At 39.1% G+C, this 288358-nt stretch overlaps 4 protein-coding genes and 3 long non-coding RNA genes across 9 annotated transcripts; 4 read left to right on the plus strand and 3 right to left on the minus strand.

Moving 5' to 3' along the window:
- Window positions 1–44224: 44224 nt before the first annotated feature.
- On the minus strand, window positions 44225–70458 carry LOC108714173. Its single transcript, XR_001935321.2, has 3 exons — window positions 70277–70458; window positions 49420–49537; window positions 44225–44331 (listed from the first exon to the last, which is right to left on the minus strand). It is a non-coding gene; the product is annotated as an uncharacterized LOC108714173 (long non-coding RNA).
- Window positions 70459–72303: 1845 nt separating this feature from the next.
- Window positions 72304–75200, minus strand: ccn1.L (cellular communication network factor 1 L homeolog). The gene is made up of 5 exons (XM_018258141.2): window positions 74899–75200; window positions 74455–74668; window positions 73744–74091; window positions 73362–73564; window positions 72304–73240 (listed from the first exon to the last, which is right to left on the minus strand). The coding sequence occupies exons 1-5, from the start codon at window positions 74959–74961 to the stop codon at window positions 72941–72943; spliced, it is 1128 nt and encodes a 375-aa protein (XP_018113630.1). The 5' UTR covers window positions 74962–75200; the 3' UTR covers window positions 72304–72940.
- Window positions 75201–76958: 1758 nt separating this feature from the next.
- LOC108714175 lies at window positions 76959–108180 on the plus strand. The gene is made up of 3 exons (XR_001935322.2): window positions 76959–78307; window positions 82128–82215; window positions 104540–108180. It is a non-coding gene; the product is annotated as an uncharacterized LOC108714175 (long non-coding RNA).
- Window positions 108181–121418: 13238 nt separating this feature from the next.
- On the plus strand, window positions 121419–213717 carry ddah1.L (dimethylarginine dimethylaminohydrolase 1 L homeolog; the record flags this gene model as incomplete). The annotated part of the gene is given in 6 exon segments (NM_001087414.1): window positions 121419–121789; window positions 187516–187615; window positions 191560–191633; window positions 194114–194233; window positions 212849–212992; window positions 213300–213717. Coding segments are annotated over 6 exon segments (855 nt in total). The 3' UTR covers window positions 213417–213717.
- Window positions 125879–132339, minus strand: LOC121403036. Of its 3 annotated transcripts, none has more exons than XR_005966992.1 (4): window positions 131968–132339; window positions 130330–130383; window positions 129857–130005; window positions 125879–125978 (listed from the first exon to the last, which is right to left on the minus strand). It is a non-coding gene; the product is annotated as an uncharacterized LOC121403036 (long non-coding RNA). The 3 variants fall into 3 exon arrangements; XR_005966990.1 differs by lacking the exon at window positions 125879–125978 and adding an exon at window positions 128715–129258; XR_005966991.1 differs by lacking the exons at window positions 125879–125978; window positions 130330–130383 and adding an exon at window positions 128715–129258.
- A 13536-nt stretch (window positions 213718–227253) lies between the features above and the next one.
- Window positions 227254–233819, plus strand: bcl10.L (BCL10, immune signaling adaptor L homeolog). The gene is made up of 3 exons (XM_018258142.2): window positions 227254–227506; window positions 230885–231173; window positions 232860–233819. The coding sequence occupies exons 1-3, from the start codon at window positions 227447–227449 to the stop codon at window positions 233225–233227; spliced, it is 717 nt and encodes a 238-aa protein (XP_018113631.1). The 5' UTR covers window positions 227254–227446; the 3' UTR covers window positions 233228–233819.
- Window positions 233820–242603: 8784 nt separating this feature from the next.
- Window positions 242604–247740, plus strand: c1orf52.L (chromosome 1 open reading frame 52 L homeolog). The gene is given in 3 exon segments (NM_001096436.1): window positions 242604–242930; window positions 243429–243636; window positions 246560–247740. Coding segments are annotated over 3 exon segments (507 nt in total). The 5' UTR covers window positions 242604–242672; the 3' UTR covers window positions 246601–247740.
- Window positions 247741–288358: the final 40618 nt, after the last annotated feature.

Consider the following 288358-nt stretch of genomic DNA (forward strand, 5'->3'; position numbering starts at 1 on the left):
CGAAAAAGATAACAGTGGTATGGCTTTCATTTCCCAGGAACATCTGAGTACTGGGGTGTTTTCTGAACAACGATTTTTAGTAAAGCAGTATTCAATTGTAGGAAATTAAATCAAATGTGAAAAATTGGCTGTGTAAAAATTTGAATGCATGTAACTGCTCAATATTGATTACAGGCAACACCAAATTGGTTGGATTAGCTTGTTAAGCCTTAAACTTCATAGACAGGAGTGTTAAATCACGAGAAATGGTATTTAAGGTGGCCGATTGCAAGTTATGCTTCTGTTTGACTCTCCTTTGAAGAGTGACAGCATGGGATACTCATAGCAACTCTCAAAAGATCTAAAAACAAAGATTGTTCAGTATCATAGTTTAGGGGAATGTAACAAAAAGCTATCTCAGAGGTTTAAACTGTCAGTTTCAACTGTAAGGAATGTAATCAGAAAATGGAAGGCCACAGGCACAGTTGCTGTAAAACCCAGGTCTGGCAGGCCAAGAAAAATACAGGAGAGGCATATGTTGAGGATTGTGAGAATGGTTACAGACAACCCAAAGATCACCTCCAAAGTGCAATTTGCACAAAGAACATCTGTATGGCAGGGTAATGAGAAAGAAGCCCTTTCTGCACTCACACCACAAACAGAGTCGCTTGTTGTATGCAAAAGCTCATTTAGACAAGCCACAGTCATTTTGGAACAAAGTGCTTTGGACTAATGAGACAAAAATTTAGTTATTTGGTCATAACAAAAAGCGATCTGCATGGCAGAAGAACAACACCACATTCCAAGAAAAACACCTGCTACCTACTGTCAAATTTGTTGATGGTTCCATCATGCTGTAGGGCTGTGTGACTAGTTCAGGGACTTGGGCCCTTGTTAAAGTCGAGGGTCGGATTAATTAAACCCAATATCAACAAATTCTTCAAGATAATTTTCAAGCATCAGTCACAAAGTCAAAGTTATGCAGGGGTTGGATATTCCAACAAGACAATGGCCCTAAACACACTTCGAAATCTACAAAGTCATTTATGCAGAGGGAGAAGTTCAATATTCTGGAATGGCCGTCTCAGACCCCGACTTAAATATCATGGAAAATCTATGGGATGATTTGAATTAGGCTGTCCATGCTCAGCAGCCATCAAATTTAACTGAACTGGAGAGATTTCCTATGGACGAATAGTCAAAAATACCACCATCCAGAATCCAGACACTCATCAAAGGCTATAGGAGGAGTCTAGAGGCTGTTACATTTGCATAAGGAGGCTCAACTAAGTATTGATGTAATATATCTGTTGGGGTGTGCAAATTTTTGCACCTGTCTAATTTTGTTATGATGCATATTGCATATTTTCTGTTAATCCAATAAACTTTATGTCACTGCTGAAATACTACTGTTTCCACGAGGCATGTTATATATTAAAAGGAAGTTGCTACTTTGAAAGCTCAGCCAATGATAAACAAAACTCCAAAGAATTAAGAGGGGTTCCCAAACTTTTTCATATGACTGTATATGTGTCTGTGTGTATATGTTATAAAACAATATGTCAACTACTTGCAAAATCGTATGTAATGCTTTATTTATAAGCACCATCCTATTGATTGTACTTTGCAAGGAGCACTACTCAGCAACCTTGCAAGTTGATGACAAGCTGTGATCATGAATCAGGGTTTAAACAGTATCTGCAGCAGAAATACAGTAGTTCTTGTGGTTGACTGTCCGGATCACCCTTTTAAGTGTTTCCACATGGGACCGATCACAGGGTTATGTACTGATCAGCAGCATTCCTTTAGCAGCAAGGTCCCCCTTTCGTCAGCATATGTGGATTGCACTAAGAACTTCTATGCATTATCATGGACTAATGCATACAGATTATTAGTCTTAATTTTAATGAACACTCATATTTGGAAGCAAAGTTATGAAGGCTTTTTTTCTTGCAGTGCCATTGCCCATATGAGTTAGCAAAGTGTAAATGGCAGCTGATTCATTCACCATCATAATAGTTACATTTGCCACCCAAATCGTTGAGATGGATGAGGTTAAGAGCAGTTTGAGTTGGTATGCATTAAACACATTGAAACAAGCTCTTTTATAAAACACATCTCGTATGCCCAGCTTGTTAATTCTTTCTTTGTACTTTTTACAACAAACAAATGCCCTTTTAGACGATCTTCTTTGAAGAGTCTTGTACCCAACGGTCATCTTGAACACTGGAATTCATTTTATGGAGAATCTCCCAAATGTGTGTATATATTTAGAAGTGTAAGTGACCAAGCTGACAGCTTCAAAAGAGCCTTGAGGTTTTAGATGTGTTTGTACATTCCAAGAGGAGGAAACCAAATGCAAATCAGTAAGAGGTTTTCTGGTTTGGGAGGCTCCCAATTATTGCTTAAGAAACATTACAGATTTCAAAAGGAATCCAAGACTCTTATTCAGCCACATTTTTCACTTGTACCGTGCCCAGCAGCTTGCTAAATTGAACCTGGAGAAAGCTCATACAAGTGAATCCTGTGTGCGCTCCCAACAGTAAATGTTTGTTCAGGGAAATAGCCCTGGAATTAAAAACACTAGATCAAATGTACAAACCATATTTTGGTTAAAAAAAATGAAATGGTTTAGTTAATATTTGCAGGACAGTTTATGTCACTGGCAAAGCTATCCTGCCTTTTCAGTCATAAACATGCAGCTGTATATTTCACAGATGTCCAGTTAACAGACACCGAAGGTTCTAGTTTGTTTTCAAGTGTGGGCTTATTTCATATTCAGGCTATGTGTCTTTTTGCAGGACTTGCGGTGAATAGAAAATATGTGAGAGATTTGCTGTGTGCAACACCGCATGCAACTGCTGGTATAAATGAATATAGCAGGGAAAATATAATGTTCTCATCCTTTAAATACAAAATAGGAGTTGTGTACAGTTAATAGTGCTACGTGTTTAACCACACACTTTCTTGTGCACATGCAAACACTTGAGTCAGTCATAACCCATTTTTCCTTTGAGCTTGTAGATTTAACAATATAACTGGTAAAGCAGTGTAAAGCTCACGTATAAACACTAGCATCTCTCTTTATACAGGCTATGGGAAACCTAGGTGATTGCCTCTATTATGGATAGAGTCCAATGAAGTGGAATGCCACTCCCCTGACTGACTAGGGCACACTGGATTCTTTGGTCAAACAAAGTGGTAGTTTTGGCTCAAATACAGTGATCCCCTGATACATTGCCTGCTTTAAAAACAGGCCCGTTGGTTTACTTATGACCTACTTCTCCACTCTACTGAAAAACTTGATCACTCCTTTGTGGAATGGAAGATCTGGAATGGAAGACATGACTCTGTGGAAGGAAGATCTGTGAAACAATTTCTGCATTATCCATAGCAGAACCAAGCCTGTCAGGCTGAAATAGTTTAGCCAATCTTTGCAGCCACTTGACTTGCTCCCCTGACTTGTGTTCCTGTCTGCAAACAACACAGATAATGCTCTGTTATTTCTTGAGCGTAGCAGGGAAAGAGAGAAACTGAAGCTATTCCATGTTTCTAAACTCCATGTTTTTTTGTGCGGTAGATTATTTAGATCTTTTATTATTTAATCTATTTCGATTTAAATCTGTAAATCAAAACACTCACAACAAAGGGGTGGAGGTATGGGGTTGTTCATACAGAGCACATTAACTTAGCTAATTACAAAAGTTAGAAATAATTCAACTAAAAATCTTGATAGGCAAAATTTATTTGAGCATATGTAATGTGAAACACATGATAGCTGATGTATGTACTGTATGTATCTTTTATATTTGTATAGCGCTCCTTGAGGGCAAAGCACTGTACAGCAAAACAATAAGTTAGTAGTAACAAACAAGCGGTCACTGCAATAATGAGTAACAATAAGTGTATTATTATGTGAAATACAATTCACATAAATAAATTGTATAGTTACACTAAAGAGCACTCAGTTTCAAGGAGACAAAAGGATGGAGGTTCCTGCCCCATAGAGCTTACAGTCTAAATGGGAGGGTAACATACAGACACAAATCATAGGGATATTAAAGAGATACTGGGGCTCATTTATCAACACTGGGCAAATTTGCCCATGGGCAGTTACCCATAGCAACCAATCACTGATTAGCTTTTTAAAGCCAGCTGGAAGTAGAACAATGAATGCAACAATCTGATTGGTTGCCATGGGTTATTGGTTGATAAATGACCCCCACTGACACCAGAAATTAAACTCTTTTTCACATTTATCATAATATTGCCTTTGAAAGCAACTTATAACTTTGCCATAAAGTATTTGTACAATGATTTTACATTACCCATGTTCCTGTATCCTGTATTTGGGCAGCATGAGTCCGTTAGCATTAGAAACTTTAACTGACAGACTGAGATGAGACAGACAGGTTGGTAAAACATGGTTTAGGAACTTCAACTAACAATTACTTATAAAAACAAACCTCTCAACAAAAAACATGACCTATAGGTAACTTTTAATATACTTTCATATTTTAAAAAGTAGTTTTTTAGTGTCAGTATCACTTTAAGTGCTGTAGGTTACAGTGGGTGACACTGTCAGGTGTTATGCAAGTGCTGCAAGAGGTGGTCTTTGAGTTTAGTTCTGAAGACATTGAGGGGAGATTCTCTCTGGAGAAATTCAGAAATGGAATTTCAAATATGAGGAGCAGCAAGACAGAAGGGTTTGATGCGGGAAACAGCAGGAGTATTGGGGGTGCACCAAGCAGTTGGTCTGAGAGGCGTGATGGTTTTGGCCAGGAGCATATAAAGAAACAAGAGATGAGATTTAGTTAGGTTCAGAGGAATGAACGGCTTTTGAAGTTTGTAAATTTTTCTTTAATGTAGTGGTTTGTCAATCAAAGAATTCAAGGACTAACCCTCTTCCCTTTTCTTTGGAGCACAAAGTTGTAAGGAACTCGAACTGCCTCTGAAATTAGCAATATTTAGAAGGTAAAATATTTAAATATATTTAATTTGCCAGTAGTCTGCTATAAATGGTTTTTTATATATTGTTCTTCTTTTGATTATATCCCCTATAAATAAGGAAAGAAATCTCCAGGTTTCCCATAGTTTTGTATTAACTCATTTGATATGCAGGCGAATAGGAAAGATTTAATGCTTGCCTGGCATACAAATGCAGTGTTTTTCTAGGATTTCCACAGATTTACAGGGGTTAACTTACAAACCAGTGTAGATAATTCTAGTTGCTTTATTGTCGGGTGTGGTATTATATACATGCGCTAAATATATGAGTAACTGCAAGTTTTTAGTCCACAATGACGCAGGCAGTATGGGATAATGCTCCAGCCTGAAGCCAAGATTTAAGGCATATTTAACAAAACATTACCTCAATAAAAGCTGTTAGCTGGCTGGAAATGCAGACTTGTTCCAATAAAAGAACATTTTGTAATCCTCAAGTGTGAAAGAAGTGGCAAGCCTCATGTAACTAACTTACTGTAGCAACCAAATGTTGTGCTGTATTTTAGATATTGATATTGAAGCCACATAAAGCTGTTGTGCCCCCCCAGTTGTTTTTTTTGTTTTTTTAGCTTTCCAGTTCTATCTTTATTTTTTTCTCAACTTTGACCTTATTATTGCAGAAGGCACAAACTTTAGCACATTACTTTAAACACCACTGTTTATTTGTTACTAGACTATTAACTTTCTTAAAGGGGGTAGGGGGTGTTCACCTTTGCAAAGGATTCGTCGCAGGTTAGGGTGGAGCACAAACTATATAACTGCTCTGCTGATAATTTTTGCACGGAGCATCACAGCACCACTAAAATCATCCTTTGTTATATAACATATGCCATTACCTATGAGCAGCTACAGCTTTAGCATGTACCTGTGAGATGCATTTATCGTGCAGCAATGGCACACAGGGTGATTGTCAGCACTTTGCCAGGATTTCCAGCTTGGCAGGCAGGTGGCAGAATGTAAAAAAATTATAGAGAAAGAAACCCCACCAATAGTTGTAGTTCTAGAAATAGCAAAAATTTCTGTTAGGTGTAACACCTTACTTATAGAAAGACCTAATCAATTAAATAAAGTACTAAAAATTGAATTAAAGTGCTAGTGCTGTTATTATAAATATTATAAAGTGAATTTATAAAGTGAATTTGATAATACTTCCTAAATTCATTCACAGATAGACAAAAAATTCATTATTTAATTAAAGTGCGGTGCAATAATTTAAAGTGTTCAACCTGAAAAATTGGTTAGCTAATTAAAAAGTAGTATAAAAAATAGCCAAACTTGGTAGTGGGTTAAAAAAATCTGTAGTCACAATCCATAAAATAGTTAATAGAAATAGGAAAAAAATAGATGGTGGAGTTGTCCCGTAAACTAGCTGCCTGATTTGTTTCTAGAGCCTGGGACATCACAAAGATAAGGCAGGACAGGGTAACCGTGGCTGTGGCCTTGGTATTTAACTTGCCCTAGATGTTTGGAGAGGCTAAGTAACCCTAAAAAGCCACAAACCGTCGGCCCCTTAGAATGGAAAGAAGATTGGAGAGGTTGTATAGAAGAGAGAAGGATTTGACCCAATGACGCTTAGCCCCACTTCCGTTAAAATAAGAACCAGACTGTAATTATAAATTAAGTTTGCAAGGAGAATCAATTAAACCACAAAGGATTACTGAGAACGCCGACGTACGTTTTGCTAAAAAGCTTTGTCAAGGCAGAATGCTCATATTTACCTCTACAGTCTACATTGACCTAAACGCCATTCACCTTGGCCCAGCAAGTGCACAAATGACTCTTTTGAATCTTGTATTCTGGCTGTAAGATGGCTGCCCAAGGTGAACAGCAAAATGAACTGTGGGATCCAGTCAGGTTTTAAGAGTGCAGCTTTCCAGAGAACATATTAATGCTGCCAAAGGAAACATGTACCTCACATAGAAAGAGAAGTCTGTTAAAAGGCATGCTTCATTTACTGTTTATTTTTACAAAGCTTTTTAATGAGGAAATCGTACTGAAGCGAGAGCTTCTAATCTCTCGTATATGTTATTTTCCCTCTTTGGTTGCAGAGAGCAACGATTTTACTGGCACTTGAAGCTCGTATTTCCTCAAAGTCATGCCGAGTACACAGAGCGAAGGTAACCAGTTTGAGACATGTAAGCCAATGTGTGTATTGTGCAGCCACTTTATACAAATGACTTGTATGTGATTGGAATTGTATGTGATTGTGCATTTAATGGGCGGGACTTGTTTCCATAACATACAAATGAAAAAGATATGAATGTAGTTTTTGAGAATTCAAAGGGAGGAATTCACAAAGGTGTCGGTAAGTACACTGTCCTTAAAGTTCTGGTAGCCAAATTGTAAAAATGTCACAAGCATGTCAAATTCACAGAAGCTAACTTATAGTTTTATGGGTTTGTCATAATGCAAATGCACTGTGGAAATATTGTTTAGGAGCCAAAACATTTTCTCTAAACAGACTTAAGCCAGATTAACCTATCAATATTTTCCTCCAACATTCTTGTTAGGGTGGAGACATTATGAGGTAAAAATGTCAAGGGTACAACTAATTTTCAAAAAGGTCATACATACAACACAAAAATAGCCACACCCCCTTATAAACGTAATGTTTTTTGAAAATTGTCGTTAGAGGCAGAAATATGATAGAAAATTGATCTGTAAATAAGTTGAGCAAATATGACATTTTCCTTTACTGACATTTTTGTGAATTCCTCCCGAAGTATTTTTCACCAAATTTGGCCAGCGAACGATCGAAGTAAAATCGTTCGATTGAACGATTAAATCGTGCCAATCGAATGATTTTAGCGTACGATCGACCGATTCTACTTCGATGTGTAAAGACTTCGAAAATTGTTTTAGAAGGTCCCCATAGGCTAACATACCACTTTGGCAGGTTTAATTTGGCGAAGTATTGAAGTTGAAGTTTTTTTAAATATGCACCGAATCCACTATTTGGGATTCGGCCGAATCCTTGGTGAAAGATTCGGCCGAATACCGAACCGAATCCAAATCCTAATTTGCAAATTAGGGTCAGGAAAGGAAAAAGTTGAAAAAAAAATCTTCTTATGTGATGAAAAGCCACGTGATTTCCCTACCTGGCCCTTATTTACATATGCAAATTAGGATTCAGATTCGGTTTGATCAGGCACAAGGATTAGGTCGAATCCGAATCCTGCTGAAAAAGGCAGAATCCTGGCCCAATCCCGAACTGAATATTGGATTCGTTGCATCCCTAATTCAAAGAATGCATTCTATGAAAGCTCCTTTCATTTAATACTTTCCTAGCTTGGACATCAGTTTAATTGTTCCAATTCTGGGAACCCTCCATGATTTTGGACCTAGTAACTTTTGTGAAACTTATTAAAAGCTAAACCGGTTAGAATTGTGATACTAAACTCTATAGTTAGTATAGGTATGGGTATATAGAATTTAATTAAAAGTAGGGAGGGGTGTGTGTATGGATGCTGGGTTTTCATTTGGAGGGGTTGAACTTGATGGACTTTGTCTTTTTTCAACCCAATTTAACTATGTAACTATGAATGAGCACAGTTAACACCTTACTTTAATTGTCTTTGATTACTTTGCTTTTGGTAAATTCTGTAGGTGCTATTCCAACATGTCTAGCAGATAAAGAGCATCTCATTATGAAGGCATCTTCCACTTCTACTTCTACTTTAGAGTTGTAGAGGTCAGTGTTGACACCTCAATAAATACTACCCAGTTGTTCCTTCTCTTGTCTCATTAACACTGAAAATGTGATTCCTGCAAGCTTGGCTGTCCTTGAATGTTTTTTTTTATCACTGAGGCTTATATGAGGCCTCTACAGTTTTCTTGTTTACTGCCCTACCAAAACTACGCTTGGCAGTAGTACTTAATTGTCATGTTTCACAGAAGGCTACATGTCAGGTACCATCCATCATACTACACTTATTTAAGTTTACTGAAAGATCTGTAACCAATTTCACGTCTTCCTTTTCTCTCTGCTCCTTGCACTGGAGCACACTTTATAACTTGCCCCTCATGCAACAAAGTATAAGTAACTGACAGTTTGGCACATGGTACTATGATAAATTAGCACAAGTAGGCAAAGACACTCGTGTATAGCATTTTAATGGGTGAGGTTCTGTCACCATTTTTTTTCTCAGTGATTATAAATTGCTTCTGTGTCTTTACATGATGCTTGTGCTATAGGTATATGTGGCTCTTTTTGGTCTTTGTTGGCTATAGTCTCTATACCCTTTGCAAATGTATACATACTACACAACTGAACCCCAACACTCCAATATATAGCCCCCATGGAAAACTCATTTTTGCACAACATAAAGGTAACATTTAGTAAAAAGAGACCCTTTTAGTTACAAAGTTTGTGTACAGTATGATTTGAAAATGTATAGATATAGAGCAAATTGAAAAATATTTCTTGTTGTCTATTTTCAGATTGAAAGCATATGTCACTTCTCAGTCAGCCTTAAATTCTATATAGAGATGGAGCAGGTATATTGCAAATTTTAATCACATAATTCAGTCAGTTTTTGGCATATGTTACATCATGACACATACTATCAAGTGTTTGGTATCAAGGCTACCAGGGAATGTCTGTGTAGAGAAAGAAAAAAGTCCATGTGATGGAACAAATTTCTGCACTGGTGAGAGAGAGGGCTTCCTATCTTCTGGCCCTTTTTATGTTTTACATTTAAAGTAAATTTCATCCAGCACCTAGATATCTCATATTGTATCAGGGCAAAGTTCTTTATTCTACAGATCTGTGGAAATCCATGAATGACATTTGTTTAAGTACTAAAACCCTTGTATTCTTTACAGATCTGTTACCTGTTTTGTAAATTGGTGCCCTGTAACCCATTTCAGCCTGAATGGCTGCCCTCATGGTTAAACAACAGCATATTTATATAACTGGAATAAATGCATTCAATGGTCTGAAGCCAGCACACAATTTGTACTGTTGTAGAGTAATCGTACAGCATTTTGTCTTGTTTATGGTCCTAGGGGCTTAACTTATTGCCTGGTGTTACCTATATCATAGAAGTAACAGAGAGAGTAGTTTCAGCATTGACATAGAGTGGAATTGTCTTGGACTAAACGCAGGATCTCTGTACCAATGCCCCCCAATGAAACACTTTTCCCTGAGGCAATAGGCTGGATGCACACCATGTAGTCCACTCCTAGTGGAGGCCTCAAAGAATCCTGTTGATATGGGTCCATAGTTTTCACCATCACAGTGTCTTGTGACCTTGTGCTGGCACTAAGATTAAAGCTCCTTTTAAAGAATATGTTCCCTTTGTTTTATTTGTTTGGTATTTTCCCAATAAAGTTATTATTTAAACCCACTGGTTGCTACCTTCTGTGACAGGCAAAGCTTTGACACCAAACCATGTATCCTTTCACACCTAGAGGTGGCAGTCATTCTCCTTTACATAATGTTACTCTGCTGTGAAGTTGTCTTATTAAACGATCACACAGAGCCAATGTGTCAGACTCAAGCAAAACATTTAAAAACTCCCAAAAAATGTAGGTGTCCGCAAGCATGGAAAGGGAAATTGCATCAGATTACAGAACTGGAAAAATATTTTTCTAAGCTTTTACTTCACTTTGCACTGAGGACACCATGTAGTGTGATATTTTACTGAACAATGGGACCATTATTTAGTATATCTTCTGAATGTATCGTTATGAGCTTTTCTCATAGACACTCCGTGTTTATAGGAAAGAGCTGTTAGTAACTGGTAACATCTTTCAAATCTGTGATCTAATAAATATATTTGAAACAATATTTATATGTATACAGGTATAGTATCTGTTATCCAGAATGCTGGGGGTTTTATTGATAAGTGGTCTTTCTGTAATTTGGATCGCCATACCTTAAATCAGCTAGAAAACATGAAATTAACCCAATAAGATTGTTTTGCAGCTTAGTTACCATCAAGTACAAGGTATTGTTTTATTATTACAGGGGGAAAAGCAAATCATTTTTAAAAACTAGAATTATATGCTTAAAGTAGACTCTATGGGAGATGGCCTTCCTCTAATTCTGAGCTTTCTGGATAACAGGTTTTCTGGTTAAGGGATCACATACCTTTTTTCTCAATAAGTTGCATTGGCAACTTACTGGCTAACCATCGGGACCGTAAAAATAGAGTCAATGGGGTATTTATATGAGCACTGGGCTGGGTTGGAACATGCTGTTTTATCCCTGCAGAGCCCAACGCAGCAAGGAATGCTGGGTGAGAGGTCACAGGGTGTTATACCGATTACACTTCTGAACTCTTACAGCATAGTAAATTCTTCAACATTGGAATGTACCTTCAAAAAATGTTGATATTGTATCATGAAATACCATACAGTAAAATGAAATAAGATGTCATTCAAGAATCTATGCATGGACAAACAAAATATTTCACTGAATTATCATATATTTATATTTCAGAGTAGAAGGTACCTTATTGCTTTTATATACAGTAAAAAAAATAGCACCACTCTCTTTGTGCTATTGGTTCCGAAGCACATTCCATATACAATAAACAGTCCGTTTATATGTAAGTACAATATGGATCAGCCACTCTAGGATGTAAAAAACTTATATTTTTTGCATCATTTTACATGCAACAGCATCAGATCTGACATTTTGGTCCCACCTTGGGACCTTTCTGAAGGATCTCTTAGCTCTTGAAATTGTAGATGCTTTATGGTTATGCACAAAGTAAAGACAGGTTTGCCTGTGTATTTTTTAGGTTCTATGAGTTGGATCCAAGTGAAAGTCTCATAAAGAACTTAGAAAATAAAACAGTAAGAGTTACTCTACGCTGTATGTTGTGTTAGTGGAATTTACCTGTGACAAAGGTAAGTGCAAATAATCTGTAAACCGTTTATTAATTTAATTTCCTTTGTTGTACTGGAACTTCACCAGCATGTATGTTGGCTGTGAATCTTCCTAAAAGGCCACCTGTTTTAAACCTGCATTTTTACACAGTGTCATAAATGGGAATTTTGCTGACTTTATAAATGGAGCAGTATTCGTTAAAATCATAGCCCCGGAACCAATTAGCCGTTCAGGCCACACGGGGGCTAAAATTGGCCTTAGCCTTGGATTCTGTTGTGATGCTGCCATTATAAACATTGTGTTCCTGCATAGATAACCTGTTTCTGGGATGTACATGTGCACAATGCCAAGAAATGGATGTAAAGATATGTATGTATAGCAACTAAATGGCTTTTTAGCTAGGGCACTGGAAGCTGTGGGTTATTTCCACCTATGAGATAAACCCTTTGTGGAACACTAAAAGGAATCTGCAATGTAGTTAACACACTATTCAACAATCAGTTTAGCAGTTTTAACTTGCTGTTACCGATAGTAATTACTGTAGTTCGATCAGTCTGCTCCCAGTTGGTTGTTAGCCTGAGAGGTGGGAAAAAAATTCAGAAGCAGAAAAGGAAAGTCTCATGTTGCTCTGCTTATAAAAAAGCAGAGAGGAAGAGTCTGGTGTTTTTCTGCACATGAAACTAAAAATCAATTGTTTCCCTTTTTTATGAAACATACCAAGTGCTTGCTATACAGACAGCTAGAATCCTATAACTGGAACAGAATGAATGAAGAAATAAGACTAAACATTGATTTATTTTTTAAACGTGATTACACCCCCTGGTAATAGTGTGTGTTTTTAATTATACTGATTAGTCTTGAGCTTCAATTAAAAGCCTGTTTTTTGAGGTTTTGCATATCTAAACAATCTAAAACAATCAAATAAGTAGAGTGATGTTGAAAAGTAAAAATAATGAATTATGAATATTTCTTATCTCTTCTTATTTTTAGAGCAGGTTTCACACCCGATAGCAGACAGACGAGAATCCAGCAAATTATGAATATTTATTGGAGAAATAATTTGTTTATACCTGTAGCAGTTTTTCTCTACATAGTTCTCAACATAGTTTTAAACATACATTTTGTGAACATAAATCTGGAATAAATGGTTTTGTAAAATCTCACCTCCTGGGAATATTAGTTAAATATGTTTATAGATCTTATTCCATATAACATTTTAATCAATATATAATTGATATTGAATGTTATTTTATGGTATTTACCCCAACTTAAATGTTGCATGTGGGGGAAAAAATATTTTTTTGTGTATTTTATGTGAAGCAAAATGTATCTATTTATGTAAATGTTGATAATCTTATATAAATGGAATAAACAATGCTTTGTGAGATACAGTATATGTATACAGTTGTCTTTGTGAATGGAGCGCGCATGTCATCCTCCCCCTCCCCCTAAGTTGTTCTCTAAGTGAAATGAAAATAGGGGATAGTGGTGAAATTATAAGCCATTGCCATTATATCATCCCCTGTTCCTATACACACTTTGATCTTTGCAATATCTTCTACTTACGGGCACCTATAGTTGGAAAAGTGTTACCCCTACTGGTGTTGCAGGCTAATAGATCTTGCACTCTGTTTGGGGGGGAAATACAATATTGTACTAATGAGCATTATATTACCCGCTCCGGGAGAGAGCTCCTGGTACTGGGAGTCCATGTTAGTATACAAGGTTACAAATGATGCTTTAGTGCCCCGATTGGTCATTTTGTGCATGAATGTAATGTAACACACACACATGCACACAACAAGTAAGTCAGGAGGCTCTGATTATGTACATGCTTGTTACTAGACATAGTGGCCCTCATTGGAAACTCCCTCCCAGTGCGGGTGACCTATAGCTCTAGCATTTTTTACATGTGGGCTCTGTTAGCCTGCACCTCATTTTCCACCAATAGGGAAATGCAAGATAAAGTCACTAGGGGGAATCTAGTTTGTTCCACACTCCCCCAGTGATTACAGTCTCTATACATAGACCCTGGGCAGTCACTCCTCTTAAAAATGCACCTGTCTGGGGAGCATTCTGCAGAGTGCACTCCAGTGCCGGAAGCTTTATGCACTAGAGCAGGGTTTCTGAACTTCACCTTTACATAACACATGGCAGTTGATTTTGGTTTATACAGGAAAGGTGACGGGAAGATAGTTAGCATTGGGTAATATGAGCTTATACCAAACATTTTTGAACTGTTTGGATTCAAGCCTCTGTATCAGTCTAGTGGTTGTTTTGATCCTCTTGGTTCAAAACATGGTTAGATACATCTAAAATAAGCCAGCCTACTGTAGGTTGGGCAGGATGATCCCATATTTTTGTAAAACATTTGTCATGTGAGGCTAAGACTAATCCCTATATAATGCTAGATTCTAGAGGTGTAAATAATATGAGATGACAATAAGGACTGATGGGAAAGACCAGATCAGTATAAGATATGGCACTGTCAATTGGACTGGAATACCCAAGAGTTTGAAGTAACAAGGTCAATATTCATAAAGTATTTCCGAAAGATTTTCCAGAGAGGAGGTGATTAATGAATTTTGTCTCAGGGTTGTGTTTTGGCTACAACCAGAGTAAATGTGTCAAGGAAAAGAGTGTGAGGTGAGAAATTGGTTGGACAGTTCTATACAAGCCTTTCAGTGATGTGAGGATAGATTAAAGGTGTTCTTTAAAGTATGCATTTAAGGGTAAGATTTATTATTAGGGAAGAAATAAATACAGGAATCGAAAATGGAAACAGAAAGCCACATAGATGCTACATCGTTTTAAAGGGATCATTTCGTTAGCAACTAAATCAATGGCTTGGAGGATTGGTTTGGGGAAGTAAAATGTTTTTTTAATATGGCAAGAGTACAGATTTTGCCTGTTAAAAGATAACATAATTTTAAGCAATTTTCTACTGTGACTCTAGCTCATGTTTATACTTCAGCTCTCTGTTGTAGGACTCTGAGACCTTATATTCTCACCATGATTGTGGAGTTTCCATTGCATACTGTATTTCTAATTGTCATTTTCTGAAATGTAATTAGTCTATTTCCTCAATTACCCAGGTTTCAAGTCAAATTCTAGAATGAAAGGATACTTTTAATGAAATCTAGATGCAACAATCGTTTCTGCAATTAGCTGTCTTTACAGTTTCCAGGATCTAGAATTACTAAACTAGGCTAATTCTTTTCCCTGGATTTAGTAAGGTCTCGGTGATTGAGGTCTGATTAGGTGGAGCAGGGCTAGCTCATCAGTCACTTTGCTGTCACATTGCTTTGTGCATTACATGTGATGCAGCTGTAAGTTATAGCTCTCGAAAGCTTTGCACACGTTTAATCATTTTGTGAAAATTGCATACCCTTTCATCTGAGAAATTAACTTTCATGAAAACATTATTCATACTAATTACAAACTGCAACATTCCCTGTTAATACATATTATGCCACTGCTGTGGAACTCTGTTCCCATAAAATGTATAAGATATACCATTAGCTCCAAAAAAAATTATAGGACTCTATTACATCAGACTCTAAAAAATTCTTTATAGTCTGCTTCCTCTCGATTGACTATAACTGTAGCCAAATTTTCCTTTTGATTGACTATAGCTGTAGCCAAATTTTCAGGGTCATCTACAGTTATAGAACTAGTTATCCAGATTGCTTGGGACCAGGGGGTTTCCTGATAACAGATCTTTTCATAATTTGGATCTTCATACCTTAAGTCTACTAGAAAATCATGTAAACATTAAATAAACCTAATAGATTGGGTTTGCGTCCAATAAGGATTGATTTTATCTTAGTGGGGATCAAGTATAAGATACTGTTTTATTATTACAGAGAAACAGTAAATTATTTTTAAATGTTTTTAAAAATAAAATGGAGTCTATAGGAGATGTCTTTTCTGTAATTCAAAGCTTTCTGGATAACAGATCCCATACCTGTACTAAGTAACTATGCAATGCAATGGAGATGTAAGTGACAGGTAGATCTTTAAAGATAAACACATAATTTGAGGTTTGGGTGAGGTCCCTTGTCATTCCCACATGTGGCTTAAGAAGCTTGTATCTCAGTAGGGGTGTTTTCACTGCTTCTTTTTTCCCAATTGATCACAGTGGGGTCCTAACTGATACGTTAAGAAATATTGCCATTGTAAGACCCCCAGACTCTGATTTGTGGTGAGGCATGCCGCCCTGCTGCGTCCTAAGGAGCACTGGGTGCTCCGGTATTTAAGAGCACAATTGTGTGCACACAGGGGCCAGCACTAGGTCCGTGCAGCCGGTGCTAGGACCGCACGGCCACAGGAGGGGGCATGCACGTGAAGCCTCTGGTGCTGTCTTGGGGCGCCGCTTGAATAAATCTGGCCCTGAGGACCCGTACCTTTTCAGTCTGTGCACTACTTCTGTGCACCTCTGGTTCCAAAGCAGGGAATCTTCTGGAGCAGTGAAGGAGTGAACTTCCCCAGTCTGACCTTCACCCAATCCTAACCCACAGTGGTTGGCCAGATTTCAACCAGAACCTGTCCAACTGGTAGTTGACCCACACATCACTAGTTAAAGGGATTCTGTCATGGAAAAACATGTTTTTTTCTAGTGTGCACAATTTCCCCAGTGCTGTAAATGAAAGATGCTGCCTTCCAAGACTTGTATTATGTCTACTTTTGGCTACTCGGGGGCTCAGAATTGATGTATGCACAAAACTGATGGAGCAAAGTCTGAACATGTGTATAAAGATATCAGTGATTCTGACTAGTAAAATCCTCTAAAATCATTTCACTAGCTTACATTATACAAGTAACACAATGCCCTGCCGAGGTGCTTCCCAAAAATAGCATGACAATGTGCCTTTCATCCGCATAATGGGGGGGAAAAAGGAAAATGAATTACCCTTGAGACTATGATGCAAGAGAGCAATAAAATAAACATTTCTTGTCCGGAAGGAGGAGAGGGGTTGGATCTTTTCATGGCTATGATAATTACCCTCGGATGTACGCTTGCATATTTTCATAGTATTACACTCTTGTATAATACCACATCTGTTCCTCATCAGAATGACTGCATATTTGGATGCTATTCAGAAGGGAGCAGACTACGTGACTGTATGGAAGTATTAACATTTCATTAAGTGCAGTTGTCATCACATATTCCAACTTCTCATTACATTTTGGAGAAACTGCATGTGTGTTTTGTAAGCAAGAGAGCTGGGAGATTTTCAGTCCCCTTAAGTGTACCCAAGGCCATTTTTATGGTTGGCCAAGAAAGGCAATTGTTCATCAACACCCAGCATCAGTGGGTCCCTCTTGGGAGATAAAAAGTAGCTAAACCGCATCAGATGTGTCAACCCTCCAGCCATTGCTGACCTGCAATTCCCAGAATCAAAATGTCAGCCAAGTGCTGCTTGAAGTTCAGCAAGCTGGAAATACCTTATTTATGTTATTTCCTACTTCTTAGATTGGGTTTCCAACCTTGCTGCTGTTCCAAGAGCCCCTCTTTTCTAATTGTGTCCCAGATTTAACAAAATGTAGGCCGAAATCTCAGTATTAGAGGCTTAGTGCCATTTATGCAAAATGTTTTGTTTTTCTTTTTGTTTTTTTTTATATAGCTGTCCCAAACACTGAAGGAAGCCTAGTGATATAGGGTAAGATTTAATGCATATATTTTAATAAAAAAATCAATTTATTATAATTAATTAATATACAGGCAGGTTTTTTTATAATATGCAACTGTTGTCCTAATTCGACTCTGTCTTTCTCACCTTAACAAACACAGATACATATAGAAGTATTTTTTCTGGGTCAATTTAAATTCAAACCTTAACTCAAAACTGTGTTTTTGTTTTAAACTGAATTGTTTCTGTAGCTGTTTACATTTTCCACACCACTGGTTTCGATGCCTGAAACAATGTAGCAGAAGGCTCATTAACAGGCTGATGTTGTGCTTGCAATGCTGCTACACACAGAGGGTATCCACTTCTCTCCACCTGGCTACATAAAGCAGGTGGTGGGAAGTGGGCCATACACCTAGGGGCAGATTTATTAAGGGTCAAATTGAAAATTCGAATTTAAATTTCTGAATTTTTTTTATGGTCAAAACTCTCAAATTCGAATTGTGAATTACAGTATCCAAACTCGATTCGAGTTTTAATTCGAATTACGAGATTTATCATACTCTGGCTCTGGAACTCGGATTTGACTATTCACTACCTAAAACCTGCCGCGCTCATGTATACAGTAAGTCAATGGGAGATGTCCTATTTGGACGTTAGTAGCCTTCCTGACATCGAATCGAGTTTAGTTGAATTTGATTGGACCTGCTGCCTCCCCGCTATTAGCTTAAGTGTGGGTTATATGGGTTTCCATATCACTAGTGCACTAAAAGAGCCAATTTTCCTGTTTAAAATAATAGAAATGTATTTAAAGGCAAGATTGTTAGATTCTTCCATGAGCATATATAGAATAGTGTTGCTGCACCATTTGTTACGTGAGCCCGTGTTTACTGCACTGGGTGCTGATATTCACGCCCAGTATAAGTGATGAGTAACACATACCCAAAAGGAGAGTCACTCTAGAACATGGGCATTAGCTTCAACAGATAAGTGTCCTCCTTTAGTTATGTAATTAATGACTTGATGCTTTTTTATACTAAGAGCTGTGATTCAAGAAGATTTTCGAGGAGTTACAGAATGATGAACACATGTTATTCTGTTTTTCTGAAGCATTTAGTAAGGCACTTAGCAATAGACGTGTATTGTGATTTCTCTATGTATTAAATGTTTCCCATTTTCTAGTCTAGTGTACAGGGCTACGCAATATGTTGGCGCTATATAAATACATGTTAATAATAATAATAGTGCCAAATTTTTTTAACAGCCAGTGCCTGGTTGCCTATATTAAGCAGTAATGTCTGAACACTGAATCTCAAACACAGGGAGACCAGTGCTTTTTCTTAGAAAGAAGAAAATGTTTTATGGCTCACTAGTGGTATTGGGTTCTTTAGTGTGGTCTGATATTGAACCAAATACAGATTATTCTTTTTTCCCAAACCAAATACACAAGCTTCAGCTTTTTGTCACCAACCATATTATCTGTAAATAAATTTATAGTAACAGTTGGCACTAGTAAGTAATATAATATATAGGGCAGGCCACAAATTCCAATTGAAAAACTAAACCAAAAAAGAAGAAGAAGCTATGAAAAATGTGAATTTATTACTGTGAATTTCATGTTGAAGGTACCCCCTACTGTAATTATTTTTGTATGGTGTGTGTGTGTGTTGGGGGGGTACGTATAAATGGTTTTGGTATTAATGTGCCTGGATATCCTCTTGCTTTTTTTGCTTTAACCATATAATCTGTCTCTGCATCTCTGTATATGCATTTACTTTGTTCTTTGCATTATTTTACATACAAATTCAAGTTTGAACAAAGAATAACAAACACAGAGAGACTAGAGTTTTTCTAAGAATTAAGAAAATGTTTTATGGCTCACTAGTGGTTGGTGGACATTTGATATCTAGTTCTTTGGTGTGTCCTTAGAGCCCAAATCCAGCAGTGCAACCAAATACACCTTCCACTTCCTTCCCAGACCAAATACATCAGCCTCAGCATAAGATCTGTCTCCATATGTCAATGCCATTACCTCTTTCTTTGCCTTATTTCACATACAAATGAATTAAAATCTCTATTCCAATCCATATCATAAAAAGTCCCAAAGTAAATCCATCTTTGTTCTTATACTCTTTAAATGAAAAAAACGACTTTATCTTTATCGGTAAAGTTGCTGTACCGTGTTAGCCAGTAAAAATGTTACAGGGCAACCCTTTTGAAATAAAAAAATAATAAAAAGTGGTAAAAAGGTGATACCTTTATTGGCTAACTAATATAATCATAGCAAGCTTTGAGAACATTTTAGTTCCTTTTTCAAGCTGATTACAATGAAGCTGTGGTGTTCTCTAGTATATATACAACATTCAGCTCATAGGTCAAATGACCAACAAAAAGGAATATCAATCTATGTGTGATGTGTCAAAGTCATTTAAGAGGGGATCTGCAAGAGATAAGCAGATAAGGTACAAGATAATGTGGGTCAAAGAGGCTGAGTATAAATTAGGGCTGAATTATTGGAGAGTAAAATCAAAGGCATTCCATATGATCTCTTAGTCCATATCCAGACATGTTGGTATTTCTGACCTGGTGCAGTCCTTTCTTAGTCCACATAATTAGCCATAAATGCAAGGCCCAGGTTTAGTCCCTTCTTCAGAGAAGAGGTAAACAATTTGTGAGATCCAGTTTCTCATGTAGGATATCTGCAAACCCCAGGTCCCGCGCATTCTGGATAATAGTTCCCAAACCTGTACTATAGTTTGACTATGTTTAATTTAGCCTCAAGCCCCACTGTATTTCTCTGTTTAATATAAGCCAAGCATTTAGGAACACATCAGCACAGTCCTGTAGGTAAGGTTTTGATGATCCAAATATTACTCTGCTTATTTAAATACAATTGATTAACTACGTGACTACAAGGAAAAAGTGTTTGCCCAGTGTGAAAAATCCAGAACCTCACAAAGGCAAGGACCATTTGGGCTGACATGGAGGGGCCAATGCACTACAGGAAAGCTTATCAGGAATGCCGGGGCAAGACGTGATACTAACCTGTGAAGGTTATAGGAACGGGTGCCAGCCATTTCTCTAAAGGGTTCTAAAAACTGATTTCAAACAGAAACAACTACATGTATGGCTGACAAGGAAGTGTACTATGTGTCCTGGGAAAGTTCTTAAGTCAATTATAATGATTATTTTGTTACTTCTCATAAATAATTTGGTGTAAGTTGTAAGCTACTTTCTTAATAATAATTAATGGTAGAACGCCTCGAAAATCCCCCTTTTGACATATTTATACTGAAGCACGGATCACAGTACACCCAGGCTTTATCAACATACACTACCCTGAGACATTCAGCCCACACACGTCTAATTGGTTTTTTTTTTGTCTATAGATCTAGAGAAGTGTAATGAAACAATCCTGCAAGGCCAGTTTCTACTGCTATACATACGGCACCTGCTCCACCCTGCAGCCCTTTGCACACTTCCAATCTGAACTATAACCAGATGTACAAGTACCTTTGTGAAATGTGATGGCCATTACATAACAGTAGCATTACTTTGTGTGTGTGTGTGTGTGGGGGGGGGGGGGTATTAATGTATTCTCTTTTTTTTGTGGCTCTTTGGAAGTAAGCTGCAGATCAGCTGCTTGAATAGTATATAGTGCTTCGTGTAGTGTTTCAATTTTAAAAAGAGGACAAATATTTGACCCATTTGATCAAAGGTTACATTATGAGAGGTTTAGTGGTAAGGTTTCAATTTTGGGATATAGGTATTTAAGTCGACACAAATGTTTTCATTTACTCAATCCTGACTTTTTCCATCACATTTTTTTTTTGGCGAGGCTTAATTCAAAACATAAAGTACAAAGATCTATAGAAGAAACATTTGCTTCCATAATTGAGAATGATCTCCATTATTTTCATCTTTGATCTTAGTTAAACTGTGCGTTACTGCATTACCGCATTTGCAGCTGGAAAACTACCGCAATAGCCCTGCCCTCAATACACTTTCTTTTACATTTTCTCAGTATACATCATTTTAAGAATGAGGCTGTGTGTAATATAAAGAGGCGTTTGTTTGAAAAAAGCAGCAGAAAAACTGGCATTGAGTTCCTCCACTCTTTACACTGCATTATGCAAACTTTTCAGGCCAGAAATTCTTCGCCACCTAAAAGTGTCGGATTGGCTTTTACTGGGATAAACCGAGGGGCACATTTACTTAGGATTAGAATAAAAAAAACTTTGAATTTCAAATAATTTTTTTGGCTACTTCGACCTTCGACTTTGATCTAAAAATCGTTCGACTATTCGACCATTCGATAGTCGAAATACTGTCTATTTAAATAAAACTTTGACCCTCTACTTCGCCAAGTAAAACCTACCGAACCTCAATGTTAGCCTATGGGGAAGGTCCCCATAAGCTTTCTAACAAATTTTTGGTCGATGGAAAATCGTTCGATCTATGGATTTTTCCTTTGACCGTTCGATCGAACGAATTGCGGTAAATCCTTTTACTTCGATATTCGAAGGATTTAACTTCGACAGTCGAATATCGAGGGTTAATTAACCCTCGATATTCGACCCTAAGTAAATGTGCCCCCATGTCTTGACCAATGTTATAAAATGCGCACCCGATCAGCTCTTTGTAATGTGTTGCAACAACAGAGCGTTAATGTACGTTATTAATTTTAAATCAACTTCTTGACTGTTTTTTGGGTGTAAAATATTTTACATTCCTATATGTCCCCCGGATAAGTATTTTGTGGCAGTGCCCACATTTTTTGAGCCTTGGCATGGCTAGGGGTGACCATCTTGCAGCATTATTACCCCTGCATGCAGACCTGCGGTGGCCCTGTGTCTGGCATATTTTTATACACACAATGGCTAACTGTGGAGCCATCTTTGTGGATATTGTGCTGCCTGGCAATGGCATGTGCCAACAGGTATGCATGGAAGCTTGGTGCGCTAGGTAAGTTTGTGCAGCAGAGGATACTCCATTCTCTGATACATACAGGTACTACCTATGGCAAACACGATAGGACGGGGCTTCTATACAATATGGCCGGTATACTACCCCCCCTATTGTTGTTTCTCTGATCTTTCTCTAGTTAACTGTTTACACTTTACTTTCCTCTGTCATTTTCCTAATGATGTTTTAACTTGTGGCAGTGTTTTGTGTATGTAATTACAGGATAATTAGTTGCCTAGCAACTATTTTGGCGCCGTTTTCGGGCAAGGGTTCATATTCTAGAGTCTCACTAAAGCTCTTGTCTGCATGTATTTTCTATTTAAATAAATGTTTTTTGCTATTTTCAAATCCTGAGTGCAGCAGCTTTGTTTGTTTTTATCGATAACTATATAGATATAGATAGATATACACTGGTATAGGACCTGTCATCTTGAATGCTCAGGGCCTGGGGTATCTTAGTCTATTAAAAAATGATTTAAACATTGAATAAACCCAATTTGACTTCAATAAGAATTAATTATATCTTAGAGCCTCTGATTAAGTGTTTGGAACACGAAACGCACCAGGCTGTTTGACACAATAAATTCTTCACTTTTGAACATTTGCCTGGTGGAAGTTTTGCCTTTTTGAGTGCCTGCTCCTTATTGGTTCGTCGGTTTGTCCGCCCAACTGTGCTGAGGGCTCAGGGCGGTGCACCTGGGCCACTTGCTTGATGTGGTGAGTAACCATTATACATACAAGAGACCCAAAAATTACAGAAGCTTTTTCATATCTTAGTTTGTATCAAGTACAATGTACTGTTTTATTATTACAGAGAAAACTTTTATGACTTGAGGTCCAGTGTTCAGTAACGATATCTAACTATCATCCTATCAATTCTTCTTCCTGCAGGCTGGTAAATCATGTATTTCTCTGCAGACAAATTAAAGAGAAACTATTCCTTAGCCTTCTCGGTGCCCATCTAATATTTATTCTCCCATAAAGGTTCAGTTAAGAGGGCACAGTTTATTGTATGGACACAGTCTATTATAGTCTATTAAAAAATAATTTAAACATTGAATTTGACTTCAATAAGGATTCATTATATCTTAGTTTGTATCAAGTACAAGGTACTGTTTTATTATAACAGAGAAAAAGGAAATCATTTTTAATGATCTGAATTATTCAGATAAAATGGAGTCGAAGAGGTGGTCTTCCTGTAATTTGAAGCTTTCTGGATAACCAGCTTCCGGATAATGGATCCTATACCTGTATTCGTGCAAATGATTCGGCCAAAATTGCAGATATCCTACATGAGAAACTGGATCTCACAAATTCTATATCTGTCTGTTCTGCCATAGGGAAAATAAATCAAACCTCTTGTTAATAGTATACAATCAGGAAAGCCAATACCTGACACCAATGGGTAGTATTACTCACATTATTAAAAATGTTTGTCCTATTGTGTGCACTCAATGGGAATAATGATAGTAATGGGGTAATTGGTTTCCGGATAACGGATCCCATACCTGTGCCCTGCCCCCTGTCCCTGTAAACTACATCAGCCATTACAGTTTTGATGTAGCAGGCAATAAGGGAACTATCAGAGTGATTTGTTAGCATTTAAAAGCACTAATATCACCTATATAACCTGGCAATTAGGGAAGCTTTCTCTGCTTATGTAACACTTAAGGAAGAATCAAAGTATGCTTATAACCCTAGGCCTCCTCAAAAGGCCTCTGCCCCCCCCCCCCTGTCAATGGTTTCAGAAAAAAATTAACTAAATCTGTGCAAGATAGCACCCCTCAACCCCAATATGCTTCTCTGTATTTATCAACAGCAGTTTTATAGTTGTGTGAGTCCCATGTGGTATGGTTCAAGAGGTGGGGGGTGGAGGTATTTGGAGGGGATTAGAATTGTAAACACACGTTCATTCTTCTTTAACAAACTAAAGCAAACTTTAGAATAGTTACAAACCTCTGATCTTTTCTAGTGTACTGCATAATACAATTTTAGAACATTTGAATATATGATATGTGCAATACTTTGTTCTTGGAAAATGTCTGCTAGCTGTAAAACTCTGTGGAATGTGTTTTTAGCCCAAGGTAACAGTGCTTATACCATTTCAAAAATGCTTGTGCTGTCCTGTTCCCAGTGACAGTTTATTTTATGACTTGAGGTCCAGTGTTCAGTAACAATATCTAACTATCATCCAATAAATTCATCTTCCTGCAGGCTGGTAAATCATGTATTTCTCTGCAGACAGATTTAAGAGAAACTATTCCTTAAACTATACCTCATATATAACGAACTCCTCCTTATCTGTAAACCTGAAACACAGGGTAATCACTTCTAATGAAAATTTAAATATATTTAAAAACAAATTAATTTATTGGGCTCAGTTTAAACATAGGCATATAGTGCCCCTTAAGGCAAGCAATGTGGGAGCTGTAGCAGCATTACTGTAAATGCAAACACAATTCCAAAGAATATCCCATAAAGAAATTAAGATATGTATGCCTTAAATCTTTATTGTCTTTTTAAAGGGCCACTATAACTTAGTTTGCATTTTAACTATATATATGACTTATGGCAATATTATGATATTGCCATAAATCATAATAATATTGATATTATTATGATGAATATATCATTATTTTCTTTTTCCCTAGCTTCTGTGTAGAAGGTGTAGAAGGTGGGTTGTTCTCAGTTCTAATACCATATTATCAGGCTTTTTGTTTTTTTCCATAACCACCTGTAATATTTTGTATAATCCCTTACAAAAATCTAGACTCCCAAGAGGAGTGGCCTAATGTTACTATGGGCATGGCCAACATTGCAGTTAAAGTAAAACTCAAAGCTAAGTATTAGCATGAACAACCAACTCTGTTTTCTCAAAGCCTGCCATACCATAAATCTATACCGACATAGCTATCCCCCTGTAATGTGTACAAATTGTTGGGTATAGTATGCCTACCACACAATAATAGAATCTAGAGTGCTGGCACCGTAGATTCTGCCTTTCTTGACGGCTTTTGAACTACACCACTCCAATGTGTATATGGCAACACATGGTATGGATCAAATAGCTGACTGCAATCACTAAAATTGTTAAAGCAAATATACTTAGGGCACACAGAGCCATTGTTATAGAACTACAGACCCTGCAGCTTTAAAGATGTACCAGGAGTTGTGCCAGGAGAGTTAAGGAGGGTTTTTATCAGTTTTCTATCTGATAGCTGTATCTATAAATAAAGAAATTCACATCTGCTTATAAAAAATCCTGCACATCTGTTGACCTAGAAATGTAAAAATTTGTGGATGTCCGCCAACATAAAATGAGCTTGCTGGAAAAATATTTGGAGGTTTTCGAAGTTTCCATTTTCAAATGGAAAAGTGATAGTTTGATCCCTCTTGTAGGTGCACCGAATAGAACAATGTACTAGCCATATTATTTCCATCAGGATAAAGGGCATGTGCAAGCCACAACAGCTACGGCTATGTCGTGTTGATTACCAATGGTTGAATGCATTCTCTGAATACTGCACTCAAATACAGCAGTAAAATGGGGATGAGGATATTTTGGCAAACCAAAGCTAACATCTCTCAGCAAGTGATCTGACTAATAATAGGACGTGGATGCTATTTTCATCCTACGCTTTTGAGCGGAATCAGCAGAACTAGTGATGTGCAGTCAAATTTTCAGCCCAAAGTATTTTACTGAGAACATGGTAGAACCCCTGACAATTTAGTGTATTGAAAAAATGATATCATATGTCCACTGCAGAGAATGGAAGTTTGACCAGCCCTTTCTATCTGTAGCTGTTCTGTCCCATAGACTCCATTTTTATCAAATCATTTTAGAGTTTTAAAAATGATTTCCTTTTTCTCTGTAATAACAAAACAGTACCTTGAACTTGATCCCAGCTAACATATTAATGAATACATTTTTAATGCAAGACAATACTATTGGGATTAATTAATGTTTGAATGATTTTTTAGTAAACAAGGGAAAGTTGAGCTCACCACTAATTTTTAAAACCATTAGGCGGGGTGCAATGAGGCTGTGACCACAAAATACATATAGACAAATACAAGAGTCCTCTACACTCGACCCATTATCAATATATTTAAGACAGAGACATTTTGTGCATACTGCTACTGAAAAATGCCTTACCCTTTAAGCAAAACAGGGATTGTTTGTCCATATATTGCAATATATTTAAGATGGCCAACTACGTCAAAGTCATCCCATTTCTGGCCAGTTCTAAGCTTAATTTTCATCTGATTCATTGAGAATTCTATTGGTTCATTATACATTTTACAAAGGGACTAATTTTTACCTGCAACTTACTAGCTGCTTCCAAAGTAAAACTCCCAAACTTGGCTGCCCTTTTATTATACACCAGTGGGATCACCTGACTATAGCTGGGAATGGTGGGAGCTACAACATGGAGCTGGTCACTGCTCCTGTATAAACTATAACAAACAAGGGAAAGTTGAGCTCACCACTAATTTTTAAAACCATTAGGCGGGGGTACAATGAGGCTGTGACCACAAAATACATATAGACAAATACAAGAGTCCTCTGCACTCAACCCATTATCAATATATTTAAGACATTGAGACATTTTGTGCATACTGCTACTGAAAAATGCCTTACCCTTTAAGCAAAACAGGGATTGTTTGTCCATATATTGCAATATATTTAAGCTGGCCAACTACGTCAAAGTCATCCCATATCTGGCCAGTTTGGGAGTTTTACGTTGAAAGCAGCTAGTAAGGTGCAGGTAAAACTTAGACCCTTTATAGAATTCTCAATGAATCAGATGAAATTAAGCGTAGGACTGGCCTGATATGGGTTGACTTTGACGTAGTTGGCCAGCTTAAATATATTGCAATATATGGACAAACAACCCTAAGCATTCTGGATAAGAGATCCCATACATTTACAACATAAATGGCCTTTCTATACTTAATGAATAACATATTTTACTATTCATACTACCCCTCATCTGTCTGTTGGGTAGAACAAATGCCTCCCTTAGCAAACACAGAAATGATGTTATTGCCCCAAAAATCAAATGCAGGACCTTTTGTGCCAAAAGTCGAGTAAAATTAAGAACTGAGCCGCCCTATCCCCTATGAGTGTGATACCTCCTCTCTCAACCTACATAAAACAAGCACATCATTTTGGGCTTAACAGACTCTCCTTTACATAGATTTGCAATGAAAACAGAATTCTTTATAGATGCCTATGAAACAGCTTGACCATGACAGATGATAGTCTGATTGTGTTATACATTTCTGCCTATTTTTTTTTACTTACAGTAAATGAAATCTTGCCAGACTACAGTACAGATCAGCAAAAAGCAGAGATTTTTTAGATTCCTTTCAGGGTTACATCTATTAGACTAGTTAATTCAGCTGGTTAATAGATCTATGCATAGTGCAGCACTATTAGGTTTAATTTTCAAAACACTAATTTGTGGATTTATTTGTGTGGAGAAAATGTCCTGTTTGACATTAGCAATAGGATACGGTCCCCAATGTGGTATTGGGTGCATTGATTGGGCATTCTTCTAATCATGTCATACCACCCACCCCCGTGCTGTAACCTGTGACACTGCTGGTTTCTAGTAAAAGCATTATAGAAGTTAATTATGAGAAAAGTAAAAAAAATGAAGCAAAATCCATAATTTTTGCATTTTGCCTTCCTGTTGTGAAAAATTGCACAATTGCAGCTGGTCCTATAATTACGGCACTGGGAGGGGTGGGCAGGAGGAGGCCCTTAGGGGTCTGCATCCCCCAACCCTCTAAAGTGATTTAGGCGTGCAAGTTATGGAGCAGCAGATTGAAGCAACTGGGCCCTATGTCCGGTGGTAAGGAACAGAGCTGCACTCTGCACCTTGCACTGGGCCGATTTTCAGCCTGTGGATAAACACAAGCCTTCCCAGCAGTAGAACTAGAAATGTATTGCTACTAGCAAATTACTATGTACTCTTTTGTGATTTTAATGAAGACAATTTAGGTCTAAAAGGCAACCATGAGAGATCTTTTGAACTGGGATTATGAAGAGACCCAATGATCATTTTTCATCTGTGTTTTCTCTCTGAAGTCATGTCTGTGAATAAACAAGCACCACACAGAAAGTCTTCAGGCATTCAGCAAATCAACACAGGAAAGTCACCATGTCCACACCGTTTATTTAATCTCAAGCCAGAGGAAAATAAAAATAAATACTTTCAATACTTCCCCTGTTTTCTGTGGAAAACAGGAAGGCCCGCAGCATTGCTGACATCTTTCAGTAATAAATGCAGGCAAACGAAACTAATAATTCTTTCAGCTGCAGCCATGAATTTCCCTCTCAGTACTTAAAGTGCTGGAATGCCAATGATGGCTTCATTTCAGCTCCAGTTAGTGTAAAAATAAATATATAAACAACAATATATTTGAATTCAGTCTAAATAACACATTTGAATGCCGAGTTAGATAAGATGCAAGATTTCATGGGCCTTAAAAAAAAGTAAAAAAGTTCCAGTTATTTAAATGCGAAAATAACATAAACATAACAACACTGTAAAACAACACCATAATCATGTTAATTCTCTTAAAAGTAATGACAATCTGCTATCCTAGCCTAGGCCATAAATCCACAGATTTGTCTCTACTGGGCTTTGAAGAAGTGTAATGGTTATTGCTATTTCTTATACCTGTTTTATTAAGATTATTTTGAATGTTGCAGTATTAAACCCCTACCCTAACATACTAGTTCATATTGCAGGGCTGAGTTTCTGGCACCAACACCAAGAAGACCCCAAGGATAGCTGAGTCACTAGCGACTAGACTTCAGTTTCTGACAGGAGTACAGTAATTATGTGCAATGTGTCATATAGCAGGGGCTAAAATGTCATTGAGCATAGGACTGTAATATTTACAGTAAAAAATACAAAGCCATGATTGATACCTTGCTTCAAGTGCTATTACCTAAATGCATAGGACTTGTAGTGTTGCGCAGAAAAGTGTCATAAAGGGAATATAAGGCACCATTTCTGGTAAACGACTTCAGAAAAGGAAAAAAAGAACGACGTCCAAAATTCCTTCATCACATCATGTTACATCATGTGAAATCTGTAAAGTAAAATATAGGTGTGGTAAGCATTGGAATGCTTCAGTTAGATATAGATACATATTTCTGCTGCTTGGGTACAAACAGGTCTGACATATCATGGCTACTATGAATATGCAGTCATACACACATTAGAAATGATTATTCTTTAAATGACTCCTCTCTCTCTCTAAAACCTTGCTGTGAAGTGTATGGAGCATTCTCCTGCATGGTACTGTACATGCATAGAATTAAATGAGAATATGTTACTCTTACTTTGTAATTTGTAGGCGGACATGCATTATTTACATACTAGATGATGCTTAAATGAACAAGGGCATATCCATAAAGTCAACAATTAGCCTAATTTCATCATACCTACCGTCACCGGGAAGGTGAATATAGATTATCTGAAGTTGTCTCTTATTTGTCTTAGAAAGGGAAAAACGAATTCCTGACTCTAAGAGGGCAACTGTACCAGTCCCTGGATCAAGACCTTTCTTGAAACCAGTACAAGGATAAAACACTAATGGGTGAATTGTCAGCAGTGAACGCTTCACCACACTTTGCACCACATAAAAATTAGTTACCACTACCTGGGCGCTGAACGCTGGTGACTTTTCGCTAGTGTTACTTCGGCAGTGCGAGTGTTTAAAAGTGAAATGAAGCTAGTGATCACTTCAGCCTAGCAAAACTGTGTTAGTCCTCTAACTATTAGGTCAATTTGAATAGGGTGGGTACATTAAAGTTGTATGGACGTCTTTATTATAGATGTTGATGCAAATGCTTGAAGTGGCCACTTTTTATAACAAATGTCCAAGGATCTTGAATAAAGACAAAAGAGATCCTCTACAAAATTCCCTACATATGAGCCCACCCTAAAACAAATGTTCCTCAAATGTCTGGGGAAAAATGTTAACACAAAAAAGTTTAATAGTTGGGACTTTTGCAGGCAATCCCGCTTAAGAAAACAACTTTACAACTTTGATGCAATTCCGGCACACAGGATATGATGTAACTGACATAAGATTGAGGAAGACGTAGCTTTATTTTTTTTTATATTATGTAAACGTTCAGTAAAATTCGTATCTTAGTGAATTTGTGGAGAAATGTCCGTTCGCTAAAGTGAAAAGTCGCCTGGCGATAGAGTGTGAGCGAACGCTAGCAAAGGTCCCATTTGTTAGCGAATTATCACCTACGCCTGTTAGTAAATTGGCGATGTCCCTGCGGATGGGATTTATGGCGAAATGTAGCATTAGCCACTTTGGCCTTTAGTGAATCTGCCCCTATATCTTCACAGGTCTTACTATTAACCCAACAGACCAGACCCTGGATCAGCATTTTACTAAGATTACTAATTTCATAACCTTATATTTTATCACTCACTTGAGAATTCCATATTGCCACTGTAAAACTAAAAACTTTTTTCACCGTAAGATGCAATTTACTTCCTAATTTCAAGGAATGCCATTGTGTTGTGCAAAAACATCTAATTACATGGTTATTTTGAGTTGAAAAAAAGTCAACCCCTCCAATGACCACAAGTACACATATATATATGTATATAATAGCCACTAAGTGACTCTGCTTAGAGTTACGCAGTTTGTTATCCACAAAAATCATCACATTATTCTCAATTAAGGAGGCTCCTAACACACTACCCTTTAGTGTATAACTTACCAAATGGAATGGATGTCATTTTCTATTGATACATCAACGTGTTTGCCTCTATTCTATTGCTTGGGATGTTTTTAACAATGGATCAGGCTGTGAGGCTTTTAACCCCACCCCCCACACACACACAAAAACTGAAGCAGTGGTACAAGTCAGCCAATGCTGATAAATTTGTTCTAAATCAAAATTGTACCAAACATGGTGTAGCTCCAATAATTTTTGCCATTTTCAGCTCAAGAACAAAGTAAAAACAAAGATGATTAACAAGTATAAGGTATGTTCAGCACAAGATCTATTCAGTGAGCTCATGTTGAATAAGGGAGTATACTGCCTTTTGAAGATTGAAGGAAATATGTTTACACTCAATGCAATATACCAGATTCATCATTAATGTGGTGAGGCTATTGAAAAATTTGTTGTAAAGGCAGATCCCTTGATGGGCTTGGATATTTTATCGATAGGCCAGATCTGTGGGTAGTAGTTTTTTTTTTTTTTAAAGCAGTAACACGTTGATCCAGGAAAATATACTGCTTGGCAGAATGGAGCCAGGATACATTTTCCATTTTCCTGCTCTAGAGGCAGTTGCCAAGAGCTGTAGCAGTTGCTTTGCCTCTGTGGTTTCTTTGCCTTTGTGGTTTCTTTGCCTTTCTCTTAGTCAACAGTGTCGACTGATATATTGAATGGAGGAACTTGATGACAAGTCTTTTTTTCAACGAAAGCTAACTTTGTTATTGTGTAATGGTTCTTAACAATTAAGTTACCATTGTGCAAAAAAACTAAGTAGCAAAAAACATCTTTCTCACTAACACACACCTTTTTTTATTACTGCCAAAAAAGCTTGTTCAGAGGTGAAATATATATATATATTCTGAAAGTAATAGATCACCCAATTTATCCTGTGAAGAGAAACCAACTAAGGAGCATGAAATATTGGCACATATAAAGTTTGAAGTATGCCAGCCTAATCCCCATGGCAGGCAGGGTTTCCTGTACTGTGATGGTGTGGGAGGTACAGATCTGGCCTTGTGCCTTCTACATGCAACACTCTTTTAAACTCTATACATACAAACATATGCCTAGGCAAATTCTGGAAAAAGGGCATGCCAGTTTAAAAATAATAAATGATGATTTATTAACTGTAACAGGGCAAATACAGGTGACATAGTTTCAATATTCTGTTGCAATAGCAGTTGTTATACACAAAAACAGACTATTTGTAGTTCTCACACTTGGTATCCAACAACAGCTGTTACAGGGAATCCCCTGAGTTCCATGAATGTGCTGTTGAGACCCTATAATTGTTGATTGTTCATCAAGGTTGTAAATCTTTGTCCTCAGTTGAGCCAATGATGCACACTTGATGCATACTATGTCATACCCCTAGAGACTCTACATGTAGAATATAGCCCTGCTCTAACTAATCCAGGTATAAAGATGTTTTTTAACCCCTCCCCCCGGATTTACATTCTGACAGGATGGTGCCCTCCCTGACAGTCAATTAATGCTTACTCTTCTCTGGGGCCTCCTACCACAGGATCTGGGCTGCATCCACCCTCATTAAAGAGAACTAAACCCCCCATGGTGATAAGTCCCCACTGGCCCCCTTCCACTGGTCCCCCTCCCTTCCTCCCCCTTGCACAGTCTTACCCCTGAATTCTGTCCCGCCTAGAAATAGCGACCGCACATGCAGAGTGAGTGCAGCGAAGCTCACGGGTGCCATCTTCTTCTCTTCGGTAATGTTTATGAAGTGAGTGGCGTATTGGCACATGCGCAGTAGAGCAATCTTCCAACCCGGGACAACTATGAATGCACCGAAAGAGACAGAAATTGCCAAAGGGGAGGTAGAAGACATGAAGATTACTGAAGAGAAGAAGATGGCGCCCGTGAGCTCCGCTGCGCTTACTCTGCATGTGGGGTCGCTGTTTCTAGAGGGGACATAACTCAGGGGTAAGACTGTGCAGGGGGAGGCACAGAGTAGGGCCAATGGGGATTTATCACCATGGGGGGTTTAGTTCTCCTGGTGGCTTCCACTACCCCCTTTTATACACCCCTGGGCAGAGGCATTATGTTGAATGGCCACCCTGCAAATAAATCTTTGGGGGGGCCTAATCTGAAAATGTATATATACACACCTTGCTGTTGTACAATGCAGCTAAATATGCTGCTGCTTTATTACTGCATGTTCATAATAATAATAATAATTATAATGATACATAAATGAATAAATAAATGAGTCATGTTGTGGAGAACTCAGAAAAGGAAACAGACAGAAAAATCTTTTTGGACCCACTATTGAAAATACATGGAAAAATGCATTGGTTTGACCAGACTTTCTGACTGGACCAAATTACTCTAATGATATAAACTAGAGTTAAAAAAAAAATCAGTTATACTGAATCCTGTATTTTTACAGGATTTAAAACAGCCCTGTAATTCCAAAGGAACCCTAGCAAATGTTCATGCTCGCTCCTACATATTAACACATATTGACAAACTCTGCTCCGACTATGTGTAGTTGGCTCCGTTCCAGACACATGCATTTGTGACACATTGTCCAGGTGCAGAAATAGATACAGTATTTATTTAAAAAAGAAAAATTGCACTGACATAGTGTCAACATGAATTAACTTATCTGGTCAGTCTCATTGTTCCAGTGGTATAGCAAGAAGTTCATATAGCAAAACTAGATCCAACTGCTTGGTGGCCCATGCAATGTTCCAGTTCAGTCTCTTTTGCAATAAATTCCCTGTATATAGGAGATGTTATCTTCCTCCACAGTAAAACGCTATGTGAGATGTATATATTTGCTAAGAATGTTTCCAGTACATATTTCATTGTAATATGCTTATGAGCCATTAGAGGGGGACATTCCCTAGGCAGAAATGCATATATTTTAGAGCTTGGTTGAATTTACTGTTTTTAATTTCTATATTTTGCTTGCAAGAATAAATTGGAATACATAAATATAATTCAGTGTACTGAATCTTGATATCATGCACAGTCTTCATTAGCAAATTTGATGTTCCCTCATTAAATCTAGTTATCTTTTTCCATTTAGGAGCATGTATGGCGGGTTTGGTCGTGTCTGTGCACTCGCCTATATATATATATATTATATATATATATATTATATATATATATATATATATATATATATATATATATATATATATATATATATATATATATATATATATATATATATATATATATATATATATATATATATATATATATAGCAACAGAGGAAGCTTGCACTCACAGGAAATTTTCAAGTGTTTATTGGATCAAAAAAACAACTAACGTTTCGGCTAGCACTCTAGCCTAGCGTACTAACCTTTGAGTGCAAGCTTCATCCGTTGCTATATCTCTACTTTTTGGGCTTTTTGCACCCAGGCAAAATCGACCATGTGACGAGCTGTGCTGGCTTCCAGAACTATAAATATATATATATATATATATACGACAAAAAAGCTGAAGCACACCAGGATTTTCTTCAAGAAATGTAAAACTGTTTATTCCATCAACGTTTCGGCTCTCGAGTGGAGCCTTTATCAAGATAAAGATTACAACAAAGTGAAAACTATTTAAAGACTCACCCAGCTCACTCCCACCTCCCAGTGACGCCCCCTTTCAGGTGTGAGGGATAATTAGAAAATTCATTAGTGTGACTGGTTCTTCCAATAGATACATTCTGTAGAAGCAAATACATATAAAACACAGAATGTGAAATACAGTGTATAACGTGCTATATATAAATATTAAATATTAAACATCAAAATAGAATTTATATATAAAAACACTTAAAAATCCACAAAAAGGATTACCAGTATCAAAACCTAAAAACAAACTGTTTGCAGACACTGTATATATATATATATATATATATATATATATATATATATATATATATATATATATAGACAAATACAAGATTCCTCTGCACTCAACCCATTATCAATATATTTAAGACAGAGACATTTTGTGCATACTGCTACTGAAAATGCCTTACCCTTTAAACAAAACAGGGATTGTTTGTCCATATATTGCAATATATTTAAGCTGGCCAACTACGTCAAAGTCATCCCATATCTGGCCAGTCCTATGCTCAATTTTCATCTGATTCATTAAGAATTCTATGGTTTAATTATACATTTTATAAAAGGGACGAATACGTTTTACCTGCAACTTACTAGCTGCTTTCAAAGTAAAACTCCCAAACTTGGCTGCCCTTTTATTAGACACCAGTGGGATCACCTGACTATAGTTGGAGGGGGTGGGAGCTACAACATGGAGCTGGTCACTGCTCTTGTAGAACTATAACAAACAAGGGAAAGTTGTGCTCACCACTAGTTTTTAAAAACATTAGGCGGGGGTGCAATGAGGGTGTGACCACAAAATACATATAGACAAATACAAGATTCCTCTGCACTCAACCCATTATCAATATATTTAAGACAGAGACATTTTGTGCATACTGCTACTGAAAAATGCCTTACCCTTTAAACAAAACAGGGATTGTTTGTCCATATATTGCAATATATTTAAGCTGGCCAACTACGTCAAAGTCATCCCATATCTGGCCAGTCCTATGCTCAATTTTCATCTGATTCATTAAGAATTCTATGGTTTAATTATACATTTTATAAAAGGGACGAATACGTTTTACCTGCAACTTACTAGCTGCTTTCAAAGTAAAACTCCCAAACTTGGCTGCCCTTTTATTAGACACCAGTGGGATCACCTGACTATAGTTGGAGGGGGTGGGAGCTACAACATGGAGCTGGTCACTGCTCTTGTAGAACTATAACAAACAAGGGAAAGTTGTGCTCACCACTAGTTTTTAAAAAACATTAGGCGGGGGTGCAATGAGGGTGTGACCACAAAATACATATAGACAAATACAAGATTCCTCTGCACTCAACCCATTATCAATATATTTAAGACAGAGACATTTTGTGCATACTGCTACTGAAAAATGCCTTACCCTTTAAACAAAACAGGGATTGTTTGTCCATATATTGCAATATATTTAAGCTGGCCAACTACGTCAAAGTCATCCCATATCTGGCCAGTCCTATGCTCAATTTTCATCTGATTCATTAAGAATTCTATGGTTTATTTATACATTTTATAAAAACTAGTGGTGAGCACAACTTTTCCTTGTTTGTTATAGTTCTACAAGAGCAGTGACCAGCTCCATGTTGTAGCTCCCACCCCCTCCAACTATAGTCAGGTGATCCCACTGGTGTCTAATAAAAGGGCAGCCAAGTTTGGGAGTTTTACTTTGAAAGCAGCTAGTAAGTTGCAGGTAAAACGTATTCGTCCCTTTTATAAAATGTATAATTAAACCATAGAATTCTTAATGAATATATATATATCCAGATCATTTGGCTAGAATTTCCTTTGTCGCCTTAGTACAGAGGCCTTGGGAAGCTTGGATCCCTGCAGGTGGATAGCATATTTAATTCTGTAGTTATAGTTGGCTGATTTCTGGTGAAGATCTATGTACACCTGCCATGTGATCTTGCACTGTGCTAGATTCTATTACAGGAGGGAAAGTAGGAAGAATTTGATTAAACCCCTTATTATGTATGTCTGTTAGTGTTTGACTTGTAAGGTAAAAAGTTGCCCCAGATACCTTCATACAACATTCATTTTTATTTCTTACATTACCTTTATCTTTTTTACATCAATTGTATAAAAAAAAAAATTCTCATACTCATATACAAAATAAATTTACTGGCATGTGCACAACTTTATAGGTTTTACATTATAGGAACACTAACTCCATTTAAAGATAATGTAGTGAAGTGCATTTATATTATTACTCATCAATATTGCATTCCACAGTCAGAATACAATTAAGTGCATTTGTTGAGAAATATTTGCCAGTTTAAATATCACTGACGTATTTTGACCTTAGACTATTAGAGATAAAAGTTTTACAAAGCTTGCCTCTGGAAACCATATTACAATTTCATATCAAGGTCTTTCAGACTTTCTGGGTTAAAGTCCCACTATCCATTGTAACATTGGGGCCCTTTAGCTAATAACAGATGCAGTTAAATATTGCCATAACAGTATGCAAATAAACGTCTTAGATCAGGTATAAAAAAATGGTGGTTTAGGCAGCACCTGAGGCCCATTTTCTTCTTCTCCGAGACCCTTAGATCCTTATCACTGTTAAATGTGATCAAAATGTTTCAAATATTTTCTGGAATTTTGTATTTCTTTAGCCAACAAGTTTGCAGTTTATGCAAATTTAAATCTGCAAAAAAAATGGCAACAGCCCAAAATACATTTGACGATATTTGTATAAATTAAGTCTTTTGATGGCTGTGGCTTCATTATGATTTATCCACCAGCCTATTGGTTTTGTATATCAGAAGGGGGTTAGAATCAGTGTGAGTTTGCATGTCTTGGCTTTCCAAGTCATTTGTGTATGACATGCCTAATGGACATGGAATAATGTACAGACTGCATGAGTTTCTTTATGGAGGACACTTGTTTAACCTGTGAGGCTGTGCTTGATGTAGGCAGTCTGGATATACAGTATGATATAGGAAGGTGGCACAAGAGGAAGCATAGTGCCAACCTGCTAATTTATCTTACTCTATAATAAGACACAGGATATGGTAATTTCCAAGTGAAATGTAGAAATAAGGCCATTCCAGTTTGTGTCCTCTAGAAGGATCTATCTTTTTTCATAAGACTTTCCATACCCTGTGTAAGTTTAGTTACTTCTCTGGAGAACAAAGCTGCACTGCATATTCCAAAGCAGGCCTTACTAGTGCACCAAAAATATACTTACAAAATTTAATGAAATGTGCCATTATAGTCATGATTAGGGTGACATACGTAAATTTGAGAAGGCCTGCAATCTCCACCACTTTTAATAGAGGACAATACATTGTATACTGCCATTGATTGCTACTGTTAAGTTTTTCTGAACCGTGGATGAGTGGGTCCACAGACATTAATGCTGGTGCTGCTTTGGAGAGATTTGGACTAAGCATGGAACTTTTTTCTGAATAATTGATCACACTGAGCGTGGAGTTCACCTATATTGTATTGACGTTTATTAACCACTGCTAGGTCATTCTCCATCAAGGATTTTTCTAATCTGCCTTATTTCCTGCACTGAATTGGCCACAGGTCTATGTTCTCTAGCCATGTATTCATGAGGGGTGAGTGGGCCAAGGCATGTATGTGCCCCCCTCCCTGCCCATAATTTGTAGATAATTCAGATGGCAAGTTAGGGAGTGTAGCCGGGCACAGGCTACAATGGAGTCATGTACTGAGAGTCTGCCATAGCCTCTACATAGGTGTTCTTTTATATTTATATGGTGTGAGGTGCAAAGTAGAAACCCCCGAGTTGAACTTTGAATAGTAGTAATATACAGAACCCAAATCATAGCCCGCACACAGAAGTCATTCAACACAGGAGCCCCTGTGTCAAGTATCACACACAACATTTTGGCAGGGAGGCAATTGAGTATAAGCCTTAAAAGAAATTCTTACATTTAGGCCAAGGGCAGATGAAGCATTGTGTATTTTTTTCAGGCTGAGAGATCCATCTCCATTGCTATAAATATCATCCATTTGCGTGCAGTCACACGCAGCAGCTGAGTTTGGCCTGAAAATGCCCGCTTTCGCGTAATTGTTCTGACCTCCACTCGTCTACATGTGACGGCACACAATCGGATCTTATCAATTATATCAATAGGGGCAGGAGGGGGAAGGCACATAGGCGTCCACCCCTAAATTGGGTGTCATTCAGACTTTCAGGTTTTCAAAAAACCTTAAAGTACAGTCCTTTTTCCTTTGTATGTATGCATGTTTGTATATTTTATTTGGAAAAGGCTTCTTGTAAATGCAGCATATACTATACCAACTGTACTGTATGTACTGTATGACTACTGCATAAATGATCAGCGCAGACATCTGAAATAATCATACAGCATCTGTGTAGTACAAACAGACAGACTTGCAGGTCATTATGGCTGATCCCAAGGCGAGAGAGAGTGGGATTTTCTTTAGTTATTGGGGAATATGTATTCAATTATATTTTATAGACTTTACATTTATAGACTAAAGTGAAACAGGTATGTTAGATATATCAGCTATTGTTATTTATGCCTTTGTGGTTATAGTTAGGTTTCCCAGTGAAAGCCACAGACACGATGCAAACGGAGAGAATCCTGTATGTCTAGGAGGTTCATGGTGAATTCCACAAAAGGGTGCTATACTGAAGACTTCTATTTATTTTTCATATTTATGATACTTCCTAAGATAAACTAAGCTGAACTTTTTAAGGACCAAGAACTCAAATAAACTTGTATAATTAATTATTTTATTATGTTCAGTTCTCAAAGATTACAGCTATTACCATGAAGTGTAATCCAGATATTGAACTGAGAGTTATTTGCCTGATAAGAATACTCAACTACATGACAAACTGTTACATGAACGTTTGATGTCCCAGGAGACACACATCTTTTTTATATGTTTAGAGACAGCCCCAGCACCTGAAGAGTTAAGTTACAGGAACTGCTTTTGAGGGTTAGAGTGCAGAGAGTTGGTTGAGGAGGTAAATGACATGTTTGCTCTGAACCACCAGTGTCAAACTACATTCCACAAGAGTCAGACAGTTTGCACATTTTAAGGACATCTTAGCTTTGGCACAGGTGTTGCTGTCATTTATTTAGGAGTCTAAAGTGGTATAAAGAAAACAGAAACACCCTTGCATCTCTTGCCATAATACAGGAATGTGTCATTTCATTTATGAATTCATATTTAAACTACCTATAAATCAGAATGGATGAAGCTTTCAATTTGGGGTGGTATCGCAGTATTGCTTTTACTGTAAATGGTAACTCTGAAAGGCATCCTACAGAACCAGGACAGACAACCGTATAATTAAGTATGTCAAAACTCAAATAACTAACTCATCGCCCATTAATACTGGGAATTCTACTTTATTGGGGTTCTGCTATAAATCTTAAGAGGCACCATTAATGTTCAATAGAACACTAACAAATAGTTTAAATAACAGTTCATCATGCAATTATTATTAGCAATATATGCATGTATTATTAAACTTTAACATGGTCAATTAATATCATCAAATATGTTCATATTATATTATGAGTGAATTCTTTAAAAACATTCTTCTCCAATGTTTGCTAGTCATGTTAAAAAACTTCACATTTCACCCTTTAAAATTTCATACCTTATATCAGATAACATTGCTCTCTGGGTGAAGAAAGTAATTGTGTCAAATCTGATTTGGCAATAATTCTGGAACCAAACTATATGAAGCATATTACAAAATGTGGATATGATAATAGGTTATAACATATATGTGGACCAAACATCTGGTATTTATATCTGGAGTTATTTCAGGCACAAGACATCACACACTGTCACACTTTAGTAAAAGTACACCATTATGTGCATTGGCATATTTTGCCTAAAGATATGTGCATGTTGAGAAGATTTTCAAAAGAGTTGAAAGGAGAAAAAAATCTAATATATTGAAAGTAATAACAACATAAAAACAAAAAAACATACTCACTCATTTAAAGGTGTCGTTCAACTTAAAATTAACATTAAGTATGATGGAGAAAATGATATTTGCAGTGAGATGATCTGCAGTTGATCTTAATTTTTAATTATTTGGGGTAATTATTTAGCATTTTTTTCACCAGCAATCCAGGACAGGGGGACTACTTCAATAACAAAAAAATACGGACAAGGATAAGATAAGAAATGTAATGAGGGGCAGGCAGAAGAGTCAGAGAAGAACATCTTCTGTCAGGAATATACAATACCATGTTAACATTTTTATCCCAGGGATTACAAAGCAATTTACACCTTCAGTCATGCACCTTGAAAAGTTAACACCTGTTGAATGAATTTCATGGCACTGTTGTGACGGAATGATACTTTTACATTACAGTGAGTTTCATCTAACACTTCCCTGAATCAATGGATACAATCGGGAACATATGCTGCAGAATGCAGTGTATAAAGTGCAAAAGAGTACCACAAGCTGCAATTTTTTGCACTTTGCAAATTGCATTCTGCATTATGTAATTTGCTGCAGGCCTCGGCAAATACCTGCTGTGTAGACCCAGATTTGTGGTTTTGTTGAAAAAAAATTTGCAGTGAAAATTGTCACTGCAAAAAAGTCACCACAAAAAAATACCAACCGAATTCAATGCAGTTTGCCATTTTTTTTTAGCAAAGCAAATAGGACAGATTCTCTCATTACACCCTCTACCATCCCCTACCCCTCCACTTCAGACAATATTGTAAGTTTGGGAGCGGCAGAAGGCGCAGTCCACAACTGAACTCTAGCTTTACCACCTGTGCAGCCTGATACTGCTCTCTACATAGAGTGACTGATTTTTTGCCCTGGGGGCAAGTGCTTGGTAAGTAAGCATTTGCATGGTAGCTCGCTAGCACTTGACCCGTGTTTGCATCTTGGTGATTGTATTACTGTTATTGCTTTACAAAAATTCCATGGATCTCCTTACCATTCAGATCAAAAGTAGAATCTCTTGGATGGGTAGTAAAACATTTTCACTGTACAGACCGCAGTTTCAGTGGGCCCACAGCTGCCTTTTACTAGGAGCATAGACCTTTGACCACCCATGAGTTTGGCAGTCTTAATACAGCTCTGCTGAACTTATGGGCAGCCAAATGTCTATGTAGAGTCCTGCAGCAATCAATCTAGGTAGGGTGTGAAGTGTATCTGTTGTACTTTGCATCCTGCCTGCCTGCTTGTAAATAAGCCCTATTCTTCCTGGGGTACAATTTGAAAATAACTGAACTGAAAAAAAGTGTTTGGAAGGTAAACTACTCTAAATTGTGAATTGTAAATGAATTGTGTCACAACTGCTAACAGAATCAATGCTTTATTTCATAAAAGGCAGGAGAACGGGAAAGTGTGGGTCTGATTATTTCTGCTTTCCTGTAATGCCTTATCAAAGATACGCGTGTCATAAAAACGTAATCATAGGCTAATGATAGCCTATGATTAAGTGTTTATAACACGAAACGCATAAGGCTGTGGACACAATAAACTTTCTTCACTTTAAACCATTTGCCTGGTGGAAGTTTCCCTTCATTGAGTGCCTGCTCCATAAGGTTTTTCGGTTTGTCTGCTCCCCATGCTGAGGGCTCAGGGCACTGCACCTGGGCCACATCCTTTTTCTGTTGAATAATCCCTTTACATTTAAAGACACTATTATCTTAGACTTACCTTTGATAAGGCATTACAGAAAAGCAGAAATAATCAGACCCACACTTTTACTATGAAACACGACAACATTGATTTGGTTAGTTGGTGTGACACAATTCATTTAAAGGAGTAATTCACCTTCCAAACACTTTTTTTCAATAAACTTTCTTCGATTTGAACCATTTGCCTGGTGGAAGTTTGCCTTCATTGAGTGCCTGCTCCAAAAGGTTTTTGGAATGCCTTATCAAATCCCATCACTAACACCCACCCAGGGATACAAAGTGGCCTCAGCAGCTGGCAAATTCCCAGCTCTGCGAATCATGTAAGCTGCATTGCCCTGTGCCTCAGTCAGGACCAGCACTCCCTCTCTCATTGACAGAAGGGATGGTATGTACAATACACAGTCTGGATTCCATCTGTAATCGAGAGGGCTAGGAGCTAAGTATGAAGGTGGCAATATTGTTATAATGCCCATAGGAAAGCATGTGTGTGTGCCTTTTTTTATTTATTTGTGGTACTTAAAATCCTCATATATATACACCAGATAAATCGATCAAGTTGATAACATTATGAATCGTCTTACTTGATTTACAAGCTTTTTTATAGTATATATTTTTTTTGTAGTTGACTGTGCTGCAGTCAACTACAAAATCATTTCTGACCTCATTAAATCAGAATTTAGATAAACACTATGCACCACAAGCAAAATAAATTGTATGCTTTTTAATCTACAGCATATTTATTTTTTTCCATGCATACATTAAACATTAAAAATGCAGTAGGGCCTGAATTGTTGCTCAACAGCTTAGCATAGATCTTTCAGTACAAGCACAGGTATGCACAGAATTGTCTTCAGGGCCTGCATTCCTCTTAAATCGGCTCTCCAACGCAGATGACGCAAGACTATTGACTTGGAACATCAGTTAAGAAGAAAAAAGTGCTGTGTTACTTTATATGCATTCAGCTTTTGTGCTTTAAACCTTCAACCTACTTTAAGATGTAGTTGTATACAATAGAGCACACAGGTAAATAAATTGTATTAGTAGAGAAATATGTCATGAACAAAATACCTGTTGGCACTATAAAGCTTTGTGATTGTAATTACATAAGACAAGCAGAGGAGTAATGGCTGGGTTCTGTCTTTAGTTGTAACTGCATTTGGTTAAGATCTTGATATTGCAGATGCAAAAAGAATGTATAAATATTTTTCTGAATAGCACAAAATCTGAATCGCTATTTGTGTTGTTGCTATGGAATTGGATTAAACTGTATGCAGATGCAGATTCTGGTAAGAAGAAAAAGAGCTGTTGACAATGTACTGTTTGTTTTATAATGTTGCCATGACAAAGCATATGGTTTTATTTGGTACCAGTTTGCAGTGTGTCCCAGAGCAACTTGATGCATGTAGAACAAAGATTATGAATTAAAGTTTATAAATTGCGTGACAAACACCAAATGAGGCTGTAATAAGGGAGCTCCTTTTTATTGAAGTATCCCCAAACATTGTTTCCTTACCAAAAAAAAGTGTCAGCACTTTAATGAAAGAATGTTAAGTATAACAACGGATAACTATACTATTTATACCAAGATCTGGACGCCTTGGACATCTTATACTACTATGTAATATCGATGTGTAACTGAGAAATATATATGTGTGTAGCTTACTTCCCAACCTGATTAAGCACATTAGCTCGAGTTGAAGCCTATATGTCTATGACTTACTCTTATTTAGCACTATTTCAGGAGAACGTGATATATGACGATGGAGAAAAACTCAGCTGTAGACTGTTTTGTTTGTTAGTTAAAAACTTTATTGGTGTGTGATATAAAAATGGTACATCATCTTTTACTTTAACTGATTGTAGTGCTGGTGCTTCCCTCTGTGTAGGTGAACGCCTGTTTTCTGAAAAAGAAAAAAAACAAGAAAAATGGTTACTTCGCAATGTACTTGAATATATTGTTGTAAACCAATAAAAAAGTTTTGAAAAAAAAAAAAAAGTGTCAGCACTATATTGGTTACATAAGGGAAAGGAATGAAAAAACATCCTATTAGGAGATTGCTGCATTTGAAGCAGAATAACTTCCACTCGCTTTTCTTGAACCAATAAGGTCACTCTGTAGTCCTCTTGAACTTACTTTTCGATGAAGGTTGGCTTTTAAACAAAATTGATACAAAATCTCAATGACTGGGTTCCTCTGTTATGGGGAAAACATAGCCATGAATCTGGTTGGCAGAACATATATATTATACTTTGGGTCTGGGGAAACCTGGACCTCAATTGAGAGTAAGGGAATAGTGTATGTGGGTTTGGTGTGCCTCCACCAAGATCAGGAAATACTAATTAACTGTATATTGGAATACAGGGTTAAAAATCTTATAATTATCATAAGCAGATTGCAGGAAGCAGTACAATAGAAAATATAAATGATCAAGTGAAGTTTAAAGTGCAATTTTAGATGATTTTTACCCAGAATGCAGCATATTTTCCCGCAGTTGTATCCATAAGTGGGAATTGCGCCCAACACAATTGTGACTGATGCATCAGAATGCAAACATATTTGGTCTGGATCATGTAATTGTGCCTACTGATCAGTCTGATGGCCATATTGACTCCCTGAACCCTGGAATTAGCTCCAACTTGAAGCTGCTGGATTTCTCTGTGTCAATGCATACAATTCAAAACTGGAGGCAGGGCAGATGCACTGGCGCTGAGCACAATTTTAGGGAAGTGTTTGGAGCTTCTTTGGAAACAAGTATCTTTAATGAATGGTGAATTTTTGTGAGGCAACAATTGTGGGTATGGTCATAAATGTGTCTTTAATTTAATTGTACTTTGTATTTATTTATATTTATTATTATATTGAACCCTTGTTTGTTTTATCAATTTATGGTTGTACTGCACATGTCTGCGTGCATAAGCAGCACTTTAAAAATAATAATAATATATATACTGTACATTCATATTATTTTGCTATAGTAGACACAATTCTGATATCAATAAGTAATAGTGATAACATCTCAGCATATACTGTATTAGCAGTAACATACAGTACAGTACATATGTTAGGTACCTTACAGCATAAACATTTTAACCAAAATTGCAATAATATAATAATAATTACACATTAAATAATGGCTCTAGTAGTGTTTGAGTAATGTTTCATTGCTGTATTAACAGACATGAATACTTGTGAACTGGTTCAACTGTAAAATGTTCCTTCTAGGAGTTAGACACTCATAAATTAATAATGTGCATATTAATAGTAAACTGAGTGCACCATATTCTACCAGGAAGACATAAAATATCCCCAAATGATGCTTCTTGGTCTTACATCACTGGCAGAAAATTCAGCTGACTCATCACAACAGAAAAATGTACAGAGGAAATGATTTCTAATTTAAGAGAGGTAAACTTTTCAAAATACTTCAGTGCTAGTAGTGTTTTTCTGGTTAGATGGGTTAGGTTACGGACAAAGAGAGAAGTCTGTAGGTTATTTAACACACCTGGCTAACAAAGGCCCCAGGTGTTTGAAGATGTTTGCAGGAAGGGCTAAGGCATAACCCGTGGTGGAATTATGAATAGGCTTTGTTCTACTCTACCGATCCTCAGTGCTACAAAGTTCAAACAACAAGAAACTGATACATCGGGCAAAATCAGGACCACTAAATGCCACCTGTGTACTAGAAATTGCTGTATTTATCAGGCCAAAACACTCCCATCTACACTCTTCAGGTATAATGGGCATTGCTTATGTGTTATTTCAATAACACATTCTTTGGGGCTAATTCACTAAAGGACTAAGCGCCTAACACTAGCGTTTATTCGCTAGCGTAGCGCATTTTCGTTAATTCGTCGATTCACTAACGCACACTGGCGTAAATTCGCTAGTGTTAAATTCGCCTGGCTGACTGACACGCGTATTTTTCTGAACGCTACCTTTTACGCTAGACTTCCTTCACCACCTCAGACCAGGCGAAGTGCAATAGAGTAGATAGGTATTGTTTCAAAAACCGCTGGCGTTTTTTCTTTTTTTATGGGTGATAGGCTGAAAAAGATTGAAATTTTTTTTGGGGCTACCCTCCTTCCCCCCTACATTTCCTAACTCATGGCACCTGAACTATACAGTGGGCACATGTGTAGGGCAAAATAAAAATTTTATTTGATGTTTTGAAGGTTTCACAGGCTTGTGTAGTGCTGCTACGTATACTTCCATTGTAAATTCAATTTGGCACCGTATGCAAATTAAGCATCGCTAGCGTAACTTCGCTTTGCCTGGCGAATAAACGCTAGTGCAACTTCACAACCTTTCGTTTCCCCTTAGCGCAACTTCAGATTTTAGTGAATTTGCGAAGCGCTGGGGAAAATTCACCTGGCGAAGTGCGGCGAAGCGGACGCTGGCGCAACTACGAATCTTAGTGAATTTGCCACTCAGTAACTTTTGCATATACAGAACAGAGTTTAAGAGATTCATTAGTACAGAATTTATAACAGTGAGGGGCACATTTACTTAGCTTGAGTGAATGAATAGAAGAAAAAATACTTTGAATTTCGAACATTTTTTTTGGCTACTTCGACCATCGAATTGGCTGCTTCGACCTTCAGCTATGACTTTGACTTTGAATCGAACGATTCAAACTATAAATCGTTGGACTATTCGACCATTTGATAGTCGAAGTACTGTCTCTTTAAAAAAAACTTCGACCACCTACTTCGCCACCTAAAACCTACCGAGGTACAATGTTAGCCTATGGGGAAGGTCCCCATAGGCTCTCCTGCCAATTTGGCGATCGAAGGATAATCGTTCGATCAATGGATTAAAATCCTTCGAATCGTTCGATCGAACGATTTTTCCTACGATCGATCGAATGAATGAAATGCGGTAAATCCTTCGACGTCGATATTCGAAGTCAAAGGATTTTACTTCGACCCATAGTAAATGTGCCCCCCGGTGTATTGGTGTACAACAATCCAAACTGGGACATCCCAGTTATTTATATTTTATTATAGTTAATAAACACTTATCTCAATGTTAGAAAAATTGCATACATGGGTAACAAAAAAAACGGTGTTGGTACAAATGCCCCTCAACATGACATTGTAGAAGAGACATTGTTTGCAATGGATTTGTGAAGCATACCCTGATATACTTGTTTGTAGATAACAAGTTGTCTAATTCTTGGCAGTGTCATTCTGTGGCTACTAAAGCAAATAAAGTTCTGTCTTGCATAAAAAAGGGCATTAACTCAAGGGATGAAAACATAATTATGCCTCTTTTTTAGGTCCCTGGTAAGGCCTCATCTAGAGTATGTGGTGCAGATTTGGACTCCAGTCCTTAAGAGGGATATAAATGAGCTGGAGAGAGTGCAGAGACGTGCAACTAAATTGGTAAGAGGGATGGAAGACTTAAATTATGAGGGTAGACTGTCAAGGTTGGGGTTGTTTTCTCTGGAAAAAAGGCGCTTGTGAGGTGACATGATTACACTTTACAAGTACATTAGAGGACAGTATAGAGAAATAGCAGGGGACCTTTTTACCCATAAAGTGAATCACTGTACCAGAGGCCACCCCTTTAGACTAGAAGAAAATAACTTTCATTTGAAGCAACGTAGGGGGTTCTTCACAGTCAGGACAGTGAGGTTGTGGAATGCACTGCCGGGTGATGTTGTGATGGCTGATTCAGTTAATGCCTTTAAGAGTAGCTTGGATGATTTTTGGGACAGACAGAATATCAAAGGCTATTGTGATACTAAACTCTATAGTTAGTATAGGCATGGGTATATATAAATGATGTGAAAGTATGGAGGGGTGTGTGTGTATGTATGGATGTGGGGTTGGACTTGATGGACTTTGTCTTTTTTCAACCCGATTTAACTATGTAACTATGTAACTATGATGTTGTTGTGATTTTATATTTAAAAATATTAATGACCAAATAAAGCTGTTTTATTAGCTCATGGTTATTTTCTAAGGATTGCCATGGCGTAGTTGAATACACTAATTCTGATTGAACAGCTTTCGGACATGGAACTCTGACTACAGTAAACTGATATGTCTCATATTCAGCTTTTTAGAATAAACAGCTCAGAATTCCTTAGTACATGTTTGTTCCTCCAGTGTCAATGTTAATAAATGTTGTAACCCATTATAAACTATTACAATTATATAAATATCCTGTTACATGCATGCATTACTAAATATAGCATGTAGAATGGGATTTCTGTAGTTGAAACTTGTTATATACTGTAGATCCTGCAGTCCTTGAACTGTACATGAGCATACAGTAGTCCCTTAGGAATGAATAAATATGGCCGAAATACAAATGGTGAATACAGTCTTACAAAATAACTTGCTCTCCAGCACATCCTTCTCCAGGGATCTTCTGCTCCCCAAAATGTGAGGCCTGAGGCATTGCTTGGCAACATCAAAGAAGGCTGATGCCTAGCATAACTACATTTGGCATACTATACTAAAAGTATCACATTACTCTTTTTACTTTATAGCCTGCAGCAGCCTGAAATACTTTAGGCATCATTTAGTGTTCTACACTGGAATTACAAACATTGCAGGATATATAAAAAGCCTTGAAATTAATTGGTCTATTGATGCTTTCTTCCTGGTGTGATATAGTGTTTTCCAATGAAATCACATAAATACTAAAACATGCTTATCTTTTTTTAGGCACAGTTACATTTGAGAAAATGCGATAATGGACAGTAAATGTGCAGAGTCCCCTTCTCTTCAAAAAAGAAATATATTTTCCTTTTTACTTCTTCTTTCTGAGTAATGATGAGAAAAGCTAACTCTTTTCTTTCGCAATTAACAAGGCAATCAGAAAAAATACAAACAGACCCACATTGACATCCATTATCATTAATGGAAAACTATACCTTTAGGATAATGGCATGTGGTACAGTGGGCAACAAATCACCTGAAAATGCAACCCCCCTCCACTGACATTTGAATCACTGCAAGTAAATGATACTACTCACGGTGATTGGCTTAATCATAGGGAAATGCCTTCCTTTGCAAATTTTAGCGAAAGGGATCTATTTTCATGCATCTTTTACCCTGAACCGTCGATGGTCTGTGAGCTCCCTGAGAGATAGCCTGAAAAGAAATAATATAGGTTCTCATTGTAACAGGTAGAAATGTTAAAGAAAAAGACACATCGCTGTCCATTCATTGGCTGATGTAATTTAGCGTATATGCACAGGGGCATGAGACAAGGTGAGAATCTTGCCTCAGGTGGCAGCACCCCTGGGGCAGCAAACCCCACTCCTGAGAGGGGTGTCATTGGCTAAAATATACTTTACTTGACAAAATTCTCTCTACAATTGATAATAGAATTATTGTTAACAATTTCTTTGGTTTTAAACTTTTTGCCATTGATATTGTTATTTTTTGTAATTGGGCACGTGGTACCTTTACATTTGGACTACATTTGTCCTTTTCCCTCCTCCTCCTCCTTTTTTGATTGGTGGCTCAGCCTTTAAATCATGTTTGTAAATGTTTAAGCCTATGATTAAGTGTCCTAGTGACACAAAACGCGTCAGGCAATAGATGATTGTATAAATAAAATATAAATTTTTTAACTACATACTTTGGTCTGATCTATACATGAGTTACCAGTGTGCCCTGCACTTACATTTACTTTTTGCTTACGGATTGTTCACTCTCTTGAGCTGAGGGCCTAGGGCTGGAGCACCTGGGCCACGTTTCTATTTTGGTAAAAGATTCTACAAGAATGATGTTGTCTTATACTTAAAATGTTTTTGGTCATTGGCTAAACAGCCTCAGGTTGGCCCTAGGTGCCTGATCACTTCTGTATATGCATGCCTTGGGTGTCTCATATAGGTCAGAGGGCAGACTTTAATACATGGAAGTTTTGTATATGGAATTATCCAGTAGCACATACTACTAGAAAAGTATGATTTTCATGGAAAGGGTATAGTATTTCCATGGCATATGTGAGACCTGAATTGTTCAAGTTTCCATTTAACTGAAAGGATCTTTAAAAATAGGAGGTATTTTCCTCTCTACAACAGAAACATTACATCTTCTAGTAGAGCATTAGCAACCTGTACTCAAAGGTTCCCCTTCCTCTATGCATCAATAGGTGCAGCACACAGGTGCGCAAATCACGCTCACAGCGAACACGAGGAGCTCTCATGTCTTCTCTGGGGTCTTCTTGCAGCCCACTAGACAGGATGGGAATCTGTTGGATGTCTATGGTTTTGTTTTGCTTGTGTTTTTTCCCCCCTGTAATGTTTATTGCAGAGACTGAATAATTCAGAATAATCTACAGATTTTATTTACATTCCATGTTTGTTATGGTATTGGTAACGCAATAGATTTAGATCAGAAGCCTTGATACACAATTTTCAATGGTTGCTAGCTACTGTTGATAGAAAATGTACTTGCACATTGTTTACTTGAAATGCCTTACTTAAAACAGTGAGACTTAAAGGACAAGGGAAGTGTAAAATAGAATAAGGCTAGAAATGCTGTATTTTGTATACTAAACATAAACATAAACTTGCTGCACCACAAGCCTAATCAAACAAATGTTTTGTGCTTTCAAAGTTGGCCACAGGGGGCTGCCATCTTGTAACTTTGTTAAACATCTTTGCAAGACAAGACTGTGCACATTAATTAACAATCCACAGGTGCTACCAGCTTATCACATTAGTTCATCAACGGCTTGGTTGCTATAACTCATTATTGTAGTAACAACTATATTTAGAAATTGCTGTTCAAGCGCTCACCAAGCCGGCGATGTGGTTTGGGTGTCTCTACCCCGAACCCGTTGCTCAATCGTATACACTTCTAAGGATCAGAAGCACTCACCGCTCGTTGTCTGAGGCCCGGGTGCTGCGCCCTGAACCCGTAGCTTAAGGGGAAATACTTAAATCGACTCCACCACAGGCGCGCACTCCAACAACTTCTCAGACCCAGCGTGAGATCAAAAAGGTAAGTCTTTATTTCACATTAAAAACACCCAACGCGTTTCGTGTGTCTCCACACATAATCATAGGTAAAAAACATTGAAACCCCCCCTCTTTAAAAAGAAAATGAATTTCACATCACTAGTGACGAAATTCCTCTTGCTCCAACCTTAACCCTTACTGTTATATATATATAGTGAAATTTAGACTGTTGCATTCTCATTGGAAATTTAGAAGCATTTCATATTGTTTTTTTTTACCTTTTTTCAATGTTCTTACCAAACTTCTATTGCTTCGTTTCCTATGTTTGTTACACTTACTTAAATGTGTCACTCAATTTGTTACTTTTAAATGTTTCATTCCTATTTGTTGCTCATATTTATTTTATTTGTTACATTTGGATGAACCCTCTGTTAAGGCTTACTTGTTCTCTATTAAGCATATAACTTTTTATCATCTTATTTAACATTTATATTTATCCTCACTCTTTCTAAATTAGGACACATCTAAGTCAACAAAGAAACTAAATTAAGTTAAAGTAATAATGTTGACTCAACATTATTACTTTAACTTAATTTAGTTTCTTTTACCAATTCTCATATAAATTACATTTGATTTTGCAGCTAGTTGTTTTATGAAGTAGATAACCCTGTTTTTATTCTTAATTTTTGAAATTTCTTATAAACAAAAGGAATTTTTTCCTAGATAAAACAGTTTACATCCCATCTAACGTTTAATCCCTTCGGCTCCCTTGTTTCTAGATTAAAGATCCATTTTACCTCAGTTTGTAAAACCTTTTCATTCTGTCACCTCCCCTGCTTGATTTTTCTATATTTTCTATTCCCTGTATACGCAGGAAGGTGGGATCCCCCCCATTGCACTCCACAAAATGTTTGAACACTGTAGTTGTTTCGCTTTTTGAAGTGATTTGGTAAATATGTTCTTGCATCCTATTTTTCAATGGTCGTGCCGTACATCCTACATATTGTACTTCACATTTTGTACATGTCCGTAGGTATACTACAAATTTTGTATTGCAATTAATAAAAGTGTTTACATTATATACTTTTTTTGTGACAGTACCCTTCGTTTGAAGCCAGTTAGTTTGTGATTTTACTGGCTTAAACTCACTAGGTGCTAATGTTTTTCCTAGGGTGGGCGCACTCTTACTGACAAATTCACAGCCTTCTTTCAGAATCTCTTTTAATTTCTCATCATTATATAATATTGGTAGATGTTTATTAATTATTCGTTTAATTTTTGTATATTGCGCACTGTATGTAGTTATAAAGAATGGTTTACCTCTCTTTATTTTATTTTTATCTCCCTTACTATTTCCGTCCTTAAAATAATGTATTTCTATCTTTTTGTAAAGCTTCATTAAATGCTGTTTCTAATATTTGTAATAAATATCCTCTCTCTATAAATTGATCCTGTAACATAAAAGGACTGTGTCAAAAATTCCCCATCGGTGTTACAGTTGCATCTCAAATGCACAAATTGTCCCTTAGAGACTCCTCTGAACACATGATCTGGGTGGCACGATTCTGCATGCAACAGAGAATTTCCTGCACATTTCTTCCTATGAACTGTCATTTCTACCCGTTGCCCTTTTGATGATAATTCTAAGTCCAAAAATACAATTTTTTCTTTATTATATGAACTTGTGAATTTTAATTGTAGATCATTTAAATTCAGTGTTTCAATAAATTTTTGATAATTAACCCCTTCACCATTCCATACCAATATTAAATCATCTATATAGCGCTTATATATCACTATATCCTTTGTGTTTTGTGTATTACCACCATAGATGTGTACCTCTTCCCACCACCCCATGTAGAGGTTGGCATACGTGGGGGCATATTTTGCCCCCATTGAGGTCCCACATCTCTGGAGGTAATAAGTATCATTAAATTTAAAGTAATTGTGCTTCAACAAATATTCTATGGCCTCCATGATAAAATTTTGTGTGTGTACATCATAATTACTATATTTTTGTAAGTGATAATTAATTGCAATCAAACCTTTGTCGTGGGGAATTGGTAAAAGAAACTAAATTAAGTTAAAGTAATAATGTTGACTTAGATGTGTCCTAATTTAGAAAGAGTAACGATAAATATAAATGTTAAATAAGATGATAGAAAGTTATATGCTTAATAGAGAACAAGTAAGCCTTAACAGAAGGTTCATCCAAATGTAACAAATAAAATAAATATGAGCAACAAATAGGAAAGGAATGAAACATTTAAAAGTAACAAATTGAGTGACACATTTAATTAAGTGTAGCAAACATAGGAAACAAAGGAATAGAAGTTTGGTAAGAACTAAGGTAAAAAAACAATATGAAATGCTTCTAAATTTCCAATGAGAATGCGCAGTCTAAATTTCACTATATTTATAACAGTAAGGGTTAAGGTTGGAGCAAGAGGAAATTCGTCACTAGTGACGTGAAATTAATTTTCTTTTTAAAGAGGGGGGTTTCAATGTTTTTTACCTATGATTACGTGTGTAGACACACGAAACGCGTTGGGTGTTATTAATGTGAAATAAAGACTTACCTTTTTGATCTTACGCTGCATCTGAGAAGTTGTTGGAGTGCGCGCCTGTGGTGGAGTCGATTGAAGACTGTGCACATGCTCAATGTGGTCTGGGCTGCTTAGGGATCGTCATAAATTATCAATACAGGACAAACTTTAGTTCTGCATGGCTGGGAAGTAAGGCGGGGGCTCCCCCTGCTGTTCATAAGTATGTTTCCCTGCAGAGCAGTTAGGGACCATCTGACAATTCCTATCCACAGCAGTAAATGAAGGGAGAATTTCACTGCATACAGTCAGGTTTCTTATAAAAACGGTACACATTTTCTAATTAAAGTATATTGGAGATAGATTTATTTTTCATTAAAGAAAGTAAAAATGGGATTTTATATTTTTGCCTTTACATGGCCTTTAAGCATCTGCTATAACATGCATTAATTGTGTAAATGTCTGTTACTATTTGTGTCAGGGTAACCATATCATTTTCTTAATTTGGTGTTTGCTCTTTGAAGGGCTGAACCATCAGATCACAACAGCTGCTTTGTACATGACATATACAGGAAAAGAACACACACAATGCATGCATGCACAAAAAAGCAATGTAATTCACTGTCATATGCCCCAGGACAACAACTGTTAAAGACATAGATGAAGAATATTATCCACCTCATGTACTTCCTGGACCATATGGACTCTCCACAGAAAGATTTAGTTGGTTAGGTGGTAGCGACAGACAACCAAGGCAGCAAAAGAGCCCTGATTACCCCTGGAATTATCCATAGCAAAATAGCACTGTTTTACCATTTTGTAATCACATAGAAGAAAAGATATCAAAGATTAAATTATTAAACATTTTTATATTTTACAACATTTCTTCTGTAGTAAATATTACTTGCCCTGGTGGTCCAGTGGTGCGGCTGGGTCTGCCTGCCTCGACCCAGCCTGTACTGATTACGATTCTGTTTCCTGTTTTGTACCGTGACCCTCGGCCCAAAAGACTCTGCTACCAGCCGTGCCCCTTTGCTAGCCAGAACATCTCGCCTTGTACCCCTCGTAAAGCCCAGGTGGCACCCAAGTAAGCTGAGGGCTCCTCCCGAAGCCCAACGGTGGTCACACTACTGGTGAAGCCGAGCCGAGACCAGGGTACTTGGCATTTGTTCTGGTATTGGGTGCCGGCCGTGACATTTATGAAAACATTTCATAGCTTTTCACACGGAAAAAATATACTTGTTTCAGTTATCAACAATATTCCCAAATTGCCTCATTTGTTTTTCCACCAAAGGGTGTTTTTTCAGTGTTTTTAAGTGTCGAAAATATCTTTATATCCCATGGTCAGTAACTTGAAATTATGTTAGTTAAGGTGAAAAGTTATGAAAATACTTTCACATGGTGGAAAATTTGAATGAATATAAGTCTAAAGCTGGCCATAGATGCATAGATCCTCGAACGATCAGACTTCCACATCTCCCGACCTGCCACTAACGTTCAGTTTAAATAAAGTAGTAAAAGAACAGATCAGCCGATGTTCTGCCCCTGACAGCAATCGTGCGATATCTATGTCCGACAAAGCTGGTGACAGTAATACATGCAGAGATATTATCGGCAGCCGACAGGAATCTTTTAACCTGTCCGATTGTCCAAACGACATATCTCCATGGGACGAAAAATGTCGGGGCTCTCCACACACGGTGTGAAAATCATACGATCTTTGCGTCTATGGCCCAGCTTAAGGGAAACTCACCCATCTTTATACCTGGGAGAAAATGGTGTAAAAGAATGATCAGTTTGCACTGTTTCATTGGTAATGAAAAAGTGAAAAAAGGATTCTTTCTTCTCAATACATCTGCCCCATTAAAGGAAGTGTTAACCTTTAAAATAAAGGAAATTGTTTATAGTGCTATTCTAACCACTTAATTTACATTATTATTTGAAGATTCCAAGATATTAAGAATAATGTATATTGCTAATACAATAAATTATGTACCAAGAGGGTCACCTACTGATCAGTCTTCGGAATGTGACGCAGTCTGCAGAACTTTCCATATGACAGAAAGAAAACTTCTGACTAATGGATCAGGGTCAGAAAACTATCCAGCAAGTGGCGTTATTGGTTCAAGATTCATTACTGTATATTAGCAATATAATATAATTTTTTTAATATCTTGGAATCTTAAAAAAAATTATTTAATGGAAATTGCAAAAGTGCTCTGGGTCTGTATGGATGCTACAAGTGCATGCAAATTATGGCAATGACTAACATTTTATAGCTGCTTGAAGTCTCTTATCCAGCTCTCTTAGAGAATTTAGGACAGAATGTGAGCTGAGTTTCATCTGAAGTTCATGTCACACAAGTTTTACAAAGGCAAAATGATCTGTTATTTTTAGAGTAATAATACAAACAACACATGGGGATTTCGGGAACACAGGTATATGATCTACTAATACAGCTTACACATTTAACAGTTAATTATGTTCATTTTATACACAAAATAATTCTATAAGGGTAATTTACTTATACACGAACAGCATGTAAAGTGCAAATCCAGATGTAATGTGGATAACCAAATTTCTGCCTATGCATTTTTCAGTGCCATTACTGCCGAACACAGTGTTTTGTTCACCATAATTGAATAAGTCAAAACGAACACAATTGCGCATGTTTGTTAGACGCACACACAGAGGCTCTGGCATTTGTCACTAAAATGGTATTTGCGTGTGATTCTTTGGCTGCAAGTCTGTTATACCTATTGGCACAGACTGCTCTAGAAACTCTAGAACACATTCAGGGTAGCGTTTGCTCCAGGGTTCCCTTCTATCAATAGCCAAAGTTTTTGTAATGCTAATCTGGGCTATCCAGACCACAGATAATTAATGTCCAGCTAATGGTAATCAGCATGGGTTACATTGGACTCACACATCAGGATCTGGGCCTTTGCTAAGTGGAAGTCTCTGAAATAGGTGTAGTGTAAATATAACACACACTACTGTATAGCAAAGATAGGAAAGATATTGGACGCCAGGAGGTTCTTTTGATGAAAACAAACGGATGGTTTATTGTACAAGCAACAATTGCAGTTGACTACAGGTTTACTCACGTATGAGGATGGTGTAACGATCACAAAGGAGGGCAGATAGAGGAGGATGATACAGCAATTACAGATGTCACTCCCATAAGTCAAATAGTCAAGGGTACATCAATACCCTCAGGCAGATACACCTTTAAGTGCTCTGGATCCCATCCAGTGGAGTGGTTAGGGAGAAGAATTCTAGCCTAACACCCTATCCGCTGTGGTCCCTTCACTAAAGGTATACAAGGAAGCCTTGTGGGAAGCTACTCCCTGCTATTATCCTTGATGGAGCACACAACTGCTCTTTCTGTATAAACTGTCTATCTTACTGTCCTAAAGAGTCTATTAATTAAACTACCCTGTGCTTGTTAACCTTGTTCAAAGGGTTTCCTGGTCCCCAACTTAATCTCTAACGGTACAGGTCCCTTTAGGGTGGTGGCTTTACTGGGCCTTGGCGTACCCAGGCTCAATGAGCACAACCAGTAGGTAAGGACACCAGCAGCCAAAGAGGAAGATCCACCCCTTTCCAAGCACTATATGGAAGTGTGGCAGGAAGTGGTTATTACACCCTTTGGCCAATAACTGATAGGTGAAATACTGAAATGGATACAAAGGATTTTGCCTAGTAACTAAGGAAAAGGAAGGGTAGGGATTAAAGCCATAGGGGCATAGTAAAACCTATGGGCCCCTACATTTTCATAATGAAGAAACCATTCAGCACAACTGTGCAGAAGTGTAAATGCTAAGCACAACAAGGTGGAATAGTTAACAAGAACCGTTATTGAATTGCACCAATAGAAAGCTTTGTTCCCATCTGAGCTCAGACGCACTTGCACTTGAGTTTGTACATGAGCTCTTGTATTTTAATGGATAGCTCGAGTAAGTGGAAACTTGATATAAGTCTAAAATATCAACTGTGGCCAGTGCTTTCAGCTTCTGTATGAAATGCTAAAACAGTCTCTAATTAGACGGGTATAAATATTTGCAATACATTGAGTTTATGATACCACAGTTCTTCGCCAGTAATAACAGCACACTGGGATGTGATGAGTCTGAAAGGCAAATGTTTTTGGCGTGTGGCATAGAGGTACATTTGTTTCAGAAGTAAACCTCAGCGTAACTGTGGAATATTTGTTCATTTACCGTAAGTAATGGAAGAAAGCAGAGGAAGTTCGGCAGCTTGTCCCTTTCACCCTTTAGCTAGAAACCACACAACCCCTTATTAAATCTACATGTCTTTAACATGAAATAAACTTTAAAACAAAATAAAATCTAGTATGGCGATAAAGTGATATTTAGACATTAAAACCAAGTAATAACATTCTGAACAGGATGTTGAAGGGGTGGTTCACCTTTAAGTTAACTTTTGTATGTTAAATAATGGCTGGTTCTAAGCTAATTTTCAAATGGGGGTCACTGACCCCATCTAAAAACAAATGCTCTGTAAGGGTACAAATGTATTGTTATTGCTACTTTTTATTACTCATCTTTCTATTTAGGCTCTCTCCTATTCATATTCCAATATCGTATTCAAATCAATGCATGGTTGCTAGGGTAATTTGGAACCTAGCAACCAGATTGCTGAAATTGAAATCAGGAGAGCTGCTGTATAAAAAGCTAAATAACTTAAAAACCACAAATAATAAAGAATGAAAACCAATTGCAAATTGACTCGGAATTTCACTCGCCATGTCATACTAAAAGTTAACTCAAAGGCGAACAATCCCTTTAAGTTGGAAGTAGCTTCTTAACACAGTAAAACTGGATTGGAGCACTAAACCATCCATCATTTCATTTCAGTCAGGGCATGTGGAATATATATTTGCATAACAACTGGATATTCTCCAGTTTTCTAACCTGCATTAAGTACTACGTTGTTCTAACTTGTTATCATATAATTTCCATGTTTTATATAGTAATTGTCACCCCAGTAATAATGTTAGCTATTTCAATCTACTGCCTCCAGCATCCCCAGCAGCCATTTCTGATGCCAGGTTGTGGCCTTTTATAACTGAAACTTGTGACATTCGGGGTTTTCTGGATTTTAGACAAATTAACCCCGGATGTCCAGGGTTGCTGAACCAATCTGCATTGGGTAAAAATCAAGTTACTATTGGCGTTGCCCACATTAACTGACCCTCATAAACAAAACATAAAACTTAATAAAATAATACAATAAAAACTGGGTAAATAGATAGGCTGTGCAAAAAAAAATGTTTCTAATATAGTTAGTTAGCCAAAAATGTAATGTTTAAAGGCTGGAGTGATTTGATGTATAACATGTCAGTCAGAACACTACTTCCTGCTTTTCAGCTCTCTTGGTTTACACTGACTGGTTACCCTGGTTACCAGGCAGTAACCAATGAGAGACTTGAGGGGGGGGGCACATGTGTCATATCTGTTGCTTTTGAATCTGAGCTGAATGCTAAGGATCTGTTCACTTCAGCCTTTATATATTACATTTTTGGCTAAATAAATATATTAGAAACATTTTTTATTTTGCACAGCCTATCTATTTATACAGTTTTTATTTTCACACTGAACTATTCCTTTAAGACCAGTTGTATATTGAAAGGAATGTGCCATTCCACAGCATCAGAAAACATGTTGCAATGGAAAAACTATATACATAGGGATTTTTTAAGGGTCTTGGCATATGGTCTATTTATCTATTTACATGACTCCTCTAGCAGCCAATGCTGGGTACAAGAGGACCTACCCATCTGACCATTACCATTCTAGCATTCTATAATATTGCAAACAATTCAGCAATGCAAACTGTTTTGCAAGGCACTTCTGCAGTATGCAATATTTCTTTACAGATTTGTGTACACCAATGTAACTATACATTTATTATTCTGATGGTTGCAGTTGCCCACTTCCCCACTTCCCTTTACAACTGCACACTGTTTTTTTAAATAGAATAAGTATGCACCTGGACTCCACTCTTTTTTAATTAACTTCTGATGAGTTCAAGTGAGAATTTTTGTTCCAAGTGAAGATAAAAGTTGCATTGTTCTAATGATGTAAGATTAAATTCTTAGGGATTCCTTCTTTTGACAACAGGTCCTCTGCATCATATCATAATCTTTGCCTTGATCTTGAACATTTGCTCTCTGAACACACAGTTGGGTTTGTTGCTTTGTTTCTATCCATAGCTGCACTTCTATTTCATAAAATGCTTTGGTCTATGTCTAAAGACAGTTTGACCTCAATTTTGTTAGATTCCTTTCTTGTGTTATCTTTTTTTCTACAGAAGGTCGGACCTTGAATTTGCATAATTAACTGCTTGTGTTTGATTATTTTTTTGCAGAACACCATTTTTGCTTAAATTTTAAATGTATTTTAGCTTCCATGATTTAATAACTATGATCTAACTGAAATTATATTCTATACTGGTCTTATTTTAACAATAAGTGGAGCACGCTGTGTAAACCTTTGCATAAGAAACTGTCAGAGTAAGGAAAAAAGACTATCACAATCTATAAACATAAACATTTTGGGCAAAGTCTCACATTTCACCTCAAAGTCATTTCTAAAGTTTATGGAAAAAGGGGTCCCAAACAAACTAACAGTCCTACAATAGTAGTGCATAGTCATGCCTAAATCTAAGGTGCAGACTTTAGTTTCTTAGTAGCAACTGAACTAAAATATGTTTTTGTCTCTTTGAAGACAAGTTGCAGTATCTAGGACTAGGTAGTTATTGTTGCTGCACAAACAGGAGAAGACAGAAATAGTATGACTTATCTATTTGATGTGGATTCTTGAACATGGGTTTAACTGTTGATTTTGATTAAGGCCCCAAATAAAGTGCAAAACTTTTTCAGAACACACTGTATTTTTACAACAGTAAAGCTCTTCAACAGAACATCTCCAACACATTTATTTTCCCACATCTGTTGCCCATCATCATGCCTTCTTTAATTCCAAAAGAATTTTATGAGCATTCCTCGTGTCTGGTTTAATGTATTTACTGAAATCTGCATTCTGATCAAATGGTTCCATTCAACAAAATTCAAGGAGTCACTATGAATAAAAGAGTAACACTGCTAAAGAGAGCATTTTAAAGTTACAAAGGCACACACCTGCACAAAGCTACATGAACAACATCAGAAATAAAACATTTTCCTCTTTTCCTTTAGTGACAGAAGCAAAATAATAAAATATATGGGATATGGGAGTATAGTGCATGTTTACAGTGGCTTTAAAACCATGAAATGTGTTTATAGGGTCTATATCAAGTCTTTCAGAAATGTTTTTTTCATTTGCTTTAAATCTAAAACTGCTGGCTGTAGGATGATGGGTTACCACTGGCATACAACTGTTGTACATCTTGTAATGTGCACAAGCACTCTGAAAAAAGTGCTACAGATTTAACTAGTAAAATTAACTGAACTTTTTTTCATGTGTTTCGTGATACAGTAATTCACATTTCTCAGGTGTTCTGGTACAGCACTGGCTACTTTACTTCTTGCACTTTAATATACAACTGCCCAGACTTAGCCAAACACTAATTCCTTCAAAGGTGGCATGAAACAAAACTGGAAATCTGATACTACTCCTGATACAGCACCAATGGTACACTGGGTGTCTCAAAAAGTTTGCAGTAGACAATAATAATTAACATTTATATGTTCTACTTTGTATTTATATATTCCCCTTTACATTGTGCAATGGAAAATATGTTCTATCCCCATTTGCCCAATTACATATAAAAGGTTAGGCTGTGCCAATCAAGTTGGTTGGGTAATTTCAGAAGGGAAAGACGGAGGTACATACTGTCTCTGTAATTTCTGTATCAACAGACACCTACTGGTGTCAGTATTATTGGTACCATAGACACCTATGGTACCAGTATTAAATGTATGTTGTCCAATGCAAAGAGTCTGACTGGTAAAATGGGAGAGCTTGAGGTGCTGTGCTGTAGGGAAAATATGATCTGATTAGTGTAGCCGAAACATGGCTGAATGAGTCGCATGAATGGGCAGTAAATAACAGCGGCTATACTTTGTTTCGGAGGGACAGAGGCAATAGAAAATTAGGAGGGGTATGTCTGTTAGTTAGGCAGGATTTAAAAGCTTATATAAAGAAGGAGGTTATGTTAGAAAATGAGAGGGCAGAAGACGTATGGGTGGAGTTCTTTACCAATTGTAAAGAGTCAAGCAAATTAATTGTAGGGGTATGCTATAGACCCCCAAATGTAAGTGTGGAGGAGGAGGCTAAGCTCCTGATGCAAATAGAAAAGGCTGCTAGTTTGGGTAAAGTAATAAGAATGGTGGGTTTTAATTACCCAGATATTGACTGGAGCAACAGTACTGGCTGAACAGTTAATGGGAACAATGATGCATGACAATTTTATGGCACAGGTTGTTGAGGAGCCAACCAGAAAAAATGCTATTCTGGATCTAGTAAGCTCAAATGACCTAGAACTTATAGCAAAAAAACATATACACTATACACTGGAGCAACAAAAACCATGAATTTCGGAAAAGTTAATTTACAATCTCCGGAACTGTCAGATCTGTCAATGTATAGCTACATACAATGCAACATTTATACTACTCTCAATTTCATAATACTCCACCCCTAATAAAACAAACAACAGTAGACACTATAATACACTCACCAGGGAAAATGTAATAAAATTACCTGGTGGTCTAGTGGTGCGGCGGCGTGGACGGCCGCCACGCCGCCGCGCTCCTGTTCCGGCCTCCAGCGCCGGCGCCATCTTGGTTCTCTAGGGCGCGCGCGGTGCGCCTGCGCGCCTCTTAAAGGTACAGGCGCGCAGGCGCGATTACGCCAGCGCGCATTGGCGCACGTTTTGGCGTGAAATTTGGAGGTATTTAAGGCCCATTCTTACTCCCAGCCAGTGCCCGTGATAGAATCTTGATTCTGGTGGTTCCTGAAGCCTTGTGCTGTCTGTTCCTGTGAAACTTGTATCTGTTATTCCGGTTTTGATCCCTGCCTGTTCCTGACTATTCTGATATCCGAATCCTGACTGTTGCCTGCATCTCGACTACTCTTCTGCCTGACCCCATCTGTTTGATTACCCGGTTTGACCCTTGCCTGCCTGACGATTTTTGATATCTGCCTGCCTCGACCCTGCCTGTCTGACAATTCTCTTGCCTGCTCCATTTGTACTGTGACCTTCAGCCCAAAAAACTATCTACGTGCCGTGCCCCTCTGCTAGCCAGAACATCTCGCCTTGTACCCCTCGTTAAGTCCAGGTGGCACCCAAGTAAGCTGAGGGCTCCTCCCGAAGCCCAACGGTGGTCACACTACTGGTGAAGCCGAGCCGAGACCAGGGTACTTGGCACCTGTTCTGGTATTGGGTGCTGGCCGTGACATTATCACGGGCCCTGGAGGACGATGGTCATGAAGCTGCTGCTGCCTCTGCTACACCTCAAACTTCCACTGAGATGTTGCTCACTACCTTGCTGCAACGTATGGAGGAGCAAGAGCAAAAACAGAATTATTTGCTTCAAGGGTTCCACAATCTGACCCGCCAGTTGGGGCCTTCGCAGCAGCTGCCTAATCCTGTTCCTGCACCTCCTGTGGGTTCTTCTGCCAGTTGGGGTAACTCATAAACTCATAAACTCTAAACCCCATGAACCCAAGATTGTGTTCCCCGAAAGGTTCAGTGGGGATCGCCCTAAATTTTTTGTTTTCAAAGAGGCTTGTAAGCTGTACCTTAGTTTCTTTCCTCATTCTTTTCAATCTGATGAGGAGAAAGTAAGGTTCATAATGACCTTGCTTTTGGGTGACCCCCAAATTTGGGCCCTCAGGCTGCCTTCTTCAGACCCTGCTCGTTATTCCCTAGACACCTTCTTTAACAGCATGGCCATTCTTTACGATGACCTGGATCGTGCATCATCTGCCGATACCGCGATTCGTAAGTTGCGCCAAGGGAAAAGGGATGCGGAGGTGTACTGCACCGAATTCCGCTGGTGGGCAGTGGAAACTGGGTGGAATGATTTGGCTCTAAGGAGTCAATTCCGGTTGGGGTTATCTGATTCTGTAAAGGATAGTCTGGTTAATTACCCCCCTGCCTTCTAACCTGGATGGTCTCATGTCCCTCGCCATCCAGGTAGATAGAAGGCAAAGGGAGAGAAGGGGTGAGAGGAGTACAAACTTCTCTGGGGTTACCAATATAAGATCCAATGTGGTGACCAATGTAAAATCTCCTAACCCCTTTGTGCCTCTGCCTCAGGAGGAGCCTATGCAATTAGGCATATCCCACCTAACTCCTGAGGAAAAGGCACGCAGGCATTCCATGGGTCTCTGTATGTACTGTGGTGAGAAGGGACATTTTCTGAACCAATGTTCTAAGAGGCCGGGAAACTCCGAAGCCTAAATGGAGAAGGGGAGCTCGATTTGGGTGCAGGAGTTTCCTCTCCCCAATCTGCCTCTAAAGTCTTGTTACCAGTTAAACTAACTTGGCCTACGGGCTCTGTTAAACTGTTCGCATTTGTGGACTCAGGGGCGGAGGGTAATTTTCTGGATACTGCTTTTGCAGCTAAATTCTGTATCCCTGTAGTTCCTCTAAGTGCCCCCATGAGAATAATGGCAGTGGACAGAAGACCCTAATGGTCAGGTGTAATCTCTAAGGAGATGGTAACTCTTTCCATGTGTGTTAATAACTTGCATTGTGAGGAGATAACTTTTTACCTCATAGAGGGTGCTTCCTCTCCTCTTATTTTGGAGTTACCGTGGCTCCAGAGGCATAACCCTCTGATTGACTGGGTCTCAAGGGAGGTGGTTCAATGGGGTACTATGTGTGGTGGGGTATGTTTCCCCTCTGTAGTTGCAACTACTTCACTTGAAGGGTTACCTGCTGCATATGCAGAATTCGCTGATGTCTTCTCTAAAAAGGCAGCAGAAACCTTACCCCCACACCGGCAGTATGACTGCCCAATAGATCTGGTCCCTGGGTCAACTGTTCCTCGTGGTAGAACCTATCCTCTTTCATTGCCCGAAGCCCAGGCAATGAAAGAGTATATAAAAGAGAACCTAGAAAGGGGTTTCATCAGACCTTCTAGTTCCCCTGCGGGGGCGGGCTTCTTTTTCGTTGGGAAAAAAGATGGTGGTCTTCACCCCTGTATTGATTATAGGGGGCTCAAAAAGATTACCATAAAAAATCGCTATCCTCTCCCTCTAATTTCTAAACTTTTCGATCAAGTTAAAAATGCAAAAGTCTTTACCAAGCTTGATCTTAGGGGGGCTTATAACTTGATTCGAATCAGGGAAGGGGATGAGTGGAAAACAGCGTTCAACACCAGGGATGGCCACTACGAGTATTTGGTAATGCCATTCGGTCTTTGTAACGCCCCCGCAGTGTTCCAGGAATTTGTCAATGACATCTTTCGGGACCTGCTGGGGATATTCGTAGTGGTCTATCTTGATGACATTCTTATTTTCTCTTCTAATCTGGTTGAACACAGGAATCATGTTTGTGATGTCTTACGTAGACTAAGAGAAAATAATCTGTATGCAAAACTTGAGAAGTGTACTTTCGAAGTTACCTCTGTTAAATTTTTGGGTTTTAACATTTCTAACAGGGGTCTTGAGATGGATCCAGGGAAGGCGAGAGCAGTCCTGGAGTGGACCCAACCCCTTTCTTTACGAGCAGCCCAAAGATTCCTTGGTTTTGCAAATTATTACCGCCAATTCATCAAGAATTTTTCCCTGGGAGTTGCCTCAATCACTAACTTGACCAAAAAGGGTGCTGACCCTAGTATTTGGCCCCCAGAAGCAGTTCGAGCTTTTGAACGCCTCAAACAAGAGTTCAGTTCTGCCCCTATTTTGCAGCATCCAGATACTGCTTTACCATTCATTGTGGAGGTAGATGCCTCTGAAGTGAGTGCTGGGGCAGTCCTTTCCCAAAGGCACCCCATTACCAACAAGTTACATCCCTGCGCCTTTTTTTCTAGGAAGTTTTCGCCTGCAGAGGCAAACTATGATATTGGGAACAGGGAATTGTTGGCTATCAAGTGGGCCTTTGAGGAATGGCGGCATCTACTTGAAGGTGCTAAACATATGGTAACCGTATATACAGACCATAAAAACCTGCTTTACATAGAATCGGCCACACGGCTAAACCCTAGGCAAGCTAGATGGGCATTGTTCTTCACCAGGTTTAATTTTTCTTTAACATATAGGCCTGGATCTAAAAACATCAAAGCTGATGCACGCTCTAGGAGTTTTGAATCTACCTCCTCTGACTCTAGTGAGTGCATCCCCATCATTCCTAGGGAGTTGATTGTAGCCGCATTGGATTCTGACCTCTCCACTTTGTTGTCCCCTGTCCAATCTTCTGCTCCAGCAGATGCTCCCGCTGGGAGAATGTTTGTGCCTGAGGAGCTGAGGGAACAAGTTCTTGAAGAGGTTCATAACTCCAAAATGGCTGGGCATCCTAGCATTGCCAAAACTATTTCTTTGTTAGCCCGTCATGTGTGGTGGCCTTCTTTTAAACAGGATGCTAAGGTTTTCGTAAATTCTTGTCCAATTTGTCAAAGGTCAAAAACCTCTCGTCAATTGTCACAAGGTTTGTTAAATCCGTTACCAATCCCTGAGAGGCCATGGTCCCATCTTTCGATGGATTTCATTGTAGATCTGCTTCCCTCTCAGGGTAAAACTGTAATTTGGGTGGTGGTGGATAGGTTTAGTAAAATGAGCCATTTTGTTTCCCTTCCTCACCTCCCTTCTGCCAAAACCTTAGCCGATCTGTTTATCTCTCATATTTTCAGGTTACATGGGTTTCCTGTTAACATTGTGTCTGACAGAGGTGTTCAGTTTGTCTTGAAGTTTTGGAGAGCTTTCTGCTCTTTAGTTGGTATTGATTTATCCTTCTCAACTGCTTACCATCCCCAAACCAACGGACAAACTGAAAGAGTGAATCAATCCCTGGAGCAATATCTCAGGTGTTATGTATCTGATAACCAGTCCTCTTGCGGAATTGTTGCCCTGGGCAGAGTTTGCCTACAATAATGCCACTCACTCCTCTTCTAGGGAGTCTCCTTTCTTTGTTTCTTTTTCTGGCTGCTCAGTGCAGAGAAAAGAGAGACTTTCCAGTACAAATGAGGGACCTCAGGTTGAGCTGTCAAAAGAGGGACTGTCCCTCTGAAAAAGGGACAGTTGGGAGGTATGTGTGCACATGATCAGTCCCAAGTCTCTGGCTAAAGCTATTATGTAGTAGTTGAACTATAGGTAAGCACATTATTAAGAGACTACTACAAGCTAATTGGTGCAAGATTACAGCTAGGAGGAGACATTGGAGTCTAATTATCATATACAAAACTTATAACTGTCTCTGAGAGTCAGGCAAAGCAGCCAGACAAGCACAGTAACTTCTGGTACATTTAATACAACATGGCAGGTGGGTGTGCTTTTAAAGATATTAAAAATGCCTATGACAGAGCAGTAAGTTTAGATAGGGAAACCCTTCTACACTATAAGCCCAAAACCAAATCCAAAACAGGACATGATGCTTCGCAAACAAAGGTGCGTTTTTGCACCACTTTCAGCAAGGATGCCAATTCAATTAAGAGTAGTGTGCGTAAACATTGGGGGATCTTATTACAAGACCCAGTTCTGAGAAAAACTTTGGACAAAACTCCTAGTTTTGTTTTCAGAAAGGGCAAAAGTATAGCCACGCATATATCTAAAAGCTTATATTCTTCCAAAACCAAGGAAACTGAACCTTCTTGGATTAAATTTAAAGGTGTGTACAAGTGTGGAAGAACGAGGTGTAAAACCTGTTTGAGTGTGACACCATCTAAAATATTTTCAAGTTCCGTGACAGGGGCTAATTATACGATAAATAGATATTTCAACTGTATGTCTAAGGGAGTCATATATTTAATTACATGTGAGTGCAAATCCCAATATGTGGGTAAGACTACCCGTATGGCAAGCACCCGTTTCTTGGAACATCTGTCGGCGGTGGATAGAAAGGATTTTAGATCCGCAGTGGCTAAACATATAGTTGAGAAACATGATGGTTATGCAAGGGTTAATTTCCAAGTCATAGATAAGCCAGTGCGAGACGTTAGAGGGGGAGATTATGAAACCAAATTAAGTAGGCTGGAGACCTTCTGGATATATCATTTGAAAACCACTGAGGATTATGGGGGCCTGAATAGGGAGTGTGAGCTCTCGTGCTTTTGTATTTAATGTTATTAATGGCATATTTATATATCCTTAGAATATTTGGCATTATTTAAATTAATATTTTATATAATCATATATTGCCTTATTATAGTACTTATATTTGTACTTTCTCTCCCTCCCTTTTATTCTAACCGTAGGAGGTAGTGATATGTTTTGTCATGTTTAACCCCTTTTGTGGATTTTTGTAACAAATTTTTCATTTAGTGCATTTTCCTAGAATGTTTTTAACTTGTGGGTTTCTTATTAAGGGTTAATTTAATTGATGATTCTAATTAGGTTAAAGGGGTTTGTTGCACTATTTAAGGGCATTATGGGAAGTTGTTCGTTTATGCTTCTGATGAAGTAGCGTTGAAGCTACGAAACGCGTTAAGCATGGACTGCGTTTGATGCACTGTTGGTGATTTACTATCATGTAAAATGTTTAATCTTCAATAAAATGAAAATTTATTAATCTTCGACCTGGCTTGGTGCTCCGTGGATCAGAGACTTTTATTGATACAATTTGTTACGCTCTATCCGGAGGCGTGTCGGCGTTGTTAGCACAGCCTAATCTGTTGGTCGGAGCCTGCTCTCTGGAGTTAGGGTGAGTGCTCTCCTTACGTGCTACTAAATGGCAGGTGGGTGTGGCCTGTCCCATTATTGCTCTCAGCTTAGACAGGAAGAGGAACAGGAGTGAGTCATAAGATAATGGCAAAACAGCAGGAATGCCCTTAACCAAAATGGCCACACAAGCAGGTTACTACAATAAGAATAGCCATATCACCTAAAATGATCATATTTATATAAGTTTTGCATACTTTTCTTTCTCTACAATCATTAAAAGTGCAGCATTATATTTCTCAGCCATTTGTAAAAACTTCTATTTATGAACCTGTAGTGTTTAACAGCAGCTCTTTTAGGAAAGGTTTGTTCATGTTTATTACTATGCAGCACAGGGGACATTAGAGGGTGCCCTCTATAGCAGGTCAGATACTTTGCCTTAGCCATGTGGAGCAGAGCTGGCCACTTCTCATCTTGTTTGTATATGGCAATAAGCTTTGTTCTTATTGGTTCAGGAATGTGAATGACAGTGTTGCTTCACAGAATGGTTATTTTATCTGTTTTGTGAAACAAAACTGTCATTTTGTGGAAAGAATGAATCCTGTGCTATAAAATCTTGCTTTCTGTCGCAGATATCTATGTAGTCATTCAAATCTAGCTTGACATGCACTAGTTAGTTACACTATTATATATTATGTCCAACTTTGTTTTTTCATAATTCATTCTGTAAGTAACTTTGCACATAAGTGTGTCCGTTACATGGAGGTTATACATTTGTGAGACAGATTGCTTGTTAAACTGTACAGAATGAAGTTTGTGATATAATGACATCCTTTTGTGCACTAACCAGATTTTGTTTTCATTCTTTAATAGAAATAAGTCTTTTGTATATTTTTTTTCTCTGTGTATGGTCACAAATACTTATATACCATGAGAGACATTCATTCTGTGTATTAGGGATAGTTTTGTATACAGAATGTATTTGGGACAAACGGCACCCCATACGCCTGCAGTGCTTCCCTTGTGCTGGGCACAGTTTCATGCCACCTTTATGGCGGCTGCCTCCACAATTGAGGCAGTGTGCATTATATGTACTGTCAGTCAGCTTGTGTACATGAACAGGGACCTCACTCCCTCCTGAAGGGGGCAGCATATTCCTGGCCTCCAACAAAGCCATTTCCATTTGGCACCCCAGCTCCACAGCTTTTTGTAAAGTAAGTGTATCTGGTTCCATAAGCAACCTCTCTCTAAGTTTAGCATTTGTAGTTTTTTCAATAAGTTGGTCTCTAATCATTTCATCAAGGGACCAAATTTGCATGGGACTGCTCTGCAACATAGTGACGTATAAGTTCCCCTTCAGCCTGACAGTGCCTGCAAAACTGAACTCTGGCCACTAAAGCATTTGGGGCAGGTTTAAAGTAATTCTCCAGAGCATGTACTGTGGCAGTGTATGAGGAATCTGCTCCCAGAGTTGTGAAAATGCGGTATGCTTCAGGGCCCAGGGAGTGAAGTAACAGGGCCCTTTGCCTCTCAGGGGAGGTCTCATCCAGGCCAAATGCCAGTAAATAGATAGAAAACTGTTCATACCAGAGATCCCAAGACACTGCAGGCTGTCCTGGGTGCTGCAGAAACTTTTCAGGGGGATGCACAGAGGGTTCAGATGTCCTTGTCGCCATTGTTATATCTCAGTAATGCAGACAGGCTGTTATCAGTTCACCATCTTTATTATATACTATCACACACACAGAGAGACTAGCTTCCCAGTCTCCTCCCACTATTCCTAAGGCTGCAACATTCTAATATCCTTCAAAGGTAATTAACTTTATAAAACTTAACACAGCTTATGCAAATACAGAACACACAGACATTTTTTATTATTTTATACAGTCTGTTATTGGAATTCCACAGGATTTGGAACTGGAACCTGAAGAAACTGTTACGTAAAAGTGAAACCCTTTGAATATGCCCACTGCTATGCAATAAACCCTTTCAGCATCAATAATAATTTACAGTTCATTAGTAATACATTTTACTTTGTAAAGAAATGGTTTAATAGTCTGGCCATTCATTCTTTAAGTCCATAAAGAATAGCCTTCCCCTTTAAAATACTTATATAGTATGTATAATTATAAAATGGTATTTTTTTTTCTTGGCCTTTACCACCAAATGAAAAGGTGCTTGAAATTCCTGACATTCCTTTCTATTTAGCAGCATGTTTACTTTTAATCACTTGGTTATTAGGATTAGCACTAGTCATTGCTTCAAGCTCATTTAGTGAAAGCAAATGACCTCCTACAGACTCAAGCCTACATTCTTTTGCAGACAGAAATGACCTTCGTTACAAATCCATACCTTGTTGGCATTTATTATGTAATGTATAAATTGATCATTCTGGATTCTTGAACAGATTGAAATTCTACACTGTAACATCATATTGCTAGACAAGGATGTTTAAAATTAGATTTTTTTGGGTTTACTTGTTTAACTGCATACACTTCGATTCAATCTGTAAATACAATGTAACAGGACTCCAGTCTAATGAAAGGGTGATTAAGAGACCAACACTTTAAATCAGGTTTTACAGTGTTTAAATGGTGGAATGTGGATACGTTTTTGTGACAGCCCATACACAGTGAAGGGCTAAATCATATGAATGTTAGGTCTGCAAATAGATTATCCATTTTGTGTGCATGCCCATATGTCTCATTTATATTATGCATATATTTAAATTACTGTTGATCTATGTATCCACAAAGCAGGAGGCTGTCAAAAAAATGTGTTGGGGCCTGTAAGATCTAGCTGGAGAACCTAAATTGGGACATACAGTATGTGAATTGAGAAAGCCAGTCTTAATGACTAGCAAAACGTCTGCAAGGAAAAAGAAAGTACAGCAAGTCCAGTTGATTTGACTTATTACTATAGATATACAGGTATGGGACCTATTATCCAGAATGCTCAGGACCTGGGGCTTTCCGGATAATGGGTCTTTCTGTAATTTGGATCTTCACACCTTAAGACTACTAGAAAATCATGTAAACATTAAATAAACCCAATAGACTGATTCTGCTTCCAATAAGGATTAATAATATCTTAGTTGGGATCAAATACAAGGTACCATTTTTATTATTACAGAGAAAAAGGAAATAATTTTTTAAAATTTGGATTATTTAAGTATAATGGAGTCCGTAATTCGGACCTTTCTGGATAACGGATCACATACCTGTACTAAATTGAGACATTCCTAGCTATATATAGTTATGCAAACTAATGGTGCAGTCTAACAAAAGAACTGCATACAATGAATATGTGAAGGTATGTGAAAGGATGGCCATTCAAACACTTGTTCATTTGAAGAAATATGTTAAACCATGTGTCCATGAACTCACAGCTTTGTAACCCAGGGTTCAACCATAGGGGCATATGGCAATTTATCATCTGCCTGCCAGGGAAATGGTAGTTGTACAAAGTTATTATACTAATTTTGGTCATTATTAATAGTGTAGCCATTGATAAAGTGGCACGTTGATACTAGAAATCTCATGTCCGTAAACCAGAGAATATTTGAGAAATATGTAAAACTTAAAATGCATAAGAAATTCAAGAAGAGTTACATGTATAAATAGATAGTTTTATTAATTGATTAGTTCCATAAATAATTTTTTAATTCACTGAATATAAAAATTAAAAACAATTTACAATAATTCCAGTATTACATTTGTCACAAAAAGCTAAATTCTTGATAAATAAAACATTTATTTAGAGGAGAAAAAAAAAAAAGACACAGCGGATTTCTGTTTGCTTAAGAATTGCTGGATTGTAATAGCTGCCACAGATGAACACTTCTGAAGCGTGCTCCATCAGGAAGGAATGTAACTTTCAACTTGTTTTCGGTCTCTCACTAAAGAGAATGCGGAAACCATTTAACCCCTTGGGTACAGAAAGAGACACCCACAGTCTGCAATGCAATCTGCTGAGGTCCTTTCTAGCATTCAAGGGTATGGTAACTTGAAAACAAAACTACTAACGGAAAAACAGAAAATTATTAATATGCTCCAAAAAAAGAAGCAATTCGTTAGCTCCATTATGAAGCATTAAAATGTTTCAGTCTCTTGCAATAAACTCCAGATGACGTAAGAAAAATAGTTCAAAGTACCCCAAAATCATCCATAGAAGGCACTGCAATGGTTTGGCAACAGTAAATTCCTTATCTTCTCACGTTTAAGCTAAAAGAACCTTTAAAGCATGTAGCATTTAGTCTCGGAATTTGTGGATGTCATTGAATAATCTGTAGTAAGGATAGGCTTCATTTGCATGTGGGCAGTTGTAGTTGCATCTACATGACTGGATCATCATGACATTTTTCGTAAAGGTCTCCCCATCCTCACAACGGAATCTGATTTTGACAGTCCTTGTCTGCTGTGGAGTGCAGCACCTTCCATCCACACAAGATCCACAATATTTTGGACGATATTTCTTTACACTAGAACATCCGGCGTATGTGTATCTTACTGGAGCTTGAGATTTTTTTGTCTTGGTGCATTTCTTTCCCTTCTGGAGAAAAAAATAGTAAAAAAAAGTGATTTAGTAATTACCCTTAAAAATGAAAAGAAGGAACAAAAAGAAAAGGAAAGAGACTTTAAAAGTCTGACTGCCAAAATCAAAAACATTTTACCTTTAAACTTGTATAGCTTGGCTGGCCACATGGTCGGACCTCACAGATTCTTGTCTCCCTCACTAGTCTGCAGTTGCTGTTATCATTTGTGACTCTTGTAGAGATACCAGTTCCGCAGGTCTTCGAGCACTGAGACCACGATGTGGTTTGAACAATGCACTTAGAGTTCTCGACAACATGACTTTGTGGGTCAGAGCCAAAAACTGCAAAGACAGACAATAAGGCAAAACTTAATAGGCATGTAAGTACACTTTCAGAATTCACTAGAACTTGTTTTCACTAGACATAGTTATTAATGCCAGACATAGTGACCGTAACAAGAAAAAGCTTCTAAAAAAAATTTGCTTACAGCACAAATAGCAGCGGCTGAAAGAAAACTTACCAGGCAGCATTTTTAGTCCTCCTTTCACGACAGCAACAAATTCATTTTTCCTTGTAAGTTCTCCTTCATTAGTATCCATTCCAAATTCTTTGTTAAAGAAGTCTTCCATCTCATCAACTGGGTCTTTGGCTTCATCGCAGACCCACTCCTCACAGCACTGGCCTGGAACCTTCACCAGCCTTGGATTTGGGCAGCCCAAGTTAGGCAGGGATAGTTCTTGAGGGCACAAAGGAAGGCAACCAACAGCTCCATCTATGCATGTGCACTGATGCTTGCAGTTTGGCTGAAAACTTTCTCCATTCTGGTAGATTTTGGAATTGTACTCACAAGGTCTCCCTTCTGATTTTGCTGCGGAGAAGAAAAATAAATGTTATAATTCAAGCTAATTTCAGGTTTCCATTCAGGTGCATGCAGCAAAAGGGATCTGCTATAATGTTTCCTACAATCCCCCAGTGGCTATAACATGAAACAATAAATCAGTTAGAAATTACTTTTCCTTATGGTTTTTTTCGCTCAAACCCAGACATTCCAGACTGCTGAAATCATATGCCTTTCTGCCAAGCCTGCATCAACAAAGTATAACCATACATGGATTCAGATGTACTGAACTCCTTGACTATTCCTTGCACTAAGAATCTGATATGGCTCTAATCTAAGAGGGAATCTGTAGCGCAGAATTGTAATCAGAGAAGTGGCTCACGACCTTCTTACCTCTACATATTCCCTTAATAGCTCTGGAACTGGCTCCAAAATTGCATTCAAGTCCCTTGGTGTGATCACAAGGATGAGTTTTGCTGCAATCTTCATTAAGTTGCTTAGCACAGACTTTGCAACATCCACAACCATCCAGAACCAGTCCAACTCCTGGGGCACATTTGGGTACTTCAACTGGACATTGGCACACTGCTGGGCATGATGATACAGCCTGCAAGAAACCCATAAACACATTAGCTACATTTGGCACAGATTTTACATTTCTCGTCAGTTACCTATAAGCTGCAAATGACAGAATTATTGCAGAACTGGGTTAGTGCTGTTATTAAATTAGGGCAAACAGTTTTGGCAAAATCTAATAAAGCAACATGCATCAATTGTGGCAGCATCAACACTAATGCATAAAGCTCCCATTCCACGTGGTAGGCAATCATCACTTACCAAGTCAATGAATCCAGAGAGAAGGGCAATAGCGAGGACGGGGTTAAGTGCTAGGAAGCTCATTTTCCCTTTAGTGTGGTCAGCAAAACTGGCCAAAATTCTGAAGAGAGGCTGTTCCTTTAAACTGGGCAGATGCCTTCTCTGCGTCTTAAGGTCTCTTTCTCCTTGGTTCTGCTGAGGATCTAGGGAAAGTCTTGTCTGCTGGAGAGCCTGAGGGGGGTCTGTGGCCCTGTGTCTAGCTGAAAGGGCTGATGGCTTTTGTCTTTACGCTCCTATAGCCCGAGCTGAAGAGTCTGATCAGCTCTGGGCGCCTGGGCTGCTTATATAGGCGGCCGCCGTGCGTGACGTAAGCGCTGCCAGAGCTCCAGCATTTAGAAAACATTCTAAGAATGCGCCTGGGCTCGAATGGCGTCCAAGAACCTCCCCGTCTAATGGGAGCTCTCTGGCTCACATGGAGGGGTGCAAAATGCAGTCCAGTCTTTGCACTCAAAGACCGTTTTCTTCAGGAAAAAAAAAAATGTCTAAAAAGCCTCCGTGTGTTTTTCAGAAATTGTATAAACAATTTATGGGTTTCCTTTTTTTTTCTGGCTGGTGGGGTGGAATTTATTGGCCCACTTAGGGCTGGGCCTTAGAGAAAGCTTTATGAAAAGATAGTCTGAAGTGAAAAAAATGCCTCCTCGTGAATTAGAATGTTCCACAGAGTGCTGTTTACCAGACCAATGTCTAAAGTGATGAACCCCTTCATGGATAGACTAAATGATGCTGCACTTTCACTCCCAGCATCCACTGGTGGCCTCTTCTGTAAATGGATGCTGGGATTTGTAGTTTCACACTTCAGAGAAAGTCCCACAGCTTGTCCAGGGAGCTGCAGTGTGCCATCTCCCTGTGTAAATACATTTAGGTTGAAATACATGTAGTGACCTCTGTTCTGTGTCGATATCTGTACATTTGTACTTATCTATGTTATTAGAGTTCTGCCTCCTTGTGTGTACTTCTCTATACTGTGAAACCGTACAGCACTGCATATACTAGAAGGGCTATATCAATAAAGTAATGCTCATATACAAATCATTATCGGCGAGAATGTACATTAATGGAAGCATTTCAGTGCTTTTCAAGATATTGACAGATGGCTAAAATTGCAGTTGAAATCAATGTTTGGCCCTTTCTGTTCTCTGGGTCTGACTCTTCAAATAATCTAACAGGAGTCAGTTTTCCTCTAGGAGACATGCTTTCTGCTACATTGTTTCTGGTGTCAGAACCAGCAGCGCAAAGAATATAATGAGCTGGGCAGACACTGCTTTCTGTAGGAATTAAAAAACATGATAACTTTAAAGGAACTAAAGCTATAATCAGCGGGGTGTAAAAATGCTTGGCAGTGCCCAGTGATTATAATTGCTTAGCTGATACCCAGGCCGGTGCTCCTGTTAGCAGAAAATTGCAGTGGCCCGGGTTTTGTAGAAGCTCATGTGATACGATTATCTTTCCCTTTTGTCTTATGAAAAGTTTGTTGTTATGCGTTTGAATTAGGATTTTACTCTACTGCTCATGCGCCTACCCAGACCGAAACAAAGAGAAGACTGAATAAGCTGGCATTGAGGAGCGTCTTCAGAAATACCCTGGGCCAGTGCAATTTGTAGCGAACAGGAGCACTGGCCCAGGGTATCAGGTAAGTGGGGGGGATGGGTACTTAACATTTTGATACACCCTAGTGATTATATCTTTAGTTCTTTAAAACCACTTAAAATGTTTAATGAGTGTATATTGGGAAGTTGCTTAGAATCACATTTTAGCTCATTAAGCAGCTTTTTTATGGACATTCCCTGTAAGAACTTACAAATACAAATTTGAATACAATAAACCCACTCAGAATGTCTTTCCTCTCTATTCCAGCAGAGTTAAGCATTAATCATAATTAAAAGTAAAACATGGATGGTTTGCTTTACAGAAGTGGCTAAAGTTAGTTCCAGCTTGAGCCTATGTGATAAGCATGTAATGACTCACTGGAGAGGTTGCATGATTCCAGTTGGCGTTGACCTCTAACAGCCCTGACGGGAGGTCACTGATGTCTCTGCTAAATCTCTGACAACAGGTGTCTCTTCATCTTCTCAAAGCTGGAAACGTTTTCAGTAGCAGAAACAAACACTGAACTCATGCAATAATGGGTCTTATAAGCCCCTCAAGGTATATACATTGTTCTGAAATGATAAAACAATGACCTTCTGCCTCTTATTCATACTCAATGGAATGATGCGGTTATTAATAATTAGTACATTAACCACACCAGTGGGTTACAGCATCGTTGTGACTGTATCTCTGTTTACATCACTACTTATGTGACTGTGTATATGGATTTCTATTTGGAATTACTGAAATGTGACATCACATATATTTATAGAAACAACGGCATTGAATGCTCAGTTGGAAACAAAAAAGTGCATGGAAAGTGTATTTTTCCACCTCAGCTTAGTCAGCTACAATGTGACAGTTACTAACAACTTCAAGAAAAGATTCAGTTATAGCAGAAAATGTGCTCTCACATCATTTAAATCCCTTTTGATTTAACCTTTGGAAAGTTATTCCAAATATTCCTCCCAGTATTTAACAATAGTAAATGTGGGGATACTCTAAAATAAGGAGGTGAAAGAACTTGATTTGAAAACAGAAAAGAAACTTAGACAATTTAGGTCTGGGACTGAGCACTGAGTCTGATTTGTCTTTTTCCCCTTCATGCATGCAGCTAAGTATTTCCAGATGGTGGATCAGAATCCAGACGTAACAATATTGCCATATTTGGTATAGCAGTAGCCTACGTTTTTCACATATTTCTGTCCCTGTTATCCAACCACAAAACATTCTCGACAGTTTAAGATGCTGTTAAATATAGACTTGACTTATGTTCCAGGAGCAGGAAATTCTGTGGAATTCCTGCCTTTTCACGCAATGTGTCTATCATGAGATACTTGAAAACAGACTTGGACAAATCCAACTGGCCTTATGGGTTTGTTTCAGATATGAATATAAGTCAGGAGTTCCATGCTCCTGCCCCACAGCATTTAAATAAGTGACATGCCAGGAATTTCTAAAACCAGATTAGTTTAGAATTTAGACAAAGACAAGATCCTTTCATAGCCAGCAACATATTAACCCAAACCCTCCACCCATTAGCCACGAGAAACAACCCACCCAGGGCTTCACTCTTTCTTATTAACCTGTTTGCTAAAGATTTCAACAGTGTGAGCTCATCAAGTAGATCAGTGGCTGCTCCCAGCGTCCGCCCTGCCTAAAGGAACTCTACTGTGAGCACAGGGAATGGGATCCCCTGCTGCTTCTTCTCAGCTTAGTGCAAGTGGCCAGAGCCTTTTGTTGGACGTGCTGATGAAGAAGATGTATGTAACTGGAGGATGAGGTAAGTGATCAAATAAGAATTTTCTTTTAATTTTTTTACATTTAACAGTTTTTAATGGAACATTGTCTGGGGACTGACTGTGCACTTTAATTAGTCAATGTGTTGTGCATTGGTAGGAAGGATATTAGGATATTTTCAGTGCTGGACATACAGAATGATAGGCACATAGGTATACATTAAACTGAGTGCTGTAATAACTGGATTTTCGTTAGATTCACTACCTCATCCTTTAAGAATTGGGATTTTTTTAAGCAGTCTGCAATAATGCTCCCCCCCTTTTTCCCATTTTGCCCCAGCCACCCAGTCGCAGAGGGATAATGTCTGTCTTTGTAGTGAGAGAACGTTTTCCCTTCATTAGGTAAATAAAGAGACATGAGGAAGCCATCTGCTGACCGCTATGCAGTGGGGGAGGCAGACATCTAGCTGGAAGGATGAGCCATACCATTCTACACGGGGTGTTTATATAGAAGTTAAATATAGAGCAGGCTTATCGCATGTATACATGCACCCGGGTGAATTGTGTGTGTGCTTCAGTTCCCTTCAGATGGAGGTTGTCTCTATCCTCTCTCCACCCCTCACTCCTAATAAGGGAACTTTGCAAAAGTTTTCACTTTTACTCGGCTACTATAGCTGCTGAGAAAGTTTAACCTCTCTATACCAGGTACATTTTTAGGTTCATTGGCTTTCATTGCTGGAATGGAATGTCCTAAAAAATTTTTGTGCATAGAGGTGATGCCAGATCATTGTTTTACACCTATACCAAATCAACTGTACCCTATACTTGTGCATGTCCATACATGGTAACACTATGATGCTTGACAACCAGGAGATCATCGTTTGTACATTGTTATTTAGATTGGGGATTTCCAACCTATAACTTTTTAGAATCCATTTTTGTTATTTGTTTTAAATAATTAGATCAACAGGGAAAAAGTGTGTTCACCACCAGCCTTTTTCAGCGAGCTCATGTTAAACAAGGGGTATGCTGCCCCTTTAATGTGTCAGAGCCCATACTTTGAGGTGATGTCACCTCCCGGGCTGATTCCAGCAGTGACCCATATTTGGTGATACCCAGGGGTGCGTCATAGCTGTGCTTGTAGTGGGATTCAGGAAATCAGAGGTCAGCAGTGCGCATACCAGATATGATAGGTCATTCAGGAGAATCCTTGTGCAGTCCTCCCCATTTCTTAAGTCATCTGTGTGGGTGCTATGAATGATTGTAAATGGAAAGCTTTGCATCTGGAAACTGTTTATTCTCCATTACTTTTTTTTTTATCACTTAGCGGAAATGTAATGATTAGGAAAATGTTAGCTCATTGTTTGTTTCATAATTGTTTAACAAGGAGCCACACATCTGAAAAGCCTTCACTGGGGGGAAGGAAAACACTTCACCATACACACGTTCCACACCATTCACCATACACACGTTTACAGTATTTTATGTTATCAGCATATTCTTATATTTAATTCTATGCTCTCCTTTTAATACTGTCCAGCTAGGCAATCATACAGGTTGGAAAATCCACACAAAAAAGACATGAATTTATAAGTTTACAATTGTGTACAATTTCAGGCCGGTATTTGGTTAGACTAACATCACATACATTGCCAGCGGTTATAGCACAATAATGGAACTCACTTCACATTATTGGTGGTTGGAATAGCCATGTGTATGTTAGTGATGGGCAAATACATTCTCCAGACACTAATTCACGGTGAATTTGCACATCTACCTGGATGTCGCAACGCTACCTTAAATTAAACCTCTCTAAAACTGAAATGGTTCTCTTTCCTCCAACTAACACCAGTAACATCCCGGAAGTATCCATCATAGTTAACAATTCCACTATCACCCCCTCTCCCCAGGCCCAGTGCCTTGGGGTTATCCTAGATTCTTCCCTGTCATTCACTCCTCATATCCAGTCACTTATTAAATCATGTCACTTCCACCTAAGGAACATATCCAAAATACGATCATTTATCACCCAAGATGCTGTCAAAATTCTTATTCACTCTCTCATCATATCCAGCTAGACTACTGTAACTCTCTTTTAATTGGCCTTCCCCTCCAGAGACTGTCACCTCTCCAGTCCATAATGAACACTGCTGTGAGGCTCATATACCTCAGCAACCGCTCCTCCTCTGCCTCGCCATTCTGTCAATCCCTGCACTGGCTTCCCTTACCTTTCAGAATCAAATTCAAATTAATGACACTGACTTTCAAAGCACTTCATAACTCTGCCCCACCCTACATCTCTGAACTCATCTCTATATACTCACCCAATCGCTTACTACGCTCCTCTACTGACCTGCTACTCAACTCTTCTCTCATTACCTCCTGACATGCTCACATTCAAGACTTTGCAAGGGCTGCACCCCTCCTCTGGAACTCTCTCCCATGGTCTGTCCGACTTTCTCCCAACCTTTCTGCTTTCAAGAAATCTCTGAAAACGCACTTCTTTTGAGAAGCCTATCCTCACTCTGCTTAACTACCAAACACAACACCACATAGAATACCACATTTCTCACCCACTTAATTCGATCTTGCCCACTCCCACACCTTGTGTATTACTCCCTTCCCTTTAGACTGTATGCCTATGCATATGGCCTTCCTCACCTTTTTGTACCTGTATTGATTGTGATGTTTGTTACTCCATATGTTCTATGTATGTAATTCATGTGATTTAGTTGTATAATCACATTAACTTTAGAGTGCTACGCAATATGTTGGCGCTATATAAATACATGTTAATAATAATAACAATAATTTCGCCATAAGCGAACTGTGGCGACAATTCATCGACAAAAAATGCGCTGTCAAAAAAAAAAATTGTTGTGCGCATAATATTTGTCGCACGTCAAAATTATTCGGACACCTTTTGGCTATAATGCATTTGGACCAAATAATCGCGAATAAAAATTGACACTCATGTCAAAATTATTTTGACGCACATTGACTTCAATACATTTCTCACATCTTTCAGGGTAAATTTGCGCATTTTTCTGTGAAGCGAAACTACACAGATTCGCCCATCACTATATGTCACATATGTATTATGATTATGCTAAATAGTACAAAAATTCACAGAGCAACAGACACACCTTTGTAAGGAGACTTAGGGGCAGATTTAATATGTGGTGTAAAAAATCACCACACATCACCAGTCTTCGCCATGTAAAAACTTCGTACTTTTTTAATGTGTTTTTTTCTTAGAGTGACTTCTGCTGGTACAGGTATAGGATCCCTTATCCGGAAACCCGATATCCAGAAAGCTCCGAATTACAGAATGGCTGTCTCCCATAGATTCCATTCTATCCAAATAATCCAAATTTTTCAAAATTATTTCCTTTTTCTCTGTAATCATAAAACAGTAGCTTGTACTTGATCCCAACTAAGATATAATTAATCCTTATTGGAAGCAAAACCATGTTATTGGGTTTATTTAATGTTTAAATTAATTTCTAGTAGACTTATGGCATGAAGACCCAAATTACGGAAAGATCTGTTATCCGGAAAACCCCAGGTCCTGAGCATTCTGGATAACAGGTCCCATACCTGTACTTACCTACAAAGGTCTGAAGAAATGTAAGATAACGGTTTCAAACTGACATTCAGATGGCGTAGAATAAAACACACCTTGATAAATACCCATTTATTTTAAACAGCTTTTTATGCCGTTCTTTTGCCCCATACCATCCATGAGTACATGTCCTGAAGTATTTAAACAGTATATTGAATGCTTCACATACAAAAATAGGACTTTACTACTGTAAAACAAGGCATTGATTACATGATTTCATGATTTCTCTTTTTATACAGAACAGTCGTTTTGGAGATTGTATTTGTGAGCTGACCTGGATGTAGTCTTCTGTGTTTCTAAAGTACACCAATGGTGCAAAAAGGTTGGGTAAGTCAAGCAACATTAGATTCTACTCTAAGGGGTCTCTTTATCATGCTGTGTAAAAAGTAGAGTGAAACACTCATGGTTGCTCATGGTAACCAATCATATACTTGCTTTGGCTTTCTAACAGTTGAAATCTAATTTCTGATTGGTTGCTCTGACCAACATCACCGGTAATGCTTCACTCCACTTTTTACACAGAATGATAAATAGGCCCCTAAGTGTGACAAAATGAACTGTTTGATATATTTCATGGGTTTTAATTTTAGCAGTTATTTATGGGATAGGTGAATATGCTCTCATACTGCCTGGCTCCCTACAATTCTCTTAGATCTATGGCACATGTCAGTGAAGAAGCACCTGAATGAGTGGTGAAATGTTTTCAAGAAAACTCCAAAAAAGTCCAATTGCTTTAGACTCTACTAGATATTGCTACTTTTGTAGCACTATTGTAATTTTCATTAATTTTGTGTTTTTAGTGGTTTCTGAGATATTTGCAATTTAGACTTCTAGTACCAGGCTGCTGGTTCAACCCTAGGGTTGAATGAATCTAAAAAGTGCATAGACAGAGCTGCTAGCACTCTTTGTCTGTAGAAGAGAGCTGTTGAGCTGAAGTTTGTCTAGCAGTATAGGACTGTCTCAAACTGCTAATTTGTAAGGTTTTTGATTTTTCAAAGTATGGGTGTGGGGGGGGGGGGGTGCAGGGACATCAGGGGTGGAGCTATGATGCTGCGATCAGTGATTCATTTATTTTGCTGTCCAGTTTTCTCCCAGACAGCCATTTGAAAACCATCCAGATAACATAGGTGTTTTAAGATCAAGGAGTCTGCTATTAATAAGTGAAAAGTCAACCATCATGTACTGTATATGAATTTTCTCATATATAACTACATAAGGGTTAGAGGGTATAAGGATCTTTCTGAGAGGAAACCTGGGCCAGGGCAGTGATTGTTGCCTTTTCTTTAACTTTTTTTTTTTGACTGACATTCATAATAAGCATTGTTTTTTTTTTATTCTGATTTGGATAATACATTAGTACTTGGGGAATTAGTCTCTTTTTTCTCTTCTGTATTAAAAAAGTGTCCATTCACACATAGAGACATCCCAACTGGTAATATAATCATGTAAGGTGGAAGACTGATTTTGCTATTAAAAGGTGTGAAACATAATTAATCCATGCTTTTTTCTGGGCATATAAAAATATGAATAGCAATAGTCATCGTTCTTTTAAATCATTTTGGCAATAGAAATATAAAGGTAAGATTGGTTACATAACTATTTCTCTGGCATAACAGCTCTAAAGGGGGGGTTAATAAAAAGAATGAATGCAGCCTTTTTATTTAAGTCCTGTAGGTGGCCAGCATTTCCGTGGGAATGTCTCCTGTCCTAGGAAGTAACTGCTTTAGCCTGGGACATGCGTCAGCCCCTAGGAATGTATCAGACCCAGTAGAGAAAGATTCTTTGTGCTGCTTCATGGCTAATATGAAGCAGACATAGTCTCAGAATGCCACTGGAATTTGGAAGAGGTGACCAAATGGATTTATAGATTTTCTTCCTCAGCACAACTCATATCTCATTATGCTAGCTTTATTTATAATACTACATTTCCACCAAATTGTGATTATTTTTCTTTTATTGGTCTTACATGGGTTTTATATGATTCTTCTAAAAATAAGAATGTACAGTATTCATGTATGTATTTATTCTTTTATATATTTATTATTTTTTAATAGTGCAGCATTTGTCCCAGTGTAATTGTGGGTGTACACCAAGTTTTGTCCAATGCAACTTTCACCAATATAGGCACAAATTAGGAATGTTGCAAGCAATTTGCAGCACACAGTTTTCCTCCTGTGTTTGTGGTGTCACTTCTGGCATGTGGGATTCAGCATTAGCATCTGATTCACATGGCTGACAATAATATCATTCAAGGTTTCACTTACGCCAGTTCTGTCCAACTTCTGTGGTAACGATGGCCGGAATTTTTCTGGCCTAGATGGTGGAGGGCCGATAATGGAAGCCAGTGTTAACCACGCCCTGTTTTTAAACCACACCCACTTTAAACTGCACCCATATTACCACAAGACCATGTCCACATTAATTGTGGTAGAACACTGCAGGGATATATTTCATATGTAAAACAAGTTAAGTCATATTAAGACATATCCATATGCCTCCTCCTCCCCTGTGGATAATACAGCACCCCCTCCTAGAACATTATTAAACACCTTAGGGGCCCCTAACAATAATTTTCGAATGCCAACAAACCCCCAGAACAAATACCAGGCTTATGTTTCACAGGCAGAGCATAGGGCAGGTAGGCCTTAACTCGACAATGCATTGCTTCCAGGGTTGGACTCGGCTGGCTGGGCACCGGGAAAAAACCCGGTCAGCCCCAGGCTCTTTTGGGCCCGCTGGCCTAGTCCTGTTCCCTGCACTAATCTTCTTGTGCGCCGTGGGGACGGCTCGGCGGGGGAACCCGGTGGCAGGGGACCCGGAGGGGGGCTATGCACCAGCAGGCCTGGTGGGCCCCGGGCCCCCAGTCCAACCCTGATTGCATCTATTAAAATTCCATAAAGAAGGTGTTCACACCTATTTTTGCCCAGTTATACTAGTGTACCACTACCAGTTACATTGGCTGAAACTGAGGCGAATGCATGGGTGCTGCACCAATGAGACATGCTGCCTGCTTCACTACTGGTGACTGTAGGGGAGTATTTGACGACGATTTGAATCTCCTGTCTACACAGGAGATTCTTTGCTTTATTGGGCAATGGGCCCAATAAAGCAAAGCTGATGGGGGAAGCAGGTTGCTGTCTGGATTTTGAGCGCTGAAGAGGAGAGGACAGGCTGTGGAGTATGGGGCGAGGGGGGGGGGAAGCAGCATCTTTAAATCCAGCCCTGGCTCTGTGGTGCTTTCTAAGAGGAACCCCCGGGCCAGGGCAATTTTCCGCTGATAGGAGCACTGGCCCGGTGTATCAGATAAGTGAATACAATCATGGGGAGTGTGCCTAACTTTTGGCACCCCTAGTGATCGTTGCCTTTTCTTCTCCTTTAACTTTTCTTTTTGACTGACATTCATAATAAGCATATTTTTTTTATTGTGATTTGTATAATACATTAGTACTCTGGGAATTAATCTATTTTTTCTCTTCTGTATTAAAAATGTGGTTATTCAAGCATAGAGACACCCCAACTGGTAATATAATCATGTATCTGATGCAAAATCAGGCACAGTTATGCTGATTTTTGCAGTAGTTAATAAGCATGAATTCAAAAAGACATTTTTAGATGGCACTGAGGACAATTAAAGGTACATTTTAAAACTTTGACAACGGGAACAACAAACTGCAGAGCTGTCAACCCCCCTATTTTTTCAGGAGTTACCCGAATTTGGCCCTGCCCTAATGGTCTCCCGCATTCTCCCTAATATTAGGCATTCCCCTGATTTTTTCATAATGATAGCTTTAAAATCCAACTGTGCATGCACAGTAAGTGTCCAGATGTCTTTCAGAGAAAGTGCGCATGCGCAGGTGGAGATCTGTGGCTTCAGGCGAGAGATTTGCGCATGAGCGTGATGTCACTTCCGGGGGCTGGGTGCAGCAGTACATCTCCCGGGTAACTGATCCTAAAGGTTGATGGCTCTGAAACTGTATTGAAGCAGTGCAATTCTAGAGAAGAACTGAACCTATGAAAGATAAAGTAATAAGTGTAGAGGTAATCTGTAGTTGTAAGGTATGGCAGACTTACACATGACTCTGTAGGCCTGTTATACTAAGGTTTAAAGGGAAAATACATCTTCTCATTCAGTTTTTGCAAGAATCAAAAAGGGGCATAAACACTGTCTGAAATTACAAAAATACATAGAAATATATTTTCTTTACACAGTAATACCACAGACAAAGGAAATCATGATAGTCTGTTATTGTTGAAGAGAATTGTATGGGTACCAAAGGCACATCTTACTTTAATGCTTTTCTTTTATGATTTCTGAATTGTATCAAATATATAAAACTTGCTTACATTTTATATAAAAGCCCCATTAATCCAACGTACCTCTCAAGGAAAAGATTCCTCTACCAAATGTATAATTTCATGTCCTGTGCATTTTTTGGTACCATTAATCCTGGCCTTTTGACATCTCTGAAAAGACTTGTACATGTTTGGCTCTCAGAGCAGTACAAAAATACATTTTTGTCTTTACTATATACACTATTTAATAATCTGAATGCATTAACATATTCGTACCCAGAGGCCAAGGTAATTGAATGAACAGTCATGATCTCTTAGCTGAAATATGTAAGTGGTTTTACATTTTCCTTGCTCTAGAGAATCTGATACCTTTGTGGAGCTTTTTTTGTTCCAAGCGTCTTGAAGTTTTTGAAGCACCTTGTCCCTGGAGGACATAGTTCATGGCTGGAAGAAGTTTTTCAGCAGTCAAGGAACATAACTTCTGGTGAAGAAATTTGAAGTCCAGGTAATGTTACTAGCAAGTAGGGTTTTTTATGCTGGGTAACTGTTTAACTATAAGAAAAAAAATTCTTAGATTTGAAGTTAAAGATTTGACAGTAACAGATTTGACAATAAAGGGAGCTTCGCTATACCCTTTATTTTGCAGACAATATTCATCTTTGCAATGATTATCACAATCCAATGCTTTGATTGCTTTGCATAAACTTGAAAAGGTATCAGAACTGAGATTAACTGGCCCTTGCGTTGTTCACACTTCCGATTCAGGCTGCAATCTTCATACTTGTGATCCCATGTATTGTTCACACCTTTAAGGACCTGCATTGTTCACACTTGTAATCCCATGTATAGTTCACACCCTTAAGGACAGCGCCGATTCATACCTTAGTGCCGCCTGAGGCGGCTCCTGCGATGCCGCCCCCCCTCGCCGACTTACCTGTCGGGAGGGGAGGCAGGAACACTAATGCGGAGAGCGCAATTGCGCTCTCTCGCATTCGTAAAGCCGAATTTCCGGTTTAAAAACCGGAAATTCGGCTCTTAAAGGTGCAGGAGCGGCTTTTTGCCGCCCCTGGAAACCGCTCCGGCGTTGCTGCCTGAGGCGAGCGTCTCAGCTCGCCTCATTGGCGGCGCGCCCCTGCTTAAGGACCAGAATTGTTCACACCCCAGGCTGTCAGTGCCCACATGGTTCCCCTGTTCACACCTCATACAGACTGCAGGAGCAGCACTGGTAGCTGGCCACACAAGGGCAGATCTGCTTATTTGCAGAGGTAGTGAAATAAGCGGATCTTGCACCGATATGCTATATCAGACTGATCCGATCGTGGGCCCTAGGACCTGATGATCAGATCACAGGCCAGCAATGCAGGTGGTGGGATCGAGGACCACATTAATAAGCCAACGTGGTCCTCAATCTGATGGGAGATTTTTTAGCCTGCCCAATCGAAGTCTGGGCGATTTTCAGACAGTTATTGATTGCAGAAGCCTGTTGGAGGGCCCCATATACTGGCCAGTAATCTGCAAATTTTGTCTGTCACCAGCTTTTCTTGGCCTGCGTATGGCAACCTTTAGATTGGTTTTCCTGTCCCCTACCTTGCTCTGCCTGTGTCTGTTCTACACTACGGGGCACATTTACTTAGCTCGAGTGAAGGATTAGAATGAAAAATACTTTGAATTTCTAAGTTTTTTTTTTGGCTACTTCGACCATCGAATTGGCTACTTCGACCTTCGACTACGACTTTGAATCGACTTTGAATCAAACGATTCAAACTAAAAATCATTTGACTATTCGACCATTCGATAGTCGAAGTACTGTCTCTTTAAAAAAAACCTTGACTACCTACTACGCCACTTAAAACCTACCGAGCACCAATGTTAGCCTATGGGGACCTTCCCCATTAGCTTTCTAAGCTTTTTTTGATCGAAGCAAAATCCTTCGATCGAAGGATTTAATCATTCTATCGAAAGATTTTTCCTTCGAGCATTTGCGGGAAATCCTTCAACTTCGATATTCAAAGTCGAAGGATTTTACTTCGAGGGTCGAATATCGAGGGTTAGTCAACCCTCGTTATTCGACCAATAGTAAATGTGCCCCTACCTGTGTGTTCCATACTCTGCCTGACCTACACTGCCTGTGTGTGCCATACTCTGCCTGCCATACTCTGCTTGTGGGAGGTAAACCTGGTGGGGGTTTGTTAGCATTTGGAAATACTTGTTAGGGGATCTCCAAGGTGTGTAATCATGTTCTCTGTTGCTGTGCTATAAATAGGGGAGGCAAATAGATTAAATGGTATGTCACATAATCTTTTCACATATGAGTGATATTCCTGCAATGAGCTCTGACCATTTGTTTTTTGTTTTTTTTCGGTACGCTAACACCAATAATGTGGCTATAGTCTTGAAAGTTCTTGTGGTAAGATTGGTGTTGTTTAAAATAGGTGTGGTTTAAAAAGGGGAAGGGGTCAAAACTGACTTCCATTATCGACCCACCACCACGTGGGCAAGAAAAATGTCAGACCTCGGTACAACAGAAGTTAGACAACACTGTGCTATGTTGTTCATAATTCATACTTTTCTAACTCAGTCCTGTATCTGTTGCAACATAAGGTATCTCTCCATATCAGAATATTCCTCCTTACCCTAGTAAGTATATTGGAATTCTAATCTTTTCTCCAGTGCTTTGTCAGAAAACATAACTCATTATTTACAGGTATAACATAACATATGCGTTAGTATGAAGTTAGGGAGGCATTGGTTTCTGGGTTTCTGCCAATTAAACAAGAAAAGAAAGAGAATAACAAGAGTGATGCTTTCTGTTTATCTTTGATCTGGCTCAAGAGAGCAGTGGCATAATTAGATGTTACTGGGTCCTACAGAAAATTAATTTTATAACCCCCAACATATCCAGAAGTTTCCTAGTTTTACCAAAATATTTTGAAATTGGGTGGCCTCATGGGGCCCCCTTAACCTCCTGGGTCCCCATTGTAGTTACGCCCCTGCAAGAGAGAGTAGTTGACGAACGGGTGATCACAGAGAAAAGTGTATTAGAAGTGTATGAATGTAGTAGGATACAAGTAACTTTAATAAACAACGTCAATATGCACATACCAATATGTCCATTAGAGCTAAGGCACACATGAACTTGTGTTAGTAAATGAGCCTCTAAGCCACAAATAAACTTTAAAATATGTAATTAACAATAGTGCTAACAATGGTGGCATCAGTTATAACTTTGTAGTTTCGAAAAACGGTCCGCACACACCAATGTTGCAGTCGGGGATTGTGCCCCTTTTATTAATGCCACCAACAATAAATATTCAACGTTTCGGGGGGACACAGCCTCCCTTCTTCAGGATAAATTCACAAAGTGCACAGTGCCATGTTCTTATACCCTTAACTCCTCCCATCTCATCTGTGTAACATCTCATTAGTATCATTTATGTGATTAACTCATTCAGTTCATTTAAGTACAAATTCAGTGTAAATCATGTTTTAAATAATGTTACATATATTTCTTTAAATAGTGGAAAGCATTTCTTTCAATTAATAAAAAACATTTTTTACTCACTGCCCCTGGTTGCGTTTTTACTTTAGCTTTAATATTTGGAAAATCTTAACACCTCTCGTGTGTAATTGGGCTATCATGATACTTCATCTGTGAAGGAAAAGGGTGATTATAAAAATTATTAAATAGTGTATAAATATCTAAAAAACCTACAAAACCACATATATTACAGAAAGCATGTCAAATTAAAATCTTCATTGAGGCCTTTAGGCATTTGACATGCTTTCTGTAATATATGTGGTTTTGTGCACTTTGTGAATTTATCCTGAAGAAGGGAGGCTGTGTCCCCCCGAAACGTTGAATATTTATTGTTGGTGGCATTAATAAAAGGGGCACAATCCCCGACTGCAACATTGGTGTGTGCGGACCGTTTTTCGAAACTACAAAGCAGTAAGGTGACCTGGCAAGGTCAACGGTGGACCAGCACCACTACGCAGAATAAGTGGAAGGAGGTGTGCGGTAACACAAAGTTTTATTGAACCGGCATCAGTTATAAACCATTCTTTGTGATGACATCTTTGGTACAATTCAGTAAAATTTTTGTAATATACAGTAACAAAATATCAAGATTTTAGAAATCATATTTGTTTCCATGTTATGTAATTGCTCTATAAGAGCGAGACAATAATATGTAGATGCTGTAGTAAAACAAGCATCAGGGATCTCTGATTCTATAACATTTGGATTTTACCAAATATCAAATTCTCCACAAAAGCATATCTGCAAATTTTCAATTAGTATTTGAAAGGGTAAGAAATACTAGGTAGCTGGGTATATTTTCATTTGGGTGAAAATTTCCATCTTTCCATTTTCTGTGGTGCAGTTAAGTCTCTTTGCATGATGGTTGGTCATATCATTTGAATGCAGGGAATGCAAATGGAAACATTTGGGGGCATTTAAAAGCAAATTATATTGGACTGAGGTCATGCAGCACAGATGGGACATTAATAATTGCTTTAGGACTCAAGACATAACTATGTAGTAGTGTGGAGTGGTTTAAAAGGAAATATGCCCTATGTATAAATAGCTACAATACCTCCCTCCATATATATACAATAAAAGGTAAATGGCACAGGATACTCTGTGCACAAAGTATTCCTTCTTTGTTTATTTAAAGGAAAACTGCTTAGCTTTTGGAAGAGTCATGGAGGAGGTCTTAAACCATAATGTACTGTCTATTGATCAAAAATCCATTATAAGTTTCATGTTCACGATTATGTAAGCAAAACAGCTGCTCACGCTCATACTGTATCTGCTATTGGAGTTATGCAGAGAGAGGCATTCCCTACTCAGAATGACCTTATAAGTACAATGTATTTTATCTAAAGTATTGCTACCTATAGTCCTCCAACAGTTTATATTCCGCCCCCTCCCACTTATTTTGTAAATTAGATGTTTGCTTTGTAGCAAAGACAAAATTGTATGGCTAATTTTCTCTGTATGTTCACAGTAAGGTAGGAAGTGTTGACAGCAGTGAAGCCAATAAAAGATTCATTATGTATAATGGTTGAGGTATGTGGGTATGCTTATTCATCATATAAAAAGAATTTAAGGAAAGGCATCTGAGTAGGTGTGTTTCCAGATGAAGAAGAGGGCTGTGTCAGAACAGCTAATGGGTCTGTGTGTAGGTGGGCAGCTGATTGTAGTTTGTGAGCTCACTCTAAATACTGATATAAATGTACAAAATGAATGTGCTTTGCTTTGTTATTCATAAAGTCCTGCACTTCCCATAGTTGCTGATTGCAGCATTCATATGTGCATAAATCCTTTATGCGTAGAACAACTATACACACGTGGTTTTACAAAACCAAAGCCAGTCTTGTAATTTGTACTCCGGCTATCTAATCATGGGATTGTTGGATTCAAAGGTATTTCGCATAATTGAGGAAATGCCATAAAAGTATTCTAGGGAAGGCAGACGTTCCCTGAATGGGGGTTAAATATCTCTTTTCCCAAAGTCATAGTAAAGGAGCAAAACTAGCTGATGCCAGTATAATCTGGAACTTCTGAAAGAGGAGGGGAAAGTACCCAAGAATCTGCTACAGCTGTCCATGTTTTATGCATTAGCATGCTGCTTGGTTGTATCCTGTGTGCATTCTGTGAACATTCTATAGGCATGCTGAGGTTTGAAAAAAGGGTCATATTGTGATGCCACTGTTTCAACACATTGTAGCACAAGCACAGCACACATTTTGAAATAAAAGAGGAGAGAGGGATAGTATACCCCTAAAGCTGGCCATACACAGATTGCTAAATGACAGAAATCTATCTAAAAATCTGCACATAGCTATCAGGCATGTTAGAACAGGGTTGGACTCTGTTCAGAGACTTTGGGAAAAACTCAGTGGGCCTCATCAACAGAGACCCACTCCAGCTGAAACTCTGGATGCAGCCCCCTGACCCTGAATGCAGCGCAAAGTGGACCTCACACCCGGGGTGCCCCTACGTCGGCAGTCCCAGTGGGCCCCAGACTTCCCCAGGTCAGACAAATTCCTTATAGGTGCATTGATGCGGGCATCCCAAGGCCTGCAGTATGAACAAGGATCAAATCAGCCCGATTTGGACAGTGCATGGTTTACCAATTAAGACAAGGATTCCCTCATTCGATGACTGTGTCAAATAAGTGGATCTTACATTTTATACCAAACTTCTAAGGCTAAAGAAGTCACAGGGGAATTTGAATTAGGGGTTACAGGCCAAGTGCTTTTACAAAGATCATGGCGCTCCAAAGTGACTTTTAATAGTCTTGTATGTTATAGTAAGGGGGCATATTATCCTTATAAAGTGTTACAGTATGACAAAATATTTGTTATGAGCTAAAAAGTCATAACTTTTCTGCATCACTTTTGGAATCACATACTTTCTTGTAATTACCTGCAAGTTTTTTAATTTTCTCCCGACCCCCTTCAAATTAGATATTGGAAACAGTTTTCTGCTAGCACCTTTATTGCTGTGCACAACTCCCAGCACCTCTTATGCTTATGCTTAACTCACAGTACTAGCCTAGAATATGTTTTCAAGACACAAAAGGGGTAATTTATCACAAATTCAGCAAGGTGCAAACCAGTGGCGGACCCAGCAAACAGGGGGACCATACTGCTGGTCTGGATCTACTTCCTCTATAGCCCCTACAATCCAATAATATTTGCACGCCTGCTGCACACTATCAGCAGCGGTCACATGTGTGTGCGAAGGGAAGGTGATACGAAGCGTAGCATGCCAGACCCATTGAAGATTTTTTTGCAGGGGGGACCAGTACGCAGTAGTTACACCTCTGGTGCAAACTATTAAGGCCTTAAAGGAGAAGGAAAGGCATTTTTATTCGGGGGTGCTAAAAGTTAGATTGTATTTACTTACCTGACACCCCGGGCCTTTGCTCCTATCAGCAGAAAACTGCACCGGCCCAGGGTTATTCCAGCAAGCAGAGTAGAACAAAATAACCGTTTATTTTGTTAAAGTTCGGCTTTTCGCTCTACTGCACATTCGCAGCCATGACAAGAATGGAGAAGCGGGAAGACGATCACTCTGTGGTACTAGCTGGAATAATATTGTAATAATTACACCGCACACCCGGAATTTTACTCACTTTCACTGCTATAGTGGTGCTGGTTATCCGTTGACCCGACAAGGCCCCTCAGCAACAGCAATTCCACAATCATGGATCCGCACACACTAGTTTTTCTGCAGTGGGGAAACCCCTTTCTTTTTATTTATATTTACCACCAATATCAACGTTTCGGGGTACAACCTCCTGACGAAGGGAGGTTGTACCCCCGAAACGTTGATATTGGTGGTAAATATAAATAAAAAGAAAGGGGTTTCCCCACTAGGTGGAATAACCCTGGGCTGGTGCAGTTTTCTGTTGACAGGAGCACAGACCCAGGATTTCAGATACGTAAACTTTTGGCACCACCAAGTATATCATGCCTTTCCTTCTCCTTAAAGTTTTAATTACATTTATTTTGTGTTGTAGCAGTTTCATCTTATGCAATAAGAGCAATTTAATTATTGCTTACAGGTCATCCCTATTGCCTGCTATTTTTACACACTAATCACCCCTAGCCCCCCTCACTTTCTAGCTGATCCAGTTACTCCTTCCATTTCCCAAAACAGCATTCCAGTCTGCCTACACTCAAACCAGCTTTCATCCACTTTATTGGCTAAAGAATCACTCCTTGCCCTCTTGCCATCTGTAATTTCTTTCCCCCAGAATGCAGCATTTCCTCCAGATTTAAAGTGAAATTGCAGCCATTGCTTAATGCTATAATTACCTTCAACATTTCTGTAAATACTGTTAATAACAGCATTAGTGTGCTGTTCGCTTGCCTCTGTTATTGATGCAATCTACCAGGGGAACCCTGAAATCACCACCACATCCAAGGGCACAGGCATTTATAACTGCAGGTAGCAGTTAATCTAGTATTATCTGTGTAGTTCAGTGCATCTTTTTCTACATGGGGTGTGATGATCTGTTAGACTCAGATGATTGCCATAAACTGGATCTCTTTGATGCAATGTTGTAATACAGTAGAACTCTGGAACGGAATGCAGATTTGGGAGCTCTATCAAGCCATTGTAGGGACTCATGCATCCCTTCAGATCAACAACAGCAGTTTAATCACCTGTAATGTGTTAAAGATGAAACAATCACAAAAAATTGTTTTGCTGTTTTGCGCCGAGAAATAATTTTTAAAGGAGGAGGAAACCCCCTTGGCGCAAAAATCCCTCCCCTGTGTTGCCCCCCTCCCTCCTCCACCCTGGCCTACCTGTCCCCCCGGGCAAATGCCCCTAACTTGTTACTCACCTCTCTGCGCAGGTCCTGTCCACGGAGTTCACAGGCACCATCTTCTCCCAAGCGGTCTTCTTCCTGGATTAATCGGCATCTTCTGGCGCATGCGCAGTAGGAGCATTTACCGGTACGGATCTACTGCACGTGCGCCGAATGTCACAAAGTGAAATCGTTAAACTTCGTGACTTTTGGCGCATACGTAGTTGATCCGTACAGGTAAATGCTCCTACTGCGCATGCGCCAAAAACGCCGGTCAAAGCAGGAAGAAGACCGCCTGGGAGAAGATGGAGCCTGTGAACTCCGTGGACAGGACCTGCGCAGAGGGGTGAGTAACAAGTTTGGGGCATTTGCCAGGCAGGACAGGTAGGGCAGGGGGGAGGAGGGGGGGGCAACACAGGGGAGGGGGGAGGGTTTTTGCACCCAGGGAATTTCCTTTTCCTTTAAGACCAGCATTGTCTAATAAACCTTATTGTACTTCATACATTCTGAAGACAAATTTAAATGTGGGCAATACATGTGTTAAAGGGGAAGGAAAGTTGTTTACTACTTGGAGGTGCCACATATTAGGCACTCCTAAAGTGAATGTATTTACTTACCTTAAACCCCGGGCCGGTGCTTCTTAAACTTTGCAAGTTAAAATTTGCCTGTTGCAATGTAATATTCTTTGTTTGGCTTTTATTGCATTGTGAATCTTAATTGCACATTGTGAACCTTAAACACCTTCTCTGGAGTTTTGTTAAATAGTTTGTTGCAAAAAAGGATTTGCGATTGCAAAATTTTATTACATACACTGCAAACGTTCACAAAAGCAGTTTGGTCGCTAACTTTGTGAAGAAGTCATTGAGGTCTTAATCAGTCAAAAATGAAGCAAACATAGTTTCTAACAGGCGCAAGAGTCTTTGCAAAAGTTTTTGGCGATAACAAAGCAATATTGCATTCCTCCTATAGTGTATTGACAGGTCTGTATATGTATGGGTATATATTTAACTATGTATACTGTGCACATGCAAGTCTATTTAGGAGCATGAAAGACAGAAAGATTGTCGGACTGGTATAGTTTTTTTTTCCAAACACGGGAACAGGCCCAGGGAAAAAGTTAGCAATGTAATACACTGTGGGTGCTTAACATATTGACACCCCCCTGTGTTTTAGACATTCCTTGTCCTTTAATTGTAGTAGGTTGACAACATATTATTTTATATATTAGACAGAAACTATCTCATTCTGCCAGGACTTGCCAAGATATATACCCAAGCTGTAACTCAAAACGTTTTTTTGAGGTTGTGAAGAGGGAATTTTACAGCACATGTGGTAGCAATGCCCCAAAGTGGTAAGATTTTGGACATGGATGCATACAATTATCCATTTTATTTTGGAGATAACTTTTATGAAATGTCACTTGGAGACTTTAGTAAACATATTGCGTGGTGGAATGGGTTCATCCAAGGATATATTAATTGTTGCTAAATATTGATACGCCCTTGTTATGGATTTCAACTAAATATAGGGGTATGTGTAAATTAAAATGTCTGGCATTTTATTTGATAAACAGTAATAATTCATAAAGAATTGGGAGATATGGCTCAGTTACAGAAATCCAAATATGCATTTCTGTAAACATTACCATTGGTCAATTTCAATGGTGAACTGTCAATCGTATAATTATAAACAGGGCTGTAGTGGATACTTAATAATCATTTTTCACAAATAGGTTTTACATTTTCCTTATAGTTTTCAGATATAAATAGCCTGTTAGTATGCTTTGTCATCCTAATACTTTCTACTGTAAACAACCCACTGCATATTGCTGAATCATACTGGAGTCAGCTTTAAAAAAAAGTGATAAAGACGTTTAATGAAATTAATTTTTATAATAGTAACAATTCCCCTATAACCTGATCATCGTCAGGCCAGGGTTGAGCTCTTTCATCCAGTATATGAGAATGGTGTGAATTAATGAATATTTTTAAGAATCAGCTTCAAGATGGAACAAAACATTATGAAAGCTTGTTATGGTTATCTTAGTCAGCCACCTTTATCACACCCTCAGTATATTTATTTCAAAAGTGTTACCATGTAACTAGTAACCTATACAGTTCATAAAATTCCTGCCTTATCATTTTATTGCCAAACATATAACAGATGCACTGCATGACAAGGCATGTTTAACACCCACCCTGTCATTTTTCAGGCTAGTGATTGTGGCACTATTAAGGGGTGTTATGTAGCATCTGATATCCAACGGTAAGCACAAGTTTCACCTAGCATATAAGACACATGCACTTGGGTAGCCTGTAGCCATACACATGCATGCTCCATACCTACACAACGTATAGTAGGTATAAGGAAGGAGCTCCTGGTGATGGGAGCCCTCTATTTAAATATGCTCAAGCCTTCTGTGCACTGCATTCTGCGTCTTGCACCTGTTTTTCCTTAGTTGGAATAATGAGTGCAAGTCTAAGATCATACTTTGCTGTAGAATAGGTAGACAAAGGAGCTATGTGCTTGGTGATTCCAACATTAAGATCATACTTTGCACAATAGAATGGGTAGACAAATGAGCAATGTGCTTGGTGCCTCCAACATTGGAACTTGTCCCTACATAAATAAGTCAATTTATTCATAATAATAAAGTCAATTTATTCATAATAATTGAAGAGAATTTTTTATGATTGGTGATGTTTACATTTATTTTGATGTAAGCTTATTTCATTTACATGTATATCTCAGGCTGGGCTGGATAATTTTGTGTCATCTGCAAACACTGATACATTACTTACAACACCCTCCCCTAAGTCATTAATGAACAAGTTAAATAAAAGTGGACCCAATACTGAGCCCTGGGGGACCCCACTAAGAACCTTACTCCAAGTAGAGAATGTCCCATTAACAACCACCCTCTGTACCCGATCCTGTAGCCAGTTTCCTATCCATGTGCAAACGACTTCATTAAGCCCAACAGACCTTAGTTTAGAAAGCAGTCGTTTGTGGGGCACAGTATCAAACGCTTTGGCAAAATCCAAATAGATCACATCTACTGCCCCCCCACTATCCAGAATCTTACTTACCACATCATAAAATGCAATCAAATTCGTCTGACATGACCTATCCTTCATAAAGCCATGCTGATTGTTGCTCATAATGCCATTCATTAGGACAAAATTTTGTATGTGATCCCTTAACAAGCCTTCAAATAATTTGCCCACCACAGATGTCAATCTTACTGGCCTATAATTGCCAGGCTGAGATCGTAATCCCTTTTTAAATATTGGAATAACATCAGCTTTTCTCCAATCCATAGGCACCATACCAGATGACAGTGAATCTGAGAAAATCAGAAATAAGGGCTGGTCTAAAACTGAACTAAGCTCTCTTAGAACCCGGGGGTGTATGCCATCAGGCCCTGGAGCCTTGTTTACATTAATTTGTATTAAAGCTTTTTGAATCATATCCTGAGTCAGCCACTGACTAGATTGAGCTGAACCATTCGTGCAGTTATTAAGTGAGCCTGTGAACCCAGACTCCTCTATTGTATACACTGAAGAAAAGAACTGATTTAACACATTTGCCTTATCTGTATCTGTTACAACCATACTGGTACCATTATTTAATGAAGCAACACTCTCAACCTGCATCTTTTTACTATTAATATATTTAAAAAACTTTTTAGGGTTAATTTTCACCTCCACCTCAATTAACTCTTCATTTCTTTTCTTAGCCTTCCGGATTGCTGATTTACAACATTTATTACAGTGTTTATATTCATTAAATGCAGCTTCTGTCCCTACAGATTTGTAGTTTTTAAATGCCTTTCTCTTCTTTCCCATTAACATCTTTACCTCTGTATTAAGCCACACAGGATGATTCTTAGAGCTTCTACGTTTAGTCCTTAAGGGAATAAATTGAGAACAGTAATGATTTAATATCATTTTAAAGGACAACCATTTCTGTTCTGTGTTTTTAGCTGAAAACCTAATGCTCCAATCAGAGCTGCCATCAGAAATTGCGGGGCCCCGCACAACAAAAATTTTTAGGGCCCCCCTTCCCCAAACATCAGTACAAAGGCTACACAGGCACAAGTGCTAAACATTTAAGGCCCACCTTCAAGTTAAATAAAAAAAATTGGCGGCCACGGAGCACCCCCTACAACTTATTAAAACAGTGGCTAGGACCCCCCTACAAGTTATAAAAAAAACATTAGTGCCTGGGTCCCCTACAAATTATTGAAAAAAATAAAAACATAGTATAACAAAGCAATATAAATGAAATTCCTGGGCAAGGCACCTACAAGTTATATTAAAAAAAACTGGTGGCAAGGGCCACAATAAGTTATATTAAAAAAATGGTGGTCAGGGCCCCTACAAGTTAAATAGAAAATAAGTGGCCATGGCCACTACAGGTTGCATTAAAAAAATGGTGGACAGGGCCCCTATCTGTTATATATAAAAATTGGTGGCCAGGGCCCCAACAAGTAATGTGAAAAAAATTGGTGGCCAGGGCCCCTGTAAGTTATTAAAAAAAAATAAGTCCTTACTTCAGCTGCAGAGTTCAGGGAAACTCCGGTGTCTGTGTCTTTAGCTTTCCTGTGCTCTGATTTGCCAGTGAAATGTAAGTCCCGGTAATTTTGTATGGTGATTGGATAAGATGGAGGGGAGGTTCAAATTTCACCCATCCAATCACCATGTGGCTAAACCGGGACTTACAATTCATTGACAAATCAGAGCAGTTAGAAGATACAGGCTCCCGCCCACTCTCCCTTCCGTAGTCTCCAGCTTAGTGACAGCGCGGCCAGCTATCCAGGCAGCACAGCCGGGCCCCCCTCCAGTCTTAAAACCCTCCGGGCCCGGTACAACACTCCCCCCTGTCCCCCCCTGATGGCGGCCCTGGCTCCAATCAATGCTCTGTAGGGCAGCCCTCAAGGCACTAAAATTAGCTTTGGCAAAATTCATGGTTTTTGTTGCTCCAGTATATTTTTGTTTTTTGCACCAGACATTAAAAGATATAACATTATGGTCACTATTACCCAGGGGTTCAATGACTTGCACATTTGCTATAAGTTCTGGGTCATTTGAGATCACTAAATCAAGAATAGCATTTTTTCTGGTAGGCTCCTCAACAACCTGTGCTAAAAAATTGTCGTGCAATAAGTTTATAAACTTGTTCCCATTAACTGATCTAGCAGTACCGTTGCTCCAGTCAATATCTGGGTAATTAAAATCCCCCATTATCATTACTTTACCTAAACTAGCAGCCTTTTCTATTTGCATTAGGAGCTTTGTCTCTTCCTCCTCACTTACATTAGGGGGTCTATAGCATACTCCTACAAATAATTTGCTGGATTCTTTACAATTGGTGAAGAACTCCACCCATACGACTTCTGGCCCCTCATTTTCTAACATAACCTCCTCCTTTATATGAGCTTTTAAATCCTGCCTAACATACAGACATACCCCTCCTCCTTTTCTATTGCCTCTGTCCCTCCGAAACAAAGTATAGCCACTGATATTTACTGCCCAGTCATGCGACTCATTCAGCCATGTTTCGGCCACACCAATCACATCATATTTTCCTTCCATCACCAGCAGCTCCAGCTCTCCCATTTTACCAGTCAGACTTCTTTCATTTGTAAACATACATTTAATACTGGCACCATATTGAACATATGACATGTGGTCCTCCCTATCCTTAACAGTATCCCTAGCCAAATCTCCTCCCCCATTTTCCCTTTCTTTGCCCACTATCTCATCTAACCTGTCTACCACTGAATCTTTTACTGAACCCTCCCCCCCCACACCTAGTTTAAAATCTCCTCCAACCCTCTAGCCATCTTCTCTCCCAAAACAGCTGCCCCATCATCATTGAGGTGCAGCCCATCCCTAGCAAAGAGCCTGTAGCCGACTGAAAAATCAGCCCAGTTCTCCAAAAACCCAAAACCCTCCTCCCTACACCAATCTTTTAGCCACGCATTAATCTCCCTACGCTCCTGCTGTCTCCTTAGCGTTGCTCGTGGCTCAGGTGATATCTCTGAGAAAATTACCTTGGAAGTCCTCGCCCTCAGCTTTGAACCTAGTTTTTTAAAATCATTTTTGAGGACTTCACCACCTCCTCTAACTTTGTCATTGGTACCTATGTGTACCAAGACCGCTGGGTCTTCATGAGTGAAACATTGTCAGGCCTCTACATCTGTTTTGTTGTGGGTGATCAAGTGTTATGCAGTATTAGTGAAATGGACTGTGGCATCTGGAGGATGAAAGCCATATCTTAGGTAGCAGGGGATATGTGTAATGAGTCTTGTGCATGCTGATCTGATCTTAATAGTCTTGGGAGTTATTTTCCTATCTGTTTTGATGATAAGACTGCTCTGCTGATTACTTAATGTAGCACCATTAAAGTTGATGCACATGGGCTCTAACAGTAAGACATTGCGCTTCATAAATTATGGACAAGCTGCTGCTTGTATTTGTGGCCTTCCTGTAGGAATCATTGGGCTCCTTGCAGTTCAGGCACAGGGCAGGCTACTTTCAGATGCGACTGTACCATGACCCTGGAGCTTTAGAATATGCAGTTGAAAATGTATACATGCACATTATGACTTCTGCAGAGCTCTAAAGAGGTAACAAATACCAACAGTAGTTTTATTTGTTTCCTGTCTGGCTCTTATGAAATGACCCGTCTCTTCATTCAACATATCTTCTATATATTTATAGTATTCCTGCACACAACATTTTAATACAGAGAACAATAATTATAGTTTTTGTTTTGTATAAAACCAGCAGAGCAAAATGGAAATGAACAGAGGAACTATAATGTGTGATATTACGTAATGCCTCCTGCATGTATAAATATTTAGTCTGAATTCTGATGAGTCTCTGGTGAGAATGTCTCTGACAGTAATGATAGTTAAACATAAGGCTCACCACAGCCGAGTGGAAAATTTCCACATACCTCATGTCTAAGCGAATATTTCCTTAAAATATCTGAACTTGGAAAATAAAACACACCTGTGGATTTTCCAAGTCACATTCCGAGCTTACAGATGGGGCAAAAAAAGATAAAAATGTCAAGAGTCAAGTCAGAAGCAGAATGGTAATTCACTGCTTCAAGAGATAAGTAACATCTTAAAAAATGGTCAAATGGCTGTTTATTCAACGGTAAAGGCTTAGGACAAATTATTTTAGTGCCTGCTGCCCCACTTGGCTGAAAACTGTCTTTGGTAAAATGTTATAAATAATTGCATTCTTTATATATTGGTAGTGAGTGTTCTCATGCAGGATTTCCAGTCAACTGCTTCCTAGCTGTTGTTAAACTATAATTCCTGAAAGATTAAGGTGCTGGAAAGTGTTGTCCAGTATCAGCCGAGAAGTCACAAACTGGATCCATCCCTGAATTACTTTTCATTTCTCCTTCCCCAGACTTGCTCTTGTTTTGTGACATATAAATACAGCTTCTTGTGGTTCATGTGAATAAGTGGTATAGTGTTGTCCCCAGACTTTGGAACCCAGCCATTTCAGATTCATATTTTTGTGCCTTAAAGGTATGTAGCTGACTGTGAAAGATCCTGTAGTGGATGTAAAAAGTGATGTGGTGTGGTAGGGATCCAGAATTCCAGTGTCATTGCAGCCTTGTGCTGAGTTGCAGTTGGGCAATATGTGCTAAAATGCGAGCTCATTAACTATCTTGTTAATTATGGGCAAATTGTGGCTACCATTTGCCAATGTGCAGCAAGTCAGTAGTAGGTATTGAAGCAACCTGCTACTGAAACACAAGTATAGACGCAAGTACACAGTTGTATTTTCCCTTGTTCTGTAACATGACCTAAGTATTTAATTTTGTATATGGCCAGGGATGGATAATAACGGGGGAAGTCGTGGCTTGTGCCTTAGAGGGGTACATCTTTAACAGTAATTCTCTCAACATGTTACATTTCTACTTGTTTATCTGGAATTTATTTTATTTTATTTACCAAAAAAGAAAAAGTATTCTATAAGAGCCATAGAAAGTACACTGTGATCATGCAGTGCACAAATGATTTTATTTATCTTCCTTGCTCATCATAGCGCTCAGTAATTATGCAGGAACACTTGCTTAATTACCTGTGGACAAAACTCATTTCTTTACATTTATTTTCAATTTCCTTAACTTGAACTTTACTATTATCATTATTGATACAGTTACAGCAAATACATACAAAGAAATTCCAACTTTTGTAAGTGGAATTAGTAGTTCAACTGTTTTTTTAAATGTATTTATTGTAATGTGATATAATATTATTTATTCATCACAGATTATGTATTTTGTGTGTTCACTTTGTATAGCAGTTTAGTGTCTTGTACACTAGTTAGCAACTATTTTTTTTTGGTAAAGGTTTTCCCTTCATTTATTGTTGGTTAGTAGCAGCTTCTGATGCACTTTAAGGTATTTCTCCGGGTTGATCTGCTATTCCCTTCTGTACAGCAATGATCAGGGGTTAACTGTAAGGGATAGCTGGGCTAGTGTCTGTGATCAGAGGTATAATACCAGCAGCATAATGAACAAGCTAGAGGCCTGGGCTAGTCTTTGAGGGGTGGCAACAAACAGAATAATATGACCTGACTGCAATACTGCAAAATTCTAAGAAGTTTAAAAACAAATTGCTGGTATGGTGTAACTTTCTGAGTCATTTCAAAACAAGAAAGGCAAAGTCTTGCTTTAAAGGAGAAGGAAAGCTACGGAGGCATTTTATTGCCAATAGATTAGCTGCAATAGTGCAAGCTAGAATGCTATATTTATTCTGTAGAATGTTTTACCATACCTGAGTAAACAGCTCTAGAAACGCTCTGTTTGTTTAGGATAGGAGCTGCAGTATTAACATGGTGTGACATCACTTCCTGCCTGAGTCTCTCTCCCTGCTCTGGGCTCAGATTACAGTAGAAAGGGGAGGGGGGTGGGGAAGAGGAGCAAACTGAGCATGCTCTTGCCCAGGGCAATGAGGTTTAAGCTGAAGGCAGGAAGTCTGATACAGAAGCCCATGTGTACACAATAGAAGGAAAGAAATGCAGTGTTTCTTTTGACAGGGGACTCAGAGCAGCACTACTTTGGGGGTTTACTGGTATATTTAGATGGACCTTTCTGATAAGGCTTACTTAGTTTTAACCTTTCCTTCTCCTTTAAAATCTTTTGTTTGGTTTGATGATATGGGCCTTATGGCCTTATGTATTTGTTTTTTTTTTTTGCAAAGAACTGCCAGTTCACAGCATCTTGAATAAAGGTGGCCATACAGGGGCAGATTAAAGCTGGCGATATTAGTCCTTTAGACTAGGAGTGCCCATACTTAACTAATGCCAGGTCTACTTTTAGGGATGTTGTCCCATTATGATCTACTTCCATAAAAGCATTGTTAGCATTCTGTTCCAAGGAAAATTTTACTAAAATATTTATTTATAAGAAAATGTATGTTATATTTAACAACTATTTCTTATGTAACCTTAACATAATAAATATCTGAATAAAAAGCATAAAATAGGAGGGTGATTTAGACAAGCTGTTTGTTGATAGTTTCTTGAGATCTACTGATCACCGTCGGCACCCATTTCCTTCGCTGTAATGCGATTGTTTGGGCCTAGGGCCGAACGATTGGATTTACCTGATATTGCCCTGCCTTTGGTCAGCATATCGGCTTAAGATCCGCTCGTTTGACGACCCTTCCAAACGAGCAGATCTTATCGTAAGTATTAAATTGTCGCTTCAATTCCATTCACAGCACAAACAATCTCTTGACTACAGTCTTTCTCACTGAGCAATATGTGCCACACATGTCCATTTGCCAAACTCTCGCAATCCTTTTTAGCAACCAATCTACCCAACTATTCACCCTTAGGTAAAGAACTACAGTTTAGTATATGGTCATGTACAAAAATTATGAGCGTATCAACAGTTTTAATTATACATGGAAAATTAATTTTATAACAAATAAGCATTTATTCAGATATTAAATGATACTGAAATATTCTTTTCTTCTTTTCCCTACTCAGACTAAATTGCATAAGGAATTGCAGTCACCGGGCTCTTCAATGCTGCATGTTGTTGGCAAATAGTAGAAGAAATGATTTACTTGCTGCTGTGGATAACATTGATATTAAATACATATAATCATGTTAACAATGGTAACTTGATGAAATGAAGGCAATAGAGATGAAATGGATAAAGATTTTTATGTGATGGAATTATTTGTTTTAAAGACAGAAGTCAAGAAGAAAATGGAAAAAGCAGCTTGTTTATATGAACTGAAGATTTTAGAAAGGCAATATACACTGTATTCTGTCTTTTAACTACAGTGGAGCAAGGCCATAACGCATTATAATCCTGGAAGGTTTCCACCCAGAGTGCTTATTTTGTTCTACAGATTTACCACACCATTGATCCTTGGAACAAATGGATACAACAAAATTACATGGCTCAAACAAAAACAAATGGAACATGGAAAAACGTAATTACTAGGCTCTTTTAATAACAGCATATACACAACCGGAAGGATGTGGATGCATCACTAAATTCAGCTGATGGAGGATCATGGGATGAAAATGAATGGAACACATTTTTAACATTTTACATCTCTTTAAAATGACAAGTTCACTAGGATGAAATTCTGGCTATTTATAGGATTGTACTAAGTGTTTGATATATGTATCACAGGAAGGAAAATACAACACTTTCAGTGCATAAAGCTTTCTCAGTTGTTTATTTCACCCTGACATATATACCTGTCAACTGGATGCTGAGTTTTAAAGTAAGTAGACTGCATATATGTAATGTAAGATGAGCTATGTTTGCTGAAGTGCAGTTTAACATGAATACTACTTTAATATAAAAAAAATTCAGGGAAACACAATATTTTGCTTTCCTTAAAGAACTTTAAAAAATAACCAGAGATAGGAAGCATATTAGGAGTTAGTTGTAGTTTAACAAGATCTGGAGGCTGCAGGTTGGATATCACTGTTCTGAATCAGTGATATTCAGCCAATTACTTTCCAGTAATAAAAAGTTGTCGTTCAGCAGTTACTGGAAAACCACAAGTTGAAATACTGTTCTGAATAACAGATGGAAATGTTTATGTTTTGATCATGTTCAAGAGGTGATGTAAAACCACAGACTTTTAGATTTTAGAATGTAAATATTAAAATGGTAATAACTATATTAATTATAATAAATAATTTAAGAAAACCTGTTTCCTGTATTACTGCCAGCTGTTAAATATGGCTAATCACTTATATAGTTGTGCCATGTTGCACTAACTTTAATTAGGTTATCTTCCATATATTTTTATTTCCATTGAGTTCCCACTTTTTCATTTTCATTCATATGAGAATAAGTGCTGTTGTGTTGCTTGTCTTTGCCACAGCTTGTTGCATTTAACACCAATGTTACTTGACTACTTAGGCACCAGTTATTTTAAAAGGTATTAACTGAAGGAATATTCTATGAACCCAAGATATAATTTCTTCTGCCTTCACTTCCTGTTTATTAGGAAATAAGTAAGTCATACAAGCAGAGGATTTTTAGAAGCACATTTATCAGTGATATCAGAGTTTGCTTTTTGATAAATACACTTCTAAATATGCATTACCATAGGAATCAATAGAACAAGGGTGACTTTTTCTGTGATAAACTCTAATCTAAAATTTTGATAAATTTGCCCCTTAGTATTGAATTATTGTCCCTCTATTCATCATATTTGATTTATATTCTATTTCTATTTATTTATTCCCACCCTGGGTAACTGGGCCTGGTGAGTTCACAGAAGGGTCCACTGGCACATGAGTCCATGGGTGTTCATGAGCACCCTACCTTCTGTCCATACTTGTTTTATACCTAGATTAAAAGAAGCATAAATCTTTGCTTGATATATGAATGTCCATTTATGCAACTGATAATGTCAAGGGAAGGTTTTACCTGTGCAGTTCTTGTTCCTAAAAGTAGCAAAAGTGCAGCCCTAATGGCTTGGTTTTCCCCAATTTGTCACATGATCTGGTAACCTTATCTCAGTGGGAATATCTCCCCCTAGTCAAGGATAAATTGTTCTTTTAAAATGAATGCTATTTAGGTGAGAGACACTGGCTAGACTTCTTTTTTTAACCTGTGTTCATAGGTTTCTTTGAAATTGAAACACTGTACATACTTAGCATGTATTTAATACATGGAAAAAAACAACAGTCCACCACCAACTTAATTTCCCTTGAATGCTTGTCTGAGAAATATGGAACCAGTAGTTAATAAGGAAAACATGAAGATTGTTACCACATACAATGTGCTACAAACAGTTTTAGAACCAGGCCCTTGCAAGGTATATTATTTGGTTTTCATCTGAAATTAATCACCCACATGATATTAGGGTAAGGGCACATGCTAAGATTCGGGTAGATTTAGTCGCCCGGCGACAAATTGCCTCTTCTTCTCCCCAAATAGCCTTCCCGCCGGCTAAAGTTTAAATCGCCGGTGGGGAGGCACTCACAGTCATTTGTTTTCCGAAGTCGCCCGAAGTTTCCTCGTGAGGCAAGCAATACGAGTGCCATTCTGCCAGCGATTTAGATTCTAGCCGGCGGGGAGGCAGTTTGGGGTGATTAGCCACCTGAAGGAGAAGCGAGTTGAAGCTGGGTGACTAATCTCCCCCAGTAGCTTTGTGTGCCTTAGACTTAAGGGCATGTTTACTAACATTGGAGATAAATATCTCCAGAGATCTCCGGAGATCCAAGCAGACCTTTGTTTTCTAACTTGTAGGTGACTGATTAAATATAATTTCTGATTGGTTGCCATGGGCAACATCTCTGTAGATCCACAAAGATATTTATCGCCAATCCTAGTAAACTTTCCCCTTGGTCTCTTAAAAAAATCTTAGGTAAAACAAATAGCAGACATTTATTTACAAGTCGCAACAATACAGAAAAATGTAAACTTTTAGTTTTGCATTGTAATAATTGTTTGGTGTAACCAGACAAGTAATCCACAAAGAAATGTGCTTAGCACATGTAAATGTGCTAGTGTCAACATTTCTATGACATTGACAGACAGTATTTTTAAAAAAAAAGTATCAATAGAAGAGAATTATGACGTAAATACATTCTTCACATGCCTGAAATGGAATAAAACATGCCACCAACTCACTGCACAATGCATAGGACAAGGAAAAAATAACAACTGTTTTTTGTCTTTGCTGTTGAATTTGGAGGAAAATAATGACTATTAACTGTGTCCTGATCGCTGAAAGTGCACTTTTTCAAGTTTTTAATGTGTTTTACTTCAAATTGAGAGAGACATAGTAGTAAAATTAAAATCTCTCTCTCACTTGCTCATATAGGGGTGAGGGTTGATAATAAGGTCCCTGGAGACAAGCAGATAATACCAGTTGGTTGGTTGATTGCATCTCCTTTTGCAGATTTCCACTAGGAGGAGCATAAGAATGCTGTAGTGCCACTTACTGTATATTCAAGCATGAGCATATCTTTGAGTTTATGAACTCTACTGCAAACTTTCATTTGTATTCATTATAAGGCATTTTAAGTATTGGTATTTGACAGTTGACACTGCTAAATGCTTTAAGATTGATTGGTATTCTTTTATAGGACAAGGAAAGTAAAACTAAAAAAGTAGGCTAGAAATGTTGTACATTATGTTTTAGGCTTCTGTTCCAACCTAAAGCAACCACAGCCATTTAGCAATAAAGATCTGTGTCTCTAAAGATGCCTCAGTAGCTCCCCATCTTCTTTCCTGCAGATTTACTGCACATGCTCTGTGCTGCTGTCACTTACTGAGCTCAGGGACCCACTCACAATATACAGTACATATGGAATATAAATGTCACAATATGAAGCTGATTAGTAATTAATGCAGATTTCTACATGTCAGCACAGAAACCAGTGCAACTAGCATCAGAATTTAATAATCAGCCCTGTAGCATTAGCTTATATGACAGGCCAATCTCATTTTCTGCTTGATAATTTGTGACGACCCCTAAGCTTAGCTTCTCAACAGCAGCTCAGAGCTCATTGATCATGTTAGTGTTGCAGACACTTTCCAAGATGGTGACCCCCTGTGACAAGTTTGAAGTCCTGGATCATTGCTGCAATTGACAACCTGAAACTTTAGGCAGCTGCATTAAGTTCAGTATATAAAACATGGCATTTTTAGCCCTATTCATTTTTAGGGTTTAGTTCTCCTTTAAACATCTGAAAGGCACAGAGTGCAGAAAGACTTAGGGCAGAAGTGCTCTCTGCATTAGCAGTAATGGACACATGATTGTGCACCTTAGTGCTCTTGCATCTCATTATCATAACCATCATTATTTAATGTTTTTAATATAGTGCCAGCAAGTTAAGCACTTTAAAGTGATTTAGAACAAACACACATCTTAAAAAAATGAACAAACAAGGGTTACAGAATAAAATAGGATTAGTGGGCTCTGCTCACAAAAGTTTACAATCTAAAGGGTAAAGGAACATTTGAAACATAAAGATGATGAAATTAATTGGTGATTTCTGATAAGTTTATTTCTGATCAATAAATCTTTGACTATGACTTTCTAAACAGGTGAATCTTTAGGGGTGTGTAAAGGCTTAGAAGGAAGGGGAGAGTCTAAAATGATTCTTAGGCAGCATGCCTGTGCGATTGGCTGAAAGTTGATTTTGTTGACTGTGAGCGACACTTGAGGTATATGGGAAGGTGGTGGAAATATAATGAATTCAGTTTCAGGTAGTGATGTGACATCTAGGAGGAGATAGAAAAAAACTCAGTCTGTAATCTGGTAAAGAGCAGAAAGAAAGATGTCAGGATTAAGCAATGTATTTAGGTATAATCAGCAAAAGGGTAATATTTGTAAGATGGTGTACTGTGTTTTGTTGAAATTGTTCAAGTGCAATAAAATTTGTTTTGAGAAGGGAATAAAGGGCCCAGGCAGGAGGTAAAGGATTGGGGGCTATTCAGGCAGTGTTAGAGACAGGGAAATAATTCTATAGGTGCAGGGAGAGGATAGGTTGGAGATCTGGTTAAAACATTGACACAAGAGAGATAAAAAAAAGTCAATAAAGAGAAGCATAGGTTTAAAAAAATGTTTTTTTTTAAACAGGGTAAAAGCATATTGGCTTGCAGGGGGCACCCGGGCACCTAGCTCCAGCAGTAGTTGGTGATGGGGAGGTGGGCCCTTGAGTTTAGATTCTCTGATGGGTCTCCTGTAAAGAAATTTTCTGCCCAGGGTCTTAATAACTTACCCATCAACAACAGTCTCAATTCAGTGTACACAGTGGATAAGGTTACATTCTAAGTGGCAACCAAAACTGTGATAAACACTAGTTAAGAAAGTCTATATATAAAGTCTATATAAAACACAGAAAGTAAGGAGAAGTATATATAGTCACAGACAAGGGTTCTTTTTCTCTTATTCTTTATTAAAATAACTTACCCATTATGACTTTCTCCCAAAGTTGGTTGACCTTTTCTGTATTCATCAGGACCATAACCTCTCTAGTTTTTTCTACCCTTATTAATGTTGTACAGGTGTGGGTCCTTTTACACAAAATGCTCCGGACCTGGGGTTTTTCTGGATAAGGGATCATTCTGTAATTTGGATCACTATATGTTTGGTCTGCTTAGAAAACATTTAAACATTAAATAAACCCTATGGGAATATTTTGCCAGCAATAAGGATTAATGCAGTTTAGTTACCATCACGTACAAGGCACTGTTTTCTTATCACAGAGAAAAGGGAAATATTTTTTAAACTTTTAAAGTATTTGATTAAAATGGAGTCTATGGGAAATGGCCTTCCCATAATTCAGAACTTTCTGGATAACTGCTGCATTTTAGTTGCATTGGAAACTATAGAGGAATAGTAATAAAAATGAAACAATATTCCATGAACCATAACATGCTGAATCTTTTAGACCAGCACTGAATCATTTATTTTTTTTTATGTTGAAATAAGTTAAATAAGTAATGGAAAGATACAGAAAACTTGAACACAAAAGTGAGTGTGTCCGTGCATGCTTTTGTGATCAGTGAGGCCATGATCAGTATCAGAGTAGTAAATATTCAAAATATCAGTTTCACATATTGTACTCATTCAAAAAATATCACTTACACTCGTTGTTTAAAAGTCGTTTTTTTTTCTGGCGCCAGTCATAGCAGCTGAAATGTCATATTCTGTGGTGACTTTTAAGCAAAACAGCCTCTTGCTGAGAACTCATGAGATTTCCTCAAATCAATCACAAGAGCAATTGCTATTTTACTGTTAAAAAGGAATCCAAAAATTAAGTGTTTCGCAGTTTCCCCTTATCTGTTTAAAATCAATTCTGTTTTTCAGATAATCTTAAAGGGGTTGTTCACCTTTGAGTTAACTTTTAGGGGCACATTTACTTAGCTCGAGTGAAGGATTAGAATAAAAAATACTTCGAATTTCAAAGTTTTTTTTTGGCTACCTCGACCATCGAATTGGCTACTTCGACCTTCGACTACGACTTCGAATCGAACGTTTCGAACTAAAAATCATTCGACTATTAGACCATTCTATAGTCGAAGTACCGTCTCTTTAAAAAAAACTTTGACTACCTACTTCGCCACCTAAGACCTACCGAGCACCAATGTTAGCCTATGGGGAAGGTCCCCATAAGCTTTCCTTGCTTTTTTTGATAGAAGGAAAATCGTTCGATCGATGGATTAAAATCCTTCGAATCGTTTGGTTCGAAAGATCGAACGATTTTTCCAAACGAAATGCGGGAAATCCTTTGATATTCGAAGTCGAAGGATTTTACTTTGAGGTTCGAATATCGAGGGTTAATTAACCCTCGATATTCGACAAATAGTAAATGTGCCCCTTGGTATGATATTGAAAGTGATATTCTGAGATAATTTGCAATTGGTTGTCATTTCTTATTATTTGTGGTTTTTGAGTTATTGGCTTTTTATTGAGCAGCTCTCCAGTTTGCAATTTCTGGTTGCTAGGGTCCAAATTACATTAGCAACAATGCACTGATCTGAATAAGAGAATGGAATATGAATCAGAGAGGGCTTGAATAGAAAGATGAGTAATAAAAAGTAGCAGTAACACAAAATGTGTAGTCTTACAGAGCATTTTTTTAGATGGGGCCATTTGAAAGCTGGACAGAGCCAGGAAAAAAATGCAAATAATTAAAAAAAACTATAAAAAAAATTGATTTGTATTACTGCCTTGAAGTGTTGAGGTTTTGTGTTTGGTTCTAACAGTGCTCACTATGCAAGGAGTTTGTGTGTTCTGTCTGCATGTCTTTCCTCCCTCGCTTTTTTTTTTTTAAAGAGACTGTGATCTGTTAAATGAATGCAAAATTAAGAGTGAGTTAAATGGGTGTTCACCTTTGAGTTAACTTTTAGTATGATGTAGACAGAGAGTGATATTCTGAGAAAACTTGCAGTTGGTTTTCATTTTTTATTTGTGGTTTTTTAGTTAATTTTTCATTCAGCAGCTCCAGTAGGCAGTTTCAGCAATCAGGTAGCTAGGATCCAAATTACCCTAGCAACCATGCACCATGCAGTTTCAGCAATCAGGTAGCTAGGATCCAAATTACCCTAGCAACCATGCACTGATTTGAATAAGAGACTGGAATATGAATAGGAGAGGTGAGTAATAGAAAGTAGCCATAACAATAAATTTGTAGCCTTACAAAGCATTTGTTTTTAGATGGGGTCAGTGACCCCCATGTGAAAGCCGGAAAGACTAAAAACTATCAAAGAAAATAGATAATAAAGACCAATTGAAAAGTTGTTTAGAATTGGCCATGCTATCACGTACTAATAGTTAACTTAAAGGTAGACTACCCCATTAATGCCATTTATAAAAGGCCCCTAAATGCATTAATAATTCTTGCACTTGAAACTACTTGTGGGGAGAGCAAATTTGCCCACTTACCAGCTCTGATGATTAATGCATACATTAAAGCCAAGAACCCATTTCCACCAGCCTGGACATAGTTAAAAACTGAACATAGTTTAACCCCTCCGAGTGCACATGTATAAACATACCTATACAGACCTCTCTATGGGGCAAATTTACTAACCTCCAAAAATTCGCCAGCGACGGCTTCGCTCACATCGCAACACTTTGCCAGGCGTAGATTCGCCAGGACAACGCTAATTCACTAAAATCCGAAGTTGCGTCCAAGGCATACGGAGGGAAGTGAAAGTTCAATGGACGTACTGTATATGTTGCAGCCAATACATTACACTATACAAGCCCGGGAACCTTAATACAGGTATAGGATCCCTTATCCAGAAACCCAATATCCAGAAGACTCCATAGACTCCATTTTATCCAAATAATCCAAATTTTTAAAAATGATTCCACTTTTCTCTGTAATAATAAAACAGTAGCTTGAACTTGATCCAAACTAAGATATAATTAATCCTTATTGGAAGCAAAACCGGCCTATTGGGTTTATTTAATGTTTAAATTAATTTCTAGTAGTCATAAGGCATGAAGACCCAAATTATGGAAAGATCCATTATCCGGAAAACCCCAGGTCCTGAGCATTCTGGATAACAGGTCCCACACCTGTAATATGAAATAGAGTTGTTATATTTCCCTACACATGAGCCCAGTGTATAGTTTATGTGCTATATGTTAGGAAATATAGGGGGGAAGTCAGGTACCCCAGAAATTTACGATCTTTTACGCGTGAAATTACGCTGGCACGAATGCGCAGACATGGGGTAGGCCACAGAGCTTGTACGTGCCTGGCACCCCCTCAGCTTTGCACCCTGGGCACGTGCCTACTCGGCCTACCCCTAGTTCCGGCCCTGCCCCTATTTACCATTTTACAAAATTTGGCAGGTTATGAAGGTTTGAACACATTTCTGTGTTTTTTATGTATTATTACAGTTTTACTAATGAAGGTGAATTGTCATTTGAGCTGCAAGTCACAATTTCCCCAAGAGACCTGCTTATCTTAAGTTGATACAATTGTTTGTTTGCTAATCTTAAATTGTTACAAAAATATCTAAGTGCACCTGCCATGTATTCTGGGCTCTCTGCCAAAAGCCAATTAAGTTTTAGAAACTTTGTATCTTTTTCTGTCTGTTCAGTGCAGGAGATCAAAGGAAAAGTCAGGACATTTCAGTAACACAGAAGGTTGAGCTGTCAAAATCGTGACTGTCCAGCAAAAAACTGGACAGTTGGGAGGAATGGATTTGCACCAAGCATCATTAGGGAGCTAGCACATGAGGAAACGTCGGGTGACTTCGGAAATTGAAGTGCCGCATGTGCATTGGCGCTGGCGTTTTCTCATTATAGCAGGCGGAAGGCAGTTCGGGGAGATTGTCGCACCACAGAAGAGGCGATTTGTCGCCAAGTGACTAAATCTCCCCGAATCTGCCCGTGTGCTAGCTCCCTTATTAACACTGCATGGATTGGTACAGTGAAAGTGACATTTTGAGGTTTTCTTTTTAGCAGTGTCTTGTTTTTCTGCAAATACTCTCTTTTTCTTTAGATGCTTGTAAAAATTGTATTTTTCTGTTTTGTAACATTAATTTGGGTGTGGTCATTTTTTTTAAATTATTGGATGTGGTTTTCTATGATCGTTATCCTTTACCTTGTAACTTTGTGTTTTCAACAACAAAAAAAACTGGATGCTCTGATTAAACTGAGCACAGTTCCATGACCTGTATAAAAGAACTCAGCCTTTGTCCTCGTGCATTTTTATGGAACCGGGGCCCCTCGGTGACTTATAATATCCTTATATTTTATCTATTTTTACCACAGGTAATATAATGTGAAACCAGTTTGGAAGGCTTCACATTATATAGTATCAGGCAAATAATCTGTAGAGTGGAAATTACTGGAGGGATTGAAATGAAATATGTGATGGGTATAAAATATCAATGGAATTTAGCTGCAAGCATTCATTCAATATATGTATTTCTGGAAAAAAAAGAAACCTCCTGCAAAAACATTTTGAACTGCAATTTAGTAATCCTAAACATGTTGCTCTGCATGTATAGGCCACACACTGGGAAGAGCTGAATACAGAGAATACAGTATTCCTGTTGGAGGAAGAGGCAAATGTCTTCACTAAGAGGAAGCCTCCTGTGCCCTAAAGAGCCGACCTCTTGTGTTGTTTTCAGAGCAATAGCAGGGTAAGTGGTACTGTGTGCTTTGCAGCAGAGAAAAATAACTCAGGACAACTGGGGAGTTCTGCCTTATGCAACGTGTCAACTCTCCGCAGGTTACACCCCAGAAGGGGGTCCCTTCAAAGTCTTTGCTGAATTCATAGGATGGCTCAGAATCATTGGAAGGCCAAATAAGTATTACAGGTATAGGATCTGTTATTTGGAAACTAGTTATCCATAGAGCTCTAAATTACAGCATGTCTGTCTTCCATAGACTCCATTTTATCCAAATCATCCTTTTTCTCTGTAATAACAAAACAGTACAATGTATTTGAGCCCAACTATGTTAAAATAATAATAATAATAATAATAATAACCTATTATAATAATAATAGTCCTTATAAGATAATTAGATTATTAGATATTAAGATAATAGTAATAATGAATACTTAATGGAAGTAATGCCAGCCTATTGTAATTATTTAATGCTTACATGATTTTCTTGTAGACTTAAGGTATGAAGATCCAAATTACGGAAAGATTCATTATCTGGAAAACCCCAGGTTCCGAGCATTCTGTATAACAGGTCCCTTACCTATATAATGTCTAGCCCTGGCCATGGACAACAGTACTCTAATAATAATTCTGGGATATTTGCAGAGTCTTTCCACCTGTTCAGATGGAAGGCGTGAGTACCTGGAGTGGCAAACATTGTTACTTAAGTGTATGCTGAGACTGTCATCAAAACTCTGATGGTGGCTCTGAAGCTGTAAAATAGGGTCCATTGTAGTTATTGACTGCTTCCATTATGTTTTGTTTTTTCAAAATATGATGTCAGAATGGACCATATTGCTTGCTATTAACCCACTGCTGCCAGTGGGAATTTAATAAAATACTGGCATAGGCATGTATAGGCAATACACAGACAGCAGTGAGGGTGATTTATGATCCTATGAGTATGAAAAACACATGACAGGCAAAACAACCCAAATACCCGTGTGTGAACTGTATGCCTTAGATCAGTTATCCCCAACCATTAGCTTTTGAGCAACATGTTGCTCTCCAACCCATTAGACGTTGCTCCCAGTGGCCTCAAAGCAGGTGCTTATTTTTGAATTCCAGGTTTGGAGGCAAGTTTTGGTTGTATAAAAAACAAATGTACTGTCAAACAGAGCCTCAATGTAGGTTAACAATCCACATAGGGGCTACCAAATGGCCAATCACAGCACTTATTTGGCAGCCCAAGAACATTTTTCATGCATGTGTTTCTCCCCAACTCTTTTTATTTTTGAATGTGGCTCACCGGTAAAAAAGGTTGGGGACCCTGCCTTAGAATGTAAGCAATCTGTTACCAGTTTATTGGATTAAATAAGGGATCAAAATGGATATCTGATTGAAACATTGAGATATTGATGAAGCTGACAGAAAAATACCATTAGGTGAGGATTGCGTCAGGCCATGGATGTGGTGGTCTACTCCTGACTGGTCTGCACAGTCTTCTCAGCACCATGGTGCTCAAATGAGGAAATGATTTCCTTTTTTATTGTCGATGATCAGATCTTCCGGTGTTTGGAAAGATTTAGTCTTGGCTCAACTGACATTGTCTCAATGCAGACTGGTCCCAAGCTTGCTATGATCTCAGATAGGATTCTTATTGTCCCAATAAGAGAAACCAGGAGCTGTGGTCTAACCATAAAGCATATTTAGTGCAACATATGCAGAGACAATTCTACTCCTCTGTCGCCCTGAGGTGACTTTTGTTCTGCTACCCTGAACTCACCTTTCCATTGTGGAGGTTTTTTTTAGGGGGTTCAAATAACCGGAAATTCAACTCTTAAAGATACCTGGAGTCGTTTTTTGCCACCCCTTGTAACTTGTGGGATGCTGTCACCTTAGACATGTGTTTGCATATACAGTGATCTATCATAAGTTTTTGCTAACATACTGTATGTGTTCCTCTGTATTAAGACAGTCAGAGCTGTCAATCCACTTAATGTTTCCAAGTTTATTTATACCCTGGGTAAGTAGTAGAGCTGGGACATGGCTGGGGCATGACTGGACATAAACCCCTGGAGATGACATATCTCCATGGTTTCTTTGAGAATAGTGGCCCATTAGACAAGTCATACATTTTTTGTCTTTGATCCCTGCAATGCCCCTTAATGAGTGTCAGAATGACCAGTGCTTATTTGTAACTGGTTTCATTTTAGTAGTAGAACATGTATGGGATCCATTATCCAGAAAGCTAGAATTACGGAAAGGCCATCTCCTATAGACTCCAAATCCACATTTTTAAAAACAATTTCCTTTTTCTCTTAAAACTGTACCTTGTACATGATCTAAACTAAGGCATAATTAATCCTTATTGGAAGCAAAACCAGCCTATTGAGTTTATTTAATGTTTACATGATTTTTTTTAGTAGACTCAAGGTATGAAGTACCAAATTACAGAGAGATCTATTGTCCAAATAACCCCAGGTCCTGAGCATTCTTGATAACAGGTCCTGTACCTGTAGTAGCTAAGCAGCCTATGCATCCAAGGTTGCTAATTGCACCCAGAAACGTTCTTGTTTTCCTTATGTACAAAAAAGTTTTATATAGTACAGTTATGGGACCTGTTATCCAGAATGCATGGAACCTGAGGTTTTCTGGATAAAGAGTCTTTCCATAATTTGGATCTTCATACCTTAAATATTTTACAAAATCATGTAAAAAAATAAACCCAATAGGCTGGTTTTGCTTCCATTAAGAATTAATTATAGCTTAGTTTGGAACAAGTACAAAGTACTACGTTATTATTATAGAAATAAAATCGTTTTTAAAAATTTGGATTATTTGGATAAAATGGAGATATGGGAGTCGTCCAAATTCTGAGCTTTCTGGATAAAAGGTTTTCAGATAACCCATACCCATACTGGCACAACACAAACATCATACAGGACTTACCAACCTGCATTTTAACCAGAAGAAAAAAAGAAGGGAAAATGCAAAGTGTCAGGATATGGCAGAAACCATAACTACAGGTGACATGGAATTCCTTTTACATCCGTATGCAAAATTTCACATTTTCCATACTGAAGTTTTACAAAGGATTTTCTCTCTGCCACAGTTGAGGATGGACAGATATGGAAAACAGATGGATTTAACATAATGCTAAATGTTACAGTATATAATGTTAAATTCCTTTGACTTGCTAGCATGCATATTAACTGCATTAGTGCAGTGGGATTGTAACTGGATTGTAACTTTTTTTCCATTTTCAAATAGGGTTTTTTTTTATTAGAAATTATCTAATTATTTATTTCTTATCATTTTATCACCGTGAAGCCATACACGTAATTTAGATCTACACAGGGTAAAATTTCTATTAAATTTGTGTTTATTCTCTCACCCCACAATGCCCAAACCCTAAACTCTGAGAAGTGCGTAGGCATGTATATTTTTTTAAAGGACAGTAACATCAAATTTTTTTAAAAAAAAATTAGTTAGTATACCACGGAAAAAAAAACCAAGACAAATTAAACTTTAGAATCGCACACCCTATTAAGTAATAACTTACCGAAACTCCGCTTGCACTCCTCTTCAGAAAAGGAGATCCTGCGATCCATCGTGCGGCGCTCGATTTCTCCTCCCTGCCTTCCTTATAGGAGATAGCCAGGGAGGAGAAATCGAGTGCCGCACGATGGATCGTCGATGTGTCGCTTTTTCTGAAGAGGCGCACAAGCGGAGTTTTGATAAGTTATAACGTAATAAAAGCTGACGGAAAAACTATTTGCAATGCAAAAATAAAAAACCAATTTAATATAGCTTTCGCGAACCTGGAAACTGTTTAGCAACCACTTCCGACACTGGAAGAAAGATTGAGATTTCATTGTTTGCGCCAGTGCGCAGTGAATGTAAAAACACTTTTTACTGAAAAAGTTGTGTTAGCTCCAAAACATTTCGTCACCTTCTATCACTTCTTAAAAGTGTGCAATGGCAATTAAAATTTACAATGCAATAGCAGTTTCATGAAGAATATTACATTGGGAAATTCAAATTTCTATCCTGATTTGTGCAATTTTTTCTTTTTGTGACTTTTATTATGTTTCCCCCTATGAGTACAGCCCGATCAGGAAGCATAGGTTGCATTTGCTCCTGTGGTCCCCAGCAGTGGAACACATGAAGGATTAACTGCAGGAGGACGAAGGAACAAACACCCTTGTGTAAGGGACCTAAGGACTCTTACACATGGGTGTTTTATTATTTTTGACGTACGTTTCAGACTCAGGTTTCAGCCTACCTAACTGCATCAGCTAATTGATTCCATTATATTCTGCCTGGTTGTACTTATGAGTTTGCAGAATTGTGTTTCATTGCATTGGTGTTTTATATGGCGTTTTTAGTACTCAGTATGCATTTGTATACGCAGAAGCTATGCCCCTGTGTAAGAACCCTAACTGTACCCATTCTTTTATTTTAACTGATGCCGACATATACAAATCCTTGCTTTTATTAACTGCTTTGGAGCACTACTTCGGGCATCTTTAGTGCTAGGGCTAACATGTTTCACTGGTGAGAGGTGGTATTTGGCTGGAATTGCATGGTGCCCGTCCTTCGGATCCGACACAATGTGAGGAAACGCAGGCATCACGTCGGATGCGTTGAATTTAATGTAAGTAATACTAATGTTGCATCTACAAACTGATTGCATCCCACACGACTGTCAGATGAAGACGCAAAGTGCAGCGTTCCCATCAGTTTCTAGATGCGACATTTGTATTACTTACATTCGATTCGGCGCATCTGACATGACACCTGCGCTTCCTGATCGCGTCGGATTGGAAGGACGCACACCGTGTAGTTCCAGCCTTCACTGCCACCATCTTGATTTTTTTTACCTGCCATCTTTCCGTCCTGCCTCTGGATGTGCTTGCCCATATCAACTAACACTGAATGCTCAGCCTAATGATGTGACACTAGATTTGAACTTACCTCTTAACAAATGTATTCTGGGCTCTTACATTAGAAAAAAATGTATAGGTCCTGTCATGCAGTTAACTGGCAACTCTTTTGCCTGATAAATCTGTATTTATTATTATACTGTCTGCTATATTGTTGATATGATGTAATTCCCCTGCTCTTGTTATTAGAGTAAGGGTTCATGCTCAGCATAGAGATTATGTGTCCTGTATAGCTGCTTGTGTCATAATTATACACTTATGGGCTAAACTACATGCAAGATTTCAATCAGATTTTATGGGTCAGATTTAATATACATTAATTACAAATATTCAGTGGTTTTAAAATTATTTTATATATAACTGTCTGCTCCTTTCTATTCTCCACCCTGGTGGTTCTAAAGCCAGAGCAGAAGTCAGCTCATTACTAGTCCTGACTTTTGTTACATTGTTTCAAGAGACAGAACCAGCAGTGCAGAAAGGGACAGAAAAAAAACCCACTTTCATTTACAATTCAATTTGCAAAAAAAGTTATTTACAATTACATTTTCTTTTATAATATGGTTATTACATGCAACATTTTTCATAAATGAATCATTGCACAAATATTTGCACTATGCATTATGCACCATTATAGTATAGTATTATGGTTTGGTGGTAGATAAAATCACATAGTAAGAAAAGGATTAAGAACTGTGTAGAAACTCCCAATCACAAAATCACCTGCAGCAACTGCTGAATTTTTAGTGGAAAAAGTGGATTGTGGGGGACATTTTTTTTTTTTTCCAACTTGTTTTTATTAAAGATCAGGCATGTACATCGATGAAAAATAGTTGGACCTTCCAGAGGTCTTAAATGGTGAGCAGGATAACGTAAAATAGTACATACATGCAATGCAAAGGTAAGGAAGAGAGAAAGAGGAATATAAAATTAAAGAGTAAACAAATAAACAGATAATAGTTGTTCTAAAATAGTAAGTTACAAAGTACGAAATATTTCCATAGGTCAAGGTCGATTGGGGGACATTTTTTTATTGTGCTTATAGCAGCATTTTGCAGTGTGCCCCAATTTGTGAATTATGTACCAGTATGTCAAAAAGTGGTCACTGAATGACTTTAGGCAGGAAAATAAATGATTTAATATTTAGCTACGTTTTCCTCTCTTTTTCTCAACATTTAGGCTGCAATATTAGGAGCTAATTAACCTTCCTGTATGTTTTTGGAGTGTGGGAGAATAGATTATCCAGAGGAAACCCGGGCAGGTAAACGGAAAACAATTTTATCACAGATTCTTCCATAATCAGAATCCAAACCAGGACCCCAGAGATGTGAGTCAGTATGTGATTTGCTAGGCAATGAACCACTATACACATTTTCCACACTCTCTCATTTATAGTATAATGTGTGTGAGGTGACGTTCCCTCTGGTCCTGTATAGGAAGGAGCAAATACAGATAAGTTTGAACTGGAATTAACACGTGTGCTATAAATGCTGGATTCAGCATATGATGCATTAGGAGTAAAGCAACCAGTATGAGGTAAGCTGGTGTGTGCATATTCCAGTTTGTCTTTATTGCAAAGGAGAAATTAAATAAACGTGTTTCCATTCTGTTGCTCTCAGTTCAAACCACAGAAAAATGTGACAGTGCTACAGGTCCCACATTGACAGAGGGAGTTCCAGGCTAGTTATCTTGTCCTGACAGCACATTCACAGACGAGTCAACCAACTAAAGGGAGGCACAGCAACCTGTCCAATCAGGATCTTGCTTACATCTCTGCGCTGGATGCTTGCTTACAAGTCACTTTTCCCTGTAGCAGGCTGGTACCTTGTATTCATTGCACAGTGTGCATGACTGTAGCTGCTGCTTGTTAAACACAGTGCTCATCATATTGCAAAGCTACGGTATTCATAACCAGGTGCCATGGCTGGACTAGCTCTGTCAGGCTTTGGGAGATGCACCCACGTTATAGTTCGTGCAATTCCTGACTCTTTATGTCAAGAAGCTCTGAGGATAGAGAAAGGCAGTGTGGTGGATATCTCCCTGGCTAGGAAACAACATGAGCAGTATGTTGAGGTGCTGAAGAATAAACTGGGGCTGAGTGTGATAGAGCTTCCAGCAGATGAATCCCTCCCAGATGCGCCCTTTGTGGAAGATGTGGCTGTTGTGTGTGAGGAAACTGCCCTGATTACCAGACCTGGGGCACCTAGCAGGAGGAAAGAGGTACAGTAATCAAACACATCCCTGTGTTATCTTAATCATGTATTACCATTGTCATTTACACAGTTTTAGGATAGGGCAGAAAGGGACCCAGCATCTCAGGAAACACTTGGGAGAGTGGACACAGATAAAAACACAAATTACTTATAATATTGTTAGACACAAAAAGTATGTGTATATATGTATATATTCAACCTGCACCCTCAGCAGTTTTTGTTCAGAAACTCCCAGCATCCTATTAACAATTGAAGGGGATCCTAGCAGTTGTAGTTCAAAACCAGCTAAAAGGTGGCAGGTTGAATGTCCCTGATCTAAGTATTTAAACCTTCTTGTGTTGAAAGGGAGACCGAACCCTTCTCTAACTCAGGCCCGTGTTTATACACCTGCTATTCTGGGCTTAAAATAGTTCTGAACTGCCTTTATTGTTGTCTTATGAAAAGAAACATCATCCTGTGTATTTTTTGTGCAATTTCCAAAATCAGACACATTGTTATTATACATTGTTTTCATTCGATTTTTCTTGAAATTGCCATATTTACATACACTTTGCCTGGGAGTGTCTTTTATAAAAGAAGCAATTGCCACTGCTTTTTGTTAATACTGTTGCCTTTACATAAGTTACATGATAAAGAAGAAAAGATTTTTTTTTTATAAGAAAAGAAAGATTTTGTTGTTTTGCAAAATATTGATATGTATAAATAAAACTTTGTGACTTTATTCATAGAAACCTATAGCATTTCTGCACCTCTTTACTTGTGTAATGAAACCTGTAAATAAATCTGTAGTAGACAATTACACTGATACAAAATAAGTTTAGTGTGGGCCATACCAGCAAAAATGGAAAATACAGGCATTTTTTTTGTCTGCTTGTGATTTTTCTTATGCAAAGCAAGTGTACATTTATGCATATGGAGATACTGTATGTGGGTGATTTCAATGCAAGGTTCCAATTTGTGGCTGGAGATTTTGCTATATTTTTACTGATCTACCAGGCTAACAGGCATGTCAACCATCCCAGTCTCCTGTTGCCATATGTATTTTCCTTGAGTTTTCTATTTTCTCCGCGGAATTCAATGTGACCATGAGCAGTAAACATTCAGGCCCCTTTAGTGCCGTCAGAGATGGGCAGGTTGGGCGCAGGTCTATATACCAGACGTGCCAGGTCAGGAAGAATTCGGGTAGTGAAGGCTCTGGTTAGGGTCAGGTGGTGGTCCTTTTTCGGACACGTACATCACTAGTGTGCAATGATGTTGATAGTGTCGGTGGGTGTTGCAATGGCTTAACTTCTGCTGATGCCGCACAGCAACCTGGCTTCAAAATAGAAAGGGTTGACATCTCTGAGCTAATGGCACATGCGCCATTTATTAGCCTGCTGAAAAACAATTGCCCCTGACACCTCTCATTGACTTGAATGGAAAACACCTGTCAGCACCAGTACTGTTTTTTCAGATCACAGATTTTCTGGGGTGGTATGCCGACTAGCATTTGGATCATTTCCGAGTACTGGAGACACCATGCCAGTCTCCAATGCTGCGCTGGACCCAAGATGTGCGCATTTGCATATATATGTAAACACAGGAAGGGGGAATCGGACGGCGACAAGGAGGGGGACACAGACATTAATGGGAAGGTAGACTCGGACGGGTAAGGAGGGGGATGTGGACCGGGAAAGTGGGAAGGCGATAACCAGAGCCAGTCTAGGGGCACCTGGTTTGCAAATCTGGGCCTGCTCAAGCACACGGTGCAGTCACTTGTCATTTGCAAGCAGGCATGTCTACTTACAGTATTTCCCATTGGTCATTAGCCCTCCTCCTAATAACAAAATTAGGAAATTGCTATTGTTGATGTGGCTGAAGAACAGACTTTTATTTATAGATCTATAAAGCAAAGATAATGTGTATTACAAGGTACTTTGAGGTATCCAATTTAAGCAGCACACTTTGTTTCAGGCTTTAGATTCCCTTATTCTCAACTACTCTGTAAATCTATTAAGTTAATTTTCTCTTGGCAGACACACCTTTGTTGTGAGCAGTTTAATAGGAGTAGAATAAATGTTTAAAATTACAATGGATTAATGCATTTCACTTGATTATACAGTAACTGTTTTCTGTGACATGAATTAGGTTGTACAAAGGTTATTGGTTAAGCTAAGGCTTCTGCTTTAGCTGACACGCTCCTATAAAAATAGGAATGTGTCGGTATCAGTGAAATGAAGCTGCAAGAGAAATATAAGCAATAAAGGTCCCCCAAAGCCACCCCCAGCACGGCAAACCTTAGTAAGGACCCATTAAATCATCTTCCTGCATTGTTTCAGTCACGCTGGGCTGGGGGTGGGACGCGATCCCTCCATAGGCTGGGGTCCTGTTTTAATTTGTAATTAGCCTATGGAGGGATCGCGCTGCCCCCAGTCCAGCGTGACTGAAACAACACAGGAAGATGACTTAATGGAGGGTTGCCTTTACTAAGGTTCACAGGGCTGGGGGCTGCTTTGGGGGACTTTAAGCTACTTATATTTCTAGTGCAGCACCCTAAATCATGTACCCTAAATCTCACCCTCACTGCTATTCATTTTGTTTTGGCATCATTGAAAGGGAGGGGGGCATTACAGAAATACATTTTTGACTTTTGAATGAGTTGACAGCCTAACAGCCTATGTATGGGGTTCCATTATAACCTCCCCAAATCCCAGATTGATTTGTTTTATGGCTAGCCATAAATCTGGCCAGCCACTTTGCTCATGAACCAAGGGTTTTAGGTTATTCAAAACAACGGTTCCTTTTCATAATTAATAATGTACCATCCTACTAGAGAACCTTGTACATTTCAAAGAATGCTGTGCTTTACCTAACCTAATTCTAAATAAAAATGTAAAATCTTATATATTATAACAGTGGGAGTTACAACAAGATATTTTGAGCACTCCCTAAGCACTAGAGCTTTAAAACAGATGTGCCATTAGCGATACCTTACCTCAAATAATATTAGAGTGACTGCAGGACCCACTTTTCAAATACATTCCTTGGAATAATATAATTTAAGTGGTGAAATTAAGAGTTAGGAAGCAAGCACACAAGCATGAGAAAAGATCCTAGGGTGGCAAATAAGGGCTGCACCTGCTTAGAGGCTACTTGGAGCAAAATCCAAGTGGTTGGTGAGCAACATGTTGCTCACGAGCTACTGGTTAGGGATCAATGTGTTAGATGGAGATTAGAAGGGTTCAGCTGTCAGTAATTGCTTTCTGTACCCCTATCCAGGTCTAAAGCATTCTGGATATTATAACCCATAGTGGTGTTACTATCATATATATTATTAAATTGCCCTCATAGAAGACTTTGTATCAAGAACAACTGGAAAACACATACAGCATTAGAGGCAATGGATCCATTCGGGCTTAATCAGATTTGAAAGTCGTACAAGACTCGCAGTTTGCAATACACTTCTCGAGCTGATCTAACCTTCTTTTTCTGATACTTAATATTCCCTGCTGCTGTATTATATTTGCATTAAAACAAGGTCCTGTGCCTTGATTCTTCCACATATCAGTCATGCCAGAAAAAATCTACATAGAATATGGTAAGTGTATACAGACTGATAATTAGTGAAAAACTCAACCCTCCACACACCCTATTTACAATCATCTTGAGCGTGTGTCTCTTGTATAGCTCAATTATTATTATTATCATCATTAATAATTATAACATGTTTATGTAGTTGTGTAAAAAATGGGCATACAGATTACATACAAATGATACAACTGATACAAGAGATAAAGAGGGTTCTGTTTAATAGAACTTCCAAAAAAAATGTGGATTCAAAATTAAAACATAATTTAACGGGAATTGGGGTTTCCCGAATAACGAATCTTTCTGTAATTTGGATCTTCATACCTAAAATCTACTTCAAAATCATGTAAATATTATAACCTGATTTAGTTTCCAATAAGGGTTATTACAGTTTAGTTTGGATCAAGTACAAGCTACTGTTTTATTATTACAGAGAAATCTATGTAAACAGCTGCAGTAATGCGTCAGAGCTATATAAAAACAAACTAATTAAATAACATAATTAAAATAATCTGACCTTACATGCCTTGATACTGGCTCCTTGCTTCTCCAGTGTTCAGGATTGAATCTGAAACTGTGCCACCTGGCATGTGTGATACAGTAAGCCAGTTTCTCTTCCAAATAGGAATCTGTGAGAATAAGGAAGTGTTTCTAACCATGTTAAATCGACCATCAGAAGTACAGTAGTAGGGAAATTATAACTGGAGTACAATATGGTGGTATGTTTATCCTGGAATATATAAATACCAATAGAAACAGGTGTATAACTCAGTGGTTCTTCTACCCAAATGGCTATTGTATAACAGGGGTAACTATACACACATTGTGGATTAGGGCCCCATATAATACAAATATTTCAATGCTTATCCAGGGATCACATGGATCCAAGGATTTGTCCGATGGGAGTATAACTGATTTTTTTTTTTACCACTCATATCCCTATTTTGGCAGGACAACTTTGAAATTCAGACCCAGAAAGGGGCAGAACTTTGTGGAGGATTGGGAGGTAATCAGGTGGAAATACTCGCCTTGTTTTGGTTTAACTAGAAGCTAGATATAACATATACAGAAAATCAGGTCTGCACACTCAAAAAAATTTTTTGACTCAGGTGGTAAAATTGAAATATGCTTTACTAATAAGAGAACAACATAACAGATGCTTAATGTTCACAAAAAAAACAAAAAACATTTCACATGATAATGATATACATACCACCCTCAAGTACAGAAAAAGGCAGACAAGAAATTACAAGTAGCGGATACACCTGCCAAGATGAGAATAACCCCAACGTTTCGGCAAAACAGCCTTTGTCAAGGGGATTCTGATGTGTAGCGGAATTAGCCATGAAATAAATACCCTCTTCAACTACGCGTCCATCCCTGATTTTCGCGCGATACCCGAACTTCCGGATCTGTGACGTCACATCCGCCTACGTCACTTCCGCCGATAGTACGTTCAGCGTAGTGACGCGGCTCCCTAAGCCACCATTACTTCGGGTAAAGAATCACGCGAGAACTGAAGATGAAACGCATAGGTGCTTTGAATCTGCGCAGTAAAAATATGTCTCAATGGTCGCGCCGTATCCTAGCAACCCCAGCACTTTCACAGGAAATGGGAGACCAGCCAGAAAACCTCTTATTGTGAAAAAATAACAACCCCATAGAAAGAACAGATATATTAAACGTGACATGGCAACAAATGATCTAACACCTAAAGTATTTAAACATTATAATATATTATATAATTCATAAATTACACATCGTGGCATTTCATTGGCCATATTGCACCAATAAGAATACAGGATAAATATGTTAAAGTGACAGTGCTAATAAATTCATACAATTAGGTGTGCCCTCCATTTACCTGTATTAACTAGAAGCTAAATGGGACATGGACATTTCATTCAGCCAGAACACAGAAACTGTATGTTGGACACAAATGAAAAATTCTTCAGTGCCTATTTTTTACTCATTCACATGTTTAAAGGATTCATGAATACTTTATTTGAGAATTTGTTTTGTTTTAATTGTCCTTTAAATCTATCTTTGTCAGGAATGTCCAACATATGAGATGTAAGACTCCAGCTTTTTTGTACCACAACTTCCAGAATTCACAGGATAGATTATTTAGCTTCATTAGAAAAGAAAAATGGCAGTTAAATGAAAGTGTGATTTAGGGTATGGCCAATTTGAGAGACAGGATCCAGCCAGGCGCAGGATGTAGTCTGCTGGCAAACAAGGCTGCCATTGCTGCCAAGACTTCCTTTCTGGCTGTTACAAAAGCAGAACAGTCTGTAAAGCAACAGTTTCCAAAACCACAAAATTCAAATGTTTGTTTTGGGGACAGGCACATTCTGGAATGTAACATTTGCACAGTGCTGCTTTTCAACTTTTAATAAGGCTGAAGCCGCACGTGGATTTTAGCTGCGTAAATAAAAGTAATCAAGCAGGATCTGATTTAATTTGATTTGTTCTGGGCCAATATTTAGTAAAAAAACAAAGCCTTTGTTTCTACACAGAATCCATTGTATTCTAATATAATTCTTATACATGTGTAATGTGTACACATAACACAAATCAATGAAATAAAGACATATTTGAGACCTTATTTCATATTACCTTTCTTCATGCAGGAGAATGCATTTCTCTGTAATTACTAGATTCAGATTGACTTGAAGGAGATTTAGCAATGGTGACAAAACATCCATCTGCCCTTAGAATGAAGAGAAATGAGGTTTAAACCCCCCTCCCCCCAGAACTAGATCATTATAACCATAATGAAATGAGACTAGTTGTCATTTCTGGCCATTCGTGATATACAGTGTTTAAAATTGCACTTCTGAGTGCTAGTTTTAACTTTAGAATGGGAATGTAACATCCTGCCTGGAGTTGAACCAGTGACCTGAAGATTTCATGCTGTCTGCACTGCTGCTACTCTATATGAGCAGACAGCTAAGGTCTTTTTTCACTGCTATTGCTCTCCTTGAATTTGCAAGTGGGCATGATTTGTTTCACCTGTTGCTAGTCTGGCCACAGGTGATCAGTGTAAGCCATTAGTCTGGCCATATGGGCTCTTACACATGAGCGTTTTTACCTGCGATCCCCAGCGTTCCGTTTTTCGGCGTTCAGCCGGAGGGGAGCGCAAGAATAGACGCATTTCATTATTTCAAATGGGGCTGTACTCACACAGGCGCATGTAGGCGCCGAACGCAGGTTGAGACGCAACATGCTGCATTTTTCCTGCGTTCGGCGCCTACACGCGCCTGTGTGAGTACAGCCCCATTTGAAATAATGAAATGCTTCTATTCCTGCGCTCCCCTGCGGCTGAACGCCGAAAAATGGAACGCAGGGGAGCACAGGTAAAAACGCTCATGTGTAAGAGCCCTAACCCCCTGCTCTGCACTGACTCCTTGTCCAATGTAGGTCTATTCTGAGATAGTTCCTGGGTATGCTCTTAATCTGATTTACTGGTTTTGACCCTTGCCTGTCCTTGACCTTTGCTGTTTACTGCCTGAACGACCATTGCCTGTTTACTGACTACCTTTCTGTACCCTGATTCTGTACTGCGCCGACTATTTGGTTATTGATCCCGGCTTGTTCCATGACTACATTTCCTCTTTGCCTGTTCCTCCTGTCACACGATCTGGTTCTCTTGCCTGCCCAGAACTCTCGCCTTGGTTTTGACCGGTTTCGTTTTGCCAAAAATTTGCCGACGCCCATACAAGTCTATGGGCGTCATTTTTTCGCCGAAACAAGGCAAAAAATTCGCCCATTCCTTCTTGGTTCTCTCACTTTAAGACTTGGCGGTATCCGAGTAGAGAAGGGCTCCTCCTGACATGAAAGGCGACTGTTATCGGCAGAAGAGTGAGCCCTGTCAGGAACCGTGGTGTCTGTTCTGGGTTTGAGATACTGAATGTGACAGGGAACAGAGAGTAGTCTCAATTGTTGCTGGTTAAAAGGCATCAGTACGTTTTCAGCAGATGATCAAAAAGGTATGTTCTGAGCAATGAAAACTGTGGAGTTTTAAATGTATTTTGTGCTTTCTCTTGGGTTCTATTTAGTGTACAGATTAATACATTTATTATTCACCAAACACAATGTATGTAGTAGAAGTAAAAGGATCCATTATCAAAAACCCCATTATTCAGAAAGATTAGAAATATGCAGTAGAGTTCATTTTAAGCAAATAGTTCTCGTTTTTTTTCTCAGTAATAATTTCTTGATGGTAACTAAACAAGCATACAATAAATCCATGTTGGTGGGAAAACAATTCTGCTTCTTTTTTTTTGAGACTTAAATTATGGTAATCCAAATTACCAGAGACCATATATCCCAAGAATCCCTGATAATACATCCTACTTGTGGTGTTCTTGCCATGAGGCAAGGGGAGAACTTTATCTCAGACAGCAGTGCCCTGCTAGTTACCAAGGACTGCAAACAGCCAATCCAGGTACTTTAAAGACTTCAAGAAAAAAGTAGTACAGTGACAAACCAACATGTTTCTTACCTTTCTCAGGCATCCTTGGCAGAGACACAGACTTGCATGTGCTTATTTATTCTATACGTATAAATGCCAAGGGACACCTAGGGACACCAGCCGCAGGGAAAAACTTGGCCTTTCCTTGTCCTTCAGTTAATGACACGCTTTACCCAATCCTGAAGGAAGATAATATACTGTGTTCAAACTAGCAGTGTTGGTGGTACAGCCACCCTAACTTCCAGTCCTGACTTGCTTAGTAGTTGTAGCATACCCCCCAACTGTCCCGTTTTTAGAGAGACGGTGCCTCTTTTGACAGCTCAACCCGCAGTCCCTCATTTGTACTGGAAAGTTTTTCACTGCACTGAACAGCCAGAAAAAGAAACAAAGTTTCTAACTTAATTGGCTTCTGGCAGAGAGCCCAGAACAGCCACAGCAGAAGATAAGATACTTTTGTAACAATTTCCAGATAAGCAATTGTAACAATATAAGCTAACAGGTACCTTGGGAAAAGTTAGACTCACAGCTTAAAGGGCAATTCACCTTAATTAGCAAAACTGTAAAAAAAAAACAAAAAAACAGAAATATGTTCAAACTTTCATAAAACGACAAATTTTGTAAAATTAACATGGTCATTAGTGGGCATGGTCAAAACATTTTCACTGCGCTATGCACGGCAACTTTTTTTTTCCTCTTTGTATTTCCAAAATATTGGGAGGTATGTAGTAACCCTGACCCCAAGACTCCTAGAAAGTTGGATGACACTGACATCTGCCATTTTGAAGTAAATAAAGTTAGTTGAAGTTTCGAAGCCTGACTGTTTCGCCAACCTGACTGTCTCATCTCAGCCTGTCAGTTAAAGTTTCTAATGCTAACAGACTCCTGCTGCACAAATATGGAAGCCCACTCATACAGGAACATGGGGCATCAGACAGGTAATGTAAAAGCATTGTGCAAATACTTTTTGGCAAAGTTAAAGTAGCTTTCAAAGGCAATATTATGATCGATTTTAAGATTTTAAGAGTTTAATTTCTGGTGTCAATATCTCTTTAAAGGAAAACTATACCCCTCCCGAACAATGTGGGTCTCTATAAAAAGATATTGCATAAAACAGCTCATGTGTAAAACCCTGCTTCATGTAAATAAACCATTTTCATCATAATATAATTTAGTAGTATATGCCATTGGTTAATGCTAAATAGAAAATTGCCATTTTAAAAATTTAAGCCACCCCCCTGGGATTGTAGGATTCACGGTGCACACAAACAAACCATACATGTAAGGTCGCACGAGCCAATTAACAGACAAAGTTGTGTCTTTTGCTTCCACACTTCTTCCTGTTACAGTTAGGGTTGTAGTATTTCTGGTCAGGTGATCTCTGAGGCAACACACAGACCATCACAAAATGGTGGCTCAAGGCATGAGATGTAAAAGGGCAAGATTTACTTAAATATACTTAAATATATATATTCCAATTGGTAAGATTCTTTAATATGTCACTTAATTTGATATAAACTGTTGCTTAATATTAATTTTGGGGGTATAGTTTTCCTTTAAGGAAATCAGCTCTTGACTATGAACATTTTGGTAAAAAGTACCAGCATCTGTTGAAATCATTTTACTGCTTTAATCTATTACTGATTGACTGAGATCAGATCACTTTCTGTTTTGTGATATACAGACATTATTAAAAATGTAAAAGTTATACATCCTCTAGCCTTTGAAAGAATTGCAGTTTTAAGCACAGGAATTAGTTTACAAAAGTCTTAATAAAGGCAAGTAAGTTCTAAATCTGAACTTAGAGTGCATGGGTAGGCACCTGTTTTATAGTAGATGGCCATAGACACACACACATTTTGCTATATCTCAACTATATTAAATGATAAAAGGCTGAAATTGAATGATGAAATTATTCAATTATAATCTACAGTCTGGTCATTTCCCTATGGGACCAGACTGTAAATTATATCCTTATAAACGGCGCGTTCTTCCGTCAGAACGCGCCGTTTATATGCTTAAAGAGACAGCACTTGCAGCTGCTGCTCTCTCCCCTACCCTTGTTTCCCACCATTTTGGCTATCAAGTGCAACATTTTTTTTGCTTCCCCCGCATGACACGATCCACCTGTTTCAATCCCTCACATGTAACTGCTTCTTTTTCCTTCCTGTCACGTCTCACGTCTTCCTCTCAGTTGCCTCCCTGCCGGCGTTGCTCCCTTACTCACGCGACTCCTCTCCATGTTCGCTCCCTCCTCCCATCCATTATCTCAAATCTCGGCTCCCCCTCCTGTCCACTATCGCAAGTCTCGCTCCCCCCTCCCATTCAAAATCTCAAATTTCGCTCCCCGCTCTGTGTCACTCCCTCCTCCTTCCCTGGCCTCCTCCCCCCTCCCACATCTCTAATGCAGCTGAATGACCACGCAGAGCAGGGTCCTGCAAAAGAATCTGAATAACATGCCAAAGAAATACAGGTACTAAAAGAGACACAGGGAAAGAAAAAAAACAACAAGGAGGGACAACAGCAAAAAAAGTATTGCATTTTGTAAAAAGCAAAGACTGGAAGTAAAAACTGAACTGAACTCAGAAACTGTAGATTATAATGAATAATGTACCCCCTACTTAAAATTTATAGAGATATTATTAGCACCTCGGAGTTATGTGACCTGTATAAAAGCACTCGGCCTGCGGCCTCGTGCTTTTATATGGTCACATAACTCCTCGGTAACATAATATCTTTATAAATTACAGTAGGGGGTACATTATCCACTATATAATACTCAAGAGCCATTAATATCCTGTAAATTATATTCTTATAAATGTTGCATAGTGATATCATCAGTTATAATGCATAGTAATGTCATTTCTCACATTACTCACTAAAACTAGTGCATTATAATAGATAATATTATATCCTTATATTTACAGTAGGGGCTACTTTATTCACTAAAAGTTAATTAAAAGGGATACTTTATTCACTACATTATGATTCTTATAAACACTGTGGATAACCAGTGAAGCAACAACTCACAATAAAATTTGCGTTTCAGTCAATTCCAGAAAAAAATAACATTGATTATGCTATCTTGAATCTCATACTAATTAAATACTGATGCATTTTTATTTCACTTCCCGTTATACATATAGCAGTTTGGAAAGCCCTCTATATAAAGCCCCTTTATTCATTCATTCTTATGGCAGCTACTATACATTGTTTCCTTCAGAGCATATTTACCATCCTCTAGATGGTATTTGAATCAACATTATGCATTTACTGATTGAGCTTGGCAATGTAATTGTCAGGAAAGACCCATTATAGAAACTAGTCAGTGCAAGTGGTATATGCTTCCGGTGGCTCACTGAGGTAATGCAGGTGAGTGGAAACACAGTGACGAGAGTTCAATTACCAGTAGATCCAGACAGTAATAGATCTATATTCTGCATTTGCAAGAAAAGCTTTACATTTTAAAATTGTCTGCATTTTCCTCTTTAGTAGATGAATTCAGTGTCGGACTGGCCCATAAGGATACCAGGAAAACTCCCGGGGGGCCCAGGTGTCCGTGGTCCCTCTTGCTTCTTAACATTTGGCCAATTTCATGGTCGTTCCCTATTTCTTTATGGGAAAAAATGCTTAATAATGAAAGAATATAGTAAGTAGATATAAAAGACTAGGAGAATTAAGAGGTTGAGTGAGGAAATGAGGAATAATAGTTTAGATAATGGGCCTGCGGTCTAAGGTTTTCAGATGGGCCCCTGGCATCCCAGTTTGACACTGGATGAATTTCACTGGGTGTGCTGTATTGTGAGATGTTAAAGATCAAGTTACATGCAAGTTAGTGAACTACACCTGACCCAGACCCAGTCAGACCAAGTTAGACAAAGTTAGACACACTTCTTGAATAGATATGCCTTCTACCCACCACATGAAGGGAACAAACATAACTTTCAGAAGTAGATGTAGAATATACTGTAGCAGACTACCAACCCACACTCTGCACCTGCACCAATATGAAAGTACCTGCTCCCACTCAATTCCTGCATTTTCTGTGGTTATTTAACCTGTTGCAGGAATCTATAGCAAGTTATTATAACAGTACTCCATATGTTATCGTTGTAGAAGATGTTGTCATTGTGCTTTTACCCAGCCATCCTTCCCATGGAAACATTTTTACAATAAATAGATTTTATTCTTGTGCTTTGGGTTCAAAGATGCCAAAATGTAATCACCACAGACCTATTATTCCTTCTGCTTTGTGATCTATTCTTTCACCCATGGTTCGTTTGAGCAATGACAAGATGTGTGTGCTAGAAGCATTTGCGCCTGCTCTTTCCCTAATAGCAAGACACGAGGCAGTTATCTAGAAAATAGAGCGAGAGCAGCTGTGTGCTGACTTGTAAATGGTTGAATAGATAAAAAGAAAATGATAACTTTCCTTTAAAACCATGAAATTCTGAACAATCTGCATAGACCACTACATTTAATTTTATTTCTAAGATCCCAATTCCAATCCTGCTGATATTTATGTCAGGCAGGGAATATAAACGGTACATTTGATTTTATCATTTTCTTTTGTAATGTAACAATTATAGCCACTTTGAAGTAACCAGATGGGTATGTACCATGCCCCTGCATCAATTGACACTTGGTAGGAAAATGCACAAAGAATATATAAAGGAAATTATAGTTAACTAGCCTATTGCCTTTCAAGACATAATGTCACAGTCTAGAATGTGTTTATAATTACTCAAACCCACTGAGCAATGGCAATAGGCACTCAGAAGCCAGTATTAACATTTGTTCACTTGAAGTAAACACAGTAAGTTGCTGCAAAAGGCACTGACAGCCTTACAAATAACTATGATAACTCATGCTCATCACCCCTGAGATGCAAGCTTCATATGCCCTACTCATTTCTGAACCTTAGTGTCAGTGACCTGTTGATAGATATTAAACTATAAATGAACACCAATTACTCGCCTGGCACATGAGTGGGAAATGCTTTTAATGTAGATCCAGGATTTTATTTTCTCTAAGCTACATTCCGCTGACCTTTAATAATGAGATAATTTTGCATTTGAGAAAAAGAACATTGGCAGTAAAGAAAATCTTCTTCTAATCCCATGTAAAATAACATTAAAACACTACAAGCTTTTCTGTTATTCTTTACATTTTCCTTTCCTTGGCTAAAAAAATGAAAATGAGGCCCATGAGCTGAAAGGCACTAGGCAAATGTACCTACTAAAATTCATTCTGATTGTCCATGCTTGCTGACGCCATCAGAGTGGTTGAGTGTTTAATGGCCACCATAGTGCTACATTACTCTAATTGCAATCAACACCCTTACGCATACATTTAAACACTTAAACATCATGTGGATAAATCTCTCTTAGGTTTGATGTTAAAACATTCACTTTTTTTAATAATAAGCATTATTTTAATGTTATTTTCCACAGTTCTTAAATAATCTACTTTTATTCTACTGTGAATTCCCATAAACCATAATGCATTGTTCACCTGAGAATGGTCCCTCCACTGTGGAAGGCCGAGGGACTTTCAAGTATCAGAATACATCAATTGCAAATGAAACAAGGTAAGATGATACACAAGTACAGTCTAATGGTTTCCTTCAGACAAGACTGTGTAGAAAAAAAAGAACACCCCCCCCCCCAAATGGTGTAAAATCCAGAAAATTTTAAATCTGGGAAATGTATTATGCGTTATATTGGTGGGACTACAGAATTTTTTTAAAATTTTTTTTACTCAAAAAGGAAAACGATATTGGAAAATATGCATACGACACATGCAAAATTATTGCGGTCACTCTCGCTTTAAGACTGAGCAATGCATTTTTATTAGCGTTTCATATTCGTTGGCAATTATCCCAAATTTGACATCGTTTTAAAGACAGAAACATTTTAATGAGTTGAGGATGAAAGTAATGGGTTATGTAATATGAAACTGGGTTATGTCCTGTAGCACTTACTGTTCATCTCAACCATGGCAAATCACTGAAACCCACACACTTCAAACTGTCATTGCATGCACCTAATTACTGCAACAAGTAATATCAAAGCAGAGTCATTCAAGCTCTTAAGCAGTCATAAACAACTTGTGGGGGACCTGCGGACCCTTGGATGTGATCATTGCAGTTGGAAATAAATGAATTATAGGTATTTAACGCATGTCAATTCAAATGTTGGAATAGATACTGTATGGTGTGGAAATGAAGACCCCTACCAACAACTTCATATATGTTATTTTGATCATGTAAGTGATGTGGTGGTATGTGAGAGCAGGCACTCTAGGGCTCACATATATATGTCAGAATTTTAAAGGCCTGATAGATACATACATAGCTGAGGAGTGAAAATCCTAGGGAAGATGTATGAAAGTGTGAGAGAGAATGATTAATTCTCTCTCTTTTGACAAGAGAATGCTATGAAAATGGACTATGAATAAACAGCACAGTGAGAAAATGGCACGGTACTGTGAAGCGAAATAGGAAGCAATTAAAATATTTATCTCCAAAACCGAAACAAACAGTGGAAAAAATTGTTGCATACGGTAACCTGTGCTATGCAAGAAATATTTTGAGACCTCATGCACCAATAATGACCTAGATCCCTTAGTTGCATGCAAGTCCTTTCAGATTTGAATTTAATGAAGTTCTTCTACCAAGGCACGATATTCCAAGTCACATGAATAAACCTTCAGTTTCCGCAAACCCCTGCTTGACTTGATTGTCCTCTTGTAATATACTTAATTCATATGGATGGTTTTGCTGATGTATGGAATTGTATGGAGATATAAATGAAAATATACAATTTGTGAAGGAAGACGAACTATGTCCTAAAATAAGTGTGGGTTAATTACCCATACATAATGTGGAGTTTCTCTCACCACTGCTCATTTTGTGCTTCTTAATTACAGCTTCCATTTTCTAGGCAACATGACAAAACTACATTGAATGGACACAGTCAAGCTCATTTTTAAAGTATAAATAACCCCATTAAAATTGTTATGCACGCTTGAACAGTGCTGTCATTTTTGTGTAACATCAACAAGAGATCAGGGTTACATAAAATTATATATTTAAAAAGTATTGTGGTTTCGCTTGCTCCAGTTTCACAAATGTTTCTTATATTTTCCTCTCTGAATCATATTATGTCTGCTCTGTCTTGCTTTGGTTTAAATGTAAACAATGGAAACTCGTTGTCTATTGAGCAGTGGTTTATTGTTTTTCCATCAAGCTAATGTCATATCGGATGATGCTGCTCCCCAGTATTCACATTCCCCTTTGAGATACACAAGATTGCGTGGACCCTAAGGATTTCTCATATTTTCCTATGAGCTGCACAAGATTGCGTTGGACCTAAGGATTTCTTTAAAGACATTCTGGCAGCCATATTGTGAATAATTGCTTCCCAAAATAAATGGCCAAAATTGCTTTCTGTTAGAATGTAGATCGGTGAGCATATACAAGTGTCAAGCAAAGTCTATTGGTTGAAACTCTGGAAAACAATGGAAACTATACGTATCTGAGTAGTGGTTTATTATTTTTCCATCAAGCTAATGACATATCAGATTATGCTGCTCCCCGGTATTCACTTTCTCCTATGAGATGCACAAGATTGCGTGGACCCTAAGGATTTCTCTAAAGTCATTCTGGCAGCCATATTGTGATGAACTGCTTGTCAAAATAAATGAATGACTAAAAGTTGCTCTGTGTGACAATGTGGTGGGTGAGCATATACAAGTATGTGCTCAAGCAAAGTCTATTGGTAGACGTGTTTCTTAGTCTCTAGTTCTAAGCTCCACACTTTTCTTCTTTTTTTCCATTGAATAACCCCTTTCCTTACATTGCCACACTGTGAACTGGAAAAAAGATTCAACGGGGCTCCTTAGCAGTATATGTATGTAGAAAGAGTGTGGTAAAGCACCACAAAATCACCTCTTGATTTTACAGGATAACAGCAAGTGGAAGGAAACAGTACATTATGTTTATAGTACAGTAAGGGTAAGATGGATACACTTAGTAACTTTCTGAGGGACTTGGTGAGTCCAACTTCTAGCTGTGGGTTGCTGTGGAATGCTGAAATAACAGATGGCCATGGGTTGGGTAGTCCAACTGTATATAACTAATGGGGTCCTGGAATGTCTATGTTGCCCCCAGCTATTGAAAAAATGGTGTATGTTATTGGTATTAAAAAAAAACATGTTGAATATTCTGTTCTTCTGTGTTCATTGAATGCTTACCATCAGGAGTCTATACAGTAAAGGGCTCTGGACGTCTAGACTTTGTATTGTATATGTTCCTGGCTGTAATTGGAAATTTACATGCAAACTGCTGACACAGCTGGCAAGTAGCCAGTATTCATGACATTATTGATGCAACCTTACTTTATTGAATGGAATTATACATACTAATTGGGCCGTGCAGTGACAGTTATTTGATATACTCTTTGTGAGTAGCCTTTGTATATTGTAAGTATTCTTCGTAAATCAAAAGGCAGGTTTATTCAGATTATTCAATTTTATTCAATAGAAATACTTGATGAAACTCTGTATTTAACATTGTCTGGGCCATCCAGACATTCCATTCCTTGGCCTCCAAGGCCAGTGATCCCCAACCATTGGCTCATAAGCAACATGTTACTCACAATGCCTGGGATGTTGCTCCCAGTGGCCTCAAAGCAGGTGCTTTTTTCAATTCTTGGCTTGGAGGCAAGTTTTGATGCTTAAAAACCAGGTGTACTGCCAAACAGTCTCCTGTAGGTTGCCAGTCCACATAGGGACTACCAAATATCTAGGGATGCACCGAATCCACTTTTTTGGATTCGGCCGAACCCCCGAATCCTTCACGAAGCATATGCAAATTAGGGGTGGGAAGGGGAAAACATTTTTTACTTCCTTGTTTTCTGACAAAAAGTCACGCAATTTCCCTCCCTGCCCCTAATTTGCATATGCAAATTAGGAATACGGTTCGACCGGGCAGAAGGATTCGGCCGAATCCTGCTGAAAAAGGCCGAATCCTGGCCGAATCCCGAACCGAATCCTGGATTCGGTGCATCCCTACAAATATCACATCGCTTATTTGGTACGCCCAGGAATGTTTTGGATGTTTGTGTTGCTTTCCAACTCTCTTTACATTTAAATGTAGCTCATGGGTAAAAAAAAAGGTTGTGGATCCTGCCATAGGCCATGGACAATGGCAATTTTTTAGTTTAAGTTATATTGCATTTATCCCCTTTTCTGATTTGTGATTGGGCTTTCAGTTAAGATACTGTATTTGAATCAATCCATAATAATAATTGCAGTAATGCATTCCATTGATTGTTATTGATTAAATGCAATTACTATTGCAATAAAAATCAGTGGTACATATGTACCAAGTGATAATTCATAATATGTCTATTAACAAATTTTGTGCTAAAGAAGTAAATTAAGCACATTGAGATTTTCAACTTGTAAAGGTACTTGCAATTTTGATTGGCTGTCGGTAAGAAAAGAGTGATTGATATACCCTCTCCTTTCTGCAAAATGTGAAATGCACTGCTATGTTTCTCATGGGAACACAGACGTTGGCATTACCCATGGAATGACAAAGCATTGTGACATGGGCCATTGCATTTTCACCCTCCAAATTTTCTCCTGAAAGGACACTGCTGTACAACATACCACGCACGAAAGTATGGCAAACTCGCACACCCAAGCCTTCTAAAGATCCGCCAGGTGCTCAATTGCTTGGAAGGATCGGCACCCTCCTCATACAACGAAAGAAGAAAGCAAATGGCACACACAGCGTGTTCAAGCAGGGAAACCCTTGCGTATATTTATTTGCACACGATGCAACGTTTCGGGGAAGGTCCCCTTTGCTTGACAACGCTGTGTGTGCCATTTGCTTTCTTCTTTCAACATACCACGCACACCATACTGTATGTCTAACAAATAATAATGATAATTACATTCTGATAATAGTATCCATAAAGCACACATTTCCTAAGAATGACTATAGCGCTAAAGTAAATGGATGAACATACTGTAATTATTAAAATGAGCAGCAGTCATATCAAAGAGAAAATAAGTACTACCTTGAATTATTTTGTTTCATTTTTCTGATTTTCTCTATTGCACTACATACTTCTTCATGGCCTGTGATTTATGTTGGCAGTCCTTGCAAATAAATGTGTATACTAGTTTATTTGCCTACCTGCCATATATACTGTTTTACCCACAACAGTCCCTAAATCTACAATCTACAGTGCAAAGGGACTGCAAAACAGGTCCGGACTGAGAATTAAAATAGGCCCTGGCATTTCATGTACACAGAGGCCCAAACAGCTCCCACCAGCCCACTAAATACTGACTTTCTATGGGACCTTATAGCAGCCCCTCTGGCATTTGCCAGAACCAACAGATTGCCAGTCCGGGCCTGCTGCAAAACCTCTAGTTGAAGAAGAATAATGTCAAATCAGGGTGAAATTATGGTAGATTGGGCATGGCCTGACTGGATATAAGAACTGGGCAAAGTAACTGGCTCAAAGAGACTTAAGCTGAAGCTTTTGTAAACAAAAAAGTGAAAAGGCAAGGCCTACAGTCCCTGCCAATAGCCCAGAAGCACTGGAAAAAAAAATGCACGACCGTAGGCGACAAATCTTCAGACAATGCATCACCATTGGAAATAAGTAAAATTGCTGTAGCTAGGCTGCATTCTTCTGCAGCTCATCATCAGCCTCCCATCATTTCTTCCTGCTGTGCTATAATCACAGCCCTCCCTTCATTTACCTTTCCCTTACAGCTGTGTATAATGCTATGCTTGATTGGTGTGTGAGCGGTTGAACTTATACTGAATCCAAATAACTTTTTATTCATTTTTGTAAATCTGTTTTTGTGATACAGGTATGGGATCTCTTGTCGGAAACTGAATATCTAGTAAGCTCCAAATTAAGGGAAGGTCATCTCTCAAAGGGATCATTGGAAGAAACAAAGTCTATTTTTTTTCTCTCAGTAATAAAATAAATAAGAAAATAATTAACAATTTTAATATGTAATTCTGTATAATAAAAAAATCATCCATGAAAACAAAATCAAATGCAAGCCTTGTACCTTGTATTTGATCTTCACTGAAATTCAATAAATTCATATGTGACAAAACGATCCCAGGTTCGTTCATTGAACTCAGTACAGAGTTATTCCAAGCATTTTGTCACTCACTGGTGGAGCTATTAATATCCCAGGCTAAAAGCCATGTGCCATAGCTTTAAACCCTGTATTTACATTATTATGAGCATACCACCACCAAGATGCCACTCGGCAGTCGCAAATATCCATAAATAAGAATACACTTAAAAACTTCCACGAGGAATCCAACCTAGTGCTAAACGAATTAATTTCCCTATTCCCATGAGCCTGCTTTCTTCCTAATTCATTTAGCTGAAATCTTTCAGTGCTGTGTTGCCGTGTTGCCATCAAGAGTACTTGATTTTGTGTATCATTCATAAATTAGGGCTCCAAATCCTATTCAAAAGTACAATTTTCATTGTTAGAAATCAGTCCAGCCTATTTTCATGGTTAGTCTTCAATGCACCAGGGCAATGGTTTTTATTGGTGGTTGATACAGGTTACTGGGGCAAAATCAAATTGGCACTCCCTCAGTATTTGCAATAAAGGAGAATACATATTTATTCAGATTATTCAATTCAATAGAATATTGCTGTACAACTTCCTGTATGCTGTATGTGAAAGCCTACATGCATGTTAATAAACAGTGGTTGGCATTACTCCCTTGCAGCTTTGGTGTCCCAGGTTTGACTCCAATCAGGGCATTATCTGCAAGTAGTTATCTGTATGTTTTCACTATTGCTTGGTTTTTCTTCAGGAACTATGATTTCCTCCCACACATCAAAAACATATATGTAGGTTAATTGGATCCATATATAGGGCTCAGTGGTTAGCATTTCTGCATTGTAGTGCTACATTCACGTGTTTGGTTGCCAGGGCAGTATCTGCAAATACTTTCAATGTTGTGTTCGAGTTTCCGCTCACTGTAGCAAACCTGTAGCATATTTTATTAAAGTATTATAGTGTGTTTTGAAAGCAAATGTCTGACTGCCTTATGACTGCAGAGAGGACTTTTTGGTTTTGGGTTCTTTGAAAACCCCAATCTGGTGAGACTTTGATTTATTGTTATATCACATTTATGCATAGAACTTGTGCTTTGTTTACTTTTCTGCTGTAAAAATAAACCACAGGCAGGAGCATGCACATTTTGTTGCCAACTTGAGCCTCCTGTTATATCCCCTACCTGCTGCTACAAGCAATCCCCTACTATATAAATATATATATAAGCATTCCTGGGTGCAGATAAAATGGGAAAAATTGTACACAACCAAAACGTACCACACTCAACAGGCTCAGTTAGAGTAACTGATTTTAAACAAACCAAAGAAATTCCAATGTTTCGATCACATCATCATGATCTTCCTCAGGGGAAAAAAACTTAACTGGTGTAAGCAGTGCAAACCCTTAAAGGAGAACTAAACCTCCCAACAAAAGTTCCCACCCACAGCCATCAAATGAACTACCTCTCTGCTCCCTCCCCACAGACTCTATTTCAATAAACAGTGCCTCTCATAGTAAAGCTGACCTCTACAAGCAGATATGCACAGCGGAGCTAGCAGGCGCCATCTTCTGAATCTTCGTGTTCTTTTCCGATCAGTTTGGCTACAAGGAGCTTGCTGGCGCATGCGCAGTTGAAGGTAATTCCGGAGTATCTTTAACTGTGCATGCACCAGCAAGCTCTCTAACGCCAAACTGATCTGAAAAGAAGAAGTTGGTATCTAGAAAGCTCTGAATTAAAGAAAGGACATCTCTAATAGAGTCAGAAGGAAATGATTCTATTTCTTTTTTAATTATTTCCTATTTCTCTGTATTAATAAAACAGTCTTGTCTCAACCTTGTACTTGTTGCTAACAAAGCTGCATGAATCCACATTGGTATCAAATCAATTCTGTTTTGTTTTATTTAGGGGCAGATTTGTCAAAATGTAAGTTTAGATCTTAATAAATAAAAACTCACCCACCATTTATCAAATGGTGAGTTCTAACTTTCACAAATTGATAAATACAATTCTAAAAATCTCATAGGAGTGAATAGAACATAGGCGAGTTTTTATTTATTAAGCTCTAAACTCACTTTTTGATAAATCTGCCCCTTAATGTTGTAAGTGCTTTATAGTAGACTAAAGGTATCGTGATCCAAATTAGTGAAAGGTCCCTTATCTGGAATACCCTAGAAACCAAGCATTCTAGATAATACTTCCTATACTTGTATTCAATATTTGGTTTTAGGATAAGAGGGAAAGAGCATTTGTCCAGAGCAGGCATCATAAAAAAGGCCCCCCCCGGGGGGAAGTATATGAAACTACAATTCATATAGTCCCAATAGTCCGAAAGTGTCAGCACTTATCCTTTTGTGATATGGGGTGCATAAAATTATTATAATCCTTGATCAAAATGTTGGAACACAGACTTGTACCATGATGTATAACAATGTCTAATAAAAATTAAATTTGGAACATTAAAGAGAGTATTTATCTGCTAGATTTAAGACACAAAAATATGGTTAAAGGCTTAGGCACATACTTATTGGGACAAAGGCCTGACTGCAAATCAGAATATTAAAATTAATAAAAATGCTGTGTTTATCAGCATTTTTAACAGTTTTTAAATATGTATCTATCTATTTATATGGGGGTATCTAAACACTATTCCAGGTTTTTTCATCCTCAAAATCGCCCCATTGCTCTATGTTTAATGGTATTAATTGTCTGCAGTGAATGGTGAAATCTTCTGTAAGAGAAGCATTTAAGGGTTAATTATAAATCTAGCTGAAATTTGATACTGGGGTATGTAAATGCCTAATTCAAATAGCAGGTGGTCAGAAGAGCAGATGACATTTGTAATTCTGCATACCTGGAAACAAAGCCTGCTTGTACACAGTACATTGAAGACATTGTTTAGAGTTTGACTTGTAGCAGTAACAGTACATTCCATTGTCAGGTCTATAACAAAATGTAAGTAACATGGTCCTGAAAGTTTAAGAACAGTTCATCATTTACTGCCAGGCTGCCAAGAAAAAATGTCGTCTTTGGGTACTTGCCATGTCAGTAGCAGAAACATTCATGAATTTCACCCCTACAGTAACATTCAGCCTGGGCATTGGTTTCTGAGATCACATTCATTAGCTTTTGAAATGTTCCTTTATGAAGCTTTGCTGTTTAATCTGCTGTGAGCAGCTTCATCGTCCCCCTGCACAATACTCCTCTTAATACTCACATTTTGTACCTTTACTGCTTACGTATTATACATTCCTTGGATGTTCTCCGCTTTTCCATCACGCTCCTCGTCTCGTTCTTAGGAATTTTTAGATCACCGTCTCAACTTGCTTGTACATTATACATTCCTACATCACAATATCCATAATATATTTGTATAAATCTTACATCTGCCCCAACTGGCACACCTCTTCTCTCTTTAAAGTATCAGGGCCAGACTTTCTCACACTCCCTTTACTGTTCTGTTATACAGCAATGCACAAATATATGACCTTATGCAGTAAATAATGATTATACAATCTCTACAGCATATATATTTGTACTTTTTGTATGTATTCATTACCACAAGCTAGGAGCACACTAATAATGCCATGTGCATCCCACAATTCACCTTAAAATAAGTTTCAGGGAGCATTGCACTGCACTCTTATTATTGCTCAGCAAATAAGAATCTGCATGTAGGTTATCTGCGAAAATATTTGCTTGCACTGTGGACAGCTAAACTCTCCAATGTGTCCAGGCCCTGAGGCAAAAATGCAGGTCAGTTTTCTGGCATACAGTCATATGAAAAAGTTTGAGAACCCCTTTTAATTCTTTGGAGTTTTGTTTATCATTGGCTTTCAAAGTAACAACTTCCTTTTAATATATCACATGCCTTATGGAAACAGTAGTATTTCAGCAGTGACATAAAGTTTATTGGATTAACAGAAAATATGCAATATGCATCATAACAAAACTAGACAGGAATTTGGGCACCGCAATAGAGATATTACATCAATATTTAGTTAAGCCTCCTTTTGCAAATGTAACAGCCTCTAGACACCTCTAGTGTCTGGATTCTGGATGGTGGTATTTTTGACCATTCGTCCATACAAAATCTCTCCAGTTCATTTAAATTCGATGGTTGCCAAACATGGACAGCATGCTTCAAATAATCCCATAGGTTTTTGATGATATTTAAGTCGGGGGTCTGGGATGGCCATTCCAGAATATTGTACTTCTCCCTTTGCATAAATGCCTTTGTAGATTTCAAAGTGTGTTTAGGGTCATTGTCTTGTTGGAATATCCAACCCCTGCGTAACTTCAACTTTGTGACTGATGCTTGAACATTATCCTGAAGAATTTGTTGATATTGGGTTGAATTAATCCGACCCTCAATTTTAACAAGGGCACCTGTCCCTCAACTAGCCACACTGCCCCACAGCATGATGGAACCTCCAACAAATTTGACAGTAGGTAGCAGGTGTTTTTCTTGGAATGTGGTGTTCTTTTTCCACCATGCAGATCACTTTTTATTATGACCAAATAACTACATTTTTGTCTCATCAGTCCAAAGCACTTTGTTTCAAAATGACTGTGGCTTGTCTGAATGAGCTTTTGCATACAACAAGTCACTCTGTTTGTGGCGTGAGTGCAGAAAGGGCTTCTTTCTCATCACCCTGCCATACAGATGTTCTTTGTGCAATTTGTGCTGAATTGTAGAACGATGTACAGATACACCATCTGCAGCAAGATGTTCTTGCAGGTCTTTGGAGGTGATCTTTGGGTTGTCTCTAACCATTCTCACAATCCTCCTCATATGCCGCTACTGTCGTTTTCTTGGCCTGCCAGACCTGGGTTTTACAGCAACTGTGCCTGTGGCCTTCCATTTCCTGATTACATTCCTTACAGTTGAAATGGACAGTTTAAACCTCTGAGATGATACTGAACAATATTTGTTTTCAGATCTTTTGAGTGTTGCTCCCATGCTGTCACTCTTCAGAGGACAGTTAAACAGAAGCATAACTTGCAATTGGTCACCTTAATTAACTTTTTCTCGTGATTGGACACACCTGCCTATGAAGTTCAAGGCCTAACAAGATAATCCAACCAATTTGATGTTGCCAGTAATCAGTATTGAGTAGTTACACACATTCAAATTAGCAAAATTACAAGTGTAATAGTAGTGAAACTGTGAAAACTGCAAAAGGATTTGAAGTCAGTAGGCGACAACTTTATTTTGACGTGCAACAATTTTACACAAGCAACTTTTTTTCCTCACTCCAAATGCATTAAAGTCAATGGATGTTTTTTCTTGCGGTGACTCTATTTTCTTGGCAACTTTTTCATCTTGGTCACTTTTTTTCCAAATTCATTAAAGTCAATGGACATTTTTTCTTGTGGTGACTGTGACTTTTTATGTTGCTGCAAATTTTTTTTGTGACTTTGCAGATGCTGAAATGTAGAATTTCACAGCGAATCCATGCCTGGCGAAAAAATTAGCTTATCACTAATTAATAATCCACTACTCCAGCTCGTCTTCTGCCTTCTCTTAAGTAGTTGCATACAAAACATTTATCAGGGCTCTAAGCCATAAGGGACTGGAAGAGAAGAGTATGGGGGATGCTGTATGCTGAGCGCTGTGATACAAGGGTCGCTAATCGATCAGGGCCAGAAAGAGAAGAGAATGGAGGAAGCTGCATTATGAACCTTGTTGAATGGCCACAAAGCCATCATGCTAAGCTGGGTGTTGTGGAACAAGTAAAAGTCTAGTAGCAAGGTATTATAAGTTACACAGAGTTGTAGTCTGCATATCACACACAGGTCAAGGAAGACAGCAATCAAGAGAAGTCAGGAAGAAGCCAAGCATCAATAACCAGAGAAAACCACACCCAGGAACTTAGTAGAGTTGGCTTACAGTTAGGCAAGATACCAGTAGCATGGCATGGCTTTATATTATGAATTTGAGACCGAAATGCAACATCTCTGCTGCTATGGCACTGATGGGGGCATCAAAATGAATGATTGATTTCCAGACATGCTTAATGATGTCAGTATATAAATAATATTGGACAAAGAAATTTACAACACGGTTACCTTAGGGGGCACATTTACTAAGCTTGAGTGAAGGATTCGAATGAAAAAAACTTCGGATTTCGAAGTATTTTTTTGGGTACTTCGACCATCGAATAGGCTACTACGACCTTCGACTTCGATTCGAACGATATGAACTAAAAATTGGTCGACTATTCGACCATTCGATAGTCAAAGTACTGTCTCTTTAAAAAATACTTCGACTAAATACTTCGGTAGTTTAAAACTACCGAGGTACAATGTTAGCCTATACGGACCTTCCCCAACACTTTTCTAAGCTTTTTTTGATCGAAGAAAAATCCTTCGATTGATCGCTTAAAATCGTTCGATTTGAAGGATTTTTACTTCAATCGATCTAAGGATTTGTGCTACGTCCTTTGTATTCGATGGATTTAACTTCGAGGGTTCGACCCTTGATAAATCGGCCCGTAATGTTTGCAGTGCTAATTGTTTATACACACTGTTTCCTTATTATTTACATTTATTATTTTATAGGGTTAACATGATATGTTGTTTCTCTAAACTTATTTAATCCCATAGGAAAACAGTCACTATGAAACATATCTATATTTTAATTATTAATGAAAAGAAAGTATTTTTTTTCTGGGAGGAAGACTGCTATTTGGGATATGTTTCTTTTAAAATTGTAGGCCTGTTCATAAGCATACCTTCAATGTCCATATCTATTATCATTGTACCTGAAAGCAACCTAATCTTTGTGTGTTTCACTATGTTTGTGTGATATACAAGTCGTTATAGACACACACAGAAGAAGTATCACAATGCTTGAGTGGAGAGCTATTTTATAGTACCTTCTGCTCCATCTGTAGGTTTATAAATGTGTATGACTTATGCTGGCCTTGACTGAAAAAGTACATTATAATTTTCATATTTGGAATTTTTTTGCCTGGGGCTAAAACATTCTACAGATGCTTTTACATTAGCCACAGGGTGTGTAACACAGACATTCTATAGCTAGGATGTTCCCTTTGTGACTCTTAGACTTATGTTTATACTTACCAAATAAACTGTAATTTTTTTACTTAAAAGTGTTGTTGATTTCTTCTGTGTTCCAGTATATTTCCATTTGAAAACTCCTGTCACATATAATATGCCACCTAGTGGAAATCAATTGCAGCTGCAGTAATAATCTGTTTCAGTTTGCCCTTTACTTGACTGCAAGAATTTCAGTTATCTTTTACTTTACTTTCATTGTGCTGGTGCTTATTCATCTTACTTTCTGTTTCTGTCTAGTTCCCTGTGATTTTGAATTGCCTTTCAGACATTCAGAGTAAGGTACATTCCCAGACAAAGCTTCTGATTTCCTCCAGTAAATTAACCCATGGCAACCAAATCTGCCACCAATAGTCTATCTGCACTGGATTTATAAAAAAAAGCCTATTGCTGAAATTTTCTTGCTCATTTGTAAAACTAAATGACAAGGAAGAAAGGCAGTCCTTTAGGTTTAAATGTTACCTTGTGGAGGGAAGGAGGCGTGAATTACTGTTGCCAATTATTCAAAGGAAAAGAAAAAGATAGTAAGAGCCCCCTTACTCTCAAATTAATTAACTAACTTATTTAAATTATATAGTGAACCAATGAGTTAATAATTATAAAGTGCTTATAAAGTGCTTGTGCTAATAAACAAGATTTGCTTAGTTTGATTAAAGCTTAAAATAAATGACACAACAACAAGTTCAGAGAAGCATAATGTTGCTTTTTCTGTGTATTACAAAGTGGCCAGTGCCAATTTGTTAATTTATGTACTTAATCTAAAAGCAATAGATTCAGAATTCCAATAAATTAAAAAGTGCTAGTGCTTAACCATTACTCAGTTGCCGACTGAGTGTGGTTCGAAATAATTAATTTATGCAAGTGCTAGTGCATTATAAAATCACAAGGTAATTCGTTAATAATGCACTAGCACTTGCATAAATTAATTATTTCGAACCACACTCAGTCGGCAACTGAGTAATGGTTAAGCACTAGCACTTTTTAATTTATTGGAATTCTGAATCTATTGCTTTTAGATTAAGTACATAAATTAACAAATTGGCACTGGCCACTTTGTAATACACAGAAAAAGCAACATTATGCTTCTCTGAACTTGTTGTGTTATTTATTTTAAGCTTTAATCAAACTAAGCAAATCTTGTTTATTAGCACAAGCACTTTATAAGCACTTTATAATTATTAACTCATTGGTTCACTATATAATTTAAATAAGTTAGTTAATTAATTTGAGAGTAAGGGGGCTCTTACTATCTTTTTCTTTTCCTTTAATCATTTGTAAAACTACACAAGTGTTAGTGAAAGGCCGTATGTCAGAGATTAGGTGGCAGGACTTAATGTTTCATGGGTGCATGAAATGAGGTGCAAAGTTTGCATAGGGACTAGTAACTCATAGCAGCCAATCAAACATTTGCTTTGAAACAGGCCACTAGTAAATGCTATTTGCTAATTGGTTGTTATCGTTTATTAAACCCTGTGCAAAATTTGTACATTTTATTATACTACAGACGGTATTATCTTACATACATAAAAGTGTTCTTTATACCCTGAAACTGGAAATAGCTTGATTCTGAAAATACTCCAGATAAAAACCTGTCAAGGTCATGTAGAAGTCAATGGCAGAGGTCCCTTGAACCATTTGAAGATGTTAATAGCCTTCATGATGTAAAATATAAATCTTTAGATACATGTATGCTTATCTGGATTAACAATTCTTCATGATACATTATAAACCACTGACACCTGTTTAATGGCACATTTTTCATTGAGAAACTCCTGATCTGGTCCATCCCCACACCATGTGTCTCCTACCTCTTTGTCCTTTAGATAAAGCTTTAATGAGCAGGACTAGTGAGTATTTATATGTTACTGTATTTTCCCTTCTATTGTATAGTGTTACTGAAAATGTGGTCAGTTAATACATTTATGACTATTAATAATTATAATAATAATAATAATTACCTGGTTGTAAACTCTATAGGACAATAACATTCTCTGTACAGATCATATATAGTGAGCTAAAGTCAAAATTCACTTGTCAATAGAAGCGTGCTAACTAAACATAGTTAAATAGTTATAGTTGAAAAAAAGGCAAAAGTCCATCAAGTTTAACCCCTCCAAATGAACCCCAGTGCATATGTATCACCCACATAAACAGACCTATATATACGTTCATATATGTAAACAGTATATCCTGATACCCATACTAAACTAATTTCAGATCCTAAAATCACTATAACTCGTTAATTATTTAATTAAGCTCAGTACTTAAAGTGAGGCAATACCAAGATCTATAAAGAGGCAAACGTAGGGCAAAAAACGGTTTCCCTTGAGTTAGTCTTTTTTATACAAACAGCACTTTATTTGCTTTAGTTGTAACTGATTGACTAGCATTACACAGCTTGTTTTCCACAAAAAATTCACAAATGATTTTCAATTAAGGATGTCCCCAGCAAACTACACATGCTATTGAATATTCTAGAATTGCTATTCCTTGTGTTACTTTATTATCCTCTATTTTATTTTCCTACATTCTCTTTGATGTTTCTAAAGATCCTATTCCGTTTTAAGAGGAAACTCCTGTGTCTTAAACAGAAAAGTGAAAAAAACCCTCAAATGCTCCAGGCTAATATTTATATTTTATATCTATCTATCTATCTATCTATCTATCTATCTATCTATCTATCTATTTGTCTGTCTATCTGTCTGTCATGTAAGTTGCTGTTTGAATTAATTTCTACAAGTCTTATTTCAGCTCTGCCTTGTTAACTTTCACTCTCAGTGAGTTATCCTATAGAATCCCAACATGCCCCTAGCAGTTATGTCAGTGTTACAGATGCTCAAAGAAATTCTTATTAGCAGTGATAAAACTATGATTCATCTTTGTTTATGGCTCATCACTTTGAAGCAAATTATTGTGCAGATGTGTTTTAATGTCACCTGCTTTGGATCAGAATGTAGTTTTCTTAGTTAATACCAGAACAGAGTTTTCACTCTGTGTGTCAATATCTGGTTTCACTCGTGTGGAGCAAATCTGCAGTATTTTGTGTTCTGTCTCAACTGGCTGAACACTGTTAAATTTACAACTTTAATTAACAAGTTCCTTATGTAATGGAAAACAATCTTCGGCAACAGTTAATGCTACATCTTTGGCATTTTGTTTATAGCAGAGTAGGCAGGGGTTGCAGTTTTACAGTATTAACACTCCTTTTCATTCCAGTTGAACGGCTTCCCATGTCCCTCTGATGTGTCCAAACTGAAGTGTTATCTGTATCATAGGGTGTCCAAGGACTGCTTTGTGTGGGCTATGAAAACAAATAAGAACACAGGTCACATATTATCTGAGCCCAAGGGAAGTATTTCACTGAAGCATTGTAAAAAACACAATATTCACTGTCCTTGTATTCATAATAATTAAGTCATTCTTTCATGTTGCAAAACACAAACACATTTGTCCAGACCTGGTGCCATGGAAACCCCAAAAATAAATCTGCTGTTACACCAAACATAGTGTCATACATATTTTAGCAGGGCTCCTTGGGGAAACTTGTGTAGCTGACATGGTCGGTTGTGTGGAGTTGATTTAACTTGATAAATTACTGATTTATTTTCACAATAATACACTTGACCAGAAGCCCATCTAGGGATATTTCAGTCAAAAGAAAGGACTGTTTACAGCCCCTTGTAACCATAACAATTCATATATTATAAAAACATATATAATAATCGATTTGTGACAAATATGCCATAATTGTATTTGTGCTTCAACAGCTGTAAGTTCTGCCCTTCTGAAATAATGTTTGAGTAATCATTGCTTCAAAGAGGTGGTCACGATAAACAGTGCAAAAACTATTCCTGGCTGGAAATTAGTTAGGTCCAATTTCAAAGGAGCCTTTTGCTAATTGTTCTTTGCAAATGAGCTTGCCCACTGCCCAGTAATGTATCATAAAAGCAAAGTGAATGACTCTCCCCATTGTAACTTTAATGGCAGGGTTCCTCATAGCTGGTCCAAGAAAAATATTGGAAGAACAAATTAACTTTGATTTCTGAACTTGCAGTCTTCAAGTCTCCTCCTTTTTTCCATCAAGAAAAAAAAATAAATCATGTATTTTTTTCTGGAATGTGCAGTAAATATGCTGAAGATGTGAAGAAATTCCAGAGCCAATGTTGTGATTTGCTAAAGCACTTCTGTAACTTGGATTCTTTTGATACGATCAGAAGGCAAACCTTTTGTTTATCAAAACTGGGATTTAACTTTGATGTAGAGACACCAAAAAAATGTATGTTGCTTTTTGAAGGGTATGCATTCCAGTTTGACAAGTCAACCAAATTCTGTATCTAATCTTCTATGAATACCTGAAGGGGTTATCTCAGAAATGTATTTGTTGTTGTAGAGGAGTTGAGTGGATCTGTACTAGTAAGCTGTCTTACTAAAAGCTTGGGGTCAGATGTGATGCATGAATACATTTTTATCATACCCCATGGAGTGCACAGTGGGGCCATACACTCATATGGATATCATTATCATTTAGTAGAACACCCCAGAGGAAGGGCATGAAAAACATGCTGAAGCCTATCCAATTTGCTTCAGAGGGAGAAAAAATTCTGTCCCGACTCCAAGATGGCAATCGGATGAGTCCTGCATCAACCTTGCAGTAACCTTGTATTTTACCATTTTTTAAAAGGACATCCAAAAACTTCTTGAAACGACAGTATCTAATGTATCTGCCAATGTTACAGCTGCACTGATCTCACTGTAAAAAGTAATTTCGCACCTTAAGATGAAAGACTCTTAGTCATTCTTCACTGCATTCTATCAATTGTATCTTTTCAATTTTGAGAAATCGAGATCAAATCTGTGCAGCATATTCTTGTTGGGGCTTTACCAGTGCTTAGTAGGGGGAAATAATTGCTCTCTCTTCCTATCATTTCAGTATATAGCAGTTTAGAAGGACTTGTAATACAACAATGTAGACCCCAGACTGCTGAGCAGCTGAAATCCTATATCAGGAAGTATGGGACAACATTTCACGTTCATAACTACAGATAATGGTCTCCTCGGTTCCCAAACATTGTTAAAAGAAGAGGAGATGCAACACAATGGGAAACATGCCCCGGTGTCAACTGAGTCCACTATTTTCAATCAATAAAGATTTAAATTATTTTTAAATCAAACTCAAAGGATTTATCTCTTCAAGTGAAAGAATCACATACAGATTTACTAAGGTTTGAATGGTAAATTCGAATTTGTATTAAAAATTTTGAGTTGTTATTTTGGTCAAAACTCACAATTTCAAGTTTAAACCCACCAACTCAAATTCGAAATGATTTGTCATCCTCCTACCCTTGAAGTAACTTGAATCCAATAGGTCGCCACCGGAACCTGCTAAGTTCATGTAGAAGTCAATGGCAGAGGTCTGCTGATCTATTTGAAGAAGTTAATAGCCTTCTTGACTTTCAGTTTTTTTTCAGAGAAAAACTCAATTTGAATTGGGTTCGAATTCAGTTTGAGTTTTCTGGTTGGTAACATTCGTTCAAATATTAGATGTTCGAGTTTTTCTTTAACAATTTACCATTCAAGTTTCAAGGTCATTCAAGGTAAAAAAAAAACGCTTACCGAATATACTCGAGTATAATCCAAGTTTTTCGGCATCCAAAATGTGCTGAAAAAGTCTACCTTGGCTTATACTCGGGTCAGCGGGCAGTAGCTGAGATTGCAGTCACTTTTAATCATTCCTATATCAACAGTTCGCTTGGGGAGAGACTGCAATATCACACAGCGCCCACTGTTGGTTATATGAAAGAATAACAGTGCGCCCTCTGTTGGTTATATGAAAGAATAACAGTGACTGCAATATCACACAGCGCCATCTGTTGGTTATATGAAAGAATAACAGTGACTGCAATATCACACAGCTCCATCTGTTGGTTATATGAAAGAATAACAGTGCGCCCTCTGTTGATTATATGAAAGAATAACAGTGACTGCAATATCACACAGCGCCATCTGTTGGTTATATGAAAGAATAGCAGTGACTGCAATATCACACAGCACCCTCTGTTGGTTATATGAAAGAATAACAGTGCGCCCTCTGTTGGTTATATGAAAGAATAACAGTGACTGCAATATCACACAGCATCCTCTGTTGGTTATATGAAAGAATAACAGTGCGCCCTCTGTTGGTTATATGAAAGAATAACAGTGACTGCAATATCACACAGCGCCATCTGTTGGTTATATGAAAGAATAACAGTGACTGCAATATCACACAGCGCCATCTGTTGGTTATATGAAAGAATAACAGTGCGCCCTCTGTTGGTTATATGAAAGAATAACAGTGACTGCAATATCACACAGCACCCTCTGTTGGTTATATGAAAGAATAACAGTGCGCACTCTGTTGGTTATATGAAAGATTAGCAGTGACTGCAATATCACACAGCGCCCTCTGTTGGTTATATGAAAGATTAACAGTGATGGCAATATCACACAGCACCCTCTGCACATGGTAGTGGGACAGTGGGACAATGCACACAGTAATCCGTGTGGCAATTCTCTGTCACCATCAACTTTGCAAAGAAGTCTGGTTGATCGCTGGGGGGGTCTCTTTGACGGAATGTGCGCTGCTGGGAGACAGGGCTGTAGTTGTGTCTAGGCTTATACTAGAGTCAATAAGTTTTCCCAGTTTTCGTAGGTAAAATTAGGTACCTCGGCTTATACTGGGGTCGGCTTATACTCGAGTATACACGGTAATATTTAACCTTTCATAGATCAGTCCCAAAGTGTGACTTTGTGGGTGAAAAACTAAACTTGAAAACTTATTTCCCACAATAAATTTTTGTAAACATGAAAACTATCATTGCTTTTTTGTTGATGATGCCTAGCAATAGACAGCTATATAGTATTCCTTGTTTATGATTACTGGTGTAAAGCACTAAAACTGGTCACAAAACTGAGCATGGATCAGCAGTATGCACAAAGTTAGTTTAATAACTGGAAGTACACTGCCCAGCCTGTACTGTTGGAATATGCACATATGGATGCAGGGAACTCTGAAATTTCATGGTTCCTTTATCTAGTTGTGTCAGGATGCTACTGCGGTTATTAATGCTGCCCTCTGGAGGTGACACAAATCCTGCATCCATTTCAGCTTGTGAGTCATTTGCTAAATGGAAGCTAATTCTCACCTATATTGCTTCATTACTTGCAAGATGCTGTGGTTGCAAGTTAGCACCAACAATTACACTGGAATTCCATAAAGACAGGAGATTTGTGGACAAATATTGTAATCTGCACTATGCAACATGTTTGATAATGAGGGTATAAATAAGTTTTATCTAATGTCATGGCAAATTACATTAGAGGCTAGTATTTACAGAAAGTTCAGAGTTAGAGCTGCATGATGCATATTGATGGTTATTGCCATGACATCAGCCTAAATTACAGAATTGTTAAAAAATACAGCTGACAGCTTAAGGTGTGATTTAATTTTCAAACTCAGGAAAAAAGTGAGAACCCCAAAGGCAAAGCATGGAAAAAAGAAAAAGTGAAATTGTTAAGGGAGAAACCCTATTAAGGATACACATGACTTCTCCTGCTGCTGGTTAAGTTTTCAGTATGAGGTCTAAATTCTTGATTGGGGATCGCATTAACATCGAAAGAAATTGAACGCTATTGGTATTGACATTCAATCATCACTGGATAGAATCAAGGATTGAGCCTGAATGATCTGGAAAGTAGTAGGGTGTAAAAGAAACTACTGTAAATAGAAAACTAAAAATTGCAAAAATTATGTATTTGTTTTTAAACTTGCCTATTACCACAACTGTACAATGGGGTTTTAAAACAGATTATTTCAGTAATAGGTTGATTTAATCTCAATGTCAGTGAAAGTCCAGAATAATTTCATATTTGATACATCTCCATCCAAGAAAAAAATTAACAATTTGATTCTTTTAAATTCACTGTTGGTCACAAGGAGCATATTTGCAAACTAAGGCATGTTTATCGTGATCATAATATTTAACAGCACACCACCCTGAAGTAGGGTCTATGCCTTAGATATAATTAGTTATTAGTAATATGATAAATTATTTTCCTTTATTTAAATAATGCCAAGCTATTAGCCAGTGTCTTGCAGTGGTTAATCATTGATGACTCTACTTGTATCAGCATTCCAGTGTATCAGTGTCTTATAAAACAAGGGTGAACTAACTGGGTGAAACCATGCATACACGGGGAGACTCTGTGCAGGTACCCTTTTTAAAAAAAAATCCTGTATTTTGCCCCTAATTTTATGGAACACGCCATCCAATCTTTGAGAAAAGAGGTTTTTAACCTTTATGCAATTATAACTTTGGTTCTGGTTGCATATTGTGTTAACTCTGACTTCCTTTTGTCATGTTTTGGCAGTGACCAACAAAGAAAGTTAGGATACTGACATGAGATGTGAACCATTTCAAGATTTCAGCAATGCTATCATCATCTAATATTGTAAGGTTTGCAGATTGAAAAAAATCCACACTGAAATTCTAACCTGCAGTCAAACCAAACTACATAAGGAGCAATGGAAGTCAGGTTGCTGCACACTCCAATTGAGAAGAATAAGCAGCAACCCTAACAAAGAAATGCATGTGCTCCTTAGGCAGCTGGTCTCATATTTTTATATTTTTACTGCTGTAGCCTGAAAAAGTACTGTAGTGTTTTGGGGAGTATTTATTAACACTATAGACAAGAATCACCAGTGATGTTGCCCATAGCAGCCAGTTAGTGCAATTTTTTTGTTATGGATTTCAAAAGTATGGACATCCAGTTCGCCAGTTCAGGGGAAGACTATCCATTTGTCCATCCAACTTAGAAGCCCCCCAATTTATTTAAATATGAATATTGTTAATTTCATAGAGACAAATTAAAGAGATTTAGAGATGTTTTTCTGAGAAGCATGGCATACTGTAACTCAGTACCGTTAAATGTAATCAGGAATTATCTCAGCCTCACAGTTTGAAATTACATCATGGCATTGGGTTTGTTTTTTTCAGATAATTCCCCAGAATTTTCAGAAAATTAAGATATGGCTAGTTTCCTGTTAAGTTGTGTACTTCAAGTGATAACATTGCCAGCCAGTTAGGTGTTGCTTTCCTGTGTTTGCTTGATACATAGTAGGTTGTCTGTATTTTTTACTTACATTAAAAAGGAATTAAAAATAATGGAACTTATATGCATTATGTGGGGTGTTTTTTTTTTTGTACTCAGTATTTTTGTAATTTTGACACTCCATGATCACAGTGGATTATTATATAACATAAATCCCAGATTGTTGCCTAATTTTTTTTTTAAAAAAGGGTATTTAACTCACATAAGCCCTGCATTCTCTTGAATATTATTGCCCCAATTTTATATTCCTATTGGACTGCATCACAATGAAGCATTATGATTTTTAATTTTTGACAGTGCTGTATATAACTCCGGGCAGTGTCATTATGTGGCCACTAAAGCAAATAAAGTTCTGAAGACTGTAAACTGTAGGGATGAAAACATAATTTGGCTTCTTTATAGGTCCCTGGTAACACCTCACTTGGAGTATGCAGTGCACTTTTAGGCTCCAATCCCTAAGTGGGAAATAAATGAGCTGGAGAGAGTGCAGAGATGTGCAACCAAACTGGTTAGAGGGATGGAAGCGGTTAGTGTGTGTATGTATGGAAGCTGGGTTTCATGTGGAGGGGTTGAACTTGATGGACTTTTTTCAACCCGATTTAACTATGTAACTATGTGACTATATAGAATGAGGCGTGTGTCCCCTGATATGAAACCTGCTTGAGTGCAATTCAGAATGAAGAAGAAGGCATTAAATACATGGGTCCCATGTGCTCTTGTGAACTGAACTCTGTGCCGCCTTCCAGGCTCAAGTCACACAGTGGTTTATCCCCATCTAGCTCCAAGTACATAATGCTGTCTACAGTGGATGCAACATGCTTGCCAACCTCCACCAAGGTAATTTAACCCAAGTGCCTTGCTTTGCAAGTGTCCATCATTGTCACAGGCACATAGGGTATGCAGCCACTTCTGCAGTTGCCCACCATGAGAGTTGGGCTACTTTAGCGAAAAGCAGTAGTGGCAGATGAGAAAGTTCAAGCAGGATATGTGCTTTGCTAGCAAGGACAAAGTGTGTATGAGCAACGTCATCCCCCTGCTCAAATGGACATTAGATGGCACCCGGAAGAGGGTGCCCAAGGAAAATGACCAGGCGGGCAGACCTGTTTGACAGACACAGGGTAGGACCCGCCACGCACACCCCATCTATTGTTCTTGACTGGTACAGCACAGGAGGAGGGAGTGCATGCAATAGGTGGTCAAAAAGAGATTGATCAGGGCACCTCTTCTACATGGCTGCCCATATGCAGAACTCCCTCTGGAGTGATCCCTGGATAAATACCACTGAAGACCAGGGAAGATTATTGTGTTGCCACCCTGCTAGACAAATGATACAAGTAAAAGCTAGGGGAAATTCTATGTACCCACCCAGAGAGAGAGAGAGAGAGAGAGAGAGAGAGAGAGAGAGTAGGGCGAGTCATTTAAGGAGGGTTGTGTGTTCAAAGTTGATGGAGGCCTTTCCTCTGTCTGCCATTTTTGAGGCCTCCACTACAAATCCATACCACCACCAGAGACTTGGATAGAGCAGCAACAGTACAGTACAGATTTTGAGCATAAAAGTAAGGATGAGCCATAATCAGTCTTTTGAAACCTCTCAGTAAGGAGTTACAATGTAATCCAGGGTCTGTGAGTCCTAATGAAAAGTCATTGTAGCCCTCCTGACCATAGTTTATATTTAAATTCTATGTGTAGGTGCTCTAGGAACATGACATTGCTTAATCATTGAGCAGCTTTTAGCTTCACATCGGAATGTGAGAGGCATTAGAACACCATCCTCCAATATACATGAAGGATAATTTTTTAGTATGAGGGGTTAGGAACATAACCTGTGATCTACTGTGGAGCAAGGTGCTATTTTGCAGACCAAAATAGCACCCCTGTATCCATGGCAGGTGTACATGGCCATTTTAATTACAAGCTATATATCAACTGGGGCTAGGGTAGATTCTACAAATATTTTGGTCGAGAATATTGTTCTTATTCCTAACTCAAAGCATTTGGTTATATGGATACTATTTTAATGACATGTGACTCAACTGAAGCAATCAAAAGAGCGTTAGAGTTGATTGTTTGATTTTTAAGTTTTGTTTCATAAAGTTGACCCTTACTTTTTAATGCTTTGATTTGTACCACATTACAATTATTTGACCTTATTGTATCTTATGCCACTATTTACCATGTTTAAAAGTGAATGATCTCATATAAATAATGCGTCAGGTATCTATAAAAAACAGACCCTGACAACCCCTACCTCCCTCCTTACCCCTCTCCAACCCCTCCACTCCTCTTTTCCCATAATATTGAGACACAAGACATTGAAGATACCAGCATTGAATGATGTTTTATGGATGTTTCCACAAACAAATTTATGTAAAGCTTTGTTACATACCTTATTACCTTTAATAAAAATTTTTGTGGGAAAAAGTCTAACAGGTTTAATACATTTATGTGAGCCCATGTGGTAGGATATAGATTGTGATGACCATATGTTTCCGAAACGGGTTCTTTTTGCATTTATGAAATATCAGGTGCTGGCAGTTGCTTAAAGCACATTTTAAAGGGCAGAACAAAAATCTGACCAGACATATACATATTTTTGCAAATTTATCACTGTAAGCGGTGTTAATCTTAACAACCCATACATCGCATTTATGGGCAGACCACCTAAATACCATGTCCATTTTAAAAAACTTGGCAGGTTATGGAACATTTGAATGCATTTTTGGGATTTTTAGGGCAATGTTTTATGGGACTGATTTAGTAAAACTCGGATCTATCTAATTTTCACTCCCACATATTGAACTCATTTATCAAAATGTTTTCTCAAAAAAATCTAAACTGAGCCACAATCGTACGATACGAATTGACGCTCAAGTTTTGTGAAAACTCTATTCTATTGAGTTATCTCTATGACTATCGGATGAATATCAATGAAACCCCAGACTTTTTTCGGATTATCCAGTGCAGATCACAGTGTCAAGAAACAACTTTGACAGGTTTGAGATGGTGTATTCGGATTGTAAGCAGCCTTGTATATTTGCTTATTTTAAATTGTTACAAATGTGCAGGTGCTGAGTGTTTTGGGCTCTTTGCCAAGAGTCTCTTATTTAATTAAATTTCAGAAACTTTGTACCTATTTCTGGCTGTTCAGTGCAGGAGATATTTCACTAACAATCCAGGACTGTGAGCTCTAAAAATTGTGACTGTCCCAGGAAAAATGGGACAGTTGGAAGGTATGATAACGCATCACAGTATACGCTACCACCAGTTCATTTACTAGTAACCCTACTTTCATACTTTCTCTGTGATCAATTCAATATAGGTGGTCTTTCAAAATCGCATTATTCCTGAGGAGAAAGTGCACAAAAGAAGAACAAAAAGGCCTTATTTGGCTCTTGCAACTTATTTTCTCTTTGCTGTGTTGAAAGAAGTTCCAGTATCTTAACCATTATTCCCTTCCTATTAACGTCATAAGCACAGTTACAAACACATTTAATTACCTGAGGGCTTTGGGAAAATGAACAACAAGTATGTCTGAATAGGAATTGTTCATGGTTATGGTATTTTGCTAAGTAATTGGTTAATCAAGTAGTTATGATCTGCAGGACTCTTTTAGAACCCATCCTGAACTCTCTGATGAGAAAAAGAAAATGAAGCCTTGTTGTGCAAGAACCCATAGTTTTGGGAAAAATGGATGCTCCAGCTTGTGACAAACGTATGGGAGTATGGTCCCGGTATTAAATAAGGGTTGTCACCTTACTGGTTAAAATGCATGCTGCAAGGTGGGTCTATGGAGCCATGCAACTGGTACAGGTATTGGATCTCTTATACAGAAACCAAATAACTACAAAGCTTCAAATTACAGCAATGAGTTCATTTTAACTTTTAAACTATCACAGAAATAAAAGTGTAATATTAAAATTTGATGCAGTTTCTCTTCTCATGTATGAGTCAGGAGTCTAATATACAATAGAGCCCCAATTTTATGTTTTTCAGGGGACCAGAAAAAATGGTGTAAAAGCCAGGAAAATTTTAAATCAGGAAAATGTATTATCCATAACATATTGCTGGGACCACAAAACAACAATGTAAAATGAGGGGAAACTTAAAATCCCCTCATAAAATTGAGGTTCCACTGTATCTTTTTGTGGTGGCTTCCTTTCCTAGCAGATGTATAAGAGCTAACTCATCTGATTTCAGCACAAATACAATCTAACAAAATGGCTGACTTTGGGACAAATCCTACATGTAAAACGAAAGGATTTATGGTGATTTTGAAAAAAAGTGAGCTCAAATACAACTTCTAGCCAAAAAGAGAACCCCCTAAAGTCTATATTAGACCTGTCAATTAAAATCAGACATCCGACACCTGCATGAAGAGAGAATAAAGAGAGACAGATGCCGAGAGGGCGATAGTGAGAAGTAACTTGATTGTTTCAGAAAAGGTACAAAATTTTGATTGAAAACAATTGATGAAGCTTATATTACATTTTCATGATAGTTTAGTAGACTTAAGGTATGGTACAAATTCTGGGGAAAATGTTTTATCTAGAAAAATCTGGGTTCCAAGTATTCCGGATAATAGAGCCCATATCTGCAATTACAAATTAGTCATAAAATATTTAGATTCAATACAGTGTTTACTTGCCTCAATTAGTGCATGCCCTGCATCAACAAGATGATAAAAAAAAACAATTCACATTACTAGAGATGCAAGATTTTTAAAGATGCCCATAAAGGGAAGATGTTGGTTGCCCTTTATACTATTATACCCAGATACACATGGGCTGGTGGGGTTCTAGTTATACCACTGATGACATGGCACCTGACAGGCCTGTGTATGTGCTGTAAAGATGGAGTTTTTAGTTGATATTTGCTTTTGGGTCTCCTTTAGATCCACACAGACCACAAGGTATACATATGGGCCAAAAATCCAGCCAAGGGTGGGGATCAACATAATTTGATGAGTTGATCACAAACTGAGTAAAAATACTCATTTGGTAACCTGGCCAAACAAATGTATCTTTCCACATTTGGTCAGTTAAAGGCCCTAGGTTTGGTGACCAATAAAAACGTCTCTATAAAAGCTTTTGTTGATTTTGATGCAAACATTACATTTCTAGTAACGATGGCTTTGAAATTTATGCTACACAAGTTGCATTTCATTTTCATGTTCTTTTTATACCCCTACAGATTCGTAACTTCCATAGAAATGTGGATGTGAGCCAGTCAGCGAGTGGTAATCATCTCACATTCCATGGAAATTGTTAGTGGCAGCGTACACATGTGGATAGCCCATGTGTGTAATTAGCCTCTAATGAATCTTCAAGAGCATTGTTCAGTGAAAATGTACTTTCATTACATCACACTTAAATGGAACAAATTCTTTGCAAAAGATAAATATTTTGGCAGGTGTTCAAATTAGATAATTGTGTTCCTGTTTTGCAAAAGTGAAGATTAAGGGACAGCACTTGAAAGAGAGACCATCCTAAGGAGAACACCCTGCTTACAGTCCTAAGCACATTTAATTGTTTTACTCCTTTTGACTCCACCCTCATCATGCTGTCTCACATGTTGCCCAACAACATGCAGATAAAGAGTAAATGGGTGATTGACAGCCAGCACTGTTTCCTGTGGCAGACAACAAGTTAAAGGGCAACTAAAGGTCTCTGTAAACATACATTATTTTAACTGTACCTGTGTCACAGGCAGGATTTCCACCACAGAACATTAAAGGACAAGAAAACTAAAGAATGACCATTTAAACTCCCCAACCCAGCCATCTGAAATACCAATACCAATTTTTTTTTCACCTAAAAGGGGTGCCAAAATGTTTTACCACTGATCTCACTCTCCTTCTTAGTAAATAACTTATAGCCACTGTCTATGTGTAGGATCAGTCACCCAGGCCTTGCAGGGTCAGTAATGATCACGCACCACTGCTAAAGCCAAACAATGTCATGAAAAAGGAGCAAGCAGACTAAGCATGAAGCAAGGGGGAATTAAATGGCTGAAGACAGAGGCAGGGCTAAAGCATGCTGAAACAAAGCTTGAGTTGCACGGAGTGTTATTTATAGCATTTATAGACCTGGTAGAAATGCTGCACTATGATCTGATCATCAGACTTTTCTTACCCTTTCTATGCTATCAAGACCAGTGTGTCAGAAACCAGTGTAGTGTGCCTTGTGTATCTAAATTAAATGCAATATAACCATGAAGGATGTTACATTGGTATGGGTCCCATTAAATAGTAACGTACACCCTCATTCTGCTTGCCATCTCATCTTCCATCTGCCAATAACATGAACTTGACTTTCTGAAACCCTGCACTGTCTGGACATTTCTGCGTACCAAGTAGAAGGACAATCTAAATCTGGGGGCAAGACATACAGGGATCATAGAGCAAGCAGAGTAAGGCACACAGATGGGGCATAGGGAAGACAGAATATGGCACACCCAGGGAGCATAGGGCAGGCAGAGTGTGGCACACACTGGAAGCATAGGAAAGTCAGAGTATAGCACACACAGGGAGCATAGGGCAAACAAAATATGGCACACAGAGAGCATAGGGCAGGCAGAGTATGGCACACACAGGGACCAATGGACAGGCAGAGTATGGCACACACTGGGAGCTGACGAAAGTCAGAGTGGGCACACAGGGAGTGGGCAGGCAGAGTATGGCACACACAGGGAGCATAAGGAAGGCAGAGTATGTCACACCCAGGGAGCATAGGGCAGGTAGAGTATGGCACACAGAGAGTATGGGGCAGGCAGAGTATGACACACACAGGCAGAGAAGAACAGGCAAAGTATGGCACACACAAGGAGCATAGGGCAGGCAGAGTATGGCACACACACGGAGCATAGGGAAGGCAGAATAGAGCAGGAGACTGCTAAGATGTACTACATACAGTGACACGGTGCTGCTGCCCCTTCAGCATTTTGTGTGAGGTGTAAACAGGTGAACTATGTGACAGTTTCAGTCTCTGTGTTACAAGTGTGAACAATGCAGGGGGATTACATGTGTGAACAATACAGGAGATTACAGTCTGAATAAGAGATGTAAACAATGCAGGGGCCAGTTAATCTCAGTATTGATATCTTTTATATTTTATACAAGGTAAGCAGACACAGCAGGCAGACTTTCATGTGGGGGCCACACAAAAAAGGGCCGCGGGCCATATGACTGCCAGTTGGACAGCCCTGTGCTAGACCATTCCCTACCTACAGGCATAATTTTCTACTGAAATCTTTGTGGCAGAAGTACCTAGATTCGGATATTATAATTGCCCATACCATGCTTAACAGTACTCATCGGAGAATAACCGTTTTTTCTTCAAAGCTGTCACAGCAATTAGATTTCAACAGTTAGAAAACAAAAGCAAATATCTGCTTGGTTACTTTGAGCAATATCACCAATAATGCTTCACTCTACTTTTTACACAGCATGATAAATAGACTCCTTGGTGTGCTCTTGACTGCTATTGAGAAGATAAGGGATTGCCAGAAATCATCCGTACATTGGCAAAAGTAATATTACATTTTTGCTAGAAGCTGATAGTTTAGGGCAGATTAGTAATCAATTCTGATGCAGGACATTTTCTATGATGCCATGCAACTTGAAACTGAATCAGTTATGTGTTTCATGAATTTTATATGGTATGTAAACTTTTTATTGTGAGTCGGTCCCTAAAGCTCAGGTAACTGACAGCAGCCTGGAACATAAGCTTTGAGCCAGCAGACAGAAGATGATCATCTGGGAATATTGTCTTTACTTGTAAATGTCTTTGCTGGCCTTGGAATGGTACAGAGGTCCAAAACATAAGGTGCAGCATTTTTCAACTTTCCCCATTAAGCTTATTATTTTATATAAAATCTGTTACAGTTTCTCATTGCTCTCTGTCTCTTATACACATGGAGGGCCAATCACAAAGAGGGCATGATTAGCTGGCAGCAAAATCTGGATTCCAATATGAACTATTCCTCTGTATAAAAGATAAGTTTACTTATTCAGATTGTTCTATTATTTATTGTAGCCCAAAGCTTTTTAGCAATAGACTATTTTCATGTTTTGTGTTTTCCCCTTGCCAGCTTGATTAGAAAACATGTACAGTATGTCCCATATGTAGCTAAATAATTAAAAACACAACCAGCAGTTTTTATTGCCGAGAGTGAACATGACACGGGGAAAGCAGAGGGGGGAACAATACGCCATACTTACAGTGCCAAGTAAATGTAATATTTTTTTAAACCTCCACATCTTTTTCTATAAGGAAATGACTACTACCCTTACATTTCTGTTCCTTCGCTGCGTTTCATATCGCTAACGTATTTTATTCCAGATGTGGGACTGTTATTTTTACAGAAGCCTTGTTAGGTTGCCAGTAGAGTAGATTGCAGAAGGATTTTCCAAACCCCAGCTGATTATCACAACACACAGGAATCCAAAGATTCAAAGCTGAGTTGCTGGCAAGTGATGATTTTAACAGCTGCAAAAAATATGTGTAAAGGCGTAGCTTTCAGAACCATCCTTGTTTGCCCGTATAAGGTAAAGCAGTCAGTACTGTTTTTTTCTTAGTACCACATGGAAACCTAGCCACACACATTGACAAACAAACTCACATACATATTCACACAATCGCACAAACACACACAAAAGTACCCAGACAAAATAAAGTCACAATCTGCAGCAAAGCATTTAATTCTGAAGGCATTGTTATATAACAGAGTATGTCATCACAGGGTATTTTTAAATCTCTTGGAGGTTAACAAATAGGGGGTGCCCTGTTAATTGCCAAGCTATGGTAGGTATTACTTTTCTATTATCTGGATTGACAGGATCCTTTATAACAGTAACTTTATGATGGCTGCCCTAGGCATAGACACGTGGGCCCTAGCATGAGAGAACATTAGATACATGACATTACACCGAGCACACCAGGGGACACTGCTTTTCTGTCAACCATATCTATGGCACTGTAAATTACATGGAATGTAAGTGCAGAAGTTACTGCAATGTCTTTGAAATAAGAGCAGGTTGTATTTTTTTGCAACAGGTGGCAAACAGTGCTTGTTAAGTAAAAATCCTATGCGGTTTCCTGTCCTATAAAAGAGTGTGAAGTAACACAGAAACTTTATAACAGCCACTGAAAATGGACCTCACTGCAGTAGTGAAGGGCAAATCATTTCATCCCGTCTAAATGCGACACCTGCATTTTTTTCTAAAACACTATCATATATTTATGGTCACAGTAAATGGCCAATGTCCTTTTCATGTCCTTTTCAGTCATCAGCAGAAACATTTTTTTTTAACTTAACTCTATATATATATATAGTAAAGCTGTCTTTAGGGGTGCCCAAGCTCTGGGGGGAGCTGCCCAGGATCATAGGAATAATCTACATATTTAGTGCTTAATTGTTGCACATTCTTACACATAGGAACACAGCTAGGTACTCAAGGCATAGACCCACAGCTATTTAGACAACTGAATCATACATGCTCAATATATGTTCTATACCTCTTCTGCTAGCCCCACAACCTTTTTTTTAACAACTCGGCAATAGGTTCCAATGGTTGTTTTATGAAATGTTACATAAGTTTAGTCTTTTCTAGTGTCTGCCTCTTAGCTGTCGGAGCAAATTTTCTGGTCTGGTGCTTCAGAATGCATAGAAATAAAAAGAGACTAAAAGGAACAGGCTTCCCACATTTTCTGGAAAAAACAATACCGGCCTTCCTATATGTGCTTACTTTCTTCCATAATAAAAACATTGGCATCAAGTATCATTTTGACTGGCAGGGCCAGTGGCAACTCTAAATAAAAGAGGGTTTTCATAGGAAACTGTTGCAGTGGTGCTTTACAGAGGAATTTATTAGGCACCAAACTCCTGCCATACAACATTGTTTTGGTGCTAGAGAATGGAAAAACTATTAGAGAAAAGTGGAAGAGCAAGAGTAACAATTTTGATAGCAACATGTCTGGCGCATTGTGGATTCCCAGAGGAGTCTGGAAATGGAAATGTCTGTCCTGTATGCTGTCTGGTTTTCCTATCAGCCTGTTATTATTTGGACCAATGTAAAGAAGCAAAGAAGCTTCAGACAAACTCTGCTGTCAGACAGGTGGATCTTTTTTCCTGGAAAATAAGTGGAAAGGAATGGAAAGGAAATGTTTCGTTACACTGTGACAAGTTAATAGAAAACAGGCAGAATTTTCTTCTTTTTTTTTTGTAATGTCCGGAATTTACTTTGCTACCAATATAAATACATGAATTCTTGGGTAGAGTTTAACTTTTCCAGTATATTTAAAAGACCTCTTGTTGGGGCAGCTGAAAATCAAAGCCTATTTAAACATAAATTGTATATATCAAGTTATATATTGAATAGAGGATGTATATTTCCTCTTGGCTTGTGCTGTAGGGCTTGTATACACCTTACCTAGCCAAATAAATGCCAGTGAGATTGTGAGAACACCACTAAACATTTGAAATCATTGCAGCATTCATGTCCCTGCAATTTTACACTATTAAGTCCATCATTACATTCCTGTTCTTTATTACAGTCCCCTCCATTCTTTTTCAATCTTTTAGTTAAATATACCCACCCCAATGTAATTTCTGTCATCTGTGTAGAACTGCCCCAAATGATGGTCCCTAATAGGGAAGTGGTTTACCAGAAAGTTAGGTAGGGATTTTGGGAGTAGCTGGACATATGTTGATGTGCCCTGGAGGGTATGGCCTAAAATGACCCTATTTTAAACCACAAATGGTGAGAATTTTGCTATCTTGGGATAAAATCTGCGGACTTCAGAAACCCTGCTATACATTTAGTCCATTGTTATTTTTTGGCAGTAGAATTAAAAAACAAATTCTATCAGAATTCCAGAAAGTTATCTAGGGATTTGGGGAGTAGCTGGACATAAGTTGATGTACCCTGGAGGGTATGGCCTAAAATTGCCCCATTTTAAATCACAAATGTTGAGAATTTTGCTATCTCTGGATACAATCTGCAGAATTTAGCAACCCTGCTATACAATTAGTCCTTGTTATTCTTTGGCAGTAAAATTAAAGACCAAATTCCCAAAGTGGCCCAAAAGGGTACATTTCTGTTACAATGATGATACACATCACAATCTAGAGAGGGCAGACTATGAACTTATATTTCAATTTAGAACAAATGAGGAAATAGAATAAGGTCCTTCCTGTTCCAGTACTGGTTCATTACTTCATGGATAACTTGGAGTTAATTGATGCCATTAAAAAAGTATCAGTAATTGGTACATTTTAATTTTTCAGTCTGTAATTGAAACCTATTACAAGAATACCAAAATCAAACTATTAGAGTACTATTAGATTACAACCAATTGTCTGCAGTGCAGATTATTATCGTATGTTTATCATAGCTCTACACAAACAAAATCTATTCCCATGCCACACCATTAGCACACTTGCAGTACAATGTTATGACCTTAGTTCTATACACCTACTGATGGAAAGTCTAAACATTTTTAAAACTGCACAAATCTACATGACAATGAAGGCAGGCATTTTACAAACCATGGGAAAATTACTGAAATGACCACATTCTATAATTATATGTGCAATATATCTGTCATGTTTGATATCCCAAAACCCAGAACAGACTCCAAGGTTCCAGTCATGGCTCAGGCTTCTGCCTATAACAGTCACCTCGTGATTCGGGAGGAGCCCTTTGCTGCTCAGATGACTCCAGGTCATACAGTGAGAGAACCAAGTAGAGAGAGTTCTGGGCTGACCATAACGTGTGACAGAAGGGACAGGGTTAGAGCTAAGCATAGTTGTAGAGCAGGCCAGGGTCTAAACCAATCAGTCAGTGCAGTACAGTCAGGATCCGGAAGAGTAGTGAGTAACAGGCAAAGGTTGGTTCAGCGATACAGTGGTGGTCATGGACAGGCAAAGGTCAAGGAACAGAGTAGAAGCGCACCCAGGAACTATGTACAATAGACCTACATTGGGTAGGGAGAATTGTGCATGGCAGCTCACAGGTACTGTTAGAATATCCCCATGCAACACATACATGGATGTCTTCACTGGTGTCTCTTTAAATAGTTGAATATGCAGTAAAATATTCTCCAACCAAACGGCACCACCTGGGCACATGTTCTTCCAATACATAAATTGTATAACACTCAACTAGCTGTAAGTGCTAAACTTTCTCAGGTTTTCACAGTTTGGGGACTTATACCATATTGCATAGGCAATGGTGCACAAACCAATTTTAGGCAAACACGGGGCACCAAAAGTTTGGCATTTTCTTAGTGCATGGCAGGCCCGGACTGGCAATCTGTGGGTTCTGGCACATGCCAGATGGGCTGCTGTATGGTTCCATAGAAAGTTACCATATAGTGGGCTGGTAGGGGGCTGTTTGGGCCTCTGTGTACTTGGAATGGCAGGGCCTATTTTGACTCCCAGTCCAGGCCTGGTGCATAGTATTAAATGAAAGCAGAATAATTGTTTCTCAGGGAGGGAAATATGTTAAAACAAGTTATAGAGTAGAAACAATAATAGTCATGTCTCTGTGGCAAGCTAGCAGCACTCCCTATGTGTTTTGCTAGTAACTAACATTATTTGTAATAATTCTAAGGCAATGTGACACATGCCAAGATTCTGTAGTGGTGAGAAAGTGTTTTTTTTATTTCACTGCTTTACTAATATTTTAGATACAGTATATATTGTCATTTGCTTGTAACTGTTGCACTCATTTTGGGGTCAGTTACAATCACAAAGAAAATGGAAAGTAATCAAATAAAAATGAGTGAATTTTGGTAAATTTCTTACAGGAATGCTTTTATGTTAATAAGTGAAGTGGGAAAATATTCAGGCTCTTTATCTGTCTTGACTTTACATTTTTCTTTTCTAAACGGGGGTTTTGCCTAAGGTGCTAAGGTGCAGATTTAGTGCTTTTTTCTTTAGTCCTCAGTTTGCCAGTGTTGAAGAAAAGCTGCCTGAACAGTTCGTGTTTTGTTTGTACAGAAAGAGTGTGCCAAGGTTTGCAATCACTAGGAGGAATGCTCCATTTCATTCAGAATGTACCAACTACAAACTTTTTTTTCCTCTGCCGACTCTACAGATTAGAATTCATCACTCTTCCTACCTCATTAATTCTTTCCACAACATTGTAAGGTTTCATCAACCAGGAAGAAGATAGGAAATCAGTAGCCTTTTTTGGGTGTTTAATTCCGTTTCCGATAGCTGGTGGTAAAACCAATGCAAAGCAAATGAACTGATAAGATAGGTGGGCTAAATTGCAGGGGAGAAAAGCACCACATTTAAAAGCAGATTGGCTGAAATGCATGATCAGCAGTGTTAAAACTAGCAAACGTTCAGATGCCTGGAGGCTTCTGTTACCATTCAATAAAAGAGATATTGGATAATTTAATTAAATCGTGTTAAATAAATCCTGAAATAAAAGATGACACATTTCACCCTTGCAGAGGTTACACAGACTTTGCAGGGTACTGAAATCTGTTGAAATCTTCAGACAACACTCATTAATTATAAATTTCACATGTAACGTAAGCTAGTTACACAATGAAAGATCTCTGCCTGATTTGGCCACCCAAGTAGTTGGCAGAATCAGTCTGATGGAACTGATTGCCCCCGAAGCCAATGATGGATTGTATAGGGGGACATGAAGAAATAAAATAAACTTATATTTAACTAGATATAAATAAATACACAAGTGAGCTCTTAGGGAAGATATTACATTTTATAAGCATTGCATGCTGGTCTTCTAATTGGGCATGTAGTGGGCATGTAAAACATTGCTGCAATTTATAATGTTTTTTCCACAAAAACAGAGCACAATATTGCACCTGACTAATCAGTTCTCCATGAAAGAAAACCATCCTGTGCCACCTTACCCACATGCACACAACAAACAATTAGTAATGTACTACAGTGACTAGTAGAGGATGAAGGTCTGACATGATGCATTATGGGAGAATCAAAACACTTATTTTGGTATCTAGGCAGTGCTGTGTGTATGGCATGAGACAAGTAAATACCTTCTGATTTCAGAAGGCTTCACTTCGCATGTAAAATGTTAGTGATGGGCTTTTTGGCTCCTTTTATCCCTTCTCACCTTAACCAGGTTTGGTTTCCCATTTTGCTACTCTCTAAGTCCTTCCCCTCAGAAGCCATGTTCCAATATCTTGCTCTGTTGAGATCTTACAAGATTGAAACAGGTTTAGATATATGGCTCTGAACCATTAGGCTGTATCTGTGCTATAAACCAGCGGTTCTGGATGCATAGTTGGCCAAAAGGACATAAAGGAGTAATTTGCATGTCTCTGCCCATGATACCTTATGGGAGAATCAAAACTCTTATTTTGGTATCTAGGCAGTGCTGTGTGTATGGCGTGAGACAAGTAATTACCTTCTGATTCACATGTAAATTGGCTTCACTTCACTTCACATGTAAATTGCTAGTGAATGCTTTTTTGCTCCTTCTCATCCTAACCAGGTTCAGTTTCCCATTATGAAATAGGTTGAGATGTAACTAGAGACTCATGGGTACTCATCTACCGTTAGACCAGGGATCAGGAACTTTGGCTCTCCAGCTGTTAAGGAACTACAAGTCCCACAATGCAATGAAGGAGCCTTTTGAAGGAGTCTAAAGGCAAATGCATTGTGGGACTTGTAGTTCCTTAACAGCTGGAGAGCCAAGGTTCCTGATCCCTGCGTTAGACCTTTACTGTCCACATGTCCATTCCCTAATTTTCTACTACATTCTTATCTCTACCTGCTTTATGCACCATCAACCCCTTCATATGGGATTGTGCCATGGCCCCTGTATGCTTGACGCCAGAAACACGAAGAAATGTCCTATAAGCGTTTACATATAGGGACAGATTCAAGTCGATGAGAAACACAACTAATAAATAAAATCCAAATGTCCTCATAGACATTATTGAGTTTTGGGGTAAACCATGAGATAAACTTTTTCTTTTAGAAAATTAATCTGGCCCATAATCTCTTATTCTCTTAAAATGAGACACAGAGTATTGTAAGTGAATAGTAATAGTCTAGACCAGGGATCCCCAACCTTTTGAACCCGTGAGCAACATTCAGAAGTAAAAGGAGTTGGGGAGCAACACAAGCATGAAAAATGTTCCTGGGGTGCCAAATAAGTGCTGTGATTGGCCATTTAGTAGCCCCTATGTGGATTGTTAACCTACATTGAGGCTCTGTTTGGCAGTACAACTGTTTTTTATGCAACTAAAACTTCCCTCCAAGCCTGGAATTCAAAAATAAGCACCTGCTTTGAGGCAACTGAGAGCAACATCCAAGGGGTTGGAGAGCAACATGTTGCTCGCGAGCTACTGGTTGGGGATCACTGGTCTAGACATTAGAAATTATCATGAGCTGGGTAGCACTGATCAGTGCCTTTGCAGAGTACATACCTCTTAATGTTTTCTTCAAAACATGTCCCGTATAAAATCTTTGGGGACAATTATACTTTCTCCATGCATTATATTTTAAAGACACAGTTGACACATTGTTACGATTCTTTCCTATATGGATAAGTATATACATAATGAGTAATCCCATGGACACAGGTATGGTAAACAAATGTAGTTTAGGCTTCCCAACTCATTTTGACACAACAGAACTGCTACATTTTTTTGCAGTTAAATTACTAAAATGTGCAATATGGTGAGTTAATTAGGTGGATAATATGCATAAGATTAATTCATATATTTATTATGATCTAATGCTAATTGCATTCATTCCTAAATGAGATTAATAATCTCTATTTGTTCATGTAGAAACATCATGAAAGCTCCCCCCCAGTGCAAGTGAAACCTCCTCACCATATAAACTTTTCTGAAAAATGATTGAGTGGTCTCCCAGAAAGGGAGAGGATATTTTATGTCCCATCTGTCTAATGAACTTAAGAAGCTTTATACCACAACCACGAGTTCTGCAGCAGGTCAGGTACCCATGGGTACGAGCAGAATACCTTCAAGACAGTCTGGTCTCAGCAGGATTCTACTTGATGGCCAAACCATGTGGGTGGCCCATGGGTATGCTTTAGCTGCATTGGGGTAGGTTACAGAAGGCCAATTAAGAAGAAAAAATTAAAATGTACTTTTCCCTGTGTACAACAGTGACAGTGATGTCACTTCTAGTCTACACAAGGTTTACTATAGGGGGTGCTTGACAAAGGGGTGTGACCCCGAAACGTTGCACTACTGCATAATAAAATTGCAAGGGCTTGCCCTGCTACTGCAACTCCTGTGTGCCGGTGAAATTCTTCTTACTATAGGGGGTTGCAGTTGTGCAAGATCAAGAAAGCAGTATGTGGGTGTGGTTTGGCCTTAGTGTAAGTGGGTATAGGTCTGGTGCGGGTCTTAAAAAACAGACTGTTCTGGTCTCTAACACAGCCTATAGGGAGAGGGTTCACAGGCTCCTATCCTTCCCTGCTGTAACTTAGGCATTTTTTTTTTTTAAAAAGAAACCATAATATAATAGATTACTTTGTATATGTGTGTCTGGGGTGGTGGGGAGCTATGAGGGAAAGGGACAATGGTGTTTAGTGGTCATGGATGTAATTTTTAAAAAATAATATATTGTATGTCTACTAAACTGGATTCATTATTAATCTTGTCTCACTTAATGAAATAGTCACTATTTGCTGGTTCTAAGATGTGGACCGTTCTAGAGTGTAAGAGTTTAAGAAAACCAAAAAAGGTACAAAAAACAACATTTAATAGGCATTTTTAAAATACCTAAATGTTCTGGACCCTGTTGAATTGAATCCGATGCAATTGGTGGGGTAAGCAGCCAATAAAGGATGCCTCTTTTTTGATAAATGAACTACTCCACTGGAGGGCAGTAACTGCAAGACTGCTAAATGCAAAAAAATATTTCAGCTTCTGGGTTGATTTGTGTGGCTTAAAATGCTGCATCAGTCAGTGAAGGATACCATTTGAATAGAAAAGTAATATTCAGCAGTTATCAATACTAGCCTTCTTATGAGAGTTAAGTACAAAAACATTATAGAATGTACCTTTTTAACATCTGTCTGCTTGTACAGTGTTTTTATTAGAGATTTGTTAAAGGAATTATAATGCATGTACACTGTTTTTATTAGCTCACAAAATATTGGTGCAGACACTCTATGGGGTTGTACATACCACTGTTGCTATCAACAAAACCAATGCAACAATCAGTTACTTATTATTAAGGTCAGCACTGGTGGCTGTGCTGGAGTTTGTCATGGTTCCATCTCTTCAAGGGCTTTGGGGCATTTGTTGGAAAGACTGGCAAAAGCAACACTGTATATTTACTGTAAGTGCTTGCACTTTATTGTGCCTGCTACTTTTACATTTAAAAATAAGTCTTTCCTGTTCCCTCTTTGAGATGTGTTACCATTTTATACAAGTGGAGTGTCTCAAAAGCAGCACTGTTTGTGAAAACGCTGGGCTGTCTGAAAGGAATTCCAGGCTAGATGGTGATTGTGATCGACTTGATCTACAAGTGGCTTTATTAGCAATTTAATGGCATATCTTGTATTCAGGAGCAATAATGGCTTTAGCTGAGATGCCTTTTCTCCTCTCTCGTTCCCATACACTTTGGAATGATTAGAATGTGACAGCTGAGCTTTCAACAAGCTTCATGAATTTTAAATACTTTTCAACTAGAAAATGGGCCACATGGCGTGTGGTCAGAAATGGACAGAGACCTGGCAGCCACAGTGGGTATTTTGGGATATTTGGTGTCTGAAAGATAATGAATTCTTGGCATCTCCAGGTGCATTCTTGGCCCACTGAGCATGTCCAGGCAGAATAGACTATGTTCCTCTGTCCAACATTTAACAATTGATCATTTTGTAATCGTAAGTAGGAAAGTATTTGGAAATTTACTTTCTCAGCATGCTTGTACAAGATTTAAATTTCATGTCATCATCTTTATCAGACAAAATCTGTCATGGCATTTCACAGCAGTCTCTTGATGCCAGCAATTTTTTTGAGCTTAATACCTGGTTTTTCTTTATCCGATTTAAATTCTCTAGATTTTTGGTTTCATAGCAAAGTTCCTTATCCCTAACTCGGTTGCTAGATGCTTTCCCTTGGCAAGCCAACAAAATTTGCTAACTAATGTCTTCCACCAATGTATGGCTACAAGTACACACCAGTGCCATAAAGCATAAATAGTTGATAAATTGAATTAAGTGCTATCTACATTAACTACAATCTCCATTAAATAAACATTTTCAGGCCAAGCTCTCAATTTCTCTGTTATAATTTACAAATACCCTGGCAGGCATTATGTATCTTTAAAGGTGAGAGTTTGACATTGTTGTCCTATGCTTTATCACAAATAAACAATCCAGTCATCACAAGTACATACTCCTCTAACTGTAGTAGTAACATTTCAATAGCACACAGTGTTTGCAGTAGGGATGCACCGAATCCAGGATTCGGTTCGGGATTTGGCCTTTTTCAGCAGGATTCAGATTCGGCCAAATCCTTCTGCCCGGCCGAACCGAATCTGAATCCTAATTTGCATATGCAAATTAAGGGTGGGAGGAAAATTGCATGACTTTTTCTCACAAAATAAGGAAGTAAAAAATGTTTTCCCCTTCCCACCCCTAATTTGCATAAGCAAATTATGGTTCGGATTTGGTTCGGTATTCAGCCGAATCTTTCACGAAGGATTCGGGGGTTCAGCTGAATCCAAAAAAGTGGATTCGGTGCATCCCTAGTTTGCAGTCTGAATTAACTATATGAATTAATGTTTGCCCTATAGTGTATCTAATACCACAAGCCTTTAAATAGGCAGGCTGTGTGCAAATCTTCTAGTTGTACTGATACATGGACTACATGGGGAAGTCAAGTTCTCAGAGGGTCCAACTTTAAGGCTGGTTGCATATACAACTGCCACAACCCCTGCAGTAATCAGAGTAATTTAATATGTCTCTGATCATCACCAATATTCCAACATAATACCAGGTTGTTTATCAATACGTTTTCTCCCATTCCTGCTCTTCCTTACATGCAGTGTTATCATAGCTAATGACTAGGAATAGAATTTCAGTGGATGTTCTGTAAAACGATTAAACATTTCCCTATTTTTGTGGATTGTGAAATATACTTTTAAGCAGCCGATTGGAAACGTGGATGGTGTAAAACGCACCATAATAAAAGGACATGTAAACCCTACATTTTCCTACCATGTATATATAAGTTGGTGACATCTCCCCCACCCAAACCACTGAGCTGAGCTCAGGAGAGGAGGTTAGGAGAAAAAATCGGACCAGACAGTGATGCTATCTCTTCATTGGCTGTTAGACTGGAGGGTGTGTTTAGTAATCTGCATTGAGAAGAACTGAGCAGCTCAGTAGCCAACAGCAAAAGTAAATTACCAAGGGAGGGGTCCGAGTGGGTTAGAGGAGGAGAAGGAATCCCAAATGATTAAGTGGAGCCGAACAATTAACCTTTTACAACCAGTGTGGCAGGTATTTAAAGATTTAAAGAGGCTGTTCATTGATAACATGTTTTTGTTGAGGGTTTACATGTCCTTTAAGATGGTGCTATTCCACAAAAATGGTTGGACAATGATGTTGTAATCTGCACCCATACATTTTATAACTGATTTGACACACACAATTGTATGACTCTAACTCAGCATATCATAATTTTTACATTGGAGGTTGATTTTGTTACGTGGACCCATACTGTCTCCTTGTATAGTTTGCAGCTCGTGCTACTTTAGCAGATATTTGGCAGAATCATTTTCAATCTTACTTGACATGTTATCAGTGCTGAATACTTGGTGCCCATATGTGATCTTCACCAGTATACTAGTTCATAGCTCAGGGTGTTAGGTGATGGTATCATTATTGGTTGTGCAGATAATGCACTCCAAACAACCTTTTCCTTGCCTCCTGCTTGATACATTCTGATAATATCTGATGTAAACTAACTAATTATTCTATCTGATAACTTGGGCTCTAGTCTGATGCAATTCCATCATATTTGCATTAGGGGTGTTTTGTATTAAACATTATTGACCAGTGCAATGATTCTGAGTTCTATTTCTGACTTAAAAGATATAGGACCTCTTTTCACTCCAACAAAGGCTTTCCTCTTTTTCTTCATACTTCTTATGGTTTAAGCTAAATGTCAGACTCACTGTTCCTTATTTTGAAGTGAGTCTCAAAATAATGTAACATAGCACAATTGTTTATTCACTGGAGCCAGCTTTTCTCAAGACCATACTGTAACGTTCACAACGGGGAACCGCTGTAACTGAGGATAGCCACTCCAAGGGGAGTGGATATGGAGGACGCCCAGGGGTGTAGCCATAGGTAATTGTAGGCAAAGACATGATGGTGATGAAGTTATAGTAGGTTTATTGCAGTCGGAACACAGAAACACAAAAGGCAGGAACAAGCAAAATGGCTGATCGAGGAATCCACATGGTGGGGGAAAAGTGGGGAACACAGGAACAAAGGTACTCACTCAGGAAACAAGGTAACAAGGTTTTCAGGAACAAGACATACAAGGTATTCAAGGTTCAGGTTCAGATTCAGATTTGCAGGTCAGGAACAAACATAATACAATCAATGACTCAGCCCTGAGCAAAGCTCAGGGCGGGGTTTATAAAGGGAAGGTGATTAGGAAATGGGAAACACATGAGGGTAAACGAGGTGGGCGGAAAACGGACTGTGAATGGCAGATAATAGAAAACAATACACACCAGAGTTCAGAATCAGCCCTGAGAGCCCCCAGTGGCTCATCAGGTAAGTGCTGCAAATAAGCAGAACAGCACTACCAGAGTTCAAGTCCTGGGCTGATCCTGACATTACCCCCCCCTTGAGGATCGACCTCCGGGCGATCCCAGGATCAAATGGTCCCCCATCCTTTTTAGTCCAAACCCTGGGGAAATGGGCCGAAGCCTCGCCAGAAACGAGAACAGGAGCTTCTTGAGGATTGAAAAACAAAACAAAGAAATTGCTGGGGTCAGGAGCCAGAACAGGAACATTGGCAGAATTAGGAGCCAAGATGTCACAGCCAGAGTCGGAAACCAGGACATGAAGACAGACAAGATCAATACAGGCACCCATTACAGGTGGCGGACCAGGAGCTTGGACACCCATCACGGGTGGCAGACCAGGAGTTTGGACACCCATCACGGGTGGCAGACCAGGAATACAGGCACCCATCACGGGTGGCGGATCAGGAGTTTGGACACCCATCACGGGTGGCGGATCAGGAGTTTGGACACCCATCACGGGTGTCGGACCAGGAGCACCCATCACAGGTGTCGGACCAGGAGCACGGGCACCCATCACAGGTGGCGGACCAAGAGCACGGGCACCCATCACAGGTGGCGGACCAAGAGCACGGGCACCCATCACAGGTGGCGGACCCAGAGCATGGGCACCCATCACAGGTGGTGGACCAGGAGCACAGGCACCCATCAGAAACAGGAAGAGGCAAGCCAGGACAGCAATACCACCACTTACAGCAATAGGCCTGATAGAGACAGGGTTAACCGCCCTACCAGGTCCAGTAGCAGGGAAAGTGGAACTATCCAGGGTAGGCAGGTCCTCAGGCCCGGAGGCCAGGGCAGGCAGGTCCTCAGGCCCGGAGGCCAGGGCAAGCAGGTCCTCAGGCCCGGAGGCCAGGGCAAGCAGGTCCTCAGGCCCGGAGGCCAGGGCAAGCAGGTCCTCAGGCCCGGAGGCCAGGGCAAGCAGGTCCTCAGGCCCGGAGGCCAGGGCAAACAGGTCCTCAGGCCAGGGCAAACAGGTCCTCAGGCCCGGAGGCCAGGGCAAACAGGTCCTCAGGCCCGGAGGCCAGGGCAAACAGGTCCTCAGGCCCGGAGGCCAGGGCAAACAGGTCCTCAGGCCCGGAGGCCAGGGCAAACAGGTCCTCAGGCCCGGAGGCCAGGGCAAACAGGTCCTCAGGCCCGGAGGCCAGGGCAAACAGGTCCTCAGGCCCGGAGGCCAGGGCAACCAGTACAGGAACTGGTTTAGGAAGAACCGGCTGAGCTGCAGGCACGGAGGCTGGAACCGGCTGGGCTGCAGGCACGGAGGCTGGAACCGGCTGGGCTGCAGGCACAGAGGCTGGAACCGGCTGGGCTGCAGGCACAGAGGCTGGAACCGGCTGGGCTGCAGGCACAGAGGCTGGAACCGGCTGGGCTGCAGGCACGGAGGCTGGAACCGGCTGGGCTGCAGGCACGGAGGCTGGAACCGGCTGGGCTGCAGGCACGGAGGCTGGAACCGGCTGGGCTGCAGGCACAGAGGCTGGAACCGGCTGGGCTGCAGGCACAGAGGCTGGAACCGGCTGGGCTGCAGGCACAGAGGCTGGAACCGGCTGGGCTGCAGGCACAGAGGCTGGAACCGGCTGGGCTGCAGGCACAGAGGCTGGAACCGGCTGGGCTGCAGGCACAGAGGCTGGAACCGGCTGGGCTGGCATGGTAACGGGCACAGGCAGCTTTCGGGGAGCCGGCACAGGCAGCTTTCGGGGAGCCGGCACAGGAGCAAGGACTGGCTGGGAAGCCGGCACAGGAGCAAGGACTGGCTGGGAAGCCGGCACAGGAGCAAGGACTGGCTGGGAAGCCGGCACAGGATAAGAAGAATTTCACCGGCACACAGGAATTGTAGTAGCAGGGCAAGCCCTTGCAATTTTATTATGCAGTAGTGCAACGTTTCGGGGTCACGCCCCTTTGTCAAGGGGCGTGACCCCGAAACGTTGCACTACTGCATAATAAAATTGCAAGGGCTTGCCCTGCTACTACAATTCCTGTGTGCCGGTGAAATTCTTCTTACCCTTGTTGTGAGGCTGCCGATTCCTCTATCACTGGGCACCAGGATAAGAACCTTTGGGAGTGTGTGGTGTGCGGCTTCTCCATATTCTATTGAAGCCGGCACAGGAGCAAGGACTGGCTGGGAAGCCGGCACAGGAGCAAGGACTGGCTGGGAAGCCGGCACAGGAGCAAGGACTGGCTGGGAAGCCGGCACAGGAGCAAGGACTGGCTGGGAAGCCGGCACAAAAGCTGGAGACTGGAGAGCCGGCACCAAAGCTGGAGACTGGAGAGCCGGCACCAAAGCTGGAGACTGGAGAGCCGGCACCAAAGCTGGAGACTGGAGAGCCGGCACCAAAGCTGGAGACTGGAGAGCCGGCACCAAAGCTGGAGACTGGAGAGACGGCACCGGAGCAGGTGACTGGAAAGCCGGCACCAAAGCAGGTGACTGGAGAGCCGGCACCGGAGCAGGTGACTGGAGAGCCGGCACCGGAGCAGGTGACTGGAGAGCCGGCACCGGAGCAGGTGACTGGAGAGCCGGCACCGGAGCAGGTGACTGGAGAGCCGGCACCGGAGCAGGTGACTGGAGAGCCGGCACCGGAGCAGGTGACTGGAGAGCCGGCACGGGAGCAGGTAACTGGAGAGGATACTGGGAAACCGTAGAAAAACTAATAAACTGGGGTTCAGGTCTGAGAGAAAAAGAGGGTGACCTGGGTTTGGCAGCTGCCACAGGAGCAGAAGGTTGTGAAGGAGACAAGGGCCCAAAAACTGGAAGTGGCCGATCCGACACAGGCCAAATAGCAGTTTGTAGTTCACCTTCATCAGAGTCTAGATCCTCCCAGTCCTCATCGAAGACTGAATCTTCCCAGTCATCATCAGAGACAAAATCCTGCCAGACATCATCAGTGAAATGGATGGCGTCTTCTGCCCTATCCTCTCCATCCCAAGGGAGTTGCAGTTTAACAACGGAGTCAGAAGGCATGGAGGGCTTTCCCAAAGGCTTCCTGTAGTTAGGCTGAGTCATTCTGTAATGTTCACAACGGGGAACCGCTGTAACTGAGGATAGTCACTCCAAGGGGAGTGGATATGGTGGACGCCCAGGGGTGTAGCCATAGGTAATTGTAGGCAAAGACATGATGGTGATGAAGTTATAGTAGGTTTATTGCAGTCGGAACACAGAAACACAAAAGGCAGGAACAAGCAAAATGGCTGATCAAGGAATCCACATGGTGGGGGAAAAGTGGGGAACACAGGAACAAAGGTACTCACTCAGGAAACAAGGTAACAAGGTTTTCAGGAACAAGACATACAAGGTATTCAAGGTTCAGGTTCAGATTCAGATTCAGATTCAGATTCAGATTCAGATTCAGATTCAGATTCAGATTCAGATTCAGATTTGCAGGTCAGGAACAAACATAATACAATCAATGACTCAGCCCTGAGCAAAGCTCAGGGCGGGGTTTATAAAAGGAAGGTGATTAGGAAATGGGAAACACATGAGGGTAAACGAGGTGGGTGGAAAACGGACTGTGAATGGCAGATAATAGAAAACAATACACACCAGAGTTCAGAATCAGCCCTGAGAGCCCCCAGTGGCTCATCAGGTAAGTGCTGCAAATAAGCAGAACAGCACTACCAGAGTTCAAGTCCCGGGCTGATCCTGACACATACAGAGGGGAACCTACCATGGTGATCAGTTTTGGGGGGAATGAACAATGGCATATATGGTATACAAATACAAAACTCACTACATAGAGAGAGAAATTACTCTGTCAACCTCTGAGTACACACAAGCAGAATTAAAATTTTAATAACACTAATGATCCTGATACCTGTGTCTATAAATGATTCTTGTATGTGGGCTATATGTTTAGCCCTGTGTGCCCTCCATTCATTCTAAACTACTCACTGCTTGGTCAAGAGGTTGGATTAAAATAAAACATTGCTTCAGATGGCCTTCTGAAAAAGAAACCTTGGTTTAATATTCCACAGTCTACCAAGGTAAAAGAACATTCAGATACCATTACACTTGGCAAAAGAGTCAAATACTTCTATTATTATCACTAAAAAAATATTCCTAACTGAAAAAAATATATTTTCCCCACACAGAATAGAAAGTGCATGATCAACCTTAATTTTATATTTCATTATATTTGACACCGATTTACTTCTGATGTGAAATGAATTGTGCCAGAAGTTGACTTTTAGGCTTTCCAGTCTTGTTGCAGTTAATTTGAACAGAATGATGATCAGGGTTGTTTCAGGATAACACAGTCTCTAAGACTTACCATGTGTATCACCTTTCTGCTCTTGAAGAATAAACAGAATAGGTCTCAAAAATACATCGGTAACTATGGTTACTGTTCACTGATTATGTGATTTTTAGGTCAGATCTTCAGTTTTATAATTACATTGAATGAGGCTGTTCATCAAATTGTATTTTTTTGCCAAATGACTAAGAGGCTGGTTACAAATATAGGTGCAATCGGCAGTTAGTTTTGAACAGACATCCGATTCGTTGTTATTGAGATTATAAAAGAAGAAAAAAATACTTTTCAGTGTTTGATGAATCCGTGAAATGATGAGAAATTGGTTGCAATGGCTAAAGCTTTCCCATCACATCTTAATCTGTGTTGGCATTGAATATGTCCTAAGCTTTCATTGTGAAAGCACTACATGGCATTTATAGAGATTTAAACCCAAGACTGGTGTCTAGAAGCCAGAGAGATGCACTCTCTGCATTGAAAGGTATGTGCTGCTCTAATGTGCTTGGCAGCCACTTTAAATATTCAGTGTTTCATTAGCAGCAGACTCGGTTTTTATGGCAAGGAGGATAGCAGGAAATTCTTAGAAGAGTCATTAACGCACATTTATTTTGTTTTTTCCCAGAAATTGAACAGCACTGGCAGATACTGCCTTCTTATATTTAGAATTAGAATGGATTGGTCAATATTACAGAACACCTGAAGTCATTTCTTCATTGTAACATCACATATTCACCTTAAACTAAAGGTTATGATGCATTTCTTAACCCAAACTATGGAGAGCATGGGATATGCATTGGCAGTATACATTTGCACATTCCCTAATATAGATATCCATTAACGGAAAACTAAAGCTGTAGCATGATAAATATATTTTATATATACAGTATACAGTCGGTCCCTAAGCTTAGGTAAGTGACAGCAGCACAGAGCATGTGCTGTGAATGAGCAGAAAAGTTGAGGAGCTACTGGGGCATGTTTGGAGACACAGATCTTTACTGATAAAGGGCTGTGGTTGCCTTGGGCTGGTACAGGGCTGGTACAGAACCCCAAAACATAATATGCAGCATTTCTAGCCTAATTCTTTTTTAAGCTTTAGTTCTTTAATATGAAAGGCACCTGAAACCAACACTAGGGGCACATTTATGAGAGCTTACTGGGAATGTAGAAGGATTCCCAGCAGTTTGGTCATTTTTTAATTTACTGAATGTCAGGAAAATTTTGCCAAGCACTAAACACTGTCTAGGCCAGTAATCCGTGACCGGTAGCTCATGAGCAACATGTTGCACTCCAACCCCTTGGATGTTGCTCTCAGGGTCCTCAAAGCAGGTGCTTATTTTTGAATTCCAAGCTTGAAAGCAAGTTTTAATTGCATAAAAAGTAAGGATAGTGCCAAGTAGAGCCTCTTGTAGGCAGCCAGTTCACATAAGGGGCTACCAAATAGCCAAGCACAGCCCTTATTTGGCACCTCAATGGACTTTTTCATGCTTGTGTTGCTCCACAACTCTTTTTACAACTCTTTTTACATGAGTATGTGTCTCACAGGTAAAAAACAGGTCCAATCATGGAATATTTTTTAGAGATGAATGGGTAAAACAAATCTTAACTTTCTTATTGGCCTTGCATTTGTCTTTTTGTGTTACTTGGTTATATATATGCATGTCTTATTAGTTGAATAACCAGACACGCTTGAGGAGTCAACCCTTAGTCACAAGAGCAATCTGTGTGCGTTTGTCTTTTTGTTGTATAGTGGGCTTAGGTTTCGAGAGGCTTTAGGACATTGTGAGTATTAGTGCTTTATGGTAAATGTAACAATTTGTGTGCAAGTATTATTTTAAAGAGGTGGTTCACTTTTAGTATGTTATAGAATGGCCAATTCTAAGCAAGATTCATTATTTATATTTTATAGATTTGTTTAATTATTTGCTTGTTTCTTCTGACTTTTCCCAGCTTTCAAATGGGGCGTCACTGATCCCATCTAAAAACAAATGCTCTGTAAGGCTACAAATTTATTGTCATTACTACTGTTTATTACTCATGTTTCTATCAGGTCCTCTCCTATTTATATTCCAGTGTCCTTTTAAAGTCAATGCATGGTTGCTAGGGTAATTTGCACCAGCAAACAGATTGTTAAAAATTACTCAGAAACCACAAATAAAATATAAAGACCAATTGCAAATTGACTCAGAATATATCACTCAAAAGTGACAAAACCCTTAAAGTAATCAGATTTTCATTAGACAAACTGCAAAATAACAGAAATGCTTTATGGTTACTGAGTGTGTCAGTTATATCTGCAATTAATTAGGCAAAGTTTTGGGTTATACAGTAAAATGCTCCTGTCCAGTTTCAGTGTTGAAATAAAGAGAAATGTCTGTGACTGTCTACTCTAATAAACTGTGAAGCAGACTGTCCTATTTGCATAATTTCCTTAGAGCAAACATTTACATTTGAAATGAAAAAATCCTTTGGTATGTGCAATTTTGGAATGAGCTCCCCAGCACAGAATCCTTCCAGGTAAAAGACGTACTGAACATTTTCTTAAAAGAAAAAAAAACAGAGACAAGGCAATGTTCTAAGGTGTATGACAAGCTTTGTGGCAAGAGTCACTTTTTTTTATATGAACAGTGCCTGCGGCTTTTATGTAGTTAAAGATCCGTGTCAGGTATTTCATTTTTGTGCTCTTTTTTTTGGTAACTAAGTAAGGTTTTCTATTCATTAAAGGTGTAAGCCTGTTAATGTGGCATGACTGCTGGGAAATATCCTCTTTTCTGGTTCCCATCAATCCTTGGCATCCCAGCCTGCTGCATATTTCTGTCAGCAGGAGCCTCACAACAGGCTTCTGCTCAACACATATGGCCTCCGAGCAGCACTTGTACCACAGGAGTGGTCTGAAGATTGGAATGAAATGGTCCCTTTAGATGCAGCAGCATTTTGGCCATCATTGCCAAGGCTTTCTACGTGCTTCACAGAAGTTGTGAGTCAAAGTCAAACTAACAACAATAACACAGATTATGTAAGAGTGTTCCTAAAGAGGAGATGACAGGACGGCTTTGCTATGCAGCCGAGTTAAGTTTGGACTAGTGGTTTTATTTTTGGTGGTAAATTAATTTAATTTGAAATAAAATACTGATGTGAACTCGGCAATGTAATATTATTGTATTTATCTGTAGTATTACTCATTTCACAGAGGCTAGGCAGGCAACAGAGGAGGAGTGGGGCTTTGGCTCTTCATGAGATTTTATATGTAGTAATTCTACAAACATTCCTAAAATAAATACTAAGGGGGTTATTTATTAAGGTTTGAGGTCGGGTTAAAAAAAAACTCAACGTTTTTGAGATTTATTATACCCCAACCCTGGAGATAGCTGGAATCCGAAAATACACCCTCTAAAACCTGTCATGTAGGAGTCAATAGCTGAGGTCCCTTGAACAATTTGAAGATGTTAACAGCCTTCATGATGTTAGAGTTATTTTCGGAGGTTTTTGTCTGAAAACTCGATCGATTCAAGGTTTTTTCGACTTGATTAATTTGATTTTTCGGGTTTGTCAACTCGAACTCGCTGAATTGAGTTTTTTCTTAAATAAGAAACCATTCGAGTTCAGTTGAGGTGTAAAAAAAAACTCTAACATTCCCCTCTGATAAATAACCATCTAAGAATCAATACAAATGTTCTATTACCCAATGTGATCATTTGTCCTTTTAGCTTTCACTGGTGACATTTTTTGTCAAAAGGAAGTGCACTCAAATTCTAGGACCTTTTAGTCCTGCTCTGGCCCCAATTAAGGCAAATCATGATCATCCTAGGTCTTAACGTCTTGCTTGGCAATACAGATTTGTTTTATATAACACATTTGCTTAAGAGGGAGATGTCAAAAGTAACACTTTATGCTGGGCTTTAAATGTGCTGGTGGCCCCAGGTCAAGAAAATATGGGCCAAACTTGCCAAATTGGTACAATTTAATTTTTATAGAAGTCAAAATAATGGCTGTAAAATAATCTCCAGTTTGCATTGCGCACTGACAATCTACTTTAATGTACTGTATATTTACAGCTGCTACATGTATATGGAGAGTAAAGGAACGTAAGGAAGGGTGAAATTTGAAAGCTCTTGGTTTATGAGCGACCCTTTTAAAAGTCTGTCACATAGGCTTTTTCCCTCTAAATGTATATTTCGCAATTGCAATGAAATGCCAGCTTTTCCCATGTATTGTTTCTTTTAGTGGTATTTCATCTTGTCATGTGTAAATGCAGAATCAATTTCTTGTATCATGTCATATCATGCAATTATTCCCACTTCTTGTGCTATATTTTATATAATATTCTTAATAGCTTATAAAGTGTACAAGGTTTACTATCTATTATGTAGCACAAAACATGTTTGAACACTAAATATGAATTCAGCTTTTGCGCCATTGTTTTACTTAAATTGGAATTCATTTCAGGCTTTTGACTGGTCAAGGGACAGCCACTAAATGCACATATAAGACATTTAAGGTTAAGCATTTCAAAATCTGGAAAAATCTGGCATGACTCGTCATACTAATTCTCAAGATAATTAAATGCATACATCCGTTACTGTGAGTAAATACTGCCATTATTACCTGTTGGATTGTTTCCTAAAGTATCAGGAAGCAATTATCTGTCAGCAGATGGGACCTACTGAAGTCATATCTAATACTCAGTCTTTGTACTTAGCCAAATGTATTCCAAAGTAATAGTACTGGGTTTAATAAAATTGCAGTGAGAAAAGTTTTCAGTCTGTAGTCCTGAAGAGAGACATCAATGACGTTTGACCCCTGTTTATCTTCCTGTTGTAACGCTAACTAAGACTAGGTAGACCAAACAGCTTGACTATTTAGAGACAGAACTAGTGCAAAACATGCATCTAGTTAGTATTTCACTAATAGTAACATTCACAGAGGACAAACTGCCATTTCTGGGAACATCGGGACAACAATTACATGTAAAAGACCCAATAAAATCCTTTATAAATTGATGGAACCACAAAAAAAACACAGTGTAAAATGTGGGAAAACTTATAATGAGGGTATATAAAATTGAGGTTTCACTGCATGGAAATTGCTGGGCTGCATAGATTGCAAACTCTCTGCACTGAAATTAAATGCAGTTTTAAATGTCATTTGGTTAATTTACATTAGGACAGAATGTCAGAAAATGCCCATGGCAGTAACCAGAAACAAATAAATGACTCCATAATTTGTATGTGGCATGTTTTTTCAAGAAAACGCTTAATTCTTACAAGCCCTTCTTGATATAATTGCAGACTGAAGCTGTGAAGAAAGCACTGCAGGATCTTCAGCTAAATGTGGTTGAAATGACAGATGAAAATGCTACATTAGATGGAGGAGATGTTTTGTTTACAGGTATCTTTCTACTAACAGTTTCACTGCACTTTAGTCACACAACTATGTAAACTGAAATGTATTGTACAAACATGTCTATCAGTAAAGATATGTCAGATTATGAGAAATATGTAATATAGCAGCTTCATGGTACAATGCCTTCATGCCTCATTGGTGTCACAAGGGCCTCTTGTTATTGAAGAAATGTTTTTTTTTTTCTGAAACCTCATTGTGTTTATTGAACAGATTGGCATTACATAATAATATTTTCTCAGGCCTTATATATATATGCCAACAAAATAACTCAGACTATTATTTCTTCATATTTAACATTCCATAACATTCCATCATACCCTTGCCAACTTTAATAAGTACCTTTTTTGAACTTATTTCAATTCCAAAAGTATATTTGATAGAGCAGTGCTCAAATAATTTTTACCACTTTTATTTGCCAGGGCCTGACAAACTTTAGACAAATGGTAAAGAGATGATTCCCACTTTGTTTTGCTTTTGTAGCAGTTATATCAGCTTAACCTGTCTGCTTTTTCCAGAAATACTGTATATTGTGGCACTTGGTCTGGCCTGTGCTGATTCTGCTGTTCATCTGTAATATATTCTATCAGCTACTCTGTTTTCTTGTTGAACATACCTGCACAAGTGCATTTCTCATATACTACTTTTTGTATGATGTAGGGAGTGATTTTCTGAGTGGATAGCATTCTTTGTGATCATATGCAGCAAATACAATCTCTGTTCTTACTGATTTTTCAATATATGAATTCCTCCTTTAAGGGGATCTATCATCACACATAAAAAGCTAAAAAGTATAATAAAAGTTTGCTTGCTAATTAAACATGAAACCCAAATTATTTTTTTTATGAAAACACACATACCCGTTATAAATGATTTTAAAAATCTGACCCGTCAATCATATATTGCCTCTATACCTCAAGCATAAAGGAGGGACAGACCATTTCTTTCATTTTCCATTCTACAATTCTTATATGTCACTGCACTTCTCACATTCCCCCTCCCCCCTCACGGTCTATAATTGCGTAGCCTGTGCTCGGCATGAGCACTAGGTCCCCCATTCTGCCAATATTTTTGGGGTAATACAAAACTTGCCTTAATAAGTGTCCACAAAATGGCGCCTACCTGCTTGCTGTGATTGTGAGTCACCAGACTGAAGGAAACAAGATTTAAATAATTTATATAGTGTAAATAAAGTTTGTTTTACTCAATTAACATGATAGAAAAGGATTTGGAATTATTTCTTAGGCTGCTAAGCAGCTAAGGGAAGGGAGCACTTTATAATTTGTAATTAAAATATAATTTTTATGGCTCAAGCTGAATATCCATGTATACTGCCATTTAATTCTTAAGCTCCCCATAGATTCTTCTTGCCGAACGACCGATTTTAGGGAAGCCTGACCAATCCTTCGAAAATTATCGTGCGGTTAGTGGGATCCGAACGATCGTACATCTTACGATTTTTCGGCCGACATCTGTCAGGAAATTGATCGGCCAGGTCAAAAAATCTTTGTCGGTCCCAGTGCAATCTATCTATGTTTGCAGGGCCAAGCAGGCAGCTCCCCTTTGTTTTCCTGGCAAATTGGTCTTTTTAGTTGATGGTAAATTCGTACGATCGTTCTGAGAAGATCGTGGTCTCACGATCAGAATCTGATCTTTTAAAAATCTCAACATCTATGGCCAGCTTTACCCTAATCCTAAATCCAAGTATGGTATTGTAGAAAGAGTTTTATAACAATTACTGTGTGCATTGAGAATTTTGTATGAAAACACCTAATTTAGTTATTCTGCTCATACAAATTTTTTGAGGAGCGACCCAAATACATTTTTGCTCATGTAGGCAAAAAGAAATTAGAAAAATATTGACAGTAGGGGCCAAATTGTATGCCGTGGATCTTGTGTTACCCTGATACCTCAAGAACAGGCCAGTGCTAATATTGTAAAATAGAAAATGTACATAAAGTGCTATTTCTGTCTTTCAGCAAACAGTAAACGTGTATTTTGCTCTGTTCCACAAGCTGTAACAAGGATTATAAAGAAGCATTCATTCCTAAGGGTTTGCATGTTAGCACAGCAATTCATACGAGGCACATATAAAAAGGGCAATTTATTCCATTGACCTGTTTTATATTCTAATATGTAATACGCTTTTTTATCAACCCAACCCATATTGTTTATATGAATCAATATTTATCCAACAGCACCTTGAACATTTCCCAAAGAGCTACTCTTTTCTTCTATTGAAAATTGTAACTGATACATCTGACTGCAGTTCTGTTCTACAACTGGAATCCATTTATAGTATTAAAGATGGGTCATTCTCACACAATACTGTTTTGTAAAGCCAGTTTCAAATTACAGTGATGCTATTTTCAAATTGCTCCTGTTCTTGAATTTTGTGACTAATTTATTTTGCTTTCTTTCAGTTAGACTTAGTTCTGTATATCCATGCTTTACTCAAAAAGGAAAATCAGTAAACAAATAGTAATTTAGTCTTGAAACTGTTTTTGAGCTAAGGAATTTCCTTCTTATTCATGTGCCTTAATTCTTATACAAATCCTGAAGGCATTGCATTCATGCAGCTAGAAAAATAAGTAACAGAAATATATGCACATAGTAAACAGCAATCATCACCATTGTCATTTATTTATATTTATTGCCATCAAGTTACATAGCAACTTACTAGTAAATTAACAAACAGGGGATATACAATATGGTAAGACACATCTTATAATCTAAAGATAAGTTCTGGGTGCAGTTACCCAACAGGGAAAATATACACCACTTATACCCCATTTAGTTGGGCTTATGTAAAAAAAGGTACATATGTATGTATTTTTACACCCCCTATCTGATTCAACAGATTGATGTAACTGTTAAGGACTATTTCTTCCTCCATTCCCCCTTAGGCTCACAGTGTAATGCACGCCCCCCCCCCCATCTTGTTCCATTGTGCACTATACCTGCACTGAATTTTTAATCTAGTTCAATATAGTCTAGCTTTCACAAACCAATACCACTGGCACCAGTGGTCCCTGTATACGCTTTAGGGGTGCAATTTTGGGCTCCTTAGCTATCCAGAAATTGCGTCTGATTCACTCTATACCCCTATATGTAATTAATGGTACAAAGTTTAGCTAGGTCCACTAACCCATAGAAACCAATAACGCGTTGACTGATGACAGATGACTGTTGCTTTTAAACAGATGAATGTTATCTATTGGATAGCTGCTATAAGTGATTAGACTAACTTTGAACCTTTTATTACATAACCCCCATAAACTTATACAGAATATACATACTGTCTCCAGGTTTAGAACTAATGATGACGTGACTGATGTTTAATGAAGAACTGAAATACTGTCCATACTTTTCATGGAAAGTTTCCCATGAACTGGGACCCTTGGTTAGAAGATATTGGGGATGATTTGTTATGGGTCTTCTAGACTTATTAATCAAACAACAACTGAAGTCAATCAGAGCCATTTACAAAAAAAGAAAGCTTGTATTTCCTCCGGGCTTCCAGTTAAACAGTTCAGATATCAAGGGATATTCATTAATGACCATTAAATTAAAATTGAAAAGCACGCTGCCAGTAACACAAGACACACTCCTCCATTCACATGGGACCAAGGGTGGGACAGTGTCCCTAAAATACACACATATTTAAAAAATTCAAGCATCAGGTTTATAGGTGATAACAATAAGCACTCGCTTCTTAATTAAAGTCAAAGCTCCAATTGCTTATTTAGTTATCCCTCATTGATGAACCCAGTTTCCCTCCCTTCCAATCGTACCCCAGCGGTTCCTGCCTGTCTACGTGGGGAACGAGTGGGAGCTAGTCACCCACCAGAACATTGCTTTAAGGCATCTACATACATAAATAATCTATATCTTTAATTTATTTATTTATTTATTTGTTCATTTTCTTCCAGGAAAGGAATTCTTTGTGGGTTTGTCGAAAAGGACCAATCAACGTGGTGCTGAAATTCTGGCAGATACCTTTAAGGTCAGCATTAAAGGGAATATATATGTATGCATGTGTAGCTGTGTTGTAATCAGTTGGGTGATTCTAAGTAAATTAGAGAACAAAAATTAGGTTACATCTAGTCCAGGTTTCAGCATGATCAACTGACACCCAGATTCCTCATAAGTCCTAATGCTTAGGATCAAAATGCACCATGCCTCTCCTATGTATATTATTAACAGGGCCGCCATTAGAAATCACGGGGCCCCGTACAACAAAATTTTTGGGGCCCCCTGGGCCCCGCCCACACTGACGACCAAGCTCCGCCCCATATCCCGCCCACATCGCAGTTAAAAGACCACACAGACATCAGCGCTAAAAAAGTAACCCCCCCCCACACAAGTTGTAAAAAGCTATTGATGGTCAGGGCCCCCTTATAAAAAAAATTGGGGCCCCAAAAAAAAAAATTAAATTTTTTTTTTTTTTTAAAAACATTGGTGGCAGGGGCCCCCTGTTAAAAAAAACTTGGGGCCCCAACAAAAAAAAATGTAAAAAAAACTAAAAAATAAACAAACATTGGTGGCAGGGGCCCCCTTCTAAGTTAAAAACAAATTGGGGCCCCAAAAAAAAATTTGAAACAAAATTAATTTTTTTTTGAAAAAAAAAAAAACATTGGCGGCAGGGGCCCCCTTATAAGTTAAAAACAAATTGGGGCCCCAAAAAAAAATTTGAAAAAAAATTAATTTTTTTTTGAAAAAAAAAAAAAACATTGGCGGCAGGGGCCCCCTTATAAGTTAAAAACAAATTGGGGCCCCAAAAAAAAAATTTGGAGAAAAAAAAATTTTTTTGAAAAAAAAAAAATGGTGGCAGGGGCCCCCTTACAAGTTAAAAACAAATTGGGGCCCCAAAAAAAATTTTAAAAAAAAATAATTTTTTTTTGAAAAAAAAAAAAAAAAACTGGTGGCAGGGGCCCCCTTACAAGTTAAAAAAATTTGGGGCCACCAAAAAGAAAAGTTTTAAAAAAAAGATTGGTGGCAGGGGCCTATAGAATATTAAAATAATACATTGGTGGCCAGGGGATTAAAAAAAAAAAAACACAAACTGGTGTTCAGTAGAATTGAACTCATGGCTTCAGTACTTCAACTTCGCCTCCTCGGGTCTTTTCACCGCTTCAGGACTTCGGCTTCGGCTGTTTTCGTGACTTCGGGTCTTTGCGCTGCTTCAGGACTTCGGCTTCGGCTGTTTTCGTGACTTCGGGTCTTTTCGGCGCTTCGTGACTTCGGGACTTCGGCTTTTTCCGTGACTTCGGGTCTTTTCGTCGCATCGGCTTCGGCTTTTCGGCACTTCCGCATTCGGCACTGAAGAGGCAAGACGTACGGCTCGGGCGCTCGTAAGGGGGGCCCGGATCTTCAAAAAAATGCAGCGCTGCCGGGCCCCCCTTCATGCCCGGGCCCGGTACGCTTGTCCCCCCTGTCCCCCCCCCCTGATGGCGGCCCTGATTATTAATGTTACATTTTCTGAATATGGCTGGCTGCCATGGAATGAAACCACAATTGGGGGTTTATTTATTAAAGGTCTAGTTGTTTTCCTGAAAATTTCAAGTTTTTAGAGGGTAGTTTCACTAAAAACTCAATTTCATTGGAATCTGAAAATTCTCCAGCTAAAACCTGTCATGTAGGTAAGTCAATGGCAGAGGTCCCTTGAACCATTTGAAGATGTTTTTTGCCTTCATGATTTTCAGGGTTTTTTATGGTGGTTTGTACTCGATGTATTTGAGGTTTTTTAGCCTATAAACTCGATAAATTTGAGGTATTCAAGTTTTTCCCCAATTGCATTCAATCAAGTTTTTTAGATTCGAGCTTTTTTTTTTGATTTGTAAATTTATTCAAGGTAGAAAAAACTTGGATTTTAATTGATGCAGTTCATCTTGCAGCATGATTAGATCACTATTTGTGAACTTCCTTTACTGGATATGTATTCAGTTATCAATTATTTGTATAATAGTAATATAGACTGTCTGGCATGCTTACTATAAAATCTCTGCCTTATAACCTCCTCTGTGGTTATCTAGCATTATTAAGAGTGATTAAATTTGTTTAGTGTATCAAGTAGGACAATATACGTGACAATGACATATTTTTAGGACCGTTATGTATTATGTATGCAGCCTGTAATAAATGTTATGATTTATGAATATGATAATTCACATAAAAAAAGCTATGGACATTATATTATTGGCCTAGTCCATGTATCTGGTGGGGTAATATAGCTCAAGCTGCATCCAGCTAAAGGTGACTCCCCCTTGTATTCCCCTTAACATTATAGAAATGTTGCATCTTTTTTTTTTTTTTTTTAAATAATAGCTATTCTGAGATTCAAAGAAAATTCTTGCATGTATTCACGTTTGCAGTTTTCTTGTTTGCATGTTTTCGCCAATCAAGAAAAACACAATTTTGAATTTTGATATATCTGCCCCTGACAATCCTATAAAAACAATCACGACTAATTATTTCTTCCACCAGGATTATGCAGTTTCCACTGTGCCAGTGTGCGAGACATTGCACTTGAAGAGTTTCTGCAGCATGGCTGGACCAAACCTCATTGCCATTGGCTCGAGTGAAGCTGCCCAAAAAGCTCTAAAGGTAAAAATATATATGTGTTTATGCAGTGCCATAAAATATTTTGTCACTTTTTTTTTATCAGTGGAGTCATGATGTAGTCATTATTTCCTTAGGTTAGCTAAATATCACATCATTTATACACGAGCCTTCATCACATTACCTGCATGTATCCTTGTTTCACTCAAAAAGTAAATTGCTTGACTGTGATTAGAGAACAGGTATAAATGGGGTGGGCCCTGGGCTTTTACACACTGTCAGTGATGTGATTAAAATGGGGGTTTGAGGTTTAATTTGTATGCACAATATTGTTCTTGTTTTATATATGTAAAATATTTCTAAAGATGTTAAAATAGTGGTTTAATAACTTAATTGTCTTGTACCTGATTGCCTATTTATTTTTTCAAGTTTGCTCTTTTTATGTTTGCTGCCCTGTGTTTTGGTTGGCAGCATGCAGTGTGGCAAGAGCAAAGAGCCCTGTCAGCCAAGGAACCAATTATCTAGACAAACTGGTTAGTTCTCTGACTTTTAATGAGGGTCCCATGACCAAAGAGGATTTTGCAGCATGCCTACTCTAGCAAGCTTCATGCAGTAGTACATTGCATTAATGCTTCTGCCCATACAACCAAATCACATAGTCTATGATAGTTAACACCCAGAGTGCAGTAAGGGTCTACTTATGAAACTGTGTGCATGTACCCACCTACACACACATATGTATTTAGTATATTGCTATACAGTAACTGAATGTATGAGATTGGGAGGCCCATTTATCAAAGGTCAAATTTCGAATTCATGTGACTTTTTTTTAACTCTAATAAACTTGAATATATTCAAAAATTTGATTGGGAGGTTATTTATTAAAAAAAATGAATATCTAAAAGTCGAACAAATACCGTATTAACGACGAAAACTCGAATCAAATTCGAATCGAATTGACTAAACTCACTCACTCTCCCACTGACTTATACAAGAACTCGGCAGGTTTTAGGTGGTGAATAGTGAAATTCGAATTGTTCCAAGGGTCAAGGTTTGATAATTCTCGATTTTCAAATTCGAATTTGAATTAAAATTAAAATTGAGTTTGACACACTCCTATTTGCCCTCGGTTATAGGTAGCAACGACATCTTAATACAATATTGTATGATACATAGAACCTATCTTACTCCAGCAAGGCTGCATTCCATGGGCTTAAAGCACTTAGCTGCACACCTTCTGGATGTGCCTGCTGTTAAATTCTGGGACCAGGTGATGAATTTTGTAACACAAACTCTCAGTATACCGAGTGTGCGGACTCCTGAGACATGCCTCCTGGGTTTGGATGAAAATATTACACCCAACACTCTCCAACGCAATGTACTATGGTTACTATATTTTTATGCAAGGAAGGCAATTACCCTAGTCTGGAAGCTCCCTAGAGCCCCCTCCTTAAAATGATGGAAATCCCTTGTAAATGAAGCTCTCCCCCTATGCATGTTAACATACCTGGGTAGAGACTGCCCAGACAGGTTTGAGAACATATGGGGTCCATGGATAGACGAAACTGAAACAGCATCTGTGCAGGATAATGTATAATGTACTATAAGTTATATGCGTTGTGATACCTACTGATACATAGCACAGCCTACATCCCCCCCCCCCCGCTCCCGGTTAAAAAAAAATGCTTGTTCTGCCTCTGACTGTCCCAACCTAGGTCAGCAACACTGATGTGATTATCAAATATGGACGTGACAGACTCCCTGTATAACTGAACTGTTTGTTATTATTCATTAGGGATGTATCAAGCTGAAAAATTAAAAATAAAATCTTTTTTTTTTTTTCAAATTCAAATGGAGTTTGGATTATTCACAATTCAAATTTGAGTTTTGACCAAAAAAAAAATTAGAAAATTTGAATTTACAATTCAACCCTTAATAATGTATTTGGATAAGGGTCACTTCCTAATAAAGTGTAAGCAATGTGTGACCTCTTTTATCAAAGTGAGTTTCTCTTAGAATTCCTCTCTCTTGTTTGTTAGCTTAAAAATTATTGTTAGACTCCAAGCTATGTGAAATGCATTCCAAAGCTGAAAATAGTTCTGGAATGTTTTCTTGTAATATATCGGCAGATCGTGTTTAAATCTCATTATAAACAATGTGTGAGGTTGATTGATAAAGGATTACTTTTGAACCAGCCATGACTAAATGCAGTTATTATATTTCCTTTGAAATCTTCACGTGGTGCCCGTGAAAGAGTAAAATTGGCAGATTACAGGTATTATGAATAAATTTATCATCCTCTGAAACTCAAGAAGGCCACACATGGCTGATTTGTTTCATACAATTCAGTCTATTTCTGAACTCTATAACCATTGATCGATGTGTGGGCCTCCCTACTGAGTAAATTGCAGATCAGAGTGCAGTGTGATGGCACCATAACCAATGACCCTATTCCCCATGCACATGGGTTCATCACCTTACCTGGAACAGGATAGACCTTTTCTTATACACAGACATGCAGCTGATCAGCCTGTTGGAGAATAAGGAGTACATTTCCACTCATGTGTCTAAATTATATATCATCTGTCTGATCAATCTGAGTGCAGACAGTTGGCCAGTTTGCGGATAGCTTTAGACAGTTTGTGCAATGCAATCATTTAATTTATTTTATCAGCTTGCCTTCTTATAGGAATCTTACCTAGATTAAAGCAGAATTCTGCACTAAATCTGTTTCTCAAAAGAGCAAACAGATTTTTTTTATATTTAATTTTGAAATCTGACATGGGGCTAGACATATTGTCAGTTTCCCAGCTGTTCCCAGTCATGTGACTTGTGCTCTGATAAACTTCAGTTACTCTTTACTGCTGTACTGCAAGTTGGAGTGATAACCACCCCCCCAGCAGCCTAACAACAAAACAATGGGAAGGTAACCAGATAGCAGCAGTTACATTAAAGGGATACTGTCATGGGAAAAAACATTTTTTTCAAAATGAATCAGTTAATAGTGCTGCTTCAGTAGAATTCTGCTCTGAAATCCATTTCTCAAAAGAGCAAATAGATTTTTTTATATTCAATTTTGAAATCTGACATGGGGCTAGACATATTGTCAATTTCCCAGCTGCCCCAAGTCATGTGACTTATGCTCTGATAAACTTCAATCACTCTTTACTGCTGTACTGCAAGTTGGAGTAATATCACCCCCTCCCTTCTCCCCCCCCCCAGCAGCCAAACAAAAGAACAATGGGAAGGTAACCAGATAACAGCTCCCTAACACAAGATAACAGCTGCCTGGTAGATCTAAGAACAACACTCAATAGTAAAAACCCATGTCCCACTGAGACCCCTTAAGTTACATTGAGAAGAAAAAACAGCAGCCTGCCAGAAAGCATTTCTCTCCTAAAGTGCAGGCACAAGTCACATGACCAGGGGCAGCTGGGAAATTGACAAAATGTCCAGCCCCATGTCAGATTTCAAAATTGAATATAAAAAAAATCTGTTTGCTCTTTTGAGAAATGGATTTCAGTGCAGAAGTCTGCTGGAGTAGCACTATTAACTGGTGTGTTTTGAAAAAAAACATGTTTTCCAATGACAGTATCCCTTTAAGTAGGAAAAACAACAGCCTGCCAGAAAACAGGCCCATCCTAAAGTGCTGGCTCTTTCTAAAAGCACATGACCAGGCAAAATGACCTGAGATGGCTGCCTACACAACAATATTATAAATTAAAAAAATTACACTTGCTGGTTCAGGAATTAAATTTTATATTGTAGAGTGAATTATTTGCACTGTAAGCAGTGTAATTTATAAATAAAAAACACATCATAAAAATCATGACAGAATCCCTTTAAGTTGGTATATGGGAGTAGCTGCCTAAGTCTGTTATTATATATATATGTAACTGTGTACAGCCCTGTATATATACGTTTGTTTATAGGTACATGTGTGTTAGGGAAAGCATGACAAGAATCATGATAGAAGTGACATAAAAACGAAGGAAGAAATTCACTTAAAATAGTATTATATGGGCTATATATATTTTCAACCTTATCTACCATCTTTCATGTAAGATATTTACTTTACTTTGTCAAGATGGCTTATATTGTGTGTGTCATCTAAAATTAGCAGAATGCCTATAGGGGCATATATTATTAAAGGGTGAATTTATAGCTCACTCTAGCCTGAAATTCTACCAATCTCTCTGACTATGAAGATTTTCATTCATCCAGGTCATGGTATACAATGAAGAGTTACAATGTGCCATTGTGATTGGATTAGTGGAAGAGTTTATATGGCGAGAACGTCCCACACCAGTCAGTTGAACTGAAGAAGCTGCTCGGATGAGTAGTGAAACAACTTCAATGATTACTCAGCAAGTCCAGTTGTTTTAGATTTACCTATACTAGAGATACCAATCTCTGTGCATTTGTATATGATTTTTAGAGCCATATTTTCCAGTAAGCTCTCACTTTGACCCATTGATAAATGTGCACTAGAAATCTTATACAAATTATCAGGGAGTGAAGAAACTTCCGTCTGGCAGCTTTAGTATCACCCTTTGATAAATATGCCCTATAGGTTTACATATCCATAAATTAAGAGACAACTAAATTCTCCCCGCAGGAGAATTAGACAAGAGTCCTAAGGGATCAGTGGCAAGTACAAAAAGAAAAACTTTAAAATAACAGAAGTATTTTTTTGGGAGGGGGGGTGGATCTGTGGTTCTCTGAAGTTTCTTTTGTGGGGGATTTATATTTCAGATTATACCCATAAATATTGTGTTTCCTATATAAATATTGTATTTCCTGAGTTTATTTAACAATAGCTTTAGAGAAAGGTGACGCCAGTTATGAAGAGAATGGGAAAAAAAGTCCCTAACTTATACCTGTCAGAAGGAACCCCATTCCACCTTTCTGGAATGAGCTAATTTTGAAAATCAGTAAGGTTATTTACGTTATTATAAGCAAAAAAAAAAAAAAGATAAATGAATCAATCTCTTTGTTTACCAGATATGATTTTATGCTAAAAGTTGTTTGGGAAGAATGTAGGCAAGCCATCTGGATTTTGTTTTATAAAGATAAACAAGGAAATTTCTGAGATTCTCTGGAATTTGCAGGATTCCTACTAAGTGTTTCTGATGAAAGAGTGGAAAGAATGCTCACATATAGAAACTGTAAGTGTTCATAAAACCTTTTATACAGGGCACAGTATGCTAGCCATACCAGATCTTTACAACAAAGATAATCAAGACTTTCTAAAATAGTTCATAGTACGCATACCTATGTGCATATCGTAGAGAATCTGGATGTTGACTATATTACTAGAATATGTGGCCACAGACTATGGGCCTCTGAGAACTGATTGATATAAACATAACAGTCAAAACCTGAGCACTCCTGGGTATATTTATGCAGTAGGAGATCTACATGGGGTTTAAACAAAAATGCATTGATAAAGGTATTCGGAGTGGCCCACCCTGCACTTTTGCAATTAACATGAATCTACTATTTTTAGTGGTTTCTGAGATAGTAGCAGTTTTAGACAGGCTCGTAGCTCAACGGCTATCTTGAAAGTCCTATCTATCTATGCCAGGGGTCCCTGGTAAGCCACATTCAAATGTAAAAAGAGTTGGGGAGCAACACAAGCAAGAAAAATGTCCCTGAGGGTGCCAAATAAAGGATGTAATTGTTTTTGGTAGCCTCTATGTGGATTGGCAGCTGACAGGAGTCTTTATTTGGCAGTACACCTCATTTTCATGCATCCAAAACACAGTCTCACAACAGGAATTTAAAAATAAGCACCTGCTTTGAAGCGACATGTTGCTCACGAGCCACTGGTTGGGGACCACTATGAATTTTCATTTTTTCATTATTTACGATTTTTAAATTATTTCTCCAGTTTGCAACTTCAGAAATCTGGTAGCTGGGGTCCTAATTATCCTATCAACATGCATTAATTGAAAAAGAAACTAGAATAAGAATTGGAGAGGGCCTGAAGAGAAAGAATAGTAATAAAAAGTGGCAACAAAATACATTTGAAGCCTTACAGAACATTGGTATTTACATGGGTCAGTGGCCCCCCTTTGAAACCTGGAAGGAAAATAATTAAAAACTAAAAAAATGAAGGCTAATTAAAAAGTTGCTTACAATTATCCATTCTATAACATACTAAAAGTTAACTTTAATATAATTTTGCCATGTGACATATAAGCAAAGCATTTTCTGACGAAGAAAAAATGAAGGCCAATTGAAAAGCTGCTTAGAAATATTTATACTGTAACATACAAAAAGTTAACGTAAAGGTGAACACTCCATTTAGAAACGAATATCCACTACAGTTTCCATACCATACCAGAAATGTTTAGTTAGAAGGGCTGAGAGAGAGAGATATTATTGAGAGAGACTAACAAAGGCTCTCTCTGATTTTAGGTTTGTTTTATTCTGATCCCTTACATGAGCTGGCAAACTAGAACTGAATTTGTATGAAATCCTTGATCTGCCTAGCAACAGACTTTGGTTGGAACGTTCCATCTCCTTGTGAGGGGGAGGGGGGCAAAGATTTAGGATATCTGCTCTGGTGTAGATTCTGATAATTGCTATTACAGTGAAACCTCAATTTTACATCCCCTGATTTAAAATTTTCCCTCATTTTAAATTGTTGTTTTGTGGTCCCACCTATATATTATGCATAATACATTTCCCTGATTTTACATTTTCCTGGAATTTACACCATTTTTTCTGGTCCCCTGAAAATTTTAAAATGAGGCTTATACTGTATATATGGAAGAAAATGATATACTATAAGTTTGGGGTGTGTCCACCATGGCAGTGATAGGGTGCTGCAATGAAGTGTACTTTGTGTTCTCACCAAAACATGCTGTGCTCTCTCCTGTAATTGATTCCAGCCTCTAACAGCCCCAGTTCAGTTGTCAAGTTTTTATTCTCCCTGGGAGCCAAAGACTGCTTGCTCAATCCATTGAGGACTTTTCTGGGAATTCAGCTCCAGATGCTATGTCCTTTGCAGCACAACAGACTGTGACCACAAATAATATGTAGCACTGTGATTCTTTTCTAATACAGGTATGGGACCTGTTATCCAGAATGCTTGGGAACTGGGGTTTTCCAGATAACGGATCTTTCTATAGTTTGGATCTTCATACCTTAAGTCAACTAGAAAGTCATTTAAACATTACATAACCCAAATAGGCTGGTTTTGCTTCCAATAAGCATTTATTATATCTTAGTTTGGATCATGTACTAGGTACTGTTTTATCATTACAGAGAAAAAGGGAATCATTTTTTAAAAAATTGCATTATTTGGATAAAATGGAGTGTATGGAAGAAAGCCTTTCTGGAGCTTTCTGGATAACGGGTTTCTGGATAATGGATCCCATACCTGTATCTTAAAGGAGAAGGAAAGGCATCCTGCACTTGTGGGTGCCAAATGTTAGGCACCCCCAAATGATTGTATTTACTTACCTGAAACCCCCGGCCGGTGCTCCTATCAGCAGAAAACTGCATCTGCCCAGGGTTATACCAGTGGACACCACGGAGTGATCCTCTTCTTCTTTCTTCAAATTTCCCGGGGCAAACTCATGCGCAGTTGAACGAAATAGGAAACTTTTTCGTTGGTGCAGTTTTCTGCTGATAGAAACACCGGCCAGGGGTTTCAGGTAAGTCAATACAATCACTTGGGCATGACTAACATTTGGCACCCCCAAGTGCAGGATGCCTTAACTTCTCCTTTAAGCCCACTAAATTAAAATCTCATCCTCTGCAACAAAAGCCAAAAGCCTGGTGAGATGATGTTTTCTAACTTGTAGGTGACTGTTGAAATCTAATTGCTGATCACCTAATTGCTAATCTAATCGTTGATGTTTTTACACAACATGATAAATAGCCCCTAACATTCCTGCTTAATAAGTAGTAGGGATGCACCGAATCCAGGATTCTGCCTTTTTTCAGCAGGATTCGGATTCGGCTGAATCCTTGTGCCTGGCCGAACCAAATCCGAATCCTAATTTGCATAAGTAAATTAGGGGTGGGTAGGGAATCACACGACTTTTTGTCACAAAAGAAGAATTTTTTCCTCTTTTTCCTTTCCTGCCCCTAATTTTCATATGCAAATTAGGATTCGGTTCGGTATTCGGCCGAATCTTTCACCAAGGATTCGGGGATTCGGCAACCTTCACAAACATCCCATGGTCTAGTATATAAAAAAGAGATGAACTAATGCAGACCAGGCTGCCCGGTGGGGTTGCCATATTTTCTGGTGTGGCCTTCCTTTATTATTATCTTTCTTGCCTTTGAATTGCATTGGCCTCAAGTATCATTTTACCAGTGGCAACACTGCTGCTCTGTCATATACAGTAGATATCTGAGGATGAATCCTTTGTTCCCCCAAAGCCCTAATAAATACATTATTAAATAATATAATTTATGCATAGCACAACCATGACACTGCCTAGAGAAGGCCATTCGTCAAACCTCTTAGCTAATAGGCCATTAGCCAGAAAAGCAACCAAGAAGCCAATGATAACTCCGAAGTAGCTGGAGAGCTCTGGAGTTGAAATGGGAAAACTATAATCTGGACACTTCACAAAGTTGGGCTTTAAGGAAGCATGTGAAGAACAAAGCCACTGCTGAAATGACTGGTCTGATGAGACAAAAAATGTTCTTTTATGTTATAGAGTGGTCAATTCTAAGTTGGTCTTTATTGGGTTTTTTTTTTTCAATTGTTTGCCTTCTTCTTCTTGAGAATCTCTGGCTTTCAAATGCTCTGTAAGGCTACAGATGTAATGTTATTGCTACTGTTCATTACTCATCTTTCTAATCAGGCCTATCCTATACATGTCCCAGACTCTCCTTCAAATCAATGCATAGTTGCTAGGGTTATTTAGACCATAGCAATCTACTGAAATTGCAATTGACAAATCAAGAACCACAAATAATAAAAAATGAAAACCAATTGGAAATTGTCTCCGAATATTACTCTCTAAAATACGAAGGGGCAAATTCACTATCCTCTGAAAATTCGCCAGTGACGCCTTCGCTCACATCGACACACTTCGCCAGGACAACGCTAATTCACTAAAATGCGAAGTTGCGTCCAGGGCACAGAACGATGGCGAAGTTTTGCTAGCGTTAATTCGGCAAGCAAATCGAAGTTGCGCTAGTGTTGGCTAATTTGCATACGGCTGGAAGTTAAATTTCAATGGGCGTATATGTAGCAGCAAATACATTACACTACACAAGCCCAGGGAACCTTAATAAAAGAAAATAGAGTTGTTATATTGCCCTATACATGAGCCCAGTGTATAGTTTATGTGCCATATGTTAGGAAATGTAGGGGGGAACCCGGGTACCCTAAAAAAAATTTACAATCTTTTGCAGCCTATCACCCTGAAAAACTGAAAAGTCGCCAGCATTTTTTGGGTCTTAGAAAAATTTAAATTTTTTTTGGGAGGAACTCCTATCTAGTCTATTGCACTTCGCCTGGTCTGAGGTGGCGAAGGCAAGTCTGGCGCAAGAGGTAACGTTCATTAAAATCCGCATTTTAGTGAACTTGCGTAGTTATGCCCATATCCTAGAGTGAAAATTCGGCTGGCGTTAGAGTGCGAAGTAGAGCTACAGTCTATCTCCTTCGCTAGCTAATTTACGCCAGCGCCCGTTAGTAAATTGGCAAAGTCCCGAAATAACGTCATGTTTGCGATTTTTTACCAGTGTTAGTCACTTCACCCTTCAGTAAATTTCCCCTAAAATTTAACTCAAAGGTGAACAACTCCTTGAAGCAGGCATGCCATTGATTGGAGTGTGACTGTGTAGAACAGGTAGCCCTTTAGCTTAACGCTCTTGTACTGCTTTTGTGTTTCTTTGCTGTGAACCTTCACATATCCCCTGGTGATCAGTTGGGGAATCTGATTTTGCTCCATTAGCACCCTCATCAGATGTACTTTTTCAGCCAGGCATGTTAAACGAATGCCTTTCATTGCTAACTACAGTTGCGGTTCACTTCCAAGCCACATTTAGCTCATCTTATAATATCTGTGTAGTGGCAACTCTAAGTTTAAGTTACATTACACAGAACTGCAAGTAATTAGTAATAGTGATATTATCATAATTGCAGTTTCACAGAGTGTGTGTGTGTGACTCATTTGGCTGTTGAAATATAAACTTTGCTTAGAAAATGTTCTACAGTCAATCTGTGTTTGCCCACAGTTTCACTACATAAATGAGTCTGGTAAGTGCTTGTTCAATTAAGGGCTTGAATAGAAGAGTTGTGACATACAATGATAAGAATGTAATACTATATCCAGTGTGCACAAAGGATTTCTATTTCTTTCCATGGAACAAGCTAATCAGGGGAGCAAATGCACTGTAGCCTACAAATTTAGTATTTATTTTATCCAGCAACCCTGTCATTGCTGTAGCTACTCTAGTTAGGTTAATATAATATGACGCAAAGTTTGCATTGGGCATAGTAACCCCTAGCAACCAGCTAAATGTAACCTCATACATCTGATACATGAAATATTCTGCCCTTTGAAAGCACCTTTGCGACCCCCATAGAATAAAAAAAGTCTCACCAAAGACATGGTGCAGAATTGGATATGCGGTGCCCCTAAACATGCATAACCCAATTCATCACTAGTATCTTTAATCTTCTTCCTCTGTCAACCCTTTTTCCTCAACCTGTAGTAGACCCAAGCACTTTCATGGGCATTCTTCCATACAGCTGCAAAATGACCCCTGCAGCTGGCTTTTTGATTGTGTTGTCTGTTCAGTGAATGAGAGTGTAATGTAATAAAGCTTTGTTCTAGTATCCCATGGCAACCAAAAAGCTTTCTGAAAAAAAAACTTTGTTGCTTTGGTTTACTGGACCTTGGGCATCTTTTTTGCACCTTTTATTACATTACCTTCAGTAGTTTATATATAATATCGTATGAATCGAGGGTCCGTACAATTTTCGGATCATGTGAGGAGAGTCCTGGCATTTTTCGTCCGGCAGAGATCAGTCGTTTGGTCGATCGGACAGGTTAAAAGATTTCTGGCGGGCCGGCTGCCGATAACTTCTCAGCATGTATTGCCGATCGTATGATTTTCAGTGGGAGACAGCCAGCAGGATAATGCACCACACATCGACAGGCTTCGCAGTGTAAAAAATGGCTCAAAATTTGCATGCGTTTTTGTCTCACAGTGACTTCCACCGGAAGTAGTGTAAAATAACGGCGGCAAATCTGGCTTCATGGCGTAAAATTTGTTACACACCTTGATAAATTTGCCATTTATTTTAAATGGCTTTTAACACCATTTTTCTGCAAATTTTGTCTTACACATCATAATAAATATGTTTTCCACTTGAGAAAACAGCATTTATCATTATTAACACATACCCTATAATATTAGATGTCATGTATAATTCCCCTAATGCTTCCCTAGCAGTCACTACACTTCTGTTAAGGTATATCTTCTTCTGTGGCTCTCTAAAAGCAATAGCGGCAAACATTTAAAGCATTTAATCGCAGAACAATGTAAAAAACATCAGGTTTAGGTTCCTTCATCATTTATGGCCCTGCTGAAGTTGTCTAGAACAGATACAAAATCCTTGACATAACGAAAGAACATCTGAAACACATAAATATGTCACAGGCAAGCAGGGAGATGTATTTATTTTAGCTATTTCTGCAACTGTAATTCTGCACAGTTACACCTCATCCTGGGGTAATGAATGCTATACTCAAACTGGAAAAAATGTTAACGATGCAGGTCTGCTGTGCTGAATGTACTATGAACCCGCTGCAATCATTTTTTTCCAGTAACAAGAAAGCTCTAGTGAGTGATTTGTATTTTACTCTTATTATTGTGCTCCATATCACTGGTTTTTTCCCCCTATTCTTAAACTTACTGACTTCCATGAACACCGTTCCATTCAAGCTCACCAAGGGATTCCCTTGCATACCCAACTGTATTAATAGATGCTTTCCAATGAGACAGCCATCATAACACAACAGACAGTGACATATGTTAGATTCCAGCTGTTACAGAGCTAGAAGATCGCTATGGGTTACAGATTTATGGCTTCATTTAGTAAACGGGACTGGGGCCTGAGAGGTTTTTTTTATTATATTTTTTTCAGCTGAAATAGATAACTTCCCGTTTGCCTCTCATAGTAGTAAACAGCTACTGGTGAGTTAAAGGGTAAGTACAGTCTAAAATAGAATAAGGCTGTATTTTGTATACCACAAGCCTAATCAAACAAATGATTTATGCTTTCAAAGTTGGCCACAGGGGGTCACCATCTTGTAACTTTATTAAACATCTTTGCAAGACTAAGACTGTGCACATGCTCAGTGTGGTCTGGGCTGCTTAAGGATCATCATAAAATATTAAAACAGCACAAGTCAAATAATATCTGCCATAGAAGCCAATACAGCAATAATAGAATAATCAGAATAGGCAGACTGCACTGGTTCCTGTGTTGTCATGTAATCTAATGTGGATTTTATAGTTTTTGTATTGTTTAATACAAACTTTCTCCAACTCTGCAGAAGCAGTGGCTGCAGCAAAATAATCTCCAAATAGAATACCAGTTTATCTGTTTAAATCTGGCTCCATGATCGTTGTCCCTGCAGCTGGAGTTGGAAACAGTAAAGGGGATGTAAAGGCAAAAATAAAATCCAATACAAATCTCTACACAGTCACCGAGTGCTCTACAGGGAAACAAACAAAGCTGCTTGAGTTCTGCATGTCTGGGAAGTAAGGTGGGGGCTCCCCCTGCTGTTCATAAGTATGATGGTTTCCGCCTGACAATTCCTATCCACAGCAGTAAATGAAGGGAAAATTTCACTGCATACAGTCAGGTTACTTATAAAAACGGTACACAATTTTTAATTAAGGTATATTGGAGATAGATTTCTATTTCATTAAAGAAAGAAAAAATGGGATTTTATTTTTTTTTGCCTTTACATGCCCTTTAAATGCATGCAAGCCATCTAAATGAAGAATACCATAAACACTAACAATGGCTGCAGTGCTGCTTGAAACACGTGTGAGGCCACGTAGAATCCTTGAAGCATGACAAATTTGATTTGCTCTTAACTACCTACTTGACTTTTAACCCTGCATAAGGGATTGTAATGGCAACTAGGGGATGAACTGAGACCACAACAGGCCCAGATCTACAGCAGTGTTCCAATCACAGTGACCTCTGACATACAGCAACCTGTCAAACAAATGTAAAGAAAAATAACTCCCACGGGATTATAAACCCTAGGTATAGACTAAATGATATTACCTCTTTCAGTCTCAGTCAGTCAAAACATATTACAGAAATTATATCACAGAAACCCGAGTCCCAGTCAGTCTCAGAATGGTTATCTTGGTGCATAATGGGGAAATTATACATTGCGCTGGAGAAGAGGCGCTTAATGGGTGATATGATAACTATGTATAACTATATAAGGGGATCATATAATAATCTCTCTAATGCTTTATTTACCAGTAGGTCTTTCCAGCTGACACGAGGTCACCCATTCTGATTAGAAGAAAAGAGGTTTCGCCTAAATATTCGGAAGGGTTTTTTTTACAGTGAGAGCTGTGAAGATGTGGAATTCTCTCTCTGAATCAGTTGTACAGGCTGATACATTAGATTGCTGTAAAAAGGGGCTAGATGGCTTTTTAGCAAGTGAGGGAATACAGGGTTATGGGAGATAGTTCATAGTACAAGTTTATACAGGGACTGGTCCGATTGCCATTTTGGAGTCAGGAAGGAATTTTTTTCCCCCTCTGAGGGAAATTCAGAGGCTTCAGATGGGTTTTTTTTTTTGCCTTCCTCTGGATCAACTGGCAGTTAGACAGGTTAAAAAAAAGTTAAAAGGTTGAACTTGATGGATGTGTGTCTTTTTTCAACCTAACTTAATATGTTATTATGTATTAGTATGTCACTAATAAATAGGGATGCACCGAATCCACTATTTTGGATTCGGCCGAACCCCCGAATCCTTCTTGAAAGATTTGGCCGAATACCGAACCGAATCCTAATTTGCATATGTAGGGGTGGGAAGGGAAACATTTTTTACTTGTTTTGTGACAAAAAGTCACGCAATTTCTCTCCCTGCCCCTAATTTGCATATGCAAATAAGGATTCAGTTCGGCCGGGCAGAAGGATTCGGCCGAATCTGAATCCTGCTGAAAAAAGCAGAATCCTGGCCGAATCCCGAACCGAATCCTGGATTCGGTGCATCCCTACTAATAAATGATAAAGCACAATACTTTTCAATGTTCTTGGAAGGAACTACAAGCCTTTAGGCCTTATGCACACTACATATGTGACCATACACTTTTTTGGTGAGCTAAAAGTAAAATTACATCTGACTACTTATTTCGCACAGTCAATCCCTTGCACTGTATCTCCCATTAATTTGAAAGGACAGAAGAGTAGGGATGTAGCGAACGTCGGAAAAAAAGTTCGCGAACATATTCGCGAACTTGCGCAAAAACGCGAGCGGTTCGCGAACGGTTCGCGAACCCCATAGACTTCAATGGGAAGGCGAACTTTAACATCTAAAAAAAAAATTTCTGGCCAGAAAAATGATTTTAAAGTTGTTTAAAGGGTGCAACGACCTGGACAGTGGCATGCCAGAGGGGGATCAAGGGCAAAAATGTATCTGAAAAATCTGCCTGTGTGTGCTTGGAAGAGATAGTGTAGGGGGAGAGCTGTTAGTGATTTCAGGGACAGATGATAGTAAGTTTGCTGGCTAGTAATCTGCTTGATACTGCTCTGTATTGGAGGGACAGAAGTCTGCAGGGATTTGAGGGACATTTTAGCTTAGGTAGCTTTGCTGGCTAGTAATCTACTGTTCTCTTTAAACAACTGCCATACGTTGACCTTGTAGGCATTGTTTGCCCAGTTTTTTTGGACGCAGCCACTGAAGCACAGTTGCCAGAAAAAATATGCCATATAAATGCTGAAAATAGTCATTTTTCGCCATACGTTGACCTTGTAGACATTGTTTGCCCAGTTTTTTTGGTTGCAGCCACTGAAGCACAGTTGCCAGAAAAAATATGCCATATAAATGCTGAAAATAGTCATTTTTTGCCATACGTTGACTCAACGTATATGGCAAAAAATGACTATTTTCAGCATTTATATGGCATATTTTTTCTGGCCTCTGTGCTTCAGTGGCTGCGGCCAAAAAACTGGGCAAACAATGCCTACAAGGTCAACGTATACACTACTACAGCGGTGGATACGGATTACGTAAAATATATTATGGCTGCTTGAAAAAAGTCACTCCGGTGTTTTTTCTGGAGACGGTAATATTATGGATATTTAGACAGAATGTGAACAAGGTCACACAGCTAGATGGCGGGTTGAAGAAAACACTGTGCAAATAATGCCTACAAGGTCAACGTATACACTACTACAGCGGTGGATACGGATTACGTAAAATATATGAATGCTGCTTGAAAAAAGTCACTCCGGTGTTTTTTCTGGAGACGGTAATATTATGGATATTTAGACAGAATGTGAACAAGGTCACACAGCTAGATGGCGGGTTGAAGAAAACAGTGTGCAAATAATGCCTACAGGGCAAATAATGCCTAAAAGGTCAACTTATACACTACTACAGCGGTAGTAAAATAAAAAAAAGTAAAATAAAAAAAAAATGAATATTAAAAAAAAAAATTAAAGTTGGTGCTGCTGAACTACTAGGAGCAGCAGATTAGCACACCAGTCCCACTCCCCAACACTGCTAGACTAATAGCACTGGGCTCTTATAGTAGTAGTAGTAGTAGTAGTAAAACAACAAAAAAATAAATAAAAGCAGTCCTTACAAGGACTACTGTTATTGCAGCAGTCAGCAGATGAGATCAGAAGCAGGACAGCTGCCCACTGCAGCTACATACAGAGCACTGCAGTAGAAGGTAGATTACTAGCCAGCAAAGCTACCTAAGCTAAAATGTCCCTCAAACCCCTGCAGACTTCTGTCCCTCCAATAACAGAGCAGTATCAAAACGATTACTAGCCAGCAAACTTTCAACTGTCCCTGAAATCACTAACAGGCAGCAGCTCTCTCCCTACACTATCTCTTCAGCACACACAGGCAGAGTGAAAAAACGCTGCAGGGCTTCGGTTTTTATAGGGAAGGGGAGTGGTCCAGGGGAGAGCTTCCTGATTGGCTGCCATGTACCTGCTGGTCTGGGGTGAGAGGGCAAAAAAAAGCGCCAACAATGGCGAACCCAAAATGGCGAACGTCGCGCGACGTTCGCGAACTTCCGGCGAGCGCGAACACCCGATGTTCGCGCGAACAAGTTCGCCGGCGAACAGTTCGCGACATCTCTACAGAAGAGTAAATTGCATTCTGTACTCTGTTTTTGCACACCCATCATGGAACCCGCCCCTCTTTACCCTTTATGCTACTCCAAAGATCGCCAATCTAGGCAGACATTTGAGTGAGTTTGTTTAACTCTTAAAAATACATCCTTTTCTTTGATTTTCGTAAGCACATATTCACTGATGAGAAAATAAGTGTGAGCGGAGCAGTGGCGTTCCAGACGTAATAATCATAATCCTGATGGCCTGTGAATATCTTGTTTCTACACATCTATTAAATCAATCTACTTTTAAGAGACATTCTTTCTAAAACCACTGTTTTTAACAAGTCTATGGACAGAGAACATTTTGTTCTTCTGTAGCCAGGCAGGCTCTCCCTTCAGCCCTCAGAAACAGTTCATTCTTCTACCATATTAGTTCCAATGGTTTAGAAAACATAGTTAAAAATAGCTGTTCTTGGGCAAGATTCACTTATTTTATTTCCATTCATTGGACAGGTGCACAGAGACAGAGCTAAACCAACAAAAAAGACGTAACTTTTAAAAATAGTTTTTGCCCTTTTATAAACACGCATCTCTCCAGTAGAAACACAGAAATCATTTTTGGTTTCCTCAATGAATCTAACAGCAAGGCTAAGGCGTATTTTCAGTTAAAGGAAAACTATACCCCCAAAATGAACACTTAAGCAACAGGTAGTTTACATCATATTACATCATATTAAGTGACATATTAAAGAATCTTACCAAACTGGAATATATATTTAAGTAAATCTTGCCCTTTTACATCTCTTGCCTTGAGCCACCATTTCGTGATGGTCTCTGTGCTGCCTCAGAGATCACCTGACCAGAAATACTTCAACTCTAACTGTAACAGGAAGAAGTGTGGAAGCAAAAGACACAACTCTGTCTGTTAATTGGCTCATGTGATCTAACAAGTATGGTTTGTGTGGTATGTTTGTGTGCACAGTGAATTGTACGATCCCAGGGGGCGGCCCTCATTTTTTAAATTGGCAATTTTCTATTTATGATTACCCAATGGCACATACTACTAGAAAAGTATATTATTATGAAAATGGTTTATTTACATGAATCTGGGTTTTACATATAAACTGTTTTATGCAATATCTTTTTATAGAGACCTACATTGTTTGGGGGTATAGTTTTCCTTTAAGGGTACATGCGCACATAGTCGTTGCAGTTCAGCTGCACTATGAACATATAAAGAGTCTTTACCTACTGCAGAAAATTTTTAATATAGAAGTTAGTGTATGTAATTTTCCTTCCTTCACGTGCAAATAAGTATTCAGCTTTGGTTTGAATCTTGCAGAAACAGGCAGAATCCCGAACTGAAGGGTGGTAAGTGACAGACAGAAATTTGCCCTTGTTTAGTGGCAGTATTTCCTAGGCAACCCTAATGATTGTATCTATTTTTTTATCCTGTAGACTCACGTTAAAATGATGCAGATACATACAAATATCTTAAACAAAATATCTTAATAGAAAAATATTTTTCGTCAAACACATGGATTGTAATTTTAACCATTTAGTGTAGACAAATGCTAATTCTATTTCAATCATCTTCAATCAAAGATTGCATATAAAAATCTAAATCTAAAACTGATTTACAGAAAGGTAGAGCTGTTCAACATCTTCCATGCAATTGGCCAGTTGGCTTATGTACATCACAGTCGTGGATGGTCATACAAAGATGTCTGTAGAACCAGTGGACAGGCTGTGGGCCATAAAATGCATTAGAGGGCCACCTTCAGTCTATAGGTCTCCAGTTCTAATGCTTGTTTACATGGGACATTTTTGTGCAGTTAACTGTTCGTCCCAATGAATTAAAAGCAGCTCTTCTTTCTACTTTTCCTATATCTTTGGGAATTTGCTAAATGTCTCTGAGATACATTATTACAGTTCCTCTGAGGACAAGAAGAGGGGAGAAAATATGTTGTTTAACTATTTCTGTTCCAAGAATGTCATTGGAGCAGTAATAAATGCCACTGAAAAAAATCCAATCAAATGTCATGTTACTGTGGTATACAAAGCTTGTGTGTATATGCCACCAGCAGCCTGGTCCTGAATATCTGGCTAGTTATTTGCCATTGTATCACACATGGAAATTTCAAAAGAAAAGGCATGCAAATAAATAAGAATTGCTCTATCATGTGTATACAGCTTTGCTTAATTATCATAAAAATGTAGTTGAACTCACTGGAGGGAAAGAGGTGTATTTTTCTAAATCCTACGTGCCTGTAGTAATGTTTCTTTTTGTCTGCTGATTGACTGATTAGGGTCATGACTGCGTGTTCCCATGATTATGTTTCATAGACCATGCAGCAGATGAGTGATCACCGCTACGACAAGCTGACATTGCCTGATAATGCTGCAGCTAACTGCATTTATTTAAACATTCCAAGCAAAGGGCATGTTCTACTGCATCTTGCACCTGAAGATTTTCCAGAGAGTGCAAAGGTAAAGATACCCTGCAGGTTATGTATTTATTTTGCACAAAAACACATTAAAGGGCAAATAAAGCACCTACTTGATCCACACATAGGGCAAACGAAAAAAAAAAACCTTCAATGTAATATTTCCTTTGTAGGGAAAATACAACGTGTAAAACAAACACATAGTTGTTCTTTCAAGTACCGCTGAAAATGAGAATATTCAGACGCCAAGCAATTAAGAGGCCCCATTAATGATTAGACAAACAGAGGTTAGCATATTAGCCTTGATTCAAAAATATTGACATTTCACCACACTTTGCTTTTATTTACAGGTGTTTGAAAAACTGAAGGAACACATGCTGTTTCCACTTCCTAACACCGAGCTTGCAAAAGTTGATGGATGTCTGACCTGCTGCTCCATCCTTATTAACAAAAAGAAAAGTCTCTGAGTTGATTCAAAGCCCAGTACGTGCCAGATAACAGAGTCTGTGGCCACTTACAATTTGTTGATTTATACTGACAATCCACCACTGTGCTACTAACTGAGTTAGTATTTCCGTTCAGGTACTATTCCCGTGTCTTGTGGTTGAGTAGGGCTGGCCAAATATTGCCATGTGTTAGTCATCCTCATCCAAGTCTCCAACCAAATGATTTCAGGTCTTTTTTAAATACAATTTCCAGATCTCTGTGTCATTCATTGTAACTGGGCTGAGCTGCTCAGCCAAATCAAGTAAAGCTTTGAAACTAAAACTTATTATGTTGTTTTTTTTTTATGTGATCTAAGACAAGTTGACGCACCAACATACCTTGGGAGGGTTAAATTCACTAAGTGACCGTCAGGATTCACCTCACAGGTTGTCAATTGTATGTGCAAAAAATAACTGGAGTCTGAACTGTGTCACTTGGTCATCCGACTCTGCGCAACATTTACTTTGAAAAGGAACACTGATATTGATTAGCTTTCAAAAGTTACTTTTAGTAGCTGCAAAGTTAATTATACCTAGGAGACATTCATGCAGAAGAAGCTCCTGCTGCTTCAATTTTCTAAGGAGTTTATCAAACATTCCTTTTGAAATCTAGAATTAGGTGAACAGAATCGAAAGTGAACTGTCGAAACCCAGGTGTGACACTGCGAGACACATTTATCAAAGGTCCATTCTCGAATTTATGTGAGTTTTTAGAAAGTCCCCTAAACTCCCATAAATTCGAAATTCGACCAATAGAAAATTATTTTAAAAAAAATAGAATTTTTTAAACTTGGATGAATCTAGGCTGCAAACAACTCTAAATTGATCCCTGGACTTCTCCCATTGACTTAAACAGCAATTCGGCAGGTTTTAGGTGGCGAATAGTCGAATTCAAGTTATTAAAGGGCCAGAGTATGATAAATCTCGAAAATTTGATTACATTTTTTTTTAAAACTTGAATCGAATTTGAATAAACTACATGGGAATGCATATTCAGATGCCCATGTAGAAATAGAATTCCCAACATTCTTCTACAGAGGGCTGCTAATCAGTGACAGAGTTCTAGTTAGTCTGCTGAGCATCCTTAAAGAAGTACAGGTTAACCCTATACAAGGTACATTGGCCACAGCAAAATAGAACCTTGGACATCCCACTGTTTTTATTTGATCTGTTACACTCATTCTTATTAGCAGAGCACATAACGTTGTTTGTTTCTTAAACTTCATGCTGTGGGCTCACTGCATAATAATTGCTTATTAAAAGAGCAATGGAAAAATAGTGTCAATTCAAAATAAGCCAGGAAATAGTTTGTAGCTCTTTATCCTTCTGGTCACTACGTTTAATTTGCTCTGATGCTGCTTTGTGCATTTACCCCCAAGAATTATAACTCTTTAGGAAAATGACTGGGGCTCGTGTACCCACATAAGTGCCAGTGTGAAGCCATAGCAGCCAGCTATTTGGTAAATGTGCCCTAAGAAACCTATTTGTATGGCCCATAGCCATTTAGGACTAAAAAAGGAGGAAATGTGAGACCAGCTGCTGAAATATCTGCAATTCAGAACCAGGTTATTCTTCATTATAAAAGTACATCTCATTTAATTTCTTATATATTTCACTGTAGTTTGTAGGACAATCTATGATATATACATTTTCCTCATCAAATCTGATCTCATCTGGTTTAAAGATGGTTCTTTCCAGGTGTCTTTTGCCTCACACTTCCTGTTGAGAAATCCAGGATTTTTCCAGGCCTGGGATAAGTCCATAAATGTAACAAGAATGTGGACAGTATCTCTAAACAAATGAACTTGCAGCCTGTCAGAATATACATTAGCAATTTTATAATCGTCAGGCCGGCTGATATAGTCAGACATGTTGTGCAATGCAGAATATAAAGTGCTTTCCTGCACCCTAAGATGACAAGTGTGAGTTTACCCAAACCTGTTTGTGTGTGGTTGCTATGCAGGGCTCTGATGTTTTCTGTCAGATACAAGTGATGAGAGTTTATTTACATTTGGGTACAAACTGCAGTTTTTAAGAAGTTACATCCAGCACAGGGGAACCTTGGGAAATCTGAAAAAAACAGAGAATATATTGGAGGCAACGACCTTGCAGATCCTATAAATAGATTTATAGTATGATTAGAATAATAATCAGCTCGAAAAAGTCTGTGCGGGAAAAGACTCGATAAAATCATACGGAACTTCAGATTGTATGATTTCTTCAAATTTGGTGCTCAAATGGTACGATCTTTTTGAGTTGTCACCCAAAAACCCTGACTTTTTCAGATTATATGATGATATTATTCAGCACGGTTAATGATGTCAAGAAACAACTTCAGGGACATCTGTCATTCACTTCTACATGACTAGAAATTCAGATTGTATGACTTTTTTAAATTTGGCGCTCAAATGGTATGATCTTTTTCGGATTATATGATGATATTATCCAGCACAGATCACAATGTCAGCAAACAACTTCAGGGATATCTGTCATTGACTTCTACATGACTAGTAGTTTCAGATTCTGATTTTTAGCAGCTTTGGGGCATAATAAACCTCTAAAAATACAAGTTTTTTTCTCTCTACAAATTTGAATTTTCCCCTATAAAAACTTGACCAGAAAAAAATTGAGGCTTCATAAATCCCTTAGTCTTAAATCACAAGTGTAAAAATGCAATTTTGTGCCCCAAACATGAATAAATGTGCCTCTTAGACTGTGGGTGGCAAGCTTGTCATACCAGTCACACTATGATTTACAACAACACTTAAAAACTCTAGTTAGCACAAGCTACAAATCACGAGATCTATGGCCTAATGTAGCCCTCATTATAAATCATATAAGCAACATGAATAAACTATGGCAACACCGCTGAAAGAAATGAGATTAAAACTCAATAAGGAATTCATCATCCAATAAGGAAACATAGTGTGACAGGGTATCCACAACAATCATGATAATTGATCAAGTCTATGAAAAACATACCACAAGTGCTTTATGTCCCTGCTCCGTAAGGGCTATTACCATGGATAATATAGCACAGTAGGCAATGGAATTTACAGTGTATCTGGAACAATCATTAAGTAATATCACATAATCCATTTTACAAAACGAAAGCAATGAAATATCAAGTCACTTTTCAATGTTTAGACTATTTTATACTTCCTTTTGTCTTTAAACTTGTCTTCGAGTAATGTGATAACTACTCAGCCTTACATCCTACTAAAAATAAATAAATTATATATATATATATATATATATATATATATATATATATATATATATACCGTATATATATATTTTCAGGAAATTAAGCAGAAATTAAAGGTTGCATTTGATGTTTGACAGAGGAATCAAAGTTGGAATGCATGCAGACAGAATCCAGCAGAGACTGCGCTGTCATGTGCAACCAATATACCTCTTTTATAACAAAGTAAACTACAGGTTTGGTTGGTTGAAGCTACAGTCCATGGAGGAGAAAGCTGATTAATGGCAGCACATGTGCGTCATGCTTTTGTTTTGTTATAACATTTTTTTATGGGTTTCAGAAGACAGGAACTTCTGGAATTTGTTAAGCAGAATTATAGAAATCCCAGCGCACAGATGCAGTGCTAGACAGGAGCAGCAGAGGGCGATCTGCAGGCTAATCTACAGCAGAACAAACTAAGCCACTGAGTTCAGATCCCTGCTCTACAGGCAAGGGGACACCCACAGAGCAGCAGCAGACACACAGCTTTACTTGCTGATTTCATAGCTGTAATCATTCTTTTATTCAATTATATAAATATAAACCTAGCAACTCTCAACAAAATTATAGTGGGGCACTTTTTTTTATTTGACTACCTATAAAAGTTGCAGGTTACAATAAATCTCAATGATACAATTCACCATCAGGAACCTTAATTTATATAACACTGAGATCTGCTTATTTCTTCTTTCAGCAGCAAAACCAAGGCTTTACTAATGAATGCTGTGGCTAGGACATATTCAAGACAATCTTTTAACTCATTCCCTTGATGGTGTTTTTGCTAAAGCCACTAAAAAAATTATAATGTGTTTACACCATAAAAGTTAACAGTTATATCTGATGCTAATTATGTGTAATGTATTAATAGCTTACAACTTGGAGCTACTGATGGTCTAGCTTGTGGCCTTCCACATGCTGCGTGGTATTAACTTTCGTCGGCCTTGTTGTATGTCTATTTAAATGTTTTATAGTAATAATGCTTGTGCTCAGGACCTTATCGTCAGTACTTTGTGTGTGTGGGTGAATATTAATTTGCTAGCTGAATTTAGACTCCAGAAATGCAGTGTGGATAAACAAGTTTTGCCCCCTTTTAAATTTGATTCTGATAAATATGTTTACTTACGTGCAAAAGTTCTTTAAATCCACATCCTGATGAGTTTTTTCCCAACTGTTATGAAATAGCAGGAATAAAAACTGTACTTCCTGTAGTTTATTGTGAGTATTCTTTCAATCCCATAGTAGATCAGTGAGGGGCCACCTTATTGTGTATTCATTCTACCACTTATTTGATAATCTGTTATATTTTATTGTGCCGCTGCATATTTTTTATATCTTTACACAAATTTAGTTTTACGTTCAGTCTTGAAATAAGCAAATACAGTGTACTACCATTTCTCTGACTTGTTCTCTCTTTACCTTCTGAACTAATTTGATGTCCAGCTCTGTGACTTTTGCAAGGTGCCTAAGGACATTCTAGTTGGGTTTTTTCTGTTGTAGGGTGAGCACCACAGGACTGGCCTACCAGAGGATCTACTGATGGACTCAGACTGTAATGGGCACCATATCATCCTTATTTCTGGTCTGGGCCTATATAAAAATCTATAACATTTGACAATATCTACAGAGATGTCAACAAGGGGTGCACAAATCTTTCGTTTCGGGATTTTGTCAAATTAGAGCCTTTTTTAAAGCAGGATTTGGCCGAATCCAAGAGCCTACCTAGCCAAACCGAATCGAAACCCTATACAACGGTAAAATGTCAATTGGCTTTTTCCAATGTTGCCGTAGGTTTGGATTTCATTTGGTGTTCGCCTGAATTCTCTCCCCAGGCTTGAGGAGTTTGATCAAACACCCAAAAGCTGGGTTCAGTGCATTCCTAATGTCAACCAACTCCATGTAATGTAATGATCTGGTCTTGGATTATGTTAAGCCTAAAGGCCAAGGTCTGTTGGCCGATAAAGCTGCCATCTGACAGGCTTTCCCGATTGATATCTGGCCGAAAGTCTGCCAGATCCCGATCGGATCGCAGCACATCTGTTCATTTATGCTGTCCCAAGATCTGACCGCCCATATCGGATGTATTATGAGCCAATCGTTGGGCCCTATGGCCCACGATCAGATTGGCCCGATATGGCCCACTTCAATGTGGGCATATTGGGGAGAGATCCTATCGTTTGGCGACATAGCCAAACATCTCTATGTCTACGGCCACCTTAAATTCCTCATTCCTAAATGACAACATGAAATAAAGTCTCAAAAAGAGTGGATCCTTATCTCCCTTATGATATGTGGTTGATTGACATCTCTGTTATATCTAATTACTGAGTGAGCACAGGGTGGTGGGCCCTAAACTGCACAAAAATACTTATCTGCTAATGCAAAATGCAGGGGTGGTCCTGACCACACTGCCGCCCTGAGGTAGCTTTCATTCTGGTGCCCCCTCTAACATTGACGGTTATCTTTTCTGCACAGGAAGGGGCTTACAGAGTGTCCACATCGCTAGTGTCGAGAGAACAATTACACTCTGCACTGAAAGAGACAAATCTCCAGTTTGAAAACCAGAAATTTAGCTCTTAAATTTACCAGAAGCAACTTTGTGCCGGTAACTTGTTCTCAACTCACCTCATTGGCGCAGTGCCCCTGGCAAAATGGTAACTATTTTTTACTCTAAATTAAATTGCTATAGTGCCAGCATTTTAAACAGAACATTGGGGTCAGAAAGGTGTCCTTATGGCATGTGCAAGCTTCTTTGAATAAATCATATTAAGATATGCATAACTGAAGGTATTAAAGCACCTACTGGGGATCTCTGTGTGATATAATAAAATCTATTTTGACAAAAGAAAACTTGTAATTGAAATGAGTGGCAGAAATTATTCAAACCACTAATGGTGCACAAAGCCATAACTACCAACTGTCCCATTTTACGGGGGACAGTGATAATTTTGACAGCTCAGCCAGCAGTCCCGGATTCTTTTTAAAATGTCCCGCATTTGCATTTACTCCTGCACTGAACAGCCAGAAAAAGATACAAAGTTTCTAAACTTAATTAAATAAGAGTTTTAGGCAGACAGCCCAGAATACTTAGCACCTGCACTTTTTCACCTTCATTTGCAAAACTGTAATAACACATAAAGCATAACCGTAAACCCCCCAAGAAATATGTTCAAACTTTCCATAACCTGCCAAATTTTGTGAAATAGACATGGTATTTAAGGGAGTGGCCTAAAAACTGTCGCCATGCGCAGCGCCGCAAATATTTTTTTGTCCCTCTTTCAATTTTTCAAATGTTGGGAGGGATGAACAAAGCTGATGTCCACACTTCATCAGGGTCCCCTGAGAATAAATGTTAAGGAAATGTACTGTAATAACATATGTTAAGTTGGTTCTAGGTTTTAAGGTTTAACCATTTCCAGACAGGGTTGCCACCTGGCCGGTATTGCACCTGCCTAGCCTGTAAAATACCAGCCAAGGCCGGGGCCGGTATTACAAATTTACCGGCAATGTAGCTGCTGACAAATTTGTGATCACCAGTTAAACTGCTCCCGACCTGCCTCCGATGCTCTGAAAACTGTAGGAAAAGTATACAGTGCAGACGATGGAGTTGTTGAGTTGGAACAGAGGATGCAGAAGCTGTCGGTGTGGAGAGAAGTAGCAGGTGAGATCTGCTTTAAAGGGGTTGTTCACCTGATATAATATGATGCAGAGAGTGATATTCTTAGACAATGGTTTGAATTTTTTTTTTTTTGCAATTGGTTTGAATTTTTTATCATTTGTGGTTTTTGAGTTATTTAGATTTTATTCAGCTCTTCAATTTGCATTTTAAGCAATCTGGTAGCTAGGGTCCAAATTACCCTAGCAACCATGCACTGATTTCAATAAGAGATGGAAACATGAATAGGATAGGCCTGAATAGAAAGATGAGTAATAAAAAGTAATAATAACAACACATTTGTAGCTTTACAGAGCATTTGTTGTTTGGAAGGAGTCAGCAGTGCCCCTTTTGAAAGCTGCAAAGAGTCAGAAAAGAAGGGCAAATAATTCAAAAACTATAAAAAATAATAAATGAAAACCAATTAAAAGTTGCTAAGATTTGGGCATTAAAGGAGAACCACCCCTTTAAGTAGGGTTGCTGCCTCGCCGGAGGCCGGTATTACAAATCTACAGACAGGTCTGGACAGAGAATCAAAATAGGCCCTGGCATTTCAGGTCTACAGAGGCCCAAATAGCCCCCCACCAGCCCATTAAATAGTGTCTGTCTATGGCAGCTTACAGCAGCCCCTCTGGCATTTGCCAGAACCCAGAGATTGCCAGTCTGGGCCTGTTTACAGGCAATGAAGCTGCTGGTAAATTTGTAATCATTACTTTTTTGTCCCCAGCCTGCCTCTGAACTGCCATAATCCTTCACTTCCCTCCCCCACATGTCCCAAAATCTTGCCTTCTCACAGCGTATGGACCATCACTGTTCAGCTCTGCCCCTGCGATCCTGTCCCCCCTGCCGCCTGAGGCAGCTTGCTGTTTCGCCCCTCCCGATGCTCACCTTTTTGGCACTGGAGGGGTCCACAATGCCACGGGAGGGGATCCAGGATGCTAGTGAGTAGGGTTGCCACCTGGCCGGTATTTTACAGCATGGCCAGTAAAAATTATGGTTGATCCCAATGTTAATAATAGGGAAAAAAGATAAATATATAGGAAGGCCAGTATTTTTTTTCCAGAAAAAGTGGCAACCCTACTAGCAAAAGAGAGCAATTCGACTCTTAAAGTTACCAGGAGTGGCATTTTTGCTGCTCAGCCCTGGCCCTGCAACACCCAGGGGGCATGTCCAGTCCTGCCCTTGCAACATCCAGGGGAGATCCTAGTGCCTCTGCCACCTGAGACGGCTTGCCACCCTTACCCCCACACTCACCTTTTTGGTATCGGAAGGGGTCCTGGAGGGGTCCACAATGCCATGGGAGGGGGTCCAGAGTGCTAGTGAAAGAGAGCTATTGTGCTCTCTCTGCTAGAGGAGCCAATTCAGCTCTTAAAGTTTCTCAACTCACCTCATTGGCACAGCTCCCCTGCCAACAGCACTACTCTACCTGCTTTTGGACCCACCCCTACCCCTTACTTTGACAGTTGGTAAAGGCCTGAAGAAAAGCTGGTAACCCGAGCTTTGAGTACAGGAAAAACTGTTCCATTCGATTTTGGCATAGGGTGGTCAGCATGTAATAGGCTTGCCGCCAGGGCCGGGCCAAGGTAGTTTGGCACCCTAGTCAAGAGCTTCAATCAGCGCCCCCCCCCCTCCCAGCCTGCATTACCATTTCCATGTTAGCTTACCATGTCGGTTTTTAAATAAAGAAAGCAAGAAAGTGTACAACACATTAATGAATGAAACACCCCCTCAGTCACAGCACAGTCACATTTCGCCCCACCCGAGGCCCAGATATTCAGATAGAATTAACAAATGTGCCAGCTGCCATCATTCAGCCACATAAAATTAGCTCCCCTTCTTGATTGTCCCCATATACTAGTGCCAGATGCCTCCATACTGCCCCCCTGTACGGTACCTGTGCTAGCAAGCCCTGCAGCCATCCATCATACTGCCCCTGTACCTGTGCCAGCATGCCCAGCAGCCAGCATATTGTCCCCAATCTTTACCTGTGCCAGCAGCAGCCAAAAAAAAATCAGATCACAATTATTGCCGCCAACTTATGCACCTGTGCCAGCAGCAACCAAACATAAATGCAATCACTGTGATCACATCATATTGCCCCAAAGTATTTATTACCTGTGCCAGCGCCCAGCCCAGCAGCAATAGAAAAAAATATGGCCCACAAATCTGGAAGCGTCACAGTAATAGAAGAATATCAATCTCGCTTCAGTTCAGGCTGAACTCAACTGTGAATGCTGAGATTGAGAAAGAGCAGTGAGCGCAAACCACACCAACGCGTCTAGGCCACCAGCTCTCTGCCTCTCTCCGTCGACGAACCACCTCAGTGATGTCATTGACGCACGTACGCACACAGCGCCGCACAGAAGGAGGCAGGAGCTATTACTTGCCGGCAAGAGGGAGGGAGGGAGAAGGTGAGGGATGGATGGATCCCAGCGAGGATTACTAAAATAAATTATTAAATAAGCGAAACGGAAAAAAATCCCCTTAAAAGTGTGCCCCTCAGTGATGATGCCCTAGGCAGCCGCATACTCTGCCTACCAATACTATCAACAGTATTGTACTACTTTCTATTGTGTTGCCCAAAATTCTGATTCACCTTTCCCATCCTCTTCTATCTATGTCAGTGATCCCCAACCAGTGGCTTGTGAGCATCATGTTACTCACCAACCCATTGGATGTTGCTCCCAGTGACATCAAAAGAGGGGTTTATTTTTGAATTCCAGGCTTGGAGGTAAGTTTTGGTTGCATGAAAACCAGATGTACTGCCAAACAGAGTCTCCTGTAGGCTGCCGATCCAACTCTTTTTACATTTGAATGGGGCTCAGGAGTATAAAAGGTTGGAGTCTCCAAACTATATCATAATAACCCTTAATAATAAAATAGGCTTTGCTTAAAGTGTTTACCACTTACTGACCCAGAAATCTCATCAGTCTGCATCAGCTTAGAACACAAAAGAACATCATCATTTCTATTCACTCTTGCCAGCATTGTTCAGAAGAATTAACACTTTCTATTTGTCAATACCAAGACCAGACACTAGATGGTGCTTGGATATCATTATATCTGTATGGATCTGATGCAAAAGTGCAAAAGTCCATGTATTAACCTGTATTGCTATATAGCAAGTTGTTTATATTATATATTACATATCTACTGTACCAAGTAAATGATGCACTGTTTTAAATATCAAACTGCCCTTGCCCCATATAGCTTACTACAGTGTAATAAAAGCAATAGCATGAAATCAATGAACACCACTGAGCAAAGCAGCATAAGGAAGGGCCATTTGGTATGTTTGCAAATGATATTTTATATAAACAAAGTTGATATCATACACAATTATATATAAACATTTCAAGTCAATATATTGTAATATCTATGTTAACTCCAAAATTAGTCCTTTATCAAGGAGTTGCTGGTGTTTGTAAGCAGATCCATCCATATACAGTAGATGTAGAGCAGGCACTCAAAGAGCAGTCTTCCCAAACACAAATCAAATAGATATTTATTTAGGTACACATGAGTGTAAGTGCATGTGCCTAAGTGTAAGGCTACCTCTATGTGAATTATGGCATTTTTTTCCTGGAGGTATTTAAATGCTGACTGAGACAAACTAGCATCCCCTTGATAAAGGACTTGAAAAAAATAAAAATAAACCAAGTGGCCCTTTTTGTTCTTGTTTGCTAAGTTTTGCTAAGAATTGATTTAGTTATACCTGTATTAGAATTCTGAACAATGTTTGCCCTGTTTGGCTTAAGGAAAACATCCAGCCATACTGCTTTGAGCTTTACTCTTACCTGGGCAAGGAGGTAACACAGGAATCAAACTTAGTGACATAAACACCAAGCAATAAAAAAAAGTGAAAAGTTTTAAAACCAATGTTCTTGCAGAACTAGTTTAATGGTGTGTCCAGACAAAAAAAAAATGAACTAAAATTTACTAAGTGAAACTCATTTTATTAAGCGAAAATTTGCCAAAATGACAATTCTCAGGGATATTGCCAATTTACTAAAAGGCGAAGAAGACAATTTGCTAGCGAAATAGCTTAGCGTAAGAGAAGTTTTGCGTTGTTTCAAAAGGCGAATTGATAAGATGAAGCTATATCCTCAATGTTATTATGTCAGTGGCATCATATCCTCTATTCCAAAAAGCCATAAAAAAAGATAAAAAGCTGGCATTTTTTCAGGGATTATGTTTACAATTTGTAACTGTTAAATATGTTACACTTTTTTAACCATTTGAGGATCATGCCACATTTGTTTTAGGGTGGGCTCATATCTAGAGGATCTTGTTTTGTCTTTATTTTGATTCCTTGGACGTTTTTAATAAGTGGCCACTTCCAGCAATTTCACCAACATCACTAATAAATACATACATAACACCTGTATGTACTCACCATATTTAAACTGACGTAATCGTTAGTATGTCAACGAAGTTGCACTAGAAAGTAAGTAACTCTTTTGTGCTGTCGAAAGTACGTCAGCGTTCATTTGCTGAGACGAAGTTTTGCATTTTGATAAATACGCGTATTCGCTACGAAATAACGTCTGATAAATTTGCCTGAAGTATGGCAAAGTTTCCCAAAGCGAAAATTTGCACCTAAGTAAATTTGCCCAAAAGAGCTTGTTGAACTATAAAAACCGAGTTGGGTTAAGGTGCTCATGTAGGTAGGTACTAACATACCATTTGTAGTAAATTAACTCATGACATTTCATAGTGGTTTCAAAGGTTTTAGCTGGAAATCCTCAAAAATACATTAGATCAGCAGGTTAACCTTTGCTGCTCTGGGTTTTGACAAAAATGTAAACAACCACGCTTCCGGGTTATAGCGGGGCCACAGCAATGACGGGGGTGGGGAGCATGACGTTGTGGGACGGGGTGGTGGGCAGGGCTATGCCATGGTGGGTGGGACTATGAAAAGGCGATTGGCAATTGGCCAATTGCCACACCAATCGAGGAGAACCCTTCTGAACACGGGGCTGTCCCAGTCAAATCCGGACTGGTGGCAATACTAAGAACACCACCAGTGGCATAACTATAATACAGCAGACCCTGTGGCCACAGGAGGTCTAGACTGTGGGTCTGTTATATAGAAGTCAAGAAGAATTATTCAGTATAAAAATGAAAACTGGTTAAATAGATAGGCTGTGCAAAATAAGAAATGTTTCTAATATACTGTAGTTAGTTAGCCAAAAATGTAATATATAAAGACTAGAGTGACTGGGGGTCTAACAGAACAGAACACTACTTTGTGCTTTTCAGCTCTCTTGGTTTCCACTGATTGGTTACCAAGCAGCAACCAATCAGTGACTTGAGGGGGCACATGGGTCATAACTGTTGCTTTTGAATCTGAGCTGAATGCTGAGGATCAATTACAAACTCACTGAACAGTTATGTCCCATGTGGCCCCCCTTCAAGTGGCTGACTAACTCAGAGTTCGGGCCTGAACCATTTGATCGAATATTAGACATTCAAAATTTTTCTTAAATAACCTCCCAGTCGAATTGTGAGTATATTCAAATTAAAAAAAAATCACATGAATTAGAAATTCGACCTTTGATAACCCAGTGTAATAGTCAAAAGCTGTAACATAGGTATGGTATACTTTAACTGGAAGCCCAATGTCCAGGAAGCTTCAAATTACAAGGAGGGCAGCTCCCATAGGGGCAAATTCACTACTGAAAATGCGCTAGCGACGGCTTCGCTGCACTTTGCCAGGCGTAGTTTCGCCAGGGCTGCTCAAATTCACTAAAATCTGAAGTTGCGCCCAGGAAGGCGAAATGAAGCGAAGTTGCACTATTGTTAATTCATCAAGCAAAGCGAAGTTACGCTAGCGATGCCTAATTTGCATATGGCGCCAAGTTATAGTACAAAGGACGTATCTGTAGCAGCAAATACATTACACTACACAAGCCTGGGAAAGCTTCATAAAATAAAATAGAGTTGTTATTTTGCCCTATACATGTGCCCACTCTATAGTTTAGGTGCCATATGTTATGGGGGGGGAAGGAGGGTCCCACCAAAAAAATTGACGATCTTTTTCAGCCTATCACCCTTAAAAAAGTAAAAGACGCCAGCGTTTTTTGGGACTTAGAAAAAATTTCAACTTTTTTTGAAGCGAGTCCTATCTACTCTATTGCACTTCGCCTGGTCTGAGGTGACGAAGGCAAGTCTGGCGCAAGAGGTAACGATCAGTAAAATCTGCAAAGTAGTGAATTAGCGTAGTTATGTCCCTTCGCCATAGCACAACTTCGTCTGTCGTAAGGGTGCGAAGTAGCGCTAGAGTAGGTCCACTTCGCTAGCGAATTTACACCAGCATCCGTTAGTAAATCGGCAAAGTGGCAAAATGACTAGGGATGAGCGAACAAAGTTTTTTTGACGCCCATAGACTTTAATGGGCGTCAGCGACATTTCACCGGCGGCGAGTTTTTGTCGAAACGAAACGGGTCAAATTCGCCCATCCCTAAAAATGACGTCACGCTGGCAAATTTTCGTTAGCGTTAGCCACTTCACCCTTCAGTAAATTTGCCCACAGAGTCCATTTTAAGCAAATACAGTAATTCTAATTTTTCAAAATGATTTCCTTTTTCCTCTTTAATAATAAAGCAGTATCTTGTACTTGATCCTTTCCAAGCTACAAAACTCCATACTTGTGGCAAAACAATTCTATTGGGATTTTTAACTGAAAAAAAAACCTTATTCTGAAAGCCCCAGGTCCCAAGATATCATGTTAAGACTCGTGCAGTATTATGAATGAGAAGCAACACTGCTATTTACTGCCAGTCTGCTAATCCCATTCTTTGCATTCCTCTGTATCACAAGAGAAGCGTAACCCCAGACACACATGTACTACTAGAAGCAACTGCGGCCAGTAAGAAGAGAGCAGGATATGTAAGAGGGCACGTCACTAGTAAATACAAGGAAGTATAGACTCAAATTCTATTGGCAGCTTCACAGGAAGAACAAACAACTTCACAGTTTCTGAACACTTTAACCTTCGTGAATGCATTTCCGGGGCTTTTGCTGAAAATACCTGTTTACCTCAGTAAAGGTGCCTGTGTTAACTCTCTGAAGTTGCTTGCCACTATCCAGCTTAGCAGGGGCTCCAGGACAGGGATGACAGAAATGAACACATTCAAACTCACTGATGATGAGATGGCTGAAGTTAAAAAAGATGTAAGTACAACTGTGTCGTACACTCAGAGCAGGAAGTTACTGGTATCGAAACAAAATATTTCTACTTCCTTTTACCATTAGTGGAATGACTGTATTCACCTGAAGCCATGTGTCCTTTTATTTCCCATTACAGATTATAGAGTTATGCCATGATATATGACTGTAACCCAAAAACCAGTGATTAGATATTCCCTTTAACATGGAATACGCATATAGAACATATAATCACAGTCGTAAGTACACAATGTTAGCTTGTTTTTTTATACCTATACCTTACTTATTTTAGGTACATCAGAAAGCTTTAAAAATCTTTAGAATCATAGGGGGAAACTGGATCATAAAAGTATTTGTTTCTTAGCCCAGGTGAAACTGGATAATACAAGTATTTGTTTCTTAGCCCAGGTCAGAACAGTAGCCATTTTAAAGAGGGTGTCTTACTACTGGCCTCTGCTCAGCAAAGTGATATTATTGCACAATATTCTCCCATATTCTTCCATATGAAAAACAGCCCATCTGCTCCTATCTTCAGTCTTCTGTGTCTGCACCTGGAGCCACTGCGTCAGCTCAGGTAGAGAGACACACAAGATGAATTTTGGCTGCAAAATGCTTGTTTGCAATTCTGCTTCTTGTATCTGCACTTGTGCTGACACAAGCTCCAGGTGCAGACACAGATGACTGAAGTTAGCTGTGTAGGGCTGTTCTCAGCCTGTGTTTATACAGAGGCCAAGAAACAGCCCTGTCTGATATAAGACATACAATATGAATTCGGCAGACTCAGGGAAAGAGGGTAACATTTTTGATTTGGGGATCAATAGAAGTAACTGCCATATAACAGACCCTACAGGGAAGCCTGGGGTAGTTTCCCCTCCTTGGCTACTTACAACTCAGCTAGTAAAGGGCCTGTTGATATATAAAAAATAAGCCTCTGTACAGCTAAACAGAGACATAACCCCCTATGTAGTTTGGGAGCGCCCCTGTAGATTTGTGGGGAGGAGTGCGGCATGTTGTGGTTATGCCACTGATGGTCCTGCAATTCTAGTAACATATCTATACTTTCCCAGATTTGTATTGAAGGATTCCCTAGTAAATTGTGTTTTTGTCAACATTCCAATAAAGCCAATCATGCTAGTGAATTTATTACCTTGGTGTCCTAGGCTATGGTCATGCAACGTACAGGCCGCTCACTCTGGCAAATATGGGATACTGACATTCCTACGTATAGGTACCATTTAGTTTAAAGTTTTTTTAAGTGTGATACTAAAATGCAAGCATAAAATGCTCTCAAGCATAGACCAATCCGTCAGAAGGCTGAGAACCCCTCATAGTCCCTCCATAAAACAAAATAGAATAAATAGCGCAGAGAGCAGACACCAGTCTTGCATTAATAATGAGAGAATCTCATATCATGTGCATTGGAGGAATGTTATTTATACACAAAGCTTTGTCCTCAAACGTTCTGCTCATGATATATTTACCCTTTATATTTAGTTTATATTTAGTGATACTGCATATACTGCAGTTGTCTGCAGGGTTTTAGCTTTTATGCCTAGCTTTTGCCATATAAAAAATAAAGTCTAATGCACACCACTGTATTAAATCTTAAACACATCGCATTGTATTTATTACCAGTGCCCGTTCCGTACATTTCTTATACAGAAAGGTAAGAGGTGGTTGGAGAATGGTGGCAAATAATATACACAATATATTATGCATATTACTATGGTTAGGGATGAGGCTCTGCATAGGAAAAGTACAGGTTTATAGAAGACAACAATGAATTAATAGAACTAAACAAAAAAGTATTCTTGGCTGCAGAACAGTGGAACAGTGGCCAGTTGGGGAACTATCTGCGAGACATTTGTATGTTCTCCCTTTTTCAGGATGGGTTTCTCCTGTGTACTCTAGTTTTTTCCCCATGCTCCAAAAACATACAGGTTGGCAACAGACACTGCAGATTTTAGGCTAATATTGTCTACATAAAGTTATATTGATGAGGTGCGACAAATCTTATCATTCCCACAAAATTGTCCCAACAGTCAATCGCACAGGTTTCAAAATTTTTGCCGTGAAACAATGAAATCTCCTCACAGACCATTTTCCATGAATGGGTGAATCATTTATTCAAAAGCTTAGCTGATAAAATTGTTTGCAGAGTGGTATTAAAATATGCCATTTAGATCAAATAAAGTAGTAAAAGAACAGATCAAACTATGTTCTGCCCCTGACAGCAATCGTACGAAAGTTATGTCCGACAAAAGCTAGTGACAGTCTCCCACTGATATCATCAGATCAGCAATACATGCAGAAATATTATCATTAGCCAACAGAAATTTTCTAACCTGTCCGATCACCATCTCATGAAAAATTGTCGGGACACTCCACACACAGCCGGAAAATCGTACGAAATGTAGATTCGTATGATCAAATCTTTGCGTCTATGGTCAACTTGAGGCAACCAGTTAGCTGTCTAGATACCCTCCAGTAGAAATGTTCAAGGAGTAGAATACTAGCTTGAATTCCTATTCTTACTGTGGTCCCTTCACTTTTAAGCCAATAACAGCTACCTCCAGGTATAAATCCTAAAGCTGGCCATAGACGTGCAGATTATAGCCTATGTCAGATGAACCATTGTCCATGGCAGTCTTCCAACCTGCAACTAACCATTCAGATTAATATAAAGTAGCCAATACAACAAATCACACGATGTTCAGGCCATTCGTACAAACAATTGTACGAAAGTTATGTCCGAGAAATAGTAGTGACAATCTTCCATTTATATTGTCACATAGGTAATACATGCAGAGATCTTATCGGTAGCCGATATAAATCTTTTTTTACCTGTCCGAACGACTGAACGACCAATCGCTATGGTAAGAAAAATGTTGGGACACTCAAGACATTGTCAGAAAATCGTACGAATCTTTGTTTCGTATAGTGGTATCTTTGCTTATAACCTCGTTCACTGGGTCCCTGTTTATCAACTTCTCTAAGGGTATAGTCCTCTTAGGGCTGAACTCTTTACTGGGACCTTGTTGAACCCAGATTCTACCTCAGCAGACATCTACCTCAGTCAGAAGGTGATAACCAGAGTTTGCCTTTCATTGGTCAAATTCCAAACTTTAACAAAATCGACAATCTAATTGTAAAAGATTTTGTTTACAAAAAAAAACAAGTATCATTTTGTGTTGATTTGTATTTCCAGAATGTTGATAACACATAATGATAAAAATGTAATTTCATTCCAGATTTTTCCCTAGACTTAAATAGTGTTTTCATAGAATAAACCATGATATACTGTAAGTTTTTCTCTTCAAATTAAACTGGGTCCAAGGTTTCAAGTGCAAAGCGTCACCCAATCGTTCTTTTTTTTCCCTCCAGGCTATTGAATCTTTGCGGCCCTACCTCTGTGAAAAGATTATTGCAGAAAGACATTTTGATTACCTGAGATCAAAAAAGATATTAAACAAAGATGACGCCGAAGAAATTTTGTGCCAAGCAACAAGTCGCCGAAGAGCAGGAGATTTGTTAGATCGGTTAGCCAAAAATCCAAAGGGTCTAGATGCTTTAATTGAATCAATACGACTACAAGAAACACAGGATTTCCTGATAGATAAAATACTTGATGAAGTACTTAGAGTCAAAAACAAAAAACTGGAATCATGTAGAGGTAAAGATACTCTTCCTCAGACTATGTTTATTCAGAAAGTATGTTAGAAATGGATATATGAAAATAAATTATGTGTGTGTATCTATATAATATCATCAAAAAAGTACTGCACTCAACAGGCTCAGTAACTTAATCTATCTATCTATTTCAAATATACAGTATTATGTGTTTGTATATCTATATTTATATAATATATATTTTAAACATACGTCACAGACATTATACATCATTGGCATCACTCAATACACCATCTGAGGTGCCTATAATATTCACACAAAATATGTACAGTTTTACCAGGAGTTAGTTACACTTCCAGAAACATTCACACAAGGTGAGTCATGGGAGCAAATTGGGCAAAACCATGCCAGACAAAACCACAGACTACTTTAAAGTTCCTGCGTTTATTGCACTCTACAGCAAACATTATACAACACCCACCTTCCTTTTAAATTAATTTTAAAAATAACTTGTACAGTCCCCTTAAACAGATATTCCCATGGGGGACGTGCAATATTCAGCTAATATAACCACATAGCCGTCTCAATGCATTTAATGGTTACCTATACTTTCAAATACTTCAAATGGACTTCACTGAACAAATTGAAGTCACTTGATAAAATCCCCCAGTGACCTACAGTATGATCAATGCATGGTCTGGGCAGTGGGGAACAAGGGCCCAAACTAGGAGTAGATGGCCAAAGAGGTACATGTCTAGATGCCCCTCCACCATGCCCTAGCAACATGCCTCTTCTGCCTACCCCTAGTTCCAGGCCTATGAGTATGGTGAAGTGGCTGCAAACTTTGTAATCTAGACCTTTTCCCCTTCCCTTCTTTGACTTTCTATCTAACTTTGCTCATCAAATGATTACATGTCTCTCAAAAGGTGATCCACTTCTTTTCCAATGACAACACATTAATTGCAACTATTACAGCGCAAATGCACAGACAATGCAGTGCTAATTCTGCTATTCTTACCAAATCTGTCTGTATATGTAGTCTGTAGCAAAATTAATTTCACTGACCCCCTAGGCCTATCCAATCATCTGCCTAAGGGCTCAACGTCTGCATCCGCCTGTTTTGACCACTCATGACCTACCTAAACAAGTGGATCTTCACATGTATTGCCAGCTACAGGTCAATCTGCAATTAGTAATGAAGCCCAGCACACAAAAATGGCACTGTGACAGCTATTTTATAGTGCCATTCCACAACTATAGTATTTCTAAAATGGTGCAATAATTTAACTGTCACATTGGCATTTTCATCATTTTGGGCCTAGATACTGGATAGTATTCAATTTATTCCATTAAAATAACATAAATATGAATTCCATTTCTGTACTGTTAAAATTTATTGTTGAATATTAAAAACAGTACATCCCCAGGCTGATAAAGTGCCTCTAGCCCAATACCAAGGGTCTACAGTATTAAAAAAAACATTTTGGCCATTTGGGCACAATGCTGAGTGACATAATATACCGATAAGCAGCTACAGTTCAGCATCATTATTATATATGATAGCACATTTGCATCCAAGTGATGTGATTGTAGGGGCTGGCTACACTAATGACTAATGATTGCTGCTGCTTGATAGTAACTAAACTTTTACATAGTTTCAGGTAGCATTGAAGTATTTAAGCATTTCATCCTTTTTTGATATTATTGTTTACTTCACTTTACCTTCTAGGTTGCAGTTTAAGCACTTATGAGTCAACACTAAATGGATCATCTCGTGAATTTTTAACACAATATACATTGGATGATAAGCTTTTGGTACCTGAAACTGAATCTACATTTCTTTATCATCCTGAAGGGGAATCAAGTCTTCCTATCCTTTTAAATGCTTCACAGACATCAATAAACAGGTCTCTTTTAGATAAGGCAAATACAAAGAACAGCAGGCAAAGTGGTTTCATCTGCTCTAAGCTTCCCAAACCTGGAGAGCCTGGTGCCCCATCTTTGCCTGCAGCCCTTCCATGTGAAAATGATGATGTCTTAGCAAACTCTTCTATTGACGATCAGTTTTTACCTTTGAGGTCCAGTTCCTTTTGCTGAAGCATGATACTGACCATGGCATACATCACACTGATGGACATTATCACAGAATGATTCTTGCAGATGCTATTACTTAAGAACATCAATTCTGGGAAATGTAACAATCTGGACTTTGAAGAAATTGTCACTGGATAGACCAAGATAATGTTGTAAATAATATGTATTGCTGAACTGCAGTCCATACTTAAAGCTTTGACTTATAAAAATTATACCACTATAATCAATATATAGTTCTCTGAAAGGTGTGGGTATGTTTATAAATCTGCCTGCTTCGCAAAAAAATCTTACAGTTACTAAGTGATTGATAAATACAATAGTACTGGTCTTGCTGGATATATAAAGATATATTTAAAGGGATAGTAACACCAAAACAAAATTATTTAAATACTGTATAATGTATTTCTGTATCACTGTGATTTTATTAGCATTGTGCTTGCTTCAGAAGTTGTTATATAATGTATTTGATATAAATAAGCTCCATTGTATCACTGTAGGCAGCCACTGTATTGTCCCCTATGCATTGCACAGAACAGATAAGCTATTTACAGTATAGTGGTTTTTGTACTTTATGCTAATAAAAGAGTTAAAATGCTATTGTATCTTTACAAAGATAGAGCATGAAAAAACATCTAAAGTTCTGTGCTGCTGTCAGTTAAAGGACTAACCTATAATATATTGCATATATATATATATATATAGAGAGAGAGAAAGAGAGAGAGAGAGAGAGAGAGAGAGAGAGAGAGAGAGAGAGAGAGAGAGAGAGATATTATATTACAATACAAGGGTGATTAGAAATTAATTCAGATTATTATTACATGGCAGCTCAAAGTAATAATCAGCCCTGTAGCATCAGCTTTTATGACATGTGAACCTTATTTTCTGCTTGATGATTTGTGACAGCCTCTAAGCTTAGCTTCTCAGCAGCTGCCCAGAGCACACCGAGCATGTGCAGTGTCATTGACACTTCTAACACAATCCAAGATAGTAACCCCCTAAAATTATGTAAGTATGTTCAATTTAGCCGTTACTGCTGACAGCATACTTGAATACATTTATGCAGAGTGGTGCTACATAAAATTTGTGTGCCATGTTGTCTTAAATATACTCTGTACAGGGCTGTTAGTATGTGTAATGGATTCTAACTCACCTTCCAAAGATGGCGTCCAAGATGGCGACCTCCTGCTTCACCGCATGGTTCCTGATGGGCGCAGCTCCATGGTGTCATCGTCTTCCTGCTCCCGGATTGGCCGCCGGCGACGGAATGGACGCCGGTGTCAGAATGGGCGCCGGCGTCAGGACGTCAGCGTGGGGACGCTGGCGTCTGCGTCTGACGCAAGCGCGTCAGCGTCTGACGCCAGTGCGTCAACTTTGGCGCCAAACTCAGAGACTACTTAAACCTCTCTCCCCTTCCAGTCCTTGCCCAACTATAGGTTCCTGTTCGTCTGTTCCTGGGTGTGATATATTGCTTTTGATTCTTGTGTACCGACTCTTGCCTGTTATTACGATTCCTGTTGTCTGCTGCCTGGTCTGATCTATTTGCCTGTACCTTGACGATTCTTTTGATAAACCCGCTTGTACCTCGAACTTGGTTTGGTCTCCTCTTTGGTCTACACTATTACTGCGCCTTCGGGCCCGTTACAGTATAGTTGGGCCATAGACCCTTTGGAGGAGACTCATGCTTCGCCTGATTTTGGTGAAACCATTCGAGCTTTGGCCTCCCGAATTGACTCTTATGAAGTACTCCAGTCTCACTTTGGTCAGGCCATTGGCGCAGTCCTGGAGAAAGTGTCTACCTTGACTCCCGTGGCACCAGTCGCTGTACCTGCAACCCCGCTCCAAGTCTCCGAGCCTCGCATCCCCGCACCTCCTCTCTACAGTGGTGATCCTGACGCTTGCAGAGGGTTCATTATCCAATGTGAGATCCAATTTGCCCTGCTGCCAGGTCAGTTTGTCTCGGAGCAAGCCAAAGTGGGTTATGTTATCTCTCGTCTGCAGGGAAAGGCCCTAGAATGGGCATCACCCTTTTGGGAAAAGAAGGATCCTCTGATCGATAATGCCTGTACCTTTCTCCATGAGTTCCGGACGGTGTTTGATGCTCCTGGACGAGCCATAGCTTCTTCGGCTCGGTTGTTCCAGCTCCAGCAAGGCTCCCGCTCGGTTTCGGAGTATGCCATTGAGTTTCGCACCCTGGTAGCGGAGACGTCGTGTAACAATGATGGTTACCATGCTGCCTTCTACAACGGCCTGGCTATAAGAATAAAGAACGACCTCATATCCCGGGAAATTCCTCCCCGTTGGGAAGAGTTGGTCGCCTTGGCCGTGAAGGTCGATACTCACCAGAGGGAGTTCCAGGTCGAGCTAGACCGTGTGCTTTCTAAGAGGAACCCTCGTTTCCAGCCTATCCTGGCCCCCCGCTTCCAGAGACCTCTGCTCAACAATCCTGCTTACTTCTCGCCCTCTCCACCTCCTGTGGCTTCTGCTTCTTCCTCTCCTACATCTGCTGAGGAATCGATGCAGATTGGACGGGCCCGTCTTTCCGAACAGGAGAAGTACCGGAGAAAGGCGGCGGGATTATGTCTCTACTGCGGGGGCAAAGCTCACTCCATCCTCGAGTGTCCTGTGAAGCCTGAAAAACGCCAATACCTCGGTAAGTTTGGAGAGACTTACCTGGGTGGAGTTTGTCCTTCTCCCCGACCGTCTGGTCATCGTTTCCTACTCCCGGCACAGATCCAGTCTGGCTCCCGGAGGATCCCGGTTCAAGCCTTCGTAGATTCTGGTGCTGCCGGGAATTTCATGGACAAGACTTTTGCCAGCCGACATGCTGTTCCTCTTCTTCCTCTGGCTATTCCTCTGCGAGCTCTGGCAATTGATGATCGTCCGCTGTCTTCTGCCTTCATTTCACAGACCACCTCGGAACTTTCACTCAAAGTGGGCACCCTGCATTTGGAGAGACTGTCCTTTCTTCTTATTGATTGCCCTTCTACCCCTATTGTTCTGGGTCTTCCATGGTTATGCACCCATAACCCAGTCATTGATTGGTCTTCTTCACAAGTTGCCCGTTGGAGTCCACATTGCCAACAGAACTGTTTACCTGCTGTGCCCATTGTCAAAGTTTCCTCTGTGTCTTCTAAGCCCTCTCTTCCAGTTGTATATCAATCCTTTTCGGATGTCTTCAATAAGGGCTCCGCTGAGACTCTTCCTCCCCATCGACCCTACGACTGCCCAGTTGAACTCCTGCCTGGTTCCATGCCTCCTCGTGGCCGCACCTATCCTCTGTCTCCTTCTGAAACAGCAGCCATGAAAACCTACATTCAGGAGAATCTTCAGAGAGGGTTCATTCGTCCCTCATCGTCTCCTGCTGGAGCAGGTTTTTTCTTTGTCGAAAAGAAGGATGGCAGTCTGCGGCCCTGCATCGACTATAGAGGGCTGAATAAAATCACTATCAAAAAACGTTACCCTCTCCCCTTAATCTCTGAACTTTTCGATCAGTTGAGAGGCGCTAATCTCTTCACCAAACTTGATCTTCGGGGCGCCTACAACCTCATTCGGATCCGAGAGGGCGATGAATGGAAGACCGCTTTCAATACTCGTGACGGGCATTATGAGTACCTTGTAATGCCATTTGGTCTATGTAATGCCCCTGCGGTTTTCCAGGAGTTTGTAAATGACGTTTTCAGAGATTTGTTGGGGCAATGTGTAGTCGTTTACCTGGATGATATCCTCATTTTCTCCAAAGATCTTCAGGAACACCGTTGTCAGGTGAAGGAAGTCCTTCTTCGTCTTAGAAAGAATAATCTCTTCGCCAAGTTGGAGAAGTGTTCTTTCGAGGTGCCCTCCATCCCTTTCCTTGGGTATATAATCTCACAACAGGGGTTCAAGATGGATCCAGCCAAGGTTACTGCAATTCTTGATTGGCCTCTACCCACCAGCGTCAAGGCTATTCAAAGGTTTATTGGCTTTGCCAATTATTATAGGCAGTTCATTAAAGGCTTTTCCTCCAAGATTTCTTCTATTCTTGCTCTCATCCGCAAAGGGGGCAAACCTCAGCACTGGCCCCCTCTAGCTGTGGAAGCCTTTGAAACATTGAAAGAGGCCTTTTCCTCTGCACCAATTCTGAGACACCCCGAACCTCTTCTGCCCTTTTTCCTTGAAGTGGACGCCTCTGATGTGGGAGCTGGAGCTGTTTTATCTCAAAGGTCTTCTTCGGATGGGAAGTTACATCCGTGTGCATTCTTCTCCAAAAAATTCTCTTCTTCCGAGCAGAATTATGACGTTGGGAATCGTGAACTGCTCGCGGTCAAATTGGCCCTGGAGGAGTGGAGGCATCTACTTGAGGGATCTTCTATTCCTGTGACCATCTTTACAGACCACAAGAACCTTGAATTTATCCAGTCCCTGAAACGTTTAAATCCTCGTCAAGCCAGATGGTCTTTATTTTTCTCCCGTTTTAATTTTATCATCACCTTTCGTCCTGGCTCAAGAAATAGAAAGGCTGATGCGCTGTCCAGAAGTTTTGTTCCCGAGATTTCTTATTCTGAAGATCCCGAACCTATAGTGCCTCCTTCCAAGATTGTTGCTGCCTTGTTTCCCTCCTTGGCTTCTGAACTTCTTTCTGCCCAGGCCTCTGCTCCTGATAACATTCCCTTGGGGGTTGCTTTTGTTCCACCTGAGTGTCGCCAGGCCATCCTATCTCAAACTCACAATTCCAAACAAGCTGGTCACCCGGGGATTGAGAAGACCACTGAACTCCTGTCACGCTTGGTGTGGTGGCCATCGATGAGAAAGGACGTGAAAGATTTTATTTCTTCCTGTGCTACCTGTGCTGTCTCTAAAGCTAGTCATTCTTCTCCCAAGGGTCTTCTCCTGCCGTTGCCCATCCCTTCTCGCCCTTGGACTCATGTGGCAATGGATTTCATTGTCGATCTGCCCTTATCCTCCGGCCACACTGTGATCTGGGTGGTGATCGACAGATTTAGTAAGATGGCCCATTTTACTCCACTTCGGAAATTGCCTTCTGCCTCTGAACTTTCTGAACTTTTTATTAAACACATTTTTCGCCTCCATGGTTTTCCTGCTGAGATTGTTTCTGATCGGGGTTCTCAATTTATATCCAAGTTCTGGAGGTCGCTATGCAAGGCCCTTAATATTTCTCTCCAATTTTCCTCTGCTTACCACCCACAATCCAATGGTGCTGCTGAGCGGGTCAACCAGGCTTTGGAGCAGTTTCTGCGCTGTCATGTGTCTCTGTGCCAGGACGATTGGTCGGATCTTCTTCCTTGGGCTGAGTTCGCTCACAATAATGCGCTGCATTCTTCTTCCCTAAAGTCTCCCTTCTTCTGTGTTTATGGTCGGAATCCGTTGGCCTTTCCTCAAGATCTTCTTCTTACCAACGTTCCTGCGGCCAACGACCAAGCTGCTCACATGTTGGCTATCTGGGAGGCCACTGCCACTAATTTGGAGAAGAGTTCCCTGGCTCAGAAGAGGTTTGCCGATAAGAGAAGAGTTCCTGCCCCTCCATATTCTCCTGGTGACAAAGTTTTTCTTTCTACTCGTAATATTCGTCTGAAAATTCCCACTCCCAAACTTGGTCCTAAATTCATCGGCCCTTATCCTGTCGTCGAAGTCATCAACCCTGTGGCGGTCCGCCTTCAACTTCCTCCGGAGATGCGGATTCCAAATGTCTTTCATGTCTCCTTACTTAAGCCTGCTGTGTCTTGTCCTTCTTCTTCTTCCCCAGCTCCTGTCCTGGTTGATGGTCACCAGGAATTCGAAGTCAAGAGGATTTTGGACTCCCGTTTTTCCAGGGGTACTCTTCAGTATCTCATTGAGTGGAAAGGGTTCGGTCCGGAGGAGTGCTCCTGGGTGAGGAACTCGGACGTCCATGCGCCTGCCTTGGTCCGTAAGTTCCATAGACTTTTCCCTTCTTCTCCTAGTCTCGGTGGTCCTGAGGCCCCCCCTAAGGAGGGGGGTACTGTAATGGATTCTAACTCACCTTCCAAAGATGGCGTCCAAGATGGCGACCCCCTGCTTCACCGCATGGTTCCTGATGGGCGCAGCTCCATGGTGTCATCGTCTTCCTGCTCCCGGATTGGCCGCCGGCGACGGAATGGACGCCGGCGTCAGAATGGGCGCCGGCGTCAGGACGTCAGCGTGGGGACGCTGGCGTCTGCGTCTGACGCAAGCGCGTCAGCGTCTGACGCCAGTGCGTCAACTTTGGCGCCAAACTCAGAGACTACTTAAACCTCTCTCCCCTTCCAGTCCTTGCCCAACTATAGGTTCCTGTTCGTCTGTTCCTGGGTGTGATATATTGCTTTTGATTCTTGTGTACCGACTCTTGCCTGTTATTACGATTCCTGTTGTCTGCTGCCTGGTCTGATCTATTTGCCTGTGCCTTGACGATTCTTTTGATAAACCCGCTTGTACCTCGAACTTGGTTTGGTCTCCTCTTTGGTCTACACTATTACTGCGCCTTCGGGCCCGTTACAGTATGAAGCCAATAGTCCAGAAAACTCCTTTCTGCTTCAAAGCAAACAAGAGAGAGGGCTTCCTTCCATGTACAGACCATTGTGAGCAAACCCCTAAACTACTGTGTCTCTAGAAAAATCAAAGGTTTAGCTATACTACATTATATATATATACTCTTTAATAAGCGCTATTACTTAACTTTTAATTAGAAATGTTCTGATTAAAATGCCTAGATGTTATGTTAATATAGCTTTTTATCCTACAATTTTTTTTATAGATTTATATTTTCTACTGGGAAAATAGAAAATAGAGCTGTTACAGTGGCATAACTATAGAGGAAGCGCCTCTACAGCAGCTCTCTTTCCTGAATACAATATGGGCCCCTGCAGCAAGTAAAAGTGTGCTTGCAGCAACACGCTCGCAATCAACGTGCTTGCGGCAATGCATCCAAACCAGCGCACTTGCGTCAATCCGTCCAAACTAGCACACTCACATCAGTGCGTTCATGTGCATGGGGCCGGGAAAGATGCTGCACGCATGGGCCCCTCTGAAGTTTTTTCATGGGGGGCAGTGCCAGCTTGGTATGCTGCTGAGCTGTAATATATCTTTGCTAATATGCACTAAGTCAAGTTACGCATAGCAACCAATCAGCAAGTAGCATTACCCAGTTTGACTGGGTAATTCAACCTGGTGCAAACACTGTATCTTTTATTACATTATCCCTCTATGCTGGTGCTATAGTTAATAATGTGCTCAATTTAACTGACACACCAGCTGAATTATCTGGTTTTAGCAATGTTATAAAAATGTATTGATATTTGCATTAATTAACGAACAATTAATTCCATTGTTTGTTACGAATTGATCCATAGAGCTCATAATTATAATGTATTTATTATTAATGCTCCTTCTAGTGGTATCTTAAGCCTTCTATCATTGCCAGAGCTGAAGTGGAATGGTCCAGTTTTTAGTCTATATTTATAATTATCTCTTAATTCTTCCTTGCTGTGGTTCTATATCTGGAAATATATTCTTGTGAACTGCAAATTCATACACTTTTGCTGCTACTCTAAATTATATCATTTAAGTTTGGGCTACATAAAAACTGGTATAGGGGGAAATAAATATCATTGATCATAAGTAACAGTAGCTAACAAGATGGCTTATAATTTAACACAAAAACAATTATATACAAAGTACCAAACCCACACAAAAACTTTTGTATACAGGGAAGCTACTTTTTGAAAACAAAAAAAATGTGTTTAATTCGATATTTTCTTTCTAAGTATATTTTCTTTCTATGACTGAGACTGGAGTCAATTACAGCAATTGAAGCAGCAATGTAAAGCTGCACGGTTTCTGGATTGCTTTGGATAAGAGAATTTCATTTGGTTTATGGGCAAGCACTGAGCCAGTCTATAGTGATAAATATTGCCAAACTCCTAATTCCTCTGCCAGTATTAGTTTTCCATGTGTGAAGGAAAACACTATGTTCAAAGGGGATCTCGGTCTGCCCTATCACAAGTGCATGTTTGGGCAAGCTGGGATTGTGTATTGGGTGGATCAAATGTATCTTTTAAATTGGGAATGCTGATGGCACGCTTTGTCACATGAATATGTGAAATGCTTTAGAGTATAATGACAGAATAAAATTTCTTATGAACACTATTAAATTTATTTAGATTTTGTTCTTGTAAAACTTCTTGTAGAAAGAGCTGGGCCAGGTGCCCTAGGAATAGGGTTGCCACATTTTCTGGGAAAAAAAAATGGCCTTCCTATATATTTATCTTTTTTTCCCTATTAATAACATTGGGATCAGCCATCATTTTTACCGGCCAGGTGGCAACCCTACCTAGGCAACCTGGCCAGTCACTAGGGTTGCCACCTGAACGGACCGGCCTGGCTGATCCCAATGTTATTAATAGGGAAAAAAATTAAATATATAGGAAGGCCGGTATTTTTTTTCCAGAAAAGGTGCCGGTCGCATCGCCCAATAGGTGCATACATGTGCAAAAAGGACTCACGCCAGTGAGAGGGGACTGGATTAGGGGTATGAAGCAGAGAAGGTATGTGCCTGGCACCCCCAACTTTGCGCCCTAGCACGTGCCTACCCCTAGTTCCGACTAGGGTTGCCACCTGGCAGGTATTTTAACGGCCTGGCTAGTAAAAATTATGTTATTACAGGTATGGGACCTGTTATCCAGAATGCTCGGGACCTGGGGTTTTCCGGATAACAGATCTTTCCGTAATTTGGGTCTTCATGCCTTAAGTCTACTAGAAATTAATGTAAACATTAAATAAACCCAATAGGCTGATTTTGCTTCCAATAAGGATTAATTATATCTTAGTTGGGATAAAGTACAAGATACTGTTTTATTATTAAAGCGAAAAAGCAAACCATTTATAAAAATTTGGATTATTTGGATAAAATGGAGTCTATGGGAGACAGCCATTCCGTAATTCGGAGTTTTCTGGATATTGGGTTTCCGGATAAGGGACCCTATACCTGTAATAGGGAAAAAAGATAAGTATATAGGAAGGCCGGTATTTTTTCCAGAAAAGGTGGCAACCCTAGTTCGCCCTGTAGCCAGGAGATGCCTCCTTTCCCATATTTGCCCTTTTGACCTCAGATTGAACTCCGCTGTGTGTTGGAGCAGGCAGGGGCATTGAGCACATCAGCTTCTCTCAGCCTGCAAAACAGGCTGCAACTTGTGTGCCCTCTGCTGTGCTTTTCTGTGCCCATGCCATGTGATGAAACGTAAATTCAATGCGACACGTGTAACTGGCTATTTTTTCTCGTGAGTTGACTTAAAATGATAAAAAAAAAAAACTTGAATACAAAGTAAAAAAAAAAAAAAAAAAATACAAAACAGCGGGACTCCAAACCGGAAGTGAAAGAGCCGGCACCACACAGTTAGTGCGTGCGTTTCAGAGGGAGCATTATCCGGCGCACATCACAAGTAGTTGCTTTACGTCAAACATGGCTGCTGAAGAGAAGGATCCCTTAAGCTTCTTTGCTGCTTATGGAAGTAGCAGCTCGGATTCGGACAGCAGCGACGAAGAGAAAGAAGCAGAGAAAACTAAGAACCGCGCAACAAAGCGACCTTTTCCCACAGAAACTAAAAAGCTGCCGGGGCCGGACGAACTGTTCCGGAGTGTTTCTCGCCCCGCCTTCCTCTACAACCCACTCAACAAGCAGATAGACTGGGAGAGTCGGGTGAAGCGGGCCCCGGAAGAGGTAATTTGACATCGCTGCAGTCTTCACCATTTTTGTTCTTCTGCTTACCTGAAACTACAACTTTGGGGCGGGGACTTGTAGTTCAGACGCACGCAACACGATAACAGCACTTAACCATTGAAAGAATAGGCTGACTGCCATTTTACTTGTAGCTCTTCACTGTACAGATAAGGATTAAGGTCCCTGTCCGTTTTCGGCACTTTTGAATAGGGCAAGCTAGTTTAATTTTTAACTGATTCAACTTTTCTGCAAGCACAAGATTGATGACATACTTTCTAGTACCATACTATGTTATCCATTGGAGCAGTGCCATTCTTAGCCTGTGTTTATATTCAAGATGAAAATCCAACCTGTGTAGCACTAGTAGAAGATTTTTACCATGGTAAATTCACTAATTTGTACTTATAATGTGTGCACATTTGTAAACCTTAGTGACGTTCTGAACTATGTCCATCCATATATTTTCTACAAATCATTCTGTGTTTCTTTTTATCACAGCCTCCTAAAGAGTTTAAAGTATGGAAGACAAATGCTGTCCCACCACCGGAGTCCTACCAAGTAGCCGAGAAGAAAGCTCCACCCCCTGAACTGGACATGGCTATCAAATGGTCGAACGTGTACCAAGACAACGGTGATGATGCACCACATGCAAACCAAGCTAAGTGTCTACCAGAGGAAGAAGCTCAAGAAGATTCTCCACCTTCGGGTAAAATCTTTGGGGTTGTTTTTAATCTCTTGACTTTCAAAGCAACTGGCACATGGTCTTCAGTAGTTGGCAACAGGAAGGTAGCACTACCTGGTAGTAGCGTTCAGACTGTTCAATTGACTGCAGACTCCAGGAGATGTACAGTGGTGTGAAAAACTATTTGCCCCCTTCCTGATTTCTTATTCTTTTGCATGTTTGTCACACAAAATGTTTCTGATCATCAAACACATTTAACTATTAGTCAAAGATAACACAAGTACCGTATATACTCGCGTATAAGCAGAGTTTTTCAACACCCAAAATGTGCTGAAAAACTCTACCTCGGCTTATACGCGGGTCAGCTAAAAAAGGTTGCTGCTTACTCACTGATTGAAGTGTGCAGTGACTACTCCGTGCTGCCCATACTTCTCCCCGCTCGTGGCTTCCTTAGCCCTCAGCCCCTCCCCTCTCAGCTCTCGTCCCCTTTTTGCACAGGAGATGTGGGAAAATGTGTGCGCATTACCGTATTGCGCGTAGGAGCGCACAAGAGTTTAGAAGAGGAGCGCTTGAGACGTGGATGAGGTGCGCGCTCACTCTGTGATACGAGTACGCACCTGTACAGGGAGCGGAGGCGCGCGTCTTCTCCCTTTGTGACGTGCCCTGGGACGCTGCAGTCTCGTAATAGGGGGAAAGGAGGCGGCAGTTGACGGCCAAGGGGGCGCGGCCTCACATTCCGTTCGTATCCTGCGCTTCCCTGTAGCCTGATTTCAGTTGCGGGAAGGGCTGCAGCTCTGGAGTTATACGGTACTTTTTAAATACTTTATGGTGCCTGTCAGAAAGAAGAGAGGCAAAGCGTGGGTCAATCTGTGGAGAAAAGTTAGTGCCAGATCATTGTTTAATGTATCGGGTCCTATGGCTTGAAGTATGTGCAGCAGCATGGAGGAGTCAGTGCATGCTTCAGATCAGTGAGTAAGCAGCACCGTTAAAGCTTTAAATTGGCCATATCCTAAAATAATTTCTCACCCCTAGGCTTATACACAAGTCAATAAATTTTTCCAGTTTTCTTAGGTAAATTAGGTACCTCGGCTTATACTCTGGTCGGTTTATACACGAGTATATACGGTAAACACAAAATGCAGTTTTTAAATGAGGGTTTTTATTATTTAGGGAGAAAAGAAATCCAAACCTATGTGAAAAAGTAATTGCCCCCTGAACCTAATAACTGGTTGGGCCACCCTTAGCAGCAATAACTGCAATCAAGCGTTTGCGATAACTTGCAACGAGTCTTTTACAGCGCTCTGGAGGAATTTTGGCCCACTCATCTTTGCAGAATTGTTGTAATTCAGCTTTATTTGAGGGTTTTCTAGCATGAACCGCCTTTTTAAGGTCATGCCACAACATCTCAATAGGATTCAGGTCAGGACTTTGACTAGGCCACTCCAAAGTCTTCATTTTGTTTTTCTTCAGCCATTCAGAGGTGGATTTGCTGGTGTGTTTTGGGTCATTGTCCTGCTGCAGCACCCAAGATCGCTTCAGCTTGAGTTGACGAACAGATGGCCGGACATTCTCCTTCAGGATTTTTTGGTAGACCGTAGAATTCATGGTTCCATCTATCACAGCAAGTCTTCCAGGTCCTGAAGCTGCAAAACAACCCCAGACCATCACACTACCACCACCATATTTTTTTTTGTTCTTTTTCTGAAATGCTGTGTTACTTTTACGCCAGATGTAACGGGAGGCGCACCTTCCAAAAAGTTCAACTTTTGTCTCGTCGGTCCACAAGGTATTTTCCCAAAAGTCTTGGCAATCATTGAGATGTTTTTTAGCAAAATTGAGACGAGCCTTAATGTTCTTTTTGCTTAAAAGTGGTTTGCGCCTTGGAAATCTGCCATGCAGGCCGTTTTTGCCCAGTCTCTTTCTTATGGTGGAGTCGTGAACACTGACCTTAATTGAGGCAAGTGAGGCCTGCAGTTCTTTAGATGTTGTCCTGGGGTCTTTTGTGGCCTCTCGGATGAGTTGTCTCTGCGCTCTTGGGGTAATTTTGGTCGGCCGGCCACTCCTGGGAAGGTTCGCCACTGTTCCATGTTTTTGCCATTTGTGGATAATGGCTCTCACTGTGGTTTGCTGGAGTCCCAAAGCTTTAGAAATGGCTTTATAACCTTTACCAGACGGATAGATCTCAATTACTTTTGTTCTCATTTGTTCCTGAATTTCTTTGGATCTTGGCATGATGTCTAGCTTTTGAGGTGCTTTTGGTCTACTTCTCTGTGTCAGGTAGCTCCTATTTAAGTGATTTCTTGATTGAAACAGGTGTGGCAGTAATCAGGCCTGGGGGTGAGTACAGAAATTGATAAACCACAGTTAAGTTATTTTTTAACAAGGGGGGCAATCACTTTTTCACACAGAGTTTTTTTTTCTCCCTTAATAACGTAAACCTTCATTTAAAAACTGCATTTTGTGTTCAATTATGTTATCTTTGACTAATAGTTAACGGTTTGATGAGCAGAAACATTTAAGTGTGACAAACATGCAAAAGAATAAGAAATCAGGGAGGGGCAAATCGTTTTTCACACCACTGTAGATGCAGATCTAAGCAGTGACCCATCGATTCATGGCATTTATCCTGGCATGATGCTGGCTGCTACTGCTATGCAGGCTTTGGTTTTTCCTTTATCGAACCCTGGTGACTTCAGTGCATAACAACGAATTCAAACATATCAAAGTGGTCTGCCTTGTGCATTTATTGCTAACAATAGGGTTCGTTGGTATCCTTTGATAGCTAAAGTTCGGTGCTGCCATGTGTTCATCCAAGAATTGACTGGCAATCACCAATGCTTGTGTTTTTTTTTTAGTGATTTCATAACTGTATTAGGAAAATACATCAGTAAACTCTTTAACCTTTTTGTTGCAACACACAAACAAATGTTTTTTTTTCTCCCTCCAGATGATGAGCAAGAGAACGCCACAAAAAAGCATAAAGTCTAACCCAGGCTGTTTTGGGATTGATCTATCTGAAGGCGGGAGACCTAGACCTACAGGAACATGAATGCTCAAACACCATGTTTCAAATGTTTACTGGAAGAACTCTTATTACTGTGTTTGTGAAATCCACTTGTATTCGTAAATTCTACACTGAATACATAGATATAAAAGCAAAAATAAGAATGTTTCCATAGAAATGGATGTATTCTAGCAGTACCACACACATTTTTAATGCAGGACTGCAGTATATTGATGTTGGTAATTGTACTTGTAAAGAGTCTGCCACCTAGCGATATTTTGTTCTATGAACTAATGAATATGCAGTTGTTACTGCTTGCTTTTCAATACTGTGCTAGAAACCTTTTATAAAGGACTGTTTATGAAACCCTGCGGGAAGTTCACCTTTCAAACACTTTTCTATTTAATTTAGTACACCAGAAATCGTGGTCCTTATTTTTAAATCTTTTTCTAAGATTTTTAATTTTCATTGGGTGTTACCAACTGTTTATATCTTATCTGATAGATTTTTTTATAACCACCGTTGTACAAGGTCCCAATTTCAGGTGTACTATTTAAGAACTAACAAAAGGCTAACTATCCATTGTAATATAAGTCGTTATTATAATGGTACCATGTGGCAATTTTAAAAACTTATTTTTTTTGTAAATAACTGTAACTACATGTTTCAGCTGATAAAAGCTATACAAATAGTATATTCAAGTGTATAATTGTGTTTCTTTCCCAAAGATATTTTTATCTATAGATGTATGATTATAAAAATGTTGTCCCAGGGCCAGGTGCATTATATAAACTAATGATGAATTAAAAAATATATTTCCTGAGTAAATTAAGAGTATCGTCATGACATCTCATGACAATTTAACTGGTGGCTATAATTATTCTTTATTGATATAGTGCCCACATATTTCACACAGAGATTATACATCGTTCACATAAGTCCCTGCACCAGCTGAGCTTACAGTCTAAGTCTTTATAACATCGACATGCACAGTGGTCAATTTTATGAAGAGGCAATTTGCCTTATAAATTCTTGTAATACTAACTTATGTGTATAATTACTGTATATTTTAACAATAAATCCATTTATAGGAAGGTTTAATAAATGTTTTTTTTCTCCTTTAATTGTCATCAGGTGTGTTTAATGCAACCCAAGTCCTTTTTCATGTGGATCCACTTGGATTGACTCTAAATTAGGCTGATCTGAAAACCCTGAAATACACTGATGTGCCTTTATAAGGAAAAAAACTGTGTTGTAGTTGGGATCATCAACAACCCCATGCCTGTGGTTTAGCTTTTAGTGCATTTTATGAAAAGGACATTTTAAGAGCAGAATTTGGTCACCTTGCAGGATGACCATCCATAAAATATATACATTATTGTATATTTAATCCTGGGTTCTGGTGGAAAAAGCCTAAGTGATTCTGTAAGTGCACATCCCTGGCACAAACCTTGCATGATCTAGCAGACATTAGGTAGACTAATCAAGATTGTGTAAGGGAAAGAATTTTTAAGGGAGTGACCTAATGACGCAGTAATGCGATTATGGTTATGGGATCCCTGCCTTTATTTAGGGCAGATCACAGGACAGAAAGATATGGAAAGTGTGGTAACCAAAGGTCTCAACTTGTACACGGCAGCTCCCCAGCATTTTCCATTCAAGAGCTGTTCAGTATCACATAAATCAACCAAAGCCTTTGCTTGCCATCTATAAATAGGGGTAGGGTTAAAGACAGTAATCCTATGCCTGAATCTGCACCGAGGGGTAAGTAAAACGTTAGGGGCATTTGCCCGGGGTAACACTTAGGCTGGAGGGAGGGGGCGGGGTCTATGTTGTGTAGGGTTTTTTTTAGCTTTAGGGGTTGAATTCTCATTTAATAATGATGACAAAGCAGCAGGGCTTTATAGTAGTTTCACTTGGCCAAAGAAGACAACAGCTTAGAGCAGGGGTCCCCAACCTTTTTAATCGTGATCCACATTCAAATGTAAAAAGAGTTGGGGAGCAACACAAGCATGAAAAAGTTCCTTTGCGGTGCCAAATAAGGGCTGTGATTGGCCATTTGGTAGCCCATATGTGGACTGGCAACCTACAGGAGACTCTACTTGGCAGTATACTTAGTTTTTATGCAATTAAAACTTTCTTCCATGCCTGGAATTTAAAAATAAGCACCTGCTTTGAGGCCAGTGAGAGCAACATCCAAGGGGTTGGTAAGCAACATGTTGCTCATGAGCTACTGGTTGGGGATCACTGGCTTAGAGAGAACTAGGCCTGTGAGGACAACAGTTGAGGGGTCAGTCCTTTCTAGGCCCAAAGCAGGCCCTGACTGGCAATCTGTCAGTTCTTGCAAATGCCAGAGGGGCTGCTATAAGGTGCCATAGAAAGTCAGTATTTAGTGGGCTATTTGGGCCTCTGTGTTTGCTGATTGGGCCTCTGTGTACCTAAAACGGCAGGGCCTATTTTAATTCTTAGTCCGGACCTGGCCTGAAGTGTAGCAATGAAAGTGACATGTTAAAGGGCTCAGTCCCATCTTGGCCCAAAGCGTACTAATGGCAGTGACATGTTTAGGAGTTCAGTCCCAAATAGCCTCTAAGTGTACTAATGGCTGTGACATGTTTAAAGGGGTTGTTCACCTTTGTAACAAATTGACAAATCTAACAGTTCACATGAATAGAACAAACTTTTCCATAGAAATAGTTAACAGAAAAAGTACAGTTCAAGAGATATTCACCTCAGAAGTGTCCCTGTACTAATCCTTCAGTTCCACACAGACCCTGTGCTGGAAGGGGGTCACTGACCCCCAAAAACACTACAGTGTTCACTTCCTCTTCCTTATATGACATCACACATTGTACTGGCAGCTAACTTAACTCCTATTGGCTATGTCTGCTGTCAATCTGCCACTGCTTCCTGTGCTGGCTGTGCTGGGGAATTTGAGCAGCATTCAGGTACTGAAGAGAAACTGTTACACGTTTGTGAGAGGGAGGGGGAGTGTGGGCTGTGTGCTGCAGAGACTTCAACTGTGCAGATGGGGGTATCAAGGTGCTTGGGACCAGGAGTTTTCTGGATAATGGATCTTTCCATAATTTGGATCTTCATACCTTAAGTCTACTAGAAAATCATGTAAACATTAAATAAACCCAATAGTCTGGTTTTGCTTCCAATAAGGATTAATTATATCTTAGTTGGGATCAAGTACAAGGTACAGGTATGGCATCTGTTATACAGAATGCTTGCGACCTGGGGTCTTCCGGATAGCAGATCTTTCTGTAATTTGGATCTTAGTACTAGAAAATGGTGTAAACACTAAATAAAGCCAATAGGCTGGTTTTGCTTCCAATAAGGATTAATTATATCTTAGTTGGGATCAAGTACAAGCTACTGTTTTATTATTACACAGGAAAAATAAATCATTTTTAAACATTTGAATTATTGGATTATAATGGCTACTATGGGAGATGACACTTGTACTTTCCAGAAATATATTATTATTTTTTTTGGGGGGGGTCCATGTATTATTTTGTGTATTTACCTCATAAAAAAGGTAAAATATTTTTCTGGTATAGATCCCTATATCATAAAAAATATAACTTTTTAATTTTTTGGTATTTAGAGCTCTAAATCTTGTTCCGGAAGTGTAAAGCTGGCCATAGACGCAAAGATCTGATCGTACGAATCGAGGATTCGTACGATTTTCGGAACGTGTGTGGAGAGTCCCGACATTTTTCGTCCGGCGGAGATCGGTCGTTTGGTCGATCGGACAGGTTAGAAAATTTCTGTCGGCTGCCGATAATATCTCTGCGTGTATTGCCGATCGTACGATTTTCAGTGGGAGACTGTCACTAGCTTTGGTTGGACATAGATATCGTGGCGGGTTGGGAGATGGGAAAGTCCGATCGTACGATGATTCGTACGATCGGATCTTTGCATCTATGGCCAGCTTAACACTTAAAAAAGGTATCGTTTTCCTAGGTAAATTACCGCCCCCCCCCCCCCGGGAGAGTGAACAAAATGTTCAAAAAATGTACCTGCCCTCATCACTGCTCTGCCTGTCACTTAGGGCTGCCACCTCACCCTTTTAAAACCAAACACATATGAAATCCACAGCCTGCATGGCTAATTAGCAATTCATTTAGATGCATGATACATGGCTGCACAGAAATCAGTTCAGTCTGCAGCATCTAAATGAGTTGATAATTAGCCATGCAGCCTGTGGATTTCATATGTGTTTGGTTTTAAAAGGGTGAGGTGCAGCCCTACTGTCCCTGCTAGATGTGTAAGTTACATAAGTTTCTAAGCAAGTCAGTGCTGGTTTTGTTGCAATTTTGTAAATAACTGACATTATGCCTAATGCCAAAGGTTGCCAAACAATGTTGCTCCTTCCATTTCTGCTGTATTTGTCTGCATGGCTGTGTGATTGTTTGTTGCAAGGCAGGTTTGTTTATATGCTGCATCTGTTAACCTCTGCCATTACAATTGAGTAATCAACCAATGACCATTCAAATTATGTAACTGGTTACAGTTCACAAGCACCCAATAAATTACTAGGAGGGCAGTATCAACATCCAATAGGAAACAAGTAAGGGCAAAGCCTGGGCATGATGATGTCATCATATAGGAAGTTCTTGGTGTGTCAGGTTCAAAATAGGCCACTCCCATCACTTCAGAAAACTGGTCTGAGAGACAGGAGAAGGACTGAGTTAATAGGTATAAAAATTAGCTTTTACAATGGCATTTTTACTTTTTGTTATGGAAAATGGTTTTTCTAACACATTGAGAGCATTGTTAGTGGTTTCATAAGATTTGTACATTGAAGGTGAACAACCCCTTTAAGGACTCCGTCCCATCTAAGCCCAAAGCGTAGATGGGACAACAATGAAGCAGAAGCCTGCTAATTAACAGGCCTTTATGTGTGCTGACTTCTGTGCATACCAGACGCCCCTCTATGACCTGCAGGAGGCCATTAGTTTTAATACAACTATACCTTAATTCAGGCATATGCTGAGAAGGTGGATCTGATTGCGCCACTGCCTCATACATAACACTCTGCCTGTGCCTTATGTAGAGTTTTTTTAAAGATTTATTTACATCCTATTTATTTTACTACTGTTATTGGACTACAACTCTCATCATCCTTTCACATATTATCAAGGGTTAAAGCATGATGGGAGCTGTAGTCCAGCAACCACTGAGATGATTTTTTTAACAAACACAAAGCTTTCCCCAAGGCCAACTGAGAGGCTCAGTTGATGCAAGAGCATCCTCCAGTAAGACTCCTTCCTGCTCTGGGTACTAGCCAAATGTTTATTCTAGATGGAACCGCACATATAGTTCTGCTAGATAACAAGATGGAAAATTCTTTTGCTTCTGTGATTAACTTTGGGATGCCTATTTTGAGACCTTAGGGAAGTAAGAGTTCAGTTTTAGGAATGGTGTATGTGCCCTTTTAATTTGCTGGAGTGCTTTTGTTTGACTGAATGGCACTTCCCTGGAAACATTCCAGATCTTGACAGCAATGTGTCACTGTGCCTATATTAATCTGCCATTACTTCTTGGTTAACTCCAGGTTAGTTTTTTACTTCTTGGTTAGTGCAAGCTTCATTACTCGGGGCTGGGGGAGTAATCAGCTGGGCAGTTTTACATAGACATAAGGACATACCCTGTATTCCTGTTACAAGCTGTAGTGTTTCACTATTCCTTGAAGTTAAGCAAGCATGGCAAAATTCCACATGCTGTAGCTTGTTATTGCAAGTGTTATTACACTTTAGGAGCTGTGCAGATCTTTATGCAGGAGGTCCTAAAATACTTTTCAGGCTGCCCCTTTATCTAATGGAATTTGGGGAATCTGGGATTTCTTTTCTATACCAAAAACCATCAAAATGAATTCATGTGCATATTGATGCCATATTGCGCTCTCTTTCTGGTGCATAACTGATATGTATGTCCTGTGCTCAGTTTATCCTTTCCAGCCCCTGCCAGAGGTGAAAGAATTGAAGCTGCAATGTCTATTTTCTAAGCCGAAGAGCAACTGCTGAGATCCATATTGTATAGTTTGACATTACAATAGTACATACATGTCAAACTCTTACTGTACATGCACACACGTATCACAAATAAATGAATACTCAGAATGTTGAGACTGCGACATTGTTTCATTTACATGCTGGGAACTTCCTCTGTGTTGCCTGGAGGTGGCAGCATCGTAATATACAGTACCACCTTTTTTTCATGTTACTGTATGTTAAATACAGGCTAAATGAGGCGAAATTCTTCCTTTGCTTCTTTAGGGACCTCTTTCTCCAATTTCCAGATCCAAAATGCTTTTCTGTATAAATGGATCTATGTGTATTACAGATGAAGGATCCCATTTATACTCCCAATAATGACAGCTGGAATCCCCTCACAGGTAGAAGAAGATAGTCATGCCTATACCAGGGAATAAACTCCCATAACCATACGGATAGTCTTGTGCTTGCTGAATAATAATTTGTTGCATGTATATGCAGTGGGAATCTGGTGAAACATACTGTAAGAGGAAATGTGGCAGTTGTCTGTACAACAAGATGAGCATCCAAATTCTTCTAATGAGCCAAAGTCAGCCTAAAAATAATTAAGTTCCTGTCATTCAGAACAGGAGGGATAGAGTAGAAATATGCACTCCAGTTAACAGGGTGGGGGGATGTCTCAACTTTAATGGGGGATGTAATATGCTTCGGTATCGCAAAAATCAGTCGCAATCGCGAAGATGCTTGCGCCCGTTAGCAACCATGTTTGTGCCATTTTTGACTAAGACCTCAATGACATCCTTGCAAAGTTTGCGACCAAACTGCTTTTGCAAAAGTTCACAGTGTATTTAATAAAATTTCCCAAAAAGTTTTGCTGTTTGCAAATTTTATTAATTTTTCCTCTATATTTATATGGTGGATGTGCTACAGAACAAACACCACTGGACTCTCCCTCTCATTAAGTTTCCTTCCTTCCCTATCTCTTCTTTTGCCTTCCCTACTTCCTCTCCAGCTACCTTTTCCCATCACCATCTCACCTCTCTCCATTTCTTTAGCTGGTCCAGGCTCAGAGCAATCAGTTTAATGTGCATCCAAGTCCACACCAGCAAATAAGCATGGGAGTGGGAATGTGTCCGCTTCAGAACACCTGAGATAGAATAGGTTAACCATAAAGTCCTGAAGATAAATCTCCTACATGACTCCATTCTCAATAATTTGCTCTATTTTCCAGTGGGGTCCAGTAAAGAAGGAGAGGTCTCTGCATCCCTACAGCTGCTTCCAGTCTCACTATGCACTCTTTGTGAACACGTTTTCCTCCAGCTGCAGGTTTTTAAGGTGAGCATCTCAGATCCAGCGATATAAATGAAGCCTGGAACAGTGTGGGGCAGAGCATGCAGTTACTTTCACCTCCACATCCATGCCTTCCCTGCCACAGAGAAACCCAATCGTGCATAAAGTTTTTCTAATGGGAGCAGAATGTGGGGTTTTAATACTGGCACTCAATGAATTGGTAAGAATATGAAGCTAAGAATTTGGGCCTTGGGCTTATAGTAAGGTTTTTATTGCTTTCAGTAATAAATTTAATTAGAAGAAGACAGTAGGGGTTACCATGTTCCTCCAGTAGTCTACCAATTCAGAAATGGTTACAGTACAACCAATGGCCACACAATGGCAGTAGCACATTAATAAACCTGCTTTTACCTTACGTTCATTATTGCTTCCAGTGCATGCATCCTTCATATACAACATGCAACTACATTTTAACCCTTGACATGCTACAATACTGAGAAGAAAGTACCAGTGTGCCAACGCTGTAGATTCTATGACCTATGCAATGCCACATATTTACTGGTATGGCAAGATTATAAAAACACAGCATGGAAAAGCTACATTTTAAACCTTAAACTCACTGCATCTCTTTCCTTGATTGAAATGCTTGAGATCAACAGTGAAAGCTGGCTCATAGTGATGTCCCAGTACTATAGGTTTGGGCAAGGGTGCAGCTTTCCAGATCTTGTTGGCCTACACCTTCCAGTATCCCACTGACAGCAAAATAACTTTATGGCTGGGGGTTAACAGCAACCTGCTGCCACAGAGAATCCAATAATCATTAAGGGAGCTATCTGAATACCAGAATTTTAAGTATTTTCTGCTCTGGTAGAGACATGGATCCTACTTGCCAAGAGCACTCGGGAGCAAGAGACAGAGCAAGGTCAAAGACCAAATATGAAGTAGAGAATGTGCAAATACTGAGTCAGGATACAGTCTGTGCAGGCAACATCAGCACATGCAACAGGCCGGGGTCAGGATTCCACAATTCAGGTCAGGCAAGGTCATACACAGGAGATCTAAGAGATAGGAAACAACCCAGCAGACTCGGAAAACTGACACCACGCTTGCACAGTGTGTCCTCCAATGGTCAGTCATATAAAGAGTTTACCCAACATAGCACCCACTTTCTGGAGAAAAACAAACAAAAATGTTATATAAAAAAAATGCACAAACAATTCGTCAATAAATAAATAAATAAGAATTTAAATATACTACAAATTTGCATACAAAAAATACATAATAAACATTTATACATTTTTACATTTTTAAAAAAAAAAACATTTGCTACAGGAAAATAGACAAACAGTGCCATTGCCCTGAAATATATTACAGGTTTGGGATCCGTTAACCCGGAAACCCATTATCCAGAGAGCTCCAAATCACGGGGGTTATTTACTAAACTCCAAATGCAAAATTCAGAAAAATTTGTGATTTTTTTTTAATAAAATCATTTTATATCAAATCCAGAGGATAAAAAATTCAGAATCAGAAAATCCGGCATCTCAGACCTGTTGAGGTTGCATATAAGTCAATGGAAGAAGTCTCAATGATTTTTTGATGTGCGATGGGTTTCGAGCAATACCCCAAAGTTTTCTGAGTTTTCGGGCAAAAAGAAATCGTTTCGTTTTTTTCGGGTGAAAAATCAGATTTTTTTCCCACAAAACTAATTATGGGGAAAAATGTAATAATAAATAAGTGTAAAAAACCCGAGCAAATTTGATCGGAGTTTGTAGCAGAAAATGCTGTCTTCGTTTTAATCAAATAACTGATATTTGTTAAATGATTTTTTTCTCTGTAATAATAAAACAGTAGTGTGTACTTGATATAAACTAAGATATAATGTTTAAATCATTTCTTAGTAAACTTAAGGTATAAAAATCCAAAGACCCCTTATCCAAAATACCCCAGGTCCCGTGCATTCTGGATACCAGGTCCCATACCTGTATGTGTATAATTTTCCATCATGTACTTTCCTATTACAAACAGTGTGATTGATTGCTGCCTGTCCACTGACACATTTTACTTAGTAGTTACTATTATATGTCTAGAACAGAAACATCCTGGGAATCCTCAGGCAAGTGGTTCCATATCAGTCCTGAAACCAAAAACCAAGGGGCCCCAAAAAGAACTTCAGTAGTGCTGTCTTTCCTGCTTTTATGTACAGGAACCATGTGACTATGATGGAGAACTACTCTCAGCATTGTGTATCATGGCCTTCATAATAAGACCAGAAAAAGAAATGGGGAAGGATTAAGAAGGGACTAGGTAGTGGTCATCAGTGGCTGCCAAGGCTAATAATTTATCATTCATAACAATGGGATTTATTAACAAAGATGCAAACTATTTTCCCAATGTACAATTGAATACAGGATGCCAGAGCAGGACCTATGAGATTTGGCACGTGCCACTCACCTCTCAGGTACTCCCGCATTCTTCTGTTTAGTCGAGCTCACATTTTGGAGCTTGTGTTCCTACGTGTGCGTCCTTTTATTCGGAGTGCCGCGTCTGACATTATCTCACAAAATTTTTCTGACTTTTCTTCCGGATCCTGACTCTGTACTGCCCTGACTTATTGGTTTTGACTGCGGCCTGTTCTACGACTACAATTAGCTCTTCACCGTTACTCCTGTTGCATGTTTTGGTTCCCCTGCCTGCCCAGAACTCTCTCCTTGGTTGTCTCACTTTAAAACCTGGTAGCATCCAAGTAGCAAAGTGCTCCTCCTGACACGAAAGGCGGCTGTTATAGGCAGAAGAGTGAGCCATGAAGGGAACCTTAGTGTTTATCCTGGGTTTTGGATAACTAAGGTGACGGGCACCCTAGGTGGAGTGCCCCTGCCTTCTCAACCTAACAACCCCCTCACAAAGTCCCTCCTAAATCGCACATTCCTCCCCACTTTGTGTCCATCCTTGCACAATCTAGTGAATCTCTTACCTTTACTAAACAGCGTGATCTCTTCCTATACAGGGAACATGTCTGAGTAGAAGGTGAGTGTACTGGTAGGCAAGTGGCAGGGAGGTGTGAGTTTAGAAGAGGGGTTGCAGAACTGTGCCCCTTCTAACAATGCATGCCAGCTGTCTGCCTACAATTTAGGGTGCCCACTAGAAACAAGATATAACAGAACTGAATAATAATTTAAGAATGTAATCTGGATTAAGGTAATTTACAATTAAGTAATTGCACATTCACTTTATAAAGACAGTACCATATCTGTTTATCAACAGACGATGCAGGTGGTAAAAAAAGGCATCTATGAAACCAGCAGGGTTCAGCATCAGCATATACAGTATAGGTTATCCTAATGTAGCTCAAGGGCACTCAGGTTATGGAAGGGTTTATCAATTATCTGAGGTCCAAAACTGAGTTGGATGCCTTTTCATTGAGAAATGTCAGATGTACTCAGTAGGGGTTGAGCTATTCAGTTGCAGATTTGGAAACCATTGTAGTTCAGAAAATGTTTTCCTGTTTGCAGAGGTGATTCTGTATGCAACCATAAAAAGCGACAATAACTTTTACAGCAGTAAAGTTAAATATTTTGACTACAGAGCATCATACAATATTAGACACAGATTTCAGTTTTAAAAGGAAACATTTTTTATTCTGACGACAACATTCCTTTTAACTTTTTTTCCTTTCCTATGTGTATTCTATAGAAACACCAAACCTATGTTTGCGCTTTCTGTTACACGAAATGAGACAAGCCTCTTTCCTATGAAGGGGATATCCCCAGTGCAGCTGCTATGTGGTTCTTAAAGGGTTAAATAAGAACTAGACATTCCCCCAAGTAGGGGATTTTTGTTCTGTATATCCACTGACAACAGTAACATGTATTTTGTTTTGGAATGGCTCAATACGTTGCTCACACTTGAATTGTCATGAAAGGGATTTGCCAATTATTTTCTCTGCTGAGGAATACAGTGAATTACAGTAAACACAAATCCATAAAAGAAAAAGCAGTGATCTCTCTTTGCATTTGTTCCCACCTTATCAGCGAACATCTGAGCCACCATACATTGCCCCTACTGCTGGGAAAACAACAATTTCCCTGTTGTATTTGTTCTGCAAATCAGTGTAGTACATTTTCCCACAGTCTTCCATTGAGACCAAATAATTCCTCACTGCTATTTTGGCAACTGAGCAGAAAAGTATATTTCTCACAAACCTCACGGGAGATGCGGAATGCACATCTTGTTGGCATGCTGTCCTGAGCAACAGCTGCACATGTTCCAAAATATGACTTCTTTTTGCATGTGGAATGTCACATTTTCTGCAAATCCCAGTAAATTATATCTGCAGCCATTTAAGGTTATTTCTGCTGAATATAGGATGACTTTTGCTTTTGCACAGCGATATAGGGAGGCACACTTGGGGTTATAGAGCAGCCTAACTAGAGGTTTCTGAGCCCACAGCAAAATCATTTTAGTACTCCCCTACGGTTTAGGAATACGACAATGAATATATATATATATATATATATATATATATATATATATATATATATATATATATATATATATATATATATATATATAATTATGAAACTGCTTATGTTTGGTGTCCCACTGTCCCCTCTACACCTCCAGGGCCCCCAGCAGTCACAGAGTCTGCTTCCTTTATAGCTACAACCCTGATCACATTCCTTACGTAAAGTATTCTGTTTTATCCTTGAGCTTGTATATTTTATTGACACTTCTACATACAAAATGGGTAATTTACCCTTTCTTTTTTATTTGTATTCCATCTGTACCCTAAATGCATGTTAATTTCAGTACCAAAAGCTACTTAATACATGTACCTTCACAATTTTATAGATTATTCCTTGAAAAGCTTAAAGGGATACTGTCATGGGAAAAAGAATTTTTTTCAAAATGAATTAGTTAATAGTGCTGCTCCAGCAGAATTCTGCACTGAAATCCATTTCTCAAAAGAGCAAACAGATTTTTTTATATTCAATTTTGAAATCTGACATGGGGCTAGACATTTTGTCAATTTCCCAGCTGCCCCTGGTCATGTGACTTATGCCTGCACATTAGAAGAGAAATGCTTTCTGGCAGGCTGCTGTTTTTCCTTCTCAATGTAACTAAATGTGTCTCAGTGATACATGGGTTTTTACTATTGAGTGTTGTTTTAGATCTACCAGGCAGCTGTTATCTTGTGTTAGGGAGCTGCTATCTGGTTACCTTCCCATTGTTCTTTTGTTTGGCTACTGGGGGGGGGGTGAAAGGGAGGGGGTGATATCACTCCAACTTGCAGTACAGCAGTAAAGAGTGATTGAAGTTTATCAGAGCACAAGTCACATGACTTGGGGCAGCTGGGAAATTGACAATATGTCTAGCCCCATGTCAGATTTCAAAATTGAATATAAAAAAATCTGTTTGCTCTTTTGAGAAATGGATTTCAATGCAGAATTCGGCTGGAGCAGCACTATTAACTGATTCATTTTGAAATTTTTTTTTTCCCATAACAGTATCCCTTTAATGTAAATTCTTCCCATCCATGCATTTGTTGTGATGTTGTGATGGCTGATTCGGTTAATGCCTTTTAGAGTGGCTTGGATGATTTCTTGGACAGAAATAATACCAAAGGCTATTGTGATACTAAACTCTATAGTTAGTATAGATATGGGTATATAGAATTTGTGTGAAAGTATGGAGGGGTGTGTGTATGGATGCTGGGTTTTCATTTGGAGGGGTTGAACTTGATGGACTTTGTCTTTTTTCAACCCCATTTAACCAGGGTCGTACTGGGCTGGCGGGACACTGGGAAAAAACCCGATGGGCCCCCAGCTCTAGTGGGCCCCGTCGGCCCAGATTAGGGTTGCCACCTTTTCTGGAAAAAAATACCGGCCTTCCTAAATTTTAATGGTTTTTCCCTAAAAAATAACATTAGCATCAAGCAAGATTTTTACCGGACAAGTGGCAATCCTAGCCCATATGCGCAACCTGGGTTTCTTCCCAGGGCTTCTGTCTCCGGGCCCCACCTCCTGACCCTGAGGGCTACTGCCTCAGGGCCTCCCGTCTGCTCATGCATGCACGTCAGCGCACGCAGTTTTTTTGCTGCGACCAAACAGAGCATGCTCTGACGTGCAAGTGTGAGTGTGCACATGTGGGGGAGGGGAGAGAGGAGGGTTACCGGACGGGAGGCCCTGAGGCAGCAGACTTCGGGGTCTGGAGGGGGGCCTAGATGCAGAAGCCCTGGTGGGCCCCAGATCCCCCAGTTCGACCCTGCAGTTAACTATGTAACGCCACTGATTATGGCATTCATTCTACAGACCCAATAGTGTTATTCATTCAGCAATTACATATTGTGGTATATTTTGCTTCACCCAGTGCAGTGCAAAGACATTGAATTATGTAGCAGGTAGTGTTCATTTTGCTGGCACCTAGTAACCTTGTATAAAGCACTTGGGTAATTATGCCTTAAAGGATAAACGTACCATATGTATAACTCATGATTACCTTTAGCTTATTAAATATTTAATATCATATTTAATTTATATGCAGAGCTACCTCTGCCATATTGTTTGTACAAGTGAAGGCACTGACTGCCGGTGTTAACATGAAAGTAAAATATCCTTTACCTTTATACAAAATGCCTCTGCCAAGGTACCCAGTAATTCCAACATAAATATTTTACTGGCAAATATTCCCTGCTTTTTTAGACATGAGCTCCTTCAGTTTATCTTATTTTAAAAAGGTGCACTATTTGAACTTCCAGAAATAAAAATATATATTTTTTATGCAGATATACCTGATTCCACAAATTGAAAGGAAGCCATGATAGTCTATCCTTGACTCATAGTAGCAGTCCTTGACTTGTCCAAACCATTTCCCAACCACCCCCAATCCTAACGGTGGACATACACGGGCCGATAAAAGCTGCCGACAGGACGAGTCGGCATCTTATCGGGCCATACGTGGGGCCCTCCAATGGGCTTCCCAGATCGATATCTGGCCGAAATTTGGCCTGTATTGGCAGCATTATGATCCAATGGTTGGGCCCTAGGGCCCACAATTGGATCAGCCCGATATCGCCCACCTCATTGTGGGCATATTGGGGAGAGATCTGCTCATTTTGGCAACATCGCCAAACAAGCAGATCTCTCCGTGTATGGCCACCTTTAGGGTCACAGTGACATGCAACCCCTCCCTCACCTTTTTCCTCTGTGAAGTTATGGATTCTGTGGTGATCCTTTCGAAAGCAGAGGGACGTCAATTTAGGCAGGCTATTTCTTCCCTTTAATGAGACTATTTAGAAAAGAAATGTTCAATACAAACAGTCACAGCACCCATACATTGGTTATTTACTGTCTGGTTAATGCAAAATCAATAGATTTTTCATGGATTCCGTAGAATCTTCATGGGAAGGATCTAGGTTTCAGCCATGAATCTTTCACTTACATCTGGCCACATTATGTTAAACCTTACACATTTTTTGGCTTCACTCTCAATTTAAGATTGGGCTGCATTCCACATTGGTCACCCCACAGGTGTGAAGTATTTATTGCCTCCTTTCAGCATTTCACGTTGTTGCTAATTACCTTTAACTTGTGGCAAGTATGAAGCTGGACATTTCCCTGACACATTGTTCAAATTCTCATGGTAAATTTGAGTAACCGGTCTCTGTCTGCCGGAGCCCGAGAGAGACCTCCATCTTCAGTCCCTTGGGGCAGTCAGTCAGGAATTCCAGTCTGAACTGTTGCTTATCTGTGGTGCAAATCTGCAACCTACAGATAAAAATGATAAGGAGAAGCCCCAAGGCAGTCTTTTTTTTAACCTTAGCATTTCCAATTATTGTCGGGGGGTTTCATTTATATTCTGAGCTTTTATATACAAAAAAAAGAGAGTGATAGTTCCAGAATCTGCAGCCTTGGAACAAAAGCCTTAAACTGCAGCCTGTGTTGACCTCACTGCTTAGAAATGAAAACAGGTGTTTTTCCACTTAATGTCTTGGCGTTCTAAATATCTTTCCATTCTACAGCTTTTTGCTTATATAAGGCCTCAGAGCCTTTGTGCAGATTTCGTGTATATTTGCTTGCAGTCTATGGGGTCCGTTTACTAAAGTGCGTTAAAAATATTCCCACAATATATAGACAGAATTGTCGCCAAATATGTTATCGCCAGTTTACTAACCTGCGGTAAATATAAATTTGCGAATTTTCTTGCGCAAGAATAATTGTTCGCCAGTTATCGCATTCGCTGAAAATAACGCTACGTACACATTAACGCATGGTTTACTAAACAGCGAAATGTGCTAAAGACAAAATTAACGCCAGAATATTCGCAAACTTTTACCGCCACCTATGTAGTGGCGTAAAAGTATTTTTTTCGCCAGAAAATTCTCAAGGGGCAGAAAATATCCCATAATACTTTTTTTTTTTACCCATCATTCTTTGCTGACCGGAGAGAGATCTGTAGCTATTGCTGACAGGATGTTTTGGCTTCTGCTTCTATCTGGTGCAACAGCAGCAGTTTCAGCTCAGAGTCGTATTATTGGCAGCGGCATCACAGTCCAAGGATTCATCAGCCTCTACACTTTTTTGGTTTCATTGTGATTGGCTACATTAGACTGTGCATTTCTATGAAGCAAAGAGATTGACTGGTATCATTTCTTGTTCCTATGATTCTATTGGCAGAAGGGTTTATATGATGCAGACATGTTTGATTGGTGTTACTCTGGTGATGTTGTTGGATGGTATTATCATTAGTCAATAAAGTTTATGAGTTTTGAAGATGCATTTCTGGCCATAAATGTCACAGTAAAAATTGCCATAATAACCGCCATAAAACAAGACTATTTTATAGCATAAATATTCGCAAAAACTTAATTTTTCGCCAGAATATTCGCAACTCGCTAAAATTACCGCTAACGTAAGCTGGTTCCTTAACGTAGTTACCGCAAGTGATCGCAATGACTTCTGAGCGTATCGCTGCTTAGTAAACTTAGTCGCTGCGAATATTCTGGCGTAAAAATATTCTCCGCGATAACATGCGGAAACTTAAAGTCAGATTTACCGCACTTTAGTAAACGGACCCCTATGTTTTATGGCCATAATAAAAATATGCTTTATTTGCTCATATTTTCTATTCTTGTTGTAGCATTTACATGGTGGAATGGACTAAACAATGAAGCAAGAAAGGGTTCTTTGCAAAGACTTGTTGGTGTCAGCCAACTATTGACATAACGCAGACTTAATATAGGCCAATATTTGAGCCTAGTGGTTTTCTTTTCATACCACAAGTTTAATTTGGATGTGTGGATCTAATATAGTTGCACATTACCCAAGTGGCCATTTGTTACTGTTGGATCAAACCACCTCATATAAAGCTTGCCCCAAGCACACTGCTTCGTTAAAATAGAAATCAAAGGATAAATAATGTTCAGCAACCACAAAGGACAGACCTTATTTTTATTTAACTTCAAAAAATCCACTTCAGCAAAAAAAAAAAACCTAGTGCTCTTCAGGATACTGCATGAGTCATGCTGATGAGTCTTTCATCTCTTTTGCTTCTGGCCCATACCTACACAATATCCCTCTGCTGCATTACCCTGTTGGTTCCCAATCAATGTTCCATCTCATTCCTTCTCGGCAATACAAATACAATACAAAATTCACACAAAATTCTTTGTGCACACTGCAATTTGTTGTGTGCGCTGGCCTCAAAACTTTGAAGGAACATTGTTTCCAATATTGTGCTATTGACCCATAAGTACTTTAATGTTGCATAGTTTCCTTGACTGTTTTACTACACCCATATGTGCAACAGTGGTGACAACAGATCCAAGGGGCTTAACTTTGCAGCAATATTTATTTTTTGTGCACTGCAACATGTATCATCTTCCATTATTTTTAGCAGAAGGGGCCCTAACAAGATTTTATTGTGGATCCCTGTATCTTCTAAGGATACCACAGGCCATTACTCCATTATTGACTGGTAGTTATACATGTAATCTAAACGGCCCATCCTCTGTTAGCCCTACAGATACATAACAGCCAAACAAATAGTGGTGTAATTTCAAGGGCCCCTAAAAAATAATTTTTCCAGGTCACCCACAATTAGGGTGCAAATGTGCAGGTAACCCCAGCCCAGGGTCTGCTTCCTCGAAAGTTACATCGCTGCACACAACCACAACTGTGTTTTTTACTAATGGAATGCCACCAAGCATAGAATATACTGTGACTGTGTAAGGCTGTAGTAAATTGAGTGGCACCGTTACTAGTAGCTAACTAGTAGCTGAACCCCTATCTTTGCTTCAGATGAGACCTATTATTCTCAGGGGATGGGCCCTCGCAAAGCTGTGGAGGCAGGGTCCATTATACTGTGAGCAGTATAATTTCCAAATAATGGGCACTAGTGGTTCTGAGAACATTAATCAGAACTTATAAAAGAAAAAGCAGTTAGCACATACTCACAATAAAGACCAGTAGTAGATCAGTCCCTCCAATAAAGCTTGAGAGAGGGGTATCACACAGTCCACTCAGAGTTTCTCCTGTTTGCTTGGGGAACACCTCTTTAGTGGAACCCAGGTGCAAATCTAGCTAATCCCTATAACCTGTCACTGGTCTCTGATTAGGCAACAAGGCCTGTGGGACTCTAATGCTTTCTATTACTCCTTGGTGGAGCCAAGAGCTGATTATCTAGGTTGTTCTTAGCCTGGCTATCTTGCATAGAGAGACCTGTTGCATGAGCTGACTAAGGGCAGAGACACACGCTGCTATTTCAGGAGATTTGTCGCCCAGTCACTTCCTTGCCACCAGCTAGAATGAAAATCACCAACAAGATTTGTTTTCCAAAATCGCCTAAAGTTGTCTCACATAGTTACATAGTTAAATTGGGTTGAAAAAAGACAAAGTCCATCAAGTCCAACCCCTCCAATTGAAATCCCAGCATCCATACACATTCCCCTCCCTACTTTCACACAAATTATATATACCCATACCTATACTAACTATAGAGTTTAGTATCACAATAGGCTTTGATATTGTGAAAGATATGAAGATATGGAAACTTCGGGTGACTCCAGAAATCCAAAGTTAACCAAGCGCCATCCTGCGGGCGATTTAGATTCTAGCCGGCGGGAAGGCATTTCGGGGAGATTAGTCGCCCGTAGAAGAAGTGATTTGTTGCTGGGTTACTAATCTCCTGAAATAGCAGCATGTGTCTCTGCCCTTATACTCACTGAAACCTATGCTCAGCTGGGGTTCCACTTCTTCTCTCTTCCCTTAGGGAATCTGCTGGCAAAAAGCCCTTAAACCGCATGGTCCATTCAATATATATTATTACACAGTGTCACCTAGTGGGAAAGCTAGGGGTCAGGCTTTGACCCAGGAAGGGAAGAATTACTCCCACCAATAATTAAGGTCCACTTATAGTGCTGGTGCCATATGGTGCTTACTTGCCAACGTGCAGCATAAATCAAAGGTCTAACTGTGGCACTAACCAGCTGGCACCCATAGTGGTAATAATATTCCTTCTCCATTAAGTGCAAGTCAGATATGTGTGTAAGTGCAACATACAAATGGAACCCTAGAAGAAACAATTCCTAAAGACCAGTGTTATTTCCAGGGGCTCCCTTGCATCCATGCACCCTGTACTTTGCATCCTATCATTTGGTGCAGCTAAACAGTCTAGTGTTTTATATAGATGAGTGTGTTTAGACACAAGTACCTTTGAAAGTGATTTGTTGATAGACGCAATTTTGCACTTTGCACTTACAGTTGCAGACTACCTCTTGTAAAGTTAGGGTAAAGCATTGCAACAGTTTTCTTTTTCATTTTTAATAAAACCCAATTTCTTTTTGCACCAAAGTAAGTGCTTAGGTTTGACCAAATACCAGCAGCTAAGATAAGCGCGAGGAGGCTATGCTTGAGTACCTACAGGGTTGCATATTAAAGATACTGTATATATACACTGGTGCAAATAGAGTAATAATAAGTGGGCTACAGTCTGGGATCAGTGATACACATGAGTTGTTGTCTGAAGTCTGAAGGGTCTGTTTTCCAGAATTTCTAAAACAAAATGCCATGTCTATCTCACCTTTGTGCAGACATGTTTGTTTTAAAAAAAAGCACATTTCAATTAAGTTGGACATTGGTATGTTCTGTGCTTCAGGCACCACCTGTGGCATGTCCACCCAAACGCAGCAGGCTTACATTATTCTCAAAACTTGTGTTTTTGTACATAGAGACACATTAAAGGACTGTGTATGGAATAAAATAATGTATGCATGCTTACAAAGTGTTCCCATTTACACTGTAGGTTGTAGGGTTCTCCAAGCTGATTCAGACTACAGCCCTGTCATCCATTGTAGCAAATGAACCATAGCTTTAACATCTTTGGTGGTCCTGATGTGACTGAAGCACAAGAGGTCCTCTACACTATATTGTGGGAAAAACAAGGTGTGTTAGCAATTGCCCCTGCTTTGCATTTGCACCTGTTCATAAATGAGCTCACTGATATTTAAAACAGAATAAAACAACTGCAGGACAATATCAGTTCTACCAAATTATTTGTTTGGATCACTATATCATCAATTGTTCCTGCTTAGTTGATTGAAAGGCGAAACGTGCATAGGGCATGATCTATCTTTTGAAATTCTATTTTGGGTGACCTAGTTATACATGATAAAATTGATTGGAGATGGTATGATGGGGTATGGAAGTTCTTGGTGAACTCTGGTACTTACTGATATAGACTAAGGCTCAATGCCCATGGTTGCAAATCTGGACATAGGCAGGGTTATCTTAGGTTTTCTTAGCCACCATCTGTGAACTATTCACCACACAATAGCAAAAAATGGAAAGTTGTGCTCACCACTTAATTTTAAACCATTAGGCAGGAGTGCAATGCACTCACCCGTAGGACATTAAAGGAGACATACTGTATTGTGTGAGAACAAGAACCTGTAAATGCATTATACTTTCTTAATAATAGAAGGAATGTGCTTAATCGGGTTGATTTAATTGTTCTGCAAAAAATGTTCTGCAAAAACCCTACTAGTCCTGCTAGTTTCATTTCCTGCTCCGAAGGCTGTGCAAGGTTGCCAGCAGCACACTTCACTTCAGGAGCTAGGCTAACCTGAAGCTTGTCTTTGCTTGTGTGAATGAAGGACTGTGATTGGCTATCACCCTCCTCCTGGCAGCTGCTGGGAAGCAATGTCTAACCTGCAAGCTAAGCCAGTACAGGTATGAGATCTGTTATCCAGAATGTTCGGGACCTGGGGTTTTCTAGATAACGGATCTTTCCATAATTTTGATCTTCATACCTAAAGTCTACTAGGAAATCATGTAAACATTAAATCGAAAAACGATCAACATTACCTATAGGCAACTTTTAATCTATAGTAATATTTTCAAAACAAAAGTTTTAGTGTCAGTATCACTTTAAATGATTTTCTAGTAGACTTAAGGTATGAAGATTTCCAGATAACTAAAGACCTTTTATCCGTAAAACACCAGGCCCTGTATTCCAGATAACAGATCCCATGCTTGTACAATGAACTTAAACATTATCCATCCTTTTAATTTTTTACATCTCCCTACTCCAGTCAAAGCAAAGCTGGATTTTGAGATATGTAGTTCAACAAGAACTGGAAGCCCGTGGGGTTGGCTTGCATGATTTATCCATTATTGTAATAAATCTACATAATAATATAGCTATATCTATGGTCTGCCAGCACAGATGGGATCATTACACTTCAATGCTGGCATTTGTTACCTTCCTTGGTTGAGGTTGAGTCTGTTATAAACTAGAATAATAAAGACCATAAATAAGGTGGGTTCTTGGTCTTCTCTGACATTACCCTTACAATTTCCCAGCTCTGTTTTAAGTAATCACAGTTTCATATTGTTCTGAAAACAAAGAGTGGCCACATTTAGTCACAAAGTATGGGAGTTGGATGTAAAAGAATATCTGAGTGGGGGCTTTTGTGGTTTAAACTCATTTTAATCACATTCCTTTATGAATATCCATCCCATAAAGGTTAATATGAGAACAGACTCACTTCATTTTGTGGCTTTTTGTCATCGATTTGCTCACTCATTTGGTATGCATTGTGCTTAAAATAGATATTGTACTGTCCAAAGTATGATTACTGGAATAAAATGACCAAGTGCAGAGCTGCCTGCTCAATATACAGCTTCAACAAATCCCATTCTAATGCCTGCTAAATCCTTGAAGTTGAATGTGTTCTTGGTTGTTTATAATAAATGTGGCTTGGCTTATGTTATATGTAATGCGGGGACAAAGCCAGATGGTTTGGAAATTTGGTTTGGTACAGTTTCCATTTTCCATTACTGTGCTGAAGGAATTTTACCTAGGTCAGACGACAGCACAATCTGTTCATTAGACTAGTGCTCTAGTCACACTAAGAATCCTCATTTAAGTCTCTTACACAAAAATTGTCAGATAAGTAGTTTTTCAGACTCTTTATAAAGCTATCAGTATCAGTTCTCTGCATAACTGTGCCAGCCACACAACCCTTTCAACTTTCAAGATTAACAAAATAAATAATGGAGGTTCCTCTACAATCCCTGCTTGGCTTCTGGTGTGTATATGTGGGATAGAAATGAAAGCTAGCTACCTCTTACCACCCAACCTCTAGTTGTAAAGTGGGAGAAATTATGACTGTGTGGTAGTATTCTTAATTTTGATCCCACCATAGTCAAATACTGATATACATCTCCTAAGCATCAGCCAAAAATAAATAGTGTATGAGTGTCTTTGTGCCATAGTTTAATTCTTACATTCATTTTACCAGTTTAGTTGCACGTCTCTGCACTCTCTCCAGCTCATTTATATCCCTCTTAAGGACTGGAGTCCAAAACTGCACTGCATACTCCAGATGAGGCCTCACCAGGGACCTATAAAGAGGCAAAGTTATATTTTCATTCCTTAAGTTAATGCCTTTTTATGCATGGCAGCACTTTATTTGCTTTATTAGCCACAGAATGGCATTGTCTAGAGTTACACAGTTTGTTATTTACAATAAAAACCCAAATCCTGATCAATTTAAGAGGCCACCAACACACTACTAATAAATAAAGTATGGCATAAATAAATAGCAGGTAAGTGTGTCATTAATATACAAGTTAAAAAGCAAAGGACCAAGGAGAGGCTACTGAGGTACTACACTGCCAACACTGGTGCAATTAGAGAATGTTCCATTTACCACCACTCTTTGTAATGTATCCTTCAGCCAGTTCTCTATCCATTGACAAATATTATGTTCCAGGCCAGTATTCCTTCATTTAAAGGGGATGTAAAGGCATTTCTTTAATGAAAAATAAATCATTCTCCAATATACTTTAATTTAAAAATATGTACAATTTTTATAAGAAACCTGACTGTATGCAGTGAAATCCCCCTTTGTATTATTTGCTCTGATTGCTGCAGATAGGAAATGCAGATGGTCCCTAGCTGCTCTGCGAGGAAATGATCAACAGCAGAACTCAAGCAGCTTTGTTTGTTTCCCTGTAGAGCAGTCAACAACTGTGTAGAGATTCGTATTGGATTTTATTTTTGCCTCTACATCCCCTTTAATGTTTCCAACTTCAGTGGCAGGGACAAAGGTCATGGAGTCAGATTTAAACATATAAACTGGGATTCTAATTGATGGATTATTTTGCTGCAGCCACTGGTTCTGCAGAGTTGGAGAAAGTATTTATTAAACAATACAAAAACTATAAAATCCACATTAGATTACATGACAACACAGGACCCAGTGCTGTCTGCCTATTCTGATTATTAATCAATCTTGCTGTATCGGCTTCTGGCAGATACTATTTGACCTGTGCTGTTTTCATAATTTATGAGGATCCCTAAGCTTAACCAGCCAGACCACAGTGAGCATGTGCATGTCTTGGTCTTGTAAAGATGTTTAACAAAGTTATAAAATGATGACCCCCTGTGGTGTGACCAACTTTGAAAGCATAAATCATTTGTTTTTTTAGGTTTGTGGTGCAGTAAGTTTATGTTAGACTTTAGTTCCCCTTTAACCAGTAACCTTCTGTTTGGTACTGTATCAAATGCTTCAGCAAAGTCCAAGTAGATCACATCCACTGCCACCTCCTCATTTCTTCTGCTCAGCTCCTCATAGAAAGCAATTCAGTAAAGAAAGAAAAACTATATATCCCCTATATATCTCCTCTATCCCTCTAAGACACTATTTACAGCAGTCCAAGTCTTGCATCAAGTCCGCCTTAGTTCCTGCATAATCCTACGTGTCCATTCAGCTTGCTCATATCCCATGTCTGGATTCCATAGGAGAAATATTAAACATTAAATTAAGCATTCTGCTGGCTATTAAACATTTGCTAAAAACACCTACACTTTCATAACTACTGCCCACTATCAGATAAGGTCAACTGCAATGATTTTTCACAGAAATATTCACAGAACAGGAAAACATTCCTCTTTATTGCTCCTCCTGTGTAGTTTCCCCATTTTCATCAACCCAGATTCCAGTAGGAATGGCTCAAAAATCATGAAGTGTACATCACTTGACTCATTTCATAAATCCATCCGTCAGTAGATAGATAAAGCTTGAACACGGCTTTAAAAGACTTTGTATGTGTTTGACCGTTCACATAAACTTTGCAGCTGATTCTTACAGGCCAGATGGTATTTCCTTTAGTACAGCATCCTCTACACAGGAAATCTCACAATTATCTTGAGAGACTTTAGAATTCACATTCTACATCTGTTGAGTGTGTTTGTGTGCGTGTGAATATATGTGTGTATATATGTGGGGGCAGAGGAACGTTAGTATCTTGCAATGAATTTCCATAACTGGTCATTGTTTGTACAGAGCTCAGTAAACTTGGCTTCTCATTCCTTGCCATACTCTTTCATTCGTGTTGGTGCTCTCATGATTGATTGATATTCATAACCAATGAATCCTTCAAAGTTACCTAGCTCAAATGTTCTGTTAAGAATTAGTGGGTAACATAAAGTTACCTAATATTTGTTTTTAAATGTATGAATACAAGAGGTGTTCCATGACCAAATAAGTTTATATTCTTTTATACAGGTCCTAGAACTCCAGGTGACTTCTAATATGCTGATATTTTGCAACAGGGAGTGCTTTATTTATTTTTTATAATACACAATATATATAACTATAACGATCGATTATATATTATCATCACTCAGCACAATGTATAACAATATAATACACAAGAGCCATGGTAAATTATATCCTTATAAACTGTGCTTAGTGATGTCATCGGTTACGATAAGTATGAAAAATATAGGATATTAGAAGTCACCTCCGCGTTCCATGATCTGTATAAATACAATTGGCCTTCGGCCTTGTGCTTTTATATGGTCATGGAACGCCTTGGTGACTTATATCCTAATATTTTACAATAGGGGTACTTTAGTCACGATATCATTTACAAGATATTCATGTTTATTATGAAGTAAATAACATACCATAACACCTCTTGTAAAACACACAGGTCATGGAATGCCAACATCCTTATATTTTACATACAGATTATTATTATTTACATTTCAAGGCTATCACTTAGCGGATATTCATGGCTCTTGTATATTATATGTATATATAATACACAAAAGCCATGAGTATCTTGTAAATTATATCCTTATAAACGGTGAGTTCTGATGTCATCAGTTATAAACGGTGAGTTCTGATGTCATTTCTGTCACATGACTCACTGAAACATGTGTATTATAATAAATAAAGCACCCCTTGTTGGAAAATATGAGGATATTAGAAGTTACCTCGGAGTTCCTTCGGCCTGGTTCTTTTATATGGTTATGGAACTCCTCAGTGACTTATAATATCCTTATATTTTACAATAGGGGTACTTTTTCACTATATAATACACAAGAGCCATGAATATCCTATAAATTATTCTATCCTTATAAACAGTGCTTAGTGTTGTCATCAGTTATTATCAGAGCTTAGTGGTGTCATCTGTTATAATCAGAGCTTAGTGATGTCATTTCTGTCACATGACTCACTGAAACTTGTGTATTATATTAAATAAAGTACCTCTGTTGCAAAATATGTGGATATTGGAAGTCACCTCGGAGTTCCATGACCTGTATAAAAACACTCGTCCTTTATTTTATTCACTATATATACATACAATTCACTAGATTGAGCAGCAGACCTGAAGAGTTGGCTTTATGGCTGCATGCAAGGCCTGAAAACTCTAAGCTGGATTGTCAGCCCTTTTCAGATTTTGATGGGCAGCTGTTAAGAACTGGCCCCTTTTGTACCTCTTGACAAGGTTACAGAAGTAGTAATCCTTACACATCCTCTTACACAAATTAACTTACTAATGTAGGTACATGCTTTGTTGAAGGAATTACATTAGATACGCTGAAATCATGAATCTCCCTGTTTACACTAATTAGCTACTCACAGAATTTTCCCATGATTACTCAGTTTGGGACCCACTGCAGAAATGCAAATGGAGTATTTTTTTCAGAATGTCTGCACATGTTGATTTTGAAGTTGCATTGCATTCATTTTTCTGTATCTTCTGATATCTGGATGTTATTCAAGAATGTGTTTTTATGCTTTTAATGTTATATTTTTTCAGCTTGCCTTAGTTTATGTGAAAACAGTCCTCCTGGCTTAGAGACAAACCATTTAATTGACAATTACTACATGGGCTTCAGATCAAAGTGTCTTCAGGAAGTGGTGAAGGATCTTTATATCTCTCCAAATGCTATTTTTTCCTTATTTGACCCTAGAAATATTTTGCAAAGCACAGGAGACCATTAAGTGGAAAAACTGAAATGAAGCCAAGAAATGGGGAGGGTAAATATTTTATATGAACTTTTCTTACTGATGTATCTCTTTGGACAAGGATCTTTTTATCGTCTTAATAATCAAGTTGAGTTATTAATGGCACCAAGATCTCTTTATAATTCCATTCCCTTATGCCATTATATAAATAGAAATATTTTAGATCTTTTTCACTTCAAACTGTAAAAAAGTAGGGTATTTTTTACCCAGGAACTGACCACTAAGACAGATATGACCATCTTAGAGGTATCCTACATGATTATGTCTGAGGTTTTCACCCAGGAGTGATAGGGGCCATGTTTATTTAACCTAATAGGTTCTCTGCTAATTTTTCTTCCCTCTATTCTGGGGTCAGGGCTGCTGATCTGCATCCAGATCCTCTGAGCTCCTTTTATCCAGTCCTCAAAGTACTCTGAGGAGAATATGAGTACAATTAGGAAGGTACTAAGGGAAAGATTCATTAAAGGTCAAATAGTACATTAAAATTTTCTTGAGGGTCAAAACTCTGGATTAGAAAATCGAGATTTATCAAACCGTGGCCCTTAGAACAATTCAAATTTGATTATTCGCCACCTAAAACCTGCCGAGTTCATGTAAAAGTCAATGGGAGAGGTCCAGTGATCCATTTAAAGATGTTAATAGCCTTCCTGATATTAGATTCGAGTTTTGTCAACTTCGATTTGAATTTGATTCGAGTTTTTGGGTCGTTAATATTCGTTTAAATTTTAGATTATTAAATAACCTCCCAATCGAATTTCAAGTATATTCAATTTATTAGTAAAACAATTTGAATTTCAAACTTAGATAAATGGGCCTCGGGGCCCATGTAGGTAATACTTATATATATATGCTTTTCAGGAGTAAGCAAGTTTCACTGATGCCATCAAAGAATAACTGCAAATGGCAGTGCATACATCTATTACAGTCAGCCAACAAGTCAGATAAAATGATGTTAATATATAAAATATCTCTTCTCTTTAGGTATATATCTGTCTCTTTCTGTAGGATTATATGATATGCCAAACCATGTACTAAGCTCCAAGCTGTTTGCTGTTTCAAGGATCAGCATGCCTTAACCAGTACTTACGTTCCTTATCTCTCTCATAAGTATGCATAGACAAGCCAGATGAGTGGATGTCAAATCAATAGCTTTGAGCTCATGAGGAGGCCTGGGGCCACTAACCTGTAGTTACCAATTATCTTTGACTTTATTAATTATATTTGTCTAGAATACTCAAGATTTATCCCTGAGATGATCAAGGTTTAGGCTACAAAAGACACTAAAGGCAATTTCTTAGGACATTTTTACCAGAGTCTGATATATAGGGTCATGTCCAGTGCAAATGTTTTCTTGTTACAAACCACTTTAAAATTGCATTTAAAATTAATTTTTTTGTAAGTGTTTACTAAGGGACATATACTTCTTTCCCTGAAACACGCTAATAATGATCATGATAGTAGACTTTAGGCAAACCCAGAAGGCTAGACAAACTTTATCCTAAGATAGCTCAATATCTCCCTATCTCAAGAGTGAAGAATGAACAACAGAATACAGAACACAAGGTGAGAGCAAAAGAGAATTAAAAAAAACAATACAATAATAAAAACATTTTTAAATGACATATTCTCCTTATAATGAATAGTGACATTTGATGGTGCTAATATATATATAGGGATGTAGCGAACTTCGGAAAAAAAGTTCGCGAACATATTCGCGAACTTGCGTCAAAAATGCGAACGGTTCGCGAACGTCGCGAACCCCATAGACTTCAATGGGAAGGCGAATTTTAAAAGCTAGAAAAGACATTTCTGGCCAGAAAAATGATTTTAAAGTTGTTTAAAGGGTGCAACGACCTGGACAGTGCCATGCCAGAGGGGGATCAAGGGCAAAAATGTTTCTAAAAAATCCATTGTTGACACAGCGCTGCGTTTTGTGCTGTAAAGGGCAGAAATCACACTACATTTCTAAACCTGTGTAATAAACTGCTTTAAAACGTCCGGCGTCTACATGCCAATCAAGTCGTGTAAAAGTTACAGCCTGTTCACACGCAAAGACGAAACGCGGTGCTTACTGCAACGCAAAAAGACGCAAAGAGCTTTAATGAATGATACCGTCAAGTGAGCAAATAATAGTTTTTAATTACTAGTTGCTTGTCACCTCCAGGAGGTTCGTCCTGTTGGTGGCAATATTTCTGTAGTGGTGTGTTTAGCAGTCACCGTGCTTGTGCGCACGTGCACGGTCAGGCAGAGGTAATTCAATGTACAGTGAAGTGAACCAAAAAACACTGATTCTGCAGTGTGGGCCCAGTTTTGGTCTACTTTATTGATCACCTGCGGTGACCATAAAAGATGCGATTTTGCCACTGTTGCAGAACCCTGAAAAATTAGGCATGTGTACTTTCCTGAAAAATTATGTTTTTTTTGTCGCAGCCACTGAACCAGAAGTCCAGAAACAATATGCCATATAAATGCTGAAAATATTAATTTTTTTTTGTGGCAGCCACTGCAGCACAGAGGCCAGAAAAAATATGCCATATAAATGCAAACAATATTAATTTTTTTTTGTCGCAGCCACTGCAGCACAGAGGCCAGAAAAAATATGCCATATAAATGCAAACAATATTAATTTTTTTTTGGTCGCAGCCACTGCAGCACAGAGGCCAGGAAAAATATGCCATATAAATGCTAACAATATAAAAAATTTTTGTCGCAGCCACTGAAGCACAGAGGCCAGAAAAAATATGCCATATAAATGCTGAAAATATTCAATTTTTTTGGTCGCAGCCACTGAAGCACAGAGGCCAGAAAAAATATGCCATATAAATGCTGAAAATATTCTGTTTTTTTTAGTCGCAGCCACTGAAGCACAGAGGCCAGAAAAAATATGCCATATAAATGCTTAAAATATTCTGTTTTTTTTGGTCGCAGCCACTGCAGCACAGAGGCCAGAAAAAATATGCCATATAAATGCTGAAAATATTCTGTTTTTTTTAGTCGCAGCCACTGAAGCACAGAGGCCAGAAAAAATATGCCATATAAATGCTGAAAATATTCTGTTTTTTTTGGTCGCAGCCACTGAAGCACAGAGGCCAGAAAAACTCAGGATTTACCTGGATTCAAATTAAACCAGTAGGGTTTGCACCCTAGTTTGTAACGGTGGTGGAGGGAGGAGGACGCTAAAGGACAGCTGTATGTGGAGTCATGAGGCGTGCAGAGAAGGACAGCTGCATGGGGAGTCAGAATCAGAAACTCAGAACAAGTCTTCCGGCGTGCAGTAACCCTCCGAGATCCACCCCTCATTCATTTTAATAAAGGTCAGGTAATCCACACTTTTGTGACCTAGGCGAGTTCTCTTCTCAGTTACTATCCCTCCTGCTGCACTGAAGGTCCTTTCTGAGAGGACACTTGAGGCGGGGCAAGACAAGAGGTTCATGGCAAATTGTGACAGCTCTGGCCACAGATCAAGCCTGCGCACCCAGTAGTCCAGGGGTTCATCGCTCCTCAGAGTGTCGATATCTGCAGTTAATGCCAGGTAGTCCGCTACCTGACGGTCGAGGCGTTCTTTGAGGGTGGATCCCGAAGGGTTCTGCCGCTGCCTTGGGCTGAAAAACATTTGCATGTCTGACGTTACAGAGTGGCCAAAGTGCTTTGTCCTTGCAGGTGCGCTCGTGGCAGGATTACTGGCACCTCTGCCCCTGGAATGTTGATGAGTTCCTGAAGTGACATCACCCTTAAAAGCATTGTACAACATGTTTTGCAGGCTGGTTTGTAAATGCAGCATCCTTTCAGACTTGTGGTATGTTGGTAACATTTCTGCCACTTTATGCTTGTACCGAGGGTCTAGTAGAGTCGCGACCCAGTACAGGTCCTTCTCCTTAAGCCTCTTAATACGGGGGTCCTTCAACAGGCATGACAGCATGAAAGACCCCATTCTCACAAGGTTGGATGCAGAGGTATCCATCTCCGCTTCCTCGTTATCAAGGACTGCATCATCCACGGTCTCCTCCCCCCAGCCACGTACAAGACCAGGGGTCCCCAAAAGGTCACCACCAGCCCCCTGGGAAGCCTGCTCCTGTTGGTCCTCCTCCTCCACAAAGCCACCTTCCTCCTCTGACTCCACTTCTGACACCTCTCCCTGCGTTGCAGCAGGTGCCTGGGTTCGTTCTGGTGATTCCGACCAGAAATCGTGCGCTTCCTGCTCCTCGTCACGCTGGTCTACAGCCTCATCTGTCACTCGTCGCACGGCACGCTCCAGGAAGAAAGCAAAGGGTATTAGGTCGCTGATGGTGCCTTCGGTGCGACTGACCATATTTGTAACCTCTTCAAAAGGGCGCATGAGCCTGCAGGCATCGCGCATAAGCACCCAGTAACGGGGGAAAAAAATCCCCAGCTCTGCAGATCCAGTCCTACCACCCAGTTCAAACAGGTATTCGTTGACGGCTCTTTGTTGTTGCAGCAGACGTTCCAACATGAGGAGCGTTGAATTCCAGCGAGTCTGGCTGTCGCAAATCAAACGCCTGACTGGCATGTTGTACCGCTGCTGAATGTCAGCAAGGCGTGCCATGGCTGTATAGGAACGTCTGAAATGGGCCGACACCTTCCTGGACTGCCTGAGAACGTCCTGGAATCCTGGGTACTTTGAGACAAAACGTTGTACTATTAAATTCAGAACATGTGCCATGCAGGGCACATGTGTTAAATTGCCCAGTCTCAGTGCTGCCAACAGATTGCTTCCATTGTCACACACCACTTTTCCGATCTTCAGTTGGTGTGGGGTCAGCCACCGATCGGCCTGTGACTGCAGAGATGACAGGAGTACAGATCCGGTATGGTTTTTGCTTTCCAGGCACGTCATCCCCAAGACAGCATGACAACGGCGTACCTGGCACGTCGAATAGCCTAGGGGGAGCTGGGGGTGCACAGGTGTGGAGGAGGAGGAGGACCCAGCAGCAGAGGACGAAGAAGAGGAAGAAGACGAGGTAGAGAGCGAAGGAGGAGTAGAGGTGGTGGCAGAACCGCGTGCAATCCGTGGCGGTGACACCAACTCCACTGTCGTTGTTGAGCCACACATTTCCTGCTTCCCAGCCATGACCAAGTTCACCCAGTGGGCAGTGTAGGTGACATACCTGCCCTGACCATGCTTGGAGGACCATGCGTCAGTAGTCATATGGACCTTTGGCCCAACACTAAGTGACAGAGAAATGCGGTGACTTGGCTCTGCACATGGTGGTACAGGTGTGGTATTCCCTTTTTTGAAAAAAAATTGCGGCTGGGTACCTTCCACTGCGGTGTCCCAATTGCTACAAATTTGCGGAAGGCCTCAGAGTCCACCAGCTGGTATGGTAAAAGCTGGCGGGCTAAGAGTGCAGACAAGCCAGCTGTCAGACGCCGGGCAAGGGGGTGACTCGCAGACATTGGCTTCTTACGCTCAAACATGGCCCTCACAGAAACTTGGCTGGGGGCAGATGACTGGGAATGGGAACTGGTGGTCAAGGTGGAAGGCGGAGTGGAGGGTGGTTCAGACGGGTCAAGGACAGCAGAGGTAGAGCAGTAAGATGCTGGACCAGAAGGAGGGTGGCTTTTAGTTTGCCTGTTGCCTTTGAGGTGTTGCTCCCAAAGTGCTTTGTGCTTGCCGTTCATGTGCCTTCGCATAGAAGTTGTACCTATGTGGCTGTTGGGCTTCCCAAGACTCAGTTTCTGACTGCACTCATTGCAAATTACAACGCTTTTGTCAGAGGCACACACATTAAAAAAATCCCACACTGCTGACCTTTTTGAGGCTGGCAATCTGGGGGTAAAAGTAGAAGTCGGCGGCGTTGGCAGCAATGGCGGGTGCGTTGGCCGGCTGACCACAGGTGCCGATACATGTTGTTGCCCTACTGTTCCCTGCGAGCTGTCCTCCCTGCTTCTTCTAAGTCTTATTCTCCTCCTGCCTCTCTGACTCTCCGTCTCTCCATCTGAACTATCCTCCTCTTGCTCTCTTCTACTGGGCACCCACAAAACATCAATCTCCTCATCATCATTCTCCTCAGATGCATCAATTTCTTCTAACAGCTCACAGAAGGAAGCAGCAGCGGGGACCTCCTCGTCATCACTCATTATGTCCATCTCTGTTGTGTTCTCTGCCAGAATTAAATCTGGTGTAACGTCCTCATCTCCTTCATCTTCTTCTGCCAATAATGGTTGCGCATCACTCAGTTCAAGAAACTCATGTGAAAATAACTCCTCTGACTCCAGTGAAGAAGGGGCGCCGGTGGTGGAGGAAGTGTTACGTGGGGTGCCCATAGCAGTGGAGGATGAGGATGTTGTGGTAAAGTTAGAAACGGTAGAGGATGGGGTGTGCTGTGTAAGCCAGTCAACTACCTCTTCAGCATTTTGGGAGTTCAGGGTCATTGCCTTTTTAAAACTGGGCAATTTCCTAGGGCCACAGGATAGCATAGCAGCACGGCCCCTAGTGCCTCTGCGTGGCGGCCTGCCTTTGCCTGGCATTATTTTTTAAACAAAAACAACAACAACTCAGGTGGTGTTTCTGGAGACGGTATTATTATTGATATTTAGACAGAATGTGAACAAGCTCACAGAGCTAGATGGGAGTTGTTTGAAAATGAAGAAGAAGAAGAAGAACACACTGGGCAAACAAGGCCTACAAGGTCAACGTATACACTACTACAGAAGTGGATACGGAATATATTATTGCTGCCTGAAAAACGTCACTCGGGTGGTGTTTCTAGAGACGGTATTATTATTGATATTTAGACAAAATGTGAACAAGCTCACACAGCTAAGTGGCAGTGGTTTGAAAATGAAGAAGAAGAAGAACACACTGGGCAAACAAGGCCTACAAGGTCAACGTATACACTACTACAGCAGTGGATACGGAAAATATATTATTGCTGCCTGAAAAACGTCACTCGGGTGGTGTTTCTAGAGACGGTATTATTATTGATATTTAGACAAAATGTGAACAAGCTCACACAGCTAAGTGGCAGTGGTTTGAAAATGAAGAAGAAGAAGAACACACTGGGCAAACAAGGCCTACAAGGTCAACGTATACACTACTACAGCAGTGGATACGGAATATATTATTGCTGCCTGAAAAACGTCACTCGGGTGGTGTTTCTAGAGACAGTATTATTATTGATATTTAGACAGAATGTGAACAAGCTCACACAGCTAGATGGGAGTTGTTTGAAAATGAAGAAGAAGAACACACTGGGCAAACAAGGCCTACAAGGTCAACGTATACACTACTACAGCAGTGGATACGGAATATATTATTGCTGCCTGAAAAACGTCACTCGGGTGGTGTTTCTAGAGACGGTATTATTATTGATATTTAGACAGAATGTGAAAAAGCTCACACAGCTAAGTGGCAGTGGTTTGAAATGAAGAACACACTGGGCAAATAATGCCTACAAGATCAACGTATACACTACAGCAGTGGTGGATACGGAATATATTATTGCTGCTTGAAAAACGTCACTCAGGTGGTGTTTCTGGAGACGGTATTATTATTGATATTTAGACAGAATGTGAAAAAGCTCACACAGCTAAGTGGCAGTGGTTTGAAAATGAAGAACACACTGGGCAAATAATGCCTACAAGGTCAACGTATACACTACAGCAGTGGTGGATACGGAATATATTATTGCTGCTTGAAAAACGTCACTCAGGTGGTGTTTCTGGAGACGGTATTATTATTGATATTTAGACAGAATGTGAACAAGCTCACACAGCTAGATAGCCACTGGGCAAATAATGCCTGCAAGTGCACTACTATTGGTGCACTACTATGAAGAACAGCAAACAGCACTGGACACCTTAAAGAACAGTAAGATAAGTAAAATAAAAAAAAATTATATGTATATTAAAAAAAAAAAATATATTCTCGGGTTGGTGCTGCTGAACTACTAGGAGCAGCACAGTAGCACACCAGTCCCACTCCCCAACACTGCTAGACTAATAGCACTTGGCTGTTAAAGTAGCAAAGTAAAACAACAAAAAAGAAAATAAAAGCAGTCCTTACAAGGACTATTGGGTTATTACAGCAGTCAGCAGATGAGATCAGAAGAGATCAGTGCCCACAGCAGGCAGCTACATACAGAGCACTGCAGTAGAAGGTAGATTACTAGCCAGCAAAGCTACCCTAAAATGTCCCTCAAATCCCTGCAGACTTCTGTCCCTCCAATACAGAGCAGTATCAAGTAGATTACTAGCCAGCAAACTTACTATCAACTGTCCCTCAAATCAGTGAAATCACTAGCAGCTCTCTCCCTACACTAGCTCTTCCAAGCACACACAGGCAGAATGAAAAAACGCTGCAGGGCTTCAGTTTATATATGGAAGGGGAGTGGTCCAGGGGGTGTGGGGGTGGTCCAGGAGGGAGAACTTCCTGATTGGCTGCCATGTATCTGCTGGTCTGGGGTGAGAGGTCAAAAAAAAGCGCCAGGTAAGGCGAACCCAAAATGGCGAACGTCGCACGACGTTCGCGAACTTGCGGCGGACGCGAACAGCCGATGTTCGCGCGAACAAGTCCGCCGGCGAACAGTCCGCGACATCCCTATATATATATTCATGAAAATTTCTGGAAGAATAAAATACTATAGTAGTGATTGGCAAAAAAATGTCGCCAGCTTTCACCGCCAAAAACACCCATAGACTATTAACGTATAGTAAAGAAAAGTTGTGCGATTTGGGAAAAGTTGTGTCCATTGACTTCAAAGCATTTTCAGTTTTTTCAACGTTTTGTGAATTTTTAGCAGATCAGGACAAATTTACCCATCAACACAGGTGTGCAGAAATATAGAATTTAACAGTAGGTTAGTGAGTTATAGAAATGAATAAAACAGAGGTGTTTATATTTAAATTTAGCTAAAGGTAGATTCGTCAATTATAGAAATGAAATAAAACTCATAATGCCTAGTTCTTGTCTTTAGAGTTCATTTCAGCATGTACATTTTAAATGTGAGGAACAGAAAAACAAAAACAGCTTTGCAAAATGTATTTGTTTATACAGTTCAGTGAATAATTAAATATTATTGCTTATAGAGGCTGATTTGGGCAAAGCACATCATGTTCTTAGGAAAGCATGTTTCTAATGGAGATGTTTCTCCAGAACCATAATATGGAAAAAAAGCACAGTTGTTCCCATGAGAAAAGTCAATATTTTACATACCACAAGTCGCCAGCCCTTTCCAGCAGCAAACTTCCTTATCAGGAGAGACGTCTGACAATATTTTAAGGATCATTGGACTCAAATATTTTGAACTAAAATTGCTTTCTGTAGCATTAAGCATATTTTATAACAATGGAGCCATAATTCTGGGGATAAGGGATACTAATAGTTACTAATGGAATTGGATTTTCATGTCTGTACAGAGCGGCAAAGTGAGATTTTTTTAAATACTTATTTAGCATATCTTCTTAATATTCATTATTAATACCATATTCTGAAAGCTTCACATCAGTCACCGAATGTATGGCTACCTTAACACACAAAAACTCTATTTGATTCGTTTTTCTTGTTTTCTCATGGTATGGACCAAACTGCCATAATGTAATGAGAGGCAGTGGGACTTTTATTGGGAGACATTGGGCCTGCTAGACATAGGGGCAAATTTACTTACCTTTCGAAGTTACGTCATCATTGCCTTCGCCGCACTTCGCCAGACGTGGATGCGCTAGGGCTGCGCAAATTCATGAAGATCCGAAGTTGGGTACAGGTTTGCAAAGTTGCACTAGCGATGTTACGATCAGCGGTTCGAAGTTACGCTAGAGATCGGAAATTTGCATATGGCGTGCAGTACAATGGCCCTATATGCAGCAGAAAGCACATTACACTACACAAGGCCAAGGAACCTTAATAAATGTATTCTAATGCCCTACACATGTGCCCAAAGTATAGTTTAGGTGCCATATGTTATCAAATGTACGGGGGAAGGAGGGTACCCTAAATAAAATTTTCGCTCTTTTTCAGCCTATCACCCTATAAAAAGTAAAAGACGCCAGCTTTTTTTGGGACTTTGAAAAAATTTCAACTTTTTTTTAACCATCCCTATCTACTCTATTGCACTTCGCCTGGTCTGAGGTGGCGAAATTTTTTTCGCCACCTCGTAGGCCCCCTGGCCTACCCGTCCCGCTGGGCAAATGCTCCTAACTTGTTACTTACCCTTCTGCGCAGGTCCAGTCCAGGGAGTTCACAGACGACATCTTCTTCCACGCGATCTTCTTCCTCCTTTGAACGGCGTTTTGGCGCATGCGCAGTAGGAGCATTTCGCCGGTACGATCTACTGTGCATGCGCCAAAAGTACATCGTAACTTTTGGCGCATGCGCAGTAGATCAGTACCGGCGAAATGCTCCTACTGCGCATGCGCCAAAACAAGTTAGGAGCATTTGCCCAGCGGGATGGGTAGGCCAGGGGGGAGGAGGGAGGAGGGAGGGTGGGTTTCCTTCCCCTTTAACTACAATGAATATAGCCAAATATCAGGTTGCCTGAAAAAGTCTAGGGCCACTAGCTTACGCGTCAACCAATACGTCAGTAGGTAGGATTGTGTAACTGTAAACACTTAACATTACACTGTATATGTATCCAGTTCTTTTTCTGTAATAACACGCTGCCAAAGCAACTTCCAAATACAGCAGCACTTACAGAGTTAAACCTGTAGGTTTTCGGTTGCTCTTAGTTAGGACAATTACAATATGAGGTATGTGTGTCTGAATCTTGACATTCCAAGAAACTTTTATATTCTGCTCACTCATGGATCAAGTCAGTGTTGACAACAGTTATGTATGCCTAGCAAGAAGTCTGCTAATAAGCAACGGTCGTCTGGCGAGCCACACATTCTTTGTGAACAGTTTCCAAGCAAATACAGGAAGTCTCTCCTTTGGTATTTATATAGTGACTGAGTTGTGCTTGCGTGCAAAGCAAGAGGTGCATAACTGCAGCCTGGCATGCAGTTTACTTGAACCAGACTTATGTCCTTAAAATATGAGAGCTTGGAAAACACTTAACCCTTAAGCTAGGACAGACCTGAAAAAACTATAAACTATAAATATGTTTCTTTTCTGTTTTTTTTTTCTTCTAACAAAGCATGTTTAAGTACCTGCCAGTACTAAATGTTAGCATTTATATGTTAGGATATATTCTTTAATTTGTATTGCTATTTGCATATTGATGGTGACCTCTTGCAAATCAGTTTTACAAACTGTGTCAACAGAGTGACATCCTTGTAAGGCTTGAAGGACAGCTTTTCAGGTGCTAAGCTAATATATATTTAAACTGTAAGAAAAATGAAAGAAAAATTAAATAAACCAGGCCGCCAGAAAGTACAGAACTGTGTTCAAATACCTATGCGGACACAAAAAAAGCACAGAGTTTCTGCACTTTGCACCTTCCCCAAAAGTTACAGTATTTATGAGCCTGTATGTATTTTATACTTGCAATAGCTCCAGTGTGTCCAGCCTGAGAACCTTAGTTCTCTTAATGAGTTGAATCAATAGATGTGATGGACTTGCATCATGTGAATATTACATTAATGTTGTTATTAACCCCTTGAGCATTGTTGTACTAGAAGTAACACCTCCAATCTGAAAAAGTTGAGCAAGTGGCGTGTGACAAAAAGTGCTCACTTGAATTGCCTATCGATTCAGACAAATCAACTTTCTGTGATTCAACCAAATGTCTAGACTTATATGGTTAGTAACCTTGCATGATTCCCATTTAATGTATGATAAGTATTCCCCAAAGTTTAGAATTCTTAACATTGATATTGGATCTGTGAAATAAAAGCAGGTTGCTATTTCTTGTAACATTCAGTTACACAAGTTTTGCGAACTGGAATGTATAGCCAAAACTGCTTTTTAATTGCTGCAGTATTATGTTACCTGAAACTCATTTGGTTTTATTTGAAAAGTGCAGTGAAGGATGCACAGAATAGTTGCAAACTGTTAATATTTTTTGCATTTTGCACTGCTGCACCCTTCTCTGCACCCAGCTCCATGGATACGGGATAATGTAGTGTGTAGATCTGTACTTCCCCCATGAATACAGCACTCCAGTGTCGGACTGGCCCACCGGGATACCAGGAAAACTCCCGGTGGGCCCAGGTGTCAGTGGCCCCTCCTGCTTCTAAACTTTTGGCCTATTTCATGGCCATTCCCTATTTCTATGAGAATAAAGAGGCTAAATAGATGGAATAATAGATTATAGTATGTAAAGAAAAGAGAATAGGAGAATAGAGGCTGAGTAAGGAAAGGAAGAAAATACTTTGTGTGGGCCCCTGGTCTAAGGGGTTTTGGTGGGCCCCTGGTGTCCCAGTCCGATACTGCAGCACTCCCCTGCATTTGGCAGCACTGTATTCATGAGGGAAAGGCAGTTTAGTATACATCCCCACCCAGCCTGCACCTTGTGCCTGATTCATAAACACAAGATAAGGAATCCCATCAGGCACAATGTGTAAAGGAGCCCTGTAATTACTACCTGCCCTATGGCATGCACTAAAGAGAGGGCTTCCTTGGACCCGCCAGCACTGCATTCTGCACCTCCGACTACACTTTTATGCTATGCATTGTTGAATGCTTGTTTAATGAGCAGAGGGTATAGGAATAATGTCTTTGAACAGGCAAGAAAAAAAGTGAAAGCAATATAAAAGACTTGCTACAAGAAATGGGCATTTTGGGGGAATGGCAGGTTCAGTTCTATAGGAAATAGACACTGAAACCACCTGAACTTCAATGATTTGATGTCATATACGGGTATTGGACCTGTTATCCAAGAATGCTTGGAGTTTTCAGGATAAGGGATCTTCCCATAATTTCGATCTCTATATTTAGTCCCCAAAAATAATTTGAACATTAATTAAATCTGATATGATTGTTTTGCCTCCAGTAAGTATCAATTATATCTTAGTTTGGATCAAGTACAAGGTACTGTTTAATTATTACAGAGAAAAAGAAAATCATTTTTAAAAATTGTAATTATTTTATTAAAAAACATTTTCTTAAGGGACTAAATTAGCATATTTTAGATTCTTGTATTTGTATGATTTAAATTGTGTTTGTATTATTGAAATTGCTTAGTTTTACCTTTATTACATTGTTTTTTACATTTTTATTTATTATTTGTAGTTAAATTTGCACTTTTTTTTTACTTTGATTTTCTTTTAGAAAAAAGTTCCATCCCATCCCAGATATCTTTAATTCTTAGTCCTATAAATACACAGACAAGGCACAGAATGGATAGATCCAATGCCATAGGATTTATATTAACTTTATTAAGGGTTTGCTTTATCTCTTCACCACAAACATATACATGCATAGTGGTTGGTGGTCTATTAATATTCATAATAAAAGTATTTTTTGAAAAGCACTGATTTGGTAAGGAATTGTGGATGTTCTTTATAGTCATGGTATGGATTTTCTAGCAGACAGCCCTACACATCTCGAAATGAAGTCAGGTTAATGCACTGCTGCCATTAATTTGTTGGGGTGTGGCTGCTGGGACACACCAATAGAAGCTTTGCCCTTGGCCATCTGTACAATAGGCCCATTTATTAATGTAAATGTATAGGTGCATAAAAGAAGACATATAAACATCAACTTACACCAAAAGTGTTTAGGTCAGAAAATCAGACTGACAAGAACCAAATAGTAATTATGTAATTCTTGCCTGGAATCTCATTCTCTCTGCAAGAATTTGTTTCTCTTATTGGATAATATGCGCCTGTTCAACCTTTGCAGATATGAGCAGCACAATTGGTGAGGTTCTCCTGTTCTGGGTATTCAATTTATACTGTGAATGCAAAGCTTAATCACATGATCTTAGAGATTAAACTGATACTTTCCCTATTTGCCTTGTGCCATTTGCCATTACACACATGGATGTACGAAGGAGGCAAACCAGAGCAAAAGTTGCAAAACAGGTCAAAGTTTGTTTGATCATTTTTACAACTTCGCCTGCAAGTTTCAACAGAAATAATGAGATTTCAGCTTCTACTACAGGTATGGGACCTATTATTCAGAATCTTCGGAACCTTGGGCCATCCATAATTTGGATCTCCAAACCTTAAGTCTACTAAAAAATCATTTAAACATTAAATAAACTAAAATAAGGATTAATTAATTATATCTTAGTCGGGATCAAGTACAAGGTACTGTTTTATTATTACAGAGAAAAAAAAAGGTTTGAATTATTTTATTAAAATGGAGTCTATGGGAGGTGGCCATCCCGTAATTTGGAGCTTTCTGGATAACAGGTTTCCCGATAACTGATTATATCTTATAACTTGGACATTTCTACTTTGACTGAAAAGTGTTGAAGCTTTTTAAGCAATTCCATTATCAATGCAAATTGGTGACATTTGTAGAAGTATTAAACGGTATAACAAAACCCCTTTATAAATAGGGTTCAATGAGACCAAGTACAAAGAGCTAGAAGTGAATTCATCATTCAGAGATGAATTTGAAGCACCTTTGCTGTGGATGCTACTCTCCCTAATTGTAGATGAAAAATCAATGTTATCATTATTCTTTATTTATATACTGCCAACATATTTCACAGAGCTTATACTGTACATCATTTACATTGATGACTGCCCCAGTGGAATTTACAATTTAAGAGCACTATCAAATAGGGACTTTGCACACTATGGCCAGGTTTATCAGTTTTAACCTGCCTGTGTGTTGTTGGAGTGTGGGAGGAAATGGGAGTACATGGAGGAATCCCATGCATATGAGAAAAAATACAAGCTCCTTGCGGATAGTGTCCTAGCTGCAGTCACCTAAAAATGCCAATGCCACCTTTGCCAAACAAAGACTCTAAAAGCAGAACATCTTATATGATTTCTATACTGCAGTGTAATTAAGCAATAGCTACTTTCCAACAGATTTCCAGTAGGTGAAGTAACACCAATGCATATTTCCCTGATCAGGTTTCACTCATGATTAAACCACTCCAGTCTCTAGCAAGCAGAGTAAGTGCATCTTAAAGGCATACAGTCATCAAAATACACATGGGAATATGTATTGGGTAAAGTAGTGTTGGAAAGCATAATTGTATTTACTTAATTGTTGAGAAAGTTGGGGAAAAGCCACAACGGCCTGGGCCAAAGGTGGTAAGCCAGTGGCGTAACTAGATATTACTGGGCCCCACAGCAAATTATTTTTCAGGCCCCCAAAATGTTTGGAGGTTGACTTGTTTCTCCAATATTTATTGAAATTGTATATGAATTAGGGCCTCATGGGGCCCCTATACCTCCTGGGCCCCCCTGCAGCCGCAGGGTCTGCTTCCTCTATAGTTACGCCCCTGTGGTAAGCTGTTAAAGTTGACATGATGTCCAAACTATTCTAACTGTAGGCTCAAATTAAATTACAAATCAAATCAAGGGAGCAGCATGGAGGACTGGGCAGGTCATTTATTAATAAGGCAAGAACCAGCAGTGTCCTATCTTTGCTTTAATAGAGGCCAAGGCCCTTAAAAGAAAGCACTTGACCCAGAGCAGCAGTGATGACTCAATATCCTTATACAGCTCTGCCTGGAACACTGAATATAAATCCATCAAAACTTACCGCAGCTGACACTGTTCAGTGTCCTTGCAAGCTGAGACCTAACTCTCACATAATACTTC

Source organism: Xenopus laevis, chromosome 4L, assembly GCF_017654675.1.
Source record: "Xenopus laevis strain J_2021 chromosome 4L, Xenopus_laevis_v10.1, whole genome shotgun sequence".
NCBI classification, from domain to species: Eukaryota; Metazoa; Chordata; class Amphibia; order Anura; family Pipidae; genus Xenopus; species Xenopus laevis.

Coding starts and splice junctions, on each gene's coding strand:
- ccn1.L (XM_018258141.2), bottom strand. CDS start 74,961: ATGAGCTTCCTAGCACTTAACCCCGTCCTCGCTATTGCCCTTCTCTCT. Junction 74,092..74,454: donor TATTAAGGGAATATGTAGAG/GTAAGAAGGTCG, acceptor TCTTCTCCGCAG/CAAAATCAGAAGGGAGACCT. Junction 73,565..73,743: donor AGGACTAAAAATGCTGCCTG/GTAAGTTTTCTT, acceptor CTGTCTTTGCAG/TTTTTGGCTCTGACCCACAA.
- bcl10.L (XM_018258142.2), top strand. CDS start 227,447: ATGACAGAAATGAACACATTCAAACTCACTGATGATGAGATGGCTGAA. Junction 227,507..230,884: donor TGGCTGAAGTTAAAAAAGAT/GTAAGTACAACT, acceptor TTTTCCCTCCAG/GCTATTGAATCTTTGCGGCC. Junction 231,174..232,859: donor AAAACTGGAATCATGTAGAG/GTAAAGATACTC, acceptor TTTACCTTCTAG/GTTGCAGTTTAAGCACTTAT.